The sequence below is a fragment of the Lutjanus erythropterus genome, chromosome 9, assembly GCF_056507025.1.
Source record: "Lutjanus erythropterus isolate fLutEry1 chromosome 9, fLutEry1.hap2, whole genome shotgun sequence".
NCBI classification, from domain to species: Eukaryota; Metazoa; Chordata; class Actinopteri; order Lutjaniformes; family Lutjanidae; genus Lutjanus; species Lutjanus erythropterus.
In genome coordinates, this window is record NC_139325.1 from 24,951,061 (window position 1) to 25,239,418 (window position 288,358).

General features: G+C 39.1%; 17 protein-coding genes across 19 annotated transcripts; 8 read left to right on the forward strand and 9 right to left on the reverse strand.

The window, feature by feature from the left end:
- The first annotated feature begins 298 nt into the window (after positions 1-298).
- On the forward strand, positions 299-2,124 carry LOC146321590 (prostate-associated microseminoprotein-like). Its single transcript, XM_084725704.1, has 4 exons — positions 299-436; positions 546-656; positions 1,475-1,583; positions 1,667-2,124. Exons 2-4 carry the CDS (start codon positions 548-550, stop codon positions 1,839-1,841), a joined length of 393 nt encoding a protein of 130 aa, XP_084581830.1. The 5' UTR covers positions 299-436; positions 546-547; the 3' UTR covers positions 1,842-2,124.
- Positions 2,125-3,439: 1,315 nt separating this feature from the next.
- On the forward strand, positions 3,440-17,772 carry nbn (nibrin). The gene is made up of 17 exons (XM_084726828.1): positions 3,440-3,599; positions 5,476-5,597; positions 7,496-7,623; positions 7,712-7,871; positions 8,745-8,848; positions 8,963-9,080; positions 10,621-10,811; positions 10,948-11,048; positions 11,162-11,294; positions 11,378-11,586; positions 12,790-13,018; positions 13,844-14,432; positions 14,571-14,660; positions 14,773-14,913; positions 15,675-15,785; positions 15,869-15,918; positions 17,424-17,772. The coding sequence occupies exons 1-17, from the start codon at positions 3,569-3,571 to the stop codon at positions 17,455-17,457; spliced, it is 2,541 nt and encodes an 846-aa protein (XP_084582954.1). The 5' UTR covers positions 3,440-3,568; the 3' UTR covers positions 17,458-17,772.
- A 639-nt stretch (positions 17,773-18,411) lies between these two features.
- Positions 18,412-25,640, reverse strand: osgin2 (oxidative stress induced growth inhibitor family member 2). Its single transcript, XM_084726829.1, has 5 exons — positions 25,497-25,640; positions 25,202-25,338; positions 24,541-24,732; positions 24,327-24,418; positions 18,412-22,712 (listed from the first exon to the last, which is right to left on the reverse strand). Exons 1-5 carry the CDS (start codon positions 25,561-25,563, stop codon positions 21,530-21,532), a joined length of 1,671 nt encoding a protein of 556 aa, XP_084582955.1. The 5' UTR covers positions 25,564-25,640; the 3' UTR covers positions 18,412-21,529.
- A 10,738-nt stretch (positions 25,641-36,378) lies between these two features.
- On the forward strand, positions 36,379-40,270 carry gtpbp10 (GTP-binding protein 10 (putative)). Its single transcript, XM_084725705.1, has 10 exons — positions 36,379-36,529; positions 37,530-37,723; positions 37,900-37,991; positions 38,095-38,239; positions 38,329-38,402; positions 38,621-38,673; positions 39,093-39,200; positions 39,317-39,394; positions 39,520-39,643; positions 40,051-40,270. The coding sequence occupies exons 1-10, from the start codon at positions 36,497-36,499 to the stop codon at positions 40,248-40,250; spliced, it is 1,101 nt and encodes a 366-aa protein (XP_084581831.1). The 5' UTR covers positions 36,379-36,496; the 3' UTR covers positions 40,251-40,270.
- A 3,265-nt stretch (positions 40,271-43,535) lies between these two features.
- Positions 43,536-138,188, reverse strand: adam22 (ADAM metallopeptidase domain 22). 2 transcript variants are annotated; one of them, XM_084726831.1, is made up of 31 exons: positions 137,734-138,188; positions 137,266-137,429; positions 131,334-131,410; positions 106,817-106,883; positions 97,419-97,501; positions 91,647-91,710; positions 74,109-74,175; positions 73,863-73,939; positions 73,142-73,216; positions 71,319-71,390; positions 69,816-69,982; positions 69,639-69,723; positions 68,110-68,200; positions 67,931-67,982; positions 61,845-61,944; positions 61,693-61,764; positions 60,793-60,885; positions 59,554-59,634; positions 59,398-59,448; positions 59,254-59,317; positions 59,018-59,123; positions 58,806-58,925; positions 58,415-58,583; positions 56,942-57,053; positions 56,104-56,194; positions 55,192-55,245; positions 54,556-54,756; positions 54,028-54,128; positions 52,015-52,081; positions 46,126-46,249; positions 43,536-44,625 (listed from the first exon to the last, which is right to left on the reverse strand). In XM_084726831.1, the coding sequence occupies exons 1-31, from the start codon at positions 137,828-137,830 to the stop codon at positions 44,605-44,607; spliced, it is 2,865 nt and encodes a 954-aa protein (XP_084582957.1). In that variant the 5' UTR covers positions 137,831-138,188; the 3' UTR covers positions 43,536-44,604. The 2 variants fall into 2 exon arrangements, with proteins under 2 accessions (XP_084582957.1, XP_084582958.1); XM_084726832.1 differs by having other exon boundaries at positions 54,649-54,756; positions 137,734-138,176.
- Positions 76,584-79,206, forward strand: cldn12 (claudin 12). The gene is made up of 2 exons (XM_084726833.1): positions 76,584-76,866; positions 76,957-79,206. The coding sequence occupies exons 1-2, from the start codon at positions 76,648-76,650 to the stop codon at positions 77,770-77,772; spliced, it is 1,035 nt and encodes a 344-aa protein (XP_084582959.1). The 5' UTR covers positions 76,584-76,647; the 3' UTR covers positions 77,773-79,206.
- Positions 138,189-140,741: 2,553 nt separating the features above from the next.
- On the reverse strand, positions 140,742-149,789 carry dbf4 (DBF4-CDC7 kinase regulatory subunit). Its single transcript, XM_084726834.1, has 13 exons — positions 149,507-149,789; positions 149,207-149,333; positions 147,952-148,115; positions 146,352-146,555; positions 146,139-146,189; positions 145,981-146,050; positions 145,795-145,871; positions 145,609-145,654; positions 145,416-145,461; positions 145,197-145,322; positions 144,482-144,596; positions 143,342-143,457; positions 140,742-143,192 (listed from the first exon to the last, which is right to left on the reverse strand). The coding sequence occupies exons 2-13, from the start codon at positions 149,265-149,267 to the stop codon at positions 142,367-142,369; spliced, it is 1,902 nt and encodes a 633-aa protein (XP_084582960.1). The 5' UTR covers positions 149,268-149,333; positions 149,507-149,789; the 3' UTR covers positions 140,742-142,366.
- Positions 149,790-150,249: 460 nt separating this feature from the next.
- On the forward strand, positions 150,250-157,593 carry slc25a40 (solute carrier family 25 member 40). The gene is made up of 10 exons (XM_084726836.1): positions 150,250-150,392; positions 150,604-150,708; positions 151,604-151,663; positions 151,757-151,863; positions 152,074-152,141; positions 152,510-152,634; positions 153,934-154,217; positions 154,328-154,409; positions 156,200-156,280; positions 156,757-157,593. Exons 2-10 carry the CDS (start codon positions 150,609-150,611, stop codon positions 156,888-156,890), a joined length of 1,041 nt encoding a protein of 346 aa, XP_084582962.1. The 5' UTR covers positions 150,250-150,392; positions 150,604-150,608; the 3' UTR covers positions 156,891-157,593.
- Positions 157,594-157,670: 77 nt separating this feature from the next.
- rundc3b (RUN domain containing 3b) lies at positions 157,671-176,860 on the reverse strand. The gene is made up of 11 exons (XM_084726835.1): positions 176,636-176,860; positions 169,529-169,644; positions 168,864-168,997; positions 167,275-167,360; positions 166,940-167,029; positions 164,654-164,734; positions 163,394-163,568; positions 162,865-163,022; positions 161,225-161,371; positions 160,044-160,165; positions 157,671-159,968 (listed from the first exon to the last, which is right to left on the reverse strand). Exons 1-11 carry the CDS (start codon positions 176,728-176,730, stop codon positions 159,823-159,825), a joined length of 1,350 nt encoding a protein of 449 aa, XP_084582961.1. The 5' UTR covers positions 176,731-176,860; the 3' UTR covers positions 157,671-159,822.
- Positions 176,861-183,572: 6,712 nt separating this feature from the next.
- On the forward strand, positions 183,573-207,489 carry abcb4 (ATP-binding cassette, sub-family B (MDR/TAP), member 4). Of its 2 annotated transcripts, XM_084726838.1 has the most exons (28): positions 183,573-183,702; positions 183,932-183,978; positions 184,121-184,193; positions 186,434-186,596; positions 186,706-186,748; positions 187,636-187,827; positions 188,870-189,041; positions 189,164-189,288; positions 190,371-190,542; positions 190,654-190,767; positions 193,067-193,177; positions 193,266-193,391; positions 193,535-193,738; positions 193,830-194,000; positions 194,739-194,900; positions 195,053-195,250; positions 195,556-195,702; positions 195,799-195,903; positions 196,979-197,056; positions 198,443-198,526; positions 198,642-198,845; positions 198,962-199,062; positions 199,198-199,338; positions 202,542-202,698; positions 202,800-202,997; positions 204,342-204,548; positions 205,979-206,125; positions 207,126-207,489. In XM_084726838.1, exons 2-28 carry the CDS (start codon positions 183,941-183,943, stop codon positions 207,330-207,332), a joined length of 3,840 nt encoding a protein of 1,279 aa, XP_084582964.1. In that variant the 5' UTR covers positions 183,573-183,702; positions 183,932-183,940; the 3' UTR covers positions 207,333-207,489. The 2 variants fall into 2 exon arrangements, with proteins under 2 accessions (XP_084582964.1, XP_084582963.1); XM_084726837.1 differs by lacking the exons at positions 183,573-183,702; positions 183,932-183,978; positions 184,121-184,193; positions 186,434-186,596 and having other exon boundaries at positions 186,712-186,748; positions 207,126-207,488.
- A 3,243-nt stretch (positions 207,490-210,732) lies between these two features.
- crot (carnitine O-octanoyltransferase) lies at positions 210,733-218,917 on the reverse strand. The gene is made up of 17 exons (XM_084726840.1): positions 218,763-218,917; positions 217,716-217,839; positions 216,916-217,040; positions 216,638-216,819; positions 216,375-216,499; positions 216,152-216,260; positions 215,901-215,994; positions 215,660-215,785; positions 215,453-215,554; positions 214,561-214,644; positions 214,357-214,464; positions 214,121-214,251; positions 213,916-214,039; positions 213,728-213,806; positions 212,554-212,647; positions 211,200-211,319; positions 210,733-210,864 (listed from the first exon to the last, which is right to left on the reverse strand). The coding sequence occupies exons 2-17, from the start codon at positions 217,828-217,830 to the stop codon at positions 210,744-210,746; spliced, it is 1,839 nt and encodes a 612-aa protein (XP_084582966.1). The 5' UTR covers positions 217,831-217,839; positions 218,763-218,917; the 3' UTR covers positions 210,733-210,743.
- A 1,482-nt stretch (positions 218,918-220,399) lies between these two features.
- LOC146321601 (peroxisomal carnitine O-octanoyltransferase-like) lies at positions 220,400-227,061 on the reverse strand. The gene is made up of 17 exons (XM_084726842.1): positions 226,830-227,061; positions 226,075-226,198; positions 225,633-225,757; positions 225,354-225,535; positions 225,111-225,235; positions 224,888-224,996; positions 224,639-224,732; positions 224,397-224,522; positions 223,535-223,636; positions 223,248-223,331; positions 223,021-223,128; positions 222,746-222,876; positions 222,541-222,664; positions 222,353-222,431; positions 221,689-221,782; positions 221,035-221,154; positions 220,400-220,627 (listed from the first exon to the last, which is right to left on the reverse strand). Exons 2-17 carry the CDS (start codon positions 226,187-226,189, stop codon positions 220,507-220,509), a joined length of 1,839 nt encoding a protein of 612 aa, XP_084582968.1. The 5' UTR covers positions 226,190-226,198; positions 226,830-227,061; the 3' UTR covers positions 220,400-220,506.
- A 1,283-nt stretch (positions 227,062-228,344) lies between these two features.
- acbd7 (acyl-CoA binding domain containing 7) lies at positions 228,345-230,730 on the reverse strand. Its single transcript, XM_084726841.1, has 4 exons — positions 230,573-230,730; positions 229,368-229,485; positions 229,022-229,084; positions 228,345-228,810 (listed from the first exon to the last, which is right to left on the reverse strand). The coding sequence occupies exons 1-4, from the start codon at positions 230,582-230,584 to the stop codon at positions 228,737-228,739; spliced, it is 267 nt and encodes an 88-aa protein (XP_084582967.1). The 5' UTR covers positions 230,585-230,730; the 3' UTR covers positions 228,345-228,736.
- A 1,233-nt stretch (positions 230,731-231,963) lies between these two features.
- Positions 231,964-234,082, forward strand: rpp38 (ribonuclease P/MRP 38 subunit). The gene is made up of 2 exons (XM_084725706.1): positions 231,964-232,077; positions 232,960-234,082. Exon 2 carries the CDS (start codon positions 232,967-232,969, stop codon positions 233,819-233,821), a length of 855 nt encoding a protein of 284 aa, XP_084581832.1. The 5' UTR covers positions 231,964-232,077; positions 232,960-232,966; the 3' UTR covers positions 233,822-234,082.
- Positions 234,083-238,288: 4,206 nt separating this feature from the next.
- On the reverse strand, positions 238,289-247,391 carry nmt2 (N-myristoyltransferase 2). Its single transcript, XM_084726843.1, has 12 exons — positions 247,212-247,391; positions 246,644-246,761; positions 244,567-244,708; positions 243,747-243,865; positions 243,305-243,396; positions 242,361-242,477; positions 242,088-242,258; positions 241,886-241,994; positions 241,615-241,785; positions 241,353-241,520; positions 240,127-240,264; positions 238,289-238,966 (listed from the first exon to the last, which is right to left on the reverse strand). The coding sequence occupies exons 1-12, from the start codon at positions 247,322-247,324 to the stop codon at positions 238,946-238,948; spliced, it is 1,479 nt and encodes a 492-aa protein (XP_084582969.1). The 5' UTR covers positions 247,325-247,391; the 3' UTR covers positions 238,289-238,945.
- A 6,444-nt stretch (positions 247,392-253,835) lies between these two features.
- On the reverse strand, positions 253,836-281,461 carry fam171a1 (family with sequence similarity 171 member A1). Its single transcript, XM_084726844.1, has 9 exons — positions 281,006-281,461; positions 268,882-269,109; positions 268,034-268,126; positions 263,574-263,732; positions 262,769-262,945; positions 256,728-256,844; positions 256,457-256,571; positions 255,938-256,055; positions 253,836-255,702 (listed from the first exon to the last, which is right to left on the reverse strand). The coding sequence occupies exons 1-9, from the start codon at positions 281,115-281,117 to the stop codon at positions 254,143-254,145; spliced, it is 2,679 nt and encodes an 892-aa protein (XP_084582970.1). The 5' UTR covers positions 281,118-281,461; the 3' UTR covers positions 253,836-254,142.
- A 2,255-nt stretch (positions 281,462-283,716) lies between these two features.
- On the forward strand, positions 283,717-285,698 carry LOC146321606 (H-2 class II histocompatibility antigen, A-U alpha chain-like). Its single transcript, XM_084726847.1, is given in 5 exon segments — positions 283,717-283,855; positions 284,294-284,557; positions 284,645-284,782; positions 284,785-284,925; positions 285,012-285,698. Coding segments are annotated over 5 exon segments (744 nt in total). The 5' UTR covers positions 283,717-283,776; the 3' UTR covers positions 285,134-285,698.
- Positions 285,699-288,358: the final 2,660 nt, after the last annotated feature.

Genomic DNA, 288,358 nt, shown 5'->3' on the forward strand with positions numbered 1-288,358 from the left:
GAGTGCACACTGTATACTCAAGGGCCATTTCTGTAAGGCAGTAACAAAGAGGGAGAATGACGAACATTGTAATAATGATGCTTGTATGCTTGTGTGTGTGTGTGTGTGTGTGTGTGTGTGTGTGTGTGTGTGTGTGTGCGTGCGTGCGTGTGTGTCTACATACTGTATGTGTGTGCAGATGTAGAATGGTAATTAGTGTGTGGAGGGGGGCGTTTCGGGAGGAAGTAGAAAAGAAGTAGAAATGAGTGTGGAGATAAAGAGGTGCTGTTCAGTATAAATATCTGAGATCACAGGGAGAGAGCATCAGTTCAAGAGGAGGAGACTGGGAGAGAAAAAAAGGGAGAAACGGAAAAACAACAGGAGGGTGAATGAAAGCAAGAGGAACTGAGAGAGAAGAAAATACAGCACAGGGAGGATTTTATATTAGTGGAAACAGGTAAGACTGGCATTTTTTTCTCATCTGTTTATTATATTTTGGTGTATTGTTGTTTTTATTTTTATTTTTTTACCTGTACACTGGACATATTTTTTTCTTCTTCTTTCAGAAATGGCAAACACAGCCGGAGGAGTGCTTTTAGCTTTTCTGTTGCTCCTGAGTGCCAGTGTACCATGCTTTTCTGTGTACAACAGTGGCGAATGCTTCTTCAACACTAAAGGTACAGTGTCCGTCTCTGCAGGCTTATACATGTCAAGAGGTAGAAAATAGTAGTAAGTAGTTAAATACATTATTCAGGTAGTTGTTAATTTTATGCTACTTTATGCTTCTTCAGTATATTTAAGATTGTACTTTTTACCCCACTACATTTATTGGACAGTTATGATTACTAATTACTATGCAAATTCATACTTTCAATCCATAATATATGATCATTTTATGAAATATAATGCTTATATAGGACAGCAACTAATGATTACTTCCATTATTTATTAATCTGTCAATTATTTTCATGATTAATCGAGTGATTTAGTCTACAAAATGTAAAAAATAAAGTTGTTTCTTTTGTCGAATCAACAGTCTAAAACCCAAAGATTCTTCATTTACTATCATAAAGGACAAATAAAAGCAGCAAATCCTCACATTTAAGAAGCTGAAAGCTTGAAAAATGACTGAAACAATTAATCAATTATCAAAATAGTCGGCGACCACTGTAACTGTCTTTCGATCCACTAATCGATTAATCAATTACTGGACTAATCATTGCAGCTCTTTACCTATATGATAAACAACAAACAGTATATAAAATAGTCATATATGTCAACACAGACCAGCTGCAACAACTATATGTCAATGCTTCTTAGTGTATCAGTAATAATAATATAATGTGTACGATTATTTAACAGTAGGAAAGGAACAATTCTGTATAATGCAGGACTTTAACTTGTATTGGACCATATTGTACAAAGTATTTCTCAAGGATCCAAGTTCTTCTTCTACTGCTGAATATGTCACAATAAGTGATATTTTAATCTCCAGGGAGCTGTGAACACATGGGACAGGTGTATGGGATAGGAGACAGCTGGATAACCAGTGACTGTTACCAGTGTGTCTGCATGGAGCCTTTTGGAGTAGGATGCTGTGATCAGTGAGTTTGTTTCATATTCACAGTCACCCCAAAAGCAATTTAAATGCAGTATATATTTAGTCTAACTCTGGTCTTCCCTACAGTGGATCTGAACCTGTGGACTACCCAGACTGGTGTGAGGTCATCCGTAAACCAGACTCTTGCACTAGTGTTGCAGTGATGAGAGCCAATCACAAACTGCCTTGCCTCTGGGGACGAGGCCGTCTCAGACCAGCTGCAGGACAACCATGGAAATCTGACAATGATCCTTTATTTTGAGTTAAGCAATTAATGAAAGAAATAGCAATATAACAATATATGATGTTTATGTTTGATTGAATAAATACAGATGGGTTTTATTTTATCATAAGGTTTGGGAGAGACTAAACTGCACTGAATTTTATAACAAAATCTGCAAATACCTACCACGGTAATCTGTTTATTCTGTTTATATGTATAATTTCACATTTCAAAGTTGTGCTGTTGATGTTTGTTGTTGATGACTCTTGGTCATGGCTCTGGTTGATGTTTTAGGACTGAATAAAAATGTATGTCTAAATCACTCTATGTCTAATTTCTGACTTTTTAAAAAAGATGTGTTATTTGGTTTTGATACTTATGTAACTGTCCCATTACTCACTTGCTCCACAGTTGCGTAATCTCACATAGATAATAGGTAATTCACCATAAAACAGAATTTATATTGTGCTATTTTGAACACATTTGACAGCTCAATTAATATATACAAACATATATAAGAACTCTTGTCACTCATATGTGGAATCAGACTTGATCTTCAGATAGCATCACCAATGCAGTTTTATTTGTCTGCTGTTTAACCCAAAAAGTGCTCTCTTTATACTCTGTATATATACTTTGTATGGCTCTGTTGAGTGAATTTGAGTGTGTCTGCTGAGAGTAATCCTTTTACATTTATTAGCATACTTCTGTAAATGATTCCTTTGTTGTATTGTGAGGAGAGCCCAGTTGTCCCCTGACATCACACCTTACCTACCCCCAACTGCTCTCCCCTTTTAGTCTGTGTCCCTCTTTACATGAGAACCCATTGCTATTATAATTACAGACTTCCACTTTGGGATTCTCAGACGCACTGCCACTGGTTTAGCACCTAGTTTTCAAATTTCATTTGCATTCTTAACCTCCTATGATTTCTTACAAACTGTATATAACCTGGCAAACAACCTGATTCCAGCAGACAGCACCATGTCACCGTGTTGTGAGGCTGTCTCCGCTGCAAAGTGAATAAAGCTTATCCAGCAGGCAAGATGTTGGACCTGAAAGAATCTTTTTCTTCAACAGCAGCAAGTGTTCCAATACACCTCTTTGCATTTTTATATGTATATGCATATGCAGTCAACATTGTACAAAAGTAAAAGCACAAATGTATTCTCATTTAAATATACTGAAGTACCAAAGGTAAATGCATATTATGTTATTGGATCATAATCATTGATTGAATAACTGTAGCTTGCTAAATTTATAAAAAAAATAAATAAAAAAAACTCACAAAAGAAAAGAAGCAATATTTGAATCTGAGTTGGTGTGGGATAGATGTATAAAGTAGAGAAACTGGAAATACTCAACACAAAATTGTGCTTGCCACACTATATGAGTAGGCTACTTAGTTACAACTCCACCACTGAAAAGGTTTATTCCTTTCAAAATGATTAGTTTTGTCCGCTTGCAGAGCAACAATAAGTGTCAAGGACACTGTGATTAAGCCTGTTATTATTCCTTTTGTTCAGAAATTTACAATAACATATAAAACACACCTGAGTTTTAGATCCCCAAACTCTTGATGAATGATGTAACTGACTTTTATTTTGAAAGGAGAGCAGTATGTCGCAGTGATTGTACGTCACATAGTGGCGCGCCGTCTTTAGTGTCCACCTTCTTAATATATGTTGTAAATGGACAGGTCATTTTACATTTCTCCTGACTTTCGGAGGCTTTGAATTAATGAAAAAGTAACAGAAAGAAGTAAAATGTGGATACTGACACCGCTGCAGCCTGGAGGTAACTTTTGATTTCCGGGTTGATTTTATCGTTAGCTTAACACACAGCTAGCAAAGAAAGTTAACGCCTTCATGAAGTTAGCTGCGGATGTGTAACGGTATGATTAAAAACAGGTAACGTTGCCGCTGAAGGTATAAAATCAACTGTTTGCTGGTGGAATAGGCTTTAAAAGGTTTACGAGTTTGTTATACTAAATGTCAGTTAGATTAGATGTTTTTTGAGTGGAGGCGGTGATGAACTTTGGTCATGCAACATGTTAGATCTAATGTACTGTGTAATGACGTGTAATGTGTGAATTTGCTTTCGTTTTATGGCGAAGATGCATGTGCATAAAATGATGGCTGTGAGTTGTGGAGTGTTCATAAGTTGACAGTGATATCTACTGTCTCTTCATAGATAACAGTAATAGGAACACAGTCAGACAGTTGCTTTCATACACACCTCCACATTTTTATTACATATTAAGTTACATAAAGTACATACATGCATATAAAAAATACACTAAACACTGATGCATGCGGTGCAGGACATATTATCCTCACCAAATATTAAGTCAGTCACAGTCAGTGTTTTAATGTTTACTTAGTATTAACTCAAAGAAGTAGGTTTTAGATGCCAACAGATCATGAATCAGCAGCTATCATGGTAACTGTAACTGATAACTGATAACCGCTTTGAGTTGTTTTTTTTTTTTTTTGTCATAATAAGTGATAATTGCCTGCTTCTCCTGGCCGATGCACGTAAGACAACCAACAATTTAACATTTTTGTGTTTTAAAAATAAGTTTATATGACCTTAAGTGTATGCATAGTGGAGAGTAAGAAAGGTTAAAATGTAGTGAGCAAAGATGATTTAATATTTCACAGCTCTGACCGAAACAAATCCAATTGACATTGACAATAAGGGCAGAACAACTCTAACCCTTAATTTTTCTACAAAAAAATTAACAAATGTACTTCTGCTTCAATAGAGCATTTTGCCTAAAAATTTAAATGAAATAATAATATAAGTTTTCCGTTCACTGGTTACAGCTCCAGTGTAAAGTTTGAGTGGTTTCCCTTGTTTTCTACAGTTGTTAACTGAATATGTTTGGTTTTGGCCTGTTAGGGGACAAAACAAGACATGCTTGACAAGCTTGACAAAGCACCTCACAATGCCTGTCATTCAAACTATACTTGCCAATCTGATCTACCATCTGATCCACAGCCGCCACAGAATAATGTACTTGTTCATTCAGTAAATTCCTCATCATATTTGTAGGGTTTCATCTAAATTTTTGACCCATATATGGTAGGTATTTTGGGATTTGGATTTTATTCTATTTTCTTTGTTTTCTTTGTTTTTTTTGTTTTTTTTTTGTAAATTTATCCTTTTAGTGATTTGTTGGCCAGGGTTTTTTAATCTCTGCACCCACCCTACCCATTATGAGAGCTCAGCTGCTCTGCCCAGCCTGCAAAAATATGTGTTAATAAACGACATAAACCCAACCGACCACCAAACCACCAAATTATACATTGTAGCAGCACGATTTCAGGACTGATTTTGCTATCACTGTTGTATTAATGTTTTCACATGTGGCCATGTTTCCAACCCCTAGTTTTGATTAAATATTGTGTGAAATCATCAAATGTCATACTTAATACATTATCGATACCAGGTATTGAATGTAATACTGTAGATAATGATGATTATTTTGTTAATATTAGCCAGCTCTTGGATAGAGAAACTAATTTATGATCAAGAGTATTGGCACATGTAAAAAAAGTCACATGCACTAGATTCTTCTCCTGTGTATGAGTCTGTAAAATCCACAGTTAGATTGTCTGTTTGTGATTTAACATTTGAAGGTGTATACCTTGCCTCCTGTCACTCTCAGGTGAGACCCACTATCTGCTCTCCAGTAAAGAGTATGTGGTGGGGCGCAAGAACTGTGACATCCTCCTCTCAAATGACCAGTCCATCAGCAGGGCTCACGCTCACCTCACTGCTACTGACCAGGTGAGAAGGAGACGGGGCAATGAGGGCATGATATCACTGACATGACAAAAATCTGTTATGATCACTTGTAGTTCAGACAGTCTGTCTTAAAGATCTGATACAGGAAACAAATCTAGTTTGCCTGCAGTCTGAACAAAGCCATAGAGATGTTGTGATAGTGACAGATTTGACAGACATTTGTGACAGTTTAGTGTGTGTGTGTGTGTGTGTGTGTGTGTGTGTGTGTGTGTGTGTGTGTGTGTGTGTGTGTAAAAAGAGACTAAAGACAGATTTAATCTATATAATCCTCAAAACTAGGACTGACCGAAGTAAGCAATTACTTTGACTGATATTGCAATTGCGATATGATTTGTAATATTAGAGTTAATGATAATTTTTTCATCATTATTTTTATTTTGATTGAAAATGTTAAAATGACTATGGAGTGATTTTTTTTTTTATTATTTTCATTGTTTTTGTACCAGGTCTGTTTTGTTTTTAGTCTGTAGAATCTGATTTGTAGGACAGGACATCTCTGCCTCACAACATCACTTTCATTAAATTACATTCATTAATTTAAAATATTTTTGACACACATTTTGCCTTCAACAAATATTGCACCTCCTGCAATTTGAAAATTGCAGAAAGCCAAATTGCAAGTTTGATAAAAAATTTTGAATTATTGTGCAGCCCGACTCAAAACAACAGTAAGTTGAGCTTCATATTAATTTAACATTATCACATAACAAATATCAAGTGAGATCAGCCACAGAGTAGAATTAGGCACTTAAAAAATGTTACGTTACCACTGTTAATTACCTGCAATGACCACTGGTTTGCTTATATACGTGTTCCAGTAGTAGATAGGCTCATATTAGTGTGAATATTTTGCAGGTTATCAAGATATTAATTTGAACACATCACCCAACACTTTTAATAAAGCACCACAAAGATGAGTTATATGAGTTTACTTGGAGAATATTTGCCTGTGTGACTACAGTTCTGTACAGAAGGTGGTGCTGTTGCATGAGTCCGACAAACTGAAACAAACTCCTGTGACTACAAACGTGATCACTGCCAAACATATCTCCAGTAGTCAGATCTGTAATTTATTGTGACATACACATAAAAGTGTCCATCTCACTTGTAATATATTTGAAGAGACTTATAAGAGACCATTGATGGCCTTTAACTTTACTTTCGTATCTGTGGTGAAAATAATATAGTATATAGTAATATAATATATTGGCTCTGCTCTACCACAGTGTTTATCTACTACAGAACATAAAGGTACAAGTACAAACATAATATTAGAATTCAAAAGTAAAGGTTAAGGCCAGTCATATTTTTGATTGTTGGAGATGCATGTTGTTTTTTTGTTTCTAGTCCATATTATTAACCTTGTTGTCATCATTAATGCGTTACATAGTAAACCATCATTAACTCTTACAACAAAGATTTTTTTTCTTTTTGTTCATGTTTATCAGATTTGTTTTCTTTTTTTTATCTCTTTATTCACTGTGTTCACAAACAGAAAAATAAACACTTATCAACTGACATAAACAGTTTGTACACACATTTGTTTTCTAAAGGAAGTCCTGTTCACTGTGTGCATTTTAATTCATACATTCATTAACATGCTGTCCTACAGAAGTAATTTTCTATATTTTAACACTGATGAATCTGAATTCCAGGTCTTATTTTTAGTTCTGATGTCACCTGTTCAGCTTGTAGAGTTTATATTCCTCTCCATTTCCTCTTACACTTAAGGTTTAATTGATTTCCTGGGCTGAGGATACATTTGTCTTTGAAGGATATGTTTCTCACTGAGACATGAATAATTGAACACAAAAATGTAAGAAGGCTTTTTTGACTAATGGAACATTTCATGAGTTGCTTGTATGAATTTTTATTCCTAGACCCTGACTGTTAAAGACACCTCCAAGTATGGCACATTCGTCAACAGCCAGCGATTGACAGAGAACACACCAGTGAACCTGAAGTCAGGGGACAGTGTTACATTTGGGGTTTTTGAAAGCAAATTCAGGTATGTACGTGAAACGACACCTGGTTTGTTATGTTTCATATCACCTAAACCTGTTGCATTATGAACCACTCTCACTGCTTCATCTCAGCGTGGACCATCAGAAGCCTGTGGTGTGTTCCTCATGTTTGGACAACGACGGCAAGGCGTCACTCACTCAGGCCTTGTCGGCTTTGGGTGGAAAACTGGTCAACAGCTGGTCTCAAGACTGCACCCACCTGGCCATGCCTACGACTAAAGTCACCATCAAGGTCAGGACCAGACTTTCTCTTCATTTCCAGCTGGTTTGGCTCAACTCAACTGGAGCTGTTCTTTTTTGGTTTTCCTTGGGCAGAAGTTGTGGATAGTACCGGACAGTACCAGTACCTGGTTACTTTTTTTTGTGGTATCACCTTGGTTGCAGTTCCTGGTTGCTGACCTGATCCTAAAGGTGTTAGAGAGAATCATCACTAGTGTGACACAGATACAGAAACAGAGTCGTCTGTGCTCTGATGTAGGAATTCACAAACTCTTCTGTCTTTTTTTGTGTGTGTGTGTGTGTGTGTGTGTGTTTGATTGTGTCACATTAAAGATGATGTCACGCCAGTTTCACGCAGCGTTGCTATGATGAACCGCTAAGAATCCCACCTACAGTGCGGCGGTACTATCTGCAGTGGAAAACCAAATTGAGAAAAGCACCTTGTAACACATTAAGTGTTATATAATAACTCAACAAAGTGTTCACTTCATTATGTTAAAACACATATTTTGGACATTTAAATTAGCTTAATTGTTAAGACTGTAACATTTAAATGAATAAATGAAGGCATCCATTTTAGTTGGTTATGAAATAATGCACCGTATTATTACGTCTTCAACATAAGAAAATCGCAACTCCTGCATTTGGAGTAACCACCGCCATGTAATTTATTTTTTACAAAATGTGGGCAAATTTATTATACACATTCAAGCTGTTGATTACAAAATGCGTTTTGTTTATTACATTTTGTTGAGTTATTACATAATACGTCTTAGCACACCTGGTATCATGTAGTGACAATAAGTCTTATGTATCTTCATTAGCACATGAATGTTTGTGTTGGTCTCTGAAGATGTGTTGATGCGCTTCCTGTTTTCCTAATTAGACCATTTGCGCTCTGCTGTGCTGTCGTCTCATCGTGAAGCCAGAGTTCTTCTCAGAGCTCAGACAAGCTGCTCAGCAAAAATTACCCCCACCTAAAGCTGAGAGGTAAAGTACAGTCCGTCCTCATCATGTACACACATTCACAGTAAAAATGAACTGAAAGCCAGAGGCCGCACTAAACCAAACATTATCTCATCTGTGCTCTTCATTGCTTTTAAGTTTCATCCCTGAGATCGATGAGCCCAGCTTGAGTAGAGAAGATGTTAATCTTGGAGCGATTCCAGCTCGCAAACAGCTTTTCACTGGGAAGACCTTCCTATTCCTCAGTGCCAAGCAGGTATGTCTACTTCTGTCTCTGTGATAACCTAATATTGTTTTCATGCTCTGTAAACCACGAGGTTACTGTTCTAGAATAGCAAGATTTCAGGCGATCAGTTGTTACAGATGCTCTGTAAATATCCTCCTCTGTCAGTCATAGATAACAAAACACACATGGGAGTTATTAGCTCTTGTTATAGGCTATATAATCACCTTGCTTGTTTTTCTTTTTGGGAAGTCACATGATCTTGTGAGCTTCATGTTTATCACCTGAACATCAGTTGCCAGGCGGTCTGCAGCCAGGAGATCCTCTGGGAGAATCACTGCTCAATGCCTGTTTTTTACAAGAGCTGCAACTTTTATGGATGGTTATAAATTGTAGAATTTAATGTGTTCATCGATTGAATCGATGAATTAATTGACTAATAATTTCAATTTAATTTCAGTAATGCAATTTTATTGGTGTGTCTTTGCTGCTGTGGAATAACCTCCAAATGAGGTCAGGTGCTCCAGAGGGCATGTGCAGGTTATGAAACCTCATCAAGAAAAGCAAACCAATCTGTACTGTCCTGCTTGGCCTTATTGACACAACAATATGAAGCGAAGCCTGTTAGAGTCTTATGGATGTTTGCAAACATCTCTTATGTAAGATGACTTCCATGATCGTCCATACTGACATTATTAAATTAAAGGGGTTATTGTTGGGACATTGTCTGACAAAAAACGCTGAAATGTCCTTTATGTTCAGGAGAACAAACTCTGAGAGCTACAGTGTGTCACCTTCTTTAAAGGGTTATTTCAGATTTTTTGACCTGGGGTTGTATAGGGCACTTATTCACAGTCAGTGTATTACCTACAGCAGATGGTGGTTGGCACTAAGGTTAGGTGATGTCAACCAAATTGGCATACAACGATGTCCACAGTGAAACATTGAGATAGCCAATAAATAAAGCTAAAAAAAAAAAAGATAGCTTTTACTGGGCAGTAAATAGTGCAATTGAATATATTTTTCTTTGCTTTAGTTAACCAGATGCAAGAAGCCATAATAATAATTAGAAGAATGGGCCTTTAAGTCCTGATGTTATGATAGTAGAGGGTTCAGCGGCCAATGACTATCAGCCATCGTGGTAGAGGACAGCATCGTGTATATAGCTTCCTTGCTGGTACTTCTCTCTGCTTCTCCAAGCTGGAAGTGTGCTGCCCTGAATCTACTGTAGTAAATACATTGACTATGGATAAGAATCCCATACACCCCCCACTTCAAAAATCTGACCCTCCCCTCTAAGAGGCAATCTGAAATGTAAATTACAGTTTACTATTATCACATTGTAAGTGAGTGTTTCTGCATTTTCCAAACTTTGCAGTTCTAAGTGCACATGAGTACAACAATATTATAGACTATCTCCTGGAACAAATGCTTTTACGATAATGAAAATATTTATCAATCACTCAATGGTCTGAGCCTGCAGTCAGACTGACAGTAGAAGAGACGATGTTCAGCTGCTGTACAGATGAACAGTCATGGTTGTGTGATTGCTGCTCTTCTGTGTTATTTGCAGCTGAAGCGTCTGAGTGCAGCAGTGAGTTTTGGAGGTGGCAGGAGTCAGCTGCTGGAGGAGGGCTCTCTGCCCCGGGACCTGCTGGAGTCTCCACAGAGCTGTGTGATCGATGCTACAACAGGCAGCTCCCAACCTCTGCTTTCTTCCTCCACTGCAGAGTGGGCAAACTCTGTGAAGAACATTGTTCAAAGGTTTGCACACACTGCTGCTTTTTTTTCTGTAGCAAAGCACTGAAGAGTGGGTTTTGGTAATTTACTTGTCAAGCCCATCATTTTTGAACACTTTAAAACTCTCTTTTTGGCATTTCTCCTTTCTCCACTGATACAGAAAAGGCCTTCGAGTCATCACAGAATCTGAAATCGGTTTGGCTGCCATCTACGCTTCATGTGACCAGTACTGCAATCCATCCAGTGTAACAACAGACTCACGTGAGTGACCACCCAGAAAAACACTGACTGTTTTTTTCCCTCTATACATATATATATATTTCTCTCGTGGAAACATTTTTCTTGATTTGTCTCTATCTCTGTTTACGGTTTAGAGTCGGTTCCAAAAGTGAATCCCAGAATACCAAGTGCTTCACTCTCACAGGCCGTAGCGGTGGACGAGACTGTGTTGCCTGCAGCGTCTCAGAACATCACAGCTTATGCAGTTAACACGGAGCCATCGCAGGGGTACAGACACACAGTTGTCCAAACGTTGCATTCATCTGTTGCAGAAAGTCTGTTTGATGCATGTAATGTTACTTATTCTTCAGGATCAAGCTAAGTGAAGTTACAGGGGTGACAGCAGTAGGGGAGACTCCCGAGAAGAAACAAAACCAGAACACCAGTCACCTCTGTGGATCCAAACCTGCAGCTCAGAAGATGACCGCTGAGTGCGTCGTGCCTGAGACAATGAGCTCATCGTTCAACACTGTAGAAAACACAGACTCACAGAAGAAGAAGCCTGAGTCCAAACTGACAGGTAGCTGCATGAATAAATTAAAGATCTCTCTTTTTCTATCCTCATACTTAATCTCTGAGATATACAGATACCAATCCAGTGCCAGTGTCTCTTTTTCAATTTGAAATCTCTGCTCATTCACTAACAGTGTTGGCATAGGAATGATTCTGTCTCAAGCTTTTTGGTCCCTAGCAGAGTGTGACCATGATGGCTCTGAGTAGTTTCCTCTGGATTTTCTTAATGGCTGCCACTGGGTCAGATTCACCTTGAAATTAGATTAAATGCAGACTGGAAGAGCCTGTGTTTTCTCAGGCAAACTTACAGATACAAGTACATTAGTCCATTAAAAAGAAGCAGAAGGAGGGTTTTCTTTTGATAATTTTATTTTTGATGTTATATTTTGTGGTTATGGGGGACACTGAGACCTCCAAAATCAACGCCATATGAAAGTTCCTTCCAGCCACTTTATGTTGTGCTTTTACAAATTATTTAATGCAGTGTTTCCCCTATCCTGGTCCTCAGAGCTCACTGATTGAGATGATCAGCTCATTATCAGGCTTCAGGCTATCAGGCAGAGGCTTCATGACGAGCTGATCATCTGAATCAGGTGTGTTGGAGCAGGGACACATTTAAAACATGCAGGGCGGCGGGCCTGGAGGACCAGGATAGGGGAAACACTGTAATGCATAGCATTGATTAGGAAAAAACGTTCGATGTGGGTGGGTCACCATGTCTGTCCCATATGGATCCTTTAAAATTAGGTCACCGTACTCACACCAGTACAAGTGCAGTGTATTGGATTGGTACATCTGTACATTGTATTCGGCTCCATTTGTCAGATTTGACCCTGATTTAAACATTTAGTGGTTACATGTAGTGGTTACTGCAGCAAGTTCACAACACTTACATGTTAAACAAATAGTTAAATGTTGTGTGAAATATGCTTATCAAGACATAACATGTTAATTAGAGGGCTTTAGAGGTGCTAGTAGGTGGGCAGAGCGAGAGTGTCTCCCCCTGTTTCCAGTCTTTATGCAAAGCTAAGCTAATCTGCTGAAGGAATAGTGGACAGATATGAGATTGGCATCAGTCTTCTCATCTAACTCTCAGTGAGTAAGCCCACTTTCTAAAATGTTGAACTATCCCTTGTGTTCACTCATGATGTGAGTATCAGCTGCACGTCTGTAATGCTGTAACAAATCTATCAATCTACTATGTTTTCAGGTGCAGGTGGCAGTGGCATCAGGTCCCAGCCATCCTTTTCCAAGACTAATGGCGGTGCACAGATGTTCCTACAGAGGCAGTCTCCTCAGAAACCAAGAAACTCAGCACAAACTTCTCCACAGAAACAGTCAACTCTGACCAGTTTCTTTCAACCAAGAAACTCAGCACAAGCTTCTCCACAGAAACAGTCAACTCTGACCAGTTTCTTTCAACCATCCAACAAGAAAAGGTGAGCATCTGCTCTAATCGCAGGTTAAATGTACCATATCAGTATTTTTGTTTATAGTAATGTAGTGTATGAAGTGTACAGACCTTTTACCCAGTGATTGGCAACAATATAAGCTGCATTGGATCCTGAACAGGATTAACAGGTGTTGTTATTTGTTGTTTCAAGTCTCAGGAACTTGATTTTTATATCATTGTGAAAGGAAGAGGATGTCATGAAAAGTTCTTAGTAGTTTGCAGTTCATGTTAGTTTCTTCTGCTTCTTAAAAATTTAAATAAAATCTCCTCCTTCCACGGACACTGGAGTCTTTATAATCATGTCATACTAAGTGGTGCCTGATATTTATGTTTTAATTCCAAGGATTAAGAATAAATCCCAGGATTACTCCTATCTATACTTATTAACAACAATTCACAACAATTTGAAAATGTTTTACACTACAGCATACAACAAAATTCAACACCAACATATTGTTGAAATTTATGAATTTATGAATGAAAAAATGCATGTCTGTGTTTTAGGACTCATTCCTGCAGCACTCTATTCCACACATTCTTGTATTGCCTATGTTACCCACAATGCACAACAGTTCAGTCAGAGATTTGGGTGTGTTATGCTAGTTAGCAGCTGACATCACTTGAGGCGATTTAACAGATTTCGTGCCACAAAAGGCTTTGTACACCTTTTTTCACATATACAGTCGTCCTCCCCATTAGCTGGTGCTAAAATTAATTCTGAAAACTGAAATATATCGTCCAAAATATGCTTTGGGAAAGATTGTGTTGCGTTGGCTTCTTGCCTATCTCTTTGTTTCATCCTGTCATCAAGGCCTTTGGAAGATGAGCTCTCCGCTGTTGTGTCAGAGCCAAAACGACCTGCACGTGAACCAACATGTCAGACTCCACTGGGGTCAGCAGATGATCTTTTTGTAGGACGGTCAGAGGCTCAGTCAGACAGGGTCTCCCACGCTGTCCAGGAGGAGCCACTGAGCAGAAAGAGGAAGGCGATGGCGGGAGACATAGAGATTGATGAACTGGAGTCCATCATGTCTGAGGATATGGACTTTGATGAGCAGCCTTCAGTTAATCAAGGCCAGAAAACTGAGTCAATAATGCACAATTCAAGTGTAAAGAACCAAGGTTTAAACGCTGTGGGGGCTTCTTCTTCAAACAAGAGGCAGCGGGTCCACCTTGAAGAAAATGGAACCAGTAAAAGGCCACAGGACGGCCTGGACAGAGATTCCCTGAAGAACCACGGCCAACAAACTGAACAACGTATCATCTCCATCAAGACAGAACAGGTCGATCCTTCAGAATACAGAACAGCTTCTCATGAGTCCAAACGTCCAGAAGTGTCGTCTGCCAGTACAAGTAAAAACATTGAGCCGTTTGAAGAGGACGACGCATCTTTCATTGAGGTGAGGACGGTTTGCCAGTCTTGTTTTATTCATCCAGTAATTCTGTCTCGGAACATACAAATGTCTTCACTTTTTGGGTTTATATTCAATTATATTTGAATATTACCTCACATTTATTTACCCTTTGTACCCTTGTAGGATTTAGAACTACTCAAAGGAGATACTTGCCCGCCTAAAGAAGAGCCTAAGACTCCTCTGAAACCTGTTGAAATCAAGCAGGAGGTCCAAGTAAGTCCTGTGAAAAACCCACCACTGACCACTGCGACAGGCAGAAGTGAAATTCAGCTGAAACAAAAAAAACCATTTGTCCAAGTTGACTTCTTAATGTGCTCTTCTGCAGGAGTCAAAGATTGACGAAGACCTTCCTAAAAAGCTGGTGCTGGTGGAGTTTAGATGTCTCACTGTGAGTGCACCCCCCAAAACCAAACCACAGAGGACGCAGGAGAAGGGCTACGCAAAGAACTTCAAATGTTTCCGCAAGGTTGGACTACTATTTAACTTCCATAACGGAAACAGACAGTAGAGCCTCATTTCAAATTTAGAAACACAATGTAAATAAATTATAAAACTCCCAACAGTCCCTGTAGTGTTTTATTTAGTTGAAACCCTTGTAGTTGCATGTATGCCAACAGATGTGGTCCTCTACTAATTATACACAAATTCACAGCTCACTTTTTAGTAGTATCAATTACAATTTCCATCAATTTTAATGATAAATTATTAATCAATTTAATTTAATTGATTAAAATGTATAGATAATTATATCAAAAGTCTAGAAGTGGCAGTAATTGTGCCTCCTTTGACATTGTTTTGTCAGGAAAGTTAAACTTAGAAAAGACAAGAAAAAAATGAATCCCTCCCCTCATTACTGGGTAGAGTACAGAAAAATAAAATTTCAGGCACTAAAGTTGATTATTAAAATAAAAAAAAAATATTTTTAATACCATCCAACACCCCTGGATGAAGATATGTTTTTCCTTTCCTGTCCAACCACACCAGTGAATGATTTTCATAAAATGTCCATTATTTGTGAGACACATGTCCAGATTTTTTTAGTTTAACAGATAATCATGTGCTGTATGTCCTGATGAAAACATGATCTCCAATCACACACGCGCACACAGCATGGTCGATCCACTTTTAACCCCCCCACAGACCACAAAAAAGAGATATAAACTAAGTTTTCCTCATGTACAGAATTAATTTTTTATTCATATAAATTTGCTTGTGTGCATGCAACAGGTCTGTGTGCCAGGTACACGCTCACCTGAAATCATCGGAGGCTCTGATCTGCTGGTTCACAACAGGGGCAAGAACGTTGATCTGGATGAATGGCTGAAAGATGCAGCTGAGGTACTGTTGTCACCCTGTCCCTCCTGTCTGTCTGTGATCTGTCTGAGCCTCACATTCATGGTCCGAGTCTGTGTTCGTTTCAGGAGGAGCGCCAGAACAGACGGGACGAGACTGCAGGAGACGACCTCTTCAGGTGAGAAACTGGACTAAGGTGGTCAGATGGCAGTCGGCACGCCCCCACTTTGGAGAAACAGCAGCAAAACAGGGTCAGCAGCAAAATGTCTTTTAGCCACCTAAAAAAATCAATCATCAATCAATCATCAGTTCAAGTGTGCAATATTTTCACCGCATTAACTTGCTGTCAGACAGACTTTTCTGAAAGGAAACAGTCATTATATAAGCTAAATATTGCTCTCCAAAGCCACCAGACTCAACCATCACTCCAAATGGACACAGGATACGCGAGGCAGAAATGAAGCGTCAGGATGTGTATGGGTGCATATGCAAACGCGTAGTTAAAAGCAGGTATATTTCCAGCCTAAGGCAGCAGTAGACCAGCAACCCCTATGTGCTGCAAGGTAAAGTGGTGAAAATAATTCATACATATATAAATATAGTGTATACTTGAACTGGTATTGATTCTCTCAGGTGGCACATTTTACGGCTGATCCTGTCCTCAGCAGTATGTTACTTGACCTCCTAAAACCAGTGCTCCTGCTGCTTTTCCAAACTGAGGGCGTGCCGATCGCCATCTATTGTAGATAACACACTATGTGTAAGTACCTCATAGAACCCCACTTCCAAAAATCTGAACTATCCATGTACTCTGTTTTACTTTGTTCTCCCTTTTGTTTCCATTGTTTGGCAAGACAGATATAAATGTTTCCCCTTTTGTCTGTTTGTCAGCTGACCTCACTTCATGGGAGGCTAGAAAGAGCTACAGTACTTTCCCCTATTGACTGTTGAATGTGTGCATATTCAAGTTAAAGTGTTTTTTTTTCTCTTAGGCATTGAAATATGGGTAAATAATGATAATATTTAACTGTGTTTCTTGTACTAGACTTTTTTAGTCGCTCGTTTGGTACACATGAAAGTCAAAGAGGTAAAACTAAAGAGTCTGTCTATACCGTCTCAGTCATTACAACAAGGTGAAGGCAACATAATTAACAGAGAATTATGGATGTGGGGCCACTGTAGCTTTGGTTTAACCAATCAGAGCATAGTAATTCTTTCGTCACAGCGGTTGCCAGGGCAACAGAGGTGATGTAAGCTGGCGCTGCTGCTGCCGTGTTTTCTTTGACTAAGCAGAAAAGAGACAGTCTGAGATTGATTCTGTGTGTGTGTCTGCGTCAGTGTGTGTCAAGGCTGAGCTGTTTGATCACTGAGTCATGCTCAGTCAGTCATGCGTAGCCGGGGGAACAGACTCTGCCGCTAAGAAAACAATCCGGTATTTTTTTGGTAGGTCTAAACGAAGTTTCCAGACGTGGTTTATAGGAAGCCTGTTTGCTTTAAGCTGTTCAAACACTGTCCGTGTTTTACAGCGCTTAATTTGGGCTGTTTTTATTGTTTGTTCAAAATGCCTCTAAGGACATTGAGGAATGATCCATGAGGAATGTTAAAAGCCCATCCTGCCATGGACAGACTGACGAGATAAAATCTTTTGTGTCTGTGTGTGTGTGTGTATGTGTGTGTCTTTAGGTACAACCCCACTAAACTAACCAAGAGAAGATGAAATGCCTCCATCTTGGCGTCCTCCGGAGGGAATTCATTTCAAAGCCACTGGAAGTATATCAAACTCCATCAATACCGTATAAAAAGGACTCCACAAATTTAAATCGATAAATAACTCTTGCTATTTGTATTTCGATTATAATTTGGATAAACTGCTTCATAACTGCTAAAATGATCACAAATCTTTGTGATATTTTGTTCTGCTGTTCTTCCTGTTCTGTCTGTCTATACATGTCTTCATACTCTACGCTAATTAACCCTTTCTAAATCCGGGCCCTGTTCACTCTGTGCTCTAATAACATTTAAGCTAGCTTCGTACTTTGGTCAACTGCCTTTGTTGCTCTTTCCTGTATTTTGCAAACATTGGCTAACTTATATACATTACTTTTACTGAAAAAGATTACAGTTGATTGAGGTACCTAGTTTGCTTAAAACAAACTAGGTACACTTCATCCCAAAATCAAAAATTAATTGTTTTCTGCCCTTGTTGTCCATCCAGATTGTTTTGTTGTGAGATGCAGATTAGAGATATCAGCCATAGCTATAATGGAGCTAGAGCTAAATGGCAGTCAGCTTGTTGTGCTCAAAGTGCCCAAAAATACATTTGAAAAACTCGACAGTAATGTCTCTTTAAAGAAATCATTACCTGCTTATTCAGGATTATCCACAGACCTTGTTGTGAGCAGTTTGATGTAGAAAGAAAGCAGGTCTGTTAGATTCTACAGTGGAAAGAAAATAGTAACTGCATGAAACTGCTCACAACAAGATCTCACCAAACTTGCACCACACCAACTTTCTACATGGATAAATAATACTACAGGCCAGAGGAAAAAGGAAAAAATGGATTTTGTGGTGAACTGTACTTTTAACTGTTATTGGAGCACAGTACAAAAAGTTGTGATAATTAGAGAGGGTCAGTTACGCCACTGACAGCAAGAAATGTAACAAAACAGTCTCGTGTTCAGAGATTTTTCTCAAAGTTTTTATTTGTCAATAATAAAAAATGCGGCATACAAAACATTAAAAACTCTTCAGTTGTACAAGAGAGCATTAAAACTCTACATGCTGAAAGCAGCTTTTCCTTCGTTTTGAAGTTAAGACCAAATGTGTTCCCTGGTTTTAGCTGAACTAGAAACTTAAAAGGGATTCAAGTTGGCATTTTTTGAAACACTCTCCAGTGAGCCAACCCTACAGGCACTTTTACAGATCTGAAACTCTTCAGATACGTAGTCGTCATGCCAAAACATCTATGGGCCTTTCTGTGCAGGTGGTTGAACCCCACCGGTCTCTCCATACTCAAGACAAGTGCCACGTATGAGTTGAGAGTTGACTCAGCAATCAGCATGAATTGTGCAGTAATAAAAGTTTTTCATGGGCAGCAGAGAGCCAAAAGGGAAGAGGAGATTTTTAAAGTTCTTTTCTCTTTAGCAATGGGATTGTTTTGATTATTTTGTGTATAAAAGCAAATTTTCTATTACTACTTGCAAGTTCCTTTCTTAAAATCCATACAAATCTGTACTTAATTGTAAAGTATATGGATGGACACGGTAAAACTGTCTTACTTCATTAAGCAAGCAGATTGCTCTTGGAAGTGACAGTGAGGGACAGTTGTGTCTGACCTGGATGTAACAGGATCTTTTTTTTTAATCTTTCCTTTAATTCAAAACAATAAGAGTTATCTCCACTTTTAGTCTTAATGTACCATCCCACGTCATCCCTCGTAGCACTGTTCTGTCTTCTGCTCACAGCAGCTGCTGCTAGGCAATGGTTCGTGCCTGCATGCATATATTTAATATTTATATCAAAACAAGTCAGTGAAAAAAGCATCAAGGAATAATTCAGCTGAAATTCGATATTTAACACAAGTAACAACACTTTCACTAGTTAACTGTTATATGATTACCAAAACTTATACAGCAATGTGTTAAACTACTTTGTTAGTGGAAAAAGTAATGTGACTACAGTAACGTGTTATTAAGTAATGCACTACCCCCCCCCAACACTGACTCTGACTATCATATTGTATTGTAAGGGGGTAGAAGAAAAAAACTCCCTACACAGGGATCAAAGTTTCACATCACAATAAACAAACCATGAACTGTGCGTGAGCGGCACAAAAAAGAATTATGCATATGACATCCCACTCCTGCAGACGGTATTTAAATGACAGAAAATAAAATGGTAAAAAGAATAGATTGCTACTGTCACTGCTCACAACCTGTCTAAACTGTCATTTGGCACTTAACAAAACAATATTGGCTGTTTACTGTGAAGCTGTATTTGAAAATTGAAGAAGAATTTTATATATACACATGTAGAGTTGGGCAATTTGGAAAAAAAAAAACCCTGCCGGGTGTAGGTCAGAAAAACCTGTGGAAAAAGTCTGACTGGGTAATTGCTTTGTAGGGTTGAGTAGCCAAAGATTAAGAGAAACCTAAGATATGACTACAGTGAAATACTGCACAACAAGTAATGTGGATTGAATATTTCCAAGGTGGAGTTCAGACATTAGCCTTCACAGCCACAGCATGTTACAAATTGGCATAGTGTGATTATAAAAATACAAAGGGGATGCTAAGATTTGGTTTGCTAAAAATATAAAAATAAATTATTTGGATGGTATGTTTGTAACAATGGGTACTCTGTAAGTGTGCTCTTCTGCTTTGGCTGCTTTAAAGCCCCTTCTCTCCATGTGTATCTATAAAGGTTTAGAGTCAGTAGAAATGGCACTGACTGGCCAAAATTAGAAGAAAATCTGCACCAGGTGTTGTAATTTTGGTGTCTAGATAAAGGGATTATGAAGGCAAATTGTATTACCTCTTCATTGTGCTCTAGACATGATATAATTGGAAATTATTATGATAAGGACCAAACTGGTGTGTTCTTTCATTTTTACAAATCGCAATCAGTGAACACGATGCACAGCATTATTTTGTCTAAATTTATCAGTGTGATGTTAAAAAAATTAAAGCATGGGTTAGTTTGATGAGAAGTTTCCATGTCTCTCAGTTGGAAGTTGGCTGCCATTCAGCTGCCAAAACAATAAGCAATACATACTAGAAGAGTATTATGTGGCTATGGTAGCCTCTTGTTATGAAGTTGGCTGCTGTTCTGAAGGTTAATTTTAAAAAAAGCCAAGATTTTCACTGGAGTACCTGTCTTAGGTATGTCATACAATATGGGAATAAATAAAACGAAATAAAAATGTAAAACACCAGAATGATCCTTGATCATATTTTTTGCCAGGATACTTAAAACCAAATGGTAAACATTGGCAATGGTTTCCCAAGAATACATTCAGATCTGTAAGTGAAAATATTTGCATAGAAAGCCTTTCAGTAGCACTATAACCAAAGCTACAGGTCAGATTTATTAGACTTTTCTAACTTTTTTTTTTTTAGGTATATGGCTCTAACTACCTAGAATAGCAGCTAAATAAGAATCCTCTTAAGTTTAAAAAAAAAGCAAAAAATGTTAGGCTCAGTATAATCAGGAACATTAAAATTGCTTAAAGTTCAGATGATCGTAACTTTGTAAGTGGGCCTATAGATTGCTCTTAAGAGTGTCCATCACTTAAATAACTATAGCTATGAGTTACATGGAGAGTCAAGGCAGATGCCTCTACTTTTGAGCATGCCCTCTCCAAAAGGCTAGCCTAAAATAAGACTTAAAAGTGTGATACAACAAGCAAATAAATGTTAGTAAATGGATTGAAAGACACATGGTGAACGAATAAATAACCCTGATGAAAATAAGGTCCCATACAGTTGTGAGGTTACAGATTGACTAGAAAACATTGGCACAGGTTAGCTTGGACTTCTGGGGACTTCTTATGAAGTCAGACAAGACTCTTGAAAGCTGTCTTTTGTTTCTTTAGAAACTAATTGGTGTGTACATCCACTGTCTTTTTGGTCTCAGAAAGTTGTAATAAAAAAGCATTAGCTTTGATGAGAAAACACTGCATTAATGATTAAAACATAATAAAACTCTTGTTTTCCCCGTCACCATTGGTAAGAGCGCTTGAAATTGTGTCCTATGACACAAGGTGTACTGCTCTTTGCTTCATCATGTTTTCAGATGAAGTCATTCCCTCCGTTGCTGATGAGCTTCCCTTTCTTCTTGAGTCTCTTCAGCAGGCAGGAGGCAATGCCTAAAGCGCCACCCTTCAAAAAGCGAACAAAGTTGTCTCCCACCAGCGGGCCCATGGCAAACAGACCTGGCTCATTGGTACACTCAAAAGTGTAGGGGTCGATGTCAATGGGGTTCTGCTTGCAGGAGACGGGTTTCGTTGGATCCTGACCCAGATACTGGCCCTGCCCCTTCAAGAAAAACAGATTTGGGTTGGTCCCGATCAGGACTAATGCCATGGAGATCTTGAAAGCCTTGAGGGAGTTGTTCCCCTGCAGCAAACACTTCATGTCAGACTGGAAGGACACCACGCAGTGTTCAGGGAAACTGGTGTAGTCAGGAAACAGGCTGACGCTGGCATTACCAGCCATGTTACCTGTTGGAAGTTGGGGCTTTGGGCACATCTTGGCACAAACTGAAGAGGCAATACTAGCTGCCTGGGGTCTGTTTGAAGCAGAGGAAGGAGCCACGTTTGTGTACGTCTGAGAGCACATCATGTTGTAGACTTTGTGGTACTCTGGGTACAGGGTCTTGGGCAGCTGTTTGAAGATGAGGTCTGAGTCATCCACATTCTTACGAAAGACATGCAGCACCCTAATGTTGCTGTTGCAAGCACACAGAACTGCATCTGCAGCGCTTAAACCAGCACCTACAATTAAAACTGGATCAGACGTCATATCCAGTTTTCTCCGGCTTACTGCCAAACCGAGGTCTGAGATGCTGTGAAATACAAATGGTAGGTCCTCCCCCTCTATACCTAATCGAACTGGTGAATCGGATGCACCAGTGGCAAGAACGACATTCTCAGCAAACACAGAGAAAGGGACATGAGTGTCGTTCTGCACCTGCTGGTATCCTCTTACTTCCCAGAGAGCCCCTCCTCCCCCACTGTTTAGACACTCAATGCCATTTCCCTCAAAGCCTTCATTCCCACCATCTCCCACCCCTTGATCTCCTTGATCAGTGTGCCCATTTTCCAGACCTTCCCCCTCGTGTCCCCGGCAGAGTTTCTGGACAGAGGTCACGTAGGTGTTGTCAACAAAATTCTTTTGGAGGCCCTTTAGCTTCACATAGTTACGGTAATATGATGAGATCTCTTCTGGAGTGGCTCTGTCACTGGTTACATCCCTGCAGAAAAAGGACAGACAATGAGGAATGAGGCAGCACAGAATTAAATTGAGGGCGGGTTCACACCTAAATGCCAAGCTCCTGAATCCTAGATGCACTGTGAATCCAAACCTACCAGTTGGAAAACTGAAACAAAGGCAAAACTTAAATTGCTTCAGGAATCGCAAACAAATCATGTGATGGAAATGTCATTCAATTATTGGTCCTACAGTCGGCAGGTTCAAATGATCAGCTCATCATCAAACCTCTGCAGAAGCCTGATAACAACCTGATCATTTAAATCAGGTGTGTTGGAACAGGGAAACATCTAAAACATGCAAGGCAGTGTGCCTTGAGGACCAGGGTTGGGAAACACTGGGTTAGAGGACAACAAACTCTATCCCAATTACTACTTGTATATCATAGCCTACATCATGGAGCACCTTCAGATTCTGTTTGTGTTGATCTGGAGTGTATGTCAGCAGACTTTTGGGGATTTCTCATAAGCATAGACAGTAGTAGAGGGGGACAGACCTTTGAGGGCTGAAAAGTGAAGCCAATGCAGAAGTGCCCTAAACCTGTATTCTGTCTAATGGCCAGCAGGGGGCGAGTCTGTTGATTGCAAAGAAAAATCCTATTGGTAAACAGTGTCCTAATGACTGCATATTCTCAGTTGCTAAGTTGAAGTCTTATTCTATACAGCATGATGTTCATTTGGGAAATGATAGTCCTATTTAGAGTGAAATAACAGATAAAGCAGGGTATGCATTATCATGGGGCTAACGTGACTGACAAGCCATTTTCTCCAGTGCAACACACAGGGCTAATTAAACTCAAATCAAACTGTCAACACAGACAGTGCTAATTAAATATGGATCAAGATTCTGTTACTACATTGTCTATTTCTGACTTAAAATGTTTTCAGAAACATTTTATTGTACTGTTTAGTTATAATACAAAAAAGATTGCAACCATGTGGGCTGCCAATTATTTCCTGCTGACTGGATGACCACAGCCCAAGTTGCAGTATGTCACTCGCCAGCTTCTTGCTCTTGTCACTACTGCGCATGTTATGGTTGTACAAAAAAAAAAGAAGATGCCAAACTCGAGGTTTCAAAATAGTAAACCAATGGGTGATGTGGCAGTGGCTTGCTCCATTAATTATTCTACTGTCTGTTTGTAATACAGTGGGTGTTTTTATAATGTAGGAATGTCTCACTTTGTCGTAACTCCATGTTTGTCCCCTGCAGCTGACATTTTAGTAGGAAATGTGCTACTAGTTCAGTAGTGCTGTTGGGAGGCTAATTTCTACTGTTTGCTTAATGAGTCTATAAACAGGAAGAGAAAATGGTTTTTAATCAGTGAAATGACACGTAAAATGGTACACTTCTGTGATTAGTTCGAATGGTGTTCACACTAGAAGTGATCTGCTCCAGAGTTCCCTTGACAGCTGTCCAAGACCAACTCTTCAAGGTGGACCAGACAGTGGTGGTTTGGTTCACACCAGAGGCTTTAAGTCCCCCGCACCAAGGTTTTTTTTTACCCCCTTGACAGAGGGAACAACCAGGATTCGGTTCAATCAGACTAAGCAAGACTAGCCCTGAGAACCCTGTCTTTGCTGTTCTCTCTCAGTACCTGCGTTTCCCATTGGTCAAGTCTCTGTAGTTAACCCCAGGAAGCTCCATCCAGATGCCAAGACTAATAGTCAGCATGGAGCCTTCCATTGCCTGAGGAGAGACAAGATGTGGAGAGGAAAATGCAAGGTCAGAGAAGGACAAAAACAAAGCAAGAGACTGAAAATATGGATCATTTATTACAAGGGTACAAAAGAATAAACCTTGTAGCTTACATGCCAAGCACCTCCAGGTGTTGCCCTCCCCAGCACCAGATGTGGGATGTGCTGCTGCTTGTCCCTCCTCCACTGAAGGACAGGGGGGAACTCGTAGCCAAAGTCCGCATTAGGGTGCAGTAGTGTGTCAAAAAGAACAGCCACTGGGTTCCTTGACCTCCCCTCAAGACCCTCACTCAAATATTCCAAATCCTACAAAAACAGAAGTCCTTTCCATGTCACATAAGGTTGGGTATCATTTGGATTTTAATGATGATGTTTCCGATTCTGCTTTTCGATTTCGGTTCTGAACGATTTTGGTGTTAGACTCTTTGAGTGTCCTCCTGCATTCTTCACAGCAGAGTTGTGTGAAACACTTATTACCTTAGGTAAATGTTACCAATGGAAATACTGAGCTAAACAAATGTTAGCTATATAACTATAATCACAGCAGTCTCTTTTCTGGTTTCCTGAGTATTGTGGGGCTTACTTAGGCTACTTTACTGTAATGATAGTAGAGAATATCCCCTACTTGCAAAGCATTTTGTAGAATAGTGTTTGCTAAATTCAAAATCAAAATCTCTTAGTGATTCATTTGGAATTGTGATTTTGGCATTCTTACTTGGACACACCTGAGTGACTGTGGTCATGTGCACATATGCAAGCAATTCTGTGTTTTTACCTGTTCAGTGATGGGTAGGTGCTTGGTCTCCTGCAGTTTCCTGTAGAGGATGGGGTTTGGGTGGACAGCTGCCGAATCTAGGTAAGGCTTGTATCCACTCAGCAGGTAGGACAGACAAATACCTGACGGCCCATTACCTACAAACAGAACCAGCTTTGAAAAATGGTGGAGTAGCATCCCAAAAGACCACATTACATTATGTTTTCAAGATGCTGAAGTGAGTGGCAAAGCTGAAGGGTTGGGTTTAGGGGGATTAGGAACGAAACCATTAAGAGTTTAATTGAAGAACATTTACCGATGATGACCACAGGGACAGTGGGTGGGTGCTTTTGTGGCAGGGTGGTCTCTTCCAGAAGAGGCATGGCTGCAGCCTGGGCCAGAGCCGGCACTGAAGAGGAATGATAGAAATGTGAAAAAAGTTCCAGACATTTCGGTAGTGGTCCATTTTATATTCAACTAAAAGCAGAGGCCCATTTGTGCATTGTCCCACCACTGCTTCCATGTTTCTGGGTCAGATTATTTGAACAGGTTCAAACCGGCTTGCTGTCTTTGTGCCTGCCAATGTTGTTGTTGTCTCATGTTAGCTTAGATCCTGTCTCCATCCACCATCATCAGCTGACTCAGAAACACACACACACATGCACACACACACTGAACGGGGGAGAAAAAACTTTTATTCATCCTGTTATTGTCCTTTCACACACAGCCATGACCCTCCCTGTCTGTCTGGGGCTTCATACACGTGGAAACACCCGCCACAACACAACGTCCCCCCAGCTTTTCTCTTTGCCGTCCCGCCAACGTCCACACACCCCCTGTCCTATCAAACATGGCCCGCGGCGAGGCTAGCCTCTGTTAACCCCGGTGCCGCTTCCCAAACAAAAGGGAGTTCTAATCAGATTTGTGTAGGCTTGGGTCTGTTGTGAAACGTTGCCGTTGAGCATGTGTAGTGTGTGTTTGTGTGTTACGCGACAGTGCCATTGTGTGCCCGCTGGGCAGCAAATCCCCCCTGATCACTCCTCCGAGTGGGCCCTAATCCCACTGGGCCTGTTTATGTCTTTACCTCCCCTTTCAACAGCAGCAGGGTGAGAATGTGGTGCTGGCATGCTGACAGACCAAACCATCAGAGCTCCTCCTCCTCTCATACCCGCCAGCCACACACAGCCACCGCCACCACCTCCACCGCACACACTAACAGACTCTCCCGCCAAAACATTACCTAACGGCCACCACAAACAGTGCCCACTTGCCCCAGTTTCTAACCATAACACTGTCCGCACTGCCTTTGTCTTGCATCCCAAAACTCTAGCTCACATCCCCGAAAACTCCCATGTCTCCCTGCTGCCAATACAGTGCGCTTCATTTCACGTGTACCCCTCTCTCCCTCCCTCCATCCCCCTGTCTGACCTGTCTCTGTAGGCCAACCGGTTGTCTTTGGTCGCTGGCTTGTTTACCCTTTTCAGTGAAAGCACTGGGATTCCACACATTGCCTGCCCTGTTTAGAGAATGTTGTGCCCCCAGTTGGCAAGCTGATACTGGTATTTCCATGCCACTGGTCAATTTGACAAAACCCCACAGTGTTTACAGTCAAAAGTTTTTTTTTTGTTTTTTTTTTTGCTAGAACTTTCACTTTTCACTTGACAAAACCTTAGATCAGTGCATAACAAAATGATCTCTTACTGCAGATTTTTCTCTTAGGCAAGGACCCCTTACAATATAGAAAATATACCAGGGACCCCCTCATGTATGTCCCTTAGAATAATTTGATGTAGCCCCCCCCCACACCTTTTTTTTTTAAATTTTCTACTTCGTTATATCAAAGAATAACACAAGAGAAATGTATTAAAAGATATTAGACGTGACCATCAAGAGAGTGTGCATCTTATTATTTTAAATATACAATAAAAAAAGAAAGATATATAAGTAATATAAAATATAAAATATAAAATAGGCCAAATAAAAGACGTAAAGGCCTTGGACCTGAATATGATATGCCTATAAAATTGTTTGTGGAAAAGAAAACGTTTGTGCAAATAATATAAAATAAAGAAATAAATAACAAATTTGGTAAAACTTTATAGTAAGGGTTTATGAACAATCATGAATTTATACATGACTTCATGCTTGAAAAAGCATTCATGAACTATCAGGAATGTACAAGGTAAGGTAATTAATGCAATGCAAACAACTAAGGCATTTCAATCATCATATGTCTTTTTCACAGATAGGTCTGCAGGGCAAAAAACCTGACAGTCACGACAGTGCTCATGTTTTCTGTTGAATTCCAAGTGTTTTAATCATGATTAATGAAGCAATTCTTCTTCATATCTTTATCATATTTGTGTCCCTTAAAATAAAGTCAGCCCTTCTATGTATTTAGACATCATGTATTTGGAAATAGAAATGGAAATTAGATCATAATTTTGGACGTTATGTCAATTATGGTTTATTTAAGTAGAAAAAGAAAATCCATGTAGATCATGTATGCAAAAGCAACAAATGCAGCATAACATCCTGGCTTGTTGGCGCAGGCTTCACCAGACACACAACCAAATGAACCTCATGGCAGTAACCACCCACAGGTAGCAAGCAATGAAAGTGGACTGTATGAAGTCATGCAGAAGCAAAATGCTATTACTGAGATGCTTGTAAGGCAACAGACGAGGTCTTATCTCCCTTCTAAAGGCATTCCAGTTTTTAAAGGTGACCCTCTCACTTACAAATCGTTCCTCAGAGCCTTTGAACATGCAGTAGATAGCAAAACTGACAGTTATCAGGACAAGTTATATTACTTGGAGCAGTATACCAGCGGGGAGCCGCAAGAACTTGTTCGTAGCTGTGAGCATATGTCAGCTGACAGAGGCTACCATGAGGCCAGAAAGTTACTCCAGAGGCAATATGGTGATGAGTTGAAGATAGCAAATGCATACATGGATAAAGCTTTGAGATGGCCTCAGATCAAATCAGAAGATGGTAAATCATTGAGTGCCTATGCTCTCTTCCTGATTGGATGTAGGAATACGATGGATGATATTGAATTCATGGAAGAAATGGATAACCCTACTAATATGCGGGTTGTTATTTCGAAGCTTCCTTATAAAATAAGAGAAAAGTGGAGAACAACTGCTTTTGAGATCCATGAAGCAGGAAGAGGAGGAGCAAGGAGCAAGTCATTTAGTCGACTTCATTGATCGGCAAGCAAAAGTAGCTTTGGATCCACTTTTTGGAGATGTTACAGAAGGTTCACAAACCATCAAAGAAAAAGAAAAGGCTACAAAAGAGAGAAACATCAGGAAGACTGGACAGAGAGAAAGCACATTTGCTACAGGTGTGCAGGACAGAACCATGGAGGCAACTGCAAAGAAAAGCAGCCCTGTAAAAGGTATTGTAACAGCCTTTGACAAACCTTGCCTGTTCTGCCAGAAGAATCATCCTCTTTCTCTCTGCAATAAAATCCAAGAGCTGACAAACATAGGATGTATAAACTTCCTGAAATCTAGAGGCCTGTGTTTTGGATGACTTACCTTTAGGCACCTTAGTAAGAATTGCAAAAAGAGACTCAAGTGTCAGCTTTGTTCTCAGTTGCATCCAGACATACTCCATGTCAAGACAGAGGATAACAGTGCTACTGAAAAGATGGAAGAAAACAATATTGAGAATGATGTAGTGTCTAGTGCCTATGTGTCATTGGCTCAGGAGTTGTGTGGAAACACTGGGGCTGGAGAAGAAGACTGTGTACTTGTACCAGTTAAGCTTAAGTCAAGAAAGAGTGAGAGATATGTGGAAACATATGCCTTTATAGATCCTGGCAGCACAGCAACATTTTGCACTGAAGACATTCAGAGAAAACTAAATCTCAAAGGAAAGAGCATCCAATTTCTTCTTGACACAATGGCTCAAGACAACTCTGATAGTCACAAGTTAATGAAGAGTGTTGTCCTCACAGATCTTGAGGTGTGTGGTCTTGAAGAAAACACCTACATTGAGCTCCCAAAGGTGTTTACACACAGCCACATCCCAGTGAAGACAGAAAACATACCACAACAGGAAGATATTGCATAATGGCAGTATCTGAAAGAAGTACGCCTGCCATGTATTAAAGCAGAAGTGGGAATGCTTATTGGTGCCAACGTCCCAAAAGCCATTGAGCCATGGCAAGTCATAAACAGCGATGGTAAAGGGCCATATGCAGTTAAAACAGCCCTGGAATGGTTGATCAACGGACCTCTCAGAAGAGACGACGGCCCAAAAACAGACAATGGTAAGGTGCAGAGCTACACAGCTAATCGCATTCTGGTGAGTGAAATAGAAGAACTATTAGTGAAACAGTACAACACAGATTTCCCAGAACGAAGCTGTGAGGAAAAAGAGGAAATGTCCCAGGATGATCACAGGTTCATGCACCTGGTTTCAAGTTCAGCAAAATTAGTTGATGGACATTACAGTCTGAGGTTGCCCCTGAGAAATGAAAATGTCAAGATGTCAAATAATCGCTGCATGGCGCAGCAGCGGGCTGACAATCTCAAGAGGAAGTTAAAGAGAAACCCAGACTTCCATAAAGACTATGTAGCATTCATGAGAGACATCATTGACAAAGGCTATGCTGAGAAAATACCAGCTGAGCAGCTCAGTCGCTGTGATGGTCGTGTGTGGTACATCCCCCACCACGGGGTGTATCATCCCAAGAAAAAGAAAATAAGAGTAGTCTTTGATTGCACGGCTACATACCAGGGTGTCTCACTAAATGAACAGTTGCTCCAAGGACCAGACCTCACTAACAACCTCATTGGTGTTCTATTAAGATTCAGAGAGCATCCAGTGGCACTGATAGCGGATGTAGAGTCTATGTTTTATCAAGTGAGGGTCCCGGAGGAAGACACAGATCTACTGTGGTTTCTGTGGTGGATGGAGGGTGATCTTAACAACGAAGTGGAAGAGTTCAGGATGAAAGTACACCTTTTTGGTGCTACATCTAGTTACACCCAGTTGTGCCTCCTATGCACTGAGAAGAACTGCAGAAGATGCAAAAGAGATTATGAGTGCAGAGGCAGTTGACACTGTGCTAAGACATTTTTATGTTGATGATTGCCTGAAGGCAGTGGAAACAAGTGATCAGGCCGTCAGTCTGATACAAGAACTCACAGCCTTGTGCACCAGAGGAGGTTTCCGTCTCACCAAGTGGGTGAGTAACAGCAAGACAGTCTTGTTGTCCATTCCAGATAACGAAAGAGCACCTGAAGTCAAAGACCTAGACTTGAGCCACAACACACTCCCAATGGAGCGTGCACTCGGTGTGCAATGGTGCACAGAGACTGACAGGTTCAACTTCCAGATAAACATGCAAAACAAGCCTGTCACCAGACGTGGAATCTTATCTACAGTAAGTTCTGTCTTCGACCCCCTTGGCTTTTTGGCACCACTCATATTACCAGCAAAACTCATCTTGTGCGACCTGTGCAAAAAGAAACATGGTTGGGATGAAGAGATTGAAGGAGAACATGCAAAAAGATGGCATGAATGGTTAGCAGACTTAGAGAGTTTGGCAGAGTTCAGCATACCCAGATGCATCAAAACAGAAGAGTTTGGATCCACACAATCAGCACAATTGCATCATTTTGCTGATGCTAGTGAGGAGGGATATGCTACAGCTTCCTACATACTGCTTACCAGTCATGAAAACAAAAAACACTGTTCCCTTCTACTAGGAAAATCAAGAGTGACACCTCTGAAACACGTCACAATACCAAGACTAGAACTGACGGCAGCAGTCGTGGCTGTAAAAATGGATAGAATGTTGAGACAGGAACTTAAGTTTCCATTACAGGAATCCGTCTTCTGGACTGATAGCACTATGGTGCTCAGATATCTTTCAAATGAAAGTGCTCGCTTCAAAACCTTTGTAGCCAACAGAGTCACTACAATAAGGGATCATTCTCATCCTACCCAGTGGTGCTACGTCAACTCAGCACTAAATCCAGCAGATCAGGGCTCAAGAGGAGTCAAAGTGAAGAAGTTCATGCAGAACAAAGTCTGGATACACGGCCCGGCTTTCTTGCTGAAATCTGAGAATGAGTGGCCAGAACAACTCGATGAAAAAGGTTGGACAACAGAAGAAGACCCGGAAGTCAAAACATGTGCCAGAGTGAGCATGACTAGCACACAAGAGAGCTACGACACTATCAACAAGCTTATCTCTTACTACTCGACATGGCAACAACTAAAAAAGGCAGTTGCATGGTTTCTCAGACTAAAAGAGACTCTAACGTTACTGAAAAACAAGAAAAAGGAGCTTGAAACTACAATCATTCAGTCTGAGAACAACCCTGAAAACCAGAGAAAGCTCATTGCACAGCACATGAAGAAATTCAAATCAATTCAACAACATCCGTTGACACTGAAAGAGCTGAATGAAGCAGAAACAGAGCTCATACGGATAAGTCAGTCACAGGACTACACTGAAGAAATCTGTGCTCTGAGAGCAAATGCTTTAGTCAAGACAAAGAGCCAGATCTACAAACTTGACCCCGTGTTGCAGGATGGTATACTAAGAGTTGGAGGACGGCTTAATAAAGCTGCAATGCCACAAGAGGCTAAACACCCAGCCATCCTCTCTAAAAGTTTACCTATAGCCAACCTCATACTGCAACACATCCACCAAGAAGTTGGACACTGTGGTCGCAACTATATGCTGGCAATGCTGCGACAAAAATATTGGATCCCTCAAGCTAATTCAGCTGTGAGGAAGACTATCTCCAAGTGCATTGTGTGCAGACGACTCAATGCTAAAGCTGGAAGACAAAAGATGGCAGACCTCCCTGAAGACAGGTTACTACCTGATCAGCCACCCTTTACCAACGTGGGGGTTGACTTCTTCGGGCCATTTGAGGTTAAACGTGGAAGGAGTCTTGTTAAACGATATGGTGTGATTTTCACTTGTTTCACTGTGAGAGCTGTTCACATTGAGGTAGCTCACAGCCTGGATACAGATTCCTGCATCAACGCCATACATAGGTTTATATGCAGAAGAGGACATATAAAAATCTTACGCTCAGACAATGGCACAAACTTTGTTGCAGCAGAAAAAGAGCTGCGCAAAGCATTGGAAAACCTGGATCAGATCAAAATACAGAACACCATGACAGAAAAAGGCATCAAGTGGATTTTCAACACCCCAGCAGCCTCAGACCAAGGCGGCGTATGGGAAAGACAAATCTGTACTGTGAGAAAGGTCTTGAACTCTGTGCTACAGCAACAGACACTGGATGATGAAGGACTCCAAACTATCATGTGTGAAGTTGAAGCCATCATCAATAACAGACCGATAACACACTCATCAGGTGATCCCAATGATGTTGAAGCCTTAACACCTAATCACTTGTTGCTTATGAAAACACAACCCAACATCCCACCAGGAGTCTTTGATAAAGATGATCAGTATGCACGGCGTCGATGGAGGCAGATACAGTATATGGCCGATCTGTTTTGGACTAGATGGACAAGAGAATATCTGCCACTCCTTCAGGAGAGACAAAAGTGGCTCACACCACAGAGAAACTTCTCACCAGGAGATATTGTACTGATAATAGATGAATCTGCCCCTCGCAACTCCTGGAATATGGGTCGAGTAATAAAGACATTACCTGACTCCAGTGGTGCAGTGAGGTGAGTCAGTGTGCAGACTAAGACTAACGTACTGGACAGACCTATAAACAAACTGTGCCTGCTGAAACATGCAATGTGAACACTTTGAGAAAGTGAATAAGAGCTTATATATATAGTTTTTCATCTTTGTGTATTATGATGTACATGTAACAGTACCACAGATATTAGGTTGAAGGTTATATGGCTCTCATGTTAAATAATATTTGATAATTGTTTTGCATTTAGCATAAGCAATTAGGGGCTGGAAATGTAAGAGCCATATTGATACTGATATGGACATGGATATTGATATTGCTATTGCTAATACTATTTTAGTAATTTTCCTTTAAAAATGTTGAAACGCTCCTTTAATGACGCTGCAGGTGACATCACAGCCACTTAGTTCTCAGACCAGTTTAAGCAGCCTAAGGAGCAAGACAGTTTTTTGACGATGCGCCTAGTTGAGCCGAAAGAGAATTTTGTAACCTTGTTTTTACTTTTTCCAAGTAAAGTTTTTGAACGAAGTTACTGCCTCAGAAGATTCTTTTTATGTCAAGCTTATTGCCAAGGGACTGCTTAATAGTGGTGGTAATTACAAGAACACTGAATGGAGGAAAGGTTGCCACTACAATCATTTAAAATGAATGAATCTGAAAACAATAACTGAAAGTGGATCCCATTTTTTTTTTTATTGTAATTTAATATTAGTGCTATTCGTCAACTTTTTCACCAGTATAATAAAGACCAGTTCAAATTATCTCCCCAAATGGTTGGCAAAACAGAAGTTATGTAGTTCAGTAAGGAAGTGTGTTCTAGAGCTTGAAAACTGTGTGTTTGTCACAACAATCTCAGTTTAAAGGTCCCAATTACCAGCTTTTATCTGCATCTCACATGTTAATCGGCAAATGGGTATTATATAATCACACAGCAGTATGTAGTGTCTGTTTAGGATGGTCATGTTGTTCAGTCCCCTGAAAATGTAAACTTAGTCTTCCAGCTTACATTAACCAGTCTTGACAGGTGTAAATACAGCATGATGCAACAACAGTGCTGATTACACCTGATTCACATAACAAGTTTATATTTCTGAGGTTCTGGTGACAAAGGCGTAAATAAAGAGCATAAGTCCGTGTGCTTTATTTACTGCATCTTTGACATTTAATTAAACTCATTTCAACACCAGAGTAAATGAAAAATAGTGCAGATCATCAAAACCGTTTTACCTGACAGGAAAAATCTTAGTGTGTTTTAAATTGAGGGGGAAAAGTTAAAATGGAATGTTAAAATGTTCACTTGGTTGTTTTTGTTGTTGTTGTTGTTAGTTGACTTCATGTGTTGTTGTGCTGTTCTCCTGTCCCTTCATGCGCCTACATGTGCGCGTTTTGCAGCATGTGTGGAGAGGACGGTTCATACTTTTCTAGAACATGGTGTACTGAGTATTGTGGACTGTATATGGAAAAGAACTAACACTTAATGTTAAACTTTTAATGTTAAATGTGCTCAGTAGAGTGACAAAATGTACTTTAAAAAAAAAAAATCCACCATCCCTTTTGTGGTTAATTTGGATACCATGCTTGAAAAGGATTCTCCTGATTTTTTGGCTCTATTTGAAAGGTGCGTTTGGTTTTACAGGCCTGTAACTGCGGCCAACGTGGACTAATTTGCACAGAGCAAATTAGGTTAACTTTAACCAAGCAGTACACTGCGTGTGCATGTATATATAAATGGATGTCGCTGCAGCACAAGCTACTGGCGCAGCAGAATGATGTAGCAGTCTGTCACCCCATCATCATCCTCACGGCTCAGACCTCCTCACTACACTCCTGCCTCCTGAGCAGCGGTCCTCGCATCCCGCATCCAAGGAGCACATGCGAAACACGGCGGCTGTGTCCCCATCATTGCATAATTTAGGTCAAACACACACTCATCCGCAACAAGAACAGCATCTCTTACCGCGTTGTGGTGTATGTCTCTGTCTCCCAGTCGCGTCCTGTTATCACGACCCACGGCTGCGTTTCTCACCGTATAAATAGGCAGACACCGGTGGGAGGACCTATCGGACTGTCCGGGGTCTGCATGAGATAATAAGCCAGCCTCTCTCTCTCGTCATCACACACACACATGAATTCACACACACTCACCTCCGTGCGGTTAAATCCGAGCAGACCTGGTTTATTCAGGTCTGACCAGCCTGTAAATGTCGCCTGAGGGGGAGATCTTCTCTGTGTCTTGGTGGCACTGTGTGTGTGTGTGTGTGTGTGTGCGTGTGTGTGTGTGTGTGCGTGTGTGTGTGTGTGTGTGTGTGTGTGTGTGTGTGTGTGTGTGTGTGTGTGTGTGTGTGAGGGAGAAACCGGGTCCTGCGTTTGCTTTTGTCGTCACATGCGCATCTCTGCACCGGCAGCAGCGTGAGCGCGTTCACAGAGACAGAAGAGAGCCGGAAGATGAAGATGAGATGAGCAGCATCTTTCAGCAGCATCCTCACAGCGCCGCCGACTCTCTGCTGCTGACTGAGTGGGCTCAGACTGAACACAGGGGTTTATTTTTAAAGAAAGGCGTTGCTCGAATCTTAGTCATTCTCAGGACAGCCCAATGCTGCTCAGTGCTGTCTCTGACCAAACACAAACAAATAAAACGTCCCGCACCTGTAGGCTCCTGTGGGCTCCTTTAAGCTGTGATATGTTTTATATGCCCCAATGTAAAACATTTTTTGACAGTATCAGGGGTGTAAATATTGTCAGTGCAGGTGCGTTAGGGCCCTTGGGGCTTGGGGGACTTATAGAGAGAGGGCACTCAGACAGAGGACAGGTACTTGCAAGTAATTCAGATGCAGACTAGAGAAGTTGGACACCCTTTCTGGCAGAATTCTTGCTTCTCTGAAAAAAGAAAATTGTTGGAGCAGCTTTAAAGTATTACTTCAATTTGTAACTGAAATATATATATATATTTTTTTTTTCAAATCAAGTTAACAAGTTACATGAACACAATTACTTTCAATCAGATGCATAATAATCTGATTGCTTTCAAATCAACACTTTGTGTTAAGGCAGCCTAAAGTTTAGTCAACTTTCCACTTTTCCAACTCAATTATTTGCTTTACCCAAAAGTAAAATACTGCTCCTTAACAACTCCTTTCAGGTAAAGTAGTATTATAAAACCTGCCAGATGCACATAAATGAGAAAGATGCTGTATTTCCCTTAAAACGTTTATTTACATGTAAGGAAAAAATGTTAAGGAGTAAAAAGTATTAAACATATAAAAATATCCATCTCTCCTCAAAAACAATCATCAAATTTGGGCCATTACACAGAATAAACATAAATAATGACACTAGCTAAATTATAGTGGGGCTAATCTGTATAGTGTCTGAAGTGTCTTTTAAGTGTACTTTCAAGTGTCTCAGTTTTTCCTCATTCAGTCTACTGTCACTACATGTGCTTACGTTGTACACATCACTATAGATCTACAGATGCACAAAACATTGATGTATTTCTGTACTGACATAAAGTATATTCTGCGAAGTCCCGCCTCCACGCCTCATCATCCAATGAGCTGAGTGAATTCTTCGCCCCACTTCCGGTCCTCCATACAAACACATGTAAGCTACTCGTTAGCTTAGTCAACAACGCAAGAAGTGGCAATAAACGCCACTGAAGATGGTCCAGTTCAGTAGAATCTGTCTCCGGAAGGTGAGTACTGCAGCAGACAAAAGTGTTATCTCATGAAAACTATTTTTTATAATGAGTTATCATGGTGACATTGGCATTGGTAAGCTAACAGTTAGCTAGCTGTGTGACAGGCTGCTTGTAACTTACTGTCAAAACATCACCACTGACAAACTTGTAGTCTCTGTTATCAGCGGATATTCTTAATACGATTCTGGCCATCTGTGACTGAACATTATAAGAACGAACTAGCGTTAATGTTGGATGTGTTTACAGCTAACCTAAATGTGGCATTAACTGTGTAAACACATTGACAAGAAAGGTATATCTATTCATATGTTAATGCATGAAAGCTCATTCTTGGCCTTGGTAATAGTAGTTTGACCAAAAGCTTTGAAGCTGCTAGGATGTAATCCAAAGCACTTTCATGACCGATGAAACGTGAAGCATGGTAGAGCCATGAAAAAAAGAAAAAGCTAATAAGTGGACCCTTAGTTAGGACTGTTTTTGTCAAACAACATATTTATAGTTTATTTGACATAATGAGAAGGAAAGAAGTAGAAATCCAGGTCAGGTAACCTTTGTAAAGCTTCTTACTAACAAAAACAACACACTAAGTAACTAAGTTATTATCAGTGAAATCACTGAATGTCAAACAGCAACCTAAAATTATATACATGACATACACATTTTGATTAATATTTTAAGCTTTCACTTCATAATAGACAACACAATTTGACCCTCTTGTTAAGGTTGTAGTGGTAACCTCTGATTGGTGGTTACCTGTTTTTTTTTTTTTTTTGGTTACCCAATACATTATTTCATGTAAGAGAGCTTTTGTTTAAAATACAAATGAAACCATTTTAGCTTTCTTCATGGAGGCCTAGATAGAAATAAAATCATTGTCAAATGTAACCGTTTCTCACATTACTGGCACACGTCTATAAATGTTGGTTGTAAAATGTAATAGTTGGGAACCTTTTTTAATCTCATCACTGAATTGTTTATTTTTTTCCTTCTGCAGTATGGGAACTTCATGGATAACCTACGTCTGTATGTCCGTGGAGGCAGTGGGGGTATGGGTTTACCCCGTCTTGGGGGACAGGGAGGGAGCGGAGGAGATGTTTGGGTGATGGCTTCAAAGAGCATGACCTTAAAGAGGATGAAGGACAAGTACCCCCAGAAACGTTTTGTAGGCGGATCAGGAGCCAACAGCAGGTTTGTTCCTACAAATACAACCTGAAATATCCTTAAGTTAGAATATCTATTCATCAATCACTGACATCACCTGATAATTATGTTTTTCAAATATCTTCAGACATATTGCATAGCTGATGCTTGTCAGTCAGAGCTGTGTTTTCTATTTAGTGTGTGTGAATTTTATTTATCGACAGTGTCCGAGCACTGAAAGGAGAGAGGGGGAAGGACATGGAGATTTTGGCTCCTGTTGGTATCACAGTCACCACTGATGATGGCAAAGTACTTGGTATGTCAAATGTCTTTTGTAATACCTCCCCTATTTTGTATAATGCCTGGTCATGTTATAGTATAAATATGTCCTCATATATTTTCACCATTGTGCCTCCAAGGTGACCTGAATAGTGAGGGTGATCGTCTGATGGTAGCAAAAGGAGGATCTGGAGGGTCCATGCACTCTGCGTTCGAGCCCAGTAAAGGCCAGGCCAAACACATTAGGTTGGACCTCAAACTCCTCGCTGACCTGGGCCTTGTTGGGTGAGAGCAAAAACGCACATGAACACATTGTTTGATTTCAGCTGCCTGCGACTCAAATATCTGATTTTCGTGTGTTGATTCACCATCAGGTTCCCAAATGCAGGAAAGTCCTCTCTTCTGACAGCCATGTCCAATGCCACACCACAGATTGCCAGCTATGCTTGTGAGTACATAATACTACACACATGCATAAACTTTGCTTTTGTACTCTTATTTGTGGATTTTTACTTGTTTGTTTTTGTAATCTAATAAATAAATTGAATAAACAGTAGAGTGCTCAGTTACTAAAATATTTGATCACTGCTGCCCTATTCTGAGTTATATAACTCTTTATGTCAATATGCTGCAATCTTTTTTTCTAAAACTTTTGTTATTTCACAGTCACAACATTGAAGCCACAGATCGGTAAACTGATGTACAAAGATTACAAGCAGGTATGGGAATGCATATTATTATTTTGTCCTTTAAAGGACCAGTGTGTGGGATTTAGCAGCGATGAGTTTGCAGATCACAACACCTCATCACACTCTCAGCTTCCAAGCATGTAAGATGACATGACAGGTCCTATATAGACCCACTGTTTGCTGTGCTACTGTAAAAACACAGTGGTGCAACATGACCTGCACTCTATGTAGATATAAACAGCTGATTCTGAAGTAACGAAAACACAGCAGATCTTATTTTCAGGCAAGGATACACTAATGAAAAAATATTTACAATTATATTATGTAGTTTCTGCCATATTCTGCAAAGAAATCCCAATAAATCTTACACATTAGACCTTTAACTGTTCATTGAATTAGTTTCTTTTTAGTGTATTCCTGTTATTGACTGGCTTTTTTATTTTTGGCAGATTTCTGTTGCTGATCTCCCAGGCCTGATTGAGGGAGCTCACATAAACAAAGGGATGGGCCACAAGTTCCTGAAACATGTGGAGAGGACCAAGCAGCTCCTGTTTGTGGTGTGTAGTGGTCGTAAAGCTGACGCCTACATATATTTGAATGTGATCAGAATAACCAGGTGAAAATTTCCTAATGTGATGATGGTGATGATGAAGTTGAATTTTTCTGGCTGCAGGTGGATGTTTGCGGTTTTCAGCTGGCCAGTAAAACACCGTTAAGATCGGCCTTTGATGCTGTTCAACTTCTCACCAAGGTGAGACTGACAATATGAAAGACTTTTTGTTCTTCTTACCATTCTTCTCTTTGACTTAACCTTCACCATCTTCTTCTTCATCCTCCCCTCCTCCTCCTCCTCCTCCTCCTCACCACGGCCTCAAGGAGCTGGAGTTGTACAAAGAGGAGCTTGTATCAAAACCTGCTTTACTGGTGGTGAATAAGATGGACCTGCCTGACGCTGAGGACAAACTAGCTGAGCTGAAAGAACAACTACAAAATCCAGAGGGTAAGTTTGAAGGATTTTTTTTTCACTATTTTATTCCTTAGCTTTTGTGATCTGATTTCTTTTTTTATGTGAGGATAGTTTTGTAGCAGTTGATTTACTTGAGTGACACAAAGGTAGAGTCAGAGGGCAGTTAGCCTCGTACCAATTTAGATGAAAATAGGGAAAAGAGTTACTATTGGGACCTATGGCACCAATATGAGTATATAGTAATATGAGAAATAGATATACTGAATGTCAATAACCCAAAAAGCTGCAGCATTAAATGTGCATATTGACTGAAAACCAAGAAATAACTAACTTCAGCTATGTGTGTTGCCTGTAATATGTAACAGAACAATAATACATGCTTGCCTTTTGTTTTGTTTAAGTTTCAACATTGATTCTGTTGCTGTTTTTCCTTCCTGCAGAGTTCTCTCACCTGTTGCCTGACGACATGATACCGAAGAACTACATGACCTTCAGACACATGATTCCCGTCTCTGCCGCCACTGGGTTTGGAATTGAACATTTGAAAAGCTGCATCCGAGAATCACTTGACGAAGATGCAGAAATGGCAACTAAAGCCATCCATCAAGAAAGACTGCAGGCACTGAGGTACCATTCATGAGCATTTGTGACGGACATAGACAACACACTCCAGTGGATCCTACAGTATACGATGACGTCATCACATCTTATTGTGTCTGCCAAAAAAAGTTCAATGAGATTGAACTTTAGTAGCAGGATAAACATTATCCACTGAGGAAATTATGTGGCGTCAGAGATGACCTGCACATGAAAGTGACAGTGGACGATTTCCTGTCTGATCATACAAAACATCCAGTGTTATGAGGCTCCACGAGTTCAGCTCGAGCTGGGCCGTGCTTCGAATCGTCGCTTGTTTGGTCTGAGGCTGTTGTCACGATCACAGGGTGCATCTTTATTTAAAAAAATGACAGTATGTAAAAAGAGATGAAAAGCATTTGAACACCAAACAGATTTATACACTTACCCATCAAAGGATGATGGTCAAGAAAACGCAAAAGATAAAAGGTAATATATGAGGTGAGTGTATACTAATTGGCAAAAATTCCACTGCAAATTACCCATTATTTCAGCAAACAGAGGTCCTGTGATGACATTAATGGGTGTCATTTGGAGTCGTGATTTTTTTAACACCTGTTTTGTCTGTTTTCAGACAAATGAAAAAGTATGAAATTTGTGGTTTATATGTTGAAAAGCAGTCAGCATCGTGCTGTGATACTGACATTCACAATGAGTGATGACAGTAAAGGTTAGTTGCAAATGTGTATTTATGCCTGTAACATGCAGAAAGTGGGCAAATCAACTCTAAACTATATTATTAGTGAAACAGAGGGTTTGTTGATCCTGTACTAAAACACAAACGTGGGTGGGTAATTTTTAAATTATATGAAGTACCCTGGTTCTGTGTGAACAGGGCTTAAGATTGTTTTTATTGTTATTGACGTGCTGTAGGGATGCACTGATCCAGATTTTTCTAATTTTTCCAATCTTGGTACTTGCACTCTTTTCCCACAAGTTTAAAATCTGTATGTCTTACCATGTAGAACATTAAGTTGTCATTTTTATGTTATGCAACATGAGGCCAGGGATTACTGTGGCACCAAAAACTGAGCCTGCAGCCTGCCATGACTGAATGTAACTGATGGTGGAGACACTGAATGTTATAAGAAGCTGTAAGAAACTGTATTTACTCTGGTCACATCTGGCCAAGGCCCAAAATTAGCGCCAGTCAAATGCTGGTGAAATGACTGGTAGCTTTGCTGAAATAATGGTTATCTGTTGAGTGGCTGGCAAAATGTGAACTTTCATTTGCTGTTTGGCTGGTGGACAAAAATTATTTTTTGGATCCTGCATCTGGCTGATAGCACATTATTGGATCAGTGTATCTCAAGTGGATGGCTCATCATGTACTATACTGTAAGACAAAGCTGTTAATAAATGGAGTTAGTTTTCCAGTATACCTGTAGCATTTTTTAATTTGTAAAATAAAGTTATTACAAATGTCAGCATAGACGGATGTGTTGATGAAAGTTTTATTTTATATTAAATATATTACAATACTGAATGATTAAGAGGAAAAAAAATATGGGGGTTGATTTTTGCATCATCAGTCTGTACAGCATACAGGCAAAATTAAAAAATAAAAAACAAAGACAGCAACTGCAGTATTCAGATTTAAACAAGTACATGTGGGGTTTTCAGGGTTCCTGCAGCAGAGTGCTGATGTGTCTGGCAGGATGGGACCACATGGTTGAGAAGAACTGGGTGGTTGTGTGCTCCAGTTACACGAATACATTCAAGTCTCTGGCCAGATACAGAGACAGACAGCTCATCTGTGGGGGGGAGACGCTTTGTCAAAGTTGTCCTCCTGTTAGGATCTGTCGGTCCAACTGTGTATGCAGGCGGATACAGCAGATATGTTTGGAAGATTGACAGCTGTACAATCACAGAAATCCCTGCAGCCTGCATGATGGTCCCATCCTTGGCGGAAAGTCCTCAGAGTGCCGTACCGTGCAATGTCCGTGACACCAGGACAAACATCTCACTGTATTATGATGTTAAAATATTACGATGATGCTCTCCACAGCCTCGGGCAGCCCAGGCCACAAGACACTGACCAATACTTTTAAAGAGAACCAGAGCAAAGCAGAAAGCTCCTGGTAGAAGGCAAATCATGAGCCCATACAGATCTCATTTACAACATACATATGTGTGTCCAAAACCTTAATATGATACAGATTAGCACATGCCAGAGGAACAACTGCTTTCTCTTGACCCCGGGACAAATGTGTTTCAAAAAAACTCTCCATTCAAACTCATCAAAACACACATAATTACAATAATGCACTTAATTACTGTTTGAATCGTTGCTGTACATAATGCTGAGAAAAAAGTGAACATTACAAAGGTACTTAATAAAAAAGATACTAGTAGCAATATTAGTCCAATATTGTGAAGATCATATTACCTATACAGTCCTAATGCATACATGACTTACAAATGAGTGCCCACACTGGAACAAAAACAGTAAAATGACAAACAGCCGGCCTTAAGACGACAGTTTCTACACAAGGTAGAACAGGGAGTTGTAACTGTACAGAGAACTTGCTTTCGGGGGAGTGATCCGGGATTAGTTTTCCAAAGTAATCCATCTAAATGGCTGAAACTCCGTTGTTACTCATTTTGAAACCCTGTGACATCCTGCCATGAATCGGTAGTACACAAACCCATTTAGACAACAGCAAAAATGGGCAATGAGGGGAAAAAAGTCTTTCAGTGACATGCTTGTTTCCCGTTGTGGCCTCACAAATAGCCTACCAGAGAAATTATTTGATATAGAACTGTCATGCTGTTGGTCTTCACAAGCTCAAACAGCAAGCACTATACAGCATATTTAATCATTTACAAGGCTAAATATCTCAATCATCACAGCTAAAATCCAAAATGCACATTTCAAATCACCAGATTCATCAAACCACACTTGTGTTATTGACTTCTTATTCTCCCATCTCAAGCATCCAAATGTAGAATCGGGGGGGGAACCAAATACATATTATCAGTGGGATATTTCCACATGAGTTTAAGTGGCACGTCTATAACTACGCCAAACACATCCCATTCATTTCACGCAGGAATGGCACATAAAACAATTTAAATTTTCCTAAATAACTCTCATCAACAGCCGCTTCAGCATCATTCTGAATGTGCCACAATCTTAATCAATACTGGATGTCTGTGTTATTTCTGCCAGAGATGTATCATGAAACCAGTGCCGAGATAATATATATATATATATATATATATATATATATATATATATATATATATATATATATATATATATATATATATATATATATATATATGTATGTATATATGTATATATATTAAAAAAAACACTTTTACATTCTGCTGTGGATGGAGAAAGCTATATAGGTCACAGTCACACAGGAATAAAAGAAAAAGCCAGAGGGAGGGAGGGAAAAATGAGGACGAAAAATAGAAACACAGACAGAAGAATGAGTGTGGGGTCGTCTCTACACTTATCTACAGAAATCCGCTTCTGTCTACAACACAACACAACAGGAAGAGGAGAGAAGAGATGTTGCTCTCCTTCAAAATAAAAGCAAAAAAAAACATACTCTGCATTTTACTGTACATATTTACACACGCACAAACGAACCGAGGGGACAGATAGCAGGGTGGGGCGGGGTCACGTTGGGTCCATGTCGTGGGTTATGGGCTATAACTGGTGATACAATATGGGTTACCTATAGTGGTGGAGAGAAAGCGTCTATAAAATCACTGCCCCCTCGCATGCTTTCCTTTCAGATCAGACAACTGTTCTTCTCATCTTTACAGTAGGAGGTGGTTGCTGATAAACAGGGTTGTCTCATGCATACAGTGTTGGAGTTTCTACAGTGATTCACGTGCGTCATAATGATCCAACAAATCCGGCGATGCAGTAGTGTGATGCGATGATCTGCTCCTGGCTCCTGAGGAGCTCCAAACGACTCGATGGGGGACGGTGGCGTTCAGGTGAGAATGACGAGAGCCGAGCTAAGGAGGACGTGTCAAGGTTTTAGGACAAGTAGGGGAGGAGGGGGGGAGGCGGGGGTTTCCAGTCCCGTAGGTGAGGCCTGAGCAGACGGGAACAGCTCAGTCTGAGCTCCAGCTGGTCTGGAGTGGATGTGGAGCTGGTTTCTCCATCGGCACTCTGCATCGTCTTGTAGAGATCCACTGAATGAGCCTCGGAGATGCTTGTACACACTTACTCACACACACCTTTAGCCTATTTCCACTCCAGTGGGGGGCGCTCTCTCTTTCTCTTTAATTGCTTAGAGTCAATTTTGTTTCATTTTTGTGTTTTTCATTCATAGAAAAGGAGAGACAAGTGTAGTTCCTTAAGGTCTTTTGCAGAGTGGTTAATGCAGCTGTTATATTGAAGTCTCCCACAGCTGGGGAAAGCACAGAAGAAAGAGAGAGGGGGGGGGGGGGGGGGAGAAAATGAAAGAAAATTACATTTTATTTGCATTCATTTTCAGTCATATTTGCCAGTTCACAATTGGTTTGTCACTTCACTTTCTAGGCTGTATTTGATGAAATTACATTAACAATGTTTCAGTAAACTTCAGTGTGCATTGTCTTTATAAAGCCTTGAACCCACTACACTACATTACACTAACCATAAGTACATAAGTATAAGGATGTGGCATCAGATATTTTTTGAAAATGGTGAAGTATTGAGTGAGAGCGCGGCTGTCGTTAGCCATGAAGCAGGCCACAGTGCAATCCTTATGGGCCTTTGCGTCAAAGTAAGCTCACTAAAGGTGCTTGTTTTGCTACTGACAGGCTTAGGTTTTAATTCTAAGTGTCAGACAACAGTATGAAAAGTATCTCTGCAGAGACAGACTTTGTTGTTAAAAAGTAAGATCCTTTTTGTTCAACCACCAGCAGATGTTTTATTGCTCTCGCCAAGGCCACCAAACTCCTTTTACAGAAACAGTCATTTTCACCACCAACTCTTGTTTGGCCTGAATAACCAAAGACCTGACTTTAGTACATTAGATCTCAAAATATTGGGAGAGGAGCAATTTGATGCAGAAGCAACAGGTATAAACTGCGTGTACAGCAACAATATTTTCACATCTACCAATGTGAATTAAGGGTTTATTTCAACCAGTCCAGAGTTGGTGATTGTTGGAACAGTGAAATGATGAACCAAAATTATTCTGGTGAGTTTTATTTTGTGTCTGCTGAGTTTAAGTGTGTTTTTGGGTGATGAAATTACTATTCCTGTAAATGGAGTCTCGTGGGTTTGGCGAGAGCTGTAAATCATCTGTTTCTGATGAAACAAAAAGGATCTCACGCTAACAAAAAGGTCTGTCTCTGTGGGGGTCCTTCACAAACTCTTGTCAGACACTTATAATAATAATCTGAGCCAGTCGGCGGCAAAACAAGCACATTTTTGTTGCACGTTAGTCTCCAAACACTTTGCTCAGTAGAGACAGAGGACAATCTCCCAGCTTTTGTTGTTAAAACTGGGTGGAAGCAACTAGATAATTAAAAAACAACAAACAAAGTTTTTAAGGCGGCCCTTCATATGTTGACACTGACGCTGTGTGCTTAACACTGAGGAGAATGGGGGCAGAGCATCGTTTGTTGTCAGATATGTCGCCATTCTACAATTATCTACAATAATCTACTTTGCATTCTTGAAATCCCAGACGATTGCTAGTCAGTAAGATCTATGATTGTCTGGTATTACAAGACTATATAGACTATATATAGAAGCGGCTAGACTGCCATGTTAATATGCACCTTTGTGTGCAGCAAGTGGGAGACCAAACAGTTTTTTAACCGCAGTGACAATTTTGTTTTTGAAAAGGCTGAACACCATCAAATATGGTGGAGATCATTTTTAAATTTTATGTAATGCATTCCTGATCGATACTTGCCCTGGCGCTCTGCCTGTTGGCTTTCCTCTGGTCGTCGGGGAGGGGGGGCATGGGGTACGGGTACCTCCTGCTGGATGCAATAGATCCTGTAGAGGAAGTGGGAGACTTGGCAGGGGATAGCGTCCTGAGGAAGAGAAGAACAGATATTATTAAAATATTGCCTCTTATATTCTGGTTGGTTTAGGATGAAGTTGGCCAAAGACACAGGCGGATAAATGAGGTGAGCGATTCAGGAAGTTGGGCTAATGTTAGATCTGTGACTTTGGGCAACATCCTCCTTGAGCTGCTCTAATTATTTAGATTTCACCTTCCTACAGAGAGAGGTTGATCTTAAAAGCGCTTACTGCTGTGCTCCAAAAGCACAGATCATGTAAAAATCTATTAAAAAGATAAACAAGTGCGACCATAGCTCAGCTTTTAGGGACAACCTCTGTACACAGTAGGTACCTCTGCACACAACAGTACACATTTCCCAGCAGCGGTGTGGACATAGTCATAGTTTCCTACAACTCACATGCTTCATCCTGCCACAGCATTACTGTTTCTATCCTTGGGCACTGACACACAAACAAGAATTTGTAGAAATTCACCTTTAGCCACTCGGTAACAAAGAGGTAACTTCTGTTGTCAGCTGTCAGAAAGTGTGTAGTCTTGTTAAGTTAGATCAGTGTGTGTGTGTGTGTGTGTTTAAATGAGGAATGCTGGGAGCAGTGAGTATGATGAGGTGACTGGGACAGCAGACCAGACCGGAGCTGGGTGAGAACAACAGACTGAGGTCCTGTCCAGTGAAAACAGCCACAGAAAGCCCGTCCCATGTTCAGCAGTTTGTTGACACCACTGCTGCGGTGATCGGAAACACCTGGAATAGTCAAAGTAGTGGAGAGAGTGGGAAGGCAGGCGGACCATTGGTTCCAGAAGTGCTTTTTTTTTACCACAGTGATTTCCCATATACATTACTTAAGAATTTGCAGTGAATAATTGAGTGATTCACTAAACTGTTTTGGCTAAATTTTCATGGTCCCCTGAGGAAGAATCCGACAGACTTTGGTGATCCTCTCACTTTTCCTCTTCTGCTGACATGAGTTTTGCATCTGTGATTTGAGTGAGATGATTATCGGATGGATTGCCATAATGTGGTACAAACATTCATTAGTACAAATTGTAGTGCCTTTAGCGAACCCTTACAATTATTTTCTCATTCAGCCAGACATCATTGGCGAAATCAGTCATTTTAGTTTGCAGAAGATGGGAGTTGCTGGTCTACCACTGCTTTGATCTGTTAGTGTTTGTGTTATCGAGTGGTTGAGTGGGAGAGAGCAATATTTTGCTCATATAGTGACAGTTTCCTATAGGAAAAATCTGTCTAACAGCAAGGTAAAGTGGCGAAAATATTCTAAATATGGTGTATACTTAAACTGATAGAGATCTTTTTAGGTGGATCCTTTTTGAAGCAGCTAAAATACATTTGTTGCTGACTCTGTCCACAGCAGCACATTGCTTAGCTTCCTACACTGGCGCTCCTGCTGCCTCTCCTAACTGGTGTGTCAACTGTGATCTGCGGTAAGTAATACACTGACAATGGATACAAACCCACTTTAGTTAATCCAAACTATACCTTTAAAGTCTAAAACTGTTTCGTTTAGCACACAACCTCACTTCAAATAATCTGAAACATCCCTTTAACTCATCAAGTACATCATCAGGTCGTCCAATACTTTGGTTTATGGCTAAAAAACTTAAATAAAATTTTAGTACTGTCATTGCAAGTACGCTGATTTTAACATTTAGCTCCAAGCACAGCAGGCCAGGCGTCGGGAAGTAGTGACTGAGAGGAAGGGTGCAATCTTTTACGTAAATTACAAGTCATTGACCCTTATTCATTTTTCTCTTTTCAGAAACTACGACCCGGTCACTCAAGATAATCCACAGACCTTGTTGTGAGCAGTTTCATGTGAGAACTGCTTTCTTTCTGCAGTAGAATTTATGGGAACCACTGTAGAATCTACCAGAACTACTCTCTTTTCTACTAGAAAGAAAGAAATGCCTACTGTATATTCATTGTTCACTAGAGCTGATGTAATCTTATTGGATATCTGATATTCAGATATTGCTGTTTCGATAATATTTTGATGAATTGTTCAGCCATACTGTAGCCAGGGCTCACCAATGTAAGCCTCCACATCTCTCCACTCTTAGATGGTTTCTGTCCTTCAGGTGGGGTGATAACAGGGGGAGGGGCAGGAAAGTGATCCTGGACACAGTGAAGGTCTATAGATTACAGTGCTGATTGACTGTTCGGTGACGTTTAGCTCGTAGAAGTGAAGAAACAGTCGGTGTGTTGACATGGGACCGGCGCTCTACGGAGCCCATGAGCTTTCTTGTTGTCAAGGAAACTTTGTGGCTTTAATTTGCAATTATCTATAGACCTTAAACACAATCGGACTGGTTATCTACTGTTTATCACGGCAGACAGTGATGATGTCAGTGCGGGGCCCAAAACGTTTGGCTTGGCAGTGACATCACACTGATGATGCACGTGAGGTCGCCGGGAGCGAGGCAGGGTCGACACACAGACACTCACAGACAGAACGACACGACATGCAGAGGCAACAAGAGACTGAGGGGGAGAAGAAGCAAAGAAGGGAATAAGGAGAAATTAGGAAGAACATGACTGTATTATAATTTTAACACTAGCACAGGCAGTAAGAGCCATTATCCATACAATACAGCTGAAAAGAAAAATCTGCAAAGTAAAGTGCAGCAAAGAAATTAGTCTTCACTCAAACTAAAAGGAAGAATGACATAAAATAGGATATATTATAATGTAAAGCAGAAAAACCTCACAATTTCTTTTTTTTTAATGCTCAGCAGCAACCCCATGCCATCTGTCAACAACACTTTCTCTAAAATATTACGTTTGAACGCCCAGATTGTAGCTACAACCCCAATTCCAAAAAAGTTAGGACATTATGTAAAATGTCAAAAAAACAGGATGCAATGATTTGCAAAAATGTTTTGAACTATATTCAGTTGAATAGAGTACAAAGACAAAATATTTAATGTTCAAAACTTTGATGCCTGCAACAAGTTCCAAAAAAACTGGGACAGGAGCATGTTTACCTTTAACTGAGGACTCTAATTGCTGAAGTTTTGAAAGTGAAATTCTTTCTCATTCTTGCTTGATATGCAACTTCAGGTGCTCAACAGTCTGGGGTCTCTGAAAATGTGTGGTGCATTATGAAGCTACAACAACAAAGGGAGACAGGTCTGGACTGCAGGCAGGTCAGTCTAGTGCCTAAACTCTTTTACTATGAAGCTGTGTTGCAACACATACAGGCACATGCAGAATGTGTCCTGGAATCGTCTTTCTGGAATAAGCAGGGACGTCTCTGAAAAAGACGGTCATAGACAGTTAGCCATGATGCCATGGGCACTAACACACCCCCATACCATCACAGGTGGTGGCTTCTGAAATGAATCTGGGTGGTGCTTCCCCTCTTTAACCTTTCCTGAGCCCATGTAGCATCATTTTTACAATTACAGGGTTTTTTAAAGGAGAGGGGTCAAAGATCACGGGCAGTGGGTTTTTTACCAAGCAATGAACCTCGCCCAATCTTTGCCTGTAAACGATTGAGCCTTTCAAGTATCAGTTTGAACATTAAATATCTTGTCTTTGTACTGTATTAAATTGAATGTAAGTTGAAAAATATGATCACATTCTGTTTTTATTTACATCTTTCACAATGTCCCAACTTTTTTGGAACTGGGGTTGTATTCGTTACTTTCTTTGACCAAGCCACAAATCAAACCAAAAGTGAGGGGATTTTTAGACAAGCGTGTGGGGTACAGGACATGGTCTGAGGTAATACCTAAGGTAAGGTCCTTGAGTGTTTCTATTCACATCTTCTACCCATTTAGTTACATCATAAAACTCTGTTTTGAAGCGAGGGGTTAAATACCTGTGGGAGGGTGAGGGAGGGAGGGAGGGGGGTGATGGACACAACACAAGGAGGAGGGGGAAGAAGAGAGAAAAGGAAGGAAAGGAAAGGAAATTTAAAAAGGACAAAATCTCCAGAAATAAGCACGTGTTGGGGGTGGGGGGTGGGAGAGAGGAAGGAGAGGAAATATTTTAGGAAAGCAGAGCAGAGCAAAGATAATCCTGAACAAACACCAAGATGCAATTGAGAAAATGGTGAGAAGATGGCGGACAGACCTGCGTGTGGTTTCAGATGAAAACGGCACCATGAAAATCACAAACAACTGTGTCGTGTGTCACAGGCTCAGTTGCATATTGGTTACATGTCACGTCATTCCAAGCAGTTTAGCTTCTCGCCGCTCAGTCAGTCTCATGCTTGTAACGACAACAGGTGCACTGCAGACTATTTCATATGCCAAGACCTTCAAACCCACAAACAAACAGACCAACACGCCAGGCTGGGCGGCAGCCGATGCACATTGTTCATTCACAGTCGACGGGCATATATGCAGATACTGTATTTGTTCACAGTACAAGTGTTGAGTAAAGATTTCACAAGGCAGACAGACACTGCAAGAGACAACATGATCTCACTGACTTGACTCTGTGCAACTCCTCTCTCTATTTCTAAAGTTAAATTAGAGAGAAGCGCTTCCTCCAGATTTGTTTTTACAGCTATGTTACACCTGTTAAAGGATAAAGACAGCAATATTCTTACGTTTCTGACTGTCAACTCATGAAAAGACCAAAAACAAAAATTAATTGATCTGACTAGAATGTTTTTGTGAAGCCAAAGCCTGACATTAGTTATTCCTCTCTGCCATAAAGCTCCATTGTTGTGCAAAAACTATGAAAAACAAATAAAATAGCCACATTGACTCCAGCACTGCAGTTTATTTCAAGTCTCTTCCTGTTAATGCTGTAAATAATCTCTATGGGACCAAACATGTATTAGTCCTCAGGTGAAAATAGGTCCCAACAAATACACTATTTACCCCTGTTTGAGGAAAATTAATTAATTAAACTAAAAACAACAGCTGTTTTATGAGATTATTTAGCATTTGTTTAAATTAAACTATATGTATTTATAGTTATATACTTGTGACCTGTTTTCTAGGCTTTAGTGGCATCTAGTGGTGAGGTTGTGGATTGCAACTAACTGAATACCATTCACCTCACCCTCCATGCATGTAGGAGAAACCACAATGTTTTGCTTTGTCCATTCTGTGCTTCTGTAGGAACATGGATGTTCAACATAGCAACCTCCATGGAAGAAGACCTGCACCCTTTAAATGTGATGTTTTATATCTTCAGTAGGAATCAGTGGGCCTGAGACTGAGTGCAGCAGAAAAGGTATGAAAGTAAGGCTGTGTCACAAATCATTCACTACTCCCTACTCACTCTCCAGGGACTTCTGTGTTGAGAACTACGTAGTGAGCTCACTATATAATGAATGAAAAACACTTTTCGGTCACCACTCTCTGTGTCGTTAATTACGTCACTGCCATTGCTTTTCTTTCAGTGCAGTGTATGATGGTATACAGTGCTTGGTTAGTGACTATTGGTTGTATGCATGCATTCATGATGCATTGTGGGATACTTTGAGTCAACTACATAGAGCCTACTAATTCTCTCTATACATTCGGACAGCACTACAAAATGGCAATGTCATGATACAGTGGACTATATAATGAGTAGTGAGTGACTTTGGACACAGACTAATCTATTGTTTTGTTTTGGTCTTTTTATGGAATTTGTTGACGTAAAAAATATAAAACAAAAAATAAGGCCAGTTTTATCATTTGAAAGAACTAAGCAAGTTTGTTTTCCACTAGAGCTTCTCCTTATCTGCATGTCCCATGTACAATATTCATTGACCTCACAACGTGACCGACTTGCCAGGCGGGACTTACTCTGTGGAGTTAGAGCGAGCGCGGAACTTCTTTCCTTTCAGTTTCTTACGATTACCGCTCAGATTTCCTGAAGAAAAACACAACATAAATGCACACTTTAATTAGAAATATATACAATTACATGCATAATATTAAATGCAGGAGAGAAAATTTGTTTCCCCAAAATTCAGGACTTAATTTTGGCTCTGACAAAGACTTCATGCCACATTTCATGTTGTAAATTAAATTTACAATAATGATCAAAACAAGAGTTGAATTCTTTTTTTTTTTTTTTACTAGGTGTGCTACGTTTTTCTTGCCTTTGTTTTGGGGAAACAACACACTGCAGCCCTTCTGTTTGAAGCGCCTAAGTGAAAGAGAAGCACAACTGTTTCTTCTTATCCTTATTACTTATTACACCCGGTATTAAAATGTGATCTGTATTTGGACACATTGTCCAGATAATGAAAAATGCATGTTTAAGCTACTGCAAGGAGTTTTTGAATGGTTATGAAACATTCTCAGTTTAATACTGATGCCTCTATATGAGCTACGTAAGTTAACGACACCATCAGTGGGGAGATATTTCTATAATCAACAAAATATGAAAGTTCTCGTAGCAGCTTTAATGCAAGCTGTAAATGCATTGTGATCTGAATGTGATCGGATCCACCTGACCACATCTGGAGGCAGAGATTGTGTTTGGACCTTAGGTGGGTAGGTAAATGCAATCCATACAACATGCTAGCGTCTGTACACAACATAACATTGACAGAGATGTTTTTTTGTTTTTATGTTTTTATCTAACATAAAATATAGATTTTAGTTCAAGTTTAGAGATGAGCAAGCAAGACGGCTGACAGAGACATGCCTCTAATTAATGATGTACTAATTGCTAATCTTTTGGTGCTTTCTGTGACATGAAAGTGCCAAAAGATGCTTATTCAACAGGACTGCGTGAAACATGAAAAAATTCTAGAGTGGAAAATGAATAACCTACAGACTGAAATAATTGTGTGTGAAATTGTGCACTGCACTAATTTGTGCAGCTCATCTGCTGTTAATGAGGCATAATTTATGTAGTCATAGTCTACACGCCGATACTGCAACACACCGGGACAAACTAACAATATTTTTAATACAATGAAAGGAATGACTTCATGCATTACATTTGAAAATTTCACAAGAGGGGGCAAATAATTAAGAATATGTTGTAGACAGTTTCCCCAAACTCAACAACTTTTTGAAGGAAGTCTGGGGCTGATTTGCTGCCACCTCAAATTACTAATTTGCAGATCCAATCTCAGTTAAAGCTGTGAGTGGCGATGAACAGGCCCTCGCACCCCACCCACGGCCTCACTACTGGACACCGAACCGGACACCGAATTTGGACATGATACACGGTGGTGTTGGTGCATTTAGGCTGGGGATCTGCAAACTGTGACTCTCGAGCTGCATGCAGCTCATGTGCCTCTCTCCAGTGGCTGACAAAAAATTATTTGGAAATGAATAAAGGTTAGGTTTTCCTCTAAATTTTGCTGGTAGCTGGTCTTGAGTCTCATTAGGTCAGCTATGGATGCCAAATTGCCCCCCAAAAATAGAGAATTTAATACTTGCGGTTCTGGAGAGATTTTTTTTTCATTTCTGGTCAAAGAATTATCTCTTGATAATAAAGGTTGCAGACCCCTGATCTAGGTAAAAGGTGCTTCAGGGGCTGCTGTTTAGGGGGCGTGGTCGAGTCATTTTGCCATGCTCATATGCAAAACCCATACCAGACGTACATTTTCACTACATCTGATTTTAATGCCAAGTTTCATGAGTTTTCAAGCACATTTAGGCACTAAAAATGCCAATCATTCCTTACATTTCAAAAGGATCACTGTACCAGTTGGTGCTTGGGCCCTAATGAGTAAACAAGAATGCATGTAAAGTACCAGGAGTAAACATAAAGGCAATCCAAAATAACATATCTAAGTACAGATCCCATTTAATACCAGGTGTAAACGGGGTCTAAGTGGGGGATTTGTACGTTACCTTGCCATGAGTTGCTCCTCGGTCGCCCATTTTCACAGATGTCAGAGATGTGTTTGGCATCTGGGATTCTCTCACTCCATGAGTGGGACAGGCCATTAGATCTACACACAGACACACGCACACACACACACACACACGGCATGGGCACAATATTAATTAGTAGGACACTGCGTCTGAGTTGCTACCGGCTCCTGTGGCACTAGTGGAGACGAGGGAGAGGCTGGCATAAATGAAGACACTCTCCCAGCAGATGGTAAAATTATGAACCCATGGAACAATACCATGACAGCCGAATGTGACATGATATGAGAGAGTGACATTTTCTCCTCGATTCTCTGTTGGCAAAGCGTTTCTAATTCTGAACATTCTGGTTCAATTCCAAAATGTTGACAGAAGGAGATGCATAATGAAAGCCAAGATGGTAACGAAGCATGATATTAAGGCACAAGAACACGCCAGTGATTTAGAGAATACAACACACACACACACACACACAGCAAATGAATGAGTGATGATGAGATGGCACACCTGAAGCCAAACAGTGAGATGTTCTGAGAAATGGATGGGATGGAGGGGGTGAAGGACAGGGTGCAAATCTGCAGGTGCGACAGGCAGGCTGACCTCTTCTTGGAGCTGCAGCCGGAGTTTGTGCTGACGCCCGGAGGCATGTCACTGTAAAATGAGTCTGCATCCCCAGGCTTTGTTACATAGTCACCTGGGGGCATTTGTCTGGAAACACAACAGAATGCTTTTAGTCAGGAAACAACAGTGAATACAGGAAGAAATTCACCTTCCAATAATATGACATTTTGAATAGGGCCATTTTTCATATTTTAACTTACTTTCATATTTGATACTAAAACTGTATTTGGTGATTATAACTAAGTAAACTGTAACAAAAAAATTCACCCTGTAATACTGATAATTTGAGTACTTGTTCCACTAGTGGTCTTTTTGCAGGACAACAACAAGAGAACAAGTGTCAACAAGAGAAAGAGGTCTGTTTCAATCAAATACTTATGATTATTACCCTGGATTTTGTTTCATGCAATAATTAAAACCACTGTACCAAAAACATAAATACAACATAATAATACACCATTGCTTTATAATGTAAAATCAACTTAAAAGCAACACATTTAAATAGAGTGAAAGTGAGCAAACCGGCAGAATCGTCTGTGAACCTCAGACTCAACATAGCGTCTCTGCTTGTAGCTCCTGTGAAGAGAAGTATGAGAATCTTCAGTTCAACAATAACTTTTGTCAAATGTATTAATCCCTGCCTTGTTGACTTGTGGCCCTATAAATCAGATCAATAACTTCTAGTGACCCCTTGTGATTGGTTCCACATTTATTGTGACCACTTCAACCAAAGACGGATTTCATTTTTTGGTTTGTGTGAATCATTTTTAGACGTAGATAGTTTGTGTTCAGTGTATTAATTACAATAGATGATAGTGGACACACCCCAGTAAAACATATTTTAGCCATGTAAAAAAAACTAACTTAAAAAATAGGATTTTAGATAGAACTTTATCTTGCCATCAGGCAACCTTTTCCGACAGGTTAAAGCTACAAAAAATAAAATTAAATTACTGGTTTTGACACTGGAGTGTGGTTGCTTTGGAGAGAGTGATATTTGGTTTATAAAGTATCATTGTTCTGTCATTAAAAGTCTATTTGATTGCAATGAAAAGTGGAGAAAATATTCTAAATATAGCACACATTGAAACTTAAAGTGGATTTTTTTTCAGGTGTGTGAAATATATTTTGTTGCTGACCTGTCTACAGCAGTTTATTGCTTAGCTTCCTACACTGGTACTCTTGCTGCTTCTCCAAACTGGACATGTGTCAACTGCCACCTACCGTGGGTAACATGCTGACTATGAATATGAACCTAATACAACCCCAATTCAAATAACCTGAACTACCCCTTTAAAGTCTAAAACTATTTTGTAATTCAGAGGAATAAAAAGATAAAAAGAAAGAAAAAAAAACATTATTGTTTGTAGTAGAAACATGCTTCAGTGCTTTTTTTTCTGAAGCATCACACGTGCAGGCTGCAGGGACACTCACTTGTAACACCAGGCTGTCACAGCCAGTATGAGGGCGAGGAAGAGGATGGAGCCTACGATGGCCCCGATGATGATGTTGGTACTGGTGATACCTGAGACAGAGGGAGAGAGGAGAGCAGGGTGCCGAATGTGTGTTAATTGGATAGGTGTCTCTTGTTTCCTGAGTCATGTGGACACAGGGGGGACACACAGACCACAAAACACTGCAGCAGAACACAAAAACACAGTACATTTAGCAGGAAAAGTGTCAAAGGAGAACAAGGGGGACGAAACTGAGAACAACCAAACTGCTGTCACCCCTCAGCACTACTCTGAGGGGAATGTGCAGTAGGTTCCCATTCAGGAAAACATTTAAAAACTACTTCTTATTTTAAACTCAATCATAGAATAAACCGAACGAGGTGAGCTGAAGTCGGGGTGAGAGAGAAGGTAGACCAGGAAATGACATCAACGACAGGACAAATACAATGAAAAGGAACTCAAATCTGACCTCAAGTCACTCCGTCAAAGACATCAGCCTGTCGACAAAGAATGAGTGTGAAAATAATGACAAACGAAAAGAGTGACATGCATGGTTCAGTGAATACAAATGCAGCTGGTTTTAATGAGCTGACATGAACCAAACACAGACGCTAAAATAATGAGAAATGCAACAAAAAAGCAAAAATAAGCTTAAATATTCAACATAACATTTGTGAATTGGACTGAAGGAGATGAAGTGGGGTTGAAAGAATTGAGAGTTATGGAGAAAGCAGAGAAGATGAGAAAAGGTGCAGAAAATGTGAGATGAAGAGAGGTGTGGATAGAGGCAAAAAAATAGTGAGTGTTCACATGTCTACCTGAAACTGGGGCAGTGGGTCCCACCACGAGATAACTGAGAGGAGACGTGGCGTTACAGTCCTCTCCTGTCCAGCCCAGGTAACACACACACTTCAGCTCGCTGCTGCACACCTTCAGCAGCAAGATAGACAACAGTTAAAAAAAAACTACTAATGATTTTGGCAAGGTTTCAAATTTCAGGTATTTTTTAAACTAAAGTTGTTGTGATGACCCTCCGAGCAGGACTCTCCCCCACAGGTGCCTGGTGGGCGGAGTCAGGCCATTTGGGAGATGCAGCTCACCTGTCTGCCAGTGAGGTGTCAACTAGTTTGCACCCTGTTTGGTTTTGTTTTTCATTTATCTTTATTTTATTATCTTAATTGCTTTTAATATTATATAGAATAAACTTATTTTTTGTCACATTTATTTGTTCAGCTTTGAGCTGGGTTGTGGCACTGTTAATGATAAAACTGATAAAATTTTATGCTGATACTCAAAAATAATCAGAAATAAAAACATGTTATCAGAGGAATTCTCTTGTTACATTACAAAAAATACTGATACTAAGCCACGCTTACTGTCAACAAATAATATGGTACTACTTGATATATTATTCAAGAGAAGTAGTTTGAGAAGTAGTTTGATGTTTTAAATTGTGTAGTCCACATATTTAGTCAATAACATTATTGTTAGTGAGCTCAATCTGAACAAATGACTGTTTCTAAAGTCTGTGGTCAGGGTCTCTAGTGGGACTGTTTATACTGGTCATAAAACTAAAATTAGAAGCCTTATAAACTATTTGGAGGCTTTAGAATATAATATATAGAGAGAATATATACATAAACACAATGCAATAATTTCTCAAGGGTGGTTATCAAACACTTGTGACAAAGATATATAATGGAGGCAGTTTAAGAATATCATCAGACTGAAACAGTACACTTTACTGGTATTTTAAATTTTCATGGATAAATGTAAATTAAAAAATACACAAATATAACAAAATAGATGTATCTATATATCATATTAACCTTGAATAATGAAAAAGGATCAAATATACATAATATATAACTTAACTTATAAAACATAAAACTATTTGTTGCCTCTTAATATTCTGCATATTATAGTAAGAGCAGTATTCGGCATACATTCACTCTGGGTTCAAGAGATTTTTGGCATCTAAAAAAATGTGTATTAAAACATGTCAGGGTTTAACTGACAAACTTAATGAATTATTGAAAAGGAGTTTTCCTCATTTGTATTTGAAGTTTAAATTCAAGTGTGGTCCAAGATACTCGATTAAAAATGTTGCGTGACAGAATAGTCACGATATGAAAGAGAGTAACCTCTTTAATATGGGAACACTGACATCTGATATTACATTAATACCAAGTCGATAAATCAGAAAGCCAATATAACTCTTATCTAATCATGGTAACAGCTTGAGCTGAATGTTACTCTGTGTATGTGTGTGTGTGTGTGTGTGTGTGTACCCCATGTCCGGAGCAGACGGCCTTGTCGGTGGTCCCAGGACAGGTGCTGAAGTTGAACTGTTGGATGGGGAGACACTTGTGATTGAAACAGATGCGGTCCGTCCCGCAGGCCGTCCCGTCCTCGACATATCCCAGGTCAGTGTCTCCATCGATCAGGACATGAGCACCACTGCACAACAAACACAGTACTTAATGTGCTGAATTGACCATAATGACGGAATAGAAGACATGGCAGCATGGTCTGTTAACACAGTACAGTACAGACTGATATCAGCTGTGTACAGTAGTTTTTAAATACAAAAATAGCAAACAAAACTAGTCCTGAGATGACAGATATATCACCGACTGACTGCTGATTTGGGCTTAAGTGTTTTTCCTCAGTGGTGTGTACCTGCAGTCAAGAGAAGCACTGTGTCGGGCTACTGAAAAAGAGGTCAGCCCTCCCTGCAGCTCTCCCAGTCGCGGGGCAGGTGAGATGTTGGAGCACAGCAGGTACCCACAATGAACATCCCTGAAATACAAAAGATGAAAACGATGATCACAGAGAGCAAAATAAGATGACAAAAGAGCTGCACAGTGAGGGATCAGAGAAGACTGGCTCACTGTTTGTTACACTGGATCCACGTGTCCTTGTCCTTCCCACAGTTGCCTTTCTCCGTCCCTTCGATGTTTAACTTCTCGTAACAGAACTTGTCGGCCGCTGTTGCCTCTGAGAGGAAAACAATGAAACACGATGAACATTAAGATCTTGGGGAGTTCATCACTGCCACAATCTTGGAAAATGCATGTTCAGGTTTGTCGATACAGAATTGATTTGTACAAAGAAATATTACACTTACTCTCTCCCCAAATGTACTTGCACTGTCTGTCTTTGGTTTTGCACCGTCCATTGAAGCAGCGACCCTGTACAGAGAAATACTGGGCGTCACACAACATCAGCTGTGCAGCATCACCTGTACAGTAGCATTTGTTAAACATCTCACCTGGTCCTTTTCACATGTGTAGCCATCCATCTTGTGCACATTTGGTGGACACTGCAAAAACACAGAAAGCCTCAGAGATACTGTTTTCTACTCTACGAGCCAATATTAAGAATTGCTCCAGCTGCAGGAAACGGTGTGAGGGAAGTTTGTGCTCACCTGGCTGGAGTTGCCTGTGCAGTTTTCTGGGATGTCACAGTCATTCACCGCCTCTCTGCACACAACTCCCATGAACTCCATCTGTAGCAGCATGCAATAAAGATCAAACAGACTCAATCTAAGACACGTCTGTGTACCCGCCTGCAAGTCAACAACCAGGGGTGAAAGTAGGACAGTACAGTCCACTACCTCATACCACTAAAAGACTCCAGTACACAGTAAAGTGAAGAGGGGACAGCAGCTGCCTGCCGCATTTCCAACAAGTAAACACATTTAATAATATTAGGTCAACATGAACAAGAGTTATAAATTGCTTCTAAATTGTTCCAGTGTGTTTGTGCCCACAGACCTGCAGGTTTTTCTATCTGTGCTGGAGAGAACTCAGCTGCTTTTCCCCAAACTGTTTGGTTACTGCTGGCTAATGTCAACTTCAGCTGCAGCTGACTGTCTGATATCGAGGCCGTGGGGTTTTGCCAGGCAGTCGTTTCTTGCAAAAATCTATTGAGTAAAATGATGTGATGTTTCATGATGTTCAATTTTAATCCAATAATACAGACAGCAAGTCAAACAAGCTATGCAACTTCCTGTACTGTAACTCTGCCCTGGCATAACAACGGTGCAGGTGCACATCTTTACTTCCTCAACACACACAGTGCCTGTAAGCCTGCATTTAATTTATTGTTCCCGTGCTTTCAGTTTTTTCAAGACCTGACTTTGGTGAAAAAAAAGGGAAAAGAGAGATTTTGAGACATTTTACTCATTGTTATCTCTTCTTTTATTTTTGTGCCTTATGCTCTGAAGGGGACAAAGACAGAGGCTGTTGTCAGTTTAGCAATATTTTTTTTCACATTTAAATCAATCAAAACAAATTATTCTGTGGAACTTACTAAATTTAAATAAATCATTTTTATCACTCATGATGTTCTCCCTACACTATATAGGCGTTAAAAATTGAATGTGTGTGTTCAGGGATGCATGAAGCTGGGGTCGGCAGGAGAACAATATGAAACGATGAAGGTTGTAGTGGAACTACCAGCTCCAGCTGGTCTCCCGTTTTACAGCAGCATCTCTACTGTAATTCTGTGCAAGATTGCTTTGTTAGCAGTTTCAAAACCAAAGATGTAAGTAAGTCCAAGTGGAAATGGGCACTGCCCGGTGCCACATATACTTTGTATCTTTGTTTAACATGATACAACATAAAGTAGTCGTTAAATAAAATAGCTTCAGTCTGTTCTGTACCTGGCAGTTGTTGCAGCAGAGTCCGTTGCTGCACTTGGAGCCTTGGGTCAGGGTGCACTTGTTACAGCAGGCTCCTCCCTCTCTGGCACACTCCTACAGGACCAGCAAGAAAATGCCCTGAGCTGTCTTCCTTTGATTTGATGCAAGCTGTTTCTGTCATTTATGCAACACATTATCTCATTTAACAGTATAATGCATTTAAACAGAGGTCTCTCTGGACACACTCGAGGATCATGTAATAACTGGTAACACTGTGTATGCAGCGCCTTGATTTCTCCAATGAAATTACTTCATTACTTTACATTAGCTCTTATTAGACAAAGTCTGACACAGCAAATGGTTTTGTTGTCAGGTAATTAGCCCATCGCTTTGACCTTGGATGATCATCCAGGTACCCTTTTAGGATAGTACATCCATCCAGCCTCATCTACAGTATTTAAAGGGATAGTTCGGACTTTGTGGGGTTGTCTGAGATACTTATTCATACTCAGTGTATAATCTAGAGTAGATGCCCTGGTTTGGAGAGGCAGTAGGATTTCTGCTGTAGGAAGCTAAGCAATGAACTGCTGTGGACAGGGTCTGCAGTGAAAGCGTACACTATATTTAGGATATTTTCACCACTTAACTTTGCCATCAGACAGACGCCATCATTATATAAGAATTTATCTTAAAGAATAATCTAAAGTTTAAAAATAACAATTTAATTAAGTTTTCTTCACAATAATGAATGAAATATTGAGATGTAGGCCTAGTGTGTATATACAGTGCGTTAAAAAAAAAGTTTTCTCACAGCCCTTAGAATCATAAAGGCATCGTGACTTCCTGCAAAGCTTTAGCGACCCATAGAGGGGGTCAGGACCCCAAGGTTGGGAACCAGAGATCTACAGTCCTTAAACTTACTGCTGGGCTGCCACAGTCACACTCCTCTCCAGGCTCCACAAAGCCATTTCCGCACACAGGAGGGTCCAACAGCTGAGGGGTAAAAGGGCAGAATTAACACTCAATCTACTGAGGAGACACTGTATATACGTATATGTAGCTGTGTGACGTACCTTCAGAGGTTTGTTGAACAGACAGGCTCCTCCACCGCTGTTCAGAAAGTTATGGTACTCCTCCACGTTGCAGTCGGAGAACCTCTTCGGCAGGTAGAAACTGTTCAACACAACCATATTATGCTGTTACCGTGGATACAGTACAGACAGAGCATGCTCAGATAATAGTGGGAGAGTGAGGGCTTGCTCCCGAATAACACATTACAGGAAAAAACACAGTTAACAACTGGTGGAAAAAATATATTTTGAATGTTTTTACCCACATAAATTGACTTATCATACCTGGCATTTAATTTCAGTGCTACAGATCATGCCAAGTGCCAAGTTTGTCATATTTTAATAAAGTTTGTATTTCTTACAGACACATGAATATCTCAGCTTTTATGACAGGTTTACCATACTTACAGTTCAGAGGAGATCCTTAGATATACAGTATGGCTAGGATTGTAAGGATCATATGGAGATATGGAGTATGTAGGATGTAAATGGAGTCTACAGTAAGATGCATTTATGAATTTGTCCTGGAAATGAACTTGAATATTGTGGATGATTCACTTTTGAACAGTTATTGCATTATTGTGTCATACTGTGTCACTTAATAGCCACAATATCAAACAAATGTTCATGAAATACTCAGAGAACAGAAATGAAACTCTACAGATCGGCCTCATGGGATTGATTTACTAACAGTAAAAATATAAAACATGGCTTGATTTACCTGGAGCCCAAACAGTTTTCTTAAGTATTTGAGCAAATCTATAACAATCAAATATCTTGTATTCATTCCCATGCTCTTAACGACATCAAGCCAAACCTGAGCAGCACTTAAATGTTATTTCCTTGTGCTGCAGCATCAGGATTCATGCTGATTATGCTGCTGGCACATGTTTAACTGGAGTGTTTCTGCTCATCAACACTGACACAGGAGACAATGCAATAACAGACAGTCTCAGTGAGAGCCGGGGGCCGTGAGAGGTCGTCATTATTTGATGTGAAATGACACTAAATGAAGCCACCTACAGGGATAATGGTTGTATAAAGAGCCAGTAATGACGCCTGGATGATGGATGACGTACACTACAATATTTCAGGTAGATTTCCTGAACTAATCAGGTTTAAAGTTCTCCCGACTATTGACCATATACATGTCATATGTGATTTCCATCTTTTATTTTGTAAATTTGCTTAATCTTGTCAAAATCTTGTAGTGTTTATGCCCCTCTCAAACAGTAATAAGGGGTCAAAACAAAAATGAAACGTGCTTGAATGATTAACTGGTCACCAGAAGAAATGCAATTGTTGCCATGTGGACCAATATTATTATTATATTATTCAGCAGTGATAAAGACCTTTCATTTCACAGCACATCAGACCATTTGATCAAAGTATGCAAAGGGTTGCACCGGTATAGCGTTTTCTTGGTATACCATGGCATAAAAACTGACATCAACATACAATCTGCATTAGCTTAGCTACTACAGGTGTCGCAATTTTAATATTAAATTGAAAATCGACTGAAATGAGCTTTCGCCTTCAATAATTGAGAACATAGGCAGAATCAGCGATTCTTTCAAAAAAAAAAAAAAATTCTCCACTCCTGCTTACTTTCAGCGTACAGTGCATTTCCAAAGAAAAAAAACAACATGAACTACAGATCTTTTTAAAGAAGAATTTTAAACTGTAAATGACAGTTGTCAGGGCACAAAACCAAAACTCTACACCTCACATCAGCTTAACCTAGATGGATAACTAGCACTACAGGCAAGAAGGAAAATATGTCTTCTTGTTTTTATGTGAAAATCTTATACTGCTGCAACCCTAACTCCAAAAGATTTAAACATAAATACTGCTATATTATTTGCCTGCAGATTGCCTGTGTAGATTTATTTAATTATGTATGTGAAGCACCTTATGTATTCATTCATTCATTCATTCATTCATTCATTCATTCACAGTCAGCCTGTTACCATCTAGTGGAGGCTCAGCAGTGTTTGAGCCACAATCATTCACTTATGTGTGCATTACTGCTGAATTTTACAGTGAATGATATTTCTGTTTTGACCGTATGTCCTTGTTACAGATAATATTTCGGACTATTTTAATTTATTGGATCAAAAAATATTTAATTAAAAGGACCAGTGTGTAGGATTTCCTGGCATCTAGCAGTGAGCTTGCAGATTGCAAACAACTCACGTCACTTTCCCCTTCCAGGGATGCTTCTCTCAGCAAGTCGTCTACACATTTTTACTGTCATTAAATCCCATGAAAAGTGAGTTCTTACTACAGTATTAAGTATTGTTTATGTAGCCAAAGCTGGATATAGCTCACTTCTCTGTGTCGTGGAAAAGTTTTTAAAAATAAAACTATGCATCTGTGACTGATTTTACAGATGTTGTGTCCCTTAGTAGGAACAAATGAGCTTGTGGATGAGAACCACAGATTGGGTAAGGATAGTTTTGGAAAGTATTGACAGACTGTCTTTTCATGAGATCTGAAATATATTAAATAATGCCAGCCTTATACTTTAAAGGACCAGCGTGTAGGATTTAGTGGCATCTCCCAGCAAACTTGCAACACTTTCCCCTTCCAAGCTTGTCAGAGAAAAACGTGAAATCGGTATTTAGAACCTGTCTTTGACTTGTTATTATTAGGCTAATGTAGAAAAATGGTGGTTTAACACATGGCTGCCTCTGTGGAAGAGGACCTGCGGCTCATTTTAAGGTAATGAGAACGATTCTTATTTTCAGGTGATTATACACTAATGAAAACATAATGAATATTATATTCTATATCTGCCATATTCTGCCAGTAAATCCCCATAAATCTTACACACTGGACCTTTAAATCTAGATAATGTGTAATATAATTGATTGATCTGTTTGAGCGTCCTGTGCCAAATGGTATCCAGCTCACACGGACACTAGAGAGCGTTCCTGCCACAGTCTGCCAATGAATCCCTGTAAAATCTTCCACACTGGACCTGCAAAGTGTTTTAATTCAGGTTTTGTCCTGGTTTGTTTGTGGCAAAAATTTACGAAAACACAGAAAGGGAATATCAGTACCAAAATAAAGTACTGCCAAATAAATGTAAGACAATTCTAAATCCTAACACGATTATAATGCACGTTCAAACATGACAGTTCCATCTGCCATGTCAACACTAGGTTTAATTATGTTCATAATAAGCTGGCACACACACTGCATACGAATAAACACATAAATGAACAAACAAATGAACACACACACACCCACGTACAAACGCACACAGTAGCAAATCCCTGTGAAAATGTGAAAACAGTTAGTAGTTGTAGTCAGTTAGGTTGATCAGACATGCAGGCGCTGAGGAATAAAAAGAAATGTCCGTCAATGGACATGACTGACTCATTGAATACAAGCGTCTGAAATACCATTGACTTTAGTTTGGAGAATAGAGATCGGGGCCAGGTCCAGTCAGAGTCACCTGTCCTCTGTCATGTGACCACATGACATTAAAGCAGGTTTATTGTGGAGACCCAATAGAGCAGAGTGTTAGAGAGGGAGTGTACTGATGTTACAGGGGAATGAGGTAGACAAATATTGGCCTAAGATGAGAATGACATTGCAGACTGTATCAATCGGTTAGACATGGACAAAAAGAACTGATGAAAAGTCCTGACTTTCAAAGGGCAGGAGGGAGAAGGAGCCTGTTAATAATTAGACGAATAAAATCAATAAAAATTTCTTTGTTGATCAGTCGGTGACATCGGCCAAAAACTGAGGAATACACATGTGAAATTGTTCAAAATGATTATGAAAAATACAGCCAGTGTATAATAAAGGGACATCAGACTGTATCTGTTCATATCATTTGAATAAAAAGTGAAGCCGGGGGCCACAGCAGCTGTAGTGCTGTTGGATGAGATGGGAAAGGTTGTGATGACGGACAACCCCTCCGAGGCAGCCAGTTGGTTCAAAACAGCACAGGCAACGTTCTAGCCAAGCTTCTGCTCACCTGCTGTCCCATTCGGGATAGAGGGGGAACGCAAGAAGTATTTAAGAATAGGGGTATACACATACGCACATCACAGACACAACACACAGTCTCATCCATATGCTCACAGTGGCTCAGTGCCGAGCTTGTACATTAATATACACACTACAGATGTACACAAACAGACAAACACTGTCATGATTTCTGCATGAAACACAAAACACACACATACTGATTTAACACCTATTTTCTAATCTTAGCAAGCAACAGATTATGTAACACAATACTGCTGGAAGAAGCCCAGTGAAGTTATATAAACAAGCCATATGGAGTATAAACACAGGCTGACACCTAGTGGTGACTTATCACACTACAACAACACTCTAAAGGATTGGAGATACTGATGTCAGCAAATTTACAATAATTAGATTAACATTTTTATTTTATTTACTTTGATTTTTTTTTATTGTTTCTTTTATTTATTTATTTATTATATTAACCAAAATAATAATACTGGTCTGACATACAGTTTTAAGTGTGTCATCTTTTTATTGCTTCTCTTGCTTCATTTTTATTTATTTATTTACTTATTTTTTCTTGCTTTATTGTTTTTATTTTTCTATTTTATTGCTTTTATTGTTTTACTTCTATTTATTTATATTATCATATACATTGATTTTTACTGTATTTTATTTTGACATTCTGCATCCTGCTTTTTAGCGTCTTTCTGTGTTCTTATTTTAACTTAATCTTCATTTGGCCTTACTGTTGTTATAAAGCTTTCTGAATACCTGCCCTGCTTTGCCTGTCAAAGCACTTTGTCCAACTCTGTTTTTAAAAGGTACCATATGGTACCATACCTATGTGTGTGATGTACTACTGTGTGCAGGGTACACCCAGGGTTCTTTAAGTTAAATTTAGGAGTTTTTAAGACCTTTAATAACGCTGACATTGAAATTCAATGCCAACTTCACAGTCATACTGGAAAAAATATGAGGGATATAATGAATGTATGAATTTTAACCCCTATAAAAGAATTTAACAAATACTTGAAATTAATAAAATATTAGTTAAAATAATTAGTAAAAATAATTCTTGCCTATTCTGAGGCGACAAGCTAAGATTAACTTTATTGCCTCATAGTCACCTCAAAAACAGTCAAAAACTGACTCCCTGATGAAGGCTGTATGCTGGAACACATTTTAAGGTCTAACATGACCATGTGGTGACAATAAAGACATTTTAATTGTTTTAAAACAGAGTGCCTTTGTGTTTTTTTTGTGATTTTTGTGTACACCTGTCCCTATCCAAAGAGCACTGCGAACAAACTAATTTGAAGTCAAGAAAGTGCTGCTACCCAAAAATGTATGACTTCAAATGCCTTATTTTGATAATATTAAATTCACAATGTTCTGTTGAATCATTCTAAAACCCTATAGGTACCCTGTGTGTTTGTAATTTGCTATCATGAGTCCTGTTTGTCTATAGTTTGTAGGTTAGTGCTGCTCTGGCATTGTGCAAACATTTTAATTGTGACCTGCCAGGAAATTAGCTTTAGCTTCAAGCTAACTCTGGCACATCTAATGTGTAATATTATTTATTATATTTAATATGGTCCCTTACAAATAATGTAGATAAAATATGCCTGCTGCAAGCAAACATTTAAGTTATTTAATTTATAAAGATTAAAAAAGGTAGTTAACTTTCAGCTGCTTAAAGATACATAAGTAAATATATTCTACTTCAAATTATGAACAAAATTTGTGAACCATCACTCTGACTGCAAACTTTTACCTACCTTTATGTCTGATTTGATTTAACTCATTGATGTCAATACCGACCCATTTAAAATAGCAAATAAATTCTTGAGAAAATAACTGTATGATCACTGTTTCTGTAAAGTCTGTTGTTAGCGTTGTAGTTAAAGTACAGCGCTGTATTCAACTCAGATCTTGTTGAGAATTGTCAGATGACACTAATGAAACACAAATTTATTCAGTGTTTTCGTTCCCAGTCTGATTTTCTTCACAAAGCTTTTTGGGGAAACTGTTGTCTGTCTCTGTTTTGGCTTTATGGTTCTGACTTAATGCAGAAATAAACTGTAAAAGTAACTTACCCAACATCATCCATGATACAGCCTGACCACCGATCATCACACTTGCACTCGCCTGGGAAAAAACACATGCACACACATTGACATTTTATTTCCATCACATAAAAGGAGACTTACACAGGAATGTCTGTTCTTAAAAAAAAAGTAATAAATAAATAAATCATTAAGGTTTAACTTTGTACCATTGAGGATCCTCTTCTTGTCAGAGAAGATGCCGATGTTCTGTCCAAGAGACTGAGCGAGAGTTATGGCCATCTCGTCTGTTTTTCCGTACTGATGAACAGACACACAGACAGATTGAGAAGAGAAACAGAAGGAGACAGAAAATAAACAGAATATCAGATAAGTTTGGGGAAAAGAAATTATGTTAGAGAGGACCTTACAAAGTCAAAAGGCAAAACACAACATGTGAACAGGATGAAACAAAAAACAACAAAGAACTAATAGATATAACCCTGAAACTTCCCCGGTTCATTATTTGAATTAAGACAATTTTTTTCACAAGTTTTCTGAGATTATATTTTAAATGAGGCTCTATCTAATTAAATATATGCTAATTTGCACACATTTCAAGAGCTCTGCAAATCTGAATATTGGATGAAGCCAGGTTGTGGACATATTGAGAGTCCAGTGCTTTTACAGAGACAATTTTGACTCCCACTCATATCTCTACAAAGCCCTGCAATGCCCAGAGCTGAGCAAATCAAAGACTGCTCTCACTCAGCTGGTCCTGATGCTTAGTTCAAGTTCTGACCCTGTTCGGCCTCAGGACCAGTCGACAACAACTCAACCAGAGTCAACCCAGTTATAACAGTTATAACAACAGAAACAAAACTACATTCCCAACTGGAACACAGAGAGCAAAATGCAGGGCTATCTGGTTGTAAAAAGACAGCATTATCTGACCGCAGTGACTGATCAAAAACAAAGAACCACGATGACAAAGTACAGACTCAGTGAGCACAGACTGGCCATTAAAGGCCGAAGAAAAATTCATGGCTCCCCAAAGAGGAGCGCTCCTGCCAGCTGTGCAAAGAAGACAAAGTAGAAACAGACCTGCACTTTCAATGTACAAAAAAATCAGGGAATCTGAATTAAATATTTCCCCAAATTCAATCACAAATGTCCTGAACTTGACCAACTAACCAAGATAAAGAAATTACCAATACTGCTGGGAGAACATTGAGAGCTGCAATTTAGCAGCAGAATATATCTTCACCTGCCCTGATTTCTTTTCTTCGCTGCCTTGGAGTGTAAATAATTTCTTGTGTTGTCTTGTGTTCTTGTTCTTGTGTTTACTTCTGTGATTATGGGTGTTCTACAGTACTGTAATACTACACGGTACAAGTGTTCGTCCACTACTTTGAAGTCAAAACTGCCCCATCAAATGAAAATCTGCTCTGAGACTGTGAGCCGACAACTGGAGAAACTTCTAATGTATATTTTTTTGTTTCTTGTCTTTTGCTTTTTGTCTTTTCAGTGGTGTTGCAAACAGAGCTGCTGTAATGCAAGAAAATTTCAGACTCAATCTAACAATAAAGTATCATCATCATCATCATCATCATCATCATCATCATCATCATCATCACAAGATTAGGATTCACGACGTCCACCATGTTTCCTTTGTCCTCCATCTACAGGTCAGTGAATTTTCAGTGACTTTTGGCGTTTTGGGAAATCTGTAGTCATTAATTTATGATTCATGACTCACCTCGTTGACTCCACCTCCTTTTGACAGGGAACAAACTCCTCCCATGTAGGAAGCTCCTCCCCAGCTGCTATGAAAACGATTCCCTCTGAAGGAAAAGAGAGTTATGCGTTTAATAAAAAAAAAAGACGGTGGAGCTTCAAGTACACGAGAGAATCGTTTTTTAAAGTTCAGACTCACGAGAAGAGGTGCACAGAGTCACACTTCTCCTTGATGAAGTCTTTTCTATACTTCATGAACTCCCTCAGCGTCACCATGGGGTCATCGTCAATGTTGAACTTGTTGTCAGCTGACCACGTTTCCATGGCAACCAGCACAATCCGAGTGTTAAGCTGTTCCTTGAAGATCTGGAGAATTGAAGTAAATTTAATATCAGTGAAGTTCTCCTCTGAAAGTCACAAAGTCTGTGTGTAACTGAAAGAGGCAAAAAAAAAAAAAAAGACAAGACACAAGACACGGCCTGATCGATATTAAAACTGACTGGCATCCTTCATATTCGTCAACACTTCCAGCTGTTCGTTATGGCAGCAGCAGTCAGTCAGTCAGTCAGTGTGATCAATACGATCCTGCCAGCAGACAGCAGCACATTACAGGCGGGCAGACAACAAGGAGTCAACAAGGGTAACAGTCTGAAGGACGTACAGGGAGCAAACTGGATGGTAAATAATAATGTTTGCTTTCATAAGATGGAAATCTGTTGGGGTTACCGGGCCAGACAAACAGAGGAGGACGAGAGCAAAGCCTCTTTGTTTAAGCTGAATGCCAATAGACTCAAGACAGAGCTGACAGAGCAATCCGGCCCCTATAACCCCACGCTATCTGCTCCACCACGGTTTGACCACATTAGAAGCTGTCCTAATCCTAGTTTGTGCCTCTTTGTCCATCTGAGTTACAGAGTGAAGCAAGTGATGAAATCCTATGAGAGTCTTGGAGGAAACGGGGGCATTTCTAAGAATTTCCCCTTAAAATTAGGAGTAGATTCCTGTAAATATAAAAGGTAACCATCTTAATACTAAGCATCAAGAGCTCCTAAGGTGAAAACCTGTTAGGTTTAAGGAGGAGGACTTCTTTGGAGTTTCTGAAGCAGAGGAGAAAATGGCACAAAGACAAATAGGTGGAGAAACATTCTGATGTGTACTTCTGTCCAGCACCAAGTATTTATCACACTAGGGCGTGTGTGCTTTTGTAAGCTTCCTGCATCACTGTGAAAGTGGCCTCAGTGCCATGGCAGCAGGGCATACACTGGGAAAAAAAGGCAACTCTACTCGTACATGGAAATCAATGTGAACTTCCCAAATAGAGTGCGCTTCATACGATCCTCTTCAAGGGCACGACAAAAAGCATGACCTTTCTCCAGCTTCACCAGCCTATCATCTTACAGTCGTGACCCTGCAGCAGGTCAGATTTCAGTAGCACAGCACACAGATGTGGCTACAAACAGTGAAACATAGAAATATCTGCCTCTGTGCTGTTGGGATGCCGCGGCTGTTTGAGTCCTGCGAAACCTGAAAACTCCTGACCGGCTGGTTAATGGCTGCTCACAGCACATTATGGTCCATGAGAGGTTTTAAATGTAGAGAGTGAGGTTGGTTAAATGAGAACTCAGTGCAACGTGCGCTCTGCTCCAATACCTGGGAGTGCTTGTGGTAAGCTTTCCAAGAAGAGGATCAATACAATTCTTACCATGTCAGCCATATTGACCACTGACTTAGCATAGTTATTCGTGTGTCCAACGGAAAGCCGATGCTTCTTGTACTGAAGAGAAAGACAGAGAGAAAGAAAGAGACACAGAGGGAAGGAGAGGAAACAAATAAAATTCATAATCTGGAATAAATTCATGTTAAGCCATTTAAATGTATAAAAGGAGCCAGTGTCTGCACATTTGACTCACTCCAATATTCTTTGTTGTGCATAAAACAATTTCAGTCCCACTGGATTTTAGTCAGACCCATTTGGATCTGGATCAGTCTGTTTTATGCATAATAACCGTCGTATTTTGGAGTCCCCAAAGAGTGCAGCACTTACAGTGCTCATTTATAGTGCTGACTCTTGGCCCATCCTGCATCCTGTACTAATCTCTCAGCAATTTAAACTTTAAGTCTTCTACATATATTTTTTACTGTCAACAAATCACATGAAAAGTAAGCTCTCACTACATTATCAAGTATTGCTTATGTAGCTAAAACTGGATATAGCTTATTCCTCTGTGTCGTAGGAAATTCTTTAATCACAGCTGCAGATTTCAGCCACATCAAGAGCTGTGTCTGGTTTGGCCACTCTGGGCTACTGTGCCAACATGATGGTGCAACATGGCAGTCTTTATGGAAGAGGACCTGCGTCCTCTGTAGATGTAAATGACTCATTCTAAAGTAACAAAAATGCAGTGATTCTTATTTTCAGGTGATTATACACTAGTTTTGTAAATATATTCAATTTCTGCCATATTCTGCCAATAAATCCCCATAAATCTTACAAACTGGACCTTTAAATCTAGATAATGTGTAATATAATTGATTGATCTGCCTGAGTGTCCTGTGCCAAATGGTGTCCAGCCCATATGGGCTCACAAGGACACTAGACAGGAACAACAACCAGGATGTACAGTTCTACAATTTCAAAAAGTAAACATAAAAACAAAAACCTTTTACTTAACAGGAAATGTGCTGTTATGAAGGATACAGTGGCTTAGCTGTGATCCTAGGTGCCGCTTACACTCTGAAAGTTGGGGACACTTCCCCACCATTTTTTGAAATGGACAATTTTGTCCTCCATCACTTTATGAAAGCATAATTTGTTCATTAACAAATGATAAATGTTTTGAGAATTTCTTTATTTGCACAATAATGAAACCTATTGGTTGAACTTGACTCATGAATTCTTGTGAACTTTGTTTCTCTAATGTTAGGGTATCAAATCAGAGGCAGGTTAATATCTAAAGCTAAAGTTGATTTTATCTTTATCTTGAGCAGTTGTTCTATTTTGTCATGTCATAGCATTGATATTGGGTATTATCACAGTGTTGCAGCTGCGGAGTTAATGGATGATCGCTATTTGTGCTGTCAATGTTGTTTTGCACTTCATGCTGAGTATTTTTTTGTCAACTCTGACATAATTATCGACTTTGATTTCATACCGATCCCCCGACTACATTGTCTAAAATCCTACTATGAAGACAGTTTAAAAATATGTTTTTTCATCTGAGCCCTTATGTCCCCAACACTTTTCAGCGCAAAGTCACACCCTTGGCTGTGATGCATTTCTATAAATCTCTATATTGGGCAATTTATTACAACAAAAGTAATATAATAATATGTTTTTGGCCAAATGCACAGCTTAACCATAGATCTGTGATTTGAGGTGGAAGGCTGGTATTTGAAGGCACAGGTACCATAAACACCAGCACATTTTTAGAGTAATTAATACATAAGAGGGTTACAATTTTATTATTTTACAGTATACATTCTAACATAATTGTACATCCATACCATAGTTAGTTAAAAGCTTACCATTAAATGGTCATTGATCACCATCAACTCGATGTATTTGGTCTCATTTTCTACACTTCGTGACAAGTGTGGAGCCTGAGAAGAAACAATAGTCTGTCAGTTTTATCATAAAAACATAGAGACAGACAGTCAGATAGACAGTCAGACAGACAGACACCCTTTTTCTCAGCTTCCCTCAACCTGAACCATTTCAGAGCAGCACACAAAGCAAACAAAAGGATCAACTCATGTCTCCTGTGTCACGGAGAAAAGAAACGACAAATCAATACGGATGAACTTTGCAAAGCTAAACCAGGTCTGTCTCTTTTCCAAATTCCAAATAAAGATGAGACAGAGCAGCTCTGAGGCCTGAGAGACAGACAGCTGCAGACATCTGACTGTGTCTGAGAAAAGACAAGGCTGGAAGCAGCTCTACTCTCAAGGTAAATATTTCATGAAAAAGAAGAAGAGAGAAGGGTGGAGAGCTGTTGTGTGGGAGGAGATTGAGGAACCAGCGTTATCTCTTCAGCTTTTCAAATTAACATAAAACATACCGACAGGAAACAGCGTAATCAGTTTTGGACAAACAGCATCCAGAGCAGAATTATCTGTCTATCTCACACTCACACAAACAAACAGGTGCACATCATAAAGTGAAGTCAACATGAGACCATCAGCATCTCTCTGCTAATGATGATGATTTCACAAAAACTATGCCCACAGAGATGCAGAGGAGTCATACCTGTCTCTTTTTTCTCCTGTGAACAACTTTTGACCCAGGAAATGGAGGGCTGGGGAAAGGCGGCTCTGGAAGATCACCTAGGAAACAGAAACATTCATCGCAATCATTATTCATGCACAGTAATCTATCCAAAACAGTCAGACATCTTTTATTATTAACATGAATACATGAAAAAGAAATTCACAACTTTTTATAAATGTTAATAATACATTAAATTCATCTTCATGTCTTCAGTCATCATCTTACCATTGAGGAGATCATTAAATCCCTCTTCCCCTGCAGATTTATAGATCATGTGAATGCGAACATCTCCCTAAAAGGCACAAAAAGAGCAATTCAATCACATATCACAGCCAAGTGTCTGATATGCAGATGGGAGTCGAGCAGCTGTGATCCAAGTTCATCTGAGGTAGCGTGTCTAAAAATGACACTATATGTCCATGCTGCTTGTTTGATTCTGTCTAATCTCAGGGAATAAAGCAGAAAAAATGTGAGCCTGAAAAGTTATCCAGGAGGAAATGTGTACAATGTACTGAAATAAGTATTATATGAATTTAAAAATGTTCTCAGGCAGGGTGTCTGCAATCTGTACTGAGGTCCTGCATGTTAATTGGTCAGACAGTCCATTTTGTTAATATTGCACTCACACACACATCTAGAGGGGATGCTGTATTTACATCTGTCAAACTACTTATATATATATATATATATATATATATATATATATATATATATATATATATATATATATATATATATATATGTATGTATGTATATATATATACATATATATATATATATATATATTTCTATCAACATACCTTGTCTCTGTCTCTGTCTTGTGCTCTGTCTGTCTGTGCATGAGGAATTATTTGGGGGAAAACACTGAGCTATTGATGGATAACCACGCATGCGTAAAGCACCTGTGAGACCACACTGAGGGCAGAGACAACGTCCCACATCCTGTTTACGTTCCTGTCTATCTACTGTACTTCGGTGAAACGGCTCCGAATTGGTTTATGTCTGAGTGTGTAAAGGAGAACCAGAATGAAATGCCACCCCTATCGATTTAATCGTGATTGAACTGCTGTAAAAAAAAGGTATTGTAGTTTATGTTTAATGTTGTTGTCGTATATGAGCTTCTCATTGCAAAGTTCGGTGCAACAGGTTGCCGTAATGCTAACATCAGCTAGCTAGGTGGCTAATGAAACGAACTGTCGTCAGTTAGCTGTTAAATGTTAGTTAGTCCGCTCATTCGTACCACACAGGTCCTGTTCATTTTTACACATTATAGCAATAGATTTTAGCGAAAAGTTGATAATTGAACTAGACTACAGTTAGGTTATAGATGTTTTCCAGTTAAGCTAACGGGCAACAATGGCTAACGCGATATACTTTAGCAAGCTAACTATCCTCTGAACCTACTCACACAGGTAGCCTAACTGGCTAACGTCATCTGGCAGGCTGCTGACGATAATAACAACGTCCTAAATACCTGTTATTACTCTGTTGTGCTACTAAGTTAATCTAAAAATGTTAGTGTAGTATCGGGTGTTACTATGTTATTATGTATTGTCTGACAGTGTTAATCTGTGAGGATGATGCAGTCATCATCGACCACTGCTGATGTATTTAATCACTTATTACCATGATGACTGCATTGAAAAAAAGGGCACAAGTAACAAGGTGTTTTACATGTGTAAGTAAATTTTGGGATTGCTGTTATATCAAATCAGTAATATAACAACAATAACATAAGTGTGAGTGTGAGTTAAGAGTGACATAAATAATACAGTAAGTCTTATTATAACAAGACAAATAAAACGTGGAGTAAGTATTAATAAAAGTCTTTAGAAAAAAACAAGCAGGTATGTTTGATTTAAAAGCTGTAGCAGACTGTGCAGGCCTCAGACCCTCTGACAGGAAGCCCCAGACTTGAGGGCTCTAGCTACTTTCAAAAGCCTGCTCACCTTAAATTTTGAACTAGGATATATTATAAGTAGGCTGAAGAACCATGCCTGAGGTTTCACTTTAGTTAATATGGGATCAGCAATTCATTAAAAGAGCTACTAGCCAGCCTATGAAGTGCTTTAAACACAAGCAGTAACCTCCAAAACTGACCAGTGAAGTGATACAGTGATACAACCTTGTCTCTTTGAATTTGTTTAAAGATGAGTGGCTGTGTTTTGTTTCAGTTGAGGGTGTGCGATAGGTTGTTGGCTGAATAGAACAAAATGCAAATATATAACCGTGATGATATGAAAGTACATAGGAGTTTCTCAAGATAAAGTTTTCATACAGCCACTGTCAGTCCCTCTTACTGCATGCTGTCATATAAAGACACCCAAAGCATCTAATTCAATTGCTTATTGTTTAGCTGTACAGACTATGCAATGCACTGCAGTATAGACACTCACTCTGCAAGCTCAGCCCTCAAGTCATTCCCACTTTGTTTGCTAATGAAATGAGAGCATTGTTTCTCGGGGACAGCAGATATTGGGTCAACTGCACTGTGGTGAATAGAAATACAGGGGGGTTGCCCATAGCTAGGTCAGTCTGTGGCACAGTTAGCTTACTTCAATAGTAATGGGGCCATTTGGAGAAACTTGTATAACCATGCCTTTTTGCTGATGATTAGGAGTTATATGAACAAAAATAATTTAATGAAGTCACATAATTTATGGCCCAATTGATTTCCAGTGCACTGATCCAGACACTTCTCTCTGTCTGGTTTCCTCTCTCCATTCAAACAGGAACTCTCCTCGTGGCCACACTTCCTCTCACCATGTCGTGCCGGGACATCCATGCCACCAACGCTTTTGCCTTCATCATTGCCTTTGTGTCTGTGGGAGGGATTGCTGTGGCAGCATTAATCCCACAGTGGCGTGTGACGAGACTCGTCACCTTCAACCGAAATGCCAAGAATATCAGCGTGTATGATGGGCTGTGGGCTAAATGTGTGAAGCAGGATGGCTATTCAGGATGCTACTATTATGATTCAGAGGTATCACTGTAAGAAATTTACTTTCATCATCTTTTGCTTTTTTCTTTTATGTCCTAAATTGACAAAAATAATTTCTTCTCGCATTTTCAGTGGTACTCTAAAGTGGACCAGCTGGATCTGCGGCTCCTGCAGTTCTGTCTGCCTACAGCCCTGCTGCTCGGCTCTCTAGGCCTGCTGCTGTCCATATCAGGAATGTGTAAAACCTGCTGCTGCTCAGACAAGCCTGAACCAGACATTAAGACCATCAAATTCCTGGTCAACAGTGCAGGCTGTCACCTGGTGGCAGGGATGTTCTTGTTTCTCGCTGGGGCTATCGGCATCGCACCATCAGTGTGGTTCCTGTTCCGGACCAAAGAGATGAACATCAGATATGACAACATTTTCTCTGATGGCTTTGCTGTGTATGTCTCTATCGGCTGCTCTGGAGGACTTATGCTTGCTTCCCTGCTCATGTTCATGTGGTACTGTATGTGTAAAAAGTTACCTTCTCCCTTCTGGTTGCCCCTGCCCTCCATGCCTACCTCTCTGTCCGCCCAGCCTCTCACTGCCAATGGATATCCACCCTCCCCAGTTTATGGTCCTCAGCCCTTCCCACCGGGGACCTATCCTCCCACAGTGATCGACACTCAGCCCTATGTGCCTGCCCAAGGCTATGCGCAAAGCGTGGTCGCCCCTGCACCTCCGCAGGTGTACATGTCTCAGATTTCTGCTCCAGACGGGTACGGTTCAGAGGTTGGAGGGACTCAGGCCTACAGCTATGCTCCCTCACAGAGTTACGCCCCCTCGCAAAGCTATGCTCCCTCACAGGGCTATGCAGCATCCAGCTACACAGGCCACCGCTACTCCTCCCGCTCACGGATGTCTGCCATAGAGATCGACATTCCTGTGCTGACACAGGGACCGTAAGAGAGGAGAGGCTGATATCATCAGCACATTGAAGGCTTCTGTCTATGAACCTCCATGAAGTTCACCACTGATAAAACTGTATATGTGGTATAGATGGAAGTTTATAAAATGAAAGCTGTTTACAGCCTGTAGAGTGATAGTTTCAAGAATTCAGTCAGTCAGTCCAGGTCTGTAAATTGCTGATTATGAAGGAGGTGGTTTTGTTTAAAACCAAGATCACTAAAACAACACTGTTTAAAGCCTAGTATTGTAGAAAGGGAAGAAAATAAAGTTTATTGCAGCCAAAATTACTGCACCATTTAGTTTTTTCACTATTTTATCAGCAGAGTAGGAACACTAAACTATAGCTCCTAAGTTGCTCAAGTGGCCAATGGACCAACTCACTAGCTACAAGCAGATTGTTACAAGCATTTGCCATGTGGCTTGATACAGGAGTTCCCAAATATTTTCATGTCAAGGACCCCCAAAAATAGAATTAAAGGCTCGTGCACACCTTCAGGTGGATAGGAAAGGAAAATCCACAGGCAAGAAGAAGAGTGAGCTTCGACACACTGCCCTGTATTTGCAATAAACTTAGGTAAAAAATTTTAGGTAAAACAAAACAGTCCACTCAGGGATCCCTGTTGCTCTTTGGACCCCAGTTTGAAAACTACTGGCTTAAAATAAATAGCAAAATCTTGACTTTAGATTAAAGAAGGCCTTATGCTGGCTGTTATAAAGCCAGATCATCAGTAAAATTACATTTTTCTGTTACATTTGTTTATGTTGGTCATATTCACATTCAAATGACTTGTCACTTCTGCTTGTGCAAAGCTTAAATTATGGAGGTCTTCTGTTATCACTACTGAACAAAAAGTGTCATCATAGCCATTCTGTGGTTGTGAATTACTAACTGACTCACCTGTTTGTGTCTGTTGTGTTGTGTAGCATGAAATATTGTTGTAATGTCACACAGTGCCCTGTGAGGAGCAGCTGTTTATGTTTTTAATGCACTAATTATGTGAATACTGTGCCATTTTACATTGCCTTTGTTCACTGACTGCGTTAGCCTCGAGTATTTTCTAACATATTAATCATTTATCATCACATGTACTTTTGTAAGTGTTTGTGTCAGAAAAAAGATGGCACTAAGAAATTTGTTGATGTTTAAAACACTAAATGGCAGAAAAATAAGAGTGCTGTTTATCTGCACTCACCGTGTCAGCTGATTGATCAGATGATTAAAACTTCTGCCATCTTAGCTGGAAGTGTGATGTGATAAGGTTGGTCAATTGTTGTAATAACTGTGATTAAGCCAATTTTAACTTTAAATCTTGCCTTTTGCATAATGAGCACTGATCAACATTTCTGTCATGCCAAGATGAATGATATTGTCAGATGTTTTTCTACACTGTAATATTTTGTTGTTTCTATTAAAACATAAGTCATGATGCATCTGTGTGCCTGTGAATGTGCTTGGCTAACAAAAACAAAAACAAGTTATTAACAGCTTTAATGTATGTAATATGAGTAATTGCAACAAACTCACAATCAGTCTCATTTTTACTGATTGAATTACATGAGTAACTTATCCATCCTCATCCACCAGGTGAAACACTAAGACGTGAGCAAGACTGAATTACAAACGGAGAAAGAATCAGCTTAGATCTGCTCTGACGATGGTTTCAGATGGTTCTGTCTCCATGTTTATAGTTTAATTGATAAATGGTTAGGCAAAAGTCAATGGCTTTGAGGTGCTGGTTTCCTGGAAATGTATCACTACAAAATGTTATAATTAGGGCCCGAGCACCCGCGGTGCGAGGCCCTATTGAAATTGCTCGGATTATTCTTATTATTATTATTATTATTATTATTCTGGCAATAGTAAATCGCATATTTGGAGGCCTTAACATATCCGAAAACTCATGAAATTTGGCGGCCGCGTCAGTCCCGGCGAAAAATTACGTAATTTAAGGGTCTCGCGAATGGGCGGGGCGAAATGGCTCAGTAGCGCCATCTACAGACGAGCCCCGACGGCATGTTTCTCCGACGCGCACGAAACTTGGTACGCAGATAGAACACACCGGGACGCACAAAAAAGCCTCTTGGAGCCATGGGCTAAACCCTACAGGAAGTCGGCCATTTTGGATTTGGCGCCCGTTTTTGGCGTTTTACACGTGTCGTATTTGAACTAACTCCTCCGACACGGTTCGTCATAATGACTTCAAAATCGCTGTGTACCATCTAGACAACTGTGTGATTAAAAGTTGTTAAAAGTTTCACGGCATGTTAAAGTGCCTGGATGTTAGGTGGCGGCGAATTTTGGCGTTTCGCCATGAAACAGGAAATGGCCATAATTTTTGGGGTACATGGTCAGATCTGCACCAAACTTCATGTGTATGATCAGTGTATGGGCCTGAATGGAAATATATGAAAATATTCCATAATTATCATAGCGCCCCCTGCTGGCGACAGGAAATGTCATGTTTTACAGTCTGAGGTCCTGCTCCCACCATGTTGATTATATCAAACTCCAATTTGGTCAGAAAAGCCTTAAGACCTTGATGATGGTACATTATGAAGATCAGGACGTTTCGTCAAACGGCGTTGCCCTGGTGGCGCGGCGAAGGTCCATGTTTCGCCATGGAACAGGAAATGGCTATAACTTTAGTAAAAAAGGTCAGATCTGCACCAAACTTCACATGTCTGATAACAGTCCGGCCCTGAACACACCTATATGAAAATATTCCATAATTCTCATAGCGCCCCCTGTTGGTGACAGGAAATGAAATTATTTACAGTCTGAGGTCCTGCTCCCACCACGTTGACTGTATCAAATTCCAATTTGGTCTGAAAAGCCTTAAGACATTGCTGATGCTACATTATGAAGATCAGGATGTCTCGTCAAACGGTGTTGCCCTGGCGGCGTGGCGAAGGTCCATGCTTCGCCATAAAACAGGAATTGCTATAACTGGACTGTACATGATCATATCTGCCTGAAACTTGACATGCTTATTAAGAGTCCCGGTCTGAACATATGGTATGAGTTTCGTCCATGTCTGTGGCCAAATGGCGTGGCCACGCCCATTAACGCGTTTCGCCAAAACACAGGAAGTGGCCTTAACCTCCCTGTGCTTGGTCAAAACTGCCTGAAATTTTACATGTTCATTAACAGTCTCCACCTGAACATGTGATATGAGTTTTGTCCATGGGGGTGGCCAAATGGCTTGACCACGCCCTTTGACGTGCGGCGCTGCAAATAGTGAGTTTTGGCCGACATGCACCAAAATTGGTACACATATGTATCACAGGGAGATGAACAAAAAAGTCTCTTGGACCCATAGGCTAAAGTCAACAGGAAGTCGGCAATTTTGAATTTTGTGCTCAATTTTGGTGTATTCCACAAGACCTATTTTAACTAATTCCTCCTACAAAAATTCTTCAATTGACTTCAACACTGGCCTGGAGCATCTAGACAAGTGTGTGATTAAAACTTATTAAAAGATTTGGTCAGCGTTAAACGCTGTGGCTGTAGCGGGGTGGCGAAGTTTGGCGTTTTGCCATGAAACAGGAAATTGCTATAACTTTAATGTAAATGACACATGAAACATCAAACTTCACATGTGTGATAATAAGCATGCCCTGAACACATCTATGTAATACTGGGGGCAGGAAATGACAGTGAATTCCTTTAAAAAGTACTTCACCCAAAAATGAAATTGCACTCAATAGCTACTCATTCCTGTGCTGATGTGAGGAGGGATGAAGATCTCCAGTTCACAAGACACTCCCATAGTTTAAGCAGAAAACAGCACTGTAGTCAAATCCAGCTCAATTGCAGAGTGATCAGTTTTAAAATGAAAAAAATAAACAGAAAAACAAACAGAAAATGCCTCCATGCTGCACGAATGCCGTAATCCTGGAAGCCACTCAGATAACAGACAGCATTCTTCTCAGAAATAGTGACTTGTTAGGCACACAGTTTAACTAACAAACTTTCAACACAGAAGAAAATGTCTGAAGACTTTCACATAGCAGAGAAACATCATTTCTTTGCTGCAGCTGTATTACTTGGGCTACAGCATATGTACCCACTTCAGCTGTGTGCACGCACTTCCAGTCTCAGAGGCTACAGATTTGTCCAATCTGCATCACACTTAACATGTGTGATAATAGGCATGCCCTGAACACAGCTACGTAATACTGGGAGCAGGAAACAACACTGAATTCCTTTCAAAAGTAGTTCACCTAAAAATGAAATTGCACTCAATATATACTCATTCCTGTGCTGATGTGAGGATGGATGAAGATCTCCAGTACACAAAATACTCCAACAATTTCAACAGAAAACATGATCATAGTGACATCCAGTGCAATTTAAGTGAATAATGATCAGTTTTATAATGTAAAAATGAACACAAAAAGCTCACAAAATGCCTCCATGCTGCACGAATGATATAATCCTGGAAACAACTCAGACAACAGACAGAGTTTTTCTCAGAAACAGTGACCTGTTATGCATAGAGTTTCCTGAGCAAACTTTCAAAAAAAGAAGGAAAATGTCTGAGCACTTGGACATAGAAGAGAAACGGTGTTTTTTGGCTGCAGCTGTGCCGCTTGGGATAGAGCTTGTGTACGTGCTTCAGCCGTGTGCATGCATTTCCAGTCTCAGAGGCTACAGTTGACAATGAGGCTGAAAACACGGTGTAAATGGTGTCTTTTTGGGTTACATTTTACTGTCACCTCTTACAGACACTTAAATCACAGCACAGGAGCGGTACGGAGACAGTTTGTGGGTTATTTGTGCGCACTTGAGGTTTTGCCCCATCCTTGCATCAGCACGGCGGAGAGTGGGTGTCGAATGCCGTTTGGTTTTCCGGGCTCACTGTGGCTTCGGGGCGACGTCAGACGGTCGCGGCCACGCTTAGCCTCTCCGCTCCGGGGCGGGTCCGGCCATCGGGAGGCAGTGGCCGGCCCCCCGAGTGGCGCGGGGGTGCTCGGGCCCGTTCATCGCTGCTTGCAGCTTTAATTCATTCTGTAATCCCTTCATGGTGACTTGATTCGTTGATGTTATTAAAGCTGTTCTCACGCCAGCCTGCAGCATCATGGACTGTGCCTTTAGGCGACTCACGATATAAAAAGCAATACAAGATTTATAAAGGCTGTATTATGTTGTACAAGTGTTGATCTACTCCCTGTACTTGCAGCATACAACATGTTTCCAAAATGCCACACAACTGCATGTCAGCAGCTTCATTTTTACTTTATAATAAATCACAGTCTCTTGACAGGAGCTACCGTTGTTCAGCTCTTGATTTATGACTATTAAGTATTAATCGACTAATTGTTGCAGCTTTATTTCTGAGTGACTAGTAGTTGTTGCACTAAGAAACAATCAGCAGCTTACAGTGATTAATTTGACCCCGACAGACAAGATCACTAAAAGAGGTTTCCACTGTGTTATATTTCTAAGCTACTGAATGTAGAATAAAAATCTAACACAACTAATAGTCACTTTCATTAGCAGTTCTTCCCTCTGCAATATATTGGATTGATCAATTAATTGTTTATTCTATAAAATGTCTACTTAATATAAATACTGCTCTCTGGGTAGTCTAGCTTACATATGTTCATTAAAAACAAAGAATTACATCAATTGCCCAGAGCTCAAGGTGGAGTCTTCAAAAAGCTTGTTTTATCCCACTAACAGCTCAAAACCCAAATATATTAAATTTACAGTGTTACAAAACAAAGAAAAGCCTGAAATAAAATATAGGAGACTACTTAAATGATTAATCAGTTATCAAAGAAACCTGCCACAGTTTCTTAAAATGTGCTCCACTAATCATTTATGCACTGTAGGGATATATTTTGCCTTTGTAATATGATTCACGATGGAGAACAAGATTTGCACTAAAGAACCTCATTGTAATGCTTTTGACCATATTGCGATTTGATAATATTTCAATTAATTGTGCAGCTATAATGCACTGTATACCACGATGTCAAATGCAACATCAATACGGCTTTGCTTTGCACTTTAAAAGCAGCTCTGAGAATATAAACTCATCAACACTTGCCCTGAACTATGATCCGCTCTGTGCGTAAATATTGAAGTCATCACATCATACGCTCCAGAGAGAAACCAGAGCCAATTAAGACGAGTGAGCACTCTATTAAAATTAGTCTTTTAGCACTCCGGTGTTTTGTCTTATCTCTGATGTAGTCCTGGTGGACTTAGCATCTGAATTAACAGCCACCAGCCTAAATAGCAGCAGTCATAATTGGAGCCAACTCCTTCTTTGATGTGACACTTTAATGTTGACTGAGAGTTTAGCGGATGATGATTAATAAGACCATAATTAAAAGAAGAAGTGTGTGACACAGCTGCTGTGTATTATGTGTAGCACACTGACACATTGGTATCTGAGCTGAATTAACCGTTGGAATAAAGATTTTCTTGACCAGCATCTTCTTTGTTCACTCCCAGTCAATCATTAGGGATTCACACACAACATATAGACTCTGTGGGGAGCATATAGGGACGGAGATTTAGGGTCTAAACACAGATGGCTTTCATATGTTCTGCTACAAAGAGGCAGGGGTGGAGCCTGGGTTGCCAAGGGAGATGGTACCTCAGACACAGACTGCCGGCTCATGAATATAAAGCAGGGAGGGGCACCACCACCTCGGCTCTGTCTCTGCATGTGTAAATGAAGCGGTCCAGGTTTAGTAACATGGAGTTGGCTGGAGGCCACAGGGAGACCCCCATCTTTTTAATCCCATCAGCTCCAACCCACACGGAGCTTCACTCACAGCTTGTGTTAGTTTAAAAAATATCCTCCTCTTGGCACCTTGTGCAAACATCCCCCACCCTACAACCTGCCACCACCACCCCATCAACACCCCCCCCCCCCCCCCCCCCGGCCCTTTCTTCACCCTTCAACTCCCCACCCCCTCTTCTTCAGTTATCCTCACAACCTCTCCTCATCTTTTAACTGCGAGTCAGGTCACACACAGGATCTGGGCACTACAGGCATAAAAATACACACTGGTTATAAATGTCACAAGATGACAGGTTTGGGAATATTTTACAGAAATGCAGAGATGGTAATATTCAATTTTAATTATTTAAAACTGAGAATATAGGGCTGGGCAATATGGACAAAATCAAATATCACAATTTATTTGACCAAATTATATCAATATTGTGACAATACTGAGGGGATGACTATATTTGTGCATTCACAAAATATCAACACAATGAGATGTTTGATAAATAATCATCAGTAATATGGATATAATTACTAAGTGGGTAAAGGCAAAATAATAGAACAGCTTAAACAGTCCGTTAGGATCAGAAAATTATATCTCTTTACTGTACTGCAGCCTTTAAAACCAGGAAAAGAAAACAATTTTGCCATATCACAATGTAACAATATACAAAATCTAATATCTAGCCTCATGTAATGATATTGATATAATATAAATATATTGCCCAGCCCTGGATTTTTGGACAGCAGCAGTAAAAACACTAAACAGGATGGGTGTTTTGGGAATATTTTATAGAGATTCTAGTCGTTTAAAACCCTGAGATTTAAAATGATTTAAAACTGATAACAGCTGCAAATCCTCACATTTGACTTTATCGTCTATGAAATTTTGCACAGACACGGTCCCCCAAATTTCACTGTCTGATACACTTAGAAAACAGATGACATTCCCGGCCTCAGCTGTATTTTGTGTTTAGTGCTGATTAGCAAATGCTATCATGATAAAATACCAAATTAAGATAGTGAACATAAAACCAGCTTAACATCAGCATTTTAGCAATGTCACTGTGAGCATGTTAGCATTTAGCTAATGTTAGCATTTAGCACAAAGCCCAAACAAACTCCAGCCTCACAGAGCTGCTAGCATAGACTCTTCCTCTAAGTACATACTAATTCTGTACAGAATGGAAATTGTACTACATACTAAAAGTCATAATATGCTAACTATGAGTATTGTTTTTATTAGTATATAATCACCTGAAAATAAAGATTGTTGTATTTTCATTACCTTAGAACTGATTAACTGATGATTAATTTTATGAAAGTCAGCTAATCAGTTGACTCACTATAACATGCTGTATGTAACCGTGCAAAATGCAGTAATTCTGCTTTATCTTGTTTTTGTGTCATCATAGTTGAGATGTGCGACAGAACTGAACTCATGGTCACTGCACCGTCAACAAAACAGTTCAGTCCTCACTGAGAGCGAACAGAGAGAGCTGTCGGGATGGAGCCGCAGAGGCCCTGAGGTGCAGGTGGGGCTGGAAAGGTGTCCAAAACAACAAGAGGGCCTAACATATGGTGTTTTCTGCATATGCAAGCCAGCATCACACATCCTCAGTCCACACACACTCACACAGACACTTACACACTGAAGAAGTGCAAGATTCATCAGCTACGTAGTGCCCGGGCGGGTACATCACGTTCTTAGCTTGTGAACTTTAATTTTGGCACTCTGTATTGCTCACAACTGTAGTCTGCTTGTTCGCAAGCTATTTACATAACACGATAAGACACTTTGAGACCAGTTCAGCCGCAGAAGGTGACAAGAGCAGCTTGTTCAGGACACACTTAGCTAATGTCCTGCATAACTTTTTCTGCCTTGGTGGAAGAAGGGCAGATGGATTTACCATATGGCCGACAGGAGTCCTGTCGACTCTTGATCTCAACACACACCCCATCCCACCATGTTTCTTTTTTTTCCCATCACTTTCAACTAGATCATGACAGCCAGAATTAGTAGTGCATCACAGAGCACAGGGCCTCTGCATTTAATACAGTCTCTAATTGATAAAGAGTAATATGTGGCTGTTTCAAGCTATAACAAGAACATAACTGAGCATACAGCCTTTGAAATTAACTCAAAAGCCCACTATTTTCTGTATGTCTCTGTGTAAATGCGCATGAAGACATGATCTCAGTTTTTTTCAGCAGACATCTATGTGTCTCTGTGGCGACTTGCAGGCCAGGCAGACTGTCAAAGAGACAAAGATTCATAGACTGAGAGTGAAATAGAGAAAGAGATACACCGAGAGGAGCCCAGGGATGCAGAGGGGACGAGACAGTCGGTGTGGACCATTGCCCGTGGGGAGCAGACATCCAGAGCTCAGTGCTGCTGACAAACTGACAGCCACCGCCGGCTCGAGGGCAACGCTGTCCCCACCATTGTTATGCAGACAGGATTCCCCCACCTGACAAGCCAAAACCATCACTGCCAATTAAGCTACGTGCCAAATATTTTCCCCAAAACACACCGGCATTTAAAGCACTACAGTAAAAGGTAAACGTACCACAGTACTACAGTGCAGACGATTATGTTTTATATAATTTCAGTATCTAAGAAGCATACAGTCCATTAGTTCTAGCAGGCACTGGGAGTAAGGTTGTCAAAAGTATCAATACTTTTTCAATACCACATGTCTAGTTTTGAAAGTACCAAAGCTATAAAAATGATCCATGTGCTCATTCCAAACCTCAGTTCAGTCTTTATTGTCCTGAAATTTGGCTTTTGCAGCAAAACCAGGCAGTGTTCAGTGATATTTTCTGTTCTAGCACTGTGCGCAGGTTGTTAATTTAAAAAAAAATGAAAAAATATATCCTATTTTGTGTAACTAGGATTTCCTTTTTGCTGTGGTATTGAAAGAAGCAAGTAGCAAGTATTGTGTTTCATACTAATATTGTATCAGAGTTTAAAATTCTGGTAACATGACAACTCTAATTGGGAGGTGTTGGCAGTTAATGGAGATCTTGTTTGGGACCCCTGTGAAGTAAAATGGAAATCCAGCATGGTGAGCCCGAGGAACAGCCTGCTCTGTTTACCAACCAACATGGGTGGCTGGTGAAATATTTCATCAGGATTTGTCTGTTGGAGATGAATGAGCATCAGAAGTATTTGATTTATTCGAAGAGTGTGGACTTAAAAACACACAATCATGGACAGAAGAAAACTGGTAAAAGCCTAACGTGAATTTACTGTTTATTTAAGAAACAAATGTGAAAATACATTAAATATAACTTGTCAGCGATCACTCTGTGCACGGTTAAGGTGTAGTTTAATACCACCACATGTTGAAGCAGGAAGATACAGAGATGTGACCGAAGATGAAAGAATCTGTGAACATTGTGAGCTAAATGAGGCAGAAAATACAATTCATTTCATTTTATAATGTTCTTTACATCATGATTTGCAACAAATATTGTTTGACAAAAATATGCTCCTGATTTAGTTTTGACTGGAATTGAGAATGAAGCTTTAACTGATTTTTTTTGTGAATTATTGATGATTTTTTTTTTGTCCTATATAGACTTGTGCACTGAGGACTGAGGTTTATGTTTATGTTTGGATGGTGTTGATGTATTGTGTGGTTAGATGATGGTGGGTCAAACATGCCAGAATGTTTGGTTTGTTGTTCATTAGTGTGTCTCAATCATTCCATGAGGGACGGTCATGTTCATGACGGGGCATGAAAATAAAATATTCATTAAATCATTCATACAACAGATCTTTGGTGTCATGTCACACTGGAAGGGGAAGAGTAAAATTGCCTAATGTGCAGTGGTGGGACAAGTATTTAAATTCTTTACTTAAGCAAAATTAAGGTTTAAGTCAATATCAAAAGTAAATGTTTAAGTTTAATCTGGAATAAAACATTGTATTTGATAAGAAGATTATTTGTTTTGTATATAAAATCTACAACCACAAAGTAACTAAAGTTGTCAGATAAATGTTTTTAATTCTGAAGAATAAAGTTGTGTAAAATGGTTATTTTTTCTCATTATTTAGCTGTGCTCAGGACATTTGACCAACCCAAAATGTTGGTATTTGACGTCCCAGAAATGAGACTCAACAATCAACTATCCCTCTGGCGTGTTTACAAGCAACAACTAACAAATCCTACTGATTCTACCTTTCAGATAAAAACAGACGATAGATTTTTTTAAAACATGGATGATGCACAAAGCATAAGTTAGCTATTTAGACATGAAGCATCTGATATGTAGCAGCGTTTTGGCCATACAGCATGTTTGGCCTGACACGCAAAAAAACAAAACAAAACCAAAAAAACAACTAAACTAGTACAGAAACTCTTCCAATTTTTATGTTTATTTTGCATCACTGTGTCTGTGTGAATCACCAAAAAGAGGCTACAGAGATACTGTATCTCTAAAGACGAGTGCTGCAGCAACATTCTGAGTTTAGATCTCTCTCTCTCTCTCTCTCTCTCTCTCTCTCTCTCTCTCTCTCTTTCTCTCTCTCTCTCTCTCTCTCTCATCGCTTGAATAATTCAGTCCCTCTAGAAAACGTCGGAGAGGAGTGACGGAGGCAGAGGGGAGATGAAGAGGAGGCCAGAAGAGGCGAAGGTAAAGAAGTGGAGGGGAGGAGAGCGCTGTGACAAAAGTGAAATGAAGCATCATTGTTTCTCCGTCCTCTGTCTTATTTTAATCTTTCACGTTCAGATACTCTATCGCTTTCATTAACTTCAAATTTCCTGTTTCACGATTGTGTCACTGTGATACAACAACTGCCATTATAAACCAATTAGTTCCTCTTGTTTTACATATTCCCTACAGAAGATATAATGACAAGCAATCAAATTACATTTTAATAAACAAGAATTTAGCTCTTTTTGTGTACCTGACTCCTTTTCATCCCTTCTTTCTCTGTTAACCTTCCTCTTTTCAGCCTTATCCTGCTATCCATCCTGTTTTTGTCCTCTCCTATCCACTCTTCTAACACTGTTGGCATTAAACCTGTCATATGGGGATGAATTTTAAGTAGCTGTGTGTGCCAGACACACACAGCCCATGCGTGCACATACACACACGCATGGACACAAACAGACACGAATCCCTGACCCCTCTTATCTTGTCTCCTTTCGTCCCTCACTGATTAACACCGGACACACACACTTCTTCTGGACGTTTTAATTAGAGCAGAAAGGACACACACGCGCACACGCACACACACACAGACAGAGTATCAGCAGCTTGGTCTTTCACTCTCATGCTCAAGGCGTCTTTAGACAATCTCAGATCTGTCCTTTCGTTCCGACCATAATGCCTGTAATTGTTATTATCTAATTGGCTGAAGGCTTTTCTGCTGTCTGCAGCCTTTGTAATCCAGCAAATCTCTCTGTCCTGAGACCTGTGAGCCGCCGCGCTCAGGGTTCATTACAAAAAGTGGCGACGAATGGTGTGTGATCTGTAACTGATTCTGGTTTTGTCTCAGCTTCCTCCTCAGGAGGCTGAGACAAAACCAAAATAACTGACCCCTGTCTGAATCCTGTAATGCCAAGAAAACTACCTCACTTTATCATCTACTGCACACACAGTCCTGCAGTGCAGGGGCTTCCAGTCAGGTGTCATTCTGCAGCTGCCAGGAGCCACACTGAAAGACTGTAGAGCTTTTGAAAAAAGAAGCAATTGTGGTTTGGTAAAATATATAAACATCTATCCAATAATTTGTGTTTAGAAGGAAAGTTAATACACAAAAAAGTTTACAAATTGGCATCAAGAGAGATTTGGCAAAATCACAGATAAACCTTGTGTATTAAAACATACATACCAATAGTTTGCTTGGAGCAATAATGAGTGACTGATTTTTTATTTCCAAGAAAAAAGGCACTAAAAAAATGAAATTGTCTACCTCATTACAAATTTCAGAATTTATCAGTAAACAATTTTTTCTCATTTCTAAAGTTTTCTCGGTTTTATGAAGAATGTTTCCCACTTCACTATTAAGTCTGTTCTCAGTGTATGTGCACTGGCACCTTCAAATTTCTACAACACTCTTTTATAATTTGCAAATTGGACTCACAAATGTCAGCTGGGATCAGCTGCAGCAAAACCCAGCTGACATGGGTGAGAGACACGGCACACCCTGAAAGGGTTGTCGGTTCATCACGGGACTGAGACACAGAGACAAACAACTCACTGATTTTACAAAGTTTGGATGATAAAAAAAAGAAAAAAGAGAAAAAAAAGAAACATGTCTCAGATGTGTCTCAGTCCGGATTCTCACATTGCATTTCAAAGTGTGTTTTATGTCACTCTAAGTGACACAGAGTGTTGGAAGTGAAATAGTAGAAGCTGAGCAGAATATAGATGTTTAATACAACTGAACAGGCCACTGCCATTTAGCACTGCTTCCACTTTTTCCCAGTGGCCACTCACAGTATTGCAGCAAATTGCAGACCCATTTTCTCTATAAGCCTCCATTATACAAGAGACGTCTGTAAAGCTGCAAACAAGATCAGTTACGACTCCTTCTATTCTGAAGGTTTGATACATGGAAATGTTGTGTTTGTAAAAGTTTTCGCCAGCCGAGAAAAGCCATTTAAGAATTTATGCGATCACAATGTAAAGCCTATAGGCCGAGCAGGAGCTTGTGGGTGGGACCAGTGGAAGAAACACTATTTTGCATATTCAGTAGGTTGCATACTGTGAAAGGAAACTTAGTTGCCAGTTCATTTTCTTTCAACAACTAATCAACTGATTGTTACAGCTTTACTTTTATATAATTAATATCGCTAAATAATATCCAAAATAAAATTAGACAGCGTTTAATATATTTCCTGTTATTTCATCATCCATCTGTCATCTTTTGAAGATCAGGCGGTGATGACGAAGCACTACTTCAGCTCATCTGACAGAGGTGTGGGGGCACATGAGAGAAAAAAGGTTGTGAACCGCCGCTATAACAGATCATCTGACCTACAGAAAATTTAACAGGGCTGAGGCAGCTGGACGTGAGATGATGGAAGAACAGAAAATTAATAAACCCCTCTGTGAGGAGCCATCGCCAGCTCCTACAAACTACATACATTTTCGTGTAGTACTTACATCGCTGCTGCCTTGTCCTCCAGGTTCAATCATGTAGGTGTGATTGCCATCGAAAAACATCCCACTGAAAAGAAGAGACAGGAGAGGGGAGAGCGCGCATTAACACCAGTTTCTGTTGTTTTATTCATCACTAAATGGAATAATGTATCTGAATTCAACTCCTCCTCAGCCATCAGGGTGATAGATTAGCCATTTCACTGCTTGCCCAAGGGGGGTTATTGTATTATTGGAGCATTTGTCAGAATAATAACTGTAATACACTCCTACAAGGTGCAGTTTTGGACAGAACCCTCTGATGTCCTGACTGCTGTATTTGGCATATGAACAGCTTAGAAGGGGTGGAGGATAATGTGAAACAAAAGGTCATCCAATCATCCAAGAGATTCCCCCCCCACACAGCATAACTTAAAGGTCACCTATTGTGAGGACTTTTATCTCTGAAACAATGACTAACCACAACCTGCAGTGACTAAGACATCTCTGAAAGCATTTTAGCGGAAAATCTGTGCAAATCCTGATGATCCTCTCCAACATTTACTGAAAAAATGTACTGACTTCTCATGCACCTTCACTCACTGTGCACTTAAAAACTCTAAATATCACGTAAAGATTTGAGAGAAAGAGACCACAACACACTCACTCATCATGTTGACCAAGCAATCATTTTAAAAAGTCAGAGATCAATTTCTCATTTAGCAGCGCGGTGAAGGTCTCCTTGTCTCTGCCCGCTCGGGTGTGCGCATGTGCACAAAAATGTCTGCTAATTAACTTTATCTGAAGCTTTTAGGAGATTGGTGGGGTCAAACTGCGAAGTCACTGCAGACAATCTGTCTTTCGCTTCCAACTGTCTCTTCCTGGCCTTCAACACATAAAATTCACCTTCAACACACTCTTCATCCTGGTCCAACACTGCACTTACGGCAGATTACACACACACACAGAAAACAAAGGTCAGAGTGTAGATTGCTTCCAACCTTTGAGTTCTTCTTCATACGCTGGGTTGCACCAATAATGATTAATTTAATTGAAGATTAGTTCAATTCAGTGTTGAGCAAAACGAAGGTTTAAATGAGCAAATCCAGATTCAAATTAAACAGAGCTCTACTGCAGGATTAAAAACTAATCTAAATTTAGTAAATCCAAGTTTAGCGATGTAAACCAAAATTAAATAGAGTTCAATCATTTGAAGATGATAAATAAAAATAAATTTGAGTTCTGTTGGGACCTAGTGAGTATGAAAGAAGCTCTGTTTTATTTAACAAAACATTATACTGTTTGCTAGTTAGCTAAAAAGTTAACAAAACATAACATTGTTTGCTAGCCAGTTAAAAAGCAAAAACGTTATATTATATTTATTATTAAAAAAAAAACATATTGTTTGCTGGATAGCTTAAAAAAGTTTTTAAAAAGTTAAACCTCCTCAAGTGTAAGTTTTAGGTCAATACAGGATTAATCACTTAATCCATAAAATAATCAACAATGAAAATGAAAATAATTGTTAGTCATCTGACTGATTTCTTGCAGGGGGGGGGGGTCAGGTACTTCTGTGAAGCAGTCAGTATTTAGGAACATTTGAGTCTGATGATAGTTATTGCCAGGCCATTGTCAATCAAATCTGACCAAACCAAACCTTTAATGTCCTTTGAGTGACAAAGTCTTCATGAATTATACTAAATGATGTTTTTTCTCCTATGTTTTCCTTTAATCGTTTTGCCATTAATTTTATTGTTATGGAGAAATCCTTAAAGCAGACATAATCAATATTTTTTTAATAACAAAGTATAAACTGACAGTGAGAACAGTGTGACATTGTGGAAGGGGGTTTCTGGTGATGAGAATTATCACCTGAATCTGTGGTTCTCCTCTGCTTCACAGAGCGTTCACCTTCACTGTTCTGCTTCACTCTCACTGTTCTCATGGAGCTGTTTTCAGCCGCAGCAGGCAGCTGTTTTCAGTGTAACAGCTCTAAACACCCACTGTACACTACTGTACCTGTTCAGCACTAAACAGCAGGCAGAAACAGTTACTGACCAGCTTGTGAACATATGGAGCCTTTCGCAGCTAAAGAGCCAGATATTTCCCTCAGGAGTTGGCAGAAAAAAAGAGAGTCAATATTGGACTTATTCACTCAGTGGCCAGAAACATGACGCCAAATGAGTAATAATGTTGCCCTGTAACTTCTGCATGTGTACATACAAGAGCCCTTTATCACAGCAGTTTGTGAAATTGTCACAAAATTTTATGGATTAGATTCTTGCACATGGATGCACGTTTTTAATTTTTTTCGTGACATTAAGCACAACTTTCAAACTAATGTATAATCCGCCGTCCTTCTCATTCCTCAGTCTGGTTAGAAATGATAAATATGCAATATCCTGTTTTACTTTCAATACAAAACTTGCTGAGAAACATTTCAGGTGACAGCTGTTGTTTGGTTAAGTTTGGGCAACAAAACTACTTTGTTAGGTTTAGGAAGCAATCATGGTTTGGGTTAAAATAACTGCTCGACTATTTGTCTCAGAGGGAAACAAAACCACAGCCTCCTGTGTGAAAGTCCTGAGTTTGACCTGTTCATTCACCCTGTCCTCCTCCCCATGTGGACTTTCTTGCTCTTTATATTACGTTTGTCCTTGTCCTTATCAGTTTGATAGTCATGCTGACTGTCATGGGAAAAAAATGTAAATCAGTTTATTATATTTAGTGATTATTTAATGAACTGCATTGATAGTGCACTGGTATATGAGCAACTGTTTGTGAACAGCTTGACCATATCAACTCAAAAGATGATTGTGTTGACAACGTGTTTCTGCTGCCCCCAAGTGGCCAAAAAATTACAGGTTTAAATTTTAAAAAATAAGTTTTTAGTGGCTGTGAGGCTACTCCACATATATATATATATTTTGCATTTATAGCATCATCTTAAGTGAACTGAAAAGCTCAGTATTTGAATTTATACAACTCTGAGAAGGCAAATGTTCATGTTGATAATTTCTTAACCAGTATGAAGATTTGCTTAAACAGGAACCTGAGTCAATGCTCAACCATTTATGTCTCATGAGATAGATGGATGAAGTTGAGAGCTTTAGCCCTCTGTATACAGTTATTATCTATTGCATTGCAGGGTGAAGTTTCTGTGTGTGTGTGTGTGTGTGTGTGTGTGTGTGTGTGTGTGTGTGTGTGTGTGTGTGTGCATGTGTGTGTACCAGAAAGAGACAGAGAAAGAGGAGAGAGCAGGATGTATATTATGGTAAATACCTGACTCAGCATAAGGGAAATACTCTCCCTCTAATGTCTAACCCCCCGACACCACTATGCACTCCCTTAACTCCCTCCCTCTCACACACGTACACAAACACACTCTCACACGTACACACACACACACACACTAATGTGTGCAGAGCATACTATGGGTGTGTCTCTGTCTTCTTTATAATGTCAGCTCATACCTTTCTTTCCACATTAAGAAAACCAGGAATAAAACCCACAAAAACTCAGATTTGACTTGCAATTTTCTTTCAACAAATAATAAAAACAAGGATGACAGCAATACACACTAACATTTGGACTAATTAGCAGTCACAAAGCAAGCTTCAGCCATATCTACAACAACAGGTCTGCAGGAAACACTTTTAATCTCATTGTCTGTCAGATTATACCCATTAAATCCTATTTTGTCCTGTATATAGGACTGTACTGCACATGCAACACATTTACCTTGTTTGGCTTTGATTAATTCGTGCCCTACTTTTTTTTTTTTTAGCATTTTATGAATGCTGTTACATAATTTGCTGTGCTAACAAACATGTTGCCACAAACATGAAATATGCAAATGTTATTAAAAGCCTGAGCTAAGTTTAGCTTATTCACCAAGTATCAATCTGATTGCCTTAATTAGATGAATTTACTTCCTGCATAGTTTATTTGGTTTATTTAGCCTGACGTTATGTTGAAGGAGGATATATTTGATTGAATCAAGCTTTGATAAGGTGTAATGGACCCAGGATGAATAATAATGCTTTCAGAAACAACTGAAAAGGATAATTAGATGAACCAGTGTGTACTGTCAACAATATGTAGATATAGAAACTGTTATATTCTCTGTTATAGCAAAAGTTGCCATAAAACACCCTCCACTGACCCACATTAAACTTTAAAGGGATAGTTCAGATTATTTGAAGTGAGGCTGTATGGGTTACTGATCAATAGTCAGTGTATTACCTGCAGTAGATGGCGGTCGGCACGCCCCCAGTTTAGGGAAGCAGCAGGAGAACCAGCATGGAAGCTAAGCAAGGTAGTGCTATGGACAGGGTCATCAACAAAAAGTATTTTAGCCACCTAAAAAATATCTATATCAGTTTAAGTGTACAGGACATTTATAATATTTTCACTGCCTTACATCGTAGTCACCTATCACTCTCTCTTGTTCAGCCAGACTCCTTTGGCAAAACAGTAATTTTACCTCACAGCACATGGGAGTTGCTAGTCTCTAACTGCCTCGATTGGTTAATCAGTGTTACACAACAACACAACAAACTAACCAACTGAGACAGAGGTAGACCAGCAACTCCCAAGTTCTGTGAGGTAAAATGACCTATTTGGGCAATGGAGTCTGGTTGATTTGGAGAGAGTGAGAGTTGGCTCACATTACGGTGGTTTCCCATCAGAAAAGGCTGTCTGACAGAAGGGTAAAGCTGTGAAAATATCCAAAATGTAGTTGACATTTATATTTAGGTGGCTAAAATACATTTTGCTGCTGACTCTGTCCACAGCAGTTCATTGCTTAGCTTTCTACACTGGTACTCCAACCGCTTCTCCAAGCTGCGGGCGCGTCGACCACCATCTACTGTCTGTAATACACTGACTATCAATAACTACCCAACTTTACTTCACTAGTCCGAACTATTCCTTTAAACCTGTAACAAAAAACTAAACATTAATTAACAGTCCTCAAAGGTCCAAACACAAAAAAGCATGATGAATCACATAATGAATATAAGGATTACGGTTAATAATGTGCAGTAGATCAGACCAACAATGAGCTTCTTCTAGCATCGTTTTCCTTATTTGTCTAGAGAGAGAATGCAATAAATTCTTCTTTTTGCAATTATTTTTAAAAGTCACCTAAATTATTAATGTAAAAAAAACGGCAAAATAGTGAGTTAAAAAGTATGAGGTATGGGGGTTTTCATCTTTTGTTCACAGTTTTGGAAAATACTGCTTCCTTTCAGGAAATGTGTGTGAGCAACTGTGAAAAACTGTAAAACATGCGCATGTGTTGTACCTAATTATTCACAATGTGGCTTTTTATGCAAGTGTTATGTTGTCAGCTCACAATGACATTCAGTACCATGAGGCATTTTTACCCAGCAGGATGGACACTATCACTTCTCCTCTCTTCATATATAAAGTATACACACACACACAATCGCACATATATTAACACACATATACAGTGTACATGCATTCTTCCCAGCAGGACTTGTTTCCGACCGTCTCTCTGCTTTAGAGCACAAACTCTAAAAATACCAGTGCCAGAAAGAGGAAAGAAGACGAGAAGATGTCTGAGCAGCACCTGTCTGAGTGAATGATAACCTGTGTAACGAAAAATGCAAAGAGACAGAGAAGGGCTGGCTAAAACTAATTACATTGACCTTAATGGATAAATGGGAGCAAGGCTCACGTCCCGAAAACACAGAGGCAGCAATGTTGGCTGAGAAACACACACGTATACACACATATACAGTGACATATACACATAATTTTTGTGCTTACTGCAATCCGTGGCAGGTTGAAACAGCCACAAAGGAGTGAGGAATGTCCCGGACCTTCCCCTGATAGTAGCAGTGCTCTCCTCCCTGTGAAAAAAAAACACAAACACTCACAGATTAAGATCATACAGCCAAATATGTGGGATATCTGGAACAAAACAAAAAAAATGTTGTAACTGAACCAGGATTACAATTCAAAATATTACACAAAGAGTGCGTTTATCACCCAACTGCTTCTCCAAAATCAAGCCCACCATCTCCTCATCATGTCTGAAATACAAAATCAACACTGGCAGCCTGACACATTGTCTCTGGTCCCGCCCCAAATTACAAAAATATTGGGAAACTGTTCTGTATGAAATGCAGAACTAATCTTGAACTGGACTCAGTATCTTTTCTTGTCTGTCTTCCTAGAAAGAACACCACTAATCAGTCCTTCCAGGAAGTTGCAATGTTTGCGATTGCAATAATTAACGCACCCTTTTTGTTGACTCCCTGTGAATTCTGCACAACCTTGCGATCTTCTCTAATCACTGCAACTTTTCTGAAAATTTGACAGATCACTGTTGTTTTCCACGAGTTTCACCAATCATAGCAGACCCCTGTGCAAATGTTATACATGTACAACAATGTTTTATCATTTATCATCTTTTTGTATTGTTATTTATTTTATTTTTTTTTATCATGGGTACTGAAAAGAAAACAAGGTTTGTCATTGTTTTTGGCATGTATCTGTACTCTTTTAGATTTTATCATGTTCTGCTGATTTAAGCTTCAAAAAGATTTTGCTTCCTTGTGGAATACACCACTGGTGCATGTCTTTGTTTTTCAAATAAAGAACAATTTGCCTTGGATTGTACAAAAAAAAAAGGAAAAACAAAACAAAACAAAACATATTTTTTGGTGCAATTTTCACATGCCCCCACAATCAGGTATTTTAGGCTTCAACAATCCAAAAAAAGCCTGTGAAGCCATGGAGGGACTGACTAATGTACTTCATAGGAAATTATGTTATGTTCTGACTTTCTGTGTGAGGAAAAATATATTATCCCAATAGATCTACTGTAGGGCTCTCGTGATCACTGGTTGAAATAGGATAATAATGGAGCATTTTCCACTAGTCTTCCTGACTTGTCTAACACACTCCAAGACAACTAACTTAAACAAATGTGGAAACCATGTCTTGAATAAGCAAATGTGAATGTATCTGCCATTTTAGTCAGAGCTTTTATATGAAGTATATGAGATATAAATTATAGTATTGGTGATACGGTGACAACTCACTCAAAATGGTGTGTGCAATGTTTGACAGATGTACCTGTAGAGAACAGTGTATCGTGTTTTTCGCCTCTTTTCTTTATGATCATTGCTGAGCTGTACGGTGCTGTTTTAAATCGTATACTTTTCTGTCTTTCATTTATCAGTTGGAAAGTGGAAAATTCAATAATACAAAGATGATGGGGAAAAAAGATGATATACATGGTTGCCTCCTGAAACGTCTCAAACACTCAGGCAAAATATTCCACTCGCTGCTTTTATTACCATATTCCATCAGGAAATGAGTTCAGAGCGATCAATCACACAGAATTAATTTGCTAACACACGCAAGTGTGACGTGCATGTACATGTACTGGGTGTTTATGTGTTTGTGTGGTACTTTGCACTTTGAGCTTAACCCGTTCACATCCCACCATCTGTGTGTTAACTTCTGCATAACTTCTCCTCCCTCCATCTCTACTTCCACCCACAGTAAGAAGCCACAGCATCGGTCACTCGTAAAAACATTTCTCCAGCTCTGTCACCACTCTTCATCTTCTATCTCCATCTGTCTATATGTGTGTGTGTGTGCTTCTTCTCCTCTCTGCAAGCGTAAACACACATTTATTTTCTATAGACGTGCATGATGTCTAAGTGTCTAAGTGCTCTGCAGGCCATCTCTTCCTGGTCCATTTCTCGCTGCCTAACAGCCATTAGGCAGGAAGCTGGTCTCCCCGAGGAAACGCAGCTTTTATCAGAGGATCAATTTCTGTTCTACAGTCTGATGCAGCGCACTGCAACGCACTGCTTCGTCCACTTCTCGTTCCAGCTCTCTCTCTGAGGACTACCAGCCAAATCCACGCCTGTCTTATAGGTTTGTGTTTGATGTTGTTATTAAATTACATGGACAAAAGTATGTGAAAACCTGAACTATAGGCATTACGATGAAGGTCTTCCACAAGAACCTAGCGGCAAGAATTTGCTCCCATTCAGTCACAAGAGTATCAGCGAGGTCAGTGAGGTCTATCCCTGATTATCATCCTTGCACTTCATCTGAAATGTGCTGGGTGCGTTTGAGCTCAGGGCTCTGTGCCGGAAAGCCAAATTCTTCCACTCTGAGCTCGGAAAATCATTTCTGCCTGGCTTTTTTTCACAGGGATATATAAACTATATATATTCCATGATTTATTATTTAAAGGAAAGGTTCAGATTATTTGATGTAAGGCTCTATCAGGCGCTTGTCGATAGTAGTCTGTGTATTACCTACTCTATATGGACGCTGGCACGCCCCCAGACTGGAGAAGCAAAGAGGAGTACCAGCTCGGAAATGCACTGCTGTGGACAGAGTCAATTCTGGCCACAGCAAGTGTAATTTTCCAGATAGAATGGTCACCTTGGGCCAAATTTGAAGCCTATAATGGGAAGTTTTCTATATACAGGTGAGGTAGTGATATTCACCATAAAGTGCGAGAATTTGTTAAGCAGAAGGTAATTTCTTTGTTCTTTTGGGGATGTTGTGGGTGATATTTTAAAATAGACAGGCAAGAAGCCACAGAACCTTATCTTGCTCTACTTTCTGCTTTGTTTCTGAACACCCGCTCCCCATTTTCATATTTGCATGATGTTTTATGCAGTTGTAGTACATAAATATTTGCATTTACATGATTTCACCAGCAACATGTCCCAAAAAGGGGGTTTTGGGCCCCCTGAGACCAAATACCCCCAAGTTGGTGGTGCTTGTTATCAATTCATGAGGGCCCAAGGTACAGGCTAACAGGAAAAGCTGAAAACACCCTGACAGTTGGACCTGGCTCCTGGCCTGTCAGGATGAAACAAGAGAGAGCCTTCTTCAAACTGTTGCCATAAAGTAGGAAGCAGTGTCTAATACTATTGTATGCTGCAGCATTAAGATTTTTGTTACAGAAACTATAAGACAATTTGAGAATCAGGTCTTTCTGAGAGTTAGATGAGAAAATGGATACAAAATCCCATGTCTAAAACTGTTGTTGTGGTTGTTTTTATACTTTGTCTCTTTGAATTGATTTAGCAAATGAGATATAACATGTTAGTAAGATTTAAAGGTGTTTGCAGACATATTTTGTTACTTTTGGACAGCTGTTTTCTCCTGTCTGTTGTATTTACACTACATGGATACATAGGGGGTGTGCAGTGTACTCACTATTTATTTATTTATTTTATTTATATAGTGGCAAATCATAACAGAAGTCAGGGTACATTTCATATAAAGCAGGTCTAGCCCTTACTCTTTATAAAATTATTTACAGAGACCCAATAGTTCCCACCAACAGCAAACACACAGCGGTGAGAAAAAAACTTTGTTTTAACAGGCAAAAACATGGGAAGCAGCTATCAGCTGCAACCAGTATACAGTTACTGACATACACTTTAATGTCTGCCTGTACTGTGATGACTTTTATGATGGCTGCCACAGATGATATTAGACTATTAGACTATACTATAGACTATTGTTGCTTTTGTCTGATGTGCTTTTAATGTGTCTGTATGTTTACTGTGTCTTTATGTTCTGTACTGTACCACAAAGTGCACATTAAAATTTCTTTAATGTCCTCTTTAAGTCAAGCTATCCACCTCCATGGCTTTATATATATTAGAAGTCGAGAAACTATACTTTTGGGGAAGCCCAGTATATGTTTTTTTTGGCTGATATACAGCATAATAATTAATGGCAGTTAGTTCAAACCTTCACACAGGTATCAAAACCAAACATCATAGTATGACATCTGATATATAAGAAATAAATAATGGAGATTTGGCACACAGCTGAGTTTATTTTTTTCTCATTACTGAATTAATGGGAGTGAAGTTTATGATGTTGCACGTGATGGTGATGGTAGGAATAGCTTGCATGCTGGTTATCTTTATTACTGTGAAGTGATTTAGTGATGAATCACTCTCATGCATGAATCATACATCAATAATAACCTAATTTTCTACACGATCCATAATGATGAAGAAACAGAAAAATAGAAGCGTGTGGCAAAAAAAATAGCATGCTGTTGATATTTTAAAGAACCCCCCAAAATTTCACAAAACATGTTTTCAGGGGAGCTCATGTGTGTTTAAGAGGAGCCACGCTCCCTCTGACTCCCCTGTAGTTCACACCCTGCTCTTGGCAAGCAAATGGATATGTGCACTCCCCAAAATACTGAACTTTTCCTTCAAATCCCAAACCATAAAAAAATACCAACCTCTGTGGACCGGCATGGCCACATAATGTTGGTAGTGGAAATTTCCTTTAAGAGTTTGTAAGCTAAACAGGAGCAGCTCACAGCTGACAACTGACAACTACAAAAGGGGTTATCATAAATGTATGGTAATACAAATGTGTGTGTCTGTATGAATTGTTATTATTGAATTATAGGAGTGACATTGGATTTGTTTTTTTTTTCCTGTTCCTGAGTTTCACGGTTCTCTGCTCTCACTCTCTCAGTCCTAATTATGTAGCCCACCTCTTAGCTATTATTTCTGAATCTGATTTTTAAAGGAGGAAGGAAACAAGCTATAAGCCCGAGGTATGTGTCAAAGTAACCCTGACTCACTCTAACTCTCTATTTACACAGTATCTCGTCCAAGATGGCCAGAACGTACAAATAAGATAGCTAACAGTAGTGCATTGAAAGTGGGGGGGGAAAGATTTAATAAACTAACTGAGAGATGAAACAAAAGAAGTTGTACATGTTAGGTAGATAACCCTAAACTGAGCTACAGATGAAAACAGAGAGGTCGGGTAAAGAGACATAGAGCGGCCATGAAGTGAAGAGATAGAGCGGGCTATTTATAAGTGGTGCTGTGCTCTACTATCTCAGCGTCTCTCCTCCCCCTGTCGCCCTGAACCTTCTGCTCCACTTCTCATCAAAGCAAGAAACACCCAAAACCCAGAACTGCTGTGGGTACATCCTCACAGTGTGTGTGTGTGTTGCTATATCGGTCTGATCTGTGATCTCCTTATAGACCCATATAGGAGTAATTAATCATCTAATCTGGACATCACAATGCACAATGAAGAGGTCAAGGTCAGACTGTTGGTAAACAAGTAGGACACTCTGCCCTCTGAGTGTCACTGAAAGTTTGAGCACAGTAATTAGATAAAGAAGAAGAATAAGGAATGACGTCAGTCAATCTCCACTTACCACTCATCTATTAAAAAACATTTTCCTTCAATTGCTACAAATACAGTACCAAGTACATTTATGTTAGTGTTAGAGTGTGATAATCAGGGGTGGAAGTAATCAATTACAAATACTCAAATTACTGTAATTAAGTGGGGTTTTTTGGCTATTTATACTTGTGATGATATAATTTACATGGATGCATCTTCCATCCCCTGAAAAACTGGATGTTGTCTATCATGCTGCCTTGCGGTTTGTGACTGTTGCCAGAGTTCATACACACCATTGTAACTTATATGACACGGTTCAATGGACTTCACTGTGTTTAAGGAGAGAAAGCCATATATTCATTTCTATTGCAAATTTGAATTATCCCAGCACATGTCCAACTTATTGACCTATGACTCCAGTACCAATATCACCAGATCCACCACCGCCCGAAACAAACTAGGTGAATCTGCCTTTCCTTTCAAACCCTGAAAGCCTGGAATGAGCTGCAAAATATACTTAACTTGAAATCTTTACACTCTCTAGATATATTCAAAAATACTATATACTATTTTAACAGAACAATGTCATTGCTTCTGATCAGTGCCATTATTTGCAATAGTTCTTTTTAGCCCCTGATCAGTGGTTTTGCAGTGTATGTTTTGTTATCTGATTATTGTTTGTTGTTTGCACTTTCACATGATTTTTTTATTTTATTTTATGCTGTCTATCTTGACCTGGAGTCCCTGGTAGGAGAGATACTGTATCTCGATGGGACCTTCCTGGTAAAATAAAGGATAATAAATAAAAGGTAAATAAAATAAATAAACATTGTGACAAAATACAAGCTGAGACAATTAACATTTCTCGGCTGTCAGGCATTTAGTCATACTATATATAAAGGTACGGACATATCTATACTTCTTTATTCTGTCTCTGGGTGTATCATCAGGCCATTATAAGTAGTGCTGAAGATTAATGAGCAGGACTGCTTTATGGCCACACTGGATTTTTATATGATGGGAGTTTCCATATTAAGGCCAAGAGACTCACACTATAAATAAACATTTGCAAACAAACAAACAAACTAGTCTATCACAACCCTAATGGTTATCAGCATCCTCATATAACAATAATAGTAATAACGAGAAGGGCAGTAGGAGAGTGCAGACCTCCACCGAGGCCAACAGCCCAGTCGTCTATGATGCAGATCTTCAAGTGCAAGATTAATGTACCCTTCAAATAAATTCGCAAGATTTGCAAGAAAATGTATATGTCTCTATCATGATTAAGTAAATTTGTTTCTTTTACTCTACTGGACACAGAGCTCCAGCTTTCCATTTACAAATCAATGTATTGATTAAGGAAAATTTTCCACAATCAGTGTTTCACAGTCAGCCAAAAAACACTCATTGTTAAAGCCAAAATTATACTACATGAGTCTAACAAATCAAATCTGGAAAAAATCAGAAAGTTTTTTGCAGAATGAGTTTACTTTAGTCTTTATATCGGTTTGGTTATCGTATCAATAAAAACTCAAATGGTTCATTATAGCTTTAGTTGAACGGTGGAATGTGGTTTTGTGCTAAACAAGAATTTAGGATTTGTCCTGCATTCGTAGCAATGAACTCCTAGATATATGTCCTACTAGGGTTGGGCGATGTCTAACAAATTGCTATATGACGATGTCCACAAGGAAGCATCACGATGGACAATGATATCATTGCTGGGTCTCAAAGGGTCTTCATCTCTGCAACACATGTCTGTAACTTAGTTGTATTTAAGAAGATAATCACAAACACGACATGGAGACGTAATGCAATGAACAGCAGCAATCGCTTCTTTTTATTTTCTTTCCCACATGTCGAAAATGGCAACAACTATGGCAACTCTGAGGGAACACACTACCTCAAATACAGAAGGTTTTTAAATCACAATATTACGATGGTAGAGGGTTCAGTGGTCGATGACTGTCAGCCATCACGATGGATGATAGCATCACGTATCGACCGAACCCTATGTGCTACCTCTACTACCTCTGCACTACATGAAAGGAGAGGATTCTGGGAGTAGAGCAGCAGCTTGTGTTATGATGGCTGACATTTTGACCTCTGTGAGCAGAGTAACAATCAGGAGCTTGTCTCATATTAACCTTCCTGAACAGCAGCCATTAATAAAGAGGCAAAGTGCTCTTATTCTTTCCACTATTAAAAAAAAGAAAGCAGAGTACATTCTGGATATTCATCTAGAAGGTGAATTAATTCACACACAGAGAGATCGCTTTATAATAAGTTGCATAATTACAAGGGCCTTCATCACAGAATATGTGGTGTAATAATTTGGATCATTCTCTGTAAAGTATCTAATATCTCACTAATCTGCTGCTTAGCTGAGTAAATCCTGGCCATTATAACCCCCCCGCACACTTATGTGATGTAACACGACGCCTCAGTGGGTGTCCTGTAACTGAAGTCCAGATTCCAGAGGATTATCACAGCAATCTTAATTTCATGTTAGCTGAAGGTTTTAGACCACAGCTACAGCTCCACTCTGGTCCTCTGAAATGTAAGCTGAACAAAGACTGGGTGGGCTGTGATTTCTCTGAGTGTGCACATTGATTAACCAATAAAGGGCTCAGGGAGGAGGAAGAACCTGTGGGGTCTGCAGGAAATTGCAGCTGTGCGACACACATCTGAAAACAATCCGATTCAGCTGTTTTATTTAAACAAACTGCCACCCTCTGCTACGTTACACACCCGGTACAAACGTGTGATCTGTACCTGGATGCACAACCCCTGACAGACCTTTTTCACACCTGGTATCAATAGGTTGCTGATGTTGCTGTATGGGATCTACTTATTTTACCTTTGCAAAAAGTTGCAGGGGTTATCTGTAGCAATTTCCTGAGCCGAATTAATTGATTTTTGCCCACCTGGGGGCAGCACAGCAAGTCGTAAACACAACATTGACATATTATCTCCTAAGTTTTGGCCAACTATGATTGCAGTCACCTTACACATCCAGCAGAGCAACATTAGCATTAACTCAGAGTCATGTTTCTGTCCACCTAAACATGTCATTACAATAGTCACTCTTTTTTAAGCTTCTTTAGCTTGTTTTGGTCTCCACTAAGGCTGTGCATTGTCAAGAATCTGGGGATACGATATGTATCACAATACGGGGTCACAATTTAATATATTGTGACATACTGTTGTACTGTAAGGATGGTGATATGTCGCTATTTTTTTTAATCTAATTTTAGGAAAACTGTCATGGTGTAAAGAACACATGCACACACAAAAATAAGATATTCAATATTCAACAGATATTGTGATATAAGTCACAATTTTGGTGAGAATAGTAATTTTTGCATTTCAGATTCACTGAAAAACAATGATGGTGTGATTTCTGCCAGTGTCAGTACCAAACAAGCAGCTTCTGCAGTTTGGATATTGCACTTGGCTAAACTGCGATTTCCATCAATTTTTTGATTAATTGTTCGGCCTTTGGTAGCACACAATGGGTTTACCAAGTCTTTTTCACTGAAAACAGCTTTTCTGCTTCAGCTGAAAATGAAATTAATGAGATTAGAGAGAGTGGATCGAATCTGTAAAGTTGAGAGGAGCAGCAGAATGATAATTCTCTGTGGGTTTGTCACCACTAGTGACACTTTTTTAAACATAGTCATTTGATCCACTGCTGATAGAAAAATAACATTTACAGCAGCTTTAAGACTGTGTTCAGACTGTTCAGACTGTATTTGAACCTAGCGGAGATCTGATTATAATTCAAGCCAAACCACCTCCAGATGCCTTTACACTGTGCTGTAACATGCTTTTATCCCTAGTCACGTAACCAGATACTGATTGAAATACCAGGGGTTAATGGGGTCAAGACCATAGCACCATAAAAACACTGTAGCTTCCATTCTAACTGCAAATAGTCTGAAAGTGAAAGTGTGAGTGAGCATGAGGAGAGATGATGATGATGATTTGCAGAATCTTACATTGGTGACGACAGTCTTCCCTTTTTCTGACAAATGTCTCTCCTTGTACCCTGACGACAGCAGATCACTGGGAACAGAGAGGAAAGAAAAAAGAGAATTAAAGTTAGAAAATTTGTGATTCTGATTCAAGTGTCACTCAGTGTGCTTGTATTTTATAGGAGGATTGTATTCAGTCATGGCAGCGCAGAGCTTCAGAGCATCAGTCCGGCTAATTATGACCAGCGTACAGGGACGAGGCTATTTCCAGCACACAAACTCACACAAACACAATTATACAAATCCAGCCTTCTAGCAAATGTCTGGTGAGTGTGTGTCTATCCGAGGAATGAAGGACAAGTGAAGGTCAGGAAAGAGTAAAAGAAGCGACATAGGCAGAATGGGGAGGAGGCAGGAAACAAATTGAGAGAACAACGAAGAGAGAGAAGACTGGCATAAATAAGAGGAAATCAGTCTGTGTGTGCTTTCTCAGCAGAGCTGGACCCAAGAATCCCAATGGAGATACACACTGCGGGCCCAATCTGAGACAGAGATGTATGAGCTACAGTGCACACAAAGCCACACACACACACACACACACACACACACACACACACACACACACACACACACACAGAAGAATGCGGCATATGAATGGGAATTTGTCCCTTCTTCAACCTATTTTAAAATATAATTTAAAGCTTTAGCCTGTTATCTCATAAAAAGGTGACCTGAACATGATCGTGCACACACACACACACAGACACACACACACATGGCAGGTGTAGGTAGGACTGGATATTGTTCCAAAACATCCAGTACCAGTATGGATACCTTGACTTTGATACCAGTTCCTGAGCGATACTTTTCAATTTTATAAAATCCATTTTAACAAAATGAAAATTTCATTACACATTACAGTACAAATATTGGTTTAATTTTCTTCTCCTTTTAAACACGCACAGCAGTTTCATTACATACAAATATAAACCTCTTTCACAATGCAGTTAAACTTTTCTTCTTAAGTTTTATGTTTCAGCACTTAAGTTTTATGTTTCAGCACCTTGGTATTATTTCCACTGACATTTGGTATAAGGCTGCACGATATGGTAAAACAATAAATAAATAAAAATAAAAAAAATATTGAGACTATTTTGACTGAAACTGTGATTGTGATATGATTAGTGGGAATGGTCATTTTTGCATCACAAATTTCATTTTCACAAGTTTTAATACAAGTACTATAATCAGGATGATGTTGTTGGGGTCTGAACCAAACAAACATATTTCCTTACATTGGAAGAACAAGATCTTTGGGCCAGAACATCTCTGCAGTCGTATACAGTACTTCATTATAATGCTGTTTTAGTATACATTTTTCCTTTATCAAAAAACCTGCAATGTTTTGCAATATGGCTATTGCTTTTGGCCATATTTCGATAATATTTTGATGAGTTGTGCAGCCCTAACTGAAGCACTTTGTTCGGTGCCATAAAAGTACCGAAGTGTGGTCCCCAGTGCAAGGTGTGGGAGAGTGCTTTTGTGTTGTATATACGCTACAGTGGGCAGTGCCAGAGACATCAGTAATCTGAAGCTTGTATACACAAAAACAAACACACATAATGTAAATGTTAGAGACAAAAAAGCCAACCTTGCACCAGGAGAGAGCAGTATAAAATTCAAACAGTACAATCAGCATAACGACCTCATTTTTATCAGATTAAACTGTGTTTATTTTTGCTGAATAAGAAGCCTTGAACATTTTCCAAAACAACTAAATCACTGGCAAGACACTGCTGTATTTATCAGTCAGAGGACAGGAACTGACACAAAAATGTGCAAGCAAAACAGTAACAAAACGGTATGTGAGCAGGCCGCTCGCCACGCTGAACCAGAGAGCCATCAATCAACTCCAACTTCCTGTCAACATCCAGACATCAACAAGAGACAAGTAGGCGGGATGAATTTTTGTCTTGTTCACCCTCCAAACAAACCGGCCTCTTTTTCAGTGTCACATTAACAGTTTGAGGGTGCAGGGATGGATGGAAAATGTGGGTAAAAGTGTGAAATTTGATTGTTTTTCCTAAACAGTATGAATGTACATATTGTGCGCTAAATATGACATTAGAGAACATGCCACTGCTTTAAAGGTGATATGTAAGAATTACAGGATTTCTGCAACCTGTCAAATCCATCCTACAAACACACTGGGGGTGATGTATCACCAGGATTGATGCCACCTGCTGTTAACTGTAGCTGCTGTTAGCTGTGTAGCTAGTACCAGTCTTATTAGCTGAGTATACACGGACCGGAAGCTCAGACATTTGATGGTTCCAGGCTCCTAATAATGAAAACGTTCTGCTTACTTTACTGTGAGTTTAATGTATTTGAAGTATTTGACCACATTTTATGTTGTTTAACAAAAAATGGCTATTTATCAAAGTTAGATGAGAAGACTGATACCCCTCTACCTTCTGTTTGGTAAATATGAAGCAACCATCAGCAGATGCTTAGCTTAGCTTAGCTTAACATAAAAAGTGGAAACAGAGGAAATAGTTAGCCTGGTTCTGTCAGAAGGTAAAAATAAACTGTAGACCAGGGATACTCAGCTCGTTACGCCTGAGGGCCACTTTTACAAAATGACAGGATGTCAGGGGTCAGATAAAAAACAAACAAATATTAATGTTATTTATCAGATAAAATTAATAACACGTGAAGGCACATTTTTTTTTATTTTAAAATTAACTGACTTATTAACTTCACCTATTAACTAAACTGACTTGGTCCAAGGATGGACAGATAAATCTGACATTTTACTGCATTTCATAACTACATCAGCATTTTATTTGTAAATGCTTTGGTAACATTTGAAAGGGTTTATACAACATTAAACAGCTGGAATCTCCTCCATCACTGAAATCACTGACATGTTGGAATGATTTCTAAACAGAAACCATAAACATAAACCACTCCTACCAGGGACACAGTGCAGAGCATGTTAAAACTCTTTTAGCACAAAATACACATGTATGGGATCAGAATTATCTGCATTTCTGTATAACTTTTGTTCATCTTCAACAACCACATTTCATCCCATCATACAAAACTGGCAAAGTTGTCCTGGGAAAAACATGTGCGAATCAATGTTTTTCATGGATTAAACTATTGAGAATTAACATGTGAACAAATAACATACACATTCGGGAGGTTTTCTTAACTTTGTGCTAGTGTTGTCATGATACTGGAATTTCTAATTTCGATATACCTCAAAAAATATTGATATTTGATACTATTTTTAATACCACAGGGTAAAAATGGCTTAACATTGAGGGCATAAAAGTTTACATTTTTATTCAAATGAAAATATAACAAGGCTATAACACATGACACTGAGTAAGTGAGAGAGGCAGGACTATGACGGCACTGCAGCAGTTTGTGTGTCAACTCGCTGTTGGAGAGAAGAGAGCGAGAAAGTGCAGATGGTCCAGGAGTATCGATACTGAGTAAAATGAGTACTGAAAGCATTTTCCAAATAGTCACTATCAATATTTATTGATATATTGATATTTTTGACAACACTATTTTGAGCAGAGCCAGGCTAACAGCTCACCACTGCTTCCAGTCTTCATGCTAAGCTAATAGAGGTGGAGAAATGTCCTGATTCTAAGATGCATTGTGATGTGGACATGGAAGATTCTGCAGTGATGCAGTGAGGTAATATAGTTCAGCGTTTGCAGCCGACACAAAATTATAGTCTGCTAATATTGAACACTGATTTTCCGACAGGTGAATCGAGAATCAAATAGTGAGGATGGTGAAGATTCACAGATCACAGAAGATTCGGCTTGCTGTGGCTTCATATTCTCTGTGCAGACATGGGAGAAGTATTGATCTTCATATCACAATCTCAACAAGAAAGCAAATAAAGGCATTTCCCAACATGGTGGTGCATTGTTTTTTGTTAAAGCTGCTTTGAGATCTGTGTCCAATGTTTTCATGGACCAGCTGTAGGTATAAATAGATACATTTTTGTATCCTCAAGTTTAAAAACTGTGATATTTTTGACAAAATGACAGACTGTTGAAAGCAAAGAAAAATCAGTAACTGTAATGACTCATAATAAGGCAGATGGGAGGAAAGTGTTTTTCTTTTGAAGACAGACATGTCATGTGTTTTTCAAATATTATTAAATGAGCTTTCTTTCAGGGAGCAAAAGCTTTCCACAGATGATATACCGTACATCATTTGCATGAAACCCCTGACCTCGGTGTGGTGCACACACACACACACACACACACACACACACACATGCACAGGGGAAAGAGGCTGCTTTTTAAGATGACTAATGGGCGTTTTGCTACAGCAATAAAAACATGCAGGCAAAGAGCAGAGAGAGGGGTAAAATGGAAAGAGGAAGAGAATGGCTGTCAAGGGGCGAGTAATGAGAGAGAGGACAGGAAAGAGGCAGTAAAACTTAAAGAGAGAGAGGCACAAGGTGTGAATACAGAGCTCAGGGCCCTAACAGACATCCCAGCACACACTGCGATTAAAGGGATAGTTTGGACTTATTTGAAGTGGTGTTGCATGAGGTACTCATCGATTACCAGTAGATTACCTACAGTAGATGATGATCAGCATGCCCCAAGTTTGGAGAAGCAGAGCGATGTCAGCAATGCACTGCTGTGGACAGCATCAGCAACACAACACATTTTAGCCAAGCCTTCCTAAAAAAAAATCTATATCAGTTTGAGTGTATGCTATAATTGTATATATAGTTCATATAACTTTACTTTTCCATTAGGCAGCTTTTTCTGACTGGGAACCACTTTTATATAAGCCAGATCTTACTGTCTTCAAACCAACCAAACTTCAGTGGTGATTCAGGACAGTCCCGAATTTTGAGCAGGTGTCCCGAATCTTTTCCTGTTTATAACAGTAACAGATAATATGTAGAAGCCTAAACGAGGGCTGTCTGTAAATTGCATCAAACTACTTCTGTAGCCAGTAATTCCTGCTTTAAGTTATTAAATGCGCCCTGTTCCTTTTTGTAGATATGTACGGATATAACCGATGTGTTTTCACTTGTCTGTTTCACTGATTAGGCCATCATAACAGAGAGTGCAGGCACCACAATAGGAAAAATGTATGATAAAAACATCTAAAAATGACTTTGTAAGCTCATATAGCTTAATGACAATTTTATCTGTTGAAAAGACATTTAAACGTGTCCTTAATGCATCTTGTAAAAATGCAGCCAGGACACTGTGCTTCACATCGCCATCATTTTAGTAACAAATTTTCAGAGTTAGTGTCTGATGTTACACTAAATTATCTGGTCTGGTCACTGTATCTGCTACTGCCTCAATCTGTTAGTGTTAGGTTAGTTCAGATTCACTGAAGTCACACAATAACACAAACTAAATAACCGATCAAGGCAGCAGTTGACCAGCCACTCATCAAAATCACTGATTTTCCCTGTGGAATTTGGTTGGTTTGGAGAGAGTGATATTTGGCCTCTGTAGCAGCTGGTTTCCATGAGAAAAGGCTAAAGCAGTGAAAATATTCGGGATATGGCTTGCACTTAAACTGATATTGAATTTTTTTTTTAGGTGGACCTTTTTTGAGAGGCCAAAACACCTTTTGTTGCTGTGATGCCCTGTTGATTGCTTAGTTTCCATGCTAGTACTCCCTCTGCTTCTACAAACTGGGGGTGTGCCGACAGGGATCTGTTGTAGGTAATACACTTGATAAATACCTCATACAACCCCACATCAAATAATCCTAACTATCCCCTTAAGTCGTCTGCTGAAAAACATCTGCACCATGTGTAAAACAGGCAACCCCCATGGAACACTTCACACCCGCCAACCTCACATCACCTCAGACTTACTACAACATCGTGCAAATGAAACACTCCATGACTCTTGAGACACACGTAACATTTTATCAACATTTTGCATCAAAAAGGACCGCTGTCAAAATATTCATACGCTCCCGTGATGAAGACGTTCGGTGTGTGCATGAGTCCCTGGGTCACAGGCGCGCGCTGTTAGCCTTTGTTCTGCTGGGATGTGTGTTTAAGATTCAGAGCTTGTGATCTTTATCCGGCTGCACGCTGAGCACAGACGGGGGGAACAAGCAAGAAGCATACTGAGGCAGCCAGGCAGACACACGGGCCTCTAATGGAGGACGCTGATAACAGATTTCAGCTTTAATTGTTGGGGGATTTAAATAATTTATTTGACAGACAAAGACGCAAACTCAGCCCCGACCCCATCCCCCACACTGACACACACACATAAATGTAGAGATGCACATAATCCCCCCTCTTCCTGTTAACATACACTTATGTATAAATGTATAACTGACAGCGACCTCTTTGTAGCTTCACTCTGATATGGAAACAAACACAAAAAATGACAGAAATACAAACACAGACCTCCTCTCATGCACTGTTTACATGTGATCTATCTCTCAGTGGAGATAAATGCTGCAAACTTTCAACATAAATGATCAGAGGAAGGCGGTTTGTAAAAGCTGAGGAATAAACAGGGAAAAAGGGACAAGGGAAAACAGAAATAGAAGCAATTATGAGCATAAATTCAATAAATTATCAGAATTTAAGAGCTTAAAATAACAGATTCATGGTATCTCATGTCAGACATATTTGTGTGGCATCTGTGCAGACCAGATGTGTGGCTCAAACACCCACATCTCCTGCTCCTTTTGTGTCTTATTCAGTGTCTGCTACTCTCATTCTCTCAGATCATTGCTTTAATTTAAATAGTCTGCTCATCCTCCCTCCACTATATGCTGGAGGAGAGTTTTTTCTCGGCTCTGTCGCCGCGGCAACATCTGTTTGAGAGCTGGCGTCCAGCTGTCAATCAGGCCTGGAGGAGATTTTGGAGGTGGATCCACAGACGTTCCACTTTCAGCTTACAACATTTCATACAGCCATTTCCATATAATCACACCCCGCTCTCGCTTCTTTCTCTACACTTTAATGTCACCCAGCCCACACACACATACACACACAGACGCATAAGAGCGCAGACACCGCTTGAGCTGGGAAAATGTTGCTCTGAAAAGACTTATTCAACTTTATTAAGTGGGTCTTAAAGAGGTAAAAACTGAAGCAGCGAGAAGCTGCAAGTGCACCGAGTCCGTCTGGCTGTCAATCACATCAAACTTCATCCTGTTCTTTAAAGCATTTTGTTGTGAGTTGCTCTGGGTGAAGACATCTGCTATGGCAACCCAGTTCGATCTCCTGAGGTGAATCATGCACACACACACACACACACACACACACACACACACACACACACACACACACATAAACCAAGTTTCCATGTGGTCTAAAATTCCTCTCACGATCTGTGTCGCCTGGCACTGCTGTGGCACTGGGATGAAAAACAGCACAAAAAGGACAGATTGGCAGGACGAATGTTTGTGTGTGTGCGTGCGTGTGTTTGTGTGTGTGTGTTTGTGTGTGTGTGTGTGTGTGTGTGTGTGTGTGTGTGTGTGTGTGTGTGTGTGTGTGTGTGTGTGTGTATGTATGTGTGTGAAAGAGAGAGAGAGAGAGGATTGGCACAAGTGTTGGAGTAGCAGGCTTTTCATTCCTTTCACACCAGCCAATCTAGCGGCTTTTAAAGACTCTTCCTAATACACCCAACATCCTAAAACACAAGAAAAAAATCAAGAATTTTAAAACGAAAGTTAGATTTTTTTAAATGTTTTGAAATGGGGTTGTATGAGGAACTTCTCCATCGTCAATGTATTACTTACAGTAGATACCAGTCGGCAAACACTTAGTTTGGAGAAGCAGAGAGGAATGCCAGTATGGAACTGCCGTGGACAGGGCCAGCAACAAAACATGTTTTAGCCGCTTAAAAGAAGGTGTAAAAAAAAAAAATCAATATCAGTTTAAGTGTACGTTATATTACATTTTCACCACTTTACCTTGCCATGAGATAGTCTTTTCAAATGGTATTCTACCGCTGTCTCGATCTGTTAGTTTGTTTGTGTTATTGTGTGACTATGGTGTTTTAAAGGATTAGCTCAGATTCACCAAAGTCTTTTTTTTTTTTGTCAATGGAGTCTGGTGGCTTTGGAGAGAGCGAAGCTTGGCTTATATAACAGTAGTTTCCTGTCAGAAAAGGCTGTCTGACAACAAGGTGAAGCAGTGAAAATATTCTAAATATATTGTACACTTAATCACTAGATTTTTTAGGTGGGCCAACCACCATGTACTGTAGGTTATACTAGGGCTGCCACAATAACCACCACATCTCGACAAACCAATCATAGCGGATGGTAAGCAGCGGCAGCAACCACAATGTTCAATCAATGCTTCAAATTCAAAACTTTAACAAGAAAGTAGAGGGTCAATAAAGCCTCAAGCTCAAGGATGGATCCATAGTAGCTGTCCATGATCAAAGTTCAAACTTGGGAGATGTAAGTTTTGCCATGTTTCACGTTGTTGTAGTGTTTGTTTTGTACCTATTTTGGCTACTATCACAAGCTGGGGCAATGTTGAACTAATGTTGTAATACTGAAGGACCATTAAGAAAAACCGTGTGAATGTTAGTCTCATTTGAAGCCCACTAAGTAACAAGAGTAGTAGGTTTGATGCCAGTAACTGTTTTATAATGTTTCTTTTTGTGGAAGTTTATATCGCAGCATCAGCTGCGTTAGCTCTGTTGTTGTACAGAAGCAGGCTGGTTCTGCTCTGTGATCTTCATCACCAGTGTGTGTGTTGCTGCTGTATGTAAATGTCCTTGATAGACACACACAAAAGCTAACAATATATCTACATGTGAAACAGTAAAACTGCAGGTATGCATTTGCAACATTATGTACTGATGGGGAGCACCCTGCAGCTAGGTTGCTCAGCAAACAAAACACGAGAATGGCGAATACTATCACGCTTTTGAGCGAACCTAAATTCTGAAATTCTGTCGACGCAACAGCCCTAGCTAATACACTGATTACCAATAAGTATCTTATACAACCCCACTTCAAAAAATCCAAACTATCCCTTTAATCAAATGCATCCATACGTCCATACACATCTGCACACAAGCACTGCAGTCATCAAATGGATTTCTGCTCCATATATGGATTTCTGCCATTTAACCCTGTAATAAAAAGGGCACCGACACACAAAGGACTGAACATGTGCTGTGTCAGGCGTCCGTAATGAGGATGGGGGAGGGCTGTCGAGGAAAGAGAGAGGAGAAAGGAAAGATAACATGGTGGTTGCGGCGGAGGGAGGGGTTTGGGTGGAGGTGCAGCAAGATGGAAAGGTGGATAAGAGAAATAAAGATGTGAAAAGGAGTGAAGGAGAGATGAGAGGTGGGTGGCAGGAAGGTTTCTCTTTGGGAAAAGCTGCAGCTGCTTTCACCTGCACCACCACAACCCCCTTCTCTCTCCAGCCTCACCCACCCACCCACCCTCCCACCGAGGCCTCATTAAAGGTCTCCAGGCTATAATTCATTCACTCTGCAATCACTTATCAGACATGCAATTCCACCAGCATATTCTCTGGGATCCCTGCTCTTATTGCACAGGGAATACTGACACGCACAAACATGACACACTGATGCTAACAGAACACAAAAGAAAGAATCAAACACAAAGTATATTCCAGTTCTCTGCAGGCTTAGGTCTGTAGCACGCAACATACAGGCAAACTGAGTCGACTCCTGAATTATGCAGTGGCTGGAGATGTTGTGGGCATGAAGAAGAACATGCAGATGTGTATCAGTGACAACATGTGGATTGTTAGTGAACTCCACGCCATGTAAACAGAGACAGACTTTTGGAGCCTTGTACACTTGGGACCAAGTGATCATGACTTGTTTAGTTTTTATGTTCAACTGATGCAGTTATTCTATTTTATGCCCTTAAATGCATCATCGTGTGTGTTTGTGGGTAAATTTGGTCTCCATCTTATCCACCGACTCTATCAGATTTTGCACCGTGGTAAATTTTGTTAAATAGTTAATCTCCTGACAGTAAACCATACTTTCAATTGATTTTTATTCAGCACGACAGGGGAAAAGGAGTAATCTATGGAAGACAATAGTCTTTAGAGAGGCATTAGTATCTTTTCCTGCTGAGAGAACAACGGTCTTTCCTTCTGTCCCTGTCTTCAGCAAGAGTCGGCTCCTGGATCTCTTTGTCTACACTAATCCTGCATACTGAGTTGAGATGGCTCAACAGAGGAGAGGGGGGAACGGAGGAATGGTACGATCCGAGCATAAAAAAGGAAGGCCAGTAATTCAATGCTTGACATTCTGCAAAGTCTACAAACACAAGCCCTGCCCTGAAAGGAGGGGTTCGCATTTTTAGCTATGGAACAGCCAGCACTATAATAAATCTACAACAACTGGATAGATTGCCATTAAATTATGTGCACACATTCATATTCACATTAAGATGAATTGTTGTAACTTTGGTGATACTTTCATTTTTCATGGGTTTATTGCCAAATACCACCTGCAAAACTAATGGCACTTCCATCAGCCCGAGGTGGGAAATTAACTTTTCTATATGAGAAGAAATACCAACCACTAATGTTCCAATTAATCATCCACTTAATAGTAAATCATTATTTTGTATATGATATCTACCAGTTATGTTCATATTTTACCAGCATTTAGCTGATGGCTGGTGCTAATTCCTCACCATGGAGCTTTGCTTTATTTTGTGCTAATTGTAAGAAAATGTTAGAGACCTAACATGCTCAACTAAGATGATAAACATGCTAGCATTACATGAGCTGAACACAACATTGTGAGCATGTTAGCATGCTGATGTTAGCATTGAACTCAAAGCACTGCTGTGTCTATGTACAGCCTCCCAGCAGAGCGGCTGGCATTGATGTACTTTTACACAATTCTAAAATATCCGTTTGTGCAATGATACAACAGTAAAATACAACAGTTTTTGCATCCAGAGATCCCATCCTGTCACAGTCCCAAAGTAAGTGATGGGGACCAAATCCACAGTCCTCATTCTGCACAAAAATGCATTCTGAGTTAAGCTAAAGCTAATCTGAGAAAGTTGGTTCAGATTCGCCCAAGTCACACCACAACACAAACTAACTAACCGATCAAGTCAGTGGTAGACCAGCGACTGTGTTCTGTGAGGTACGGTTACTGTTTTCCCTTAAGGAGTCTGGTTGCCTTGGAGAGAGCAATATTTGCCTTAAATAATTGTGGTTTCCAGTAAGAAAAGGCGGTCTGACTGCAAGGTAAAGTGTTGGAAATATTCTAGATATTAGTTAATTAGTTCAGATTAACCGAAGTCACACAATAACACAAACAAACTAATTGATCAAGGCAGTGGTAGATCAGCATCTCCCATGTTCTGGGAGGTAATTACTGTCTTTGCCAAAGGTTCAGGAGAGACAGATTTAACAAGCAATATAACATGGCTAAAATATTTTTGCTACTGACTCTGTCCACAGCAGTACATTGCTTAGCTTCCTACACTCCTGCTACTTCTTCGAACTGGTCAACTGTAGGTTATAGAGTCTATTTGTTCTCAAAATCCCTAAAGAAGTCCTGCAGGGCCTCCGAAGTCTAACAAACCCCAAATAACATCCATGCTGCTATTTGTTCTTTTAAATTAACCTTGCTCACCTCCATAAAATTAATCTGTATCCACCTTCCTGACACACACCACAAACTGTGCAAAATACACTCTGAAAACACACAAACACGCACTCATTCCCTTACATACTCAATCACTCAGATACCAGGACATACTGTACATACACAGTTCTGGATGTGACGCTGAGCCGCTTAGCAAACACAGACTATAATATAACATTTGTGAGCACTGCATCTGCTCACAGATACTCACAAACATAATTCCCAATGTGATAGCTAAAGTGTGTGCGTGTGTGTGATCAGAGGACACACAGATCAGAGAAAGAAGCCCTGCCGGAGGCCAGAGAAGAAGAAGAAGAAGAAGAAGAAGAAGAAAGTCGGAGATGGAGTGAGGAGAGGAAAGAGGAAAGGAGAAGCAGGACTGTTTTCTTTTTAGGGTACTTCTCTCAAGTACCCACTACCCTCGAGCATGAACACACACTGACACACACACACCCCACTCTATCTCTCCCTATCTCCTGCACTTACTCAACCCACCCACCACGATTCAAGGGTGCATGAAGGACATCCACACATATCTCTGTCCTCTTCTTTCTCTTCTTCCTTAACTATTTCTTTCTCTCCTTCTCTCTCTCACACACACACACACACACTCCCCTCTCTGTGTTTTTCTCATTAAGTCTGCAGCAAATCAGATCACGCCTCTCTGCAATAAATTACAGACCTGGGAACAGAGGAGGAGAGACAGAGATGGAGGTGGAAAAGGAGGAGAAGAGTGGAGTTGGGCTGTAGTGGTGTCAGGATGCAGGCAGCGAGACACGGGTGGATGATAAATTGTCTCGTGATGGGACATGAGAGGGAGTTAAATCATATATCTGTGGAGATGTACGGTAATGCACATGTACGTACAAGCAATACACACATTAATACACACACGCACGCGCAAACACATGCACAACACTGTGACGCGCACTGATAACACCACAGCATCAGCACCTTTCACGGTCCGAGGCAGCCAAACGCCTACACACATTTTAGGGATCAAGTGGCCAAAGTCACAAAGTCCAAGCGAAGTCAGACAAAGTCATGAAGTCAACATGCATGTGACATCAGCTCAATGGCATTTTGAATGATGCACTAATTTGTCCTGCAAGTAAACAAGAGATTATTGTTAGAATAAAAAAATAACTTCTAGAACCACCAACTCCTCCAACTATGCTGCTCAAAAACAAGAAGAGTTAGTTGTCCAGGGTTTACAGAAAATAAAAATCCCACTTGTTTTCAGTAGGGAGTATTGACCTACATGTAATTAAACCAGATTTAAACTTAAACTATTCAACTATAACATATATAAACTACAACATTAACTATAACATAAACTAACATTAAACTATATTTTGCAGGAGAATACGTGTAGTTCAACAACATTCATATTTATTTAGTGATTCAAGTAGTTAAATTGCCTTTTTTGCTAGTTTTGTGCAATTAAAGCTACAATAAGTATCATTTATGCATTAAAATGTCCAGAATTATTCAGTCATTCAAACAATTAATAGAAATATAAGTAATTTAATCAAGGTAACAATGTGTTTCCTACTAGCCATGAGTTGCTATAACTTTCGGGAAAACACAGGATACACTGGAGTGAGGAAGGATGTCAGCAAACGTGACTAAAAACAACATTAATTAATATCAATACATTACCTCGTCCATGAACATGATTTCTGTCTGAGTCACATCAGATAGATAATCACCTGCAATGGTGGCTGTTTAATAATGAAGAAAACAGCTACCATGATCCCACGCCACTTGACTATGTCATTAAGCTACGCCTTTTGTTATAGTTTTGATGTGAAAGACACACCGAGTGGCAAGACTTACATAATGTAAATTTAATCACTGAAACTACAAACAATTTTAAACTGTTGCTTCTCTCCTGAATGATTGACATGATACTGTTTTAAATCCAAAGCTGACATTTCTTGCACTTTTCCATGATATTTAATTTTTGGTTATGTATGACCTGTGAACAACTAGAAACTTTTTGCAATCAGCTAAATTGAGTGGCATGTGACTTTTTTGTATTATTACATTGTCAATTTGATCTTTTTTCAAAATAGTTATAAGCACCTTTACAGAGTAGCTTCTGTTTAACTAGCAGCTTTGCTGTAGTTCAGTGTCTTCCAGTGTGAGGTAATTGGTAAGTTCCAAAACCATGCTTTCAGAATAGCTTCCTCAACAGTGCTCATTTTGTACAAAGACACTGTTATATAGCTGGCATTTAGAGCACTTCCAAGAAACTCTCCCCGATGAATCATCAGTACAAACAATGAACAAAATGGGAGAAAATATCTGGTTCTAATGCAACTGCCGCAACAAACTAGTTGAGCTATAGTTGTAAGTTATATTTTAGCCAACTTTGCATCAAATACTTCATCTGTGGTGTATGTGGTGTCGTCAGATTATTTGACCTCCTCAAAAATGTGGATGTGTTCCCAGGTTTGAGAAACTTTTAGCAGACTGTGAGAACCGGTCAGGACCGAGACTTTTGACTTGAGTTCACTAAAGTCTGCAAAGTCCACCGGCAGTTAGACCACAAAACTGGAAATGGCATATCAAAAAAGATGGACAGGTCGCATAAAGGTGTTAAACCTGCAAAAAGAGGAATATGAATATGAAGTCTGTCAATTTCGATCTCACATAGGATGTGTCTTATTTAAAGTACACTGCTGGGGTTTTTGACAACTGGTAGCACTATGGATCTGTTTTAGTTTTTAAGAGAGGGCTTTCATTTTGTGTATCCTGGACATGCACATGAACGCACATGACACAATACAAAGTTTTGTTGTAGTTTTCATGCTATTTTGCTGATCAGCAGTTGACAGCAGTAACACATGAAGAAACGTATTTGCTGACAAAGGAAAGGAAGACATCAGCTTAGCTAGCAAACGTGAATGTAACAATCCATGATTTAAAATATATATAATTTTTCATTCAGCTTTTGAAATGTATGAGGAATTTGACACCCCTTTGTCAGGTCTCAGCAACACGTATAATGCATTTTAGTGAATAAAAATGAAAGTAAGCTTAACTTTGCTTGCACAAAAACTCCACAGGATATGATCAAGACATTACTCATTTGTATTGACAGAAAATCATACAGACATCTGCAACACTGATTACATGTGTGGTCACTACTAGGGCTAAATTATTAAAAAAAACCAATTGTGATTATTTTGACTGATATTGCAATTACAATCTGATTTACATTGTCAGAGGAAATAATAACTTTTGTATGGTTATCCTCATTTTCAGTGAAAAACATATTATAATGATTATGGTGTGATAATATGATGTATAGGCCGGGATCTCTGCAACATGACAATATCTTATTTAAAATGGTGTTCTGATACACATTTCACTCATTTAACAAATATTGTACCTCATGCAATTTGAATATTTCAATTTTGACAAAATTTAAATGAATTGTTCTGCCCTAGTCAGTACCAGTTTTTTGTTGTTTTTGTTTTTTACCAGCAATTTAAAATTGCCAACAAGAGAGAGTAATTAATATAGTAGAGTTAAATAATTTGGCTTTCTTTGCCCAATTCTCTTAATTTTGATCCTTTTAAGTATTGATCCTCCCCCTTTCCATCTGAGCCTCCTTTCTTTCAATCCAGTCTTATTATCTCTAATTAAGACAACACTTTACGTGCCTTTTCTGCACCTGAGGCCCAGCGAGACGACACATACAAAGCAGCTTCTCATGGTTCACATCACATTGACGACCACAATGGTAGGAACACGCGCACACGCACACACACACACACACGCAAGCACACACACATTCCTGCCCATGCACAGACGCACCAACACATATGCAGACATTCATCAAACCACTGGACCATGGGATGTTTGGTTAGCTTCCTGCCTAACATAAGCAGCTGAAGGGACCCCATATTTATATCTGTACTCTATCCCCTCCAGCCCCCTCCACACTAACACTGTCATCCCTGGTGCACAAATACACACACACACACACACACACACACACACACGCACACACACACTTCACAAAGATGAATAATGCATTTAGAATTGCCTGTAATTGACCCTCAGTATTTGCATAAAGCATTTGTGTGCATACCGGGAAAGCTGACACAACACAGTAGTAGGAATAACAACACACTGAGTGACTGTCAGTGTCAACATCGCACAGGAGGACGGGGAGAAGCTCTCAGTGGATTATTTCATAACACGGAAGAGGTTATGAAACTCTCAAGTCCTGGTAGAGACTGCCCACCTGTTCTTCTGTCTGTCTGCACTCAGATATCATCATACATACATAACCTACAGACTGTATGAAGACAGAATCACATGGACATGTTATCATTTTCTGTCAGCAGTTTGTTGAATATTTGGAATACATCTGACAGAATTTTAAAATGAATGTAATGAAAATATGATGACATTGGAACTGGCCTGTATATAATAAATAATTTATCATTAACACTTAATTAAATTTCAGTGGAATGGCAACATTATAAGGGGTGTCAGGATATAGCAATGTTGAAGATAACCATTATATTTAAAAAATGAATTATTAATATCATGTTAATAATATACATATGATAATATTGCATGTAACCTCCCCCCAACACACACGCTTTGCAGTCACACTACACTTGTATTTTTGTGTAATTTGTTTGCCTCAAAAAAAAAAGACAAAACTCACAATAAACACAGTTTAAGATGAATTTGACTGATAGCATTTTTTATTTAAATTTTCTATAGATATATTTTGCATAAATTTGCCATATTATAAAGTAGGGTTGCAAATTACAATCCTTTTCATTAATAATGAACCAGCTTTTTGTCTTGTTTTTGTTTTCAATTAAGCGATCAATCATCTGATCCATACAATTCATGAAAATTGTGAAAAATGTCGTGGGTTGCTCTTCTTATTATAGTTGTCTATGCTTTAAAAGAGGTTCTCATTGTACCACAACATTGTTTTATCTTCTGATGTGTCATATACCTTAGTGAAAATATTAAACAAAAATACTTCCCAAGCTGACGCATTCAATGTGTGTGTTTTGTACGAACTAATATTCCAAAACCTAATATATTCAGTTTATTATCACAACCACAGATCTTCACATTTGAGAAGCTTGAAGAACAACAAAATTTAAAAATGATTTAAGAGATTAAAATTGTGGCCAATTCATTTTCTATCAGTCTGCTAATAAATTAATCAAAATTTGAACTTGAATCAATTTCATTATTTTGTAGGATTTATATATTGTATAATATATTGACATGAAGACACTGATTGTATCGCCCCACCCTACACTGAGTGGTATGACTATCATATATACAACACACAGTTTATATCTTCCCTACTGGACTAAGCTGGTTTTCTGTACCAGCACATTTCCACATGCAAGTCTGAGTTGACAGTGTGTGTACTTTTGTTTCCCTCTTACCTCAAGGTGGACAAGCTGGAAACCATTACACACACACACACACACACACACACACATGCACACTCCTCTTTAATCTTACAGCACTATCTATTATTCAGCGAGAGCAGGTGGGAGGGGCGGGGTAAAGGGGTAGTAGGGGCATTGCTGAATGGAGAGTGGGTGTGGAGGGAGGGGGCAAACAAGGGTGGAGACGTGTGTGTGTGTGTGTGTGTGTGTGTGTGTGTGTGTGTGTGTGTGTGTGTGTGTGTGTGTGTGTGAGTGTGAGTGTGCATTGAGGATGATTAAAAAGAGAGGCAACCCCCCATCCTGAGCACATTTTCACCTCACTCTGGTCCCATGAATGGTAAATTGCAGGCAGCCGCTGAGATGGAGGAGTAAGAGGAGGACAAAGACAGTGAGGGGGAATAAAGACCCCCGTGACCCGCCAACCCCCTCCTGACTTTCTCTGTATAGACTGTCACACTTCGGATGGATGGATGGCTCGTGTCAATATGGCATGTTGCTAATGAAAGGACTACAGCACACAGATTAATACTGTTAACTGATTATTTTCACCATACAGAACACTCATTTTGACCAATTTCTTATCTAAACAAAATATCTAAGTGCAGGTTCTGTGATAGGATAGCAACCTGCACACTGGGATATCCTGTATGAATGAATGAATGAATGAATGAATGAATGAATTTAATGAAAGAATGGTCTAAAGTAGGGCTGCACAATATGGTAAAAAAAAATCATATTGTGAGTATTTTGACAAATACTGAAATTGCAGTATCTTTCTGTGTTAGTTGTAACAATCATTTTGAATCACAGATTTCATTTTAATTGTAAAAATTATTAAAATTATGATGATATGATATGGTGACATTTGTTGGGGTCTTTACCAAACAGACATGTTTTCTTAAAGCTGGAGAACAAGATTTGTAGATCAGGGCACCTGTGTAGCATTGCAATACTTTATTATAATTTTGTAACACATTTTACCTTTGTCAAAAAAAAACAAAAAAACACACTGCCTCTGCAATTTGGATATTGCACTTGGCCATATTCTGATTTTGGTAATATTCTGATTAATTTGCAATCCTACTCAAAAGGTAAGAAAGCATAAAAAAAGGTTGAATCTAAGACTAAAATATAAGTACATATTGTACGTCAACACTTGAAGATGAAATGTCTTTTAGTTGCCATGCAGGTAAGAATGTAACCAGACTGACACCTCGTAATTTTCAGCGCAGTGTTTCTGTATTAGCAGGACGATGCTGTGAGGTAAATGCCAACATCAGCATACTAACATGCTCATGCTCAGCTTAATGTTTACCACGCTCACCATCTTGCGTTATCATGCTAGCATGCTAGAATTTTGCATATTAGCACTAAACTAAAGCTGCAAACATTCGTTTTTATTTTTCTTCAATCAAATAATTGATTAATCAACTATTGTGATAATTAATGACTCATATCAGTCATATTTTCAAGCAAACTTATCAAACATTTGCTGGTCTGAGCTTCTTAAATGTCAGGATTTTTGGACAAAAGAAGCAAAAGATAAATGTGAGTATTTTTCACATTTTATAGACTAAATGATTAATCATGAAAATAACTGTCTGATTAATCTATAGTGAAGATAATTGTTAGTTGCAGCCCTACACTAAACAACAAAGAGCAACAACAACAAAGTCAGTAGGATTCATCCTCTGAGGCTCAATGTCTGTTGACAATTACATGTAAGGCTGCAAGTAATGATTATTGTCATTACTGATTAATCTGCAGTTCACAGATAATTGTTTTGTTGACAAAATGCCCAAAAAATGTGAAAAAAAATGCTCATTGTTCATTCCCAGGGCCCAAAGCGAAGTCTATAAATTGTGTTATGTCCAACCAGCAGGCCAACATACAAAGACTTGATATTTACAGACATTTGATATTTGAGCATGTGACTGAAAATAACAACCAACATGTGTCCGCAGTGCACATGTACTTCAAATTCACAAGACATATGACTTTATAACAAAACGCCTACACTTCTATTATTCGCCATCTATGACAAAACAATGGCTTGAGGCAGCTGAGGATGATAATGACGAGGATACATACTTTAGAGATACAGCTGACAACTAATACTGAAAAGCAATTTTTTCTTGTTTGCTCATGGCAACAATTAAACACAAAAATGCACAGAGGCAGAGTCACTCATTGATCAAACCGAGAGAACTAGGTTTTGTTACTGGGAGCCAAAAACAATGCTGGCCCATTCAGCTAAAATATCTCCCACTCTTACACCCACACACACATCAACTGGATTTATTCTGTCTGGCATGAAAGCTATCTGTAAACAAAATCAGTGTGGCTGTCAGGCAGGGGGGATCAGTTCACAGAGGAGTGTGTTAGAGGACGGTGATGAGGAGAGAAGAGGGCAACAGGAGCACGAGGAGGAATCTGGGGTGTACTCATTCAGACACACAGGGAAACACGAGATCTGCCCCCGTAAGGGACGGAAAACTGCGACGAAGACAAACTACAAGCCAAAATAAAACATAACAACAACCTAGACATTACCAATCACCATACACACTCTTCCAACTCCAATTAATAATTAATCATTTCCTCATTTAAATGCATATGGGAGAAGTTGGCCTTTAAATCCTTATGCCAGAGAGGCTTTGTGACATATGGTTAACGGTCAATTTGAACCAAAACATGACCTTTTCCTGAACCTAACTAAGTAGTTTTATTGCCAAAAGATGACTGAAATGCAAAAGAAAAAAACAGAAAATAATTTTAAAAGCAAGAAAGTAAAGATTACAGGTAAATGAAGCTTAAAGTCATCCATGAGCTTCACTTGGGAATCAAAATCTATTTCCTGGGTGGAAGCCCTAAACTTAACAGTCTGCCCCTGATATGGACTTTGTTGGACTTAATAGTATTTCACCTGACTTCCAAAAGCCCTCTTGCCAGAAAGCCCTTTCTGGCAGACAGCTGTCTGGGCTTTCTAAGGGAAAGATTTCTTCCAGAACATCCTGAAGCAAGAAAATGAAATGAAAAGTGCACATTTCTCAGAGCCCAAAATTTCTTGTTTAATACAACCAACAGTCCAAATCTCAGAGATATTCCACTGGGCAATGATATAAAACAAAAAAAGCAGAAAATCCACTGTTTTAGGTGCTGGAGTGACTTAATTTTTGGTCTTTCTGCTTGATAAATGTCTGAATTGATTATCAAATTAGTTGTCATAACAATTAATTCTCTAACAACCGACTATTTAATTAATCAAGTAATTCTTTCATTATTAACTGTTATAAAATGATGAAATCCTGAATAGGTTGGGCAGTGTCTTAATGAAATGGCCCTTTATGATGTCCACAGTAAAACACTGCAATGGACGATGATGTCATTTCGTGTTTTATTGTCGTCTCACATCCCTGCCAGCCAAGTTTCCAACATACATCTCCATCCCAGGGTTTAAAAAGCCTTTGTCTCTGTACCACATGTCTGCAATTTAGTTGTGCTCAGCTTCTGAAGCTTGAAATAATGTTAGCAAGCTAGCTATACGGAGGAGGATAGGCTAGGAAAACACCAGAGCAAATAACAACAGCACAATTGAAAGAGACACATGAACAGTGACCCACAGAAAAGAAACACCACTGCCACCAGCGTAATCAAGAACCTCATTTCACCTAACCTGGGGCCTGGGCAGGTTTAATCAGACAATAATAAACAGGACAAGGTGAAGTAATGTGAGCGCTTCTCCTTATTTTCTATCCCACGTCAAAAACTTAAGCAATAACTCTATGGCAAACTCTGGGGGGACACATTACCTCAGATACAGAAGGCTTTTAAATCACCATGTTACATTCATAGAGGGCTCAGTCATTGATGACTGTCAGCTATCGGTGATGGACGAACCCAACTTCATGAAGCTCAAGGGATCAAATTGTTTGTTTTCCCCTCAACAGAAAGACCAAACCCTAAAAATGTTCACTCTACAATCAAATATAACACAGAAAGGCACGAAATCATCACAACTGACAGGCTAGAATCCACAGCGGTTAATGGTCAGTTGATTAACAAAATAGTTGCAGAGTTTTATTTATTTACTTTTTGTATTGAGCAATTGACATCTCAGCCCTACAAGTTGTACAAGAGTTTTAGAGAAAACAGATGAATGTCACACAGTCCAATGCTCTATTGCACTGATCTCAGTTTCTAGTTGTTATTCAGAACCACACATGTCAAACTGTTGCCCAGAGCTGTGACTGGTTGGAAGCTAATTCACTCTCAGGACTTCACTGAAGTGTTACCTCTCAGTAGATATTCTGACAGACTTTTTGCATCACATCCAGTTAAGATATTATGGAAAAGGACGTTGTGAGCACACAGTGACACATGGATGAATAATGACTCTGCATCAAATCAAGCGCTGATGAAAGTATATGTGCATGTGCGACAGCTTGTGCATGTGTGTCTATGTGCAAATGACTCATTTATATCTATGAGTGGTTGATGTGTCATGCAGTGAGCTGCAGGCTTTACAGAAACATATCCTCTAAACCTGGGAATTCCTGTGATGTAACTCTAGGGGAGTGACATCCGCTGTGATGAGCAGGCAGCATCAACCTTATATGTGAGCCAAGTTCACAAGCTCTCTGTTTTGGGGCTAAATGAGGGAAACAAGCATAATTTATGAGAGTGACAAAGAACAAAACAGGAAGGGTTTAGAGAGGAAGATGCCAAAAATGGTGGATTTAAACAATGTATGAGGTGGAGTGAGACGGAGAAAGAGGGAAGACAGAAAATAACAGGGGAGAGCTAGAGTTGCTTGCTTTCCATCAGCAGCGCTGTGATCAATATCAGTGTCTGACAGGGCTGTGCTCCAGCCTTTACTGTAAATCACTTCCTATTATGATGGACCTCTAAATCACACACACACTCACAATAACTGACCCGCATCGAACATATAGCCACGCACACACAAACACACAGAGATGCACATACATCCATTCGTACAAAGCCCCACTTCAGCACACACCAACATTAGATATTTATGTCCTTAGAGTGCATTCCCCAAAAACAGGCAATAAACAGCGCTAGGAGGGCTGGAATATATTACTTCTGTCCAGCAGCACCACAATGACCAACTTGAGTTAAAATACTGATGTCAGCACTAGACTAATGTGCAATATGTGCTTGGGGATTTACACTAAACAAAAGCATAATGTGGATTTCTACCCAAAAGTGTTGTTTAGGCCTGAGAGAATGACGTATTCCTGCTGGAATCATTTCAACAAGCAAGTGGTTGTTGAACTCATTTCATGAACATTTAGGGATTAAAATGAATCCAGCTTCATTTATGCAAAACACCACAAAATATTATGATGATGACAATATTGCCAAGCCACTGCACATTAAAAAAATTAATAAGCAAGTGGAGAAATACAGCCATTAACACAACTATGCTACAATGGTTCACTTAAAGACAGATAGTTTCATAGCCAGACAAACAGCTAGCTAGACAAGACAGACATATACAGATATCTATACATCAAGTGCCAAGGCCACTCCCCATTTTGGGCAAAAGAATCACACTTTCACATAACAAGAGACACAAAAGTGCCGAAAAGCTGTTGTGTAGCAGGTTGTAACCAAATAAACATACAAATCCATCAGAATCTTCAGTTCCTGGAAAGGAAAGGGATCCCAAAAGGAGAGCAGTAAGAATGTACGAGCCTCCAGAAAATGGTAATTATTTATTTTGGCAGCAATGTTAATTCCATTTTGATGACAGTCAATATGAATTAGCTTCTGTCATCTAAATTATGCAGAAAAAGAAACTAGAAAAAACTGTATTCCCAATGCTTTTGCAGTGAAATTTGAGGCACTTAAGATACATGAATATTCACTGTCAATGTGGTAAATAGCTAAATGATGCTAGTGACAGTTACTACTGATGAATAACTTGAGCTGCATGCTGCTGGAGTACAGTCATACAGTAATGGAGGCTGTAGCAGCATCAGTGACTCACTGAAACTCAGCCTAACTTACATCAAATTGTTGGTTATTTACAGTCAACACTTATCCTAATGATATCTCGAAATTCAGTTATAAGCAATATGTGGCCAGTATGTTGGGTCATTAATCCACTTGGACGGGGTGAGGCTGCGGGAGTATGATGACTGACCAATCAACCTTAATTATGGAATATCGCAAATGCTCAGGTCCAGGCAGGATTACAAAACAATTACCAGATGTCTATAAAACACAGGTTTGGTTAACACGAAATTAATGCATACAAACTTGTCCAAATTGTAATCCAAACACTGCGCTGTATTAATTTCTATAGGATCTTTGGTTTTCTATCCCCCCAAAAAGGGGTGTGGCCATCATGTTTTGAATGAAAATGAAATGAAATTAAATGTTTGCAAAATTCCTATGTGTCAGTCTGATGTATTGGCTAGCTAACCAGACAATAACATGACCAGACTGATAAACTGATATCTATCTAATCATACAGGCATTTATCCAGACAGATAGCTATTAGCTTGTTGGCTAGAAATATAGATAGATAGATAGATAGGCAGTAACTTTGCATACTTTTGTGCTTAAACTTCCTGTTTTGAGTGCATAAGTGTATTGACATTTATGGCAAAACAAAGTGCATTGCCAGTGTACTCAAAACGGCCAAAAAGTTTTTGCACACTTCTCGCCCTCAACGGTCGCCAACTTGTCTATGTAGCAGAAGAGGCAGGGCTACCAAACTTGTCAATTTGGCGGCCCACGTGGCCAAGGAAGCAGCCGCGGACTGTTCCACCTAATCACACCCTACTGTGTTGTGACTACATGTTGGCTCAACAATGTGTCCTTGTAATTACCAAAAAGCCTTTCTAAGTAGTTTGTGTTCTTAAACCTATTTAAGTACTTTTCTTGCCTAAACCTAGCCAAACTGCAACCAAAACCGGAAATAATGAGTCTAAAATAAGTTGACACTGGTGACATTTAGCTTCACATAGGACATGAACCCCACACTCCTGGGTGTGTTTGATCCATTCGCCCACCACTACCTCCCGTCTAAACTTCTCCCAACTGCCAATACCTGCAATTGTGCTCACAGCCAACCACATCACAGCAGTAGTAGCCAATCACAACTCAGTAGGGCAGGACTACTAGAAGCAGTCTCAGAAAAACAAATAACACTATCCAAACAAAAGAAAAGAAGAAAGAAGGATAGACACACAAATATCTATTAGCTATCTTTGTGTCTAACTGATAGCCAGAACGACTGACAGATAATTAGATAGTCAGATAGACAGATATCCAGACATACAGAGAGATCGGTATCCGCAAGCTAGCCAGGCAGATAACTAGATAGCTAGCTAGAGAGACAGACAGCCAACCAGACAGATAGACAGATGGATTTAATACTGTAACTTTAATACTCACTGATTTAGTTCCACATCCAAGATGAATTTTCTGCCGAAAGCCTCGACTTGAAAGCTTGCCTGGGCCACATGGTTCACCTAAAAAGGCAGAGAAGATGGGTTATTTACTATTACTAAACAGAGCCATGATCATATTCATGGATCAATTCATTTTCATATGCATGGATCAATTCTCTTCTACACTGATGGATAGATGCATTGTCTTTTTAGCACCAATCAGCAGTAAGAATAAGACAGTTTTCATTAAGCCATCAAGGTCTGTCTTCTTCTGAATTTTAATATCTTTTAAGCATCTCATGTAACACTTGAGGTCATTCAGATCAAGTCGGAAAATACAGTTTATGTAATACTCACACACACACACACACACACACACACACACGCACACACACACATACTTAGCAAACATTCATGTGGGCAACTTAATGTAGCCTACTTTTACTTTGATGACTTCATTTCTATGTTTACTAGACTGGTTTTATAACAGTTTCACAAACCCAAGGATTCACTGAACTAGATTTTTGTCTGGCAGCCATAATATGTATGTCCACAAACACAGAAATTCACAGCCTTTCTTCTCTGACTGTGTGATTGATTGGGGGGGGGGTCTGATTCATTCTCAACTCTGGACACATATGGTACAGGCTTCATTACACACCCTCGGGTCAATCAGAACTCCCCACAATCATTCCTGTGCAGGTTCACATTAGTCCCAGAGCTGAGCTAAAACACTGCTCACCCTCCCCCAGGCTCGGCCCACGGGCCACCTTCATTACAGACTGGACACTGCATGACAATGAGGGGAGGAGGGGCGTGTGTGTGTTTTTTTTGTTTCTGTTTGAGGAGGTGCCCCTGTGCTCACCCAAGGACGACCTCAGCCCGTGAGGTCCCCATTGGCCATAGACTCTATTGTTCATAGGCGTGTGTCTGTGCGTGGTCAATGCATATATGAGCGGATAAGAGGATGTGTGTGTGTGTGTGTGTGTGAGGTTGCATAAAGGGCAATCCCTTTCCATGGCACACTTGTGATGAAATCTAATGTGGCAGGCTGGATCCATGATGGGAGGAGGTACCAGTAATTGTGTTTAATGAAAGCACATCCCATCTTGACTGAGCCGGGCCGATACTCTGAGGCCACCGCTGACTCTTCTTACATTGATTTCTGAGTTATAGCAAGTCTGACTTTCCACTCATGACTGTGGACTGTAAGTGCTATCAATCCACTGCACATACACACAAACATGGGCAGTATTTCGATAAAATGTATTAAAAAATGTGGACTTGGATTACACCAGATGAGCAGTATGGAGGCATTTTATGTTGTTTTTTGTTTGTTTGTTTTTTCAATTTGAAAAGTGGTCACTGTTCACTTAAATTGTTTGGGAGATTCTACAATTCTGTTTTCCTGTGAAACTCCAGCAGTGTTTTGTGAACTAAAAAATAAATTCGACCTTCAGTTAGCATGAGGGTGAGTAGATAATGACTGAATTTTCATTTTTGGGCGAACTAGTCCTTTTATTTATAGTTTGCTGGCCTGAAAAATAAGATGGAATTTGTAACAAAATAAATGCTTGTATTTGTGTATTTGATATATTCAAAATACATTATTCAATGTAATTTTATTCTTAAATAATGTACTAAATACAAGTGAATCACGTGAGGTGGCCTGTCGGGCCCAATAATATACCCTTTGTGAACTACTATATTTAAGTGTGTTCCTCGTGACTAGCAGCTTGAGTAAAGAAGCTGCTTTGGTGTTTGGTGCAAATTTTCCCTAAGATAACAATTTGTAATCAGAATATGAACAGATATTGCTGCTAAAGGCTTGAACAATTAGCAGACACATGCACTCTAGAAATGGCTTTTCACACTGCACTTAGCTCCAGGCTAAGAAAGCTTTCATACTGGCACAATCCCGGAATATTACAAAGTGGGCTTGTCCCAGCAAGCCAAGGGTGTGCTGGCCCTGATCCAGAGCAGAGTTGGTCCCCCAGTTTACAGGATTATCCCCTGAACATCGACTAAATGCAGGGTTAAAAGGCATTGTCACACAATATTCTGAAATGTTCACATTGGTTGTTGTACCAATGGACATTTAACCCAAAGCCAGTAAAAGTGCAATGTGAATCATATAGCCCTGTACTTAGCTTAAGCCGGGGCTAAAAATTGTGTGTGTGAAAGGTTAAGTCTTAGCCCAGGGTTAAGAATATACAGTGTGCAAAGCCCTATACTCACCAGCTAGAAAACACCAAAATGTACTCATAACTAAACGGCACAGTAGATCAATTGCCAGCGACTGCCAAAACAATACATATGACTGTTGGAGAGTGACAGGCATACATTTGCTGATGCCACAAAGTCTGCCATGATACAGTTTTGATTCTATTTAATTCAGGGACCTGTGATCAGTATCAGGCAATATCATTAAGTCCATTTAACACATACAGTTACATTTATGTCAGTTTTCAAAAAGCAACTAAATTATGATTTGACAGTTTTATGACTGAACTCGTCCAGACATTTGTGACACAGACATGACATGGAAATGTCAAAATAAAGCTGGATCTTAAAGGTGACGATAAAGATTGATATTTTCACTTTGCATTGATCATATTGGTTTGCTGAACAATAAATCAATATGTTGATCTAGATCAATGTATTGTTACACCCTTATTTGAGTAGTTTTAATTTGTAACAAAATGTATTTATAATGTATGTGTCCATCTCTGCACACACACACACAAACATGCACAGGCGGAGAAGCAGGAAGGCAAACATACAAACCAACACACATGCTCAGACTCATTCCACTCAAAGCGTTTGTTTTTCCACCAAAACAACACAAGCACTTTGCTGAACTCCCCACTGCTCATTCAGTGGTGAGACTGTTTGTCTCTGAGACTGAAAATAGGCAATGTAACAGAAGTCTATAAATATCTTCCCACGTGTCACACATTTTCAGAACTATGTGACAGATTTGTTTTTAGGCTGTTGATCTAAAAACAGCCAATAACTGATCAAAACTTTATGCAAGTGACATCACGGCTGATTCAACTCTCTGGAGAATAACAGACTCAGAACATTATAAAAAAAAAAAAAATCACATCACAGATGCCATTGCCTGCCTCCTCCTCCTCCTCCCCTGGATCTACAATATTCCTCACTTGCAATGCATATTTTATAGCTTAATTACAACTTTGAGACCATTTCTGATTGCCTGCATGTGAGTTATTGTGATAACCATGAGCTGACACAATCCATTTCACATCTCCTGGGCTGTAAAGCTCAGAATTACATGGAAATGACTCATGAAAATATGAGAGTTTAGCCATGAAATAACAAATCTTCTTTGCGCAAAGTAAAAATGCCCCTCTTGGATTAAAATCCAGTTCATGTTACATGACAAACCTGTGATGGAGATTTGTATCAGCTTCAAAAGGAAAATATTAAAATTATATCTGATGGCAGATGGTTCCTGTTAGCTTGTTTACCCATCGGGCTGCAGCTCTGTCTGAGGTGTGAGGGAGACAAAGGGTTAGCACCTCCCTACACGCAACCATCTGTAGCCCTCTCCGCTCTCCGAGAGGACTGAATAGGCTAGCCTACACAAGCCTAAGCCGCACAAATTAAAAACGCATGACAGGTTTGCACAATGCTAATTGACTCATCTCTTGAAATGAACCCAGCAGACATGCTGCTTCACTGAACTGAGTCAGTGAACACGGCTACAGTGATTATGATTATTACTGCACTGTATTGTTTATTACAGACCAAATGGCTCCGGTAGGCCTTCTTGTCAAACAATACTGTTGCTGTCCCCATTGGTTTTAGATAACTACCAACAGCTGTCTGCATAATTTAGTTACATGATAGATTTTGTGGGTGGTCATGCCCAATATAGCAAAACAAAGTTTAACTCATGCATAGCATACTTTAACTTTTGGCCTACAGTGTTGCTAACATCCAAACACTGTGCAAAATGTTGTGCAAAGTGTTAAATAACTGTAAACTTCTGTATACATTAATATCACAATTCAAATGTAAGTAAATACCCATTATGATATTACAATATTCAGGTAAAGCCCAGAAGATACAGTATTTTTAAAGGCCAATACTGATATAGATATTTGATCTGAAGGGGGATTAGGGGGGCCATCCCCGTTGTTGGCAAAATGACCAAAATGCATCCCACTTGTGACTTGCCATCCTCCCTCTCCATATCCTAGTAGCAGAGAGTGCAGAGGGGTTGTATGTTAGTCTAGACTACCTGACTCATTGATTTTTTTTTTTTATCTGACTGAGATTATGACCCTGGCCATGTCTCTGAAATATCAGCAGCCTAACTGTACTGTGTATTGATAAATCCATGGCGCTGTCCGTGGTGCTGAAGTAGCAGATGGATTTATAATTGTGATTTTTTTCTCTGAGACCTGTCCTTCTTGCATCTACAATGTTCTCCAAACTAACAGTTAGTATATAACTACAGGATGTGACTATATAGCTTAGAGAACACAGAACCAAAATACGGAACCAACAGAGTCATTAATGAGTCGGTTCACTAGTCACGGGTGAACAAAATGACATGGAGGAGATGTAGGAGAACCTGCTGCAGACGTGAAACTCACACAAAGCACAAAAGTCCATATCTAGAGCCAGTGCTGTTCTGTCAATTCTGGGCTACTGCAGAAGCATAGCAGCACAACATGCCAGCTGCCACAGGAGAAGACATGCATCTCCTGTAGACATAAACAGCTCATTCTAACGCAAACGCAACAGTCAACATTTTCAGGGGATTATACACGCATGAAAAGATATTTAGAAATATTTTATTCAATTTCTGCCATATTCTGCCCATAAATCCCTCTAAATTTCACACACTGGACCTTTAACACCTGAAAAACAAAATTGTAACTGTCCTCTGTTGGACAAACTGTGTAATGACTGAGATGAAAATTGTTACAGACTGAGCCTCCAACAAAGACTGACTGGATAAAAAATGCATGATGTCGAATAAACGGAGAGAATTACTTTTTCACAAAATCGGACTGATAAAATTCTTGCAATACTGGGAGAGACGGATTATGTTTATGACCGCATGAGGTGATCACTGATCTGGTACTTTATAAACTGACATATTTACCACGAGTGTAATGCCTGTATGAATACATAGGTGACCAACCGTTTGTTCCAGTATTTTGTTGTATTTCTGTTCCTTTAAGGCAGCAACACTTTCCAAATCACCTTAAACATTGTGTATTCTTGAACATTTTTTATGGCAATATCTTGGTAGATATCATCTGATATATGCGCCACAGATACAGATATATGTGATAATCTGAAGATAATATCATTCATCAGATATAACAGTCCAGCTCTACCAGCTAGACTGTGGCCACTTTCATTCATGAATGAAGTGAAAAATGCTGCTGAATGGGATGTGAGATATAAGCTGGTATAGGTGAAGCAGCTGCTGGGACAGCAGCCCAGCTGGACAGACAAGATGCAAGTTATCACTAAATTATTAATCATCCTAGTTGGCCAGATGACTATAGCTGATGATTTCCTAAATGTGCAGTGTGGACAGAGTAAACGTGACAACTGAGAGCCTATCACTGAGCAAAGTGTTTTGTATCAGTTCACATGCAGAGGTCTGCTGCTTTTTGCACATGCAGGCACTGATGACCCATATAGCACCTGCAGACTGTCTAATTAGTGCGGCCTGTTCCTGCCTAAATGTTTCAAGCTTCTTCTGTTTTGCTTGCAATTAACTAATCATTACTTTCCCCTCCGAGGACAAAGGCAGAAGAGGAGATGAATCAATGCAAACATAAACACGCAGGAAACATAGACAGAGATGTCTCCTGAAGGCATCTCTCCGGCAGACACCCCTCTCTGTTCCTCTCCATCCTGACAGCACTGAAAACACGGTGTACCTGTGTGGAGCCGGAGCTGCTGGCTTTCACTCTGGTGCTGAGCTCGTCCTGTGTGATCTGGCTGTGGTTGTGTCTGCTGTAGAGCAGGCGGAGAGGCACCGTGTCCTCCTTCCCGACGAACCTGCCCGCATCACGAAGAGCCTTCAAGCTCGACAAGGCGTCTCCTGCACAGAGAAACAGGAAAACACCGATTTCATTACCAGCCGCCTGTCTCCTCCATCCGTGCGGGAGGTGCTGATACAGACAGACACATTCATCACAAACACCACCATCTGAAATGTCGATTGCTCCTTATTTCATTTGAAAACATGATGCAGCTACAGGCTACATGCATATTTTAGATGTAGATCATGAAGTAACCGAAGCTTGGATTTTAAAAAAGACAATAAACACAGGCCCATTGATGATGATTTGACGCTTTGTTTGCACGATAAGAATTAATGTAACATCTAAAATAGCATCAGTTACCATTTTGGGCATTAGAGCTGCTCTGGTGACCGACGTGCATCAATCCACAGACGCACAAAAGGGAAATCCACCATCGCGGGCGCATCATCAGCATCATCACCTCTCTGTGTCTTGTTGTTGAAATTATAAAACAATGCGGTATTCCAGGAGCAGGCTCTCGGGGTCCTGCCTTCGCTAGGGGAGCTGGAAGCCGGGGCTGGTCGTCTGGATAGCGCAGTCCCTCTGGTTGGGGGCCATCGGGGTCCTTACGAGTCTGAACGCCGAGCGCGTCTGAGCGCACCGAGACCCCGCGGATCAGCAGCACGGAGGAGGCAGGGAGGAGAGATAGAGAGGGAGAGGAGAGGAGGAGGGAGTGGGAGGGAGGCAGGAATGGATTCAGGGGAGGAGAGGACTGGGGACGCCTCCTTAAAACACATCAATATCCAGCGGCTCACTGCAGAAACGCCTAATGCATAAATATGAGCGAGAAGCGGTGGAGACAGGATGGAGAAAAGCTGCGGGCCCGGCCTTCAGACACCGACTGGTCCGACAGGGAGGAGATCAGCGGCCGCCTCCACCTCCTCCACCACGCTCCTCCATGTTATAGTGCTGCAGAAGCGCCATTCCTGCCAAATTTTGCCTGTTATTATCATCACGAGTCACTCCTGCATCTGCCAGGGCTCAAAAAAAGCCAAAAATGAATTGATTCCTATGAGTGTAGGGGAGAGTAGGGCATGTTGTATCACTTTTTGCCTGAGTTCAATTCTCAAATCTCAGTACATCACAGTCACTCATTTTTCATATTAAATTAGATGATAATTTTGTGTGCACAAATGTATAAAACTTAGATTAGATACTTAGTTATAAATGCTTAAGTAGAGAAAGTGCATTTGTGACAAGTTGCCCCATCACTGGGTAAGATGTCACATTAAATTTTTCAACAACAAAGAACAGGTAGAAAAACAGAGGCCTTCCATGCTCATTTTTGCAGTTAAAAGTCAGATTTATTTAGACAGATGTTTTGTATATTGTAAATACTTTCTATCTTTACCTGCCCGACTGCCCTTAGCATCATGTCGGAGGCTGTGCTGCCAGTGTTGGTCTTTCATTCATAATTTCAAACCATTTTAGCAGGCTTCCTTCTGTCCTTTTCTCTTTTTTTATTTTGTTTTGGGTATGCTTGTTGATGTTTTTTCCTCTTTGTGGTCACCTACTGTCTGTGTCCATCATGTTTTTTGTGTTTTGTTGTCCATATTGTCTATGTATGTATGCACTAATTAATAAATTAAGGCAGGAGACACACACACAGACACAAATGGACCAAACAACTAAACGATTAAGAAAAATGATCAACAGTTTAAGTGATTACAAAAATAATTGTGTTTCTCATCTCTGTAGGGAGGCCTCTCATTCGTATCTTTGAGATGTTTATGCCTTCTACACTTTGTTCATGCACACACAAAACCTTTAAACTGTTGACATACGACAGGCCACAAAATTAGCACCGGCAAAATGCTGGTAAAATATGCAAGCAGCTGGTCAAATTTCTTCACTCGCCAACCAAAAAACACTGGTTTGATTGGCTGGTTAAATTTGAACAGTCTCTCATCATTTGGCGAGTGGACAGATGCTTAATTTTTGTTTAATTTTGCACCCTACATGACAGCATCAGCAAAATATTTAGTTATTTTAACAGTAGACCAACACCATTGTTTATACAAGCACACAACAGATACTTAAACCTGGTGTGTGATCACTGCATCTAATCCTTTCTTACCTTCAGGTGTGCGTACACTACAGCTCATATAAAATTTATCTTATCAGTATCTGCCAGGAAACAAGTAATTATCTGTATGAAAAAAAGTGTGCAACTTTACTTTTATGTTGCTTTAACACTAGAACTACACCAGTGTTTATGTAAGCATGCACCAGATGCTTAAACCTGTTACGAACATGCCCCAAAGCCACACGACAATTCTTACAGAATTAATGAGCTGGTGAGAATGATTATTTTTCCCAGACACATAACAATTGTTTACTCAAAGAGCTGACATGCCTCTGAGGCAAGAGTTCAGTCTGGTACAATGTTACATAGTCTGAAGATTTTAGTGCCATTTAATTTTTATAATGGACTGAAAACAGCGTACACTCAGGGAACACTCACTTTACTCAGTATTTTTTTTTATCATTTGTTTAAAATATCTTATTTGAGATAATTGTAACAACAGAAATAGACTTTGCATGTGTATCCAAAAGTTGTGGAAGTTTAATTTGTGGGTCACTAACATCTCTCACAATGACAACCCCATCCAAATAGGTTGGGGGCTTTTGTGTGTTAATTTATGTTTATTATATTTTATGTCTATATCTATATATCTACGTGTATCAATAAAAGGGCCAGAGTGTAAGATTTAGTGGCATCTAACTGTGAGCTAGAGACAGCTTGTCATGCCCTCCACTTCTAAGTGTGTACGAAGCACAAAATGCCAAATCTAGAGCAAGTGTCCATTCAGGACTGCAAACATGGTGGTGCAACATGACGGCCTCAGAGGAGGAGGATCTGCACTCTCTGTAGATTTAACCGGCTCATTTTAAGGACACAAAAACATAACAATTGTTATTTTCAGGGGATTAAACACCAATAAAAACATAGTTACATACTAGATTATATTCCATTTCTGCCATATTCTGCCAATAAATCCCAATAAATCTGACAGAACCCGCATCAAGCTGCATAGAGCAGATCAAGTCCAGCAGGAAGTCAGACACAAGAACAGAGAATTTGGTCAATTTTTTTAAATAAATACCCTGTGCAGCCAAAACCATGGTGGAATCAATGTATTACACACTGAACCTTCCAGTTCGCATCTTCTTCCTGTATCTGCATGGTTTTTCTCACCAAATTTAAAGATATGTAAGGATTAAAGACTTGAACAGTAGGTGTGTACATTTGAGTGTGAGTGGTAGTTTAAGTGTGTTAATAGGCAGGTACAGACTCCAGCCCCTGCAAAAGCAAAAGATAAGCAGTTACAGATGATGGATGGAGCTTTAATATGTGCCTGCTTGGCTTACAAGTAGTATGATGCAGGTACAATCTGTGCACAATTACAGAAGCACTGTAAGGTTATAATCTGTATAAGAGGAGAAAAATGATGATAATGTCTGCATTCAATGTTGCCTTTTTATTTGAAGGATTTCTGTGCTTGCGCTTAAGAACACATTGTTGCTCATGTCTTTCTCTTGATGCCAGTGGCACAGACTCCCATTTGACCCAGTGCATCCATTTGAGAGCAGCGAGGGAGAACAACGGCACTATGCTAATGCACTAAATGCAGGGAAGAAAGGGAGAAGCTGAGCTAATGCATCAGAAAAAAAGCACATAACTGAGGTCATGAAAAGTGCACTTAGGAAGAATCCTAAAATGTCATATATAATGTGAAGTACCACACATCCAACCTGCAGGTCATTCACATTAAAATACATGCAACCACTCTACTATATGTATTTTATATACATATACAATCAGAACCTCATATGTTGAAAGATTCAATTCTGCTTTTGTTTCATGTGATGCCTCTTTAAGTGAACAGTCAGTATTCAGTGGGAAAGACTGCCTGCAGAGACTGTAAACTATGAAATATTTCATAGATTTTCAAGTGACAGTAACAAGTTATCAACCTTGTGAAAAACATCTGTTTGGTACAATAATATCTGGACTAAAATCCACACAAATTACTGTTTTGTTTTAAACACAGTCCCTTTAAAATTTTGTGATGGGTCTTTAAAGTGTTTGGTGTCGTCAATAGGTCACATTTACTTCCAGTTCATAGTGTTTCAAAGAAATTTCTAAAACATAATGTTAGTATGCATGAATTGCTGTGTGTTTAAATTTAGACACTGAACTATTTCTACAGCTATTGAATCCAGATTACAGCAATTAGCTATTATTGATTTCCCTTACTAAATGTACACCCATCACAAAAGGAGCTTTGGATGAACACAAGATGAGTTTTAGAATTATTTCAAAGAACTTAACATGTGACTTGTACTGAAAGGGATGCAACTCACCGTCAATAAGGCACAACATTTTGTACATTTAAAGGTGGATTCAGACTAAGGATTCACAACAAGATGAGCTTTTACTGTTTTTAATTTTAAGGCTTGTGTTATGCTGACATGGCTTTTCCTTTAACAATCTGATTTCGTTTGTCCAGAAGTCTACCATTGCTGACACTTTGTAGCTAACTTGACAAGCTAATTAGCTGCTGGAAAAGGTGATATGCCTTACTTTTTAGAAATCAACCAATGGTGACAAGCTGAGTCGCAGATGATTCCATCATTGCTGCTGCAACTTTTTTCAACAACATCTTAAAATGATTTCGTCTTGTTGTAAATCTTTGGTCTGAATTGGCCTTTAAACAGAATTTTAATTTCTAATCCACTTTGACAGTTTTAACAATCAAATCTAAATACCAAACAAACGTATTTTCAAACAATTCCTTGCAGCACAAGGAAATGTGCCACATATCCCTTTAAAGCCATGGAAAAGAGAATGATAAATGTCACTGAAAGCTGCAAAATAAGCCACTGTAGATTAATCTGCCATTTTAAACCGATGTTTCCAAAGACAAGAAAAATCTAGCAGTCCAGTTTATCAATTCAGTTCATTTGTTCCTTCCTCATCCTCAAACCCCAGAAATTCCACATCCATGTCGTCACTTGACTGAAAAAGCTCCCAAAGTTTCAGTAAAGACTTGTTAGGAATGTCACTTTGCTTTACTTGTTCAAAGCGAGCATCCAATTTCCGTCTTTTGCGTTTATAAGCTTGGACCTTCCTCTGTATTTTCCAAATCGGAGAGCTTTGTGTAGACAAACTTGTTTCTTCCTTTTCTAAGAGGTTCTCTCCTCTAATTCTGTCAGGCAATATGTTTCTGTCCTGAACAGCCTCAAACACAAAGGAACGACAATGAGAGTCCTCTTGTTGATTTGTTAAAACACTGGGGCTTTTTGAGGAACCTTCAGTCTCTACGTTCATATTATGGAAATGACAGGCTGAGCTGTTCACGTCCTCAGTTTTTATTTGGTCCACCAGCTCAACCTGAGTAACTATGGAGGGAACAGAGGCAAGACATTCACCACTAGAGGGAGCTGTTTCCATTTTAGGCTGAGAAGCTTTCTGAGTGCAAGAACTCAAGGAATTCTGTCTGCACGGCCGTTTACATGCATGAGATTTGTGCTTGGATCTGTCTGAGTGAGTGTAATGGGTCCGTGCGTCCCCCTGTCTGTGACTCAGAGGAGCAGAAGCAAGAACTGATCCGTTTTTTAAAGTGTGTCCTGAATTAGATCCCTCATGGCCATCAACAGTCCGGTGCTGCTCTTCTTTAGCAATCTCTGAGGTATGGAGATCTCCCTTGTGCCTTGGCTCAGTTTTCCCACATGGTCCAGGAGCAATCAGAACAGAGGAAACACTACACTTTGGTCTGACAGGAACAAAAGAAAAAAGGAGATGAGTAGAGTTGAACAGAAACATGTTCTTGATATGTCAAGAACAAATTTAGCAAATCGAGATTAAATTTACATGTTTTGTTTTTTCTTGTACAATGTTGGAAGTTTTAAAAGAATAAACTACCTTTTAACTTGAGTTCTTATGTGGACAAAGTTGCAGTGCAGGGTTGAAACCAGTTTGTCCACCACCAAGTATTTGTCACTCTTGGAGAAAGCCTTGTGACGTTCACTCTGTAGATGCTAAACCAAAAAAGAAAATTCACCCAGTTAAATAATTAATAATTACAGCTGTCCAGTTGAGGCTATTCAGCAAACAATTTCTTCTATTGCACAAGAAACTAAATACAAATAAATCTTCCTTGTCTTAGCTTCTGTCACATGATAAACTGTTTAGAGTGAGTGGAAAAAAACCGAACAGACTATTAGAGCATTATTGAGGTTAGACTGAATCAGGCACAGACTGAGCACAGTTTGTATGATTATCTTTAATACAAAAACACAAGAGGTTACATTTCAGAACGTGCTTGTTTGACAAGTCATTGTTTTCCAGACTAATTATTAAACTAACTAAACTAACTATTAAAGTGAAACTACTACACACTGGACCATACAACATGTATTAATATCAAGGTAGAATATGAATTTTTTTCTTTTATTTGTACTCTCTTCAAGGTGTTAAAGGCTAAATTACTAACTAACAGGGCTGTGTAAGAATCTAATGATACAATACATATCACAATACCAGGATTATGAGTCAGTAATTTCAATACTGTAAGGAAGGTGATATATTACTTTTATATTGCACTTTAGAAAAATTGACATTGTATAAAGCACCACCACATGCATAAAAACTGAGTTTTAAGAGTTTACTTTTTATGGAAGTAGAACAATGATGATAGATAATATTACTGTCAGTTAATGGTCGGGTTTAAATAATATAAAATGACTCACTAATATTTGCATATATCACACTACAGTGTTTTGAGAATCACTACAGTATCACAAAACATAATATCATAATGTGTATCAATATTTTCTCACTTCCTTTCTAACATCAGCAATTAAAAGCTAGTAACTCTAAGAGTTGATTTTGTTTCTGAGCAGAGGTTTAATTACAGTGACTGAAAAGAAAACTGTCACACATTAACACAAATAAGATAATTTAAAATCTTGCTCCACATAGTCTTTCAAAATAAACAACATGAAAAGCACATCATTGACTTGATTGATAAATAGTGACTTGTGATTAAATGCAATAACTTACCGTTGTGACGTTCTCATATTTGATCATACAGCACTCGCAGTAGCCGCCTCGTTTCTTGTCCCTGTTCTTCTTTCGGCCATGTGGTCTCTCTTCACTGGCTGAGGCTTTTGGACCTCTGTTTCCAAAGGGACCCAGAGGTTGCATAAATAAAACCAAACTAAGATGAAAACAGTTTTGATTTCCGCATCTGTATAAATTTTGATTCAGTCTTGATGGGAGACTCAAGCAGAAACAACTCAAATTGTGCAGACATGTACTTTTTAATCCCACTGAACTTGAAATTCTACTAAAATTAAAAAAAATATATACTACTAATCTCATTCTGAATTACAGACATATTTATAGAAGCATGCAAAAACAATTTAACAATTTTTGAAAAAATACATTCATTTTAAACAGTGTGGAAAAATGTGTTTTGTTACTTTATTTTCCACAAGGCTGAGAGTTTGTCTTTGGCTTCACCAGGCAGTATAAATTAAAAACAACACAATTAGTTGAAAACAGACATCATAAACAGAATATCAAATAACAGCACTTCAAAAGATATAGATCATGCTAAAATACATAAGGAGCTGAGTTGTTTTGCAAAATTTAGTTTGTTAAACTAACTCTGAAGCTCCTTGAGGTGACAAATGGGCGCGGTACGGTACTTCCAGAGGTTTAAAATGTTTAAGCTTAAAGTTAGCTCAAAGCAAACAGAGAAAAACCACCATACCTGTGTCCCCGCTGTTTGGTCCCAGGGGGATCAATGTCCTCGACACAGAAGGGGGTACAGGGAGGAGCAGTCTTCAGGTTAAACTCGGGCATGTTTGGCATAGTGAGGTAGATTGGCCGGTAGTGTCTGAGGAAGAGAAAAGAACCGTGTTATAATAGATGTGAACAACTCAAAGACAACAGTAGGCGTATATACGTTTCATTTAATCTACTGTCTTACCTGCATGAATCCTCAATCTTGATGAACGGTCTACTGATCCTTCCACCTGGAAAAAAACATCACTGATGGTCAATTTAAATTTAAGTATATATTTACAAATCATCAAAAACAATGGACAACATTTTATGCCCAGAAAAAGACAGACTGGGTAATAACTACATGTTAAGAAAAAAATATTTATTCTTACATTTACCTTTACATTTCTGAAAACTCTGCTTTTCTACTGACTCAGCTTTGACCTATAAAGAATGACAGAAAAAGCACTTAAAAACACCATTTAACAATGTTAAACCAAACCTTTCCAAGATAATAATCCCGTAAGTGAGTCATTTTTTTAAAATTAAGAATCCATTTAAGAATTTGAACCTTTAAAACTTACATTTGTTTTGACAGCAGTGGTAGCAGGACATTTGCTGCTGGCAACCTTTTTTTTCTTCTGAATATATGCTATTATATCTGTAAGTGCCATAAAAGAAATTACGATAAGTCATTATTTACACATTCAATTAACTTGCATAAGAGTTCATGTAATGCAACAAAAACTGATATAACATCTACAACATACCATCTATGTAGAGGATTTTCACACCCCACTCCAGGGCATTTGACAGGATCTTGTTCATTTGTACCCTCTCCTAAAAACAAACAAGTGTGTATTAGCACAGAAAACAAAAGAGTTAATTACAGTTCCTCGCTAAACTCATTAGCACTGACTTAACAAACCTTCTCTTTCACCACTCGTTCCACCAAAGACTTCCCTCGACTTGAAACGAACTGCAAAACAGTAACAGAAAATGAAAATCAATGACATAACTAAAATGACAATGACTTAAAATGATTCAAAAGGGAACAATGGTGATAGACCTAAAAAGATATCAAACAAACTTGCCTAAACTATCTGCACTATGGCTGATGAAACTATAAAAGTGAACTCACTGTGTCTGTTTGGCCTTGAGATTTGCTTTTGATGCTGTCCACATGGCTGCCAGGACGATGTGGTTTTGAGCAAGGGCGAGGTGAACTCTGTCCGGAGTCTGGGCTGGGGACCGGAGAGTCTTGCTTGAGGCAGTGCACATATCTAGCCTCCTTCTTGTTGGACACGAGATACTTAATTTCCTTACTGAAGAATTTCTCAACAGTCTGAGTGACAAACACATACACATAAAAAGGTAAGGTTTTTGGGAGACCTTTACAACTGCAACACAGAGAGTCCTTAAAGAGTGTTCTACAGGGTTGGGTATCCAACCTAAATACATGTTTCTACTAACCAAAATATGTTAGAAGATGCTTTCACACCTGCAGTTCAATTCATTTGGTCCAGCCAAAAAATATTATAGATTGTTGCATTATAGTACTGGTTTAGTTCCTGATCACACTGAATTCATACCAATGAACCAACACAAGTAAACATGAAGTTACTGACAGGTAACCTGTTGATTGGACAATTTTGGCAACTGTCATCCTGCAACATCAGGACAAACATGGGGAAATCAAATTCCAGTGACTGACAGAAGTTTATGCAGCACTGTAATGCTCTGTGACGTATATTTATGTTCCTGGATGTCAAAAGATTTTAAATTATAAGCATTTTTGTTTATATCAGACAGCAAACTGACCGCATGTTATGAATAATGACTGACAGGCAGAGAGAGGATGAAAAGGATACGTCCTACTCAGCAACGATTCTGGGTTTATTCCTGTGGGATCGCCGTCACAGGCTTTTTAATGGACTTAATGAATTGATTATGTTCACGGAATAGGATACAGTATGGGAGTTTTCACAGCTGTGATGCTATCATGGAAAAATACCTGTGTGGTGGTGCATATGTGTAACCATAATTGACAAACGATTTACATATTCGTGGATTATAGGGGTCAATTAGAAGATTGCTTCCTAAAGAGATTTTACAATCAGCAGATGGATTCATAAAAAGTTTAGCTTTTGAAATCAGGTCAAAATCACATATCTGCTTTCAAAAAAAATCCTGTTGTTGGGTCGTTTGCTTTTTACACTACAAATGAACCGCACCAGAGTCCGCTGCCAAGACCACCTTCGCAAGTGGCCTTGGTTTGGTTGTTTGGTCCGCAGGGTTTGATTGACAGCTTTCATAATAGCACAAATGAACCGAACAAACTGGGCAAAGAGACCTGTGTTTGTTTTAACTGAACCAAACAGGTGTGAAAGCACACAGAGAGTATCGACAATTATCAAGAACCTAAAAGCTTATTGCACTCAGAATAAATAGTATCATAATGAAGACGTCACATACACTCTTCATAGTTTAAAGGGCTAAATTTTGTCAGCATGTAATAATAATGCCACCATAAAAGAATCAGTCTACGTGAAAAGCAGAGGAGAAAGCAGAGTAAAGGTAAAGCCAATGATGTCTGCAGAACTAAAGAGGATGGTGTTGGTATTGTATGTGTAATGACTGTGTAACTTCATGGATACATCAGGCTACACAGGAGACATGACACGGGTTTGAACCTTTTTTGACAGCCAAAGAAATAACAGAGAAAATATGTTTTGCCTCACCCCTCCCAGTTCTTTGATGTCACTCTCAAGTGTCTCTGATAGTCTGTTTGATGGCAGATCCAGGTAAAACACTTTTCCAGCAAAAGGTTTGACTTGTGCAGTAGAGGACACAAGTGTTGTGGGCTTAGCTTGGCTCAGTGTTGCCTTCTCCCCAGCACCTTTCCCTAAAAAACAATCAGTAAAGTCACAGAATGAAAGATGAAGTACAGATGCAATCCCATCACAAGTGCTTGGATAAGTACTTGTTACTCAAGTGATGAACAAACTGAAACCATTCATATGACTAAGTGACTGATCAGTCATGTATCCAGTCAGATATCAAACTCTTTAGTGGTTACTGATGTTTTGGTCTTTTGTGTATATGACATCTTTTGCATGTCTGTCCATTGTGGAAGTCACTTTTCCTGAAGTTGCGCCCTTTTTTTCACCCTATAAAGATAACTGATAACTACCTGCTTCTCACAGCCAATGCCAAAAACATATCTTATAATTTGACACTTTCATATTTTAAAAAGAAGTTAATATAATCTCTAGTTTATGCACGCCAGAGGGTGAGAAAGTCTAATAATGTAGTGAGCAAAGATGGATGATTTAATATTACATAGCTCTGACCAAACTAAATCTAACCCAAATCACTATTACAACAAACACAAAGTACAATTCAGACTATTTTTTTTACTTAAAAGTACTTTAAAAAAAGAGACTCAAAAACAGACTTTAGCTTTTAAAGAGTATTTTGTCCAAGAATTCAAATGATGCTTTGATATAATCTGTCAAATATGACATTATGATAGCCAATATTTATTGCTATATTTAACAGCTTAAGTAGTGATATAAAATAAGTGAATAATAATATAAATTTCTCATGGTTGGGAAATAATTTATTAGCCCTGATATTTATGCGCATTCGTTTTTACTATTTTTGTCTTTAGTGTACACCACACATATGGCATATTTGTCTTTTCCTCAAGTTGCTCCCTTTTTTCCTCTAAAAGAACTTTATGAAGAGTTTTTCCGTGGCTGAATCAATCAAAATGAGTGATTCTGGACTATATAAATTATTGTTGAAGTTGACTTGGCTGTCCGTGACTTGAATATAGTTAAGTCTTCGAGTGAGTTGGGGCTGGGAAATATGAGTGATGGTCATAACCGTTAATTAACTCCAGCCTACCTTTCAAAGTAAACTAGAAAACACGGAAACGGGATATAATAATAGGAAATACACGTATAACACGGTAGCAAATAACAACATTACCTTGCCATTTGGGTCCTGCATGCCCCTGGGTGTGTTTTGGCTTCATTTTATTCTCTTTCATTGAGAAAGAAAATGTTTTCTTGCCCTCCAGTTTCAAGTCAACATGCCCCAGGAAGTGGTGTGTGCCCTGTGTGTAAACAAAGAAACTGTTATTTACAAATTAGACAAAGAGTAAGCCAAACAAAGTGTCTGAATAGTAGTTATGACCAGAGTAGCGTTAGGTGACGTGGGGGTGCTGAAGCTATAATCCCCCTGTCATTAAAATGTATCTGACGGTTTAACTTTTAAATGCAGTCTTACCGTACGTTTGTTTCGCTTCCCCAGCGGACAAACATGTTTGTCGGTTAGCCGTTTTGCTCAACTTACGTTACATTATTTCGTTAGCTAACGTTACTAAAGCAGCGAAAGAGCAACTTATCAACAGTTGTTATCAGAAACTATCCATTGGCGATCGTTTTTTTTTTACAACTGTTGAGCCAGTTGTTGTGGATTTTTTTAGGTCCCTACTTCGCAAAACGTCCCTTTCCCGCTTTAAATCCAATGGTGGGCGAAGTTTACGTTGCCATGTTTGAGACTATCCGGCCATGTAATGTTACAACTATCGCATTTAAATATCACACTTTTTCCAGCTTAACCTCACAGGACATTTGATCTACACTAGGTTCCGATTGCATTATTGACCAGAACCTGTCTGTCTTTGATGAGTTTGACTGCCCTCCTTTCAATATCTTCGAGAAACTGCGAAGGGGTGGGGTTTTACGGAAACTCTTCAAACTTGGCAACGCTGAAAATAGGTAAACACCTCCTTTGTGTTTGAATGTGATGTTTCCGCATTGCTGTCACAAATTAAATAAAATAAATAGATTGGCTACAATAGAATGTGCATACAGAAATTAGTTCGTTTAAAAAATACCATATGCTATATGTAAAAGTGTTTTACACCCGTCATTATATTTAATGTAATGTAAAAGTTCAAGAATGTGCTCTGCTGAAATTAATATTACGTAACACACATCATCATGTAATGTTTTCTATGTAAACTTGGCTAGCCAGGGTCACAACCCACTGGACGTACACACGTGTTGAAGCTTTCCTTTTCGAGCCTGTAGAATAGTAACTGTTACCAAACCTAAGGGGGATGTGTGTGTTCATGGAAGACTTCGTTGATGCTGAGGTGCTTTAGCAGGTAGGAAGTTAGCTAAATTAATTAGCTAACTCGGGTTAGCCTGAGAGCTCTCTTCGTTATGTAGCTAATGTTATGGTATTGTAATAGCGTGCTAACTAACGTTTCCGTGTCTGCTAATCGGCTCATTTGGTAAAATAAGTTTTTGTATAGATGTTAACTAACTTACAGATTAAAATATGTCTAATGTCGAATTGTATCTTTGTGTTTTAAGACAGTATGAATGGCCAAAGTTCTGCCCCTTCAACCAGTAATGGCATTACTCCACTCCAACAGATGGTGGCGTCCTGCTCTGGAGCCATAATCACATCATTGTTTGGTGAGTTTTGCTCTGACTAAACACATGACAGATAACGTTAGTCACGTGTAGTCTTTTGCTTTTAAATAACGACACTGGTGTCTTTACGTGTTTTAGCTCATGTGATACAACATTACCATACATTACTGCTAACAATGCCTCATAACACGTCACGTGTTTACATTTCCTTCCAGGCCGTCACTGGTTTCTTTTCATTTTCTATTCATTCATTTCATGTCATGAAAATAAATGACATCTCCTTTGCCTTATCATTCGGTACACCTAGCTGAAATAATGCAGTCTAATATGTTGCTGTTTAATAAAAGGTGTTGACTTGAGATGTGTTCTGATAGTACTTTAAATCTGTAAGGATCTCTAGTGCAGTGGACTTCAGCGGCACTACAACCTCAAAATGATCATAAAGTTGAATCAACACCAGCTCTATATCAAAGTAGGATATGTTTGGATTAAGTGGATTAAAAAGTCTATCTAAGAGATATGTTGAAATGCTGATAAGAAGCTCCAGCTACCATGAAGCTGTCTCTACCATGTCTGTTTCCCTTTGGAACTATAAACAAGCCTTTAGACATGAGAGGCAGTGGACAAGCAATAGGCTACTGCATTTGAAAGGTTTGTTGTTGAAAAATCCATCCAGACGATAAACAAACATAGATGAGGTGAAAATAATAATATAGTTTATTTTTTAAAATAGTTACTGGTACTGTATCAAACTTTCAGACTTGATGTTCACTGTGAAGGTTTACTAATCTTGAGTTTCAAATTTATGAAAATGTTCATAGCATGCTGGAATGATTTGATGGTGTCTTTTGCATAGAAAGAAGTCACATTTGTCAACACTTGTACAGTGTACCTGTTGTCATACACAGAGGCTCATGATAGGTTTATGTCTTTTCAGTCACACCTTTGGACGTTGTGAAGATCAGACTGCAAGCACAGAAAAATCCCTTCCCCAAAGGTATAATGAATATGGACTTAATTGGTCTAATATTATGTTAATTAATGCAGTAAATATTAGATGTTCACATGTGCTTTTATAACTGTCTTTCAGGGAAATGCTTCGTCTACTGCAATGGACTTATGGACCACATATGTGTGTGTGAAAATGGCACCTCCAAGGCCTGGTACAAAGCCCCCGGTCACTTCAGTGGCACACTGGTAAAAATTTCACAGAGCCATTGCATGTCACAATTCATTGTTTACCAAAATAAAATATAAAGGTTTAGAGTTAGTAGTTAAAAAAGCTCTCTATGATGTTTGTTTTGCTATAGTGGCTGTCAGAGCTTGTTCTGTGTGTGTAAAGTAGAGCTGTACAGTCATATTGTGATAGATAACTTCCTTCACTGACTCTCCTCTGCGACTCTGCAGGATGCCTTCATCAAGATAGTACGGGGTGAAGGAATAAAATCATTATGGAGCGGTCTGCCTCCAACCCTGTAAGTGTGATGTCTTCTGCATGTCTTTTAGTCCCTCGTTGCTCTTCATTCAGCCTGCTCTCCTCTTAAAGCTGAGTTATTGTGCAAATGTGGTCGGTCAACAGTCGTTTAGCCTGTAACTGATGCACTCATTAAGGGTGCTTTCGTTTGAAGTTGTTCCAATTAGTGCCAAACCACCTGAGGTTTTCTTGAAAGCTGATTTTCCAAAGATTGATTTATGTTAAGTAGTGTCATAATGGAAATTTCTTTAATAAATCAAGTTGTTCATTAATTTATCAGTGTTGTTTTTGCGATTGGCTTTTTTCCTGCCTGGATTCATTTTGTCGAAAGCCTAATTTATGGATATTTTCCGTATGTGTAATCTCCAGTGTGATGGCAGTGCCAGCAACAGTGATCTACTTCACGTGCTACGACCAGCTGTGTGCAGCACTGAGGGTCAGGATGGGAGAATACGCTCGGGAGGCTCCTCTTGTAGCTGGAGCAGTCGCTAGAGGTGAGGTGACTGCTGATGCATCACTGATTAAAACAGGACAGATTCCAGCTGCTCTCACGGGGCATCTGTGGATACTGTTACAAGCTTTCACAGTGTTGATAATCTGCATTCAATTATTGTTTACATAATAAAAGATACCTATTTAAAGAATAAACTTGATATTTTTCAATCTGGACCCTTTTTTCAAGGTTTTGTGTCTAAGTGACTCATGAAGACATTGGTCCAGTATTGAGCGAGAATATTCTGGCTTTTTTTTTTATTGTTCCCAATGAGGAGAGAGCGTCTGTAGCATCGCGTCCAGAGACAAGAGTTACACCCAGCGCCTTTTGTGTTGTCACTGTTGTTGTTTTTTCAGAACCTCTTGGTGTTCAGCTCTACTTTTTTTTTTATCTTTTAACTGAATCTCTGTGTTTGAAGCTTAGATGCATGCTCAGTTATTCACCTTATCTTACTTTCCCATGTAGCTTTCAGCTGATATAAGTTGTGTTAAGTTACTGCCAGTGATCACCAAACATTCCTTGATTTTGCTGCCTCAAACGAGGCTTTTATTGTGAAGAATTTATAGTCAATAAAAGGTGGTTAACCAGTGTTTTACAGCAATGTGACACAAAATGCGCACGTTCAAGACGCACCTTCAAAACAACCACTTTTAAGTGGACCTTAGAGATTACGTACATCACAGCTGATGGCTGCAGTCATCTAGTCTACTAATTTTTAGTTTTAAAAATTGTCCCTATTAGTCATTTAGACTCAAAACTTGAGAAAATGGGGTCCAGATTGAAAGATACCAAAGTTACACTTTGACAAAACATGTGAAAAGGCATCTTTTGAGTCTTTAAAGTGTGAGTTAATTTTCAACATGGATAACTTATTGCAGTGTTTTAAATATTGCTGTTGGTTTAATGTCCAGATTAATTTTCAAGGGCAGCCACTCATAATTTTTGTCCTACAGCATCAGTATCTGTAATTTCATCTACACCAGAATTCATTTTGAAAACATAGTCTGACCCATTTCAACCCTGACTTTGGGTCGACTCTGTTTTTAATAACAGCCTCTGAGCCATTATTAAAAAGAGAGTTTAAAAAAAAAAAAGCACAGTTGGTGAGGATGATTACAAATTGTTTCATGATAATTCATAGAGGGATACACTCCGTTTTTCAATTAAAATGCTCCACCAAACTGAAAAATGTTTTCAGTTACAGTTAAGCCTTGTTGACTCCCAGTATAATTGTGATCTGGTGTGTTTTGATGTGTTTGTGTTTTGAAGCTTATCTCATTGTTTTGTCTGTGTTCGTCAGTGGGTTCAGCGACAGTCATCAGCCCTCTGGAGCTGATCCGAACGAAGCTGCAGAGTCAGAAACAGTCATACAGGGAGCTGACCGACTGTATCCGCTCAGCAGTGCAGTCAGAAGGCTGGCTGTCTCTGTGGCGGGGTTTGGGGCCCACGCTCCTCCGAGACGTTCCCTTCTCAGCCATGTACTGGTACAACTATGAGAGGGGAAAGAGCATTCTGTGTGAATGGTATAACACCAGAGAACCCACGTTTACCATCACCTTCATATCCGGAGCGGTGTCTGGCTCTGTAAGTACGCCTACACAGCATTCAGCTTTTCACCATGTAAATTATCGCATCACAATTCAAGTAAACTGTAATCTAATAATTAATGTAGTATTAATACACATTTCTTTCAGATTGCGTCCATTGTAACGTTACCATTTGATGTTGTCAAAACAAGAAGGCAGGTGGAGCTGGGAGAGCTACAAGCAAGAAATTGTAATTATGGAATTATAACTTCCTTTTTTAAATTAATCTATCCTTCTGAAGATTTCAAATGTTGTACATCAGTGGATTCCCAATCAGGGCTACTTTTACTGTAGGTGGTACTTCTGTAGCAATCAGGGGCCTGTGGAAGGATCTGTGGGAAAAAAAACAATGTAATAATTTGGTAAAAGCAAATATATCCACATATTTTGGTGTGTAAGTGGAAAATCAACACGTAAATAGGATTACAGTTTGGCGTCTTTTTAACAGGAAAATTAGCCCTAAACTACAACCGATGAATGAACCTGACACACTTTTCACCAACTTCAGTCAGATGCACCACTTAACATCAAGTGCTGCAATTGAAAGTGCATAAAACTAGTTTGCAAGGGAGCAGAGTTGTTGAACTAGATTAAAGTAATGCATAAATGTTTGAAACATCCAGACATCAATCACTATGTCTTGTATGAAAAATAATATTGTAACAGCATAAACTTTTATATAATTAATCATGTTAAAACCTTATAACAAGTCAATTGGCTAATCATTACAAACTGGTGCTTTTCTCTTTTGGTATAAAATATAAGAGATCCTATGATCCTATGTCACACTGAATCTGAGTCTTGGCCTATATAATAATTAATAATTTAATTCAAGGCCCTTTTCCATTCTCAGAACCTTGGTGCTATCTTGCAAACCAGCCTGCATTTCCACCAGTTTTGAGTGTAACCATTGTAATTTAAAGATGCTTCATCAACAGAGAGCATTACATGATGCAAAACAACCTGTAGAAATATGACACACTCACTTTGTTTGCTAGTTTTTGGTTCCAGCTAGAGGCCCACGTTTTTGGGTTCCAGACCACTTTATTTTTGGTCAAAATGCTCCATTTGGTTCAGATTAGGTGCACAACCCAAAACAGAGTCAGTTCTGTGTTAGTGGAAAAAGCCTATTAGTGACTAATTTTCCACCATATTGTATCATATTCAAAATATGACACTATTCTGAATTTGATACAGGTCACGTAAACAGCATTTTCCATTTGGCCTCATTCCAAAAGTAGTATATTCCAATAAGACAGCTGATATTAATCAGGCTTTAGGAGCAGGAGAATGTGATCTCAGTTGGTGTTTTTACTTTGTGTGCCTTGTAAACAAACCATATTGGCAACAGTTTGCAAGGCTGGGGTAGAAAAAACCCTAACCCACATTTCTGGTTGGAGGGAGAAACAAACCTACTTCTAAAGATTATAAAAAACTTTGATATAAACAGGTTTTTGGATATGTGAAAATATCGCAACACCAACTTTTCAAGAAGATGGTTGAACAGACGAAGGAGGGAGGTTGTGTTCATTATGTTAATGAGAGTATGCACGGCTACATGTAAACCTGAATATTAGTGCAATATTCATTTTCATTAGCAATGTAAACAGCTTAGGGGAATTATTGTCTTTTCTGCATAAGCGAACAAAACAGAATATTTTGTGCATGTACATAGTCAGTTTGAACAAGCTGATACAGAACTTATATGTAATGCTGTCAGGTGGTGTGGAATAAGCTGATTTTTCCTACCTTTAAAATTGTTTAAAGGAAAGAAAAAGGATTCAGGGGAGAAACTGTTTAAAAGCAGTTCAAATGAATACATTTGGAAATGACAGGTACTGTTTGAAGGGGTGCAGTGAGGCTATGTCAGACAAACAAAGGTTGGGATCCACTGCTCTATATTACTGAAACTATATCATTTCTGATCAGTTTTTGAGTTAATGGGTCACTTTATGTCGATTGTCGTCTTTGTCTTCTCAGTGGCCGTTCAGGTCTCCTCCTCCACCTTCAACGTGATGAGCAGGATTGTGGCACAGGACGGCGTCAGTGGACTATTTGCAGGTACATACTTGAGGAAACCTGTGTGATATTTTTTGAAGGGTTGTCCAGATAATGATAGCGGTTATGCTTCCAATACAGCTGAAAATGCCAGATTGGGTATCAGTGAGTATGCAAGTGTAGTCTATGCACTTTTGATACCACGTAATTTAATAACCTTGAAACAGGACCCAGCTACTCTTAGCAGTACTCACATTTTTCCCAGGATGGTGAAGTCATGTTCTATGGCATTCATTCCCTGTACGTTGGTTAATGTTTTGCAGAGGGTTCAATTATATATGTGTGTGTGTATTTCTTTTAACACACTAGTATTGGATCGGTACTTGGTATCAATCTACATGCAAAGTTCATGTATTAGAATCAGTATTGACCATATCGTATGGTATCGAAACAGCTCTAATTTTGTGAATGATCATAGCCATCCATCCCACTAAATGGCACATAATCACTCCTCTAAATATCTGTTGCCTCTCTGCCAGGTTTCCTCCCCAGGCTCATCAAAGTGGCCCCGGCCTGTGCCATCATGATCAGCACTTACGAGATTGGAAAGGCCTTTTTCCGCAAACACAACCAGGAGAGGATACTCACACCGCTGCAGACCAGCAACACCTGATAATTTTCAGGTTGTCATTTCAATTGCCATTTCTCTCCAAACCAAACACCGCAACCACTACTGCTAGACTGTACCTAGAAGGAAAAGGCTTGTTTGCCAAATTAAAATTAGAAATGGAAGTGAAAAAGACCCATTTCAGCATTACGAGTTATTATAGGTGATCAAAACTTATATTAAATGTTTTTTATTAGTATTTATAATAATATTATACGGTTTTATGTTCATCACTATAGATCATGTGTGCACACCTGAAAAGAAATATTGTTTCATGAGAATTCAAATCACATTTATTGATACATTTATCAGCCAACAGGTGGCAGCCATAGTTGTTGTTCATAATTTGTTATTTTCCTGGTCCCTCATGTGGCTGTCTCACTGGGATTCATGTGCACTGTGCCTGAAGTCCTTAGAGTAGAGATATAATTTTACTCTACTTTATTCCTCTGTGTTGATCCAAGTCAGTGTATCCTTCCCTCAGACACTGAGATGTTTTTGCACTTTCATTCCAATCCTGTCTAACCTATGAATACGTGTGACACAGAGACAAACACGCACAAGAAAGCCAATATTATGGTAGTGAGTGCAAAGCTATGAGTGCTTCTTCAATTTGACAAAACACTATGACACGTGAACTCTATGAAAATGTGACATTTCAAATGTTGAATACACATACCAGATTTTCTTCTTTCTTCTTCTCTGGAAATTCTTTTCATGCATTGATTTTATAAAAGCTTCATCACCACATTGTTCAGTGTCGACAAGAAAAAAAACACTTTCAAATTCTCACTGTTTGAGTAAGTGGAGTTTATTCAAAATGAAGGATAAAAAGGCAAACAAACATAATAAACCATCTGCTGTATGTCTGTGCAAATGACTGCTGGAACGAGCTAAAGGCGAAGTCATGAGTTCAGTGTCGTTGAGGTACATGGCTAGTCAGCAGTAATGCAAATTACATAATACTGATACTCTGCAAATACACTCGTTTCTCATTCTCAAAATATCTGTTGAAAGATAACAGACCATCAGTCAGAGTTTTAGGAATGGTCCTTTTGTGGTAACTAGCCATTAAAATACTGCATTGGAATACTTAAAGGGAATAACAATAATAGTCTGATAAAGCTGAACTTTGAAGAGATAGTTAAGATTATTTGAAGTGGGGTACCTACAGTAAAAGGAAGTCAACACAACCTCATTTTGGAGAAGCAGCAGCAGTGGACAGAGTCAGCAACAAAACTTATTTTAGCCTCTTAGAAAAAGATCCACCCAAAAAAATTCAACATCAGTTTAAGTGTAAGCTATATTTATAATATTTTCACTGCTTTCTTTACTCAGACATCAGGCAGTCTTTTTCAACTGCAAACTGACATTGTATAGGCTAAATATTATTCTCTCCAAACCTCCAATCCTTGATCAGTTAGTTTCTTTGTGTTTTTGTGTGACTTCTGTGAATCCAAACTAACCATTTAAAACACAGAAGCCACACAATAATAAACAAACTTACAGATCGAAGCAGCGAAAGCAGCAAATAATCCAAACTATCCCTTTAAAGCAAACCCATAACTGAAGGGTGAATATTAATCATAGTGATCGTTACCTGAGAACAAAACTATGTGACCCTGCTTTAGGCACAATATAAAACAAAAGGTGCAAGAACAATTACAGCCAAGAACAAAATGTTAGATGACATTATGTAAAACTTTGAAGATATAATCTGACAAAAGTGGAGGCACAGTCACCATCGTAAATCAAAGAAATTGCTATATTAAAAAACAAGCGGTAACAGCACAGAAAATAATAAAGAACCCCTTCAGCTGCAGGAAATAATTCACAGTGACAAGAGACTAAACACTGACCATGTCGTACAGCATCTTGTGTTATCTCCTAAACGCTGATCTGATCAGTCAGTATTTTCAGCATGCTATAATCTAAAAACCTTCGACAGAGGGGAAAACACTCCTGTTTCCTCAGTACTTTAAAGTGACATGGTTAATTCTTACATCAACTTTCCATTTTATTTTCAAGAAAGTAAAATAATTTGATGCCCCACAGATTAAAAAAACAAACGAGACAAAAAAAAGGTGCCACTTTACTATAAGATTACCCTTACAAATGATTAATAAATGGTTTATAACTAGGTTATCAATAAGGGTGTAACCTTAACAGATTATAAATCATAAATAAACAAGTTATAACACACTTTTAATATATTGATGTGGGCTCCTAATTTAACAAGATCTACTAATTAATCTTAGTAATGAGTTACTATAATTTATAACTGTCAAAAGGGAGCCTTACTGAATAGTGTAAAATGATGCAGCTAAAAATGTGAAGGTAAATAACACTGTTAAAGCCTTAGTGTATGAATCTGGCCATCTGATATGTTAGTGAAACTTTCTGACTATTAAGATATGCCGATTGTTAAATGCTAGTAAGTGGAGAAGACAAAGTACGCTCTGTAAGCAGTGAGATCTGAGGCTTAACAGTACAGATAACTGTGGGCTCACTATCTGGCAAACAACAGGTCACTGCTGCCTTCTTACTCTAATGTGTTACAACAGCTTATTACCAATTTATAAAGTGTTTACGGTCCAGTTTAGAACCTTATTATAAATCATTTATACGAGAAGCCTTATTGTGAAGTGGTACCAAACACATTGATGAAGCTGCAGCTGGAGATCCTCTTTAAAGAGTCAGAGGTTGTTTCAGCTGAATGGTACATTAATAAGACATTATTCAGCCTGATGGAGCTGAGTTTTAACACAACTCAAAGTACATGCTACACCAGATTCTCAACTCAAAAACCCAACTTCCACCTGTTAAAACTCTGGGCTCCACATACAGAACGTAAACGTCTACAAACAGCAAATCAATATCACACAATACATTTAGAAAGTTCCTGGATTGTCCGGCCCTGCTTTGAGCTCATTGGTCCCTATGAAGGAGTGACGCCTGGGCTGCTGACCTCTGTGGCAGGACTGGCCAAACACTCGCTGGACTTCAGGCTGGCCAGAGACTTGTAGCTGGCGACTGAGGTCAGGGAGCCACACAGACCTCTTAAAGATGGGGTTTCCTCTTTACCTGAAAGACAGAGCAACATGATTCAGAGTGAAGACCCTCCCGGACAACAGTGTTTACGTGCTGAAGGAGACGGACCTTGGCGTGGCCAGTGTGTGCCGGCCGGTCTGGCCTCCAGACTCAGTGTGTGTGACGGTTCGAGAGACGTCTGGGAGAGGCTCATGTCTGCAGACAGCTGCTCCAGACTCTGGAAACTTTTCCTATAAAGAGGAGATAGATGATCAATGAAGATCACACATAAAACTAGTGCTGAAACAACTAATCAAATGAAGAAAAATTAACATCAGTGTTTGAAGGCAGTCCATTAGTTTTGGTTTTATATAATTCTGTCACTTTCCAGTAATGTTGCTTATGTATTCAAATGTGAACATTCAAATTTTGGTTGAAGTACACGTTTTAGTGTGAAGATGCTTTTTTCCCAAGCTTCTCAAAATGTTTTTACACGACCCTACATTGGTTTCTCCATGATGATGCTGCAGCGCTGTAACCTTCATCACTGTGTCTTTGCTAACAGCTGAATGAGAATCTCAATTTGAAAAACCTGGAAAAGAACGCCAATGGAGTCACCTTTTACATATTTTAACAAGCAAAATGATCTATTATCTGTTATTTATTATCTTTGCTGTTTCTAGATTCATAAAGTCAATGATTTGATGGTTTTCTTATGAACTGGGAAATAAATAACTTTGTGTTTTAGACAGTCAGACAAAAATACCTTCAATCATGAGCTTAAACAATTAATTAATTGTTTAGGCTATGCATCATTTCCAACAAATTCTTATTCTTCTGTTTTCCCTATTTGTTAATTAAACACAAAAACATCATAAAACAGGATCCCGATTAAAAACATACCAGAGTTACCTTTAACAATTTTTAAAATAGCCAATAACAATACAGATGATATGCATAGATAAACACCTAAATAAAACACACCACCAACTTCTATCTATCTATAAAGTTGAAATGAAATATTTTGCTGTCTCTAGTGCAGCTTTTCAGCACGTGTGTGAGCTCACTGATCCCAGCCACAGATAATCTATTGTCAGTTTATCTATACAATTAGTGCACCATTGATTTCCATCTAGCTGCTGGCCTTTTTGCTGCAGTAGATCCCAGCTGGTCATGATTATCTGAGAGCGGGGTAAGAGCAAACCAGTCGCTTTAGAAATCAAGTGCTGTAATTGGTAAACGATTAGCTGCTGGCCTAAACATAACCAAACTAAACTTTGAAGCTGGAGGTAGTCAACTCATCTACATACTCCTCCCACTGTCCTGTACTCTTCCTGTACAGCAGCGTGTCCAAGGCGACAGCGTTGGCATCCAAGGCGACGGGAGACGGCCACTGATTGGTCAGGTGGGCTGTCAACTCTTGTCTGGACCGCAAATCATTGTTCTTCAACACCGTCCTAAAGACAAAAGACAGTGTTCAGAGTTAGAGACAATTTATTGATTTGAAAAGCATCTTAAATTTGTGCAAAAACTGTGCACAAAAACAAAACAAAACACTAAAGCTAATGCCCGGCCAACAGATCAGGTGGACAACATGTAAGGGATAATGTACAGTGTACATTATTCAATTCAAGACCTGCATCACCCTGTCAAGGTTTATTCTGCAACAATGACCTTTTCATTGTACATTACCCTGCTTATTACACGGTAACTTACCAAAAGAGTAATCAGTAATTTGCCACAAAATATTATGTTCAGAACTGTGTCTGTAGCCACGGTCTATCCTTCATGGCAACGGTCTGTTATACAAAAATAACAGACCTGCTTGTGAAATAACAAGAAAATAATGACAGATGTAGGTTTATGTATATCAAAAAAGGAAAAGAGTTTACTTTTTATAAACAACATTGGTGGCCATTCAAGTAACAGTTTCTGAGTTTATGAGGGGCACATGAATGCACCATGAAGTCCCTGTCAGCACCAACAGCAGAGGACAGAAGCAGCACCCCTGTAAATGACACCCGAACTCAGTACAGACGTCCAGCATAGTTTTTTATTACATGATGATTTTGAAGCCAACATTTACCCGCCAGTGTAAGGGGGAGGGGGTTAATTTCAGACCTTGCAACATCACATTATCAGCTCTTCTGCTTGGCCTTTGACCACTGATCAAACTATTTAAAACGAATATCGGCCGCTAATAATCGGTGGCCAATCAATCAGAGCTGCCTTAGACACAATTATTTAATAACCTAATTTAATGCTTGGTTGTTTTGGTATCAGTCTAAAAAAATACTGCAATGGTCAGGCTCTGCCATAAGCTGCCAAACACAGCTGATCTCCCAAGTCTGTCACTATGTCTTCACAAATCTAATCCAGCACTTTGATTTGATGTATTTTTCTTCATCATACTTTTACCTGCATATTTTCCTGCAATAATACACTCCAACTAACATTTTCATTCTCATAGTTTCTCTAACTGTAGTCTCTGTCACAGTATCTCTGTCTCTGTGTCTTTGTTTTTCACTCTATTTGCATTTGAAAACATCACTGAGTCATCCTGCTGGCTCGAGACTGCAGCTTCATCTCCAAAGATCATGACACAAATCTTGTCGACAGACTCGACTTTGTAGCCAACAGTGAATTTGTGTTCAAACCAAGAGAAAGCATTCTCTCACTAATTGGAGCATTAATGTAAGTTAATGGAAACTCACACCGCTGATGCAGCCTCACCTCTCAGCTAAAAGCAGCTCTCCGACTGCGATTGATTCAAAAACACACAAATAACAAACCGCCTGCAACCTCCAGACTTCTCGCTGTGTACTGAATGTCAAATTCACAGCTGGATCTGCTGCAAAGTCCTCTCCATGACATCCTCAGCAACCTCACATGCACTCCCTGACACACACACACACACACACACACATGCACAGTTGTGTCCTGAACTTACAGTTGGTCCTGTAGCTCCAGTATGATGTACTCGAGCTGCTCTTTCTCCAGTGTGTGTTGGACGTGTGTGTCTGCTAGGCTCTGCTGAAGAGCTTTGTTATGAGACACAGCCTCTGACAGCTGGGCTTCTCGAAGACGCACCAGCTCTTCCAGGTAACCCTGAGACAAACACATTACAGGCACAAGCACACACACACTCTGTTTTTCATTTATTTGTTTACTGCCATGGAGGCACTGCTGTTTAAATAACACACCTGAATTCTTTGTTTTGGCTCGGAGCAAATGAAATAACCGGAGGGGAAGAGATGGAGGCAGCAGTGAACAACAGAGAGAAGAAACATTACAGATGTTGTTGTGTATGTAACAAATAACATCAAGCTGTATGTGTTTGTCTTCACAGAGACGTTCCCTCCTGGCATTTCACAAGTTGAGCCTCTAATTATAATGCAGACGTCAAGGAAAATGTCACATTGGCATACATTACCATACGATTTGTTTATCTCAAAATAAGAGCAATATTACACACACACCTTCTGCTCAAGCGCCATGCGATACTTCTGCTCAAAGCGTTTGCACTTGCTGACCAAGTTGCTCTGCTCGGTGAAGATGGAAGCGGCCGTGGCCATTTTGTCAGGGGTGCTGCTCTCACTGCCGCTGCTCCCCATAGTCCTCATCTCCTCCTCGTCACTGCTGATGCTGTCCGCGCTGCACAGAGAACCAGCCTTGTGTTAGTACTCATCCTACAAAATATTCAGCTGTCTGATCACAGTTACGCGTTTGCCTGTCACAGTTGCAACTTTTACCTGATTGTTCACAAATCCGCTCTAGACAAGACAATAAATATCAAGTAAATCCCAATAAATATGTGTTAATTACATCTAATACTGACCCCACATGAGGAGAAGCAAGGTATTTGGCCAGTATATGGTGCTTGAAGGGACAGCTGACCCCAAAATTAAAAATGCACACTTTTCTTCTTACCTGTGGTGCTATTTGTCCATCTAAACTGTTCACACTCAGCTTGTGGTGCTCAAAAATACATTTGAAAAACTCAACAGCAATTTCTTTAAGTTTAATGTAGGAAGCATTAAGTAAATAAATCCCACATGCAGACTACGGCGTTACATAATTAAATGACTAATATGTGTAATCCATTACAGTTACTGATCAAAATGTTGATCAATACAAAGGGGCTACAACATTCATTCTACTGCATTGCATCTTTTCGTGGTGCAGGAATGCCCTCTTGATATGTGATAAAAGACACCTTTTAGTGGTAAGAATTAAATAATATTTTTTTATAAAAACAGTAAAGGGCTCTAACATTACAGTCTAAAGCTTGTTTATCAGTGGTGAAAGTGCTGTTGACATCAAAATACTCAATTTCAAATAGGAAACATCTACAAGCAAGTTAATGTAACCGCAATCAGTAACAAAAAAAATTATCTCTCATAAAAGTAATCAAAAAGTAATAAAACTTAATAAGTTACATTACTTTGATGAAGTAATTAAAATAGCTTAACTGGCATTTTGTGATGTCAACATTTAGCTGATCAATAATTAACAGGATTGATGGACAGAGAATTTTCTTTACGGTTTTGTGTCATTGCAGCAATTTTATGTGAAACATTCCAACATACTATGAATGCAAGAGGCTGTATTTCATGTTAAAGTTTAACAGAAAGTAAAACATTGTTTCATTGCTTTTTAAATGTTTAACAGAATAACTAGTAATCTATAATCTACTGCATTTCAAAGGTAACCCTCCAAACACTGTTGAGCTCACATACTTCTGAGTGAACTTCAGGTAAGGCGTGTAGTCGATCACGGCGGGGCAGCTGCCGTCCACACCCTCTCCTTTCAGACAGAAGCTGAAGAGAGAAGACGGGACAGAAAATTAGAGCAACGTCTGTTCTTCTATCACGTTCACAGCTCTGCAATCCTCAGTATTTTAATGACTGATTTAACTCGACTGGAGGATGTTCAGTGACTTGAAAATGTTCCTGGATTCATCAGCTCACTTCAACTTTTCAATCACCTTGTTGCAGAAATGCTTGAAGTGTGTTCCTCTGTCTTCATGGTGCAGGTTTTGCCAAAATACTAACTGAAACCTCCTCATTACACACAAACACATCTCTGTTTAACGTCTTATGTGACCTCTACAACCACCAGGCTGCACCACAGTGAGTCCCATTAAAGGAGGTGAAGAGTTATGCAAACAAGTATTTTATACACTTTTTCACTTTGACTTTTAATGGTCTTTTTATGTTGATCTGTACTAAAACAAAACCCGCTTAGATCTACTTTGATTTGATGTTGTAAAACAATAAAACATGAAAACTTCCAGGGGAGAAAAAGACTTTTTATAAAGACTGCACACATCCTTTCAGCAGGGCCAGATGATAATTCATTTCTCCTGGGCATCTCTAAGTTTATCCAAGAATGTCTAATTTAATCTAAAATGTTCAAACTAGTGATGTGAACCCAACTACTGATTTCCCAACTGTACAGATCTGTCTTTCGACTCATTTCCAAACCTCTATGTTTTGATTTTATGTGATGATCATAGATTAGTTTATATTTAAGAATCTATGTTTGAATGTTGTTTTCAAAAGAAACAAACACAAATGCTTCCTTTGCAAATTCGGTATCTCTTCTACTAATCTCATCCAAGGCAGTATCAACACCCTGCAGTAAATACAAGTTTGCACCAACTTGGTGAAGATAAATTTGTTTTTGTAGAGACAGACGTGTAGATTCTACTTGATGGCTATTTTTGAGGACACTGTTTGTTGTATTCAGCAAATATTCCACTAAGTGTGTTTAATTTACCACTGAGGATCACAGTTCCTCTTTGCTAATGCAGTTTTCTTGTGTTAGGTTTATGATTTATCTTTTAAAGTGTTCTCTTTTGACCCATCACATAATTCTGCAACGTTTGCAAGTGATGCACCTGCAGTTTAGAGAACAACTCTGTGGTCTCTTTGAATCTCTTCTGATAGTTGCCTTATATTATGTTACATTACAATCTGTTCAAACATTCAAATACAAAGTGATTAATGCATCTAAAGCGCTTCACGTTCTTACATATTGCACTTTTTAAAAGGGATAAAAATGGTCATTGCTGGCCCTCTACGCTGTAATTTATTTAAGTTCCGAGTTACTGCAAAATTAAAGGGAGAGTTCACCCAAAAATGAAGATTCATTTTCATTTTCAGTCATTATCTATTCACTCTCATGCTGATTAAACGTCGGGTTTATTTTGTTAATCCACAAAACACTGCTGGAGAAAACAGTGTTGTAGAATCGCCCAAAAAAGGGAAGTGAATGGTGGTTTTCAAATGTAAAAAAAAAAACAGAATAAAAACATAAAATACCTCCATTCTGCTCATTTGGTGTAATTCAAGTCCCCTAAAGCCCCAGCATGCTGTTTGCACACGTCACACCACACTTACCAGTTCAGACAATGTGCATGTGCACGTGAACGTGGCTCTAAGCTAAGGATCTACAGTGAAGATTCAGACCAAAAACATGGTGTAAATAACATTTTTTTAGTCAACTTGGCATGTTGAGGCTTTAGGAGACTTAATTAATCCAGACGAGCAGCGTGAGGGTCAAACTCCAGCAGTGTTTTGTGGACTAAAAAACTACACCTGACCTTCAATCAATGACTGAATTTTCATTTTTGGGTGAACTATCTTTTTAAGGCATGTAGGTGGGGCCAAACTTGACACATGACAACATGAGAACTTCTGTGAACTTCAAAAAGCCTTACTTACTGATATAGGCTTTTGTATTGTAGGCTATCTCTGGTATTTTTTCCAGGTCCTCTACATTATATTGTTTATTATTTATCTATTTTGTATTTCTGTTTCAGTCAAAAGGAGCAGATTCTTATTTCGTCCATTTTCTCCTTTTCAACTCTATTAAGAAACACCCTCTATAAGTTGATGCCTTTTTCAAAGGCGCATTGACAAAAACATATTTCATGCATCAAAAGCTACACACTGACTGCCACAGGGAGAGAAAGCAGGACTGAAGAGTTACATTGAAAAATATCAAAACATGATCCACACCTGAAGTCGATGGTGTTGAGTCCAATGAGTGTGTCTGCTAACAGCCCCGCCTCCTCTCCCAGCATGATCGCACCATCCTCGTAAAACCTCCTACAGTCAAACATGTGTGCACATTATTATTAATTCAGCTCACACTCTCGCAGATCTCGTCAACTGACTGGGAATTAAAGAAAAGTGGAGCAGACAGGTGCAGCCGTGTGATAATGTGAGTGTGATAATTGAGCGCTTGAGGTGTAAGAAGATGCAAATTATTCTGCAGCACACTGATACAGGAGAGAGACTGTCTAAATACACTGAAGGGGAAAACTGTGTGTGTGAGGTGAGTACATGAGCACCTGGTTGTTTTGAAGTCCCTCAGTGCAGATGAGATGTATTCTGATAATCTTTTCTCCATCAGGACCACTCTGATCCACGCTCTGCCCTGCAGAGACAGATACCGGTGACACTGACATGCCTTCCCTAAAACCACAAACATGGCTAGAAATGACCTGCTGAGTGGTTATAAAGCAGATAAAAGGCATCGATGCAATGGCTGTTAATGATTTGTCATTCAGAAACCTTGTAAAAACTTTCTAGGAATTTTCTTTGGTATTAAAGGTTTAGAAAGTCATGTGTAGGCTCGGCAAGTCTCATGACTGATAATCCTGCAAAATGTGCTGAAAAGCCAACAGCATGATTTCAGGATTTATTCCTTTTTATTTGGTGACAATCTACAGGACACTTGACTTGCATACAGACATTGTATTGTATGTTGAATTTAGAATAGGAGGTTGCACTTCAACAATGGGGTTCTCAGCTGAGTGCTAGACCCAAAATCCAGTGAGCATATTCCCAAAAATTGAAAAGGTAACACATTTCAAATACTCACATTTCACTTATTTATTTGAGTAACATGACTTGATTGACTTTGACTTAACTTTGACTTGATATTGCTGACTTGAAACTTGCCTTAGACTCAGACAGATGCCTTAAAAGCCTTTTTTAAAATAACTTAATATTTGCATTTTTCTAGATATTAAGAAGTTCTGTTTTGCTTTTCAAACATGACTGGGTGATTTCTAGAGCAATGCTGAGAAACCTGACAATCTACTGCAGACCAGCAGGGACCCACACGAGGCAGTTGTCATGGAGTGGTTAGATCAAAAATAATAACATTTAGATTCAAGGATGCAGGATGCAAGATCTGCTGCTCAAAAATCACTGACACGACCACCACAGCAACTTCATCTGTCAGTACAAAACACACAATGAAGCAAACTTATTGACTGGTCAAACCTTAGCTAGAAAACTTATGTTTAAGCTACTGAATGTTAGACTTGGCTGTGAACTTAGTATTGCATTTTAGTGAGAAGACATATCGTCACTATAAAAGACAATCGGGGGACTGACTTAAGGTCATATAAACAGTTAAACTATGTGGACATGTTACAAGCAAACACAGCAGTGTTTTATGTGAATGTGGAAACTGTGGTAGATCATCAGATTGACTTGACTCGAGACTTGCTTAAGACTTTGTGACTTAGTCACTCTCTGGTATAACATTGGGAGAAACTTAAAACCTGAGTCAAACTGCTTGTAGGTGTGCTCTTGCCTGCAGGGTAAGATCGAGTCACATTTTATGCTTGTATGTTCTTAACTGTTTTTTTTTTTTACTACGTTCCCTTTGTTCTTTTATAACACAATAATAGGATAATGCAAAATAAGCTAAAATCACAAATGTCTGACTGTACATTATGTGTGCACTGTAGATCAGAATATGTTTGAAGTAGGAGATTATAAGTAAAGTAGATTATCCAGTTTATATCTTTCAATTTTTTGTTAAGCTAACATTTCTCTTAATCAAATGCTCTGTGTGAATTCGACTTCCTGATGGTTTTAAGTTTCAAGTTATTTTCTTCCCTGCCAAAGACAGTTTTATCCTCACTTTAGCTCTCGATGATCGCACATTCTCCATGCTCTCGATGCTTCGGATGCAGTTATGAGGGACTTTACTGCAGGCGGCTTTTATGTAATCCCAGAAGCTTCTAGGGCTCTCATAGCCAAACCAAGTTGTTTGCCCTGAGAGAAAAACAGAAGGAGACAGAGACTTTTACAAGCTTGAATCTGCACGGGCTTTGTTATCTAGAAAGAGACATTAACTGTCCACTCATTGGACTAGTGGTGGTTAAGGGAGGGGAAAATGGTCTTCAGCAGACAGGTCGGTTTTCAGTCTAGTTCGAGAATAATAAAAAATATGCTATGTGCGATAATAAGAATATTTTCCACCCAGTGTCCACTAATCTCAATATAGGGAAATGAGATGCCCATCACTATCTAAAATTATGATTTACCCAATGAGTCACTACAATTTCTCATTAAAATTTTGCATATTGAGGTGCCCTGAGGGGTGGGCAGCATAGATAGGCATAACCACAACATCTCACTGCTCATTTCAGCTGTCACATATAGGCAAAATGCAAGAAAATAATATTGCTTTCTGCAGTTTTAATATTACACATATATGTCTGGGTTAAATACCTGCATGTTTAAGGTGAATTTTGTATGTGCATGTGTGTATGTGGATGAGAGGAGGGTTGCTTATGTCTTTACCTTTGAGTCGATGACTGAGGATGTGCTCCAGCACAGAAACAAAGTTAACAAACTCTGGAGACGAGTCATCTATTGTCTCAAAACAGGAGCGGTCCAGTAGAGTCTTCACTGAAAATCTGAACACAGGAGATGACTTTACATTTAAAACAAAAAGGCCACATGGAAATTCAGAGGCATTTACCAGGTAGGATGGTCTCATGACAAGACGCTGCTGGTTGCATTGTGAGAATTGTAGGATCCAGGGTTTTTAGAGCTTGAAACATACTAAAGAGTCAGGATATTTCAGCCTCTGCTGCTCCAATTTTTACTATCCTTTTTGTAATCTATCTCTTGTGAGTCCCCCAGTTTACAGAAGTGAGCAAATGTGTGAGGAATCATCTGGAGGGACATTAAAAAAACAAAAGGAACAGTTTTTTTTTAGACATGCACCTTTCACACGTCAAAAAATCTATAGCATTAATATGGAAGAGTATTATATTGGACTGTGACTTGAGGGGAAAATACATTCACAGTTACAGACAAACAAGAAAGTAACTGGGGCCCATTTATAAATTATGCTATAAGTGATTAATATTATTTCATCATTTATGCAATGGGAGTTAATTTATTATTTAATTTCTATTACATCTTAAGATATATTATAGTTAACATAAGTATGCAAACTTAAACATTTATTTTCATAAATTGCTGAGAACTCAATAAATATGAAAACATCTGTGAGGGCTCCATCCCCCTTTTTTCACACTGACATCCACAATGATAAACTACTTCCTTTGTTGCAGCCTGTTTCTTAAATGAATGATGTAAAGACACATTTGGACTAGTAACTACATTTTATTAAATGCACATGAGAGCAAACAAACAAAAAGAAGACTCATCTTTGTTATTAACTAAGACGACTGAATTATTTTTACTTGACATGGAAAATAAACACATCTGGCCTCCACAGCTGTAATGAGGATTTGATAAATTTCCTGTGCTAAAACCAGCCATAATGTGCTGCCCACTATAACAGACCAACTCGGCCCAATCTGATTTCAACTAATTAGACAGGAAGGAGAGTTAATGGACAAGCCTGCCATGTGTGTGTCGGTGTGTGTGTTCGGAAAACTCTGCCAAATTGTGTGCAGCCCCTAAAGTCAGCTAAATAATCTGACTTAATATCTCTTTATCTCGTTGCTTAGCAGCACGGTGACCACAGAGTGTGTGCTTCCTGTGAAAGATGGCAAAAACTGATTAGCTCATTTCCATGAATAAGGGTTAGGTTTTTTAATCACACATCATGTTTATTAACTTTCAGACACTTTGAATACCAACTCTACTCTCAACAGCAATTTAGACAAAGATAATTTTCCCTCCGTGTAGAGTAAATTACACTTATTCTCTCAGTTATTACTTCTGTCAACATTCACACAGTAAAAAATTGGGGCACATGGACTCAACGTGAGAAACCTAAAATCCTGAAATAAACTAGGACAAGAAAAACACATTTACAATATTCTGTAGCTGATCTCTACTAATGACAGAATAATGAATTTTAGGAACCCCTGCAGGAGACAATGAACTAACTACACCATACTGTGTTTGTCATAGAAATTTTAAATAACGTGCACAAGCCAAATTTATTTATCCATCACATTTAAACCACAGGTGTTGACAAATGTGCTTTATAGAGACATCAAAAATACAACTGGCATATTTAAAACAAAACTAAACAAATTAGTAACAAATTACAACATTTTTACTGTTTTAATTAATTACACTTTTTTCATACTTTTATATATAGGCTGTTTTTATTGTGTGTTTCTTTTAATTTTATTAAGGCTACACTGAGACATGAGTACTTAATTTCATTCGGTCATATTTAACATGTTCTGGAGTGACAGTTAAACCATCTTTATCGTTATCTGTAATTAATTAATTAATAATTGTGATTATTCTAACACAATTACATAAACATAATGTTTTTAGCTTGGATTTAAATGGTGATCAAATCGACTGATCTGACCAGAATAAATCTCTTCAGACAGGCATCTGGGCAGCATACAATATTATGTTTATTGGTTATATATTGATTATGTTTTCATCTCGTGCCTTAATCTGCTCCTTCTGTATATTTTATCTGGTATTTTATCTTTGATTCATTTATCTGATTCTATTTCATTTTGTGTCTTTGTCTGTGAAGCACTTTTGTGCATTTAATGTGTCCTTGAAGCCTTAAAATATTCACAACACCATCCACCCACAAAGCTGTTTTAACTTACACTACATTCAAATGTAGGTCCTCAGGTTATATTTTCAACATGAAAAGTTGAGCGCACTGAATATGGTCATTGAAGTCCTGTCGCTAGGCGACTGACAACAACAATCAAAGTCGGCTTTGTTCCCTTTCAAACAAAAAGGTGAATGGTCTGTTTTCTGCATCTCAGTGTCGTGCTTATGAATGAAAGAAGTTACAAACATCCACAGACTCGTGATGTGACAACTCATGAACATGAAAATGAAAATGTCTATTTTTCAGCCTGACAACCAATGGTCCCTTCTACAACATGGTAAACGGGACGACACCGTTTGATGGCGTTAATTTGGCTGATTCGACAGCCCTATTTTCACAGAAGACATTTTGACGAGTGATAGCAGGAAAAGAGCAGGTCTAAATAATGAATTATCGATGGATGAATTACATTTAGGCTTACGCGGACTCTCGAATAAAACAGAGCCGTTGTTAATGCTATTAGCAGCACTTGTGCTTTTCCTGCTGTGACAAATCAACATGTCTGCTGCTGTGAAAAGGCCTGTTAAAACTGGTCTCACAAACCTACAGTGCATCAATAAAATTAGCTGTAAGGTTAATGAAAGTCTCCAGCTTGCCTCCATGATTGAATCAATGTAAAACCACTTGTTCTTTCTAGACTTCTGCAGAAAGAAGAGGTGTTCTGGACTGATAATATTCACTTCTTCAGGTCAATTACATCAAATAAAAACAACAACATTCTTTGGTTAACTACCTATCACACCTTTCTTATATATTCCTAAATCAAGCACTTACAATGACAATGTTTTTTTGTTTGTTTTTTTTTGCTGTTGTATTAAAGATATGTAACATTTCTGCATTAAAATGTCTAAAAAAGACTAGACCCATGTTATATTTCTTTGCTGAGTTCTGTAGTTATCCTACATTCTTGTGGTGTCAGAATAATTGGAAAAATGAGACTCTGACCGGGAGAAAAAATGGGAACATAATACTTACTTACTAACAATAATTTGAAAACTTGGTGAAAAATTTTGGTACCACATTTGCTGGGTTGTTGTCTATTGACATCATGGCATGAATCATGGCAGGCAAGGTTGTTAGGTTGCTAATGATTTATTTATTCATGTATTGCATTAATTTTTTTGCTCACATGTAATTTGTAACATGGTATTAGGTTGTAATTGATAGTTGCTGTCCATATCATGTGACCTAATTCATTAGAAAAGCTATTTACTGACAGGAACCCTGATAACAAGTGAAGTAAAGCAATTTTTAGTGGTTTAAGTGACTGCACTGGTGCCGCATCCATGTTGTTTCCACATTACAACTTAAAATTTCATGAACACACCAAAGTTGGACTTCCCAAAGAGCACATGAATGCAGCATTAGATAGTGGCTGGCTGCAGTATAGGTCATAAACCCACCCCCTCCATGTAAGCAGATGGGACATCGGCCAAACTAAAGAAATCAAAATACATATCAAATAAATTTTTCCCAAAGATGTTTTCTGTCATTTTAGGTAGTTCTTATCATGCTGATGTATGTTCAAGTGTTCATTTTTTTCTGATCAGTTTGGTTTTAATTAGTTATTTGATGCAATAAAAAGCAGGTTTCATGTCAGCGTTGGCAGCCGAGTTCTGCTTGTGTTGTGTGGGTGAGAACTCGATACCGCAGCTCCGATCCTGACCACTACTGTGCCGACACTGGCTCCAAATGATGTCACCAGTGTAAGATGGCACCACTCGTATCCGGAATATTTTGCTCTCATTTTTGTACAGTTAGGAGAAGTGGAGATGCAATGGTCAATGGTTTAATTATAATAATATTTAATGAGATATGTGTCTTAAACTTACAGTGTGTACAGAAATAAAGAGACTTTGATGTAAGAAGTGATGTTTAGAGTGCTGGAAAGAGAAAACATGGAGTCAAAACACTGAAGGAGACTGAAGCTGCTGGTGTCCACAATTGCTCTGTGTTTAATGGGGACAATAAAATTACTTTTCTTGGACAGAATATCTAAGTCAAGTTGCCAAACAGCATGCAGTCTAATACCACAGCCAGAAAAGCATCTAGAGAACATGAGATTTAAAAAGGAACTGGCAACTTTTCAATGTCAGGTGTGTGGTTGTGTCGAAGGCTACAGCAGCAGCTACATGAGAGTCTACTTCCAGCAGCGATCTACACTTTTCTGAAAAGCTTAAACCCCCTAACAAGCAGCAGCCTGCCAGTGAACCAGTCAACACATACGTGCACCATGCAGACAAAAACATCACATTTTTCCAGTTCAGAAGCAGGAATCTTTTTCCTTTTTTTGCCATTTTTAGCTTAAAAAATACAATAGATTGGCATTAATTTTCTGTCAGTTGACTTATCAAATCATTTCATCGAGTGGAAGATAATTTTAACAAACTTAAAGCTACCGAAGGGGAAAACTGTGTGTAAGAAGTTCATTTCTTCAGTTTTTCTTTCACTAATTTAATCTCTTTAATCGTTTTGCCAATTTGCCATCACTTTTCTGACTCTTCTCCCTCCTCCGCTCGTGCCAGTCGGAAAGTTGATGGCTGGTGCGGAGGCAGAAACAGGCAGGAAAAGCCCAGGCTGGTCAGCAAGGAGCACCTGCGTCTAATTACTCTCCCTTCAGATCTGTTTCAAATGATGGTAATGGAGGAAGAAATACCCTGCACACCTGAAGCAGGATAATTATATTGGTTCTTTTCGCTAGACTTGTCCCTAAAAAGGCTGAGCAGACACCAGCTGGAGCAGGCGGTGCATTATCAATCTGTTTTCTGACACTTCCTCAGCACGAAAATAAAATACTACACCTCCATATCCTCTCTCCTCTCTGACTTCTTCTACTCTTCGGTCTCAAACGCACCACAGGGACTGTCAGTAGTTAACTGACATCTGCCAGCAGCACAGGGAGGACCACAAATCAATAATCAGAGCAGAGTGTTTTTCACTTCAGCTGACAAAGAGAGGAGGAGAAACAGGCAGGCGACATGTGTGAGCTCACCTCAGCATCTCTCTGTGCCGCCGCTGCTGCCGCCGCGCTCCATATTTATCACTCAGCTTATCATTTATAGATGCAGGAAAGCAAGGTCATGTCCTCACCATTGTTTTCTAGAATGTTTACTGTATTTTTGTGCAAAACACCCCAGTTTACGCAGTGTTTTCAAGACTCTATCTTTAAAGGGACAGTTTATAGCTGAATATCAGAAATACATATTTTTGCTCTTACCTATAGTGCCATCAAATATCCATCAAGGCTTGTGGTGCTGATAGTGCCAACAAAACATTTGGAAAATTGAACAGCAGTGTCTCTTTCTATGTCACTGCTGTTGAATTTTCCAAATTTTTTCTTTGCATTTTGAGCACAAGTCTACTGCCATTATATTGGAGACAATACATTGTTGACACTGTAGATTAAGGATTAGAGCTGCACAATTAGTCACAATATTATTGAAATAGCAGATCTCAATTTCATTCAAAACAAGCACAATATGACTTTTTTTACCATATTGTGCAGCCCCACTGTATATTTCAGACACCATATATAACATGTATATTTGATTCTCAAAATCCACAATTCAACCTAACTTTTGATTTTATGGTCACAAATTGATTGCCCTGGCAGCTGTCATTTACATTCTCAAATGTTCTTTAAAAACATAGTTGATATGTTTGTATGTAGGTAACTAGTGCCACATAACTATTTTTTCTTTTGACATGCACTGGACGCCACAAATAGACAGGGTTGGAGAGAAAAAAAAATACTGGGAGAATCAAAGATTCAGTCTTTTCAATTTGATTATTGAAACTGAAAGCTGATTTTGATCTATTTTGGAGTTAATATTGAAATTGTGACACTCCAATTAATACTGTATATTGTAACTGTACATAGTGTCATTTGGTTATCATTACTATTATTATTTATGTCCTTTTTTTTATCTCTCCTGATCTTTATGTATCTTGTATTTTTATTTATAGTTTTAATATTTTTATATTTTTCTTCACTTCTTTGGTGTGTCCATTGTTAAGGCAAAGGAAAAATGTCATTGTACAGGGAAACTTGTTCTAACCATGAAAATCTGAGAAAATGTTTTTAGAAAATCATACCAAAACTATGTAGATTATTAATAGCACTATGGGCCAGAGGAAGAAATGTGTTTTGATATAGAGGTGAACTACCCCTTTAAATTTGAGTTTCAGGCACAATCAAGTTAAAAGCACAGTAGTATTTATCTACTTGAATTATATTCTAGTGGTAGTGTGCAGGGGGATCTGAAACTGATTTTAGATGATCACTTGGGAGAAACAATCCAAACATATAATTGCAGTCACAGGAATGAAAAAAAAAAAAAAACATTTTACAAATTGTTCTTGATGGCTAATCCAATTTTTGTCAAGGGGGTGGGGTTGTGATGGAGGAATTTGGACTCAGTATTTCTAAAATCCTGGCCTTAATCCCACTGAACTGAGTATGAGGTAATTAAAACTGAAATGTGATTGCATGAATGATTAATGGAGGCTTTTGGAGGCTGCTGGTGAGCGTGAATGTGTATTTGTCTGCGTTTGAGTGAGTAAATGCAAGAGATATTGATGTACAAAAATATTAACGATAGAGGCATTTACCTGAGGACAGCCAGCTCATGTCTTAATATTTCTTTCAATAAAATTAGACACAGAATGACTTTCTTTTGTTTGCATATTAATTCATATTTTTAAATAAGAATGCAGGCAGTTAAGCTCTAACAAACGCGCGCTTCTGATATGATTAATTAACAAATCTGCCGTCAGATGCTGTTTCATCCTCCCTGTCATTACAAGAAAGAAAGAACAGAGGGAATTCCCACCTGCACACCGTCAGCAGGTTCCTCCTCTCCACCGCGGAGCTCCTGCCTGCTCCCCGCTTGCGGGGGAGATGCAGCCCCACGCCGAGCGACGCCATCCACGGCCCGTGTCCGAGGCTGCAGCGGCCGGAGGCGGTGTGTACTGTCCCCGCTCTCTGCACCAGGGAAGGACCAGCTGTCTCCGTCACCTCAGAGGAACACACGCTGCTCAGCTGAACGGAGGAAGGAGGGGTTCAACTACACAAGCCCGAGTCAAGACAAGTGTTACAGCACGTCCGCTCGGGACTTTCAAAATAAGAGCTCTTATGACAGAAGCAGTCTGACTCGGCATCCAAAATGAAAAACACATACGGTATATTTATATATATATTATATATATATATATATATATATATATATATATATATATATATATATATATATATATATATATACAATTTTGAATTAGTCGACGTTGAAAAAGGCAACAGCTGTTTTTATGATGATTTTATTTATTTTTTTATTATTTTTATTTTGTATTTCAAATGCTGAAGCACACTCAACAAAAACAAACTGGTTTGTGGCTGCAGAATTTTAAGATGGTGGCTGGAATAAAATGCTGCAAGTTCTCAACTGAAAATGCTGTGCCACAATCTCCACCCCCAAAGTTCTTGTACTTTTGGAAAGTACCAGGAATTTCCCTGGTCCCTGTGGTGCAAACAAGTTCCTCTCAAAGTTCCTTGTCCCTGAGGAATGTTTCTGCAGCTATTAGTCACTAATTTATTTTTACATAAAAACAAACAAACAAATTCTGTGTTTTTTTGAATGTTGAGCGTAAAAAACATCTATAATTGGCTCCACCTTGACAAACTATAACATTAAAATGCTCTTGAATGTGTTCATTAGTGATAAAACAGAATGATATAAAGTTCTGTAATAACACTGAGAAAGAATGGCTCCATATAGTAATTTTACTTTAGATACTTAAAGTGCATTTTATTTATGACAATAATTTTAGACTGTGGTATTTCTGTTTTTACTTAAGTAAAAGATCTGAATACTTTTTCTGCCACTGGTCAGAAATCACTACTATAATTGAGCATATAATACAATAGGTCTATGATAATATGTCAGAATGCAGAAAACGTAAACATGCTAACATATGTTAAAACTATTAATTAGTTTATATTAAACTTGCAAGGTTACCCCTAAAAAATAAATTAGAATTAAAAATCAAATTGTGCATTTTAATTACTAGAATTTCTTGCAGTGTGAAAAATAATTTGAAACAGCTTCAGAACTTTATGAAGAAAAATTAAAATATAAGGTCCATATCACACTTTTTTCAGGTTGTTTCTGTCACCATAATTACCTGAGAGTTTGTCTCCATATTTCATGCAATTATTTTGATTAAATACCGACTTTGATTAAAATGTTCGCCTCTACTTTTATTTTGAAGGTAAACGTGTCCAACCGGTAATATGATGCTGTGAATAAAGGGAGTTGTTGTTGTTGACAGATAGAAACGCGGAATGGTTTTTATTTTGTCATCAGTGTGATGAGGAGTTAAATAAAGGTGTAAATGGCTGCCTGTCAGACAGAAAAATATCTCATGAACTGCATGGCCGTTTTAATTTTGCCTCGTATAAACTTCAAATATTAAAAAGCTGATTCATCCAACAAAATTAATTAAATTATTATTCAGGGGGCATTTCTAACCATATGAATGATAGGTATTTGTACAGGTGTTATTAAGGGCTCTGGGTTATACATTTGAGAATATTTTCTCAGTTCTCAGATCATAATTGATATATTTTACAAAACACTGGACTGCTGATGTAAACAAACCTTCCACAGCATCAGAAAACTTTGATTTACATGTTGTTGTTTTCTGGTGTTCATGTTTGCTTTAAAACAGCTGTCAGTAAATATGAGTGTCAGAGTTGTACCATGTTCCAGTCCTGTGTTTTGATGCTTTTGTTTACATTTAGATAACTTACTGTGCCTTTAACTGCTTTTAAATTCAGTTAAGTCATCTTAAAGGAGGAGAGCACCATCCAGTGGCCTCAGAGAAAACAACACATTCATTTTATTTACACACCCTTCCTTCCTTCGCTTGTATCTCCTCCCCACTTGCTGCCTCCCTCTACTAATGACGAGGAAATAGGTTGTGAGGACATAAGAGTGAGAGCTACAGATAATGTGATGATTGCCTGTTATAATTACCTTTATTTGTGAAGCAAATAAGAGTGGTGATTAAACTCCAACCATTAAGCAGGGCTCTTGGACCCCCATAGGTCCAAACAGTCTCAAGGACTTTTGTTTTTTAAGAATGTGATAAATTACTTATTAATCTGTGAATTACACTGTTGGTTAATTTTTGCCCCAAGGGAATGGGGGCAGGTTGTCATTAGAGGACCAACAGCTAATTTTGTGCCCTGGGGTTCCTCGAACACGATAATCTGGGTGTGATTTTGAGCCTGTAGTTCCATGTGTAGTTGATTCCCTTATATCCAGTGGTGAACAAAATACTCAGATGTTTTACTTAAGTGAAAATACTAAGATAAACAATGTATTCAAAATCCAACTGAATAGATGCTATTATCAACAAAGGAGGGGTTGTGAGATGACTAACAAGAGAGGACAGAGGAGACTAAAATGTCCTGCTTCTGAACAACAACTCATGTGAAAAATGACAATATATAATAACAAGAATGCTGTAAAGTTTTTAGTAACTTACTGTCAGCAGTTAGCTGTTAAGTTGTTGTAAATACAATTAACAGTATGATTACTGTAATTTTTTACATTTGAAAAATGGTCACCATCGACTTCAACTGTTTAGGAGATTCTGTAACAGTGTTCCTGTGTTCCTGTTCCTGTGAAACTCCAGCAGTATTTTGTGGGTTTAAACACTAAACCTGACCTTCAAACGGCATGAGGGCAAGGAGGTAACTGAATTTTCATTTTTGGGTTAACTATCTCTTTAGGACAAATAGCACAGACAGTTACAACCAAACATGAAATCAATAGTGGTTCAGAATAGAATATAATATTGGGAAAGTGGAAAGGGAAGTGAAAATGTATTACTATTCATAACATACATAAATTCAAGCCACTAGTGCAGTAATCTAAAAGATAATGACACTGAGTAAAGTTGCAAATATGTAATGTTTTTAAAATTAATAGTTTGTTTTTTAACCAATTACTCCTGCCTTCTACATTATCATTTCATCTGTGTCTTCTATAATTACATGAAAGGCTGCGTTCACGCACCACACACATTCACCTGCACTAGAGGGAGTATTCCCACCACACAAGCATGACATTACATTGTAGGGTGCACATGCACTCAAGGGGCAAAACAGATGTAAGCAACATATATTTTGCACTCAATGATAAAATTCTGGTAACTGGTAACTAAAGCTGTGAGAAAAACGTAGTAAAGAGATAAGTACAATGTGCCTCTGTGATGTTGGTGGAGTGGAAATATAAAGTATACAAGTACCTTGAATATGTACTCAAGTACATTGCTTGAGTAAATGTACTTAATTATTTTCCACTGCTGCCATTTTATTATCTTATATATAGTATATATTTATATAAAGTTGGACAGTTTAGTTCCATGGTTGCAAACCTGCATGTCTGGCCCCCTCCTAAGTGCAGCACTTCCTGCGTTGGAATATACGTCATCACAGTGTGAGCATGAACTATCACATGGTTTTCTTGCGCGTTTCAATACAGTAAAAAGCAATTTATATGGTTGATGTAGTCCATACATATTAAAATTTGGGATATAAGGGTTGTATTGATGTATATCAAATTAAAATGCTGAAAAAAAGGCACTAAATAGCATGTAAAAATGTAAAGATATCCTCTGGCGGACTTGTTCCATGGTAGGTCAAAAAGGGTTAAAATAGATTAAAACGCACGTTATATTTGAAAGCAACCCAAATATTCTGGGGGGAAAAAAACTATAGGTTACCGCTCATGTTTTGAAACAGAGAAATATCTCTATCAGAAATCTATCTGATCTATCTTTCTGTACTCAGGTTAAGAAGGAAACAAAACCAGAACAGCGGTGTCTTGTATTCATGTGCTCTGACTCATCTTCTGTCTGTGGTTTTAGTTTCAGAGCCTTTTGAGCCAGCACATGAACTTTAAGAGATGTGCATCAAACTGCTGATAAACCACAGGAGTGACGGTTTCCATGATGTCGACAGGGTTAAAAACACGTGACATGGTTGTAAATATGATGACCTTTTACCTGAGTTACTCACGACCCTGCAAGAACACGATCTGCCTCTGCTGTATCTTGAAGTAACAATGAACGTGAGGGAAGGATTCAAAACAACAAACTTGCACTGTAGGAGCCTTTAATCGGCAATAGATGTTTATGTTTGTTTATGTTTTGTACTCATCATAATACTCATTATGGAAAGTTATACTAAGATATGAGATAGGGATAACAGGACAGGACAGTTGAAGTCTTCTTTCAATCAAGGATCAGTGAGTCACACAAGATCAAGAGTTCAACAGGTTTGAGGAAACTGAGTTAAGGGCTTTTAAGGTAGACGACATGATGAAATCCATCATTTATTGATGTCTGTGTCTCCCATGGGGTGGGAGTTGAGTTGTCCATACAGTACAGATGACTCATCTTACTGAACCTTTGACCCCAACTGAGGCAACATTAAGACATTATACATTGTGCATTATGGCTTTTATAATGCAGTAATTTGACAATTCGACACCATAAGCACGTCCAAGATTCAGCAATAAAATCTACTCTTTAACAGCAGGTGCTCTTCTATTTACCTCTCTATTTCCATCTCTCCATTTTCTTCCTTTCACCTTTCAGACACACAAGTGAGGTGAGTGAAGTGAGAGTTTCTTGTGAAGTGTCTTGTCATTTTTGTTTCTCTCTTTATCAAAACAGAAATCACTTACAATAAGTTCTGTTCTGCCCGCAGAAAAACAGCACCACAAGTGAATATGAACAAAATAAGCTGCTATTGTCACAGACACAAACAAAAAACAAAAAAATTAAATGGATCTAATTTTCATAATATTGTCAATTTAACTGATATTATTAGTAGTATATTAATATACTTTAGATTGATTATTGAGGAAAAGAAGAAAAGTATTATTAATAGTAGGAAGAGAAAAATAAAAATATTTTAAATGAATCAAAGAAAAATCAAAGGGAGCGACAAACACATTAATTATAAGATTAATTGAGACTCTCCGTGTCTGAGCCTACTTGGCTGTCTTGGTCAGTGGTGTGTTAAGTATTCAGAACCAGAAGTAAAGTACAAACACATTAATGTAAAAATACTTATTTTGAAGTATTCAAAATCCTCCTTAAGTAAGAGTAAAGAAACATTATCAGCAAAGTTCACTTAAAAGTAAGTCAGAGTTTCAAACTTTACAATACAAATAAATAGAAAATAGAAAATACACTTAAAACAGCCCAAAATGTGGTTTCCAATGGGTTCTCTTTGTTAAGTTCAGCAATAGTTTGACATTTAAATCTTAATTTAAATGTTTGCTTTCTTGCCAATAGATTTAAATAGCGATGCCACTCTTGTGCAGGCAGTTAGCTTAGCTTAGCATAAAAGGTAACAGCTACAAAATCTGCTTACCAGTGCCTCTAAAGCTCACTAATTAACATGTTTTGTCTCATAACTGGTACAAAAACAAAAATGTAAGAATTAAACATTCCAGTTTTATAAGGGGGTTATGAGGACTGAATCTGAGACTGAATCAGTGTGATGTTACTGTTAACAGCAACAGTCATTTTCCTGTAAACAAGTTGATTTGAATTGCAGACATAAGTAAAATCACCAAAGTGCTTTATTTCTGTACACATTTTCAGCCGTAACAGTAATTTTTAATAATTTCCAGTTAAAAATGATTGTCCGACCTGTCTGTCTGCTGTGCTTATTTTGTGGACAGTGTTGCTTTGCCAGCATCTTTGATAACAATGACTTCTTAATAAGTGCTAGTTTGGGGTAAACTCACGCTGTCATTTTCTTTAGTCTATAGCCCAACAGGTAAATTAAATCTCAAACCTAACATTAGTGAAAGTAGTCTTCTGAGATATGACAGCATAAACCATGTATTTTAGATTGAGATGTATATACTTTCAAATAACATCAGGAAAAAATAAATCATTCAAGATGACATGATGCAAAGATGCCCCTACCACAAAATGAACTTTTCGTTGGCCTTTTAAACGGGCATGACAGACAATGTTTGGGAACTACTGCAGCATACAATTAAAGATATATTTTTCCTTCCATTTTACTTTTTTAAGAACAAAGAACCCTCCATCCATACCATCTTGCCCTTGCCTTGAATGTCCAAAGTTACAAGGTCAGAACAATATAACATTGGTTTTGCATGAAAACATAAAGCAGAGTAAAAAGTGGAAAAGCTCTTGTAATTAAATAATGTTAATCTTTGCTGTCTTCTGTCTGTTGTTCACTAGAATGGTAAAGAAATGTAGAAATGTACAGATTGGAGTTAAATAATAGTATAAGTTAAAATGATTGAGGAGATAGCATTAAAATCGTGTTTTATTATTATTATTATTATTATTATTATTATTATTATTATTATTATTATTATTATTATTGATGGACACCCACAGTAAGTTTGAGGGGTCCTGAATGGATTTTTGCTGTCGGTACTACATATATTTCCACAATTTGTGACAGACACCTGTACCCAGACTCCTCAGTCACGCCCCTGCCTGCTGTTGACAGACCGTTATCGATTAAATGAAACCTCGTTCAGTGCGCATGATCCGGAGACTCCGAGTGACAACCGAGGGAGTAAAAAAAGCCACAAAACAGCCACGAACAAGTCAAATCTGCAGGTTAATTAATTTCTCTGCGGACGGAAGTCAGCAGTCTGTTTCCCACCGTATGTACAGCTGCCGTAGAGCCACGTGAGGAGGGGGAAGAGGAGGAGGAGGAGGAGGAGGAGGGACAGCCTTTGGTCCAGGCGTGTGTGTGATCACCACCTCTGTCAAAAATAGACCGGAGGACTGAGAGCAGCCTGGGACGACAACAGCGGAGGAACAGCAGGTCAGTGCCTCCTGATTCTAGTCTATTTCCATTGTATTTTACTTTTATGTAATTATACCCCTTCCTGTTTGTGCTTCATAAACTGGACTGATGACACAGTTAGAAATAAACTACAGAGTGAGTTTTGAATCGTGGCTGCTGCTCTGTGTTGATTTTAGTATTAGTTCAGAAAAAAAAAAAAAAATGTTTAGACTGAGTAGTGAAATGTAAAATACTCTTCCTCTCACAGGACCCAGACATGAAGGACGAAATGGAAAAACAAAATGGAGATTTAAGGTATTAAATTTTCTGTTTCTCTAACAGAGTTAGGTAGAGTGATGATTTCTGTATAATCCGCAGTGTTACTCTCTTGAAAAAGAAATGAGGCACTTCTGGACTTTATAGTTGACATACTGTTTTATATATCTGATTCCTGCAGTGAGAGTGAAAAGGATGAAAAGGGGAAGAAAGAAAAAGCACCAAAGATGCCCATGGTTGGCCCCATTGCTGTGGTAAGCTCTGATATCAACACTCTAACTGAAACATGAAAAGAAGTGAAAAGATTCAACAATTAGTTTATTATTACTTCTTTTTCAGAACTAACAAATTAAAATTTTTTCCTGAGCCAGCGTGGTTTTCAAACTGGGGTTCAGGGACACACTGGGGCCCTTGAATGGGTTTTGTCACTTTTTTTTTTTTTTTTTTTTAATAAGTTGAGACAAGAAGAGAAGAAATAGTGTTGGACATTTTCACTGCTTGTAAAGTATTGTGATCCTAGTTTGATTAATGATTGACTATGAAGGCTTTGTGATCTTCAAACCTAATAAGTAAAAAATAAATCCTCTTAAACTAGGATTTTACAATCTAATGTGTTTCTACTGTGGTGTTCCTGACATGAAACGGTTTGGAAGGTTCTGTCCTGAGTTATTGCTTTGAGCTGCATTTTCATTAAATTTAGTGAGTCTGCATTTTTTGACCGCTCTGTCAGCTGACCGACAGCTGTATCATTTGTCCAAGAGATTATTGATATATCAGAACTGATCAGTTAGGAATCTGTGCTGGTTTAGTAGCAGTTCTTGATGCAGCGTTATTTTTAAGTTTATACAGTCGATGTCATTGGCTAATATTGGCTTTATATGTGCGATATGTCCAATATGTGCCGATATGAAAACTTTTATTCTTGAGAGAACATAATGCAGGTTGTTTTTAACTTTTTTTTTGTTTGTTTGTTTGTTTTATAGACAGGGTATTTGTGTATTTGAACATAAGTTTAATATATATATTTTCCTATATGTATTGTCTTCATTTATCATTATTTATAATGATGAAAAAATACAGGTGAAAGTTGACTGTTTCAGTGCCCTGATGTCATCCTGGACAATACAGTTTATTGTTAAACTGAAAAATGTCATTCCTCCGTATCTTCACAAGTACTTATCTTCACAAGTGTCTGATAAGCAGACTGACAGATGATTGCAATACTGGCTGCAATATCAATACCAGAATTTTTCTACTCCCTAAAATAGTTATTGCCATCAGCTCCAAAAATGCAGTGTTCATTGGATCCGGTTGTCTGTGTGTGTCTGAAAAGAGCAGTAAACAGGAAAAGTGGTATTGATTGTTTTTGAGATTATGGCCTTAGGGTAACTGATTGGTAAAGACTGATGTTAATAGTTACGTTGTTTGACTGGAGGATCTCACAAGTGTAACGGCAAGGTGTGTGTGTGTGTATGTGTATGTGTGTGTGTGTGTATGTGTATGTGTGTGTGTGTGTGAAGTAAGAGGGGAAGCAGGGAGAGAGGATGGGAGTGCGGCACATCCTCCTGTTGTTTCGCTGGACTCCGCCAGTCTCCTGCTGAGAGAATATAATAGCTCCTCAGACTTTAAAGGTCTTTTTTGTTCTGATTGCATAATTCTGAATTCTTCCACCCAGCGAATCCTGAGCAGGAGCATCTGCCATAAGAGATGCAGTACTGATTTCCAGTTTGAAACGGCTGTTTCAGGCCAGAATGACTGTTTTTGTTTGCCTGTTTCACATTAATTAGAGTTAAAAGGAAACTGGAATATTTGTAGAATGAATAAGAGTCTTTTTTATTAATAATAAGAAATAATTACTCATCTTATAGAAGGAGTAGAACAGTAGTTTACAACAGTTACATTGAGCAATATTGGAGTTTTTTTTTTCACTGGAGTTTGGCAGACAGTAATCCAGGCAGTGCCTGAACACAAACTACAGAGTGTGTATTTTCAGAGCAGTGGGCTTCTGTTTCCAGAATAACAGGCTTAACTTTACATTGACAGACAACTGACAATCATAAACAGCTGATCAACTTACAGTGTACGGCGTTTGTATTATTTATTATCATTTTTTGTATAATGTTGTGCTCTCTTGCGCATCTACAGTGGTCCCAAAGTCTGGCTGTGTTTTTTGAGTTTGGGGATGAGGGAGCAGGAGGAAGCAACTCACTTCAACCATAGATTGTATATTAAATTGGATTTCAACCTTTTTAATTTACAGTCTGTGGCTCCAACTCCCTATTTGGCCTGCAGTACTCATTTTTGCACATGCAATTACTACATATTGCTACTTTAAGTATAAATAAAATTTTAGACTTGCATATAAATACTCATAAAAGTACCCAAAAAGTGCTTTAATTAGAGTTACATGAGAAGTTGTAATTCATGACTTCCACCTCTCCTGATTTCTGCTTGTCTTCGGTCTTTCCACACTCTCTCTTCTGTGTGAGTGTAGTTCAGGTTTGCAGACAGCTGGGACATCGTGCTGCTCTTCATTGGGACAGTGATGGCCATGGCCAATGGGGTCGTGCTTCCTCTCATGTGCATTGTGTTTGGAGACATGACAGACAGCTTCATCAAAGACGAAGCAATGTCCCACATTAACACCAGCGACTTAAGTGAGTTTTCGGTTAAAAGCATGGACAGGCATAAATAGCTGATATAAATAACTAAGAAGCAATGTATTTAAGGCCTCTTACAGTGTCTTTTGTTACCATGTGTCGTCAGATTTCACCATATTCAACAGCACCTTAGAAGAGGACATGAACACGTAAGTTTATATGTTCAGAGCGAGCTGTTGTGACAATATCTCAGCAATATTGAATTTGAAGTGTTAGTTTGGATTTTTTGAAGTGGGCTTGTATGAGGTACTGGTGTAGGAGGCTATGCGATGTACTGATAAAAACAGGGTCAACAGCAAAAACGGATTTTAGTCACTTAAAAAAGTAAGTGAATCCTATATTTTTATAACAGCTTTACCGTAAAGTCAGACAACCTTTTCCCATGGGAAGCAGCCGTCATATAAGTCAGATATCGCTCTCTCCAAAGAACATAGGAGTTGCTGGTCAACTGCTGCCTCAATCTGTTAGTTTCTTTGTGTTATTGTGTGACTTTGGTGTTTTAAAAAGTGTGTTCAGATTCACTGGAGTCACATAATAACACTAAAAATATTCACTGATCAGGTGGTTCTGAGCTACCAACAGTCTCAGGTCAGAAAAGGCTGTCTGATGGCAAAGTAAAAAAGTGATATAATAGACATAATATTCTAAATATAGTGTAAACTTATTTTAAAGTGGCTAAAATACGTTTTGCTGCGGACCCTGTCCAGAGCAGTTTATTGCTTAAGCTTCTGTGCTGGTACTCGTCTCTGCTTCTACAAACTGGGGGCGTGTCGACCAGCATGCACTGTAGATAACACACTGACTGATAAGTACCTCATACAATCTGAACTGTCCCTTTAAAGTTGATGGTTGTGTTTTTCTATGTTTGGAAAGAGTTTTGTAAGTACAGGAAGCTCATTAATTTTATTTTATTTTCAACAATTTTTAATTTCTTGCTACTTGAATCATCTGTTGCATTCAACTTCCACTTTGGTTCTCTTCAGTTTAAGCAAATCAAGTTTTGAAGTCATCATACGTGACACTTGTCTTCCTCCAGCTTTGCCATCTACTACTCCATCATGGGGGCTGTTGTGTTGGTGGCAGCCTATATGCAGGTCGCCTTCTGGACCCTGGCGGCCGGGCGGCAGGTCAAACGCATCCGCAAGTTGTTCTTCCACTGCATCATGCAGCAGGAGATCGGCTGGTTTGATGTCAATGAAACAGGAGAGCTCAACACACGTCTCACAGAGTGGGTCAACAGAGAAATCACACTCTCATAATTCATATTTCTCATTTCACTCCGTGTGTAATACTGAGGTGTAGATGATGCTGTGCAAAGATTATGCCACCTGTATCAGTCCTTCTGAAATTGTACATTTTTTTTTTAGCATTTTTTTTAATTTGCAGATCATTTTCTCAAATATTTAAGGAATGATTTGGTCTGTATCAGAGGTTTTCAAAGTGGGAGGCAGACCTAACAGTATAAGGAGAGGCTCAGTGAATTAAAGTGAAAAAATATGACATTCTTTATCAAAAACAGATTACAAAATAGCCTAAATGTGTGTAAATTGGTTAAAGAGAAAGGTCAGGTGTTCCAATATTGTAAAAATTGTACTGCTTTCCCACTTTCCTAAAGTCAGAAGCTAATAAATGCCTTGGGACAGTACTTTTTTGTTGAGTTGTGCACTTACATTATCCTAAATGATTCCAGCAATGTTAAAATACAGAAAAAACATAATTCATTCAAGGTAATGGTGTGTTACTTTCAGGGAAAATCCAGGATACATCGTATACATTAGAGAGTGACGAAGGAAGTCAGACAATGTGACTTAAAGTAATGTGAATAAAACTTTGATACTGTACATTAATACATCCATGAGCAAGATTTCTGCCTGAGTCACATTGGATAGATTCCCATTAGCTATAGTGGCTGTTTAACAATGAAGATAATAATTCCCATGATCCCACACTACCTCATGATGTCATCAAGCTATGTCTTTTGTTATTGTTTTAATGTGAGAAAGACCCCAAGTGGCAGAATTTACATGTTGTGTATTTAAACACTTAAATTGTTATCAACATTTTCACTAAATAATTCTTATTCTTTGTTTTCTTATTTGTTTTCAGGATTTTTTATTATCCTAATAGAATCTTGGAGTTACCAAATTAAAATCAGGATTAATAAACTTGCACAGTTTTCATGTGACAACAGTGAAATTGATTTGTGTCTTTCATAATTCAAAACTCAGCACTCTAAAGATCATTGGTGGACATGTTGTTTATATTTGCAGTGATGTCTATAAGATCCAGGAGGGTATAGGCGACAAGGCAGGCATGCTGGTCCAGGCCTACACCACCTTCATCACATCCTTCATCATCGGCTTCACCAAAGGGTGGAAACTCACTCTCGTCATCCTGGCCGTAAGTCCTGCGCTCGGCGTCTCAGCCGCACTCTTCAGTAAGGTAAGTGTCTCTCTGTGGTCTTTGTGCCAAGTTCACCTTCTCTGTCTTCACCTGTCTGCCTTTCCTCACAGTCCTCTGCAGGTATTCTTAACAACTTAGTGTCCTTCTCCTTGTCTGAATAGGTGCTGACATCTTTCACCACTAAAGAGCAGACTGCGTACGCCAAAGCTGGAGCTGTGGCCGAAGAGGTGCTCTCCGCCATCAGGACAGTGTTTGCCTTCAGCGGTCAGGACAGAGAGATCAAGAGGTCTGTACAGTGTGTTTTATGTTACATCTGTGTAGGCAGAGCGGCACAATTGATCGAAATATTATAAAAATGGCAATCCGGCCAAGTGCAGTAACCGCATTGCAAAAGCTGTAGTGTTTTGATAAAGGAAAAATGTGTGCGAAAACATTCTAATGTAGTACTGCAGTGCTACAGAGATGGCCTACAAATCTTGTTCTCAGGATGACAGAGAACATGTTTTTTTGGTACAGACCCCCCCAAAAGCCCCCAAAAGCTCACTAATCTTTAACCATATAACAATCTCAGTATCTGTCAAAAACTGCAATCTGATTCACGTAATTCTCAACTTATTATCAGGTGGATATAACAACATAGACTCTATAAATACTGTGAAAATTAATTTGTACAGCACATTTCACACATAAAGATGGAACAATGTGCTGAAAAATCCTCATAAAAAGTATATTAGAAGCAAATTATTTTAAGAGATATTTAAGAATTAATAGTTAATTGCATTTTCTTATTCATATAACAAAACATGTGACAACAACAACATTAAAATAAATAAAATAACATCACTGTTGGAATTATTACATCTTATACTTACAGTCACAATCTTATAACTTCATGTCTATCCACTTACATTTTTGTTATTGGTGTTTGGGATCTGTAAATTGGTAAATTGTCAGTGTTTCCCACTGTTGTTCACTTCTTATAATATACATTAGTTTCTCAGTATCAGTGATTTCTAGGTGCTTCTTGTCCCCTGCCTGATAACAGACCATCAGTCATCAGTCAAGTGTTGCCTAAAATTATGTTGTGGTGGAAATCTATTATATCAAATGTGATTATTTTCCATTCAACAAAGCAGAACATCTGTGCAGGGCAAATAAATATTATTCTATAAAGTGATCACAGTCCTAAGAAAAGGCCCCTGAAAGACTATAACTGAATGAAACACATAAAAAACATTGAATTGAATTAGGGTTTTCTACTGATGTGACATTTGTTGATGCCAAAGGGTGTTGTCATTGCAATCTAATTTATATTTAACCCTAAATATGCTCTCCACTGAGCTGATGCTTGTGTATGCTGCGCCACAGATATAATAAGAACTTGGTGGATGCTAAGAACATGGGAATAAAGAAGGCCCTTTCTTCTAACATTGCCATGGGCTTCACCTTCCTGATGATCTATCTGTCCTACGCTCTGGCCTTCTGGTATGGGAGTACCCTCGTCATCAGTGGCGAGTACACCATTGGAACTGTGCTCACAGTGAGTAGATGCATCAAGACAGGATTTGTAATTATTTTATCCCTTTAAGCACAGTGGGGAGTCTGAAAAAGAGGGTTGGTCTGGCTAACACTGAGGTGTGTGTCTCTTAAGGTGTTCTTCGTCGTGCTTATTGGAGCGTTCACTGTGGGACAGACCTCTCCCAACATCCAGACCTTTGCCAGCGCCCGGGGAGCTGCACATAAAGTCTACAGCATTATTGATCATGTAAGGAATGCAACATTTTCCCCCAAAGCACACATGTCAAAAGATTTCTATTAATCTCTCTGCTGCTGGACAGTTGTCAGATTGTATTACTGAACATGCACCTCTGAACTCGGGCGCTCTGGGAGGCCGCTTTGAGAAAGCCGACTACTCAGAGTCAGTAATGAGATGTTGGATTTTGCTCTAATGAGAGCACCTGCTGTTTGAATGAAGACTGCTGGTCATTTGGTTGATGTTGCACAGCTGTGGCTCGGCCTTTTCATGAGCTTTTTTTGAATGTGATGTGAGGTTAAAAGTTTTGCAAATATTGCACCGCTACCACACATGTGCTGTGGCTTCTTTGTCATGCAACCAGGGCTGGGTTTACACAGTGAAACTTTCGTGCAAGTAGTTGCAGGTTGCAAATTACATGAAACATAATTTCCGTGCAACTTGACAGTTACATGGAGCAATTCAAAAATAATCAAAGTTTCATGCAACACCATTTAATAGTTTATTTCACTAAAATTAGCTGACTAGATGGGTGATTTTGCAACTGTTTGCAGTTTTTTGCTCGATTATATTAAGTGCCAAGTGTCATTGTACCTACATTTGCAACTTTGTACCTTATCTCCTAATATTTTCTCACTGGATAGTTAGGACATGTTGTGTGCTTAGTTTCATAATGGCTATCACGGAATTTAGGAAGAGAGCAATAGGTGCATTAATGCTTATTGATAACATTGACAACATTCTTCCCTATGATAACACACTCAAATTAGTTTATGAGCACAGATACAGAATATAGCATTTTCCAAACTACTCTTTGAGTAAACAAAAACTGAATGAGGCTGTGCCTTTAGAGGCCTGGCTCCAACCAAAGCATAGGAGGCACGGCCCCTACACTTAGTAATAGCACGGAAACTAAGCATTATATTGCTGTCAGCAGCATCAGTTTAAGTGTGCGATGTATTTAGAATATTTTCAATGCTTGAACTTAACATCACACAGCCTTTTTTCGATGGGAAACGACCAATGTATAAACCAAATATCACTCTCTCTTTAGTAACCAGACTTTAAGCAAAATCAGTAATCTTACCTTGCAGAAAACAGGAGTTTCTGTTCTACCACTGCCTCGATTGGTTAATTTATTTCTGTTATTGTATGACTTTATCTTTCAAAAGGTCAGCTCGACTTCATCAAAGTCAAACAAAAACACAAACTAATCAATCAAGGCAGTGGTAGACCAGCATCTCCTGTACAAGATAAAATTACTGATTTTGCCAATGAATTGAGTAAGAGAGGGTAATATTTGGTTTATATAATAATGGTCTCCCATTAGAAAAGGTTTTCTGACAGTAAGGTAAAGCAGTGAAAATATTCTAAATTTAGTGTAAACTTAAAGTGATATTGATTTTGTTGCTGACCCTGTCCACCGCAGTGCATTGCTCAGCTTCCTACACTGGTAAACCTGCTGCTTCTCTAAACTGGGGGCATGTTGACCAGCAACTACTGTGGGTAATGTACTGACTATGGATAATTATCTCAAACAACCCCACTTCAGATAATATGAACTCTCCCTTTAATTTCTGTCTTTATGTAGTTTTATTCATCTATCAATTTGTTTATAGTTTATTTATTAGTTTTCACTTTGACAACAAGTAAAAGATGGATGAACTGTGAAATTGACAGGAGTAAAAAAGGTACAAGAGATTAAAGAAAAACAATCCAAAAACACAGATTTGTACACAAAACACCAGAGATTACAATGTGCAATAAGAATGATTAAGAAAATCCCTACCCGCCTCCAGATTGGGTTCCCAAGTCTGTTTTTGAATGCAATACATATATAGTTTATAACTACCAGCCTATACAAGCCAGTACTTTTTCATCAATATATGTCCTTCCTCACAGCACAACTAAGAATACAGTACAATGTCTTTATTTATAACTTTGATATTGTGTCTCATTTTATGGGTTAGTTTTGATCTAGAAAGGTCTTTCATAGATAAACTTTGCTCTCCAAGAGAGACATACTACAGTCTGAAAATCCTAAGCAGTAAAGCAGCAGAGAGAGCAGTGATTTGTGTGTGTAACCGCTCAAAGAGAAGCAGTGAAAACACAAAGAGCTGTGAAAATAAACATTAGCCTTGTTAAGTATGCTCACCCTAACCTGCAGGGCTAACAGCCTTCCTCCCATTGTCTGTCTGAGGTTACGATAAGAATCAGGTTCTTTATCCAACTGTGCCCAAACTACAATCCAGAGTGAAGCTAGAAGAGGTTTTTTTTGAAGTAAAAATAATGTTCACTCTTGTCTCAACAGAAACCGACCATCAACAGCTTTTCAGAGGCCGGTTTCAAGCCTGACTTCATCAAGGGAGACATAGAGTTCAACAACATCCACTTCAACTACCCTTCGAGGCCGGACATCAAAGTATGTTCCCCAAAGACACCGTTTCCTGAAATCAGTCTACAGACATTATGATACTGTATCTTATGGGTGACATTGTTATCATTTATAGATATTAAACAACTTGTCTCTGAGTGTGAAGAGTGGACAGACCATTGCCTTGGTGGGGAGCAGTGGCTGCGGTAAAAGCACCACGATCCAGCTGCTGCAGAGGTTCTACGATCCTCAGGAAGGATCTGTAAGTGATATCACTGTGACTCTTGGAAAGAAAGCAGATAAGGGTATTTATCTAGTCCTTTATCAACAGGAGAGGACATGCTGTTTCAAACATGCATGGTTTTGTATAGAGTTAAATTAAATACTGTTTGGTTCTCCTTTTAGGTTTCTATTGATGGTCATGATATTCGTAGTCTCAACATCCGCTACCTGAGAGAGATGATCGGAGTGGTGAGTCAGGAGCCCATCCTCTTTGCCACCACCATCGCTGAGAACATCAGATATGGCCGACCTGACGTGACGCAGAAGGAGATAGAACAAGCTACTAAGGAGGCGAATGCTTATGACTTCATTATGAGCCTTCCTGATGTAAGACAGTTATTTCTGACTCCCTGTCCATTGTGCTTATCGAGAACTCCGTCCGACACTCGCTAATACTGAGACTTGTATTGTTGAGCAGAAGTTTGAGACGCTGGTCGGAGACAGAGGGACTCAGATGAGTGGAGGACAGAAGCAGAGGATTGCGATTGCTCGAGCACTGGTCCGCAACCCCAAAATCCTTCTGTTGGACGAAGCCACATCTGCACTAGATGCTGAGAGTGAGACCATTGTGCAGGCTGCACTTGACAAGGTACAAACACACACAGACACATGCAAGGCAGTTTTAATGCTAATGTTTTAATTCTGACATTCATGCAGATATTGTCCTGTTAGTTTAAAGAAATGTAATTAGAAAACACTTGATATAAATTAAAATACTTTACTACCTACTACTTTAGCAGTACTAATAGTCTAGCACTAGGGATGAGGATATTGGCTGGTCCATGACTTTGGTACAGACTTGAACAGACTATTGGATGGATTAACTAAAAAGTTACTTTTCACAGTACTGTAACTAGTAATGGTAACTAGTTACTGGTTTTCAGTAACTAGCACAACACTGCAGCTTCACTATGACATCATAATGTTTATAATGTTCTCTATCATATGAATAGTCTCTAGGTGAAGACAGCATGTTTCGCTCTGGGAATTATTCACTGGAAACATACGTGTCACCTCCCTTTCACCAAAAAATACACTTTTATTTTATTAAATTCCTTCAGTGTCTTCACTACATGTATGAGTCTGGAGAGACGATAGGTGTAAACTGCAAGTTAACTGGTTGGCAGAGGCAATCATGAGCTGGTCATTCTAATTTAGTGAAATATGTTGGGGCCAGTTTGATGTTATAAGAAAAACTGTATAATAATATTAAAATAAGATTAATATTAATATTAAAAAGTGCCAACTGCTAACATGTTGTCTGTGCATAAATTAGCTCCTTCTTGTAATTGTAAGCAGAACTCAGACACTTGACCTTCGTTTGCAGGTCCGACAGGGTCGTACCACCATAGTTGTTGCCCACCGCCTCTCAACCATCAGAAACGCTGACGTCATCGCTGGTTTCCAGAACGGTCAAGTTGTAGAGCTGGGGACTCACAGTGAACTGATGGAGAAACACGGAGTCTACCACACCCTGGTCACCATGCAGGTAACACACACACACACACACACACACACACAGACACTCAAACAAACACTTTGGCACACCATTTGGTTTGACTGGAAGTCAAGGGGGATCTCGTAATGTCAGAATGGTCAGTCCTTGTGTCTGTGGTTTCCCTCGATCTCTCCCCTCTACAGACCTTTCAGAAAGTAGAGGAGGAGGAGGAGGAGGACGACTGTGAGAAGGCAGCATGTGAGAAGAAACCACTGGACAGGTCCGTCTCTCGGTCCTCTGTGCACAGGAGGAAGTCCACAAGAGGCTCCTCCTTCGCTGCCTCGGAGGGAGACAAAGAGGAGAAAGAAAAGTCCAAGAATGACCAGGACAAGACAGAAGAGGTGATTAATGATTAATGAGAAACTCTGAAATAAAAATAAATACTGGGGTGGTGCACTGCTCTCTCTTTACGACCTTTAATCAATTCTTATTATATCAGCAGAGATCATGAACCATCTTTTCTCTTGTACCCAGTCCATTTACCACACAATTTTTCATTGGTCCCTGCGTTAGTCCTTAGATAATTAATCAGTTTTTCCATGTCATGTACTAGATTCAGTCTTACTGGAGCTCCTTTCAGAGACAAGACAAGAGGGAGGCAAATATAAAGGAGATGTGACTCAGCTCTTTCTCCCTCTTTCTGCAGGATGAAGATGTTCCCCCCGTGTCGTTCTTTGAAGTGTTTCGTCTAAACATTTCTGAGTGGCCGTACATTCTTGTGGGGACCATCTGTGCCATCATCAATGGAGCAATGCAGCCCCTGTTTGCCGTCATCTTCTCCAAAATAATCACTGTACTTATATTATTTGTGTACCACAAAATTTATTTTAATGTTTCATGTTAATTGTGGCATTTATCAGACAAATGAGGTGTGTTGTTCTCCTCTCAGGTTTTTGCAGAGCCAGATCAAGAGGTTATCAGACAAAGAGCCACAGTCTTTTCCCTGATGTTTGCTGCCATTGGAGGTGTATCATTTTTCACCATGTTTCTACAGGTATGGGCGCATGCATGCTCAAAAAAATCATTCTCATATCTGAACAATAAATTTGAAGCTGGACAGCCTGCAGCAACAGATAAAAGCCAATTAGCTTAGCTTTGCACAAACACTGCAAACAGGAAAACAGCTAGCCTGATCCTGTCCAAAGCTAACAAAATCCAGTTAACATGTTGTATATTGTTTGTCTGACTGGTTTGAAAAAACAAAATGCAAAGGCAAAAAAAAAAAAAAACTGTGGACAGAGCCAAGCCAGCTGTTTCCCACAGAGGCATCAATCTTCTCATCCAACTCTTGGCAAGAAAGTGAACTTCTCAAGATGCTGAACTGTTTATTTAACCATATAGTGTTTGGCTGAGCATATAATAATAATTATTTTTACTTCTTACGTTTTATTGAAAACCAAAGCTGGTTAAAAATGTGGACACCTTGAAACATATCTTACAGGCTTAAGAGCAGCCCACCCCATGACTAAGAACTATAACAGTACATGTAATGATAAGGATGTGGGCATCCAAACTGATGACTGATAGCGTGCTGTAAACAGTGGCGCCAAACACTTGCTGCATGCTCCTGCTGAATTGGCAACTTAGTAAAATGGATATTGATGACCTGTTACTGACACACAGGAAAACAAAAAGAAAACCAGATGGACATGGCTTCACTAAATTCTTCAAATTTAGATAAGCGAGTTAACGCTATTACTCAGAGAGCTGAAGTCTTTTAAAGACAAATTTTATTCATACTTTCATGTGAGCCAACATTAATTTGATGGTGTCCTGGCAATCGGACATCAGTAAAGACCAAACAAACTTCCAAAATCCAATCTTCACTAAAAAGCTGTTTGTTTCAGGTAAAATTAAGTTTTTTTTATGTGTATATGTAATGTGTAATATATTTCTAATTATTATAGTTATCATTCGTGGTATGCACACACACACACACACACACACTATATCCGGATGATATTGTTGCAGTAATGAGCAAATGCAGGTGACGACCTGACAGTTCATCACAGAAGTTCATGCCCATGTCCTGCTGTGCTCTTTTCTTCTGTCTTTAAACTTACTAACAGGGTTTCTGTTTTGGTAAATCCGGGGAGCTTCTGACCCTGAAGCTGAGACTGAAGGCCTTTACATCCATGATGAGACAGGTGAGTGACCTACACAGGGAACTGGTTCTAGGTTTGTAATAATCCACATGATTCTTTAGGTCTCTTCATCGATACTTGAAGAAACAGGGGTTGAGAGTGGACGTAAAAATGGTTTTGATTTAATATATGGTCACACCTGCAGTTTTGTCTCTCTCTCTCTTCTCCAGCAGCTCTAGAACAGTTTTGGTGATTTCACATGAGAGATTTATGTTTTCCTTTCATCCTTGCCTTTGTAACTGGTTTGAAATGGGCAGGGCTCTGCACCAATCAGAGAACATTTGAATCAAAATGCAGTTTTTGCAGATTTGTGATGTGTGTTTGTTTATGTTGTTTATGTTACTAAAACAGTCAGTGAATCTGACCAAACCACACCCACAGTTTTTCAGTGCAAAACTCTTAACTAATGATAGGCATATTTTTTCCAAACTTTAAACAGAATAGTTTGGATAATTTGAAGTCAGACTGTGTGAGGTACATGTTGATAGTCAGTGTGTTAGCTGCAGTAGAGGAGTACCATTACGGAAACTAAACAATGTAATGCTGCGGACAGAGTCAGCAACAAAACATATTTTAGCCATCTAAAGAAAGGCTCATCTAAAGAAGAAGTATCTGTTTTAGTGTACACTATATTTAGATCATTTTCTTTGCTTTATTTTTATTGCCTTTTCTGATGGGAAACCACTGTCATATAAGCCAGATATTGCTTTCATACACTCAACCAGACTCCTTTGACAAAATCAGTCACTTTACCTTGCAGAACATGGGAGCTTCTGGCCTATCACTGCCTCAATCTGCCAGTTTGTTTTGGTTATTATGTGACTTTAGTGTTTTTTAAAAGGTGAGCTCAGATTCACTTCAGTCACACAATAACTCAAACAAACTATCGATCTCTCGATCAAGGCAGGGGTGGACCATCAACTCTGCAAGGTAAAATTACTGATTTAGACAGTGGGGTCTGTTTTATCAACAGAGAGTGATAATTGGTTTATATAATGATGTTTTCCCGTTAGAAAAGGCTGTCTGACAGTAAGGTAAAGCAGGGAAGATATTCTTAATATAGCGCACACTTCAACTGATATTGATTTTTTTTGTAGGTGGCTTAAAAGCATTTGTTTCTGATCCTGTTCACTGCAGTAGATTGTTTAGCTTCCATTTTGGTAGACTTCTCTGCTGGTCAAACTGGGGGCGTACCGACCACCATCTACTCTAAGTAATACACTGACTATTGATAATTACCTCATACAACCCCAATCCAAACAATCCGAACAATCCTTTTAATATATTTCTGATTGCTGTTGTATATTAAAAATATTTTATTTCTTTGTGTGAATTTGCTCTTTTTATTTTCATGGTGAATGGAAAAGGTTTATCTCTGTTTCGTTGTAGGACCTCGGCTGGTTTGACAACTCCAAAAACAGTGTTGGAGCCCTCACTACGAGACTGGCCACAGACGCTGCCCAAGTACAAGGGGTAAGTTTCAATAGCACTGATAGACACATACACACAGACATGCACACACAGACACAACAAAGATATTCACCACAACAAATCATCTGCTTTGTTCCCATCTTTCCCGACTGCTCAGGCTACGGGAGCACGTCTGGCCACAGTGATGCAGAACTTCGCCAACATGGGCACCGGCGTGATCCTCTCCTTGGTGTACGGCTGGGAGCTGACCCTGCTCATCCTGGCTGTGGTGCCCATCATAGCATTTGCTGGAGCTGCGGAGTTGAAACTGCTCACCGGACACGCTGCCGAAGACAAGAAGGAGCTGGAGAAGGCTGGAAAGGTAGGGTTCAGTGTGGATTGAGGCAGATTAAGAGAAAGAGTCACATGCAAATTATTTTGAAACACTGACCTTGTAATATATCGTAGATGTAATGTTTGTGTGGTTTGTCTTTACAGATTGCGACAGAGGCCATCGAGAATATCCGAACGGTTGTTTCTCTTAACAGAGAACCCAAGTTTGAGTCTTTGTATCAGGAAAACCTTGTTGTGCCATACAAGTACGAGAAATTACATGATTTAAACCACAAATCTATCACTTTTATGGGATATATGAAGTATACATGTACTTTGATCAGATTTAATTAGTTTGAGGAGTGTTTCCTGATGCCATCTTTCTCCTATTCTCTGTGCAGGAACTCCAAGAAAAAGGCCCATGTGTATGGTTTTACTTACTCCTTCTCCCAGGCCATGATCTATTTCACTTACGCAGCCTGTTTCCGCTTTGGAGCTTGGCTCATTATAGCAGGGAGGATGGACGTCGAGGGGGTATTCCTGTGAGTAAACAGATGTTGTCTTGTCTCTAAATTCAGACACTGTATGATGTACTTTTTGATAGGCAGTGTATTATCTACAATAGAGTGTGGCAGACATGACAGGAGTACCAACATCAGCAGCAAAATGTATGTCTTAACAAAAGGTCAGACTAAAAACGTCAGTATCAGTTTAAGTGTACCCTATATTTAGAATATTTTCATTGCTTTACCTCGCTGTCAGACAGCCCTCTCTAACAGGAAACTGTTGTTAAATAAACCAAATATCACTCTGTCTTGCTAAACCAGACTCCATTGGCAAAATCAGTCATTTTGCCTTATAAAAAAACGCGAGTTTCTCGATCGACTTGTTTGTTTGTTACTGTGTGACTTCAGTGAATTTGAACCAACCTTTTAAAACACCAAAGTCACACAATAACCCAAACAAACTAATAGATTGAGGCAGTGGTAGACCAGCAACTCCCGTTTTCTATAAGGTAAAATTACTGATTTTGTCAATGGAGTCTGGTTGCTTTGGAGAGAGCAATGTTTGGCTTAAATAACATCAGTTTTCTGTAGGAAATTGTTGGAAATCTGTAGGAAATATTTATATGTTTAGGTGGGCCTTTTTTTAAGTGGCTTTCGCTTCTAACCCTTTCCACAGCAGTACATTAATTAGCTTTCTACGCCAGTACTCCTCTCCACTTCCCCAAATTGGGGTGTGTCGACCACCCTCTACAAATACACTGACTATTGATAAATACCATACACAACCCCATTTCAAATCATCTGAACTATCCCTTTGACAGTCAGTAGTTTTGATTTATAAAAGAAAAGATGTCAAGCAGTTTAGGTTACAGCAGGTAACATCAGACCAAAACATTCCTGCTTACAGGATGACAAGAGAGGCTGTGTGAATTAATCATTACCCTGGTTCGAGGCATGTGAAGGGCCGCTGTGCATGGGTGAGCACCAAACCCAGAGCACATTGTCACAAAAGACACCTGTACCTGTGGCGACACAACAGACACACACACGTGTTTCAGGATACGAACGTAACTCATTGTGTCACTGCTGGGAGGAGCCATCACCTTCATTTTTATTTTACCTGCTACATAAAGAGGAAGTCCAAAGTTCATTGCGCCTTGAGCTCCTGAAGAAATATAAAACTATAAAACACAGGATTATTAACTTCTCGCCTGCATGGAGAATTTTATACAAAACGTTATATATTGCTGATTTTTATCTTAGATTCTGCCCATGATCCCAATGTTTCCAAAGAGCGTGTGTCAGGCTAAATTACAGGACATGTTCAATATGTATATGTATATGTATATGTATATGTATATGTATAGGAAATGAAAAGTGACATAAGTGACACAAGACATCTAGAGTTGTCTGTTTGATGTAATCTCAAAGAAAATGAGTTTGGGATGTGAATATTTCAGTCAGTATCAGAATGGTGTAGGTTATAAAAATAGACAAACAAGCCAATGTGGAAAAAAGACAGTGTGAGGCTGTACTCAGGCACAGCAGTACTTTAAGCTAAATGCTAACATGCTCACAAAGACAAAGCTAACATTCAGATATTTTGTATGTGTAATATTTAGTATGTATTTAATTTATTTAGTACCACTGAGGATGATGGGCATTTGGTCAAAAATGAAAGTATTGGACAAAATCAAAGTTTGACCTGATGATGGTGCAAGTGAATAAAGTGAGAAAGAAAAGTTGGCAAACCTTAAAATTTCAATGCAAATATCTTCACTGTTTTTTTTTGTTTTTTGTTTTTTGTTTGTTTTAAGTCAAATTCAAACTCTTGAGTTAAATTTTTAAAAAAGTTTTGCTGATCTATAATAATTTGTAAAGATAATGTACTTTCCTCTGCAGAAAAACCTGAATCATTGAGTTTTACAGACCAAATATTCAGGCCATCACAAATTTTTGAGAAGACTCTTAAAAGGGGACATTTTAATAATTTCAATAGCAACCACTTAATTATATAATGACAAATCAGAGCTCACTGGGAAAAAAGTTTGAAATACAAAAGTTAATACGTTGGCAAAATGTTTTATTTCAAAACGTGAGTTTTGAAGGAGAGTTTGAGTTTGACCTTAAACTCAGACAGTTGCCTTGAATTTTCTCCACTTTTTTACAGTGAAGGAATCCCCAATGTTGTTACTATTCTGAGGACAATATGAATCTTAAAGGCAGAATCAGTAGAAATTGTTTATAAACTCAGCAGAAAGATAGTTGATTGTTGAGTCTCATTCCCAGGACGTCAGATACTGATGTTTTGGGTTGGTACAACAGCCTGAGACTAGAGCAAAATAATGAGAAAATACTGGTTTTGGGCAGGTTCTCTGCAGATACAGACACCACCACACACCACTCGTGGGTCAGTGATAATTCATATGTTTATACAAGTCTATAATTTGTTTTTTCAATGAAAATGTTGCATATTATGCCTTTAATGGAATCAAATTTGATTTCATGGCAATCCATCCGATATTTGTCAAGAATTTTAATTTAAAACCAATGAAAAACTCATGGTGGCATGAGAGGAAAAGTCAAAGGATCTCAAATGTCAGGAGGATTCATCCTCAGGAGACCATGAATGTCTCAGCAAAATTTCAGGAAATCTGTCCGGTAGTTCTCAAGATATTTCAGTCTGGACCGAAGTGGTGAACTGACCAACCCTAAAGCTTTGCTAAGCATGACTACAAATGTTAAAGTTGGAACTTAAGTACGGGTAAATTAAAGGGGGACATCAGGAACGTTAAAATATCCAACATTTGAGAGAACTCTATTCACTATTTTATCTTCACATTTCTGCTTTATTCAAGAGAATAAAAGAAGAAATATAAGTGACATGATGTAGTTTGGTTAATGTGTGAAATAGTCCATGAGTCAGATTTGACCTGTGAGCTGCACAGCCACTCCTTCATTTACTGCATGCAAACACGTGACCTGTCCCTGTTACATAAATAATAAATAAATGTAAACAAATCAGCCAATTCATCATCTCACTCGGGAGGACTGAACCTAATTGGCTAACTTGTATAACTGAAGAACAAAAGTGATGGAGGTTCTTACACAAACTAACATCGACATAATGTCCACACTGAGTTAAGATGTTCCTGCTAGCTCAGCCTTATGTAATCTCATTTAACCCTGTATTGACTCTTAAATGTGAAAGGTCGAGCTAATGTGACTTCCTCTCCCAGGGTGATTTCTGCTGTTCTGTACGGGGCCATGGCGCTCGGAGAGGCCAACTCCTTCGCTCCAAACTACGCTAAGGCCAAACTTTCGGCTGCTCACCTCATGATGCTGATAAACAGAGAGCCCGCCATTGATAATCTGTCACAGGAGGGAGAGTCACCGGTACGTCACACGCAGCAACACACACCAAACACATTACTTATATTTCTGCTTTTTACACACATGCTAACACATCACTCTTCTCTTATCTCTTCGATCTCCAGGATAAATTTGATGGCAACGTGCGCTTTGAGGATGTTAAGTTTAACTACCCGTCACGTCCTGATGTGCCCATCCTCCAAGGCCTGAACCTGAAGGTGAAGAAAGGAGAGACTCTGGCCCTGGTGGGCAGCAGCGGCTGTGGAAAGAGCACCACCATCCAGCTGCTGGAGAGGTTCTACGACCCCAGAGAGGGCAGAGTGGTAAGAAGACAAACACGCCCACGCCCTTTTGTAACCTGCGTCCGTGCCTCTTCACCTACTGTCAGCGAGCTAATGGTTAGCTAGGTGGTGTGTTTATGGCTGCTTTACAGCACTGTACAGATGTGACGGGGACAGAAAGAAGACAGTGTGAGGAAAGTGTAGCGTGTGTGTTTTTATCTTTACTGCTGTCACCATTTCATTTTATCTTGATTGGACTGATATTGTTGCTGACGGTCTTGTGAGGGAGAAAGAATATTTATTGCTATCCACTCGTCTGCCGTGTTATCACAAGGTCAGTATTTAAAGGTCCAGTGTGTAAGATTTACAGGGATTTATTGGCAAACTTTGGCAGACATGGAATAGAATATTTTATGAAACATTTATATTTACAGATCATGACTTATACTGGAGGTCATATTGATTCAGGCAGAAATTGCCATTTTGAAACTCTCAAATATGGAGATTTTCTGCTTTTCTCTGGTTATTACCATATTAAATAGAATATCTTGGGTTTTGGACTAACAAACAAATTGACAGTCAACTTTAGTCTTTGTTGTTATTTGATAGCTACCAAAAAAATGTTCAGGGGAAAGTGAAAAAAAATATGAACATTGAACCCTGATTGACTATACAATTGTTGTGCCTTCAAAGCATCAGAATTATTTAATATTGGCATGTAATTAATTATGAAATATTTTCCCACATCCTTGTGCTATACCTTTTATCTCTCTCTATTTTTTTTAAATGTTTGACTAAACTAAGTTTTATGAACTGAACTGACTTGTCTTTTTCAAGCAGTTGTGATCCAGTACTTTTACTTTAACAATGGATCACTGGAAAAACTGTGTTTAAAAAAAGAGTTGGCTTGACTCTATGGAACTTTATACAGTATTTCAGCTCATTGTTTTGGTTTGGAACACAATTGTTTCTCACTGCTCGGCCACAGCAGTTGTTTTTATATTTTCAGGTTGTCTGTTTGTCTGTCTCATGAATGTGGTACCTCAAGAACGCCTTGAGGGAATTTCTTCAAACTTGGTACAAACGTCCACTTGGACTCAAGGATGAATTGATTAGATTTTGGTGGTCAAATGTCAAGGTCACTGTGACCTCATGTCTGTCCCATTCTCATAAACATGATATCTCAGGTACATCCAGCAGGGACTTTTATCACATCAGGCAGAAACGTCCATTTGGGCTCAAGCTTAAACTGATTAGATTTGGTGGTCAGAGGTCAAAAGTCACTGTGGCCTTACAAAATATGCCTTTGGGTTAGGGTTGACAACAAGATTTTTCAAGCCCCACCACTCGTTCTGCAGTCATTTCTGTTACAATTTTCTTCTTCAGGTGCTGGACGATGTAAATGCAAAACAACTGAACATCCACTGGTTGAGATCCCAGATAGGCATCGTATCCCAGGAGCCCGTGCTGTTCGACTGCACCTTGGCTGAAAACATCGCTTATGGAGATAACAGCCGCTCTCCGTCCATGGAGGAGATAGAGGCAGCCGCTAAAGCAGCCAACATTCACAACTTCATCGAAGGCCTGCCACAGGTAACTGATGTCCTGCAGTGTCAGTGATGCTCTCTTCTCAGTCGTGATAAGCACATTACACGTCTTTTTTATACACCACGGTTATTATCTTTATAACATTTCAAGGCTGTCTTAGTCACCTGCAAGTCATTATCTACTCTCAACAGTCAAGGATTGTTCCCCCAAATTACAAGAAAACTTTGTCCTTTCCTTACATTACTGGTATTTAATGTTTTATCTCTAGTGATATCTAGTTTTGACTGTATCTTTGGATTATCTTCTCCACCTTATTATGATGGCGGTGAGTGGAATTTGGTTTGTGGTGCTCACAGTATTGAAAAGCAGACAGAGAAGTGCCCCTGTTACTCTGGATAACACACTGACCAATGGTAACATTTTATTTTATGGATCCATGATTTCTTAATTATTTCCTGGAATTAAATTTGTTGTTTGTACAGAAGCCCTGAGAAGCAAATGATAAAAAAAAATTCTGGTGATCCTTTTTTTAAGTCTGATCTAAATTGTTTTTTATCATTTATATGGATTAGTGACAATTTATGTTGCCTTGTATACTAAGAATACTAATGTAGTGATGTTTATTTAAAACTATTACGTCATTATATTTTATGAAGCAAAGAGTGCTACCAAGATATGGATAAGAAATAAAAAAAAATAGTTGGATCTCTTGAAACTTTTTATGTTTGAGAGGAGACTTTTCTTGTTTGTTTAATTTTCTGTTGTTATTGTTAACATGTGGTTTGCCCCTTTTTCTGACCAAACATCTGCACTGAAAGGGACATTTTTGGTAGGATCGTATCAATTTTCAAAACTTCCCCTTTGTACAATCTCTTTACACTTTTTCCTCTCAATCAGAATACATTCATGACACACAGTGTGTTTGTTTTATGTTGCATTTTTTGTGAGGTTGACCCGCACTTCTGGGTAAAATTCCTGGACTAACTGTCAGTAGCTTTAATCCTGTTTATAACATGAGGTAGTGGTGAACTTCAGCCTCTTGTGGCCAACAGGAGTATTACAACAACAAGCACATTCTTTTTTTTAAATAAATGTGTTCAAATGGGTACATTTTTAATTAATGAATTTCAATCAGTTGCTTGTGTTGCTCAACATATATGCAAATGGATAGTGGATATTTAATTTGGGATTAAATATAGCAGGTCCTCCAATAAAATTACTCTCAGTTAACAGCTGCTTATGAACTCTACTAGTGCAGACTTGTCTCTCTATTTTTATTATAATTAGCACCAATTACCTGATTCTTTGTTTCCAGGAAATTTTCTATTAGCAGGAAAATTACTGATCCATTAAACAAAGGGTTACCAGACCATTAATCCACATACCTCACACTGTGAGGCGCCTCCGTCATCATCTGTTAATATAACAATATCATGTGTCCCCCTCTCTGTCTTTGTTTGTCTTTGTTTGAGCAGAAGTACAACACTCCTGCAGGCGATAAGGGAACACAGCTGTCAGGTGGTCAGAAGCAGCGTATTGCTATAGCCCGGGCAATCCTCCGCAACCCCAAAGTGTTGCTGCTGGACGAGGCCACATCGGCACTCGACACCGAGAGTGAGAAGGTGAGTGTTTAGTCTGTCCTTCTTGTCACAAGTCACCAGGAGATAAATGAGCTGAATGAATCCTTCCCACAAGTGGCGCTTGCACCAGTGAGACCAGAGTAAGAAGACAGGAATTAAGAAAATATCTGGAAATATCTGTCAAAGCGGAAAAAGTGGAAAACAAGTCAAGCGTTTCTTTAAACTAAAATGATCCTTATTTACAGAGGTGTTTAAGATGCCATTTGACTGTTTTGAAAAAAAAGTTTACAGTATTAAAATAGATCTTTTGTGTGATTTTAAAAGAGGAAAAATATAGTAAACCCAGATTCCATTGGTCAATGAAAGTTGATGTGCTTCCATCCTAATAAACATTAATTTAGTCATCTAGGATAGGTCAGCTGGGATAGACCCCAGCCACCAGCAATCCTTCGGGAATAAGCGGTTACAGAAAATGAATGAAAGAATGAATGAGTTGGAGGTGAACTGTGACTTTAAATAAATAAGTGACACAAGATAAAAGGCTAAATGAAAGCAATGGAGAAAGAGTAAAATTTTTTGAGGAAGTAAACTCTCAGAAAGTGGTTTGCAGGTTAAATAACTAGTTAGCTCCTCCATGCCATCCAAACAGAATAAATGTACAGGCATTTACACTTGGGGTGAATTTTAGACTATACTGACAGCACCAAATAAATAAATATTTAAGACTTTTCCAAACAGAATTTAAGATGATTTCATACTTCTTAGTGCCTTTTACTAGTAAATCGGAGTTTAAAACATTTTAAGACTTTTTAAGGACCTGTTGCAACCAAGTATTCACTGGGAATCAAGGGAAAATGTGTCAAAATGCATGTATTCAACATGCATCAGCTCCAAGTTTCATCAAAGCAGACCTGTAGATGAGAGGCAGAAGAACAAGTCTAAACAGGTAGACATGTAGAGATCAACAGAGTGGATCTGCAAACAAAATATTCCCTAAATTACATTCATGTGAGCTCACTATCATCATTTTTGTTCTTCCCAGGTGGTGCAGGAGGCTTTGGACCAGGCCAGCAAGGGCAGGACATGTATCATTGTGGCCCACCGTCTGTCCACCATCCAAAACGCAGACCGCATCGCTGTCTTCCAGGGAGGGGTGGTGGTGGAACAGGGGACACATCAACAGCTGCTGGCCAAGAAGGGAGTCTACCACATGCTGGTCACCACACAGATGGGACACGGGAGGGAATAAGAGGACAGGGACAGGACATAGGGAGCAAAACCGCACAGACTGTTATCGATCTTTGTGTTTTCCAGAGGCATGGATTGAGCGCTTGTGCCTTTTATTGTCAACCCCCGACTCACATCCAAACAGTTTGAGCGCCACTGGGGTCTGAATGTGTTCTCAGCCAAACATCTAAGTTCTGTAAGGCTGTTCGTTGCTCGCCGCTTTTATGGGCCTTCTTCACAGAGGACATTTTGACAGCGCAAGTGTACATAATAAAATTAATGAATGATCTCCAATTAGTTGCTTCAGTTTCCTGGAAGTGTACATGCTGGCTCTCTGTCACAGATCACTGGCACACTTGAATGTTATTAGTAACACTTGTGCTTTTCCTGCTATGACAAGTCAAAATGTCTGCTGTGAAAAAAGCCCGCTGTATTGTTATCTCTTCATTTTTGAAAAGGTCCACTCACGTTTGTGCCTCATACATACTCTGGGACTCATGTGCGGCCAGTCCTTTTTTTTTTCCTGAGGGTGGAGCTGTTCACTGTTATTGATTTCTGGTGCCACCTTCTGTTAACTTCAAAACACTTGTGACAAATGTACAGTGATTAAAGCTGCCAATACACTGGATTTATTATATATCATAGTGCCTCTGAAACTGGGATCATTATTACAAATATGTTGTGTTCTACAGTTTATATATGTTTAGGAAGATTCTTTGATAATTTATTGATTGTTATCAGCTTGTTTTTGTATGTTTTCTACTGTCTGAGTTAATAATCAAGCAGAAGTGCCAGAACTGTTTACCCCAGAAAAACAGTGTAAACACAAGGCTGGGCAGGTTTGAATTTTCCGTCACACACTAGGAACTTTATCTCTACAAATGCACTTAATTTACTAACCTTTTTGGAGACTATGCTTGTATGTAACTATTAAAGGTTTTATATGCAATTACTGAATCACCTCATCATTTTACACCTTTAACAGGACAAAACTAAAAATCAAGCAGATGGAAATCTCTCAGCTTTATTTCAACCTTACCACATCTACAAAATCACATACATTTTTGTTGACAGTTAAAAAAAAGGAAGTACAATCTTTTTCTCATTTTGCCATTTTCACAATTTAGTCAATAATCAGACTGTAGGTTAGTTTAAGGCTTTAAATGCAGAGCAAACATGAAAAAAATCACAGTTTTTAAGGTTCAGTGATGTTTTACAGCAGTTATCAATATAAAGTCATGAAAACATTCAGCCATCTTTAAAGTTCACCCCAAAATCCAAAACTACATGTATGTCCTCTTACCTGTAGTGATATGTATTCACCTCATTTTGGTATGAGACGCTGAGTTTTGGAGACACAGGCTCTAGAGATGTCTACCTTCTTTCCAATATAATGGAACTAGATGGTACCCCCAAAAATTAATTTGAAAAGTTCAACAGTAATGTCCCTTACAGAAATCAGGATCTGGTTACACAAGATAATCCACAGACCCTGTTCTAAGCAGTTTCAAGAGCAGTTTTACAGACTACTTTCTCTCCATGGTAGAATCTACTGGAACTAGTTTTTCTCAGCAGTATAATCGACAGAAAGTAGTTCCTATATGAAACTGCTCACGACAAGGTCTGTGCATTACCTTGTGTCACCGGGTCATGTTCTCTAGAAACAGACATCACTTTGAGCTCCACCAGCAGAGTGCAGTTTAGTTCCCTTATATTAGAGAGATGGCAGACATCTCTACAGCTGATATCACCCAGACTCTGCAACTCACACCAAAACAATGTAGATGGATAAACAGCACTACAGGTAAGAGGAAACATATGTATTTTTGATTTTGGGATCAACACAGACACGATCAGACACGAGAACACAAACAAAGCATACAGAACTGATATGGAACAGTGACCAGGTCAGTCAGTTTTTGGTTCAGAAATTGATGCAACAATCAGCAAAATAAAAGTTTCACTGATTTACTGAAATAATATAAAACAATGAGCAGTACTTTAATAGAATGGAAGGCAACTCTTAGTTTTCAAAAGGCCTCTTACTTTTCAAGTGAGGAAATTTAAACAATAATGATACTGCAGCTCCTGTGCATATTTCTTCATAGGTCCAGATATGGCAGACAAATGACTAGATTGACAAAACTCACAACAACAGGTAATCGTATGACCTCAACAATACATACGTTAACCTATTATTCGAGTAAACAAACATTCTAATAGCACCAAATTGTTACATAAGTTATCTCAGCGCCCTTTTCACATAAAGCCAGACTAGACTGTACAATATTACAGATCACAGAGCTGTGTAGACGTGCTAACAGCAAAAAGCAATGGATGTAAGCGCTGGCTGCACAGACGATTAAAGGATAGGTTTGCATTTATTGTAAGTAATTAAGTCTATTGTAGAACAATACATAGATGCCCATTTGAAACAGCGTTTGTGTGCTGCATTCCTCATGATCAAACTGGCCATTAAGAGATCTGTTCTTAATGCACTTCCAATGTAAGTGATGGGGAACAAAATCTACAGTACTGACTGCAGTGGACTGTATTGCACTGTGCAAGTTGACTTGAAGACAGTCTTGAGAAAATGTGAACCTGTCTTTTAAATGCATGTGAGGCTGTTGGAACAGAGGTGATATTACAGACTATTGCATCAATCGTATTGTTGACTGTACAACATCAGTCATAACCAAAAATCTTGGTGAGTACAATTTAGACCATGTAGGTCAAAAACAACCGCCAAGAATATATTCACTGATTTCTTAGAAACAAAAAAGAGGAATTTTAATTTCAGTCAGACTTTAAAAGTTGAGTAATGTTGTTGCAATTTCTTCATCCAAAACAAAAATGAATTATATATAACTTGTATCAAAGTTATTTTTATAAGTTTAATGGATTTATATTATAACAATAAAAGTCTAAGGCCAACAGTCAAAAAAGCCAGAAGTATTTTTCTACAGTCCTCCATCTTAGAACAATCAGTGTTCTAAATGTTCACAGTGTTGAATCTTCATCCACTGGAGATGAACATGATTAAGAAAAGGTCTTAAACCTTAGCATTAGCTTAGCTTAAATGTGGATTAATACTGTCAGGATTTAAATTAAACATTCTTAATAAAAAGTATACCATAATCAGGAAAATCAGAATCAGGAAAAATATTTACACCCAAAGGAACAATATATACTAAAAACAAAGTCTCTTTTAGCACTACAAGAAACAGAAAATTGAAGTGTCTTAATACCAAAACCAGAGGATATCTCTTTGTGGTACTGATTTTGTACATTTGCATTGATCTGTGCTGAGAACAAACGTTACTGTCACTAGCTGTCGGCTATGAACTGAAGGACTGTAAAATGTGTGTTGATGTTCAAAAGTGCTGAGAGGTAAAAGGTAAAAGTTGAACTTAGCTTGTGTTGGTGTGAGCACTTATAGCTGAGATGTGGTGGCCAGGTGGAGCATCTCGTGCAGGGAGCTGGAGAAGTTGTTGAATAATGACACGGCATCCGTCTCACGGCAAGATTTCCACGCTGAGATGGAGATCACAATCCTAGAGGACAAAATGACGCCACAGTGTGGATATGATTGCAGATGAAAATGCAGGAAAGGTACAAACAATTTCAAACTTTCAACTGCTTAATGAACTCTAAGGCTACAGTGGAATATAGCCAAAACATACAAGTACAAAGCCCTCTCTAGAGCCACTGTTTGGCTTGTCTGTTCTGGGCTACAAAACTCAGCCAGTGTTTAAAGGGGTTTGATTTGGCCAAAGTTTGTAGAATATAAGTTTTAACACCTCATGCAGAAAACATGACAGTTGGAGCAAAAGATTTTCAGAAGAGGAAACAGCATTATGAAAAAGATGCTTGAGTTTTGTCTGCCCACCTGTCATCTCTGATGCGGTAGAAAAAGCCATAGCCGTGGTGCACCATGGGAGCCACAGCTCCCAGCACTGTGGTGTAGCCCACCAGACTGGACGACAGTACGAAGTTACCGCCACCACCACTGCAGACACAAACACAAGTCAGTTACAGGCAGACAGACAGAAAATCTCAGGTCTTTCTGCATCTACACCTGATTTTCGATGTTGCAATGGAACTACATTTAGCTCAACCACTATGGGAAGTTTTTATCACACTGATATTGGCCTATCAGAATCCAAAAATGGATACTGTTATCCATATTTGAGAATAACAAAGTTAAACTGGCAAAATTTATAATGATTCCTCAAATTTGGTTTTTAAAAAGTTGTGAAAAAGTTTTACATTTTTAAATAAATATAATATAAACGTTAATAAAAATATGTTGTTAAAAAAAACATCTTTTCATGACAGACATTTTGAGGTGTCATAGTAGGTGATGTCTTATGATGCTTTGGGGCTTTCTTTCTATTTATGTGAAAAAAGTTTTGAAGCTTCAGGACTTCAAACTCAGCAAACATGGTGAAATCTGGTGGCTTGTAACAGCTTTTCAACAGTGGGGCCAAACCACCACCACAACTCGCTGATATGAAGTAAACTTTAAAAACTGTCAAACTGAATAAGCACTAGTGATGCTTGAAACTTAGTATATATTTTTCATTTGACATGAGTCATAATTCATAATTCACTGAATTCTGTTCAGGTGAGCCAGTTCCAGTTGTTCATTTTAGCTCTCTGGAATGGCCTCCTGGGATGTTGTTAATGTTATCAATTACACCCGTGCTTTCCTGCTAGAATTATTTTAAAGTATGCTGTTAAAAACGTACACATATATACAACTACACAGACATTGGTCTTTGTATCATACATTAATATTGCCATCATATTGGACCAGTCAAGACTGGTGAGATGCAACTTAGAAAAAATAAGCAAAGAAAAAAAGAAGACCTTTTTTGTTTTTTTACTCCATGTGGATCTTAAACCTTTATATAATATAATTCTAACATGACTCATTGAAATTAGTTGAAAAATAAATGCTATAGTGGTTTTTATCAAGACAACACCCAGCTCCCCAGTTTCCATTTATTTGTTCACATGCCAGTCTTGCCAGGACCAATATGGCAGCAACACTGATGAATCACAGCAACAAGCAGAAGCGGTCGATGCAGTGTCTACATGTCTATGAGGAAAAAAGGTTTACACATCTTGATGAAAGTGGATTTTGGGGACAGGGTCCAGAGCATGTTTGTAGACACACGATGATATAACCAGTAGAGACACACTGTTACAAAGAAATGCATTAGCTTTACAGACAGTACCTCCTTGCATAGAGGGGATCCATGAAGAGGTCTGGAGTGGGATGTCCCTCCTCTTTGGCAATAAGGTACAATCCAAGAAGATGCCGGTCAAAACCTGGAAACAATTTCACAAAACAACATGAATTAATACCAAAGAACCACACGTCAGTGCTTCACCGAGTAACATCTAACATGTAACCCTTGGCCACACAAACATTGGTTCAAGTTGAATATTCTGTTGCTGTATCAACCTCTACTGACACAAAGTTCAATAAGACTGTTACATTAACATCATAACTGATATTACTGTATTGCCATAAAAACATTACATATACATTAGGTACTGTTGTAATTATAGTTTTTTTTTATTATGGTTAATTTGTAATTTGGCAACATAGCTATCAGTGTACTGCTAAAAAGCCAGCCGTTATATTGGCTGTCTGAGGCTAATGTGTTGTAAATAAAATATTATTAAGTAGTATTCTAATTTACTGTTGGGCTCCCTGTTTTATGTTTTTGTTGAGTTTTCTTGTAAACAAACAAAAACTATGTCTACGTTTAGTGTCTCTTCCAAAACCGGGTTGTGTAAATCCTTTAGATTCAACAAATGTTGAACAAATACATGTTCTTCTTCATAAAGTAAAAGTAAAGGTCAACTACATGTACAATTATACAGCGAGATTCAGTCTCAGGATTTAAACCATTCTGGGATGAGGAACAGTGGGCAGATGTTGAGAAGCTGCTGGGCAGTGCCTGAAGAACATCTCCAGTGAAATCCAGTGCCTTGGTCAGGCATACTGACTGGAGAATTGACTGAGCATACATGCTTTTGATGAAGACCTGCAGAACCGATTTTATTTTAAAATAATTTTAGGACTGTCACGAGTACCTTCAGTGAGAACTTCCCATGAATACTGAGCATACTTTGCTATTATTATATAATTATGAGTCTAATGAGAGATGAAGACAGGAGGGGAACATCAACTATGGCGTTATATCCAATATTGTTTTCACAGTTTGGAAATTGCTTCCAGTAAAAACATCAAAGGCCAACTCCTGTCTCTACCGTCACTGTCTATGACAGGACAGTGACGGTAGAGGAAAAACAATTTCCATGCTTAGACAGAGTGGTCTCACAATTGAACAGTAGTATGTAGAAGTATTGATCCTGTAGTATGAAAAAAAGTAAACTAACCTTTTCCTTCCTGGGCTTCAGCCATCAGTTTGTTGTGTTTCCGGAAGGCCAGCAGCATGGCTTTCCTTTTGGCATTAACCTGATGAAAAAATGTTTATGTTCCATGTCAAATAGTCAAAGACTGCTTCCACCTCCTTTGTTTGAGTGATTTGGCCACAGTGCACGGTTTCAGACATAAAGACACTCACATCACATGTGGGGTCCATCATAGTTTTACACCAGTTCGCAGCCTCCTGGGTGCAGGGTCGCATCGTCTCTGTCCTGCCGTGGTAGAACATGCGAGTCATCGCTGTCTCATAACAACTTCCAGACCTGAGAGGGGTAAGAAGAGACATTCAGGCTCATTCACTTCTTAAACATCAGTTTAGCATGGTCAAATTATCCAGTCCATACTTCTTGTGCATTCTGTAATAGGCCAGTTGCATCGCTAGTTGAACGAAGGTGTCTGGATGCAGCTTCCTCTGTTTGATGGTTGCTTTTCCAAACGCTGTAAAGGCATAACACACAATCTGCAGGTCCTGTGTCTGTAAAACCATAGACAGAGTGGACAGTCACACAGCTGTAATCATCGATAAGTCACTTAGTATCAGGCTTTTTCTGGTATAGTCTGGTGTTTATTATAGGCTCACCGACTCCAGGTATTGCAGTTTGGCTTGGCTGATGTCATTCTGGGCTTTTTCGTCCACAGTAAACACCAGCTCTTCAGGAGGAGGTATTGGTCGGACTGTGTCTGAGCCCTAAAAAGTAAAGTGGACAGATACATTTAGAGAGAAATATAATTAACAAAAACCATTTCAATTTATGTGCAGAATCAAGTAAAAGTATATACTTACCTTCCATTTGCCTTCTGTGGCTTTGACTTGCTGATCCAGATACCAGCACAAAGAAACCAGTACCATGGCATCATATGGTGCATGCTGCAAAACAATTTGATTGGCTCTAGTTTAGTTAATTTGCACAATAAATAAACAAAATATACAACAGATAGAAAAGACAGGAGTTGCAGCACAGGAGAGGAAGAAAACCTGAAAGGTTTTTCCAGAGTCTTCCACTATTTAAAAAATGCAATACTGCTCGTCAAAGACTTACAAATATCAGTCAGACAACAAAATACTATTAAGGCCATGTAACATAAATTTGCTGCATACACAAGACACACAAGCAAGCATAGAGAAGTAAAGAAAAGAGAAAAGGAAACAGACCTATAATGAATAGAGAAGTGCAACCAACAGAGACAGCTTGCCATAAGGTTTAAGACTAAATGAGAAATTGCTTTAACTGTGTCCTAAATGTTCCCAAAGAGGATAATGATTTCAGTGTCAGATACAATTAATTCCACAACTGTGGACCTCTACATTTTAATTTTAAAGACAATAAGATAAATGGAAATGACTGAATAAGAGTAAATGTCTGAAGGTTAAATAAAAAATATGAAATGTAGCTGGGAGATCCTCCAGAATTTTTTGAAAACAGGGTAATATTGGGGGTAAATTATTGGGGTCACCTGATTTATAAAGTGGAATAAGTCTGTCAATTTTAATCTTTAATCTAATATATTTTTCACCCCCAAAGGAAACATTTTGAAATTTGCATGATGTTAGTTATTTGCATTTGGACAACAACTTGTCAAGACACCAAGATGAGCAGCATGAAAATCTTGAATTTAAAAACGTGTCACACAAGCTTCACAGTGTGTCTCTTCTAGCATGACAAATACAAACTCACATCACAAGTGGATCCAAAAGTTCCATCTGCAAACACAATTTGATTGTATGACTTGTCACCCCAGCGAATGGTGGGGTTGCCAATAAGAGCTTCCACGGTCAACTGTACAAAGAAAGTCAGAGTCATGCAATCAGAAAAATGACTCTTTTCTTTTAAAAAACAGCCAGTAAACAGAAATGTAATCACAAATGATTCAGCAGCCCATACATTTGTGTAGTTCTCTGGAGTGGAGTAGGGTTTCGTTTCATCCAGAGATATGATGAACAGGCTGCTCTGGATGGTCTCCAGGATGGTCTTATTGTGTGGATCAATATTTATTAGATGCTCCCTGGCCTGCAGAGACAGTAAAAAAATAAATGCTGACTGCACTGATCCTCAAGCATGCTTCTGTAATGTGAGATTTTTTTCAGAAATATAATCCATAAGTCTCCAAATGTAGCATCCCTACCTTCGCCCAACGCGTCCTCTCCTCTGAGGTGAGAGCGCTCACTCCGTCTCCCTCTGGCTCTGCGTCACAGCGATCTTTCACATAGCTCAGCTGCCTGTACAAGTAAACATATAATAGAACATGTTGAACCCTGGGTGCCCATTATATATATATATATGTGTGTGTGTGTTTGTGTAGTCATGAATGAAAAATAGCAGTTGTTTCATATTTTGATTTTATTACTGAGTGGTCTGTTAACTTGTAATCACTACCTGAGTAGTTCTGGAGGAGTGAGAATCTGTCCATCACACAGTGCATCAAATGTGAAGATCCGTCCACGACACATCACTACCAAATGGGACGGGCATGGACCCTCACTCTCTGTCACACAGCACAAAATGCCCATTACACAACAGTGACATGTTAGCTGAAACAGTGGACTCAGAGTGCACACATATGTCTAAAGGTTGAAGATAAGAGCTGAGTTTATCCTACCTGTTTTGAAGTAATTACGAATGGTGTCCTTCTTTACTCCAGGCACTTTGCATGTGCAGAACAGCATTCTGAACTGGTCCATATCTAATGCTGTTTTGCCAGCTTTTTGAGGAGCCAGTCTCTCCCTAACACATACAAGAAGAAGATAAATCCCAACAAGAAATTACATATATACATGACTTCATGTGTAAAAAGAAAAGCAAATTCTGCTTAACACACCACAAAAACAAAGCCTTTAAAAAATGTGTGTGAACATATCTTACGTTCGGAGCATGTCCCAGTACTGTAGTGTATGCCACGTTGCAATACTGGCCCTCTGTAGATGAGTTCCCTCTGCAGGAGGCCAGTAGTGCTCCAGGTAAGGTCCCGGGCCGCTAAAGTTCACATTCAGCTGAGAGGGGATGCGGACCTCCAGATACGCTGTGTCTAACCACCATTCTTCCAGCTGGGATATTAAAAAAAACAGTCAGCTACGTAAAACATCCATGAGTGATAAAGATCTGTAACATCAACAACAGACATTTACAGCTCAGTTACACACCCAGTTTTTCTTTGTCTTGGCTCTCTGCAGTAACTTCTGGTGCAGCTCTTTGCCAACACCCTCTTGAAATTTCCTCACAGTGTCCACTGTAGCCTTAAACTCCTTCTCAGATGCAAACGGACGAACTGATGGAGAACATGGGAGGGCAAAATTAGTCAGTCAGTCAAGTAAGAGCACCAGCTTCAGGTCACTGTGAATATTAAGCATCTTCTGTTGTGACGAGCGTGAGTGGGTTTAATTCAGCTTGTGCAAATGTACAAAATATTTACATATACAGCTAATAAGAGGCACACATACTAAAGACCCATTGAATTTCACATATGGTTAACAAAAATTACAGCACCTCTAAGCAAGGTAGGGAGAAAAACTGTTGCACCTGTGACACGGATAATCCTTGAAGGCATATTTTGACAAAAATATTAATACATCCATTCAATTTCCAAAACTTACAAGAACTCATTTTATCCTAATCCACATCAGGAGTGTAGAAGGTAAATGGGAACATGCTTTTAGTCGTGTCTTATTTACTGGCTAGATCCACCAGGAACCAGAGCCAATCCAAAGATAAGTGGCTAAAGGGCAAAATTACAGGAAAACACTTCTCCCACAGTACAATCTGTTTTTTATTACAAGACAGACAAATAGCAGTAACAGCACTGCACAGTTAATACTAGGTTGAATTTCCTTGATTATTTACAGCATTTTTGAGTAAATATTTGAAGTCTGCATGTTAACATTTACAAAACCTGAAAAAATAGTAACTCAATGGCAAAGAATGTTGTACAAAACTACTATTCTACCTGCATCCAGGTACTTAGAAAGGCTCGTCTCCAGTGACGGGACAGGGAGGGGTGGCAGGCTGTTTTGGTACTGGAAGGTCCGCTCTGGCGGAGATGCTGACAACTGATTAGCCATTTCTTCTCCCTGAAATACAAATGTAATGTAGTCCAAATGATAATTGCTAGTATCTGTCATATGTATATATGTCAGTACATTTTAGATGCAAATAATAGCCCAACTTGTTTGGAGAAATTAATGATATGAGTTACTGGATTCAGACAATATTTGTTTTGAGATTTGACAGCTTATTTCACATGTGTTTTATTAACATGGAAATGTGTCTAGTAAGGTAGAAAATGTGCAGTAGTATTAATAACTGGTCAGAGGACTAAAGGGCAAATGCAAATGTTTTGTGAGTAAATGTAAGTGAGGAGGATTCAGCAACCAACCTGTCTCATTGTTTTTGTTTTTGTTTTTTTTTCTGTATTTCCGGATACACACTGTATAACTGTTTATGGGTGCCACAGCTCGGTACCTGTGACAGTAGCTCTAATTTCAACCACAGTAATAAACAGTATGCAATTCATACAATCCGTTATCATTAAAACATTAAAGCTAAAACCAATCTAACGGTACTTTTACTGAGGTTATTATATCTCAAGAGACAGCCTTCTTAATACTTGGTGAAAAGAAATAGACAAAGAGATGTTGTGACACTCCATAGGTTTATTGTGAAACATTAATTGTTGGCGTTGGCTGTGTTGCTACCTGTACCACAGCCACCATAATCCCTTTTACAACCTCAAGCCTCGATATGTTATTAGTAACTAAAGTGTGATTTTCAGTGGCCACTTCAACACAAATAGACTACTTAACAGCTTGCTGAAAACGGTCAAAAATAAGTTTTTACTCGTTTATCATCAATTCTAGCGAACTGTTAGGAAGCTAGCTAGTGGGATAACAGCGCACTAGCTACTCTCTTCTACGGTTACTGGCTGGTTAACGTTAACATTAAACTTGGTCTAAAAATGTCCTAGCTTTCTAACATAGTGTCTCTGTCTGCTTACCTTCGTCAGGATATGTTGACGTTAGCTTGCTGTTTCAGTCTGCTGGACGATGGAGAGCTTCAGTGTGCTGTTGTCCTCAGCAGCCGCAGCTCCTCTCCTCACCTTTACCCTACTAAACTGAACTGTCCCGGTGCCAACCCAAACGATCTACTGCGCATGCGTATTACACTTGACCTACATTTTATTTAAAGCAAGTACACTTTTATTCACATTTGGGAAGTTATTTAAAAAAATCATAGATTACGAGATTAATGTACAGTTTTAAATAAAGAGACAATGTGAAAAAAAACAAACACTTTTTTTAAGTGCATTAATGTTTTTACAGCAATCACCATCTCATTGTGAACATCCAGCCATCTTTAAGTTGACAGACTTGAGAACACAAACAGAGTCAAAGCTGCATAGTGTACAAAACCCATACAGGGCAGTGACCAAGTATGTCAGGTTTTGGTTCGATGTAACAATCAGCAAAACAACAGTTTCACTGTTGTAGTGACATAAGACAATACTATGTACAGTAGTTCAATAGACTAGATGATAAAGACAAACCCCTAGTTTTCAAAAGCCTTGAATCTGAATTCTTCATTTCTTTGGAGTAAGCAAATATAAACAACAATAATACTGCAGCTCTTGTGCATATTTTTACATAAAAAAAACATAAGTCCAGATATGGTGATGATGCCAAAAAGCAATGACTAACAACACTGGCTGCACAGCTGATGAAAGAATAGATAACAGAGTGAAAAACATTACATTATGGCTATGGCATAAGGCAGGACCACTGAAAAACACTGGACCATAGTTATATGATAATTTGATATGCGTGCGTGTGTGTGTGTATACATAAGAAGGTGTATTGAGTGTCTTTCTTCAGTCGGATCGTGGGATTGACTCGAGTTTGTTGGTGTTGCTGACTTGGAGAACACGCATAAACTCTTTTGCGGCTGATTTTGTTCTTCTCCAGTAAGCGTTCTTTTTGTCATCATGTCTGACTCAACAACACCTTTGAAGACAGAGATTTTTCTACAGGTTTTGATAAATGAGGCTAGATTATTTCGGCCCATTTTCAAGCTTATTTTTGTCATAACAGCTCCTGTGTTCTTCAAGGTAAAATTTCTTTTTTTGTCAATGGAGTCTTGTGGCTTTGAACAGAGCAATATAATTGCTGTTTCTAATTAAACAAAAAGGTTCTTATCCTATAACTTCTTTCTTACTTCTTTGCATAATGTTGACACTTACAATAACAATCTGAGCCTGGTGGTGGCAAAAATAAATACTTTTAGTGGACATACTTTAGCAGGCGCACAATTGCCCCCAAGGATAAAATTGCTGCCACTGTAGACTGAGTCATGGCTGGCTGGCATCAAAGGTGGCTGACAGGACTAATTCCAAAACTTTTGGTATGTATTTGTTTTGGGGTCATTTAGACCCCAAAATATGTAAAAAAAAATAAATAAATAAAAATAAAAAGAATAAGGCAGTGATTCTAGTAGAATAATGAAAACCTGAGAAAGAAACAACTACTAGTTACTTTTTTAAACAGCAAAACCTTTGGATACCACTTAGTGATACTGACTTTGTACATCTGCACTGATCTGTGCTGAGAACAAACATGATTGTTACTAGCTTACAGCTTACAGCTGTTAACTGAGGGGTTGTAAACTGTGTATGTGTTAATGTTCAAACATGTGCTGAGGGGTAAATTTGTCAGTTAGTCTGTTACTCTGTCTGCTGGTGTGAGCACTTATAGCTGAGATGTGGTGGCCAGGTGAAGCATCTCGTGCAGGGAGCTGGAGAAGTTGTTGAATAGTGACCCAGCATCCGTCTCCCGGCAAGACTTCCACGCTGAGACGCAGATCACAATCCTGGAGGACAAGATGACAGTGTAGTGTGTATATGATCGCAGAATTTAAAACTTTTAAATGCTACTAACAGCACTGTGGACTATAGCCTGAATAGTACAAATACTACAAGTATGAATTTGTCAAATTAAAAAAAATAAGAAAATATAAAATTATCCTGCTTATAATGACAACTGGACTGAATTAATTTGTTGTTGACACTGATGAACATAATTATTTGAAAACTGTTTCAAGAACTAAGAAAAGCAGCCTTGATTTTGGCTTGACTAGAGGCCATTTTTAAAATCAGTTTATGTAAAGGGTTTGATCTGCCCAAATTTTGTAGAATTTTGTGGTAATTATTCACCTACTGAAAGCATTACAACTGAAACAAAAGATTTTCAGAGGAAAAAGGGCATGCTTATGCCCACCTGTCATCTCTGATGCGGTAGAAACAGCTATAGCCATGGTGCACCATGGGAACCACGGCACCTAGAACTGTGGTGAAGCCCGCCAGACTGGATGACAGTGTGAAGTTACCGCCACCACCACTGCAAACACAAACATAAGTCAGTTACAGGCAGACAGACAGAAAATCTGTACAGAAACAATAATTATACAGTTCAGTTTGTCAAACATTTATCAGAATATCATTTATCTTTTATATTTATTATATTGATTGAATTTGATCTTCAGAATGTTGTGAAAAACAGGTAAGAATTTTTACATTTTAACAGTATATACAAAATAAAGTAAAATAAAAAAAAACATTCATAAAATGAAAACATACGCAGTACCTATAAAGTGAAACACAACACAACTAAAATGTGCTAAAGTTGAATTAGGCAATGGTTAAGTGTGTGTAATTAATATATATATATATATTTTTTTAGGTGAGCCAGTTCCAGTTGTTCATGTCTGCTCACTGAGATATCAGTAAAGTTATCGGTTATATCAGTACCTTTTCTGATTTTACTATTTATGTGAAAATATTCTACTACACAACTTGGTGAAAATGAATTTTGGGCCATTTAAATTTGTAAATCAATGCAAAATCAGTCAAAAATTAGCTTTGCAGATGGCACCTTTTTGCATAAAGGGGATCCATGAAGAGGTCTGGCGTGGGGCGTCCCTCCTCTTTGGCAATAAGATACAGTCCAAGAAGATGCCTGTCAAAACCTGACAACAATGTCATAAAATAACATGAATTAATATTATCAATATCATCTAAACAACATGTGACACCAAGTAAACATAAATGCTTCCAGTGTTCTGCAAGCAGCAGTTAATTTCATTTGGACATTCTGTAACACAAAACATATTTTTGGTCATAACTGAAATATCAAATATCATAAAATAAATGACAACATTTTATATCCAAAAAGTCATAGGCCTACTTCAGTATGATATAATACAGTCTGTAAAAAGAGTCTTAAAGTAAAGACAGCATGTTTTTCACTGGAAATTATTCACTGGAATCACACGTCAATATAGTGATAACTTTCATTTTACCAAAAAAAAAAAAAATATATATATATATATATATATATATACACCCTTAATACCTTTTATTAAATTCCCTTAAAGTCTTCAGTACACATGTTTTATGAGTCTGGACAGACATGGTTGTGAATTGCAACATGACTGGTTGGCAAAGGCAAACAACTACGCAGCTATTCTCAAAAAGAGTGTTCAAACTACTGAACAGCCATATGTAGAAATATTAACCATGTAATAAAGTAAACTAACCTTTTCCTTCCTGGGCTTCAGCCATCAGTTTGTTGTGTTTCCAGAAGGCCAGCAGCATGGCTTTCCTTTTGGCATTAACCTGATGGAAAAATGTTTATGTTCCATGTCAAATAGTCAAAGACTGCTTCCACCTCCTTTGTTTGAGTGATTTTGCCACAGTGCACGGTTTCAGACATAAACACACTCACATCACATGTGGGATCCATCATAGTTTTACACCAGTTTACGGCCTCCTGGGTGCAGGGTCGCATCGTCTCTGTCCTGCCGTGGTAGAACATGCGAGTCATCGCTGTCTCATAACAACTTCCAGGCCTGAGAGGAGTAAGAAGAGACATTCAGGCTCATTCACTTCTTAAACATCAGTTTAGCATGGTCAAATTATCCAGTCCATACTTCTTGTGCATTCTGTAGTAGGCCAGTTGCAGCGCCAGTTGAACGAAGGTGTCTGGATTCAACTTCCTCTGTTTGATGGCTGCTTTTCCAAATGCTGTGAAGGCGTAACACACAGTCTGCAGGTCCTGTGTCTGTAAAACCAGAGACAGAGTGGACAGTCACACAGCTGTGACTATGGACAAGTCATTTAGTATCAGGCTTTTTCTAGTATAGTCTGGTGTTTAGTGTTGTAGATATGACAGTATATACAGTATATTGTTTTAATATGGGCTCACCGACTCCAGGTACTGCTGTTTGGCTTGGCTGATGTCACTCTGGACTTTTTCGTCCACAGTAAACACCAGCTCTTCAGGAGGAGGTATAGATCTGACTGAGTCTGAGCCCTAAAAAGCAAAGACAACAATGTATGAAAAAAGTGGACAGACACATTTGAAGTGAATTATTATTAAGAACTATTTCAATTTATGTATAGAAGTATATAGAAGTAAAAGTCAGTATTTACCCTCCATTTGCCCTCCGTGGCTTTAATTTGCTGGTCAAGATACCAGGTAGAAGACACCGCCACCATGCCATCATATGGTGCATGCTGCAAAATAATTTAATTTGATCTATATTTTTTAACCCTTTAGGAGTTATGGTTTGAAGTTTTTACATAGTAGAATTATTTGCTTTTTGACAGGAACTATTTAAAACATCAAGATGAACAGAATCTTGAATCTAAAAACAAAACATGCAAGCTTTCACCTTGTGTCTCTAAAGTCTTCTAGCATGAGATGCATACAAACTCACATCGCAATTGCATCCAAAGGTGCCATCCGCAAACACGATAAGACTGTATGATTTGTCACCCCAGCGAATGGTGGGGTCGCCTACAAGGGATTCCAGGAGCATCTGTGTTGAGAATTACAAAGTCATACAATCAGACACCCGACTCTGTTCTTTAAAAACAGCCCGTGAACAGTTATGCCGGGCTCAGAATAAAGGAGTTTTAATATCCTTACCGATTTTGAAATCAGGTTACGTGACAGAAATTCACAGATGATTTTCTCTCTAATCTCAAACATGCACAGACTGTAAAATTTCAAAATAATAGCATATCAGACATTACAGGATATAATTAAGAATATTTTGCCAGAGGGAGCACAATATCTGTAGATCTCATTGGGAAGCTGATGCAAACAACAGAGAACGGCATTGTGCAATAACTTGCCGAAGTAAAGCTTTGCAGTGAGAAAAAACTAAAGCAGATGGGTAAATGAGTCTGAATTGAAAAATGTCTAGTGAGGCATGGCCAGCATGGGTTGTCTGTTTCTGTCTCCTTGTAAACTTCTCATTGGCAATTGTGATGCAGCTCAGAAAGTACTGACATAATCATCAAGATTTTTACTCATAAATATCAAACAATGCTTGAAAGTTATGGCGACCCTGATGACGCTGCGAGCGGGTCAGGTGGTTTAAGAACGGATCTATAAACCCCTCACATTACCAGATAATTTGGGCTAAACATCAGTACTGACCAAGGTCCCGGCCACCATTTCTCCTCTGATTGTCGGGAGGGGTGAATCTGAGGTAAATCATCCCAAAACTCCTGTAGTCTGAGCCCAACTTAAGTTATGCAATGATAAATTATTCAACTTTGCGCAGCCCATACATTTGTGTAGTTCTCTGGAGTGGAGTAGGGTTTTGTTTCATCCAGAGATATGATGAACAGGCTGCTCTGGATGGTCTCCAGGATGGTCTTATTGTGTGGATCAATATTTATTAGATGCTCCCTGGCCTGCAGAGACAGTAAAGAAATAAATGCTGACTGCACTGATCCTCAAGCATGCTTCTGTAATGTGAGATTTTTTTCAGAAATATAATCCATAAGTCTCCAAATGTAAGCATCCCTACCTTCGCCCAACGCGTCCTCTCCTCTGAGGTGAGAGCACTCACTCCATCTCCCTCTGGCTCTGCGTCACAGCGATCTTTCACATAGCTCAGCTGCCTGTACAAGTAAACATATAATAGAACATGTTGAACCCTGGGTGCCCATTATATATATATGTGCGTGTGTGTGTGTGTGTAGTCATGAATGAAAAATAGCAGTTGTTTCATATTTTGATTTTATTACTGAGTGGTCTGTTAACTTGTAATCACTACCTGAGTAGTTCTGGAGGCGTGAGAATCTGTCCATCACACAGTGCATCAAATGTGAAGATCCGTCCACGACACATCACTACCAAATGGGACGGGCATGGACCCTCACTCTCTGTCACACAGCACAAAATGCCCATTACACAACAGTGACATGTTAGCTGAAACAGTGGACTCAGAGTGCACACATATGTCTAAAGGTTGAAGATAAGAGCTGAGTTTATCCTACCTGTTTTGAAGTAATTACGAATGGTGTCCTTCTTTACTCCAGGCACTTTGCATGTGCAGAACAGCATTCTGAACTGGTCCATATCTAATGCTGTTTTGCCAGCTTTCTCAGGAGCCAGTCTCTCCCTAACACATAAAAGAAGAAAAAATCATGTATATATATTTTTCTGATTTAGTGTAAAGAGGAGAGCAAACACACCACAAAAACAAAGCCTTTAAAAAAATGTGTGTGAACATGTCTTACGTTCGGAGCATGTCCCAGTACTGTAGTGTATGCCACGTTACAATACTGGCCCTCTGCAGATGAGTTCCCTCTGCAGGAGGCCAGCAGTGCTCCAGGTAAGGTCCCGGGCCACCAAAGTTCACATTCAGCTGAGAGGGGATGCGGACCTCCAGATACGCTGTGTCTAACCACCATTCTTCCAGCTGGGATATTAAAAAAAAACAGTCAGCTACGTAAAACATCCATGAGTGATAAAGATATGTAACACCAAAAACAGACATTTACAGCTCAGTTACACACCCAGTTTTTCTTTGTCTTGGCTCTCTGCAGTAACTTCTGGTGCAGCTCTTTGCCAACACCCTCTTGAAATTTCCTCACAGTGTCCACTGTAGCCTTAAACTCCTTCTCAGATGCAAAGGGACGAACTGATGGAGAACATGGGAGGGCAAAATTAGTCAGTCAGTCTAGTCAGAGCACCAGCTTCTAGTCATTAATCATCTTCTGTTGTAACGACTGCAAATTACAGAATAACACGTCTCACACTGTAAGGTGTGGTTATTTCTTACAAAGGGCAGAAATATTTATATGAAGTCTGCAGAGAGCAGCTAAGACCATGTCCAACTTTTGGTAATAATTTACAGTATTTGTTTGTGTAAATGTTTTAATGCATGTTAACATTTAGAAAACTTGAAAAAAAGGGTAACTCAAAGGCAAAGAAGGTTGTACAAAGCTACTATTCTACCTGCATCCAGGTACTTAGAAAGGCTCGTCTCCAGTGACGGGACAGGGAGGGGGGGCAGGCTGTTTTGGTACTGGAAGGTCCGCTCTGGCAGAGACTCTGACAAGTGATTAGCCATTTCTTCTCCCTGAAATACAAATAAATGTGCCACTGACATGTTATTATTATGTCATTGTAATTTTATTATGACGTGTGACTATTTACTCTTGCTTTATTATGTCCATTTGCAGACATATTTCACTTATGGGCCTACTATTTCATATTTATACTGCAACAGTGCACTGCTGACTGACTACAATAATCTTGTGCAATACCTGAACAGTGCAATTAAGATGTGCAAAAATAAAGATATTGCTGGTTTATAACTGTATATTACTGATTTAGAAACTAAGGCACATACCTTCAGATATTGTTACTGTATATATTTTGTCTTATTCTCTATTATTGCCATTTTGTCTCTGTGTATATTTGGTAGTGGATTATACGTATTTTACACTTTATATCTTTTTATATCGTTTTCTATTCCTGAATGGGAGCATCTGTAACGTGAACATAACTTTATTGGTCCCCCAGGGACCAATAGCCATTAGCCAAATCAAATCAAACTGCTTCAAATGAGCTAATTATCTGATGGGTGTAACTTAACATTGAGTTTTACCGATGCAATGCAAAAACTGCTCTCCTCTGCAGCTAAATTACCGCTCGTCAACAATAACGTCTGACCTGAAAGTTAGGTTTAACTGTCTCTGTCTGCTCACCTGCTTCAGGATACGTTGACCGAGGCTACCTTCAATCAGCGGGTGGGTGAAGTGAGTTGTTGTCCTAAACTATCAAAGTCAAAAAACGTTCCTGTGGGTGCAGAGGCCTCCAAGACACGCAAACTACATGATACACCATGCAAGCGATTGAAATTGGAGTTAGTTTCGCCACAAAACTACTTGGTAGGGTTTTGAAAAAGATGGTTTGTGAAACGAGTACGTCCACCCAGGAAATTATTTCAGGGGGCGTGTCGTGTAGCGAAGTGGATGGGTCATGTAGTTTACGAGACTGCAGATTGATGGGAATCCCAGATCCACGAAATATCTCGCGAAATTGACAATTTTTAGACAAACCATGGTCTTTCTTTAATCCTAGCCAAGTGACTCTGTTCCTAAACTTACGCAGTGCTTAACTCTACATTTGTCTCGTTATTAACATGATTCATTTGTGTAAACACATACCACTTATCACAAATCTCGCGAGAATTTAGCAAATCTAGGGTTCCTATTCAGACAACCAAAAGTAGATCAGTCTGCAGAGTCACAGTGGCCACAGGAACCGCCCAGTATATGATACACCACTCAAAACAAGTAGATGTAGACACCAAAATTACTTTGAAATGTTTAGGGAAAGTGTCAGAAAACATTTTTGTAGTAAAAAAAAGAAAGAGAAGAGCGGAGAGATATGTGCCCTGTGCAAGACTGCAACTGACTGTCAGCCCGGCAAGTCGCGAAGCGCATGCGCGCTGCACTTGACCTAAATTTTACCAGTGAATGAGACATGGTGAGTTTGTATGCTGCAGAGAGGTGAGAGGTGGATTCAAGGCAGAGACTGTGGTTACAACCAAAGTACCAAAATAAAAACTAGAAAATAGAAACTTGAAACAAACAACTTGCTCATAAAGGGAATGTATAAAATAAAAATAGAAAATAATTCATGTGGTCACACACATCCACGGGTTAATGACATAGTAAACCCTTTTTCAACAGCAAATCTACATAACATTTGCAAATACACTATATAACCAGAAATATATGGACACCCCACGCCACATACTTTTGTATAATTTTTGTCAGGCTCTCTTTTTCAATGTTTAGGACTCCAGCCATTAGTTTCAATCAAAAATGACCCCCCAAACTATAGATTCACATTTTTCAAATCTGTGTTAGAACAATGCTTATGTGCCCACATGTGCACTGAACCAGGTTTCACTTGCTGTAATAATCCCCCTGTTTCTTTCTAATGTGTTTCCATTGTAAGTGATGGGGAACAAAATCTACAGTCCTTGTTCTGATTCATACATTTATATATTCAATTGCCAAGTTATTAGGTACCCCTGTCTACAGTCCTGCAATAAATCCTGCCTGCATGAAGCTGTAATATTAGATATATAGTAGTTTTAAGGGAGGCAGTTTGTGGTGCTGTTGAACTGATGGTGACGGGTGTTTCTATAATTATGTCCACCCCATTTATATCGTTCAGCGTAGGCTAAATAAAAACAAAAACAAAACAAAAACAGGTCAGAAAGTGGTTTTATTTTCAAAATGTGTTCAGTAGGTTCACATTTGACAGGATTTAGTTTGTCCTGTTTGAAGTGCACAGGTATACAGTATTATTGCTGCAGATATGTGAATTACAATAATAAACTACATAAATTAGATAAAATATCAATTAGCAATGCATAGAAGTTGTTCAATTGTATAAAGTAATGGGTATAATCTATGTTAAAAAAACAAACAATGAAAAGAGGTCACACAAAATATTAAATTACACTATTATCCTGCATCATTTTGGCCTCTGAAAGCAGAAGGCTACTTGTTATATAGACAGCAGCATTGTTTTAGTAGTTGAGTTAGTAGACTTGTCGTTTTTGCATTAATTCAGCCTCTTCGGTTCATTGCGAGCCCTACATGCCATATTTGCTGATGATTTCTTTTCCCAGTGTGATGTAGGCTGACATGGCATCATCCGTGGACATTCCTGAAAGAACGTGTGAATACAAAATATTTGGATTAAAAACAAAAATCCTCACTAAGATATTTGCTGTTTTTACCTGAGGTCAGCTGGTCAGTTCACCACTTTAGCCCAGACTGAAATATCTCTGCAATGACTGGATAGATTTCTACTAACTTCTGTACCTGTCTTTCTGTTTTATATACCTACAAGCATTTCTAACATGATGTTAGCTCACCTTTCCTGGAGTTCCAGGCATCCCACTTGGCTTTTCCTTTCAAATCCACCATTCCTGGTTTATCTACAGTTGTGAAATCAACCGAAGAGATGAGGAAATGTTCAGAAAATTAAAAAACAGTACATGGAAGTGACCAATAAAATAAATATCATGTTATATTAATATTACACATAATATATAAATAATAGAAGTTGAATTTGACTGATAGGATTTTTCTTCTCAAAATTTCTAGAGATACTGTGATAATATCGTTACTGTGAATTATTTTGTCCACGATAATCGTATAGTGAACATCTGATATCGTGACAGCCCTAAAGTGATTCTGTTTTTCTGCATCAAGTCGTACCGATGTTAATGTCTCCAACAATTGCCTGCTTATAAAGGCCGTACAGGTCCAGCAGCTCCTGGTCCGTAGGCCTCGTCTTCACCTTCTTCACATCCTCTGCAATCTTCTCAAACTCGGCCTGCAGGAAATCAATAGGAAAAAAAGAAACTGTCAAGTCACTCTTTGTATTTCTGATAAATTATTCAAAACCTAGCTATTATGTTTGCACAGGGTTATAGAGTTCTGATCTTTGCCAAGTCTGACAGCAGGGGTGGATCTACCATTAAGAGATGTCTTGCCACTCCAGTTTTGGACAATCTAATTAAAAAATATATGAAAAATTGTGTCTGGTTGGAAGTTTACAACAGCAACACCCCAATGTCCAAATGCAATTGAATGCAGCAAGAGATGACCTCCCCGTGATTTAAAATATATTAATTTGAGGGGCTTTACAAGCGAATACAGATATATGCGATTGTTTGTAACTACTGACTTATATGTGTCACCCCTTAATGTCTCCATGCGACCCTATGAATATTTCTCCTGACCCTCCTCTGTCTGACAGATGAACCAGACTAAAGCATGTGGTGCAGTGGAAGTGTAGAATCTGAGAATGTGCATATTAATGAATTACAGACAACTCTGAATAAGAAATCTGAACGTAGTATTCTAGTCATAGCGCAGAGCCTGGGAAACCTATTGTTTGAGACAAACAATGGGCTTTTATTCCAGACTCTAGAGCTTTTGTGCCCACTTGAATAATCTACTTTACAAAGGATCTGGGACGGAACAGATAATTATAAACCATCGGAGACCCTTTTAGGATGGACAGAAAACACGAAAACCTCAAACTTTAAACTTTAAAATTAAATGACCCCTTTAATGCTACAAAGATTAATCTCTAAATCTTTACTACTGGTCAAAATTGCTTCACAGTCTCCATTCAAGTCGAGCCAGATCCCGCGTGTTATTCATAATCCTGCATGTGCTAATATTTTATTGTCTATTATTTAGGTTTAATACGTTGCAGCTGTAGTTGCAGCAGTATAAATACGTTTGGACCCGCTTCTCTTACATGTGCCCATCCCACACTGTCAAAGATGGATGACACCATGTACAGTAGATGGCGTGAACATCCTACACCCGTTATTCATTTCATAGCGATCATCTGTAGGCTACACATATACTGCTGAATAAAATGAGAACAAACGCAGTTGACAATTTACCTGATGAGACATGTTCGCAGGTGCAGCTCCGTACTTCGGATCAATATATTTTCTCTGTCGGCCTGACGGCTCTTCGCAGCTGTAATTTGCAGCACAGCTGATCAATGCAATAATGTCTGTCAGCCAAGCAGAGACCTGCAGAGGCGGGAGCAGAGAGCTGCCGAGGAGCTGATTGGCTGCCTGGCACGGACCCACACACACACAAATACACACACGCACATTATTGAAATACTGACACTAAACCAGAGTATTACATTTTAAGATTCTCTTTTATTTCATAATGTATTTCAGAGGGAAATCGTAGTGTATACTGCACATTTTTCTGAGCCATGGTTATTCAGCAATTTTTGAGTTTAAACAAAGAAACACGGTTTTATTGGTTTATGTGCTTCAATTATTGAAAGTACATTTTTTTAAATTATTATTATTAAATAACATTAAAAAAAGATAATTTTTCCTGCATCCTATCAGGCAAAAAAAGTAATGACAGGAGTGCATAGAAATCAGAGATTACAGTCCTTATTAAAGTAATTACTGTTCATTTATATATATATATATAATAAGTGAATAAAAAATAAAAATAAATAAATGTCCCTTTTTATGTGCATACACATATATGTATGCACATATATATACACTCACGCAGACACAATAGAAACAAACAAAAAAAAGAAAAGAAAATCATATATACAAAATGAAACAAATTATAAAGAAACAGAAATTAAAAATAGCAAGCTTTAGCAAGCAGATAATAAAAACATTTTTTTTATCTGCTTGCTAAAGTGTTCTATAAATAAAGATTATCATTATAATGTCTGTTATAAATTGTAGTTAGAAGGAAAACATCAACCCACAACGATGAAAAGCATGAATAGCTCAAAATCCAATTATAATGAGTAGCCTGTTTTACTTTTGATAGCACACGTTTATATTTTTAGGCTGTATGCTTTATTTAAGTAATATCATGAATACAGAACTTGAAACTGACCATTTTTTACATTTTGGTATTGCCAATTAATTCAGCACAGGTTTAACCTATTTATATAGTATCTTTCATATACACATGCAATCCAAACTGCTTCAAATAGCAAAATTAAAACAACATAGATAAGAATAAAAAAAAAAACAACAAACACTGAAATAAAAAGTAAAAATTCCGACAATAAACTTTTAAAAAGCAATCAATAAAAATCAGTACAAATAAATCAAAGTCAGTAGAAGAAGTAAAAGTAACCACTTATGAAGGACGTTAAGACGTTAGATATTTTCAGTGTCTCCGTTATAATCAGTGCCACACATGCATCATGAACACGCTGCAGTACATTGAGCCATAAACGTCGTACTACTCGTTGACCGCTGGTCGGCGCTGCGCTGTTTTATTTTTTTGATAAATAAAGTTATTTCAATTCAAACAAAATGGCGGCGCCCTGTGGTCCACCCGTGCTGATGGACTGAAACTGTGAACGGAGCACAAATTTTAAAGCTTCTGCTCCGTTAAAAGTGAGGTAAAGTAACGAAATGCCACTTCTGTTTGTCAAATACGTTGTTGACTGTAATAATGTTGCTATAAGAACAATGTGCAGTGTTTTTATTACAGCTGACGAGTAAACGAACATCACTTGGTGAATGCTGCTCTGGTCATTAAACACAACTCTTGTTTATTTTCTCCTTCAGAGACACAATAATTAAACCACAGGGAAACATTGCATTGGATCATAATAATAATAATAAGTTATCATGTACTCTAAATGTTGCATGAAAATGCCCCTTAAATATAGTCAGTAAAGAGAAACCGTTTGTATAATTTCAATACAACGATTAGATTATAAAACTTAGGGTTGTAGAAGATCATGAGAGTTGTGGTTCCTTCATCCTTAAATTTGGCCCTTTTGCCTCCTCCAACAATGTATTTTTCCTATTCTATATTTATTTTAATGTTTTAGCTTCATTACTGTTTTATGAAGGTGTTTTTAATCTTTAATTTGTCCACCTGTCAGCATCCCTTTGCTCTGTTAGGCACTTTGCATGTTCCTTAAAAGTGCTATAAAATTAGAAGATAATTATATGGTTTGAGTAAGGATGCCAATAAATATGTAAAGCAGTAACCTAATATTATTATTTATTATTCTGACAATTATTGTTGGTAAATATGGACTATAATAATATCTGATTTAATAGATTGTGTTGAAACATTTAATTTAAAAAGCTGAACAAAATAAAATGAACTAGTCAATGCCCTCTGCTAGAAAAACTATGAAAAATATTTCTGAAAAGAAAAAATCTTTTTACTCACTGACAATAGTATATATATATATTGATCAGGTTCTACTGTACTTGTTACATAAATGTATTTCTTGTTAATACTTGATTTCTTGTCTTAATTTCAGCTGAGGTATGGCCACTGCAGGAAAACCAGCTAAAAAGGAAGTCAAAAGGTATATTCCAACCAAGACATCCTTCACCTCACCCTTCACCCCAAAATGGAGCCCTCTTCCCCAAAAAGACAGGCATTTCATCCTGAAAACCCTTAAGGACAAGCTGGTGTCCATAGGTCTTGAGAAGAAAGAGGTGAAAGTATTTGGCCCGTGGAGGAAAAGGAAAGAGCAGAAACCTGCTGCCACATCAGACCCTGTTCCCCAGGTGAGCCAGGACGCACCGGCGCAGCAGCAGTCCCCCAGAAATGGCTGGACAAATGTGCCAGCCAGAAGACAGCTGGCCATCGGCATCAATGAGGTCACCAAAGCTCTGGAGAGGAACGAGCTCAAACTGTTGTTTGTGTGCAAGTCTGTGAAGCCAGACCACATGACGAATCACCTGATAGCGCTGAGTGTGACGAGAGGCGTGCCGGCCTGCCAGGTGCCTTGGCTCAGCCAGACCATGTCAGAGCCACTGGGGCTGAAAAGTGTCCTGGCGCTGGGGTTCAGACAGTGTGCATCCAAAGACGACGAGGTGTTCACGGACACTGTTGAGGCCATTACACCTAGAGTGCCTTCGCTGGATGTTGCATGGCTACAAGGTGCAGCAGACACTGCAACACCTGATGATACTGCTGACATGGAAGAAGAAGAGGAGGAGGAAGAGGAGGAGGAGGAGGAGGCTGGTGAGAAGAAAAAGGCACAGAAAAGGAAGCTTGAGACTGAACCTGAGGAGGTCACAGAGTCGCCCTCCTTCTGCACTTTACAGCCTCTCAAAGTAAAAAAAATAGTCGCTAACACTGCAAAGAAAAAAAAAACAATGGCTAAGTCATAGCCAGCCAAAGGAAACAGAAATTCTGCTTGGATTAAAAAACTCTTCCTGTGTGTTTTCATGGTTTAGTCCAGTGGTTTCAGTTGATTTTTGGCTTTTGATGACTTAAAATGAGACTGACTGAGACAGACTGTACATGTGACCTCACAGGATATAGCTTTAGCGTGGACCACACTTATTTCTTCCCACATTGTTTCAATTTAAGGATTTTTAGAGGCCCAAAGAGGTGAAAATAGCTTGTATTCCAAAACAAAAATGTGGGGTTTTTTTTCTCCTTTTCATCCTATCTATCATCTTATGTGACACTTCGGGTTTATCTTCAAGCTGGGATCCACTATTTGTAGTTATTCACATAAACTTACCATATCAGTTTTTAGTTTTGTGAACACACTTTTCTGATATTTCAGCGATCCCTTAGTTTATAATTAAAAATGCTTTGCAAATCTGTTCACAATGACTTAAAACTTGCTTGAGAGACGTTCCAGAAATGAAACACTTAATCAATTAGTTGATCAACAGAAGCTGGTTCCAGTGTTTCCAGTATGAGGATCTGATTTGAAATTAATTGAATCTTTTGGTTTTTTATTGTTGTTTGTACAAAACAAGCAACTTGAAGAGAAATATTTAAAGTTATTTTAAATTTCTTTTATTTAAGAGACAAAACAATAAAGCAGTTTGTAGATAATTAAGTTTTCAGCTGCAGCCTCACATTTAAAAGCAATTTTTATTTTCGTCTGTTTGTAGATGATTGACTTTAAAGACAACAGTGCAATACAGCAGAAAAATATTAATTACATTTTGTCAAAACAGGAGCCAGTATTTGTTGGAATGAAATACCTTTCTAAAGCAAGTAAATCACTGTCGTCATACCCCACTGAGATGAATGGAAACCAGTGGCTGCATGGAGGCTATGAAAGTTAGTAAAGTTGATGTAAATCACATTTTATTGACCAGTTTCTGAGATCTCAAAACAACATCTTCAAATGGCTTCTTTTCTCCAACCAACAGTCCAAAACCCAAAGACTCTTCATTTACTGTAAATGTATCATAAAAGACAAAAAAAACAGCAAATCCTCATATTTAAGAAGCTGCAAGCATTTTTGATGATCAGTGTTTTCTTTTGACTAATTGTTGCAGCTCTACACAGGACAGTTAAATTGATGTTTTTCTGAACAATCAGTTAATTAAAATTAAAACTGCAATATTCCCTTGTCATGTTTTTAAAAAAGTGCATCACTCATGTTCCTTTTTGAAGTGAGTTTATTCAATCAAATATCCATGCTGGTATAGCTGATGTGTGTGTTGAAACAGATTGTTATTTGCATGGGGTCATGTCTAAATGATGCTGGTACAAGTTCTTCAGCTTTTTCACAGCTTACAATGGATTTGAATAAAAATATTGTTCTTCAGTTCAGAAAGCTGTATGTCATTTCAAAAGTACACCCCCCGCCCCCAAAATCTTACTTTAAAAAACAAAACAAAAACAAACATCTTTTAAATAAGGCAGGTACTTCAGGTTGAGTTCTCACTAAAGGGTGTAGTAACGACGCTAAAATCATCACGGCAGCAGAACTGACATGCTCAAAGTTCATTCAAACAGCTGCAGGCAACACATCTGTGACACAACCAACATCCATGAGGCACACCGTTGACTCAAAAACCAGCTTCAGTGCTGAATAAATGCCAGTAACAGTATCTGTATCTGTGAATGTAACTCATTCAACCTCTCAATGGTAAAAAAAAAAAAAAATCTTTGCGTCCTGAAGCACTGACTGTCTGTTGGTTGTCCGTTTCTTGCTAATATATAAAGGGATGAGAAGAAAATTACATCACATACAGAAAAAAATGGACAAAAATGGCAGCAGCCTCCATCTCTTTAAGTTATGCCGAGCCACATGAACATCAAACGTAAACAAACTCGGTGAAAAAAAGACAATTTTAAAACATTTTACCCTTTGAAAACACCAGCAGCAGCATCAAAAGATCCTCATCTTTGCACAGGGAAATGCCAAATACTTCAAACCCTCAAAAATCAATTTCAAAGTCGCCTATTTAAGTGGAGATTTTAGAGAAATACTGAAAAGAAACGTAACAAGAATTGTCTTAAGACATTTTGCAAAGTACAGTTATAAATATCAGAACTGTTCAAAGAATTTCACGTATTTAGCTGCACAACACACTAAAAAAAATGACCCACAATATATTTTTCTGACACACAAATACAGTACCATAAAAAGAAAATCCAGAGAAGTCAATAAAAATGAACCTGGAGAAACAGGAAAAGCTTGAATTTCAAATTGATGCGGTTACTGATACAGGCTTTTGTTTATTCAGCCACTGTACTCTGAATACATGCTAATGTTGAATTTTTTTGCCAGAAACACTAAATGTTGTGTCAGGTTTTTTTTTTATGTAACTGAGCGTTTGATCAAAAGAGACAGTTTTGATTTTTTTGAAGTGAGAGTGTATGAGGTTCTTATCAATAGTCAGTGTTATTACCTACGGAGGATGGCAGTCAACATATCTCCAGTTTGGACAAGCAGAGAGGATTAACAGGGGGGTATCTGACTGTCACAGCAAGTTCCCATCAGAAAAGGTTGTTTGACAGTAAAGCAATGTAAACTGATATTGATCTTTTTTTATGTGGCTAAAATACATTTTGCTAATGACCACCTCCCCAGCAGTAAATTGCTTAGCCTCTGTGTTAGTATTCCTCTCTGTTTGGCTACCGCCGTCTACTGTAGGACATACACTGACTATCGTTAAGTGCCTCATACAACCCCACCTCAAATAATGCAAACTTTCCCTTTAAGAACATATCTAACATCCTACTGCAGGTGAGTGAACTGATGACTATGTATGTATTAGTAATCGTACTTCTGGCCAATCAGCTGCTTTATAGGGGCATCTTATTCACAGAAAGTAGTAAGTGGGAGTTTCTCTGAGTGGCGAAGACTAAATTAACAAGAAAACCGACCTTTGCTGCTTTAAACTTTACTTAACTGAGAACAAAAGTAAGTAAGCCATTTTTACCCTATAAAACTGTCTCCAGACAGAAATACAAACTATTCTGAAGATTTTTTTTTATACAAAGTCTAAATTAAATCCACCCAGGCTATAGTTTAATTGGTATTTTGTTGCATTTACTGGCCTATGGTGCTGTAATTCTCACTGCCTTACTTGTGCATCCTTTTTTTTTTTTTTCAGCTACAATTACTCTTGCCTCTAATTTAACAGTCTTGCTAACTGGACAACACACAGTTCACATGCAGATAAACCTAAGCTATGTTTGTTACTACAAAACATGAGCTTATCAGTTAAGTTAACCAAACAACATGTTTAAATGCTCTATTAAAAATACCAACTCTAGAAACAGGTTTATAACGTGAAAACAGCTCACATCCTCTGTAAAAACCAAGGTTGTACAGTTTGCACTGCAACCCTTTTGTTTTGAAATCTGACCCTTAAAAAAAGACCCTTTTGCTTGAATAGGAACTCAAAAATTGTGCTTCATTGATGCAATACATTCTTCATCAAAAACCACTTAAACCCACGTTGTCTGAACAAACTCAGTGACATCTACACTACTTTATGAGGAAAATACTTTGGATCAGCCCTCCCAAACCCCAAACTCACACTACAGGAATAAATATGATCTGGCTTTAAATGTACAGGTAACTATATATTTTAAACAAAAAACAAGTATATCAATGCACCAGGTGGATGAGTCCTTCCATGGAGATATCCTTTGTGTGCGTGTGTGCTGTAGGGTTGGACGATAGGACAAATTTATTGGCTTTTGGCAAATTCGTTGTCAGTTGTTTTGTCTTTATTATTTTGCTAATTTATCGGCAGAGAGAGGCAGTGGGAAAACTGTATGTAGAGCCAGGACATTTTCAAAACTAACTCATAAATTAAGAATTTATTTCAACCATACTAGAGTTGGCGATTGTTGGAGCAGTGGAAAGACTAACCAAGACAGTTTTGGTTCACAAAAGTTCACAAGGAAATTAAGCTGGTCTTAGTTCAGTGAAAGATAGAAAATTGAATCCTGATGCTGTACGGTTGTATTTTTCTATTTAATAAGGAAAAGAGGTGTAGGAATACCTAATTTCTTCACATTAAGTGTATTTTGATTATTTATTAGGCTAAAAAAAGCTTGTGGAACTTGAACATTTTAACATATCGCCCAACCCTTGTGTGTTATTTGACAGTGTTTGTGTTGCTTTCTGTGTGAACATATTTGTCATTTGAAAGTTGAATTGAAAGTTTCTCCAGAATGCTTGAGAGAACAGGTTTCTTCCAATCACAAACACGTTCTTAGCATTTCTAATGTTACTGAGGCCCAAAACAGCCAGCGGAGAACCAGAGTGATATGAGACGGACCAGGAATATTAACTCTTCAACTACCTTTCAGAACCTTAAAGTACTGCAGGTGTGCAGTTGCAGTCGAGACACAATAACTAACAGTTGTGTGTTGTGGTCATATTTACTTGTTGATTATCATTTACAGAGTTCAATGTCAGCGAAATTAAATGACATGCCAGTCCCAGTAACAATGTATCTGCTGAGGAAGAAGAACTAAACAAAATTCACAATGTCAAGGCATCCTCTTGTATGTCAAACTGTTTTCAATGTGAGTGTGCATGTCAGGAGCATTGTACTGTATGAGTATCTCAGGCATAGCATGACTTCACATTCAGGATGTTGATGATTTAAGAGTTCTATTTTGTACGTGCTCCGCCCTCTAACAAGCATCACCATTGATTATCTTTACGAGACTCTGCCTCAGCAACTGAGAAACTGTCTTTGTACTCACCACCCAAAAGACTCTCTCTAAGGTGGCGAGGCAGAGTCTCATGAAAGTAAACCAACAGCGAAGTCCATTAGAGGGCTACGCACGTACTCATAGAACTGGAGTTACGTCCAGGTAACTACTATTTTCACCTCCAGGTGAACTGAGAATGTTCTTGATGACGGGTGAACCGCCTCCCAGTCTCCAGGTTGGTTTTACGGTTGTAGTTCTCATTGTCTAGCTTGGGCTACCTGTATGTCCAGGTAAGGAATAGCCAGAGATCGCTGATGACCTCTTGATCAGTGTTTGTGTAGCAGCCGTGAAGAGAGCTACTACTGAAGGACGAGGCCAACCTGAAAAACAGAGACCTGTAATTAGTGAACCACACACATTTAAAACCGTGTGTAAATCTCCACCAGCTGAGGGGACTGAGGTCCTTGAAGTGAACAGGACACTGTTACGAACATTTTTTGACACTATGGCAGCATCAATTATCTTCTATGCAGTGGGACAGAAACAGTCTCAACAAGCTGGTTAAGAGGACCCGCTCTGTCATGGACTGTCCTCTGGATTCCATCAAGGAGGCGGGTGACAGGACGGTGTTAGCCGAGCTGATATGCATCATTGACAACACCTCTCACCCCCTGCAGGAGACTGTAGGTGCACTAAGCAACTCCTTCAGCAGCAGACTGCAGTACCACCAGGTCCTTCAACCCAACAGTCGCCAGGAAACACCAACATGACATAATGTAGCACTACTGTTTCTCTGTCATATTCACACAACATGCAAAATCTACAGCCACAGACTAAGATTTTACAAAGACTGTGGATCTTGCAGGGTCACTTCAGCTAGACTTAACAAGACTACAGCTACATTATTTTGATCTGGTCCCTACTTTTTTGACAAGATGTCTGTACATTGATGATGAACTATTTGCACATACAAGATCGACTCTAAATGTTTACAATATCAAAAAATTATTTTCACTTTTTTTTTCTTTTATAGATTAGATTTGTTAATATGGCACTCCTATGAGTCTGTATAGGAACACCCAAGAAACGCAGGTGAACTGTTTATATATTTATAAGTTATAGGATCCTGATCCAAACAGAAGTGAGAGAAACTCACCTGCACTTTGAAAAGTTTTAAGAGAAAGAAAGTTTCACTATAATTGGACTCTCTCCTGCAATGAGCTTGTCCTCCTTATAATGTTATCAGTAGTTTATAAATGTTGATGTCATGGCAATTCTTTATGTATTTTTGTAAGTTTGGGTCCTAGGGAGACACCTAATTTTGTTTTTGGGTCTTGAGCTGAAAGAGAAACCCCTGCTCTAAATGTGACTGTATAACTTGCAGAAGCTGTGGCATAACAGGCAGCAGAAAGGTTAAACAGTCAACTTGCACTACCAATATCAAATGTCTACACAATAAATCGTGGCCCAAATTTAACTCTCATCATCGTGTCTCAACACCAGACTTTGATCGTTAGCTCAGAGAAATCGCACAGCTTACCTTATCAGGATCCATTGGGGGACATTTCCAGTTGTAGAGGTAATACTGCAGATTTCCATCTCCTATGCCAAACTTGAGCTTCTCCAGGAACACCTTATTCTCCATTAGATCCAAGGCATTGAAGACATCAAAACCTTTCTATTAACACACACAGAATAAGAAGCAACAAACTAAATGTCAAGATGAGATACATAGTAACAAGAAAATCAATGAAAAGTTTTGTTTGAAATAAAAAAATGCTCAAGAATGACTGATTTATTTAGGCCACACATCGTACCCTTTTCCATGTATTTGCAGCTCTAGAAGCCTCCTTCCCTGTTCCTGAATTTAAGGTTAAAGCCACTGAAAACCAAAATCTACATTAGTCTTTTAACTGTGTAATTTGGGGTCTTATGTATATATTAATAAGCATCTTAAAAGAATTACAAATACTTTGAATCCAAAATTTATGTTATGACTATGCTCAGACATTTATTATGAAAATTATACAACTACTTTCGCAAAGCAATCACTATAAAATCCATGACGTCAGTTGTCCCAACCAAATGGATGTGACAAAACATCTCTGCTCACCCTGCTTAATCTGTCTCTTATGAGTCTGAGCCAACTTAACAACAGGGAACTGAACCTGTCATATTGCTCCAGACTCCAAACGGGACTTGCTGGTCTACCGTTGCCTCTATCCGCAGCACATTAGTTCAGATCCAAACTAACGTGTTAGAAGTCCAAAGTCAAACCACAAAACAAACTAACTTAACAATCAAGGCTGCAGTACTCCAGCATCTCCCATGTTTTTGAGGTAAAGTTACTGTTTTTGTCAAAGGAGTCTTCATGACTTTAAACAAAAAAGGCTTTCTGACAGCAAAATAAAGCAGTGAAAATATTGTAAATATAGTGTACACTTGAAGTGATACCGATGTTTTTAGGTGGCTAAAATATGTTTTGCTGCTGACCACCTATACATTGCTAAGCTTGTGTGTTGGGACTCCAGAGGCAGATGTCCATCAAACATGACTGGCTGCACAGGCTTGAGAAATGTTTGTTCTAATAGTTATGAACGTTTATTTTCACTCAGACTTTTGTGGATGCTTAATGAGACACTCATTTGTGATATCATACATGCATTTTTACTATTTCAAGCAAAAGTTCCAGAGGCTGGAACTGATATTACCACAGAACAGTTAAATTAGTGTTTTAAAACAACTCTACATAGAGGGAAACATTACCAGTTTGGCCAGGATCAGTGCATCATTCATTAAGTCCAGTAGCGGGGTTTGTGTATGAACATTGTAAAAAGAGTAAGCGGCTTTCAGGCTCCTATGGAGAGGGTGGTGCATCACGGTCGAGGGCAGAGTGTAGAAACTAGCAAAGTCTGTCAGTACACCGCCTGCACCCTGAGAACAGAGAGGCACAACAACTGTTCAAACAGACAGAAGGATCAACAGATGGGACGTCAGTATCTTGAGCGTAAAAACAGAAACCAGATACCTCTACTACATATGTGTCAATTATGTTGTCCTGTGGCAAGAACCAGTGAGCCACCTCCTCTTCTCCCATAGAAGGTGCAAGCTGGAAACGTCTCAGGTATTTCTGTAGCAGCTCGGTGACCTGGCGGATGTCACGCCTCTCCATCGGCCGCAGACCCGGGGTCTTGGTGCTCTATATAGGGTGTATGGAGCAAGACAAAAAGTCCATGTAAATTCTTGTCATTAATAAGAATTGTACAGAGAGATCCGAACTGACAGGTGTGATTGTTTACATCTGGTAGTCTGTAGAGTTTCATGGTTCTTTGCAGGGTCATGTTTCTGCTCAGGTGAGAAAATTTAACCTCCACAAGCTTTCTGGGGTTTAGAGAACGATGCCAGTACCTAACACAGACACAGAAAAAGAAAGAACACAAAAGTTCAATTATTTTCTGACATGTCCTGTGTTTTTCCATGTTTGAATGCTGTGCAGCATACCTGCATGTGGACACAGGCTTTGGCAGCACCACTCCTGCTGTGTATACTGCCTGAAATATTCCTTCTAAGTTCACCCTCCGTGTGATCTCTCTGATAAGCACTGGAGCAACGCGCTTCGAACGCAGCTTCTTATGGACACACAGGAAGTTGATTTCAACCATCCTCTTCAGTCTGGAGCAGGAGAAGGAAAGAAGATGAGTTCCAGTAAAAAGCATTTCTATTGATTCATGTTAATGCTCTGCCAAATGCACATGATCAGTTATGAGTGCTTACGTGTCATAGATGCGTATATCTGCAGGGATGGCACTGATGAAGCCAACAAGCTTCTTATTTGAGGACACTCTCACTCCACAATGCCACTGTGGTAACCAGCCAGGTGGGCGCAGAGCCCTGAGAGGAGAGGAAAGGCTTAGTGGGAGAGCACACAGTTGCATAGAATGAACCACAATGTTTGTTTACAATAACTTCTGGGTAGATGGCCCCTGCATCACGCATCTGCAATTTAATGGCAGCAATGTTGAATGTTTTCTTCTGTCATGAGGCTATTTCAAAGTGTATATATCTTATACATCTAAAACACATTTTTCATGCTTTTACTAACATTGCATTGGAGACTTAATTTACCTGTTGGCCCACAGACTAAAGAAAATACTGTTTTTTTCTCTGTCTTTCTCGCTACCAACGCTCCCTCTCCTCATTCAGTCTCTATCTCGTTCAACCATCACAGCACAATACCGCTCTCTTTCAGACAAATGGATACAAACCAAAGAAAGCTTGTTGGCATCACTATTTTACAGCATTAACTGCAAGCCAGGCACACGTCAAAGCTAATTATACAAAATAAACTGAGTGAGGACGCAACTGGGAAAGTATCATTGTTTATTCCATGAACTCTGCCCGGATAGCGCCCAGTTACACAGATATTTCAGGCCAAGTCTGATCAGTGGTGCGACACCACTTTTGGCTGATTTATTATACATGCTAGCAAAGCAACACAATACATAAAATAAACACATCATGAACATCAGGTAGGCCAGACTACCATGTTTAACTATATTTTTTTAAACATCACAATTGTGATAAAAATAAACTGCCGATTTTACATATTTCCACAATTCACATCAAATGCCAGATGTCAGAGTCTTTGTTAGCACAACATCACTGTAATTTGATCAGCAGAGTAATAAACAAGAAGAATATCAGAACTGAAAACTTACCATTTGAGAAAGTTTGGTGAATAATCAAATCTGAACATGTTGTCGTCATCTTCCACATAGTTCTCATTTAACAATGTGTACAACTCCTTCAGCTGAAACAGACACCGCAAACAATTTCTTGTAAATATTGTTTCTATAACATGCATTCAGAGCTGCAATGACTAATCAATTAATAAAGTTGTCGATTGCAAGAGAAATCATTTGATTAAATCAATTTGTAGCCATTAATCTGCCTATTTCAAGCAAGAAACCAGATTGAATATTTTTGGATTTTGTACAACACAAGACATTTGAGGATTACAGACATTAGGATACTGTGATAGACATGTTTCTCTGTTTCTGATGATCTATAGACAAAACAACTAATCAGCAGATTAACTAATTGTGAAAAGTAATTGTAAGCTGCAGCCCTAATGAATTTATGGACAACCACTGTACTTACTACATCTGCATTGCTGAGATCCAGAGTGTCCCACATAAAGCCTTGAGGTAAAGAATATGGCTCCTGTCTAATGTTTTCTTTGTCTGCTTCTATCGGCCCGTGACTCGTCACCACCTCATCTGCAAAAAATAGCACAGCTCTTGTCAAAGACATAAAACTACTTTCCAAACACCACATTCCCAGTGGACCTAGAAATTTCTTGTTCTTGCATTTCGCTCAGGTGACACTGATGCTGAAACAACAACAAACTGATGTCTCTTTTTTTAATTGGTAAAACCACAAAACTGCTGACAGTTATACTTATAAAATCTGCTTCTGTTGGTCCCGTGGTGACCAGGCAGGCACATGGCACAAGCTCTCCTGCACAGACCTGATCGTTAGCCAATAGTTGTCATGGAAACAGCTTAATCTAATGCCACTAAGCATGCCTAGACCCCCACTGAACTTCACAGCTGACATGTTTTTGGGACACTTGGCTTTGAATCGCACAGACTGTGATGAAGTAAAACCAGTGGATGGCACTGTTGCACAAAAACAGTGTTCAAGAAAAATTATGATAAAGCTTCTGCTGTCAGCTGAAATAATATGGTTTGAATTATAGATGCAAATATAAAGCAACTTCTGTGATCATCCAGTGGCCAAGTTAATGATTAACAATCACTCAATCATTAAGAGCTTATAAGGTACCAAATGCATGCCTTTCCTCAATAAAAGCACTAGTAAACATGGCCTAAATTATTATTGCAGTATAATTTGAATAAATTAGATAGAAATTAAACAAACAATGCTGTTGCTCATTCTCAGTTGAATATACACTTACTTAGCTTCGGCACGGGCTGGGTGTCCCAGAACTGGTACTTGTGCTTGGCTGCCTCATCAATGCTCTTTGCTGGACCCTGGCAGGACAGCAGCTCCATGGCTCTTTGGATGTCCTGCAGCTTCTGAATGGGCAAGCCAGGGTTCTACATATAGAGAAGAGATGTGTACACAAATAAGTGCAATGACTATATGCCTTAAGGGGACTGTTCCAGTTTTTTGACTTGGGGTTGTCTGAGGTTCTTAGCCAGTGTGTTACCAACAGTATATGTCTGTCAGCATGCCTCCAGTTTGGAAACGCCAAAGACAGACTGTTGTTCATGATTCAAAAGAAGCAAAAGAGGGCATCTGTGAGATGCAGCCTCCTTTCAATTTAAAAAGTACCTTATAGAGAAATGTTGAACACAAGTTCAAGTTACATTTGGCCGTTCACACTCGGCTATTGGCACCTGCTAAATACTGTATCGTCACTGATCACAAAACACCCACGTTCACAACTGTAGATCAGTGTATGTCTCTGTCAAACACTGTTATTGCAAGCATGTTTACATGCACATAGCATCCCTGCTGTACAGGTTTCTAATAGTGAAAGCTCAAGGTCTGTTCTTGTTTTTTTAATGAATTTTTAGTATTCCTGGAAAGTTGTGGTGGTGTAGGTTTCCAGTACTTCTGTCTCTCATTGCCTCAGTTGATAAAGTCTGTAATTCTACAAATGAAAACTTTAATTTTGTGGGATTTGTCCCTTGTGCCTTGGTGTCAACATTTGGAAGTATGTTGTTTAGATCAAGATGTGGCAGTTTTCAGTCTCTCAGCCACTCTGTCTCCCTTTACAAATGCTCACACCATTCTGTTTTATTTGCTTTCACTGAAATTACAGACTGGAGCAATAATTTATCTTCTACACTGCTATCAGACTTGCACTTTCATTTCAGCATGCAGATCATCATATGACTAAGTATTCACATAACTCAAGCTGAGCAAGCACCTGCCCACATGACAGACCGATCAAAGAACTGAATAAGGTATAGACAGTAGGCGATTTGAGGTGGGATGCCATCCTCTTGTTAGTGCATCCTTGCAAATGCATTCCCCTTGTTAACCTGTCATCCCTCCTCTCCATATCCAAATACAGTGATTCTCAAACTTTATGTGGCATGCCCCCTTCCCTAATCATCCATGCCCCACCTGCAAGGGGTCTGTGCCCCACAGAACCACTGCCCTAGTAGCAAAGAGTGCAGGAGCAGAGGGGTTGTTAAAAAGAATATGATAGTGTGGTCTGCCTGAGGTTTGTGCAAGTTAGAATCTATGATCCTGAAATATCTGTGGAGAGAGGGGGGCTATTAAAAAAAAAATTACAGACCCATAAGAGTCGTTCATGAGTCAGTTCACTAGTCGCAGGTGAATAAAATTAACCATTTTTATCCTCCATTTTAAAAATGAACAAATCGCCTACTGCATGCAGACAGTTTTCATGTTTCTCAAAACCAAAATAACAATACATGAGTATAAAGGCAAAAAGAAAACTGGAAAAGTAATATCCATCAAAATGCACTCAGTGACTACAAGCCACTACCATAGATAGTGTAATATTACTGTTTTACTTAACTTAATACTTCAATAAATACATAAAAAGGTCCAAAGGTATTTGTTAGTTTCTGACTGACACTGTATCTCAGAACTATCACTTTGACCAAATCACTCACATTTAGTCTATTCTTTGTGACCTCCTTTTGATAACTAATGTAATAACTAATGTAATATTTTATCATTTCTATTCACCGAGCCTCCCCTAAAACTGGAGCTTCCCTGGGGTGGCCTGTCTCCCACTCTGCTCTGCTCTATGGGGTTATTATACAAAATATACAGTGTGCCATGAGCCAAGTCTAGGCCAAGGTTGGGTAGCTTAACCCCTATTGACCCAGTCACAGTGATGGCGTTTTCCTTGGGCTTATGTGCAAAAGGACTATCCTCTCACCTGCTCCTAGTACCCTGTCAACCATCAGTCTGGTGAGTGACTTCACTAGGTTAGTGGGTTACAGTTCTGGAGGGTCTGTGCACACCTCAGTGGGTCACCATCGCACCTTGATCTCCTGAGAGTCGGAGGCAGAGTCTGACTTGGCTCCCCCTGAGCTTGGCTTCTCTTTCTTCCTCTTCTGCTTCTTCTTCTTCCTCTTGGCCCCCAAATCTCCCCCCGGGCTCCTATACACACGTGAACACAAACACACAGCGCATCATTGAACGGGGTCTGTTTCACTCACGCTTCACTCTCAATACACACAAGCACAGCAGCGGAGAGCTAACGTTAGCTACCATAGCAACGACTGACAGCTGAGCTAACCGAACGTTAGCTAACGGTTTGAACGGCTGGCTGTCATCATGTCAGGACGCTAGCCGAGCGGGCACATTTGGACAGTTAAAACAACAAAAATGCAAATGCCATTAATGTTTCAAATGAGCACTTCCTCTGTTTTGGCTAGCTTGAAATGACGGCCTCGTAGGAAACAGCCTGTCTGTGTTTGTGTCGGCTAACGTTAGCTAACTGCGCTAACCGAGCTCACACACACATAAACAGGCGGCAGCAACAGCAGCGCACAAACAGACAGGACAGGCTGCCTGAAATAACGTTACTGCGTTTCAGGCCATCCTCACCCCTGCATATGCTCATTCTCCTCCTCGTTGTCCCCGTCTATCCCGCAGGTGTCCTGGTCGTCCAGCTCCAAGCTCTGCTGGCTGGCCGCGGATTCACTGTCCTCCGCCATCATAAAAATATGTTAAAAAATTGCCAGCAGCCACCGTATGATAGAGATCACGGGCAGCGGGCGAGAGATGGAAAAACAAAGAAGATGCAGAAGGAAACCGCGACGCCTAAAGACCAATGGAGGAACTACAGGGCTAAAACTCCTACCTTAAAAAATGAAATACAGTCCAGTGTTCCCCAAAGTTATTATACTTAACTAAAACTAAAGACTAAATAGGAGTGAAACCGTATGAAGTGTAATGTCACTTCAAACATGCAGGGTACATTTCACGCAGGTGAGTTTTTACTTTTTAATTTCAAAGTGCAATATTCAATTCTTAAGTATTTAATTCAATTCTTGATTTTTAATTCCAATGTGTGGTAATCAGGTATATTGTCATCATTCTATGTGCCATATTCCCTCTGTGAAATGGTGTAAATTAAACTGCTTAGTCTCCTTATATTGTACATACTGTTCTTATTTTATATTTCCCCTGTTTATAATGTTCCAATTTTTTAAATATTTCCTGTTTAATTGTTCTCGTTTATATTCTTACATATTATTTTATTTATTTATTTAATATGTATATGTTTGTTAATGTTTCTTTATATTTTGCTACCCTCTTTGCTCCCTGTTATGGGCCTAATAAGGAATATCTTATTTTTATAAATTTATGTGTACTTAAAAAAATAACTAAAATAAAAAAATGTATATATATAGGAAATGTATTTAGAATGTATTTAGTTAGTTATTCAGCCATATGCACAATTTGAGCAATTAAAAATATATATAATTGGGTTTAAAAACTACATACATACAGAAACAGTCTACAAGACATGATCATAATGCCAGGTGATAATGCAGAATAGTTCATATTGTGCTTTAGTGGTGCAGGTTCCCAAACAAATTTTCAATTAATCAAATTACAAAAAGACAATTAACACAGTGAATTTTGCCCTTGTGGAAAATCCAGCCTTATTAAAAGTCATGTTTAAAATTTATTTGATATTGCCTTCAATAACAAAGCTAAGTGAAAATGCTTTTTGCTTTCAGCATCATCAATATACATTTTTCAAAACTCAAGACCATTGTTTCATATGAAACATTCACATTATAAGAGGGACAAAGCAATAAAAGCTGGCAGAAATAAAATGCCACATAAATAATTTAAAAAGAGGTAAAAACTACACTAAGAAGCAGAGATGGGAAATAACTAAGTCCAAATACTTTGATACTGCACTTTTACTCCCTACATTTGAACACAAGTATCTGTACTTTCCGCTCCTTACATTTTGAAAACAGGCTTGTTACTGGAGTTTTAATGCATTTGAGGGGAATGACTGTTTTTATTTTGCATCGTTGTGCGCCACCTTCTCAACATCAAGACCAAACACATAGAAAAGACGCTTACTGTGTATCCATCAAGACATATCACACACAACAGACGCAATGACATGAAAATTATATAAAAGACATAACAAGAAGGAAACTACTTAAGACAAAAACAACATAAAATACATAAAGATGAAAACAATGTAAGAAGACAAAAGATGAAGTAACAAGACATCACAAGATGAAAAAGATGTGAGACACATGACAGAAACAATATAATAAGATGTAACAAGGTGAAAACGACCCAACAAGACAAAAATTACATAACAAGACAAAATCAATGTAACAAGACAAAAACAACGTTAAAGATTTCAGACAAAAAAAAGTACCACGTTTACTCTTGTAGTTGGAGTACATTTCAGAGTCTGTACTTTTTCTTGAGTAGAGAAGTTGAATCAATAGTTCTTTTTACCAGAATCTTTTTTTTCTGTACTTCTACTTGAGTAATGGATACGAGTACTTTTGCCACCCCTGTCAAGAAGGCATCTAATTTACATATGACATTTAAAAAAAGCGTAAATACTGTAGATCTTTACCTTGATGCCACGTTCACTTCCATTGTTTGGGAGATTCAGCAACACTGTTTTCCTGTGAAACTCCAGCAGTGTTTTGAGGACTAAAAAATAAACCCAACTTTCAATCAATATGAAGGTGAGTAGAAAATGACTGATTTTTCATTTTTGATGGGAACTAACCCTTTAACTCTATTACTTTAAAATACATCTTTTTTGATTAAAATCTTCCACATTTCAAATATTTGTATCCTGTACTTCTATTTATGAATTTTTCACATGCAGTGTTTTCTTATTCTTTTTCTATTTACTATGTTTATTTTATGGACTAAATCCAATTCGATGTTTGATATCGCTAGCGTTCGATTCTGACAATCTTCCCTTAAGGTGGGATTCATAAAGAAGACACGATCATAAAAGGGGTCCCTGCAGTTAAATCTGTTTTTGTTCAAAACACAAACACACAGACAAATCATCCCAGTTTGGCTGTTTATTCAGAATAATAGGCTTCAAATATAATGCAAGCAACCAAGTTACACACTCAGGATGCTGTATTGCAACTCCACCCTAGAACTGGAGGTTGCTGTGGGATACTAAGAGAGAAGAGGCCATTCACAACACCAACTCACACGTCATCATTTTGACCAGGTAGAGGAAAGGAAAGAACTATACACACTCTGTAATATGATTGCTATGACTATATGAACCTCGAGTGGGTGTATGTTGATTATTTCTCAGCGCTCTCACGTGGACACACAAACTTACAGACAGCAGCATCGCAGATGAACAATACCACCACCCAGGTGCACACATAAACACAATCAATACAAACATTCACCCTCTAAAAACACAAAAATCAGAAAATGCACTGAAATGACCTGCAGTTTAGCTTCACATACAAATCGCACTTAGCTTTATCTATCCCGTGCTACACCGAAAACTTCGGCAAATCCTTAACGGCTTACTCCAAGAGAGAGATTGGTGTCTCGCTGATTACTGTGGAGGATATTTTACGATTGCAGCAGCTGGTAGACATTTTCTGAGATGTCTGCAGTGTAGCTTGTAACACGCTAGTGCTGAGGAAAGTTTACTGCATGCTTTCTTTCACAAGTGGGAGAGAAAGAGGAAGGGCTGAGGTAGAGGAGAAAAAGCTGAAGGCTAAAGAAGGCGAGAAATAAATAAGGTCATCTGTTCCACAAATCTGTTGCAGAGTCAGGTTGTTCAAAGGCACTTGGAACATGAGGAAATGGTAAACAATTAAGGTGAAACACAGCATGCAGAAAGAGTTTGGTTTCAGGTAAAACATATGCAGTATGTGTTTTTTGTATATCTGACAATAAGGCGGGTGAAGAAAAAAAGCCCTTAACATATTTGAAGAAATAAAAATAGCCTATTTTCGGGTAAAATACTTCATGTTGGCAATTAAAATCATAGTGATTAAAATTACAAAAAAAGGCATCTCAAGCAGCCGTATAAAAGTGATGCATAGCCTTCAGAGCAAAAAATATGCCAGTCAGTGGTTCAACAATTACAAAACCCTTCATATTATTACATCTCACAATTATTTTGGGTGGAACTACAAGTTTCGTAGTGGTATTATATCCTCGCCCACCAGCATAGTGGTGTGTCACATTTTGTGATTATGTTGCAGTGCGGATAGTGGTTTAATTGCTTCAGTCCAAAAACTTTATCCCCTGTGTAGATCATGTAAACACCCATATAACCCTCTGATAGGCCAGATTAAATTCTGGCAACATATTCAAAACCATTCAAAGTACAGGATTTACACGTTTGTGTCAGGGGTTGTGCAGAAACACACTAAAAGACTTTTAATTTCCTGACAGAAGGTGAAATGAATAGAATCGCTTGTCGTGATTTCCACTAATGTTCAACAATCTTAAAGGGATAGTTTGGATTAATTCAAGTGTATGAGGTACTTTTAGATAGTCAGTGTATTACCTTCAGTACATGCTTGTTGACACACCCACAGTTTGGAGAAGCAGCGGGAGCACCAGAACGGAAGCTAAGCAATGTACTGCTGTGGACAGGTTGAGCTTTTGCAATATTTAGGATATTTTAACTGCTTTAGATTGCCTTTCAACAGTATTTTCTGACAGGAAACCACTGTTATCTAAGCCAAATATCTCTCTCTGCAGAGCCACCAGACCCCTTAAAGGAGAAATCTGTAATATATCCACTGTGCTAAATCGTAAAATGATCTTCATATGCCATCAGCGATGAAGGAAACACGCTAACAACTTGTTTCAAACATAAATTGCATATGAAACAAGAATTAAACCTACTTAATATACTGTCTATGGCTCCAACTCGCTATTTGCACAGCAGTACACATTTTTGAATGCTAGGGACTTACATTATGCTCCTTAAACATTGATTTTGCAAAACACTGAAGTTGCTGGTCTATCACTGCCTCAATTGGTTAGTTTGTTAGTGTTATTGTGTGATTTTGGTGAAAGAGACAGATGATAAATAATAACACAAGCAGACGTAACAATCGAGGCAGCAGTAGACCCACAACACCCGTGTTCAACAGGGTAAAATGATTGTTTTGCTTGAGAGGTCTGGTTGCTTTGGAAAGAGAAATATCTGGCTTATAAACCAGTGAAAATATTCTAAACATGTTTTTTTAAGGTGCACCTTTTTTTAGGTGGCAAAAATATGCTTTGCTAAAGACCCTGTCTACAACAGTGCATAGCTGAGGTTCTTACACCAGTATTTCTGCTGCTTCTCCAAACTGGGGACGTGCTGACTGCCATTTACTGTAAGTAATACATTGACTATCAATAAGTGTGTCATACAATCCCACTTCAAAAAATCAGAACTATCCCTTTAAAATCAGTCAGAATTGGTTATAATCTCACTTTAAAGAAGTGTAGTGTGTTCCCGGCTGTTGCCAGTTCTTTACAGTCAGTGGACTGAGGCCAATATGGCTCGAGAAAAAAGGTTCCTGTAGTCGTTCCTTTGCGAGAACCACCCATCATCTGTTTCTACTACAGTTCCTTTATGCTTACAAGGCTATTTATAAAAAAGGCATACATTTGTTGTGCATAAAATATTCAAATTTCTTGCCTCCAAAGTCCATCTGTCTCCCTCAGGCAATGTGTACATGGTGCCTGATGAGTGTAGTGAGGATGACATAGTGGAGGGCAACAGTGGTCATTTCATGAAGGGGACCTGGAAGTTCATGAAGGATCTGAATCGGCCCGTCATGTTCTGGACTAGAAGGGATCCCAGTGCTGAAATATTCTCTCAGTGCTATGATTAAGAAAAACAAAGGGCTTCTATTGAAACGGTCATATCCTTCAGGTTCTGGTCTGAGCAGAGGGTAGTCATGACTAAAAGATGGGTTCACATTTTTTCAAGTCCACCTTACAACTCAACTGACACGCCCACATGTACAACAGAACAATTCTGGATGCTGAAATTGTTCCTCCTGTCTATAGTGGCAGCAATGATTTCAATGTAAGAGATGAGGGATAAAATCCACAATCCTTGTTCTGTGTAAAAAAAAAAAAAGAAAAGCTTTTTAAAGTTCAGCCGAAGCTAATATATGTCTTGAGTTAGAGAAGCCAAGTTAAGGTCTTTTAGGTATAAAACTCCCTCTTTGTGCTTCTTTGCTGAGTCACACGCACTAACCACTTTCAAACTATAACCGGAGCTGTTTGTTACATTCCTGACTCAGTGAATATTTGTTCTACATGCTCAAATGAAGCACCTTGCCATATCAGTAATGATAGTACACAATATCTATTAAACTTGCACTATGCGCAGAATATTAATAAGTATTTTAGCTGTAAAACATGTTTTCAAAAGGTTTTGATATTTTTAGGCAGATTGCATTAAATGTGCTGAATTAGCTGTTAGTGATCTCTGTTTGCTAAAATAGTTTGATACGGAAAAAAAACCTAAAATCACAAATAGGCAAGTTCTGGAGTTATAAGAAGCATCTTTTTTCTATGAATTCTCAGATTTGTGGACCTTTATTCACAGTAAACATTGGAGATAATGTTAAGAGGAAGTGGGACCCTGAATCTAAAAGCATGTATTATGTCTCTGTGTTGAAGGGACAGTTCACACCAAAATCAATAATACATATTTTTCCTCTCACCAGCAGAGCTATTTATCCATCTATACTGTTTTGGTGGGTGTTGCTTAGTTATGGAGATTTCAGCTGTAGAGATCTTTGCCTTCTCTCACATAAAATGGAACTGTTCAAAATGCATGAGAAGTCAAATATCTGTGCAGCCAACATCTCTAAACTTTGGTAACTCATACCAAAAAACCCTAGATGGATAAATAGCACTGCAAGTAAGACTTAAAATATGTATTTATTTTAAATTTTGGGTGAATTGTCCCACAGCATGTGACTTTAGGACAAAATACATGGGTTAGAAATGCAAAGCATCATGTTGGCAGAACGGGGTTTTTTTTACCTGAGATTTAAATTGGCTTCACTGTGAGCATACTGAGTTTTGCCAAGTTATAATCCAGTTAGGTCTGCAGGGCTTGGAAGCCTAGGTTATAATAACTGGTACATACTTTTGTATTGGATTTATTTACGATGTAAAAACACCCACAAGGTTGCTCAACTGTGTTGCATTCATTGAGGCATTCATTTTAATGAGTTTTAAACAGATTGCACCCTTTTTTTTAACACTGAAATGTTTGTGTCATATGTATTTTGACCATTAGCTATGGCTGGGAGAAGGATTCAGATTTTTGACTCAAATTACAGCAAGTCAATCAGTAATTTTGCCTCTAGCTGAGGATTGTTTCCCTCATAACTTACACTGAAATCACTTTAAGAAGGGCCTGTATGTACAGGAGGAACAATTACAGTAACCAGAAACCCCATTCAATGTACATGCGAATAGAAAGAAAAAGTGTGAACCTATCCTTCAAGCGGTCATCTGTGGATCATTTAAGGTTGAAGGCCAGCAGGGGTCGCTCCTCTCTCCTCTGCCAGGGACTCTTCTTCTCCTCCTCTCCATCCTCGTGCGCTGCATCGCCATCAGGAGACACTGAAAGCAGCGCACGATCAGTCCTGAAAGTCTCTCCCTCTGGTGTCGGCAGGGGAGGAGGAGAAGCAGGGGACGAAGAGGAAAGTGAGGGTGGTTCCTCTTGTATTTGTACCCCCTCTACTCTTTTCCCCTCCACATCCCCCTGACCCTGATCCACCCTCTGACCCTCCGCTTTGTCTGACAGGATGGCTCCTGTTTTACTGTCCTGTGGGCTGCTCTTGGGTGTCTCCTCCTCGCTGCCTCCCCCATTCAGATCATCCACATACACCAGCTGGGTGTAGGCTGGTGTTGTTGTGCCCTTCGACCTGTCCTTCTCAGTCTCTCTTTCCTCCCGCTCTCCATCTCTCCCTCTGCGGCCCGCTCTCGGCTCATTCAGGTCCACACCAGAGTCCAGACTGGCATCATTGCCACGCCTCCCACCGCCGCTATTTCCTTGCTGTCCTCCTCCACTTGGTGAATTGCTGTGGCACCCTGCCCGCTGCAGGTCAATGTAGGAGTGGCGAATATGAGCGTTGGAGCGTCCATCGAGTGAGACAAACCAGGCTCGTGGGTGAGGCAGAGGTTTTCCTCCTCTCAGCTCCATTAAAGTCTTTTCAGCCAACAACGTGTCCTCACTGTTTATCTCTACGAGACCTGATTCCCCAAGTGCTGCTGGGATAGACAGAGATTCCGGCAGGCCCAGCCGCTCTCCGTCGCCCTGCTTGGTGGGACCTGGGGTGCCATTAGTGGGACTTTGTCCCAGGGGCTGCTGGGAATGTGAGGCATTGAGCTCAGCTTGGATGGTCTCCAAGTCGCTCTGCTGGTCTGTCTGCAGCAAGAGCGCCTGACCTGACAGAGGGTGCTCTCCAGGCAGACGCATGTAGTGTGCTGGGATCACCAGAGTGGGACGCACCCTAGGGTAACCCTCTCCGCCACTCAGGAGGTCCACAGAGCCGCAGCAGAGCAGCTGGCCCGGGCGGGCAAGTGATGTGGGGCTGGGACGCTCCAGGTGGTCCACAGATCGGGACAAAAGGTAGTCAGGAGCTCTGCATTCACAGCCCTCCCCTCTGCTGGGGGAGTGAGGGGGAGAGGAGGGCGAGATGCAGTCAACAATCCCAACACTGCTCAGCTGGTTACCTGATGCCTGACCATGATTGGCCGACGACAGTGCATCTGAAATGTGGTTGCTGGATGAGCAGACGGAGGTGTATGATTGACGGTAGCCCCGGTCTGTTCCGGAGGAAAGGGCAGACTTTAACTGGAAAGTCTCCACAGACTGCCGGTAGTCTCTGCTGCGAGGCGTCAGATTGCCAAGAGATGAGCCGTGGTGGCTGTTGCCGAGAGATGAGCGGCTGTGTTTGCTTTGATGAATTATGTTGTGTTGACGCTGATTGTCTTGGTGCTCATATGAGAAAGGTTTCAGCATCGGTGTGGTCATGTCGGGCTCAGTCGCTGTGGAAACAAGTTCCAGCTGCACCTGCAGACAGCAAAATATTTATGTGTAAGAAACTTTTAAAATATAGCCTCTAAATTAAAAGTACAATGTACAATATTCAGCCTCAATAGTGGTGTCAAAATTTCAATATTAAATCAGGTAGGCAGGGAGCTTGAATTAAGCCGGACAGGTCTTAATTAAGTGCTTCCTCTGTTTGATATTCCCTAGGACACAGTGCAGACCAAAGATTGTACCATTCTCTGTAAGTCAGACAGACCTCGTTGCTGATGAGGTTCAGGTGGGACATGGAGGTGGCTTGATCCCTCTTACTGCTGTCCAGACCAGAGGACAATGTGAGCTTGCGGTGAGACACTCGAGGCTTCAAACAACGACGCCTGAACAACACAGAGATGAAGCAGATGTTAGGATTCATTTAGAGAAATCTGACTTCATATACTTCTTTCCCTACACAAATACTGCAATAAAAACAGCCACATAAAATTGACAAGAGAATTCCCTGGGAGCTTACTGTATTTTTGCAGTAGAACACTGGTATCTGAGTACTTATACAGTAGCAGTATCTATTGTTTACTTTTAACTAAACACATTCCAGTCTCATTATGTTAATGTTACAACAGCATCCTAATTAGATAAATTTCAATACATTCAAATAAATGACAATAGGACAGTTTCAACTCGTATTGTTGTATATTTCTGATTTGTTTCCTCATTTTGGAGACAAAGTTTGAAACTTCAGACAGTCTTTAAGATGAAACGCGCTGCATTTTTAACACACCTGCAGTAGTACAACAGGAGGCAGAGCAGGCACAGCAGGATGAGGGCCATGCCCCCCAGTATAGCCAAAAGAAACACGGTGTGGTACGTGCTGATGTCCTTTGCAAAAATAGGACCTGTTGAAGAGACAAGAGGTGGGGAAACTTCTTTTAAAAAAAAAGATGAGCTCATAAAGAAACACATTTATGACTATACCCTGCATACAGTAAGTGTATGACATGCCAAAATGTTTTTGCAGTAAATAGAATTTGTCAGTCGAAGCAGTTTCTCACCTGAGTGTAATGGAGACATGGCGGCGACCCAATATCCCAGCTGAGGAGCGATGTAGGTCAGACTGAGCTGGTTGCCTTCCTTCTGCACATGACCCCAACTGCTCTTTATCCAGGCACCTACACACACACACACACACCATCACAGAACTTGACAATTAAATTTCAGAATGCATCAGCAACAAGGTGACAGCTGACAGGGACTGCAGCAAACTTCCACCTGACTCTGTATAGACAAAGAAGCATCCTATTCAGCTACATTTAGATGGCTGTCAAGTGTTAATTATTTATGTTCCAGGCCTAAAAACGTGTTAATATGACAGAAAAACTAAATTAACAGTGTTTCTGCAAGTTAAATTTTAGACTATAATAACTAATATCTCCTCTTCAACACTCACTGCTCTACCCCCAAGACACAAAACAAGACAGGACCTGTATCACTAAATCAGTGCCATATGCACTGTTTCCAGTACTGGCTTACAAACACATCTATGGTCAGAAATCATCTTTTCAGACATGCACCAAAATCTGGAATGAGAGCCCATATTAAATTAGAGCGATATCATCTGTAACACATTTCAAACAGGCACATAAACACTATCTGATGGAAGGACGCATTCCACTCCACTTCAGTCTTCTCTTCGTTGAGTGTCTAGCTGTTTATGTCTGTGTTGTTTTGTTTCTCTTGATTGTTTCTGGTCTGTATTGTGGTGTGACTTTTGTCTTTTATGTGCTACAGATGATGAACCTGCTGTAGCTGCATCAGTGATGCACTAGAAGACTGTTTTGTGTTGATTGTCTGGAAAAAATTGATTTTTATTGCAGGACTGTAGAGTTTTTGTTTTGTGTTTTTTTCCTACATAAAAAAGAAAGACTGGACAACCACTGAAATAAAGTATATCATTCATGTGACTGTAATAATGTAACTGTCATTCTATTGTAAATGTCTGACAGTCCTTTTTTGTAGAGTTTCAACCTAACTTTAAGTTTACAAAGTCTCCTGACAAACCGCAATTAGATACACTTTTAAAGCCTTAAATGGCCTTGTTCCTGAACACATTTCTGATTTATCGACCTGGTTTAACCACTGAGATACGCCCTCTGGGTTACTTTCAGCTATTTGTGACAAAGGGTGACCAGGCTTTTGCTATTAGAGTCCCCACACTATGGTTCTCTCTGCCTACTCAACTCAGACAGACTCCCCAAGCTTATAAATCTCTTCTTAAAGCGTTTCTCTTAAGAGTAAAAGCTTTTGAAACATTGATATACATTTTATTTATACTGATTTTAATCTAATGTATTTGTTTTTTATTCATTTATTGTTTACTCTCTGTGCTCTGGTCCGTCTTTGGTTTTATTTTCATTTTATCTTTCTTGTGTTATTTTACTGTCTGCCCTCATTTTTGAACAAACAATGCAAAAGTGCCCTTTTGGATGGTTGGTAAAGCCTTGTAAAGTGCCCTCTGGGGTACTCTTCTAGTGGACAAAACGTGGTAAAGTGCCTTCTGGAGTTCCCTTTTGGTTGAATGCCTTTTATGGTGCCCTTCTAGTGGAGAAAACACAATACAGTGTCATATAAGCTGCTACATACTAGAGAATAATTTGGCCCTACGTGCCTTCAAACAATTAAATAGTTTCCTTTGTGTTTTTAATATGATATGATCATGTTTTTCACCACGCTGCTGCCCCATCGTGCACAGATGGTGTCCTTTTTATTCTTTTTGCCGCTGCCCTTCAGACAGCCTGAGTCTGCCACTGGTTTTTATTATCTTCAAATGTCTGCTTTGATGAGTCTGAATTCAGTGTTTTTAAGACTTTTCAAGCTGATTAATAGCTAATAAACCCCAGACTCAAACTCTGTGAGAGATGAGAGAGTGTTTTCAGTACTTAACTCACCCACAGGGAGGCAGCATACCCAGTCTAATATCACTGACAGCCTAATGTGAAGAGGAGCACAATAGCAGCTCTAACAGTGCCAGTACCTAAAAAGCCACAACAAAGCCCAAGGCACTGATTGATTGGCTCTCAGTAAATCTGCTCCAAGAGGAAACATTCAGTAGTGCCTTCACACTTCCCCTCATTTGGGTTTCAGGGCTGGCATGGGGGAGAGCTACTTTGTTTCTATGTTTATTCGCAGTTGTACAACATCAAGGAGTCAAGAATCTGCATCGATCTTCAGGAGGGAGGAAGCAAAAAAAAAAAGGAGAGGATGTTCAACAAGGAAAGACAAATATATAAGAAGGTGGACAGGAAAAGAATATAACAAGGAGAGGAAACAAGAGGAGGAATGGAAGGAGAGATAAGGGAAAAGGCAAAGAGACATGAGAGAGATGACTCAGCACCTCTCTCTCTCACACACACACACACACACACACACACACACACACATAAGCTTACAAACACACACACACCAAGCCCTGTGCCCAGCCCTGCCAGGATTCACCCTGGTTCTGTCTGATTGTTTCCACAGGGGAGTCCTCGCTCCCTCTGTGTGACTGACCTGTTTAATACTGACATTTAATGACTCTGTTCCCACGCTTCCATACAATACACCGCAGCAGAGAGCCCTGCGACTGCTTCGACACAATGCAAACATTTATAACGACGGTACAGCCTGCATATTACTTCTGCTTCTCACCCATTCATGCAAAGTCAACACAGCTGACATCGGATCTTCTTTTTTCAAGAGATGCACAGATAGCAGCCGGTTCATCTGAGGAAGCTGCCCTTATTTGCATCATCAGACTCCTCTCGGAGTGAAGGTCTGTCTGTTTACATATGCAGAGTTCCTACAGCTTTTCTTAAGGCAAATCAAGCACTTTTCAAGCATTTTCAAGGTGCATTTCAAGCTTTTCCAGCACCTGAAAAAAGAGAGACTGGTTGCACTGTATATTCAACTGTAGATAAACAATGTGTTGGGTGCTATTAGAAAACGGAGAAAAAACAGGATAATCAGAAAGGCAATCCAGGCTCTCCAAAATATAGATGAGAGCAGTGAGTAAGGAAAAACTGGCTAAATCATTTAAAATGCTGACATGTTTTGACCAATACAGGTCTTTATCAGGGCTTTTAACACGCCTCTCCAGCAAAAATTAAAGTTATCTATTAAATTATTTATGTTTAAGCCCTAAGGAGTTTTTAATGTGACAGAAGTAAACTCAAGTAAGTTAAATTTAACACTTTTCAAGACCTTTACTACAACATAAAGCTTGTTCCAGCACCTTAAAGCACTGGTAAATTACATATTTACATACATATATATGCTGATGCAAAACGATTAGGCTCTACTTCAAATCTTCATTATATTAAATTTGATGTTATTGCCAAAATTATTTTGTATTTTTTTTTATTCGTGATAGAATCGTGCAGAAGTTGCTTTTCCAACGCATGTAAAAATCCTGCATATAAAACACACACACACACAAACAGGTGAATTTGATCTGTTTGTACATGACATCACATAACAATACACGAGAGGTTGTCAGTTATACAAGAGAAACAGGTTTTCGTGTGTGTGTGTCGTCCATGTGCGCACTTTGTAAACACAACAGGCTTCTTTGTGAGAGAGCTTTCATCAGCCTGAAGTCTCCCTCCAAAAAGGCACCAGACAGATTTCAAAGTTGTTTCTTTGTGTCTGTTTCTTTTTTCATCCTCTGTTTAACACATTGACAACCATACACACACACACACATACACACACACACACACTTAACTGCCCAGTGAAGAAACTCAATCAGGACCTGGGCCTTTCTGTTGTGTTATTTATTTGCTGGGTTGCTAAGAAACAAGAGATGTAGCCCGGAGAGAGGGGTCCGGGGATGGCTTCTGTTGTGGAAATACACGCTGCTACAGGCTGTGCGTAGGCTACAAGTGTGTGAGTGTGTGTGTGTGTTCTTTCAGCTTTTATCAAAGCCCTTTTCATAAGGGCTGGATGTTGATACTTTGGGCACTTTTAACTGAGCCTCGAGATCTATAAAACCATCACAAGAGCAAAGAAGGTCCAGTGATTGGCTCACTTTATTTAGCTGGAATATTCGGAGGGTAGATTTCGAGAGAAATGTTTGACTCATCACACACACAGTTAGGACTAAAACATGTTTAAAAAAGGAGACATTTATCCCAATGACAAGTGGCCTATTCTTGTTAATGTGGTCTGACTCAACACAGTTTGACTGTAGGGGAAGGATTCTGTCTCTTCTCTTCAACTTTACAAGAACATATTTAGAAAATGCGTCATCTAAAAAAGGGATTTCCTTGTATTAATATCAAATTGATTTGAACAGTCACTTTATCAACACACTGTTGACAAGTCAGCAAGATTTGTTTAAAAGTATCAAAAGGGATTCAAATGCCACAGAACACTAAGTCTAAGAACAAATAGTAAATATTATCAGATGTTTTCTATATTATACTACTTACAAAGGGTTGCTCATGTTGACAAAGCCACACAGAATTATTCCCCCACTCATCTTTCAGCTCATTGTTCCGGTTTTCAGGCTCTGATCTTTACTGTTATGGTTCACTCTAAGCAGAAGGCGGCATAAACCCACCGTACACTACAGTGTATGCTCAGCACCAAGCAACAAATACAGTTAGCAACTAGCTAGTGAACACAGTGGAGAATTTAAGTATTTCAGTTTTTTTTTTGTTTCTGCTCTGCCTCAACTCTCTGGGATTTACCAAGTTTTCTGATGGACAGTGAACTAAACCGCTACTTACTGTGGCTGCTGTTAGCTAGTTAGCTGTACTACCCGCAGTTGTAGACCAGAGGACTGGGGGAGTGTTTGTGTTTACACTGCTAGTACAGAAGCTCTGGATCACCAGGTGATGGAGGTTTTCAGCCCCAAGATGGGAGGGGATGGTGGTGCTGGTGTCATGCAAGAACAGGGGTCAGATAAGTGGGCAACTAGAGGCTCAGCACCCTCTATGACTGTGGTAACGTGAGCGGCCAAGTGCAAAATGCACATTGTGGCAGAGGCGAACAGACTTAAATGGATACTGACAAAAGAAGCTAAGAGGAGAAAAAGAGAGTGACTCACTGTATTTCGTTACTGCACTTGCTTGATATTTGGCTGTGCCACTAAATTTGTTGACCGGCTAGTATTTGACCATTAGTAATGTAATCATAACACGCAAAAAAAAAAAATCGTACATCGCGTTGCCTTAAGAGTTGATGATATTTCAAAGTTGTGATCACAGCTTGTTTCTGCCGCCCCCAAGTGGCCATTAGCAGAAGATTATTCCGTTTCATTACAAAGAGATTAGCTAACTAAATGTTTCAGCTCTACATCAAATAACCCACTACATTTTTATTTCACCAGAAGAATTTTAATCGGTCCTGACAGACCATTCTGCTGCACTGGCACCAACGTAATGAGGGGATACGCTAGATGTGGAAATGTGAGACTAATGTACACAGAGGAGGATGTTTTGCAGCATAGACACGTCTGACTCAACTGATGATCTAATCACCGTCCCTCAGCTCAGCCTGTCCAAGAAGAACTGGGTGTGTTGCAGTGTGGGACCACTGACAACACAGATTTAAGTTTGCTGAAATAAATCAGAGGGTCCAGAGAGGATTGGAGGGTCTCTGCTGGAAGAGGAAGGACCGCAGAGCCTTCTGCTATTGTTCAGTTCAAGATTTAACTGAGCTCCAGCAGATTACAGTCCAATCTTGTGCTTTCTAGCAGTATTTGTGTTTTGATTTGCAGATTAATGTGGTGCTGCTTGTTGGTCTTTTTTTTTTTTTTTTGATCTTATGAATAAATTCATTCATCACCCTGACACAGCTACAACTGGCTGCACTATGTGGATATGCACGTGGATTGTATTAATACTCCTCTGATCATTTCAAAAATCTTTCACTCATGGAATTAGGTTTCATTTCCACAGAAATAAATATGTAACAGGACAGCACTTTAAAAAGGGATTGAGGATATTTTCCAGAGATCTCTGTGGGAGATTAAAACACAGATATGCAGATGAAAAAAAAGTGCATATGCTTAGAAAGTCAGAGAAGCTCTTGTGTTTCTGTCCGTACATACCCAGGCGCGGGTCAAATCTCCAAGCAGGGATGTGATCATTTTCCTTCAGGCCGCTGTCAGCCGGCAGGGGGACGGAGACCGTGATTGGCTCATTCACCTGCAGCTCTGCTCCGTCGCTGGCCAATAAGTGAACAGAGATGGCTGCCACAGGAGTCAACTCAAACCTCTTCTCTGTCCCTGTGAGAGAGGCAGGAGTGTGTAAGAGAGAAAAATGCAGCAAAAAGGAAAAGGGAGTGGGAATAAGGTGCACAGGAGGGGGAGCAGAGAAAGGAGCAGACGGTGGGAGGGAGTAACATAAAAAAGCTTAGATAAAGGAGAGTTGTCAGGGGAAAGACAGACAGGAAAGCAAACAAGGGAAAGACAGGAAAGAAGGAAGCAGGGTGGCGAGTGAAAAAACTGAGAGACGGAGGGTGGAAAGTGTCACAAAGCACAAGTATTCTTTGCAGCCTGGAGGGAGAAGGTACGGGCTGTGGGGAGGGGAAGCTTTTGAGGGTTATTCAACCTGAAGGAGAAAAGAGGACACACAAATTCATACAACACACACTTAGACAAACACACATCAAGACGAGGATGAGACTGCCTGAAAGCGTGCAGGCGCGCACACACACAGGGGTTATTGTGTTTCAGGAGGTCAGACAGAGAGGCCTCTCCAGGGTCGAGTCTCTCTGATGTACCACTGCTTCTTCTCTTCACTCCCCACCCCCTCTCAGTAGCTTTCTCATCTGTGTCCCCACTCTACTATATCTATATCTAGCATAGTCTTAAACTCCTTTGTGCTGCAGCCACATGCCACTTTGAGCCTCACCTGTGCCATTGCCGCTGAGGACCTGCAGGTGTGGAAAGTGCTGGATGTGCGAGGGAGTGCTGGCCACAGTGAGCAGAGCAGTTAGGTTGGCGTAGGATGTGTTGGAAGGAAGACTCAGAGCTCTGCGCTGGAAGTGAACCGTGGGCTGACGCCTCAAACCTTTAGGCGTGACAGACAGAAACAAAGGTGTCAGAAACCATGTTGAAAGCAAACAGTGTTAAGAGCAAAATATGCAGTTTTTTCCTAAAAAACAATGTAGAGGGTAATAAAAACAATCCCCCTAAATCATCACTTATGACCCACTAGAAGAGTGTGGTGTCAGTATCTGCAGAGAACCCGCCCTCCGCCTGTATTTACTTATTTTCTCATGTTTTGCCTCTTTTAAGGTCTTTTTTAATTGGCCTTTAAAACTGTAGCGACCAACAGTTACTTCACTGTCTCTCTACTCTGCGTTCTTTCCGTGAGAGCTGCAGAAAGAGATACACGCACACAGACAGAGCAGACCATGGATCACTTTGACTGTATTTGCACATAATACAGTGTTGTGTGGAGGTGTATATATCCTATGTGTTAACAATTTTATGCCGTGTGCAGATCGTACATTGGTGCATTTTTTTTCTTTCAAAATGTCTGGTAATATGTCTTTATTAATAGTGAAGCCAAGACCAAATCTCTTCAGTACATCTTAAAGTATGAGGTTGGTGATTTCTTATTGTTAGCAAATCCCTGAAAAGACCAAAACCAATAATAATTTGATCCTTTAATGAGTACTGCCTGTGCAGCCAAACCCTGATACATAATATTCCTCTGTGCCACAGACCACTGCTTGTGTTGAATACACTTCAAAGAACAACACAGTTGTGGGCACAGTAGTTTATTTTGAATCAATCCCACATACACCGTCCTGCTGCAGCAAAGACTCACTAGAGCACCAAATGTGTCTTAAAGTCCCCAACATATGCACTAATCACTCTTGTTTTAGCAGCAATTGCTAAAAAAAAATCTGGTTCCCAGCTGTTTCAGGAAATTACTAAGCCTGTTTTTAAGCCTTTTTTTAATTTAAGTATATATTTGTGACTCATTTTAAAAGATTTTCATCTTCAGTAGTAACAGACTTGAGGTTGAATGCCAGAGACAGGGCAGGGAAGTATTTTAAGGCAGACTAAGGACTGGATTATCCTCATGAATGGATACATAAATGGGCAGCTATGGACACTATGGATGCCTGTTAGCTCTGTTTATACTACCCTGTGGAGTCCCGTTTGTAGGACGCGCTCCACACATGCAAAGTAGACCGGAGTCTGTAGTAGACACAGTCACAACAAGTTGTGTGTATGTGGAGGCCTGTGCAGAGCCTACGTGTACATTTTTGATGATGATATTTATGTCATGCAGACCATAGCGCACCTTTGCACACATGTAAAGTAAGTTTTAAATAAGTAAAAGGATAAAAAGTATTAAAGGATAAAAGTTTTAAAATTACAAACACATTTCATTTAAGTATTAAAAAGTGCATATTGGCCCAGTGTGTAGGTGGGCTGTGCAATTTTTCAGTAAAACTATGAAATGGGTCAAAGATATGAGGCAAATTATACAATCAACCGTTTTTGCTTAGAGCAATTAGATTTTTTTATGCAATACTACTTAAAAGCGGTTGCTCATATTGATGAACCCGCAAAGAAGTATGCTCTGACTCAGCAATTGCCCTAAGGTCTACGGTCTCAGGGCTTTTTAGCTCATTGTTTTGGCTGTTAAGCCCTCATCTTCATTGGTTTGGTTGACTCTTGCCGCTCTCATAGCATCATTTTCTGCTGCAGAGGAGAACTATTTTTAGCATAAAAGTTCAGATGAACCCACTGACTGCAAGGAACCTACTAGTGACTAGCATTTAGCAGCCACAGAGCCAGGTATTTTTCTCAAGAGTTGGTGGAGACCAAAAACAGAGCTAAAAGGAGAGTGAACACTGGACACAAACATGACTTCCAACGCATGTTACTCTTGTTCTGTGCCTCATAACGCATCAGACTTATGAAAACTGTACAATAATATTTTGTATATATAGTGATTCTTTCTACTTCGGTTCCCCCATTAATTTTAAAGAAACTTTCAGTTGCAAGGTTTTAACCTGACAGTGATAGTATGTCGTGCAGACTGATGTTGTTTCAGGATGCTTTACAAGGCAATTTTATACTCCTCGTCTTTGCCTAATGCCTTTTTATAAATTCAGCCATCAAATTAGGCCTAATGGAGGTAACTCCGGATCAATACAGACAAGATAATGCCTCTCTCGACTTTTTCTCCCAGTCAGTGTGACGTTTCTTTCTGATATTTCTTTGTGCAATTAATTGTTTCCTTTTCATTTCTCCACGTCGCTGTGACCCGTCCAGTCTCTGCCTGCCATTAACAAATTATACATAAAGAGAAATAAACAGTAAAAAACTGCATGTAGCTGGACTCAGCAAGGTGATGTCATTGTGGTCCGACTGTGAGTGCACATTCCTGAGCAGTGAGACAGAGATCCAGCTGTATACGAGTGTTCGCTGTGTTTGTGTTTCACTCGACATGAATTTTGGCTCTGCAGTGTGTGCATCTTTTAACTTTTGCGTTCTTGAAATTCAGGTGTGTGTTACTTCCCTTCCGTGGCTCTGTTTTTGTGAAAGGAAATGACCCTGTTTCTGTTCTTTGTGTGTTCCCTTCCTCAACTCTCTTCTTGTCTTTTTTTCCCTCCACTTTTCTCTCACCTCATCTGTTCCTCCTTCTGTTGGACACTGCCCTGCCCATCCCCCTTTCTTCCCTTATTCTCTCCAACTGCTCCACCCACAACCCCACTTTCTATAGCACATACTGTATCATCCTCTTCCTCCTCTTCCTCTTTCATTCTCTTTCTTCATGCCACATGCCAAGGTTTATCCGTCCCTTGGGCACCCAAGTTCACAACATCATGACAAACAGTGTGTCGGACAGAGGGCAGAGATGACGCTCTGCTCAGGCACGTGCTGTGGGGCGACGTGTGTGTACTCAAGAGGTTTAAATGTTAATGGTGTCTGTATTTTTTATGTGTGCTGTGTCTGTGAAATCTTTTTTTGAGTCAGACAACACAGCTGACACGTTAAATTACTCCCCTGTCGGTCACAGACGCACAAAAGACACAGCAGACAAAGAGACTATATTGATTGTGCCTGAGTGAGAAAGCCTTATCTAATATAATTACACACACTTTAACAAAGAGGCCGACTAACAAAGACAGACTCGTGATTTATATTTGTGAGCATGTGTGGACGCAGGAGGGTGGATTTTTCATCATCTTGTCTGTCAGATCTTATTCAACAATAGGCCATTTAATATGTGGGCACGGCTAATTATTTTCAGTCTTTACTATAACTAAATGTTAATTTATCAGTGTTTATTTTTATTATTAAAAACAGGGGCAAAGCAGAATCAGAATGTACAAATACATGGGTTTTCAGCACAAAAAACGTTGTTTAACAATTTATTTTTCTTGCAAACACAGACTTTTTCTCTTTATTCTCTTACCTAAAAGTAAGGCTACTTAGATCTACAGAGATTAATATCTTCTTTCAGCTAAAAACACAACAATTTTGGGTTCTTGCAAACATAAAATCTGGTTAAAATTTGAGAATCAAAGTTCATTCTTAATCTGAAAAGCAAGTGACACAACAGCCTCACCACAAGGTCAGTAGCTGGTCTGGAGCTTTCACTCACATCATGTAACCTCCTCATCAGATGTATTTTGTCCAGTTATCATGGATTTGTCTACTACTGGATCTTGTAGTAAGACTCTTAACTAATTTATTCCTAAAAGATATGGATGTTTTCGCTGTTGCCCGGGTGAGCTGTCCCATGGAGGAAAAACAGTATTTGAATTTTCTATTTTTACTGTTGTGGCTGCATTTAATATTATGCGTGGAGTTACATTAAATTAAACTGCCATATCACCCAAACTTTTCAAACTTGTCAGGTTTGCATCAAGTCACATGAACTGTTCTTAGCTAGCTAGCTGATCATAATACTTTTTGAAGTAAACAGCCATAACAAAATAAATAAAACAGATAATATAAATATAGAAATACCGTACATGCACCTGCTCCTGGCACATAATATCTCCACCAAATGATGGCTTTATTTTTAAAACCATTGTGAATTTTGATTTTGAGTTTTGACCCTTTGAGGTTACTGTAGTGACTGTGTTTTGAGTGTTGAAGCCAGAATAGCAGACTGAGTTAGCAATGTGACAGCAGCAGCTATTAGTTTCTTTTCACAGATCAGAGGAAATACACACACACACACACACACACACACACACACACACACACACACACACACACACACACACACACACACATAAAATCAATCAATTCAGGAATCATTAAAAAAGAGAAACACAATACTTAAGGGAAGTGATTGTTCTCCCTCCCCTACTAAATAGACAAAACTTTTACCTTGTAAGCCTGAAACAATCTCCACCACATCTTCATATACCATCAGAGTAGCAGCTCTTTCTGGTAGCAGGACCAGGCTGATGGAGGAAAATACTGGAACACAAACAAAACCACACACAGTGCACACACACACACTGCATTAACTGACAGAATGAATTCACAATCAGATAAGAAGCAAACTGGAGCAATCTACCTGGCCACTTTACTGTTCACTATTGGACATAACAAGTCGTTAAACCATCTTTATACATTTTTAATAGTCCTGCTTTCATCCTGTCTGCAGCACAGGACACAAGTCTGACCCAGCAAACTGTACTTCTCTCCTCTTCCTTCCTTCCTTTCACTCCTTCATTGTTCAGAGCTGGTAAGCGTGATAATCCAATTGGCCGCCGTTCCATTGGCTCATAATAACGCCCCCCCCCAGTAACACACTTGTACACACACACACACACACACACACACACACACAGTATTGCAGCCTGTGCTGCAGCCTCTTGGGAGTTTTTGTGTGTGTGAGTGTGTGTTAGTGAAAGGGAAGCTTAAGAAGCCCCCTTGCTGGGTTTTGGCATCTATTGTAATAAATTAGTAATGGAGCACTCCACTTATCATTAGCTCACACACCTGGCACAAACACACACACTTTTTACACATTAAACAGGCAGCACACATTGAAATCAATAACCTGAAAGTAGCCAACACTACCGATCTATATGTGGCTATTTCATAATATGACTCCTGCATTTGTCCTAAAATCTCTCTCCCTCTCTCTCTCTCTCTTTCTCTCATACACATGCATGTGCACGTGCGTGCACACACACACACACACACACACACACACACAAACATACCAGGTAATCTGGAGGGAGTCCAGGGCACAGAGTTTGGCACATATCCCTGTTTAGTTGCGGTGACGACCAACGGTGTCCCAAGGCGGTAGGGGAAGCGCAGGTAGGTGTTGCCGTCAGCTGATGAGGTGTCCGTGGTTACAGGAGTGTGGTTGGCGAAGAGCTGGATGGTGGCTCCTCCCAGGGGCTGGTGAGTGCTGGCATCGCTCAGGTGAACCTTCAGAGTCACCTCTGTAAACAAGCAGAGTGTAAATGTGAGTGTTGGTGTGAAGAGACTGAGGACAAATCACTTATAACTGGGAGTGATATATCACTCTGTATATATACAGACATAAAACACAGTGGTGTTATAATTACAGCTGTCTAAAATACAGTCATCTCTTTAACTGAGGTTTGTTTCAGTGCCAGGCCCTTTGCCTCCAATCCACGGAGACGGCATTCCACATCCCGGCCAATCACAAAGAGACGGCCGTCTGACCATTTCCTGGACTCCCGCCAACAGCACTTCCCCTCTGAAACAATGGACCATTTCCCTCTCTCAAAGAAGCCTTGGACCAGAGGGGAAAAACAACTGTACATATAAACACCTTCTCTACTGGAGACGAGGAATAAAAGAAATTCACACAGTCCGTCTGATGACTGAAGAAAGGCTCACATTAAGGCTCAAATAGACTGGAGCATAACAACAATCTCACAAGTTCACTGCGTGCCACACTGTGCGTGATAAAATCCTGGTCTCATCCTGTGTGAGACTGATTTAAATTTTGAGGCATGACAGATGGTGCAATGAATGCCTGGCGAACTGTACTACTACCATGTAAACAGATAAAACAAAATCTTAATGCAGCAAATAGATGATTAATTGGTTAGATAAACAGAAAATTAATCGATCAATTGTTTTGGCTATTTTTCTAGCAAAGAATTTGCTGCTTTTCTTTGAGTTTTGGGCTGTTGGTTCATTAAAACTTGCAATTAAAATATTTCACCATGGGCTGTCAGAAATTATAAAGGCATTTCCCCCTAATTTCTCACAGTTTAAAGACAAAATAATGTGGAAATTATAGGCCTTAACAGATTATTCACTAAAGAAACTGGATGCAGGAATATGTCAAGAGACACGTCATCAACTAACAACATACATCTCTGCTGCTCTCGTTTTAAAAATGTAGCATAAAAATAAACAAGCTGTGGCCGTAGCAAAAATAATTTCATGCATCGAAAAACCTTAAAAGGGGAGGGGGAGAGTTTGGGTTTGGTGTTATATATTAAATTCTAGCAAATAGTGGCTAAGAAACTCACCATTAACTTGAATAAGTTACAGATTTCTCTGGGTTCAGCCATTGTTGGAAACATTTGGGATACTGTAGGTACCTATCTCAAGGAAAACTATAATATAGTCGAGTGTATCGAGACACTTATTATCATTTTACAGGGTTTCTCCCAGCTAAGTTCGTGGGCCCAGTGGCCAAGTGTCTGTTTTTTAATGGAGCCTGACGTGGGTCAGCAACAGAGTGATGGCTGCATTAAGGTGGGGCCCTAAAGTTTCTGTGATATTCTAATTATGGCCAGAATCAAGGAACTGAGAATTTTAAAATAGCCATCACACAGATTTTATAGGGCCTAAAATTAAATCAGTGCATTGTCATAAATAAGTCATTTATTCAACACACTTAAAAAAAAAGAATAACTACAGTGGAGTTTTACAGGGAATCTGATTATGCAGTCATGGAATGCTGTGTTTACAAAAAACAATTAAGGAAATTAAATGGCTACTTTCGAAGTTGAGCTTTCCAACCAGTATATCTATGTTTCCAACCAAGCCGTCCCACTGTAACGGTAGTTTAAAAAACATCTTAAAAATACATCCCCTGAAAATAAAATTACCAGATGCTTAGGACCGGTTGAGGCGGGTCAGCGTAGGCTTAGGAAAACCCTGCTTTAAGTACAATAAGATATGCACACATCTATTATATATTGTGTTGTCAAAATACCAGAATTATAAATTTTAGATTTTTTTTTAATCAACAACCTGCACACAGTGCTGCTACAGAAAAAGTCACTGAACGGTTTCTGGTGTTTACTGCAAATCAAATTTCAGGCAAGACAATAAAAAACCAAACAAAAAGTCAATTTCAGCTTTAGATCCCACAGGTATGATATAAAAACCAACTTGGCACCTATACACTATAATCTAACATCCACATAAATCCACACTCTGTCTGACTTTGCACACATGACAACATGAACCCTGTTGGATCATTGGCTGCTGGTTGACCCATGATGACCTTTCAACCAAGGCTAAAATGGTTTCTACCTCCTTCTCTCTTGACCCAAACATGCCCACCTCCCCCATATTCACTGCAACTGAATTTCCTCATAACTCTTTCTAGCAACCCCACCCACCATGACACACACCATAACACATACATACCCCTGGCTAGACTAATCCACCCTCCCCCAACACAGGGATCCTGCTGCGGTCAGGGAGAAACCACTCTGACAATCTGGTGAGAGTTCAGCCTGAGTGCAGGCGGCTCCACCTAAAAACAGAGCGCTGCACCAAATCATACCTTTGCATGGTTGGTAGTTATATGACGGGGTTTGGCAGAGCAACGTGTCAATCTTAAACCAAACACATCATTATCCTGAGAGGTCTGGTGTGAAGATCCGCTCTGTGGCTGCTTTCATTCTCACCCTTCATTTCATTCCTCCATTTCATTACACTGGCACAGCGGAGAACTGCAAAACAAAAAGATTTCCTCCCCATCGCATTAAGATTTGGGGTGTGTGTGTTTGAGAGATCATGACCTCACTTCCTGTCCCACTCCCACTGATATGCTGTTAGGGGTACCAGCTGTGCTCACTTAAAAAGAACTCCCATGGGAGACTCCAGACTGACAAATGCAACAGTCCCCTCCCATTCCTTATCCAATAAATCACTCCTGTTGTGGCATCATTGTTAAACAAGCTGGGAGTCTCCTTTCTGCTCCAATGCATGCGAGAGAAGAAGATGGTCGGCCTGCAGAACCACCAAAGATCTTACTGGGATAGTTGTAGTGTATGAAGCTAAACAATGTACTGGTGTGGACAGGGTCACCAGCAAAATGTAGTTTACCCACCTAAAAAAATCAAAATCAGTTTAAATGAACGCTATACTTAGAAGATGTAGTGACCAAGTCCTGTACCTTAGCTGCAACTGGCTGCTAATTGGAATTACGTGAAAAATCATATCCAGTTTTTACCAACATGTTATATTACTTTATATTACTTTTAATGACCTAATTTGTGGCCAAACTTAATTGTCCATCACATCCAGTTCAGGGTTCAACAATAAGGATTTTCCACTTGCCCAGGACAAGTAACATGCCATGTCAGGCTAGTGAATCTTGCAACTCATTTGATAATCTATTAATCAATAAGAGTCATTTTTCATGCAAAAATGCAGCTTTCTGCTCCTCAAATATGGATATTTCTCACTTTTCTTTAATATAATGTTAAAGTGAATATCTTTGGGTTTTAGACATACTAAACAGGACCTACAAAGACATCACCTTGGACTTTGAAAAGCTGGAAATTGACATTTTACACTATCATCTGACATATTATAGATGTTACATCCCTAGATTATCATTGACAATTGGTTGTTACTTGAGAACCGCTAACAAATATGACAGTTTGTGCAGGGGCAACTACAAATTGACTTTGAGCATACAGATTTCTGATCTACTTGTCCCACTGGGCAAGAGAAGAAAAATACAGTATATTAACATTGAATCCTGCTTCTCATAAGTTTACAAATAAAATAAAAAACAAAATACAGCTGCTATGATGACCGAGCACGGTCAAAAACTATATGCCTTCTCCAAAATGGCAACACCTGTGGTCAACGGCATTAACTTAAATCTACTATGGCCATCCTCAGCCTGATCACCCCTCTAGTGTTTGGAGGAATAATACATTGATACATGATACATTGATCAAGACAGCAGTAGAGGAGCAACTCATGTCTTCTGCAAGGTAAAATGACTGATTTTCATAATGGAGTCTGGTTTCTTTTGGAGAAAGTGATATTTGGCTGATTTAATGGCAGTTTCCCACTGGAAAAGGCTGTCTGCTGGCAAGATAAAGCAATGAAAACACTTGAAACAGAATATATTTTGCTGTTGACCCTGTCTACAACTGTACATTGCTTAGTTGCCCACTGGCAAATGACTGCCATCTATTGTAGATAAAACACTGACTATGGATAAATATCTCATTCAAACCAGTGACTCTATAACTGTTCCTCACTGTATTGACTCCTTATCTGTGTGTATTGAGCACCATATGGAGGACAAATGTATCAAAGAGAGTTTTGCCTGACCAACACTGCGATCTCAGACCAATTATCCCTGGTAACAGCAGCCAAAGCAGCAGGGTGGTGGTGTGTGTTTGTATGAAAGTGGAGAGTGGTAGACCCAAGAGGAGAGAAAAACTAAACCGAATGTTTTTCAGCCCACTACAGCTTGAATTAATGCGTGTTTGGTGTATTAACCAGAAGTTACAGGGAGGCAAAGCATTCCTGCACCATAAAAGTGAGGTGTGATAAACTGGAAATGCATGGTATGGCTGGCCTCCATTGGGTGTGTGTCAGGGGGTTTGGTGCTCTTCCAAAAAGAGAAGGGGGGAAACAGATGCTTTCTGCACTCGAGGCTGAGTGGAAAGCTTGCTTGTACACAACATCCAGAGTTAGGGTTGCAGATAACAGTTGCAGCCTCACAAGCGCTTACAGCTCATTAAATTAGTGGCTTATCACGACACAAGTTATCTGGAGTTTAACGTGATCTCAGGTAGACTTGTCACGATACCAGGATTTTATACTTACACACAGTGCAAGCATAAAAAATAACACTTGATTCCTCTTTCTATACCGCAACAAAAAAAGTCTTAGGCACACAAAATATGATATATTAGATCTCTTTTTCAGTGCTGGAACAGAAAACATCACTGAACACTGTCTGATTTTGCTGCAAGCCAAATTTGAAGCAGGACAACAAAGAACTGCACTGAACTGATGTCCTGAATGAGCACCTAAATCATTTTTATAGCTTCTGTACTTTCAATACTATAATTAACTGATGCAGTATTGATTTAAACTGGGAATGGCTTGATACCACTTTTTCATGTCCTCAATCTGATACCGTCTTTTTCCCTCCCTTAAACAACTGAGCTCTTATTAAAACTCACTTAATCTAGCCTTCTAAAAAACATCCCAAAAACATCAAACTGTGAAACAAATATTCTACTCTCATGAGGGAAGAATTACAGAGCCAACAACACAAAACTGCAACTGCTGCTTCTTTCTATTTAAACTTTTTCACCCAGAGAACTTCCAGCAGCATTTCTGATTGGTCAGCATTGTTCAAACATTCAAAATGAAATTTAAATACACTGCATAAATTCTACTCAGCTGTTTTGGGTTTTTGTTCCTTGACCTTAAAAATAACTCCACAACGCTGACATGACAGTACTGCTGACTGGTCAAGTGATACATGCTGCTCATGTGTGTTACTTGTGACACATCACTTTTTACGGCATGTCGCTCAAAGTTTAGTTAAACGTTTACATGACATTTGAGGCTAATGGATCGTACCAACTACACTTTTTTCTTTTTTCAACCGCAATACCCAGTCCAGTGATTTTGGCCAGTATAGGACTGAGTACTGTGTTTTGGATCACTGCATCCCTATTTTAAACAAGTGGTATCGATACATTTGACAACCTTAATGTCAGCAAAACCCCCCTAAATAATTTTGTTTATAATGAACAAACAACTTGCTCATAAAAAACCTGTATGGAAATATTTTAAGCTTGGACAAAGTGGAAAAGTTGGTCTATCAATAAAAGCAAAATGTTACAAAGTGCAATGGAAACAGACTTTGCGAACATATGACACACGTTATCATGTGATTCAAACGTTACTCAAGCGTCCATTGAAGAAACTAAAAAGTGCAGAAAATGAAGACATCAGATCATCATAAAAGAACCTATGGTGGCCGTAAAACTCTGGAAAATCTTGAGCGAGTGTTTGGTTTGGCTGTTATGGGCTACTGTAGAAAAATGGCAACCTCCATGGAAGAGGACCCATGCCTTCTGTAGATATAAATGTCACATTCTAAGGCAGAGTTCTTCAACATTTTTTAGGTCATAAACCCCTTAGTTGTCAGAGAGACAAAGCAGGGATCCCCTCTGTATTAAATATTTTTAGGTCTTCTCATGTTTGTGCTTACCATAGCTGGTGGTTTCTGAGGCAGAGGGTATGTCAGAGTTTCTAGCTTGCAAAGTCACAAAACTATCTGTTGTGGCTTACCAGAGGGTCTGTACACTTGGGATAATAATACAGTTAATTGCCCAATATATAGTTATGTCATTATGTATTTTTTATACACACACACAGGCTTAAAATGCACGCATGCACAAACAGGACCTATAGACATGCATCAGAGAGATGTCAGAGCGAGGGGGCTGCACATACTGAGGTGCTACAAGCAGTTAAGAGTTTGGTGCCTTGCTCATGGGCACCTCGGCAGCTCTCAGGAGGTGAACTGGCACCTCTCCAGCTCTGGTCCATGCTGGAATTGAACCAGCGACCCACTGGTTCCCAAGCCAAGTCCTTACAGACTTACCAAAATTGTATGTGCTGTGCAGTGATTCAGCAGATTAGCTAGCTCACATAATTGCATGTAGATTCAAAGGTAGCCTTTTGCCGATGTTACATAAATTAAATGTTTTGAGAGTTTTTAATTTTATTTTACAAATGTGCCAATGTATCTTTGCTAATAATATGTTGGAGTCTAACAATAATTTAGAGGCTTCCCTGCAGTAACTCTGAGAAGCCTCTAGAGGTTCCAGACCTCCTTTCAAGGTAACGAAAACACCAAACATGTCCAAATTGTTATTTTCAAGTGATTATATACTAATGAAAATAAAAATTTTACTCAATTTTTGCATATTCTGCAAATAAATGCCTGTAAATCTCACACACTGGACCTTATATGACACCAGAATGGAGAAAATGCTTGTTTGCAAGACTCAACTCTCCAACAAACAAAAAAGTGTAAGAAGACTGTAACAGCAAAGAGGGCAACACAACAGGTTTCTTTCACCATCTCAAGCAGGAGCACATGGTTGGGTACAAGAGGAGCCAGAAATCATGTGACAAGAGCACAAGAGCTCTTGTCACATTGTTTTGAATAGTTGAGACATTATCAAGTTGTTTAAATAAATAATACCAATGAAGAACAAAAGATCTCACCATAAGGCAAAACCACCCATCCCTGTTGTCAACAACACAAAAAGAGAGAAATACAGGATACAATACAGAATTGAAGTCTATGAAAACTCCACCAATGCATGTCATTTTGACCTCAAGCTCCAACAGACTGTTGTTTGTGTTTCTGGATATAATAACTTGTTTAACCACAGCAAAAGGAAAACAGAATGTCTGAAGCTATTTGTTTACCATTCAGATAAATAACAAACATCTGATTCTCAGTGTGCTGCAAAATAGACCTTTTAAAAATCTTATGGGAACAAAATGAGGAATACACTCAAAGGTCTGTGAGATTAAGTATGAGTCACCAACAGGGAAAAAATGACATGCCACAACATGTGGACACTCACAGGCAAATAAAAGCTTGGTTTTAAAAAAATAAAAATGTACACAGACAAACACACACACAGGGTTCCTACATTTTTCCATTTCAGTGTTCCATACTTATCCAGATTTCTCAGTAGATTTTTCAGACCATATTTGACATCTGAGTACAAACAGCTAGATGTTTATTATGTAAATAAGAAGTTTTAAAATCCAGCAACATGTAAGTTACATTCTTACTATGTCACTATTATGTTGCCAAATAATTGCCAGGAGATTGCAGCTAAGTAGTGTAGCTCATGCAAGTCAATAACCCTCAAACCCAGACAAGTTCACTGTACAGCATTTTACTCAAGATGTAATGCTAAAATAGTGCAATGTTATTGTATATATAAAGTATATGCAATTCAAAAAAATATTGCTGCATTTCCTTTCAAACTAATTTGGTTGTGTTGTAACTACAAGGTGGGTCATGCTGGTGACAGACTTTAGCATTTCCTCCAATGAATGAATACAGAACAATACTGAGTAATGGCAGGCATTTGCCATCGGTTTTAACAGTATTTCTATGTTTGTCTGACTTCCCATGTCAACACTTTCTCACACAAGTTGCAGCAGGCTTCAAATTCGTTATTATCTACAGGCTTTAGCTGAGCACTGAATTCAACATTCTCAAGCCAGATCTGGCATTAACCCACATTAAAATAAAATTAACAGAAACAATTATAATTTATTTACTTCTAGAAGTGGCTTTTTTGTGAGAGCAAAAGCCTGCTAGCTTTCCTCACAGACACTGGCTGGGTGTGTTGGTTTTATTTTGTGGTAGTTACAGTGTGATCAATACAATGCAACCTAACAAAAACAATGTTCATTTTACAATCCAATTAATTTTTTAGCCCTGGTAAAATTGTATTTCATAATATTTTAAGGCCTACAATTCTGATTTATTGGATTTAAGACTTTTTAAGGACATGTATAAATCCTGTATAAGGCAACTGCAGTGCTGTTTAACAGGTTGTGACAAACAGGCGTAGAGGCAGCTCTTTGTAAAAGTGTGAGTTCAGTCACACAGCATACTTCTTGTCTTGTTTTTGACAACCTCAAATTCACCCTGGCCCGCGCCCTCTCACACAGTAGTAAATGTTTTGGCTGTACTGGCTGTTCCAAACACCATGAGAAACACTCTACTCATATGATCAATTTCTGAATTTTATATTTAAAAAACAGAATGGGGCAACACACAAACACACATATTTTTTCCATACTTTTTTTCTATACTTGTCCAGAGCTGGAAACTAGTAAGAATCAAATTCCATACTATGTAGGAACCCTGCACACACTAAAACTCAGCCATTATAAATAAAAAAAAGGCTTTCAAAAGGTGTTCAGCCTGCTAACTTCCCTTAATCTGGATTAAGAGTAAGATTAGATAGCATGGTCAATCCCATTAACTCAGCAGGGGACGCCACAGTTTAGTTACATCATCAGGGCTCTGTTCTCACGCTGGACAGCAAATGGGACTCTCTTTATCTGACTTCAATAAATACCACAGTCTACATACTGTACTATATATACCATTACTGGTTCTGCTCTTTGGTTAAGGAGGTTGTTGACCCCCTTCTCCCCCTCACTACTGTGCTATCTCATGACCTGATGTGTCCTTTCTTAAGTGGGCTGCAGTAAACACTCACACACCAGCATCTCGTGATTAAAAATCAAGCTTGGCTAGCTGGTGACACAATATGATTTGACTGGTCTACTTCCCAGCAGCCCTTGTCCAGCTGCAGCGAATGTTTGTCTGCTGGAGATGCGATGCCATGCCTATTATGGGCAGCAGTAATGTGAGTGAGATCTATATCTGCGGGTAGATTGTCTGTCTGGCTCCACTCATCCATGTTGCTTGCTGCTGGACAGACCAGGAGAAGTCCTCAGTATTGACCCGAACACACCCCCTTGGGGACAACTGAAGGTCAGTCTGAGGCAAAGGGAACGCTAGAGAAGAAAGAGGCAACAGAGAGCGGAGCGAGGCCGGGACACACTTCAAAGCACGACAATCTTGTGAATTACCACCGGAGTTAAACCTTGTTCTTTACCAGAGGCTGTTGGGAATTGAGCCGATTTTCATGACGCAGAAAAGCAGAGCAACTTCAAAAACTAATCATCAAATTATAAAATATCAGGGATCAAATCTGCAATGTTGAGAAACATAATTTCCCAGTGTTGCTTTTTTTTACCCTGACTGATTCACAGCCATAGTTATTGTATGTTTATGTTCATATTTCTACCGTAAACACAGTTGTAGTGAGAGGACCGAATGTAGGCCAGCCAAAAATGTTACCAAACACAAACGACTGCGATGTGTGTGTGCTTTGCACGCGAGCGAGAGATAAAAGTGATGTATAAAACAGATGTGGCTCCACTTTTAGTAGTGAATATGACAGGGCAGCTTTGAAGTTAGTTTCTGAATGAGATGCCAACAGATTATTGTGATTCATGCTGGCTTTCAATCTTTGCATGTGTCTGCTGCTGTAGTGGCGGGATACCCTCGGACACTGAAAGGAAATTATTCATCCACCACATCCCTGTTATGGTTTGCAACTAACACTGCTATCTGCAGACACAAGAAGCTTTACTAGCTAGCCAAATTCTTTCCCAGAAGTGCAATTTTTGCAATAAACTCTTTATTGCAACATCTTGTCTTCTAACTTTATTTGGGACTTTTTTGTCTCCGTTTTTTAACAACCATTTATGTTTGCTTTAGAGTACATTTAGTGGGAGTGTTACAAAATAGTATCTTTCCATCAAATAAGATTAAGCAGATTGAGAATTTTTCCTTAAAAAATACTTTTTTAATCAATCATCAATATTGTATACATATATAGTTTTTTTTAAAGTTACTATTCATATATTCTTATATTTCTGCAGCTGCAACACGTTAATTTCCTCATGTGGGATCAATTAAGTTGATCTTATCTAATTTTATCTTACAAGTACAGTTAAGTTGAGCATAAATAATTAAGTCAAAATATTGAAATCACAATATGGCTAAGTGTAATATCCAAATCAAAGAAGCTGCATATGTCACATATTTTTATTAATAATTTTTTGTCAGTGAAAATGAAAACTATGTTGCAAAAAGTATCATTTTTACTAATCATGAATTAAATTGCAATCACAATATCTGTCAAAATAATTGCAATATCCTATTTTTTACCACAATATGCAGCCTTACTTTAAGTCAGGTTTTTTTATGTCAAGGAACCCGACAATAGATCCACCTTAGACCAAAGACCCCAAACTTGAGAGGATTTTAATTTCTCTGAGTAACCCTTTGAAGATAACTAAGTCTTTATTGTAAATGAATCTATGACCACTGCAAAGTTACAATCAATCACAACAGCCAACCTCACTTCTTCCCTTATTGTTCCAACTTCCAAAAAATGTGATGAAAGTTTTAAAATGTTGTATTCATCCTTTTGCTGGGGACTACAGCTACAACAACTAATTGTAATATGTTTAAAACCACTTAATTCTAAGTAAAAATATCAAATATTTGCTGTTTCGGCTACTTACATGCAAGGATTTGCTGCTTTTCTTTATAATTTATTCTGGGTTTTTGACTGTTGGTTGGACAAAAGAAGCAATTTGAAGGTGTCAAGTTGGGCTCTGGGAAATTGTAATGAGCATTTCTCACACTAATATATTACAAACTAAACCTTTTATCGATTAATTGTGAAAATAATCATTACTTGCAGCCTGACTGAGGACCCCCTAAAACCCACTCAAGGACCCCTGTTGGTCCCTAGACCCTGGTTTGAAACCACTGATTTAACTTATTTTTTAAAGCAAAAATGCCATAAATTCACTGGTTCCCACTTCTTAAATGTTAACATTTGCACTGCTCTTAATGACAGCAAACTGAGTAGCTTTGTGTTTGGAACAACTGGACAAGACAAGCAATCTGAACATGTCAGTCTGGGAAATCTTGGCATTTTTTGCTATTTTCTCGCCTTTTGCAGACAAACTGCTTATTTGTTTAGTCAAGAAAATAATCATTAGTTGGAGCACTTGCACAAAAGCAAGTTTGAGCTTGCTGGTACTCATGTAAACCTGATCCAGGTGGTGTCCCTGTTCACACACATACAAAGAGTTTTCTGACAATAAAAATGACAAATCACAGCAGCTGGACTCACTCTCCTTTTGCTGCATAATTCTGGTCAATGCGAGGACACGTTGTAGTCCAAGTATTGTCCACATACACGACTGAAGGAGGTTTTAAACGGCTGCTTTTAAATGTTATCCAGGGACATAAATCAGGCTGGATAATAAAGAAGTTTTCGTGCTGTCCTTCTGCCACCAGCTAACTTGCTAACGTTAGCTAAGTTCAGGTCACATCAGCATCCGAGCAGCAGGCTAGCGGCACCATTAGCCACCAGAATAGCCAGCTAACGAGCCGTTTTACTGGGCTAAAAATGTTTAAAGCACTTTTACCTTCAGTGGCTGTGTCCTCCGATAGTGTTTTGGTGGCAGCTTTGGAGACAAGGTATCCCAGAAATAGGACAATCGCAGCGGATCTTCTCCAGTCCACAGCCCGCTGCATCATTGCAGATGTGTGTATCAACGCCAACGGTTAAAAAAAACAAAAAAAAAAACAAAGTATGGTCCAAATCTTCAGCTTTAACACCCTCACTGACCGGCCACATCAGAGTAAACCCGCTTTATTCCGCAGAGGAGGTGACTCTCCATGTTTAGCAGCATCAGCAGTCCTGGTTTTTCGCCTGTAAAGCCGTGTTTCTTCTGTGCCGTTGTGCATCCCCAGCCCTTTTACCGCTCGGTCTGTCGGTTTTTTTCATCGACGGCCCAGGGTCAGAGAGGAAGACGGCCCCATTCCTCTGAGCCACATGCCCCACAACAGCACCAACAGGCGGCTTCAAACACGCGCAGCACCGCTGACATCCGCGGACTTCCAGCGCCACCTGCCGGCCAAACAACGGGACGTTTCTTACAGCTTTTAAGATAATGTAAGATACTAATTTATTATTCCCATAACGGGGAAATTTACAGTGTTACAGCAGCAAAGTGGATACCAGAAATATAAAAAGCATCGATAAAAAAATAAAAAATATGAAAATATGAACTATTTAAACAGGGAACATGAAAATGACAACAATATCAACAAGGGAAATATAAAAACATTAACGATATTAATATTACTTGTGGTAATACAAGTGTAACAATATTAAATACAATATAAGGAGACTGAGCAGTTGAATTTACACCATTTCATGGAGGTAATGTTGATATTGCCATTGAATGATGATTATACATCTGATTATTGCACACTGAAATGAAAATTCACCTGAGTGAAATACTGATCAGATTATGATACACCTGACTGAACTATTGAATGTTGAACATTCAAATTAACTGAAATACAAAAATTAAAAATAAATGAAAACAATTTAATTGTTGTTTTGGGTGTCACTTTTCACTAAACAGCTTTTAAGGAGAAAAACTGTACAAAATGCCATAGCATCAATGTGCAATATTACATTTTCAACATCATCTGCAAAAATTCTTTTCAATATTATGTTCAGTCTTACTTTTTTTAATATTAGAAAAAAAGATATAATCAGATTACAGATACATTTAGTAAAAATGGGGATTATTAGTGGGATTACAATTTTAAAATAAAGAGGATTATACTACCATGCACAGTATGCACACAGTTACGCCTTAGCATGGCCTCTAGTGAAAAAAATGCTTTGTTGGATGGAAATCTTTATCTTTAAATCAGTCAAGTCAGTTGCGCACAACAAAAGCAGGAACAGCTGGATACACAAATAAACCTAACAACAAACTTAAAACACTGCAACAATGAATTTATTATTAATTGACTAAATAGGTCAAATACCAATGACTGAATAAGTGTTTCAGCATCAACCATGAAGAGTATCAGATAAATTTTGGCAATGTGTCATAAATGGAAGTATGCTGTCTTTGTAGTATTATTTATATGTTCTTCAAAGGAAAGATTGGGATCAAATTGGACACCAAGATTTCTAATGCAGAAGCGTTGTAATATTGTGAGAACCAGCTATGTTCAGAGTGAGTTCACAGAAATAACTTCTAATATGTTTAAGACCAAGGTTTGGCATTTCTGTTTTCTCTGTGTTTAAGAGGACGAAGTTAGATGACATCCATTGTTTAATTTCTGTTACATGTTCTTATATTCTTACCAGCTGATGTCATCAGGTCTAATGGAAATGTAACACTATTAAATTATCAGCATAGAGATGGAAACCTAATTTGTAATTATTGATTAACCTATCGAGACCTAACATGTAAATGGAGAATAGGACCAAGCACGGATCCCTGTGACACACCATAACTGACCTTCTTGTGGTCTGGTTAACAGTTGTTATGAAAAACAAGGTGAGATCCATCAATTTAAAAAAGCAAAACCAGGAGAGAGCATTGTCAGCAAGACCAATACTTTTCAAGACAACCTAGAATTTGGCAATAAAACAAAAGCTACAAAGAGTTCCAGAATCTATATTTTTCATGAACCACTGAAAATTTATGTAAAAACAATAGAGAAGGCAGCTTAACACAACTGACCACAGCCCTCCTTAACTGTGACTCCTGTGCTGTCAAATTTCCCATGAACTGTGATGTGGTGTTTACTGAAGGCCTCGGTAATCCTCGACTTTTAGGACTTAATTTCTTCTTTCTCATCACGTCAGCTGCAGTTAAGTACTGTTAATAAAACTGGAAACTCTTGTGATGAATAATGCACTGAAGGATTCAACAACACTACCAGAAAGCTAAAAGTAAAAATAAAATTAAACTTAACAACAACATTAAACTTAAGTAACCTTAAGATAGATTTTTGTTGAATTTCCTCATAGTGTGCATATCGTGGCATGTGTAAAAGTTTATTTACGTAGAGAGAAAATGTCTATGCTGCAACACAGGTTAAACGGCTTCACAGGTTGAACAACTACAACACGGAAACTGTGGTCAAGTTCTCCTCTCTACAAAATATTTTTTTAGATTTATATCAACCTGATCCTTTTGCTAACTCATGTCAGTAAAGTTTAACGATAACTAACTTTGGACCAAAAATTAACTCCAATTTTCTGCAGTTACTGTTTTATTGTGCTCAACGTTTTGCATCTGATTTGATCATGTGGTTGAGCGTGAGTTTCCTCATATAAAACATTTTGCTTCATTCAGACTGAGATTTCTTCCTTTCATCGATGAACACCTGCAGCTCAGACATGAAGCGCTCTGCTCTCATTATCCTGATGTTCAACAGCTTCTGTGCCTTCTCACAAAGTAAGATATTTCAGTTTACTACACTTTTATTCTGGTTTTGTTTTATGGAAACAAAAATAGGATTTTTACTCTGAACAGTATCCTCATGTAACTCATCATGACAAGTCAAAAGACTTCACGTTGGATGAGTTTATAAGTTCTGCAGTGTCCTGAAAGGCATCATGAAAGTCCTGAGACATTACATTCACAGGGATGGGACAACCTGAAAACACAATGCCTGTGGCCACAGCTGTCCCCACATAGAACCATAAAAAAGTGTTTTTTTAAGGTTTATTAAAAATTGTGAATCACAGAGGTCCTTCAGCATACAGTCATGAATGTGCACAAAATATTTTTTAATATTTAAGATCAGCTGCAGACATGATTCAACTAAATCTCTGTATGTTTTTTTTTTTTTACAGTGGGTGTGATCAGTTCTTTATCTCCATTGTTTTTCAGTTCCCCATGAAATTCTTTATCTTGTGGGTTGCTTTACAAATGGCACAACTGAGGTCCAGTTTGAGTTTGATGGTGAGGAGATGTTATACGTGGACTTCCAAAGAGATGAGGTCGTTTACACTGTGCCTGGATTTCTTGACTATGATCCAAGCCAGATGTTGGTTGGTTTGACTATACTTAAAGATGCTCTGGACAACAGCCGTCTCTGTGTAGAATTTACTTCAATCTCTGCAGCGGAGAAGACAAAACAACCAGAGCACAGAGGTAAATTAACCTCAAAATTTATCTCTGTTGTGACGTGATTGATAAAATGATGATGTAGGTTTTTAAATGTCTTCTGATCCACTACAGACCCCCCTGAAGTCATCGTCTACCCTGCAGATGAAGCTGAGCTGGAAGTTGAAAACAGTCTCACCTGCTTTGTGAATCACTTCTACCCACCTGACATCAGAGTCAGCTGGACCAAAAACGGTCATCCAGTGTCGGAGGGGTGTCACTCAGTCGATATTATCCCAATAATGATCAGACCTTCCACCAGTTCTCCACGCTGACATTCACACCGAGGAACGGGGACATTTACAGCTGCACTGTGGAGCACTCAGCCCTGGACAGGCCCACTACAAGAATCTGGGGTGATTGTTTTATATTATTTAATACTATATTTATATTTAATAAATGTTTTATTGTATCTGTAATGCTAATTTGACTTCCTCCACAGAACTTGAAGTGAGCCATCCCAGTCTTGGACCAGATATTTTCTGTGGAGTGGGTCTCGCACTGGGTTTGTTGGGAGTTGCAGTTGGAGTCTTTTTCATTGTAAAGGGACAACATGGACAATAATTCATCTATAATGCAATATTATCAACAGTCTAAATAAATAGAGTAAATTACTTCTATCCATATTTGATGAATAATAAACAAACATGTTTATGGTTTTGGAAAGCAAGATTTAAAAACAAAACAAACAAGCAAACAAAAACAAAACAAGCATAACCAACATGGAGCCAGTCAACACAAATGCAGACTGTTTAGCCCAGACAGATTTCTTGGTTGAAGCCATCTGAAAGTAATGAACTTGAAGCTCACTGCACCTTCTGCAAGAAAGCACCCAAATTATTGTACACTGTTTTTACATACACACAGTTCTGTGTAGTCAGCTGAATGTCAGTTGAATAAATTCATTTACTTGGGTTTTTAAAGACATCATCCAGGCCATCAGGTAATAATAATCGGGGGGGCTTTGACATTGAAAACTTTGGGTACCTCTGCTTCAGATGGTAATGGGGCACTATATGAACTAGCAGTGTATCGTAGGACAGCTTCTGGGTTATCACATTGGGGACAGATCACCCTAAGGTCAAAAATACGCATTTTTCCTTTCACTTGGTAGTGGTATTTATCTATTTATGCTTTGTTGTGTGAGACAAAACCAAGACACATTCTGCACGTCACAGCAACGTGGCTTCATAGTAAAAGAGTTCGACGAGAGAATACAACAGACAACAGAAATGCCGAATTGTTGTGCATCTGAAATCATACACCTCTTTGTAACTTGTTGTTGGCATCAAATTCGGAATGATTAATTAGAAAGGGCAAAATAATGTCCCTGGAATTTAGTTTAGATCCTGGTCCCTGTGGTTTTTCCAAAGTTACACTGTCCCTGGAGAAGTTTCTTCAGTGATAATGCAGCTTCCCACTGTAAATCAATTTTTTTTTTTTTTTTTTTTTTGTTTACAAGAAAATTCCACAGGGCCCCTTTAACCCTGTCGTCACTGCACCAAAATCATCTCACAACCTTTGTTGTACGTGATAATAACACATTACAAGGTATTTTCACTACAGGTAGAAGATGGACCGTACTGTGTGTATGACTGATTTACTGAGACACAAAATACAGACGTGCCGATACACAGACGGCTATATTACAGCTACTTTTGCTGCTGCTGATGCGTAGGGCTGCCATCTTGGATTTTGAGGTCGGGGTTGATGAAGTTCCTCCGACTTTCAGAATCAGAATCTGACTTCAGCTGGAATTCCAGTTGAAATTTCATATTGGGAGCTCAGAAATTCCAACTTCCCCGTTCAAATGGACTTCACCATTTATCCTTGGGTTACTTTCATATACTCAATAAATCTTAAAATGTATTTTGGTATCAGCCTTCATCATGTTAAGCATCGTTTTCAATATTATCAAAGATAATATGTAACATTTCCATATTATAAAATGATCAAAAATGCTCAACTTATGTTTCATATTTTATTGAGTTGTGTACATACATCATCCAAAACCTTTCCAACAATGTTTAAACTCAGAGATAGCCATAACCATAACAAGGGCACAGTGTATTTCCTGCTAGCTGTTGCCAGCAAGTCACTTTAACTTCCAGGAAACTTGGGATACATTAGAGTGACAATGTGAGTGAGTGATTTTCATCAGGTATGGTGGCTGTTGAAAGTGACAATAACTGTAGAAATACAGTCGAGCAGAACAATACAAAAAATAGACATTTTTCATGGCAGCCATATTGATGGTAGGGTAACGCCGGTGTTACCAGTGGTACTACTTAAGGTCCCATTCCATTTATTGTGTCCCTCCTGCTCCCTCTGACTCTGTTTGACCTGAACGGAACGGGACCTTAATTAGTATCGCTGGCAACACCTGAATTTAGCAGCAACCATTTTTCAAAATGGTCTATAAGAATGATAAAGGTGTAGGTCCCAAACTGACAGGTGCCACAAAACTGGAGAGTGGAAGAGATTTCACTCCAGGAGAACGTAGGGCACATAGAAAGCTGTGTGTGTGATGTTACTGGACTCTAATGAGTAAAGTGACCAGTTGGCAGTAGATGCATTCATTCAAATCATTATCAGTCACAGGACTTCAAGTCAATAGAAACTCGTGTTTATAAGCTCTCCAACAGGTTTGAAATGGACAACTACAAAATTAAATTTACTTGAAATGGATTTAATAAAAGATTTTTAAAAAGATGATTCCACCAAATTCCTGTGATGTTGTTTACTTGCTCTCATCCTTCCCAAACATTTAGAAGAAGAACCTTAGAGGACCCTCGGCCTCTATAATTGATGAGTCACTGTCTGGCTTTATGTTAGATAAGTGTCTCCTGCAAACAATATTAGATTAATCCTGGAATTATTTCATTATTGATATGAAGCAGTAATGCTCAAGCGCCATTTAAATGTGGTAGTACTTTGTTTCTTCTGACTCTGGGGCTTTAATGATTAATTTCTTTGTTGTTGTTGTTTTTGAGCAACACTTTTTACTCCACCCCTCCAAAAGTCATGTAACATTCATGTGTCTGTGTGCACCAACAGGCAGCCTCCTCCACCTGCTCACATCTGCAGACCTCCAGCGCCACCTGCAGCTCAACATGCAGAATGTCTTATGAGATTAGAAAAACAAACAGTTGCAAAGTTGCATTTTTGTAACATTTTATTCTGTTATTATGATTTGAGGAAACAAATGGCTTTGCTGAATTTTCCATTCTCTCTATCAAAAAGTGATATTAGTAAGCACTGCATCATGAAATTTGTTTATAACTGTCTTTCCTGTCTTCTCGTCTTTTTAATCTTTTTGTGGTATTTTTTGTTTGTTCTAGTTTTACTTCGTCAGTATACCGACAGTCAAAATCTTCTCTGCTTTAAAATATTGTTTGCTACTCAGTGAATGATTCATCAACACTGTTAGAAAAGCCAAAAAAAAGTTTAAATGCAGGAACTTCACTTGTAACAGTGGGTGTCCACATAGACAATGAAGTGGACAGGACTAAAAACACAGATGTTGGGTATGAGAAAGGTCAGAGCCGTCTGGAGACTCAGATCTTCAGATGTTCTGTCACTTGGTGGTAGCCAGCATAACCTTCTACACTGCAGTGTGCTGTGTTAAATATTGTGTGCAGTTTTACATTATCATATTCACTGTATAGCTTTTTATTATTTGTCAACATCACTGCCAAAATTACTTTCAGTGTCATTGCCAATGCTACTTTTTCTATTTTAGTTTATTTGACATACATTACTTCTATTATAAATCTATTGGGCACTGTC

Coding starts and splice junctions, on each gene's coding strand:
- LOC146321590 (XM_084725704.1), top strand. CDS start 548: ATGGCAAACACAGCCGGAGGAGTGCTTTTAGCTTTTCTGTTGCTCCTG. Junction 657..1,474: donor ATGCTTCTTCAACACTAAAG/GTACAGTGTCCG, acceptor TTTAATCTCCAG/GGAGCTGTGAACACATGGGA. Junction 1,584..1,666: donor GGAGTAGGATGCTGTGATCA/GTGAGTTTGTTT, acceptor TCTTCCCTACAG/TGGATCTGAACCTGTGGACT.
- nbn (XM_084726828.1), top strand. CDS start 3,569: ATGTGGATACTGACACCGCTGCAGCCTGGAG. Junction 10,812..10,947: donor GTGAAGAACATTGTTCAAAG/GTTTGCACACAC, acceptor CCACTGATACAG/AAAAGGCCTTCGAGTCATCA. Junction 13,019..13,843: donor CAACCATCCAACAAGAAAAG/GTGAGCATCTGC, acceptor CCTGTCATCAAG/GCCTTTGGAAGATGAGCTCT.
- osgin2 (XM_084726829.1), bottom strand. CDS start 25,563: ATGCCTCTTCTGGAAGAGACCACCCTGCCACAAAAGCACCCACCCACT. Junction 25,339..25,496: donor TGTCCCTGTGGTCATCATCG/GTAAATGTTCTT, acceptor TTCTGTTTGTAG/GTAATGGGCCGTCAGGTATT. Junction 24,419..24,540: donor CACCTGGAGGTGCTTGGCAT/GTAAGCTACAAG, acceptor GTCTCTCCTCAG/GCAATGGAAGGCTCCATGCT.
- gtpbp10 (XM_084725705.1), top strand. CDS start 36,497: ATGGTCCAGTTCAGTAGAATCTGTCTCCGGAAG. Junction 37,724..37,899: donor GGATCAGGAGCCAACAGCAG/GTTTGTTCCTAC, acceptor ATTTATCGACAG/TGTCCGAGCACTGAAAGGAG. Junction 39,201..39,316: donor CCAAGCAGCTCCTGTTTGTG/GTGTGTAGTGGT, acceptor TTCTGGCTGCAG/GTGGATGTTTGCGGTTTTCA.
- cldn12 (XM_084726833.1), top strand. CDS start 76,648: ATGTCGTGCCGGGACATCCATGCCACCAACGCTTTTGCCTTCATCATT. Junction 76,867..76,956: donor GCTACTATTATGATTCAGAG/GTATCACTGTAA, acceptor TCGCATTTTCAG/TGGTACTCTAAAGTGGACCA.
- adam22 (XM_084726831.1), bottom strand. CDS start 137,830: ATGATGCTGATGATGCGCCCGCGATGGTGGATTTCCCTTTTGTGCGTC. Junction 71,391..73,141: donor TGATCAATGACCATTTAATG/GTAAGCTTTTAA, acceptor CTTTCTCTTCAG/TACAAGAAGCATCGGCTTTC. Junction 67,983..68,109: donor CAAGAAGAGGATCCTCAATG/GTACAAAGTTAA, acceptor GTTTTTTCCCAG/GCGAGTGCAAGTGTGATGAT.
- dbf4 (XM_084726834.1), bottom strand. CDS start 149,267: ATGAAAGAGAATAAAATGAAGCCAAAACACACCCAGGGGCATGCAGGA. Junction 145,655..145,794: donor CCACTGCTGTCAAAACAAAT/GTAAGTTTTAAA, acceptor CATTCTTTATAG/GTCAAAGCTGAGTCAGTAGA. Junction 143,458..144,481: donor AATATGAGAACGTCACAACG/GTAAGTTATTGC, acceptor TTTTTGGTTTAG/CATCTACAGAGTGAACGTCA.
- slc25a40 (XM_084726836.1), top strand. CDS start 150,609: ATGAATGGCCAAAGTTCTGCCCCTTCAACCAGTAATGGCATTACTCCA. Junction 152,635..153,933: donor AGCTGGAGCAGTCGCTAGAG/GTGAGGTGACTG, acceptor TGTGTTCGTCAG/TGGGTTCAGCGACAGTCATC. Junction 154,410..156,199: donor AGAGCTACAAGCAAGAAATT/GTAATTATGGAA, acceptor TTGTCTTCTCAG/TGGCCGTTCAGGTCTCCTCC.
- rundc3b (XM_084726835.1), bottom strand. CDS start 176,730: ATGGCGTCGCTCGGCGTGGGGCTGCATCTCCCCCGCAAGCGGGGAGCA. Junction 160,166..161,224: donor AGTACAGGACAGTGGGAGGA/GTATGTAGATGA, acceptor TCCTCTTTATAG/GAAAAGTTTCCAGAGTCTGG. Junction 159,969..160,043: donor CACACACTGGCCACGCCAAG/GTCCGTCTCCTT, acceptor TCTGTCTTTCAG/GTAAAGAGGAAACCCCATCT.
- abcb4 (XM_084726838.1), top strand. CDS start 183,941: ATGAAGGACGAAATGGAAAAACAAAATGGAGATTTAAG. Junction 199,063..199,197: donor AACCTTGTTGTGCCATACAA/GTACGAGAAATT, acceptor TTCTCTGTGCAG/GAACTCCAAGAAAAAGGCCC. Junction 202,998..204,341: donor ACCCCAGAGAGGGCAGAGTG/GTAAGAAGACAA, acceptor TTTCTTCTTCAG/GTGCTGGACGATGTAAATGC.
- crot (XM_084726840.1), bottom strand. CDS start 217,830: ATGGCTAATCAGTTGTCAGCATCTCCGCCAGAGCGGACCTTCCAGTAC. Junction 216,820..216,915: donor CCAAGACAAAGAAAAACTGG/GTGTGTAACTGA, acceptor TTAATATCCCAG/CTGGAAGAATGGTGGTTAGA. Junction 215,995..216,151: donor ACTCCTCCAGAACTACTCAG/GTAGTGATTACA, acceptor TTACTTGTACAG/GCAGCTGAGCTATGTGAAAG.
- LOC146321601 (XM_084726842.1), bottom strand. CDS start 226,189: ATGGCTAATCACTTGTCAGAGTCTCTGCCAGAGCGGACCTTCCAGTAC. Junction 223,637..224,396: donor CTCCAGAGAACTACACAAAT/GTATGGGCTGCG, acceptor TTCTCAACACAG/ATGCTCCTGGAATCCCTTGT. Junction 223,332..223,534: donor CCTTTGGATGCAATTGCGAT/GTGAGTTTGTAT, acceptor ATTATTTTGCAG/CATGCACCATATGATGGCAT.
- acbd7 (XM_084726841.1), bottom strand. Junction 229,085..229,367: donor TGTTGGAGACATTAACATCG/GTACGACTTGAT, acceptor TCACAACTGTAG/ATAAACCAGGAATGGTGGAT. Junction 228,811..229,021: donor TGCCTGGAACTCCAGGAAAG/GTGAGCTAACAT, acceptor ACGTTCTTTCAG/GAATGTCCACGGATGATGCC.
- rpp38 (XM_084725706.1), top strand. CDS start 232,967: ATGGCCACTGCAGGAAAACCAGCTAAAAAGGAAGTCAAAAGGTATATT.
- nmt2 (XM_084726843.1), bottom strand. CDS start 247,324: ATGATGGCGGAGGACAGTGAATCCGCGGCCAGCCAGCAGAGCTTGGAG. Junction 241,786..241,885: donor AACTCTACAGACTACCAGAT/GTAAACAATCAC, acceptor CACCCTATATAG/AGCACCAAGACCCCGGGTCT. Junction 240,265..241,352: donor CACTGATCCTGGCCAAACTG/GTAATGTTTCCC, acceptor GTGTGTTAATAG/AAAGGTTTTGATGTCTTCAA.
- fam171a1 (XM_084726844.1), bottom strand. CDS start 281,117: ATGATGCAGCGGGCTGTGGACTGGAGAAGATCCGCTGCGATTGTCCTA. Junction 268,127..268,881: donor GACTCCCTCCAGATTACCTG/GTATGTTTGTGT, acceptor TTTGTGTTCCAG/TATTTTCCTCCATCAGCCTG. Junction 256,572..256,727: donor CATGTCTCCATTACACTCAG/GTGAGAAACTGC, acceptor TCTCTTCAACAG/GTCCTATTTTTGCAAAGGAC.